The sequence below is a fragment of the Manis javanica genome, chromosome 5 (genome assembly GCF_040802235.1).
Source record: "Manis javanica isolate MJ-LG chromosome 5, MJ_LKY, whole genome shotgun sequence".
In the NCBI taxonomy this organism is placed as follows: Eukaryota; Metazoa; Chordata; class Mammalia; order Pholidota; family Manidae; genus Manis; species Manis javanica.
Genome location: NC_133160.1, coordinates 169,516,335 through 169,752,528, shown reverse-complemented (window position 1 = coordinate 169,752,528; position 236,194 = coordinate 169,516,335). Strand labels below are relative to the sequence as shown.

Here is a 236,194-nt window from a genome sequence, read left to right as displayed (position 1 = left end):
GCTCCTGTGGGGTGATGGTTGCAGCCCTGGCCTGAAACTGTGTCCCACGTCTGCAGATGATCCTGGGAGATGCATGCCATCCAGGTCCTGCCAGGACCCAGAGGGATCTTCTGCATCATTAAGGCCAGCTCAGACCCCTGCCCTGTGCCGTGCTCTGCAGCACCTGCCCCACAGCCCTGTGCACTGCGAGGAGGCCCCGGGCCCTGCCCGACACCCTGTGGCCCAGCCCAGGCCTGCCCACCTCTGTGACGACAGCTGGCTGGGCTGAGGTGCTGTGACAAATCCTCACCCCCAACACATGGCAGCTTTTGGGGCAGCCGGGCAGGAAAGGGGATACCTTGGTTGCCAGGAAGGCACAGGTCATACACGACCACCACTCTGGGACCCCTGCAGCTGACCCTGCGTCGTGCCCTTGCCCTGGATGGAGCCTTTCTCATCTGGAGCAAACCCTGTCTGGCCCTGGCCACCCACACTGAATGGGGCCCCTCAGGGAGGAAGACCCCCAGAGTCCTGGAGGGGCTTCAGTTCTCCAGGCCAGGTGCCCGGGGCTGACCCGTGCCACAGCCTTTCTTGGTCAGGCGCGAGGACCCCTGAGGTGACTCGAGGCACCATCCATCCCCTGCTCAGCTTTGCACAAATCTGAGAGCCTCTGATGTGTGGTCGGCGTAAGTGGTTCTCAGCACTATGGCTGAGCGGCTCCATCTCAGCCCTTATTGCACTGATGGTAGCAGGGAGCCAGGGCTTCCCCCCAGGGCAGACGGTGGGCTCTTCTGCCAAGTTCACAAGCACTCCATGGGCAGGACAGGGTGTGTGTGTGTGTGTGTGGCTTGCACAGGGTTGGAGGGGCTTGCCAGGGAGTGGACCAGGGGTGACTCCTCATGGCTGAACAGTGTCCCTAGTTTGGACAAACACATGGTATATCTGCTCGTTGTTGAGGCGGTGGGGCAGTTGGCTCTGGCTGCTGTGAACAGTGCTCTGTGGACGGGGCGTGATGTCAGGATCTGTTTCCGTGCTTTGGGAGTGCCCCTGGGAGGGGGGCTGTGGGTCCCCTAGGAATTGTGTCACCTGGAGAGCTGCCAGCCTTTCTGCAGTGCTGTGCCCCCCACTGATCTGGAGAGCGGGGTGCAGATGGGCCCCTGACCTGTCAGGCTAGCTGCTGCCTGGCACCAGGTGCTCAGAGAGGAGGCACCAGGAAGTGCCCCCCACCCTCAGGCGAGCTGCAGTGGGTTCCTAGGGCTGGGGGCTGTCCTGGGCCCCTGTCTGGTGGGGAGAGAGGGGTGGGTGAGGTCATCTGACCTCATCCTGCCCAGCCCCCAGCAGCCACTCCAGCATCCGTCCCCGGCCCAGTGGGCCCACCACCCCGTTGGCCTGGCTCCCACAGGGCCGCCCCCGGCACCCCTGCCAGGCACCTTCCTCCTGAGGTACCTGGACGAGTCCCTTTGTCCTGACCCCTGCCAGTGCTCACTTCCAGACCTCACTCTTCGCGCAGCAACCCAGAAGCCTGACTTCCGATCTCAGGCTCCCCTGCACAGAGCCAAGGCCACAGGGCATGCATGGCACTGACCAGGGGGCACCTGGCCTCAAGGAGACCCGCCTGCCAGCCAGAAGGTGCTTCAGAAATGAGTGCCCATGGTGCCCTGGCCCCCAGCCCAGGCCTGCACCCACCTGGGCGGGAGCACGGCCGCCTCAGCTCTGGGCAGAGAACCCCAGCTGCCGTGCAGAGTCCGTGTTCATCCGCTCTTTGACATCTGGGGCCCCACAGCCGGGCCACCCCCAGGAGTGTGAGGGCCGAGCCCACTTTGCCTGCCCACCAGCCCTCAAGGCTAAGGACACAAACTCCCCCAGGCACCGCATGTCGAAAGCAGCCACATCACCTGCCCCTTGCCCTCTACTAGCCCCGCTCTGTCCAGACCCTCCGCGTTGCCAGGCAGATTCCATGGCAGTGGCCCAGCCTTGGTGCCCTGGGCCCCAGACACCAGCCGCAGGTGACGGACATGGTGTTTCCTGGCCAGGGGCCATCTGCCCTGCCAGACGCCCATCGGCAGAAGGGCCAGCTACACTGAGCCTGTTCTGGCTCAGCCCCCAGCCCAGCCACATGGGCAGCAGCTGAGGGTGCACAGGCGAACCCGGCTGGTTCCCCTGGCCTGAAGCAGAAAGCCTGGTGCTGCACCTTCTGCTGGGTGGACCCCTTCCAGGACTGGCCCACAGGGGATCGTGCTGCCCACAGGGTGAGCCCCAAACTGCCTGGTGTGCTGCTGCGGCATGCTGTTCCACCTACCCGCCCAGTTCTCACCTGCCCGCCTCTGCCCCACCTGTCCGCCCTGTCCTCACTTATCCACCTCTGGAGGGACCAGCTCCAACAAGAATGGGCACAGAGGCTGAGGAAGGCCCCTGGTGTTTTTCCCTGAGGCACCTGGGGAGCAGAGGGGGGCAGAAAGGACCCCCCGGGCAGTGTGCTGGGGGTATGTGCAGGCAGCCTGTGCACTGAGCCAGACAGGTGTGGCGCCTCAGCCAGGGCTCTCTAGGAGACTGGCAAGGGGGGGGTATGGAGGTAGGGGGCAGAACCTGGATAGGGTGGTGCCCTGGGCAGCCAAGGGGCTGCTGAGGAGGGTCCTGTTTGTCCTGGAAGGTACCTGCCCTGCCCCAGGCCCAGGCCTGAGATTGCATCACTGCCACCTGGGGCTAGGCAGGGCCAGTTAGATCATCTTCCCGGACTAGGCCTCCAGGGGCAGGTAAGAGTAGGGCTGGACCCCTGACACAGGGGCACAGGAGGATGCCAGCCACCTGGCTGCCAGGCTGTCCAGTTGCAGGAACAAGGCACTGACTGTCACCCCTATGCTATGCGGTCCACCCTGGTGCCCCGCCAGCAGCCTGGGGCATGGGACCCCTCCCTCAGGACAGCAAGGCTATTTATTATTCAGTAACTGGCCCTCCCTTGACTGCTTAGGGGTGGTGCCTGCTTCCTGTGGTTCAGGATGCCTCCGTTCCCATTATCAGTTTAATTTTCCTCATGCAGCAATGCTTTACCCAGTCTCTTCCTTCTGGGGAGGGCTATGCCCCCAGGCCCTCCAGGGTTCCCACCTGGGAACCAGGTGTGATTGCCCCTGACTGCACAGCCCACCCCGAACTATCCAAGACAGGGTGCCTGGCCCATCTATGCAGACGTCCTCGCTTAGGGTCAGTGTGTGGGGTTGAGTGGGGTCTCCCTCTCTGGGCCACCCTCACCCGCAGACACCTTCCAGGTGTCTGAAGTTCCAGGCAGGGTGAATGTACTTCTCTCTCCCTGTGCGCCCGGCCTGGAGTTGGACACACCTGGACCATGGGAGGCGTGATGGAAACCCTCCCCTATGCTGGGCTCAGGGCTCCGTTCTGTCCTGCTTGGAATGCCGTTCCTCCAGGTTTCCAAGGACATGCCAGGATGGTGTTGAGTCACTCAGCTTGAGCCCAAATGTCCCCTGAGGCCTGGCCTGGCCACCTGCTAACAAGGCCTTCAGGTCTGTCCTGCTCTGAGTCTCTGCGCCGTCCTTCCGCATCTGCTCTTTCCTTGTCCACTGTCTCCTAGGACAGGGCTGGGCCGCTTCCCCCCCTGGGTGGACACATACCTGGGTGGAGAGACAGTGGCATGACTTGGATTCCGCTGGGGATGAGTGGCCCTTGGCCTTTGTCACCCCATAGGTGCCTCCAAGGTTCCTGCAAGCAGGTGGATGTGAGCCAGACAGGGCTCCACTGCGCCTGGCCCAGCTGCCCAGGGCTCTACCCACCTCTCGGCGGAGCAGGGGCCGGGCTGTCCATTCCTAGAGACTCTGGTCTGTCCCCATGCCTAGGAGGAGCTCTGGTGGGCTGATAAGTCTAACTGGTTCTGGGAGAACAAGGGGGGCCTGATTATGTGGCTGATTTCTGCGCATACATGCAACCCATTCCCAGCTGCCCCCACCGAAGTCGCTGAAGTCCAGACACCTCTCTTCAGGTAGGTGGGCCCTTGGCTGCACAGGCCTGACTGTGGTGACCTCTGCGTCCCCTGGGGTAAGCCTGGACTCCTGTGGAGGAGGAGCCTGCCCCTGCACCCCCACCCCCAGGCTCTGAGTTCTGCCACCTGGCCCTCCCTCCCAGGACAAAGAAGGTCCAGCCCAGCCGAGCCTCCCTTCTTCCCCAAGTGAGCAGACAACAGGTCCAAACAGCAGCCAGGGCGAGGGACGGAGGTGGAGGTGCGGGTGGGGCTGCTCCCGGTGCCTCTCTCCATGGCCTGCGTCTCTGAGGGGTTTCTCATCCCTGAAGCCTACCCCAGGGGCTCTGTTGGCTGGCTCAGGCGCGGCTGGATCTGTCCAGCAGCTGAAGGGGTCCAGGCCTGACGCACACAGATAGCCACGGGGCACAGGGAGCCCTGAGGGATGCCCTCCTTTGTCGCTCAGACCACACTGGATGTGAGGAAGCAGGGCTGCCCGGCGGGACCCTCCTTCGGAGCCCACAGCCCACGTTTGCTGAAGCTCACCCCGGCACCTGCTGGCATGCTGTCCTGTGCGCAGGGCTGAGCCTGGTCTCTGAGGAGGCTGAGAAGTCCAGTGGGAGGTGTGATCTGCTCAAGGGAGCAGCCGGCTCATCCCCAGGGCAGCTCTGGCTTCTTGGAGGGAGGAGGAGGCCTCTGGGGTGGTGCCCAGCAGCCGAAGGGACTGGGCTAAGGGTTAGGGGCACCTGGCAGGAGCCATTTGTGGAGCAGGGAGACCCCCTTGGAGTCACATGACTGGTTGGAGGCAGTGACTAGTCAGAGAGTCAGGGCCCAGAGTCCCCAGGTGGACAGCAGGGTGATGGACAGCAGGGTGATGGATAGCAGACACAACCAGCCGTCCACCAAGATGGAGACGTAGGCATCTGCTCAGCCCAGACCAGTCTGCCTTGCTGGTGCCTGTGGAACGGCAGCACGCTGACCCCAGGGTCTGCCTGGAGCACCTGGCTCCAGCACAGCTCTGGTCTGCATGGGGAAGAGCACGGCCGGCTGGCGGCCTGGGCTTTGTGGGGCAGAGGCCTTCAGAGGCACAGCCTCTCCAGAGCCAGCGCGTCTCTCCCCCAGGGTTCCTGTGCCCACTCAGGGCTGTCCCAGTACCTCCGTGTGGCCCTGCGGCCCACAGCTGTCCCCACCCCAGCAAAAAGAGTGCAAAGCCAAATTCTATTTTAGGCCCTCGTGGATTGTTTTTCCTTAGCCGTGGCCCCTTGGGAGCCTCTTAGCCGCTGACCCCTCCTCCAAGCAGCTCTGAAAGGCGCATCTCCCCATCCTGACACCCTCTGCCCCCCTGGCAGGCAGAGGCCCCCTTGGCTCTGCCCAGCCCTTGTGTGCCAGGGCCACTCGGCCAAGGGAAGAGGCTGGGCTGGGGCCGGGAGGGGTGGGAGGGGGCGTCTGCAAGAGGTCGCTCACTGTCCCCTCTCACGGCCCCCGTGGGGTTGAGGGGCCTGTGGAGCAGGGAGTCCCCGGGGTGCAGGGTCTGAGGCAGAGCAGTGGGGAGGCTGGAGGGGGAGGAGCCAACACTGCGGGGATCCCAGATCCTAGGCTGGCAACTCGGAGTGGGGCCACAAGGTCCAGGGGTCTGAGGGCCCCCCTCTGGGACCTGAGAGGCAGCCTGTGTTGGGGTGACCATGGCCTCTGTAGAAACGGGCAGTGGGGAAGAGAGTGAATTTCAGACCATGCACCTAGCACCCGGACCAGGCCAGGCTCTACTCCCAGGAGCCCACAGGGAGAAGGCCACTGCCAGCTGGGCCCCCGGGGGCAGGGGAAAGGGCTGTGGGGCCAGGGAGGGCCACTCGGTTCCAGCCCCAGCTCTGAGGAACGACGACGACCCTGCTCCATCTCACTCTGCCTTCACTTGTCACGAGTTACAACTTTGCAAGTAATGATGAAATCCAGCAGGAAAGTGGCCACAGAGAAGGTGCTGGTGCCCCGACTAAGTGATTCAGCCTGTTAATTACTAAGTTTGCACTTGAGGTTTCTAGGTAAGCGCGTGTGTGCCAAGAGCCCCAACAGCTGCTCCCTCCAGCCTGCAGCCCCCTTGCCAGAACCCACACCAGGATTCAAGAGCAACTCCAGAAAGTGCACGACAGATGGGGCCTCCCTGGAGGGAGCGGAGGGGCATCTGGCATGGACTTCCAGAGAGGCATCTGCCATCTGAAGTGTCCCCATGGGGTCTCTGTGGCAGGGGACTCAGGACTGCAGGGGCTCTTGGATCCAGCACCATGTGATCTTTGGCACAACCCTGCTTTGGGTTGGGGTTCCTGGCCTCATGGGGCTGACATCTGGAAGCTGGCGCATTGCAAGGACTTGCAGAGCCTTTAGCTAGGGGCTCTGCCTCCCCTGCCACGTGGCTAGGGTCCCACAGCCGGAGGCGGCTGTGGCCAAACACATGCTCCAAGTGCTGACCTCTTGCTGGGCCATCCTCCCCCTCACTGCAGCTTCCCAGCCATGGCCCTGCCAAGCCCACCGCTGTTCACCTCCACCCTGGGACCCCATCCTGGGCAGCCCACACCAGGAGCCGTCAGAGCTCGCCTCTGGACATCTCGGCTGCCAAGGTTTCCTGCTGGGCTCCTGCCTCTCTGGCTACTACAGACTTGGAGATTGTTCACCAGTTCCCATGTCCTCTTCTGGCACTCACAGGGGACAAGTCCACCAGGGGAGTGCCCCAGTGGCTGGTGGAGGCTGCATGTCCTCCTGGCCATGGAGTGGACCTGGCTGGGCGGCTGCCCTCTTGGGCACACTCCCTGCCAAGAGCCGGCTCTGCCCACAGCCCTTGTCAAGCTCCCTCTCCTTGGAGCACAGGTCACTCTGACCTGGCACTGTCACCAATCTGGTCTATTTCCCCCCAGAAGAGTGTTGAGTTCTGGATGGACCACCCACCCCCAGTCAGGGCTTGGGCAAATGTGAGAACTGACGGGCCTGCACGAGTGTGGGTGTAAGAGGGTGACAACAAAGATGCAAACACACAGAGACAGAGAGGGGCAGCGTCCACAGGCAGGCAGAGCACCTCTCGTGATCTGCCTGAACCTTTCTCCTGCCACGTGGGTCCCTGCTCAGGGGCGAGTGTGGGCTCAGCGAGGCCAGGGTCATGAAATCAGTGGGGCTGTGGACTCCAGTGCCTCGGTGCAGACCCCTGCACTTCCCTGACCCTGTGTAGGCCGTATTCTACCCAACCTGCTTGCCCTGAGCTCAGCTGGGGTCACCTCTGGGGTCCTCTGTGGGGCTGTCCCTTGGTCCATCTGGTAGTGCGAGTTGAGTAAAGTGGCTCCACTGGGGAGAAGTGACCTCTCTTTCCTGGACCTGAGGACACTGGAAGGGCCAGGCTAAGCAGACCCTCAAGACCCTCAGATGTCTGGGAACAGGTGATCACTCTACAGAGCACCTGCCCCCAGACCTGCACAAGGCCTGGGGCTTCTACCCACCTCAGATGAATGGTTGTGGGAGAGAGGAAATGTGCTTCTCATATTCCTGGGGATCAACTGGGGCAGACCAGCCCAAGGGGCTCCCTGCAGCCCTGCGGTAAGTCCTATGTCCTGTCCCTAGGCCCACCCTTCTGGGCACCCCCCCACCTTGCCCCTTCTGCCCCAGATCCAAGTGACAGGACCTGTCAGCAGGAGGAACGGACAGTGCAAGGCCCACTCCTGTGGCCATGCAATCCAGGGATGCTGCAGCTCTGTTGTGTTCAGAGATATGTGCCCTGGGGCCTGGGCCTCCCCCAGGGTCACTGGGTCCCTTGCTGGCCAAAGGGTGGCTGAGTGGAGGGTGCTTCCCACCCCGACCCCCGGGGAGCATTCCTGGCTTCCTCCATGCCGTCCCCCGCCCCTTGCTGCTCGCCTGCTGAGCATGGCCAGTCTGCTGCCTGGCACTATGGGCGCTGGAGAATAGGTGGATGTGAGCCTGTGCATCTCTGAGTTCTGGGCCGAGCATCCCTGGAAAGTCCGAGGAGCCTGAGGAGTGGGCGCCCAGGGTGGGGTGGGGGGCAGGACAGCTTCAGGTTCCAGCCCAGTCCCGGCAAGTCCTGATGACTCAGGCGGGAGGGCACTGTGACAAGTTCATGGTGGTCACCAGGGGTGTCCACGCACCGACCAGGGGTGCAGTCCAGCCTAAGCCCCTGGAGACCGGGACCCCAGCCTCAGCCCCTCCACGCCCCTCGCGCAATCTCTGCGCAGGACCGCAGGGCTGGTCGCGAGCCGAGGGACAGGAGGCGGAACAGCGACCTTGCAGCGACCCCGCACTCCGCCGCAGGGGAAATCCCGGAGGCCCCCGGGAGGGGGCGGCGGGGCGGGGCGGCCCGGGCCGCAGTGACCTTCATGCGTCCCCGGCCGCGCGGGTCGCCGGCCGCCCTCAGTCCCGGGCCCAGCCCCCTCGCCGCAGCCGCGCCCACTGTCCTGGGGTGGGGGGACTCTCGACCACTGTCCCACGAGAATGACAGGCGTGGCTCTCTTTCCGCGACTCTCTTACGCTGAAAAATAGGTCCGGGCGGGTCTGCGGGTCTCTGCCAGGGGCTGGGTGGGTTTTCAGGAGTCCGGGGGCTCCCGTCTCCCGCCCAGCGGCGCGGGAGTCGAGAGCGGCGGGGTTCGCGGTCTCCGGCGGCGCCCAGGGCCGCTCGGCCGGGTCAGGACTCCCACCGCCCGCGCGGAGTATGGGGAGGGGGCCGCGACCCCCAGCTCCCGCCCCAAAAGAAAGGCGAGGAGCGCGTCTCGGCCCCGCGCGCCCGCGGGAGGAGCCCCGCGCCGGCGGGCGGGGCGGGGGTGCGGAGCCCCGCGTGCGGAGGGCGGTCCCCGCCGGGGCGCTGCGGGGGCGGAAATGGGGGCTAGGCCGCCGGGCGGGCCGGGGTCTCGCGCGCTGGCCCGGAGGGCTCGAGCCGCGGAGCCCCGCCCCCACCCGGAGCCGCGGGGCCCCGCCCTCCTCCTCCTCGTCACGCCGGGCGCGGGCGGGGGCGGGGGCGGGGGGCGCCTCCACGTGACGCGCCTCCTCGCGGTGCCCTTCAGTCGCCGCCGCAGTTCCCCGGGCGCCACATGGACCCTGCCGGCCGCCCCGCGCGCCGCCGCTGACAGCCCGCCAGTCCGCGCGCCGGCCGGGAAGGTAACCCACGCCCGCGCGCGCAGCCCCCTGCCCCGGCCGCCGCTGTCCCGGCCCGGCCGCCCCAGTCCTGCCCCGGAGGGTCGCGCACCCTGCCGGTGCTGGCGCTGTCCGCCGGCGCGGTGCTGAAGCGTTCCGCGCGCCTCGGCCCGCGCCCTGCCTCTTTCTTGCCCCTTCTCCGAGTCCCCGAGTCCCCGAGTCCCCGAGTCTCGGGCCCCTAGCGTCCCCCCTTCCGCACCCTCGTTCTCCGTCCCTTTCTTTCTCCCCGCGCGCTCCCGCCTCAGGGCCGCTCGGCAAAGCCGGGCAACTCACCCGCGCCCAAAGCCGAGCGCTGCGGCGATGCGAGCCCCGGGGCGCCCCAGCAGCACCCGAGCCTCCCGGCCGTGGGCCCTTCGGCCCCTTCCCTCCCGGGAGCCCAGGGAGAAGTTTGGAAGAGAACCTGCTTTGCGGCAAAAGCGCCCGTGCGCCAGCGCTTTCCGGGAGGAGGGGGCTCTCCCGCCTGGCTGCCCTTCCCCAGCCCGCGGGCACACCGGTCTCTTCTGCAGAGGAAAAAAAAACACTGAACCTCCAGAGACCTGGGTTTCCATGCCAGGAGAGACCTCTCGAGCTGTGGGTGGCGGGGAGGCTGCAGCTGCTCATCTTACACTACAAACCTCCCCAGCAGCGGGCTGGCCCCTGGAGCGCCCAGCCTTGCAGATGCAGGGGGAGCGGTGGTCTGCCCCCATTTCCATTCGTTCGCCTGAGGCCAAGCCCCCTTCGGTTTCTGACTTCCACCCCAGTCCGCTATGGGCAGGTGGCAGGGGGTGCTGGGACCTTGAGGCCCTGGACAGAGCCTGGTCCCCTGGGACTCCTCCATCAAAGGAGACCTCCCTGAAGGGGTGCCCACTCAGGCCCCACCCTTTCTAGCACTTCCTGTCGCTTAGATGGTCCCCCACCCCTGCGGTCCAGGCCCACCTAGGAGGCTGCAGAGCCAGTCACCTTCAAACGCCCCCTGGGCCTGTCGCTGCTTCCCGCAGGCTGGCTTCTCTGAGCTGGGCCCCCTGATCGGTGAGGACCCTCTCATCTCTGCAGTAACAGCTGAAAATTGGCTTCAGAAACCCCCAGGGTCGGGTGAGGCCACTTTACAGGTCTGTCTAGGGTCCTAGGATCTGTCCACCCTGGTCAGAGTGTAGGGTTGAAGCCCCCTCCACAGGGGCCCTCCCAGGCACCCCATCCCAGTGCTGGGGTTTGGGCACAAGTTGTGGGGGGAGTGGCAAATGATGGTTTTTTTAATCTCAGAACTACGTTCAGGGGACCGTGGGGTGGGGATGAGAAGGAAGCCCTTCCCCAGGCCCGGTCAGGTTGGCCTATGACCACTTCCTGTCCCCCAGGCAGAGGACTCCTGGCCACACGCGCATGTAAGATCTGACCCCACCACCCCTGGAGGAGCTGCTGAGGAATCAAAGCCATCGTCATGGAGTTCGTGATGAAGCAGGCCCTGGGAGGTAGGAAGTAGGGCCAGTGGGGGCTGCGCCCAGCTGGCTGCCAGCTGCCCACTGCAGTGGCATGCAGACACACGGGGTCCCAGGCAGCACATGGTCACCCTCCAACTTCACACGTGCCTGTTTGTCGCACATCCCCTGCAGATATGCCTGGACAGAGGTCTAGGGGGAGGTGTGCTGGTGCGCTGTGATCCGGCAGAGCCCACTGGACAGCTCCGAGGTGGGGCTGAGGGCTGAGCAGCAGCATCTGCTTGGCCCCATGAGGACACAGCATGGGTCTCAGGGGCACCAAGGGCCAGTCCTGACTGACAGGGTCTGGTGTCCTCCACGGGGGCTTGCTCTTGGTGAGCAGAGCCACGGAGGTTGCAGGAGCTGGAGCGGGATTCGGGGGACAGAGCTGGACCCAGGCATCCAGCAAGGGCCTGGCGGGTGCCACCCAGAGTGGGGATAGCAGCATGCACGTGAAGCTAGGTCTGGCTGAGCACAGGGTCAAGAGAAAGGCCTGGAGTGGCTTGTATGACCGTGGCCCCCTTCCACACAAGGTGGCCTTGGGTGTGTGTTGGGCAGATACCCCTCCAACCCTGCTGACTCCTATTAGAAAGGAATCCTGTGCCTACTTGGTTAAAGGCCGTCATCGTGGCCAGAGACCCTGGCCCAGGAGAGGAAGGTGGTATAGGGACAGTGGGCTGAGACCCTGGCCCTGGAGGTAGGAGAGGCGGTGGACTGAGGTCCACATGGCACAGATGCATCCTGGCAGAACACTGCGGTCAGCCCAGGCCCTCAGCGCCCTTCCTGTGTGCCCTAGCTCCAGGCACAGTGCCAGCCTCAACTCCCCACGACGGGCACCTTGGCCAGCACCTGTCTCTGCCAGTAGAGATGTCTTCCTTGGGTCGCCTGCATGGGCTGCACCCTGACCTCTGCCACACGCAGCCTGGCACAGTCAGGTTATGCACGACAAGACCAGCATATGGGTGCTGCTGGGGTGGCAAAGGAAGCGCAGCTTCCCCCGAGGTGGGCAGCTGGTGGAGGCTGTCATAGGCTGGGGCAGAGCAGAGGGGCTGGGGCTTCTGTGCTTGGACGGGCCCCCTGAGCTTGGCTCTTGACAATACTGTGTTTTCTCTCACCACAAATTAAATGAGACGATGGTTGGGCCCGGCCTGGAGCCGCACGCCCTGAGGTTTCATGGTCAAGGAGATGCTGCAGGTTGAGTCTAATTACAATGATTACATCACGGGTACATGATTCAGGGAAAACCAGCATCCTGGTGCTGGGAGGGATCTGTGTTCCACCCAGCCAGTCCCAGGCTGTTATAGATAATTAATTAGGTGGCTAATTCAGGCCCTGAGGTGGGCTTGGAGGAGAGCTGAAATATCTGATTTGGCTGTCTACATGGCTGAAATTGGCAGGGTAATTGCCAGCCTGGGTTTCCTTTGTTCCCCGTCAGCCCAAAGTTTCTCCTGCGGCGCCATAGGGCGGGCTGCCTGGGGCGTGGGAGCCGAGGAGCCGGCCTGCAGGCCCCCCAGGTCCCCTGAGCCAGGGCTGCCAGGGGAGGGACTGCATGTGGCTTCCCGGTGACACGTTTTCTGTTCCTGTGATTTCCCTCCCTGGGAGGTGTCGTTGAGGTCTGTCAGGAGGAGCGTGCATGAGAGGGAGACCGACACAGGGACGGAGACAGACAGAGACCAGAAGTCCTCTGAGGAGACACCCCTGAGCCCCTGAACTGGAGCTGGGGGGACCCAGCTGGGAAGCCCTCCAGAGAGAGGCAGACCCGGACAGGCAGGGCCCAGATTCAGGGGGACCGGACAGCCCAGAAACAGACGGGTAAAAGACAGAATCCGAAGTGCTGCGGGAGCCCGAGACCCAGGGAGATGCGGGGAAACGGGTGGGGGTGGGCAAGGAGAGAGACAGAGGCGCCTGAGGCTGTCTGGGAGTCGGGCCGAGAGGGCACCTGGGGCCAAGAGGCTCCGGGAGGAGAGGCCAGAGAAAGGCAGGGCGACAGGGAGGGAGACTGAGGAGCCCGAGGAGGCGGGGCGAGAGATGCAGTGCAGGAAATGGGCACAGAGGGACAGAGACAGACAGAGATGTGTCAGAGACAAGCTGACAGAGTCAGGGCCAGAGACAGAGACCCTGCCCCCGCCTCCCGCGGGCACACGGGTGCACACTCGGGAAGGACTCAGCAGAAGGCAGGAGAGGCGGGCCCGGGGGAGGCCTGGGCAGGACTCCACGCAGCCTAATGGCATGATGGCCATCGGAGACTGGCCCCAGCTCTCTGGGCTGCAGGGCAAGTCGTCTGACCAGGACACGCCTTCTCCACTGTCAAGACCATGTCTTAGGCAAGGACTTCGCTTGGGTCAGAGGCTGCAAGGCGGCTGCCCGGTGGGGAACCCATGTCAGACAGACAAACAGACGGAAAGACAGACAGTGCCCTGGGCCTCCCCAAAGCGTGTGGTTGTTTCTGCTGGGTCTTGTCTACCCTAGGGCTGTGGACCCCTGGACGGTGGAAGGAATCGGTTTCTGGGTGCACCAGGCCTCGGACAAGGTGGTGCCCTCAGTCTGTGGGGTCTGCCCCTGGCCCTCTGCCATCTGTCTTGGGCCCTCTGTCTCTGATCGGCTCACTGGGAGGCTGGCCCAGTCTTTCCATGGCACTCAGGCCTTCCCCTCTGTCCTCAGCCACCCACTCCACCAGCAGCCTCTGCCCAGTCTCTACATCACACTTGCTGGCATGTTCCAGGCACCTGCACAGCCAAGCGGGGCCCCAGGTGAGAGCGCCAGAGAGGAGGCAGATGAGACTCGGTGTGCCAGTGCTGCCAACAGAGTGAGAGCCTGGAGTTCAGGGAGACACGGCACAGAAGGGGCTCAGCGGCAGCACGGACACTGTGCAGTCCCAGGCGACCCCAGCCCTTCCCGGTGACCCCTGCAGACACCTAGCTCTGCAGCCAGTGGCCCAGCCACTGCGAAGCCCTGGCAGGCAGGGTTCTTGCTCTGCCCTGTCCTGTAACAGGCCCTTGCTGAAGGCCTTCTCCTTCACCTACCTGTCCGTTTGGACGCTGGGCCAGCTTCCCTGGGGACCACAGGGTGCCCTGGGAGCAGGGCACCTGCTGTATGAGGGAAGGGAAGTGACAAGCAGTCACCTTGGTGACAAGGGGCTTCCTGGGCAGTGAGGGAGGGTGGGAAGGCAGACTGGGGGAGGGGGGCGGCAGGGGGTGCTGCTGGCTGCAGGTGTGGGGCAGGCTGTCCTAGTGTGGTGGTAGGCAGTGGCGATCGGTGCCACCCATTGACTGTGCTGCCCCATTGTGTCCCAGCAGCGCCAGGAGCATTAACCGGTGAGCTCAGACTCCTGGCGCTGAGCTGTTTCTCTGAGGGCAGGTGGCAGCTGTGGCACCTCCCCCTGAGGTGGCAGGGTTTGCCCAGGCCTCCAGCCTCTAGTACCCTGAAGCGGACAAGGGGAGGCTTTTGTGTGGTAGCTGTTTCTTGAGATGCAACCTGAGAAGGGCCAGGTGAGCCCGTGGGAGCATCTGCTCTTAAAGCCTGAGTTCTCTGTGAGCTGACAGGGGAAGATGGGCATCTTAGGTTCCTTTCAACTGAGAAGACACGACCCACAGGCAGCTCTCTGGGGTCAGCGCTGTGAGCACACAGGGCTGGCTAAGGGCCAAATCTTGAGGAATGTGTCCAGCTCTTGGCAAACTTATTTACACCAAGAGAACACCTGGAGACCTTTACAGGTATTGACCACCCCAAGATCCATCAAGACACCCCAAGATTTAGGTTACCCACTGCTCAGTCCCTGAAAGAAGAAAACAGTGATGCAACGTCTGTGGTGGCTACTTGCGTGGCCTGAAACCGGACCAGGTGTTGGGGCCACGTCTGCCTGAATCTGGGGCTCAGGGTCCTCAAGGGTATGATTTGAAGAAACTGTTTTCCCCAGGCCAGGAAGCGTGGTGTCAGAGCTATGTCTGCACTGTGGACAAGTGCGTGGGCACTTGCCAGTTAGCATGGTTGGTGTGGAGTCTCAGAAGGCTAAATCAGGCGCGGTGTGGCAATTCTGGCCCAAACGACCTGGTTCATGGCTGGCTGTCCTGTTGTTCGGCCTCAGTGTGATGTGTTCTGTGGCCGGAACATGCTCAGGTCCTCAGGTCCTCGGGAATGTGCTGGGGCCAGGAGGCTACTCTGGGCTCAGCTGAGAGGCTCACCCTGCAAGGCTGTGGGTGGGTCACTGTCACCCAGACCACCGTAGACAGAGGGAAAGAGTCCATGGACACACCCCCAGGGGCTGCTGGGTGGTGGGCTGTGTGTTGGGACACCCTGGGGGTCTCAGGCTCAGTCTCCAGATGTGTCAAGGCTGCTAGGACCAGACCCTGGAAGAGGGAGGGCACTGCCGCTTCAGGGCCCAAACAGACGGGGTGCGCTGCAGTCAGGGCTCTGCAGGGGAGCCCTGGCCACAGGGACATGCTGGAGGTCTCCTTCCCCATCTGGCACCTGCCTCTGTTAAGTGGCCCAGGTCCACCCCACACTGGCTCCAGGATGTCCAGATGAGGCCTTGTGTGTGCAGATGCTTTGGGGACCCAGCGCTGGGCTCCAAAGGGTCAACACGCTTCTTCCCCAGACCCTTCCTCACCTCGCCTCCCAGGGCCTCTGGTCAGGGCTGGACTCTACACCTAGGCCAAGGCCAGGTGTTCCCATCCTGTCCCAAACCCCAATCCTGAGGGCAGAACTGGTCCCACCAGCTCCCCCACCCTATCTGTTCTGGGGTCAGCTCACCCTTGAGAGCCAGGCCCCTCCTCCACAGGCAGACAGCAAATACTTGATGATAAGACACCAGCATTTGTTCAGGGGCCACCGCAGGCCTGCATTCAGTCACCCCGGCTGGACACTGACCAGGTGAGGCCAGGTTCTCTGGCATCTGGGAAGATGGTGGGGCTGCAGGCTGAGCTGGGCTGCAGGGAAAGAAGCAGATGGGTTGGGGGACTCCAGAATTCTGCAGGGAAAGATGCTGTTAACTCAAATTACAGAGAACCTTGAATTGAGGTTTGTTTCTCTCATGTGATGAGGTGTCAGGAGATGACTCAGCTGCTCAGTGGTACCACAGGGCACCTGGCTGTGTGTGCCACTGTCATTCTGGTGGCACTTTCATACTCAGTCTGCTCCTCACAGTTACAAAGCAGCTGCTGCTGTGCCAACATCACACCCATAGTTAGAGAAGAAGGGGAGGGGCTAAGGAATAACCCCTTTATCTGTTTAGTGAATGTGTTTGTGGAATCTCAAGGAAGGTTTCCATTTGTATGTCATGGGCAAGAATGGTCTAGGAGAGTGAGGGCCAAGGTGGGCACACCACCCTTCAAATACGGGGGTGGGGTGGGTAATGGGCAGGCATCTGACAGTGCCTGGCCCACATCAGCTTGGGAAATCTTGAGTTTCAGATGCAAGACCCCTGACCATGGGTCCCCAGAAGGCAGGGGTGCCTCCTCCTTCCCCTGCTCCTCCCTGAGAGCCGGGACCCCCCACAGGCAGCGGGCACACTCCTGATAACGAGACACCAGCGTTTGTTCAGGACTGGCCTCCTGAATGCCGCATGGGTAGGGCAAGCATCGCCCACTCCCTGGGGCTTGTGAGAGATGCCTCTCACGCGGGCCGAAGGGAAGGATGCTCCGCAGTCTGCCTTTGTCTGCGCCCTGCAGAGAGGGCACTCCTGGCCGCTGGCGCTGCAGCCTGCCTGCACACTCTGGCCCCGACGTGGGAGTAAAGCAGGCGCGACGCACTTGGACTGAAAAGTAATTCATGTTTTGCTTTGTTGGTTGGCAAGCATTCTGGTTGGGATTAAAGCCTTCATTTTAATAGGTCCTGCGTGGTGGGCCTCAGAGGCAGCTAGACTGGTTCAGAGACATGGTGTATTTAATGCTGGGACATTAAACGGAGCAGGGAATCAACGAAACTTCAAAATGACCGTTAAGGCCAGGCAAACCCCGACGCTGACACATTCCAGAGACCTCAGCCTTATAAACCCAAACCCAGGTCAGAGCGGATCAGATGAGGAATACACTGGGTTCCGGCAGCGCAGAGAGGTCCCCTGGGGGCAAGGCGACGCCTCCCCCTGGCCCTCCTACTGTAGGGCAGAGCAGAAGGGCACAGATTGAGCAGCCTGCTCAGAGCACCCTGGTTCTGTGGAGGGCTTGGGGTGAAGCTTTGGCTGTGGTCCTTCCAGACCCTCCTGCCGGCCTGCTGGGGCTCGGGCTCCGCACAAGCCACTCTTCTCCAGTATTGGCCTCACTTTTATCATCTGGAACAGGGGAGAGCGCCTAGGCCAAGGTGACAGACCCTCCTGCCACCCCTGAGGGCAGCCTGGTGGGGCGGAGAGCCGCATCCCATCCGACAGGTCCCTTTGGTCCCAGGAGCTGGGTTGTGAACTGTAGCATCCAGGCTGTGGTGGTGGGTGGAGGCTGGGCAGCTGCTCAGGGTGCAGCAGAGGCTCAGGGTGCTGGATGCAGTCTGAGACCCAGGGGGCTGAGGACCTGTGGGGGCAGGCAGCTGGCAGGGCCCTCATTGGGCACTAATGGCTGCCCCTAACATTTCCACAGGACCTTGGCAGCCTCGTGCTGAGCTCTGCTTGGGCCCAGTGCTGGGCCTCGCCAGGTCAGGGTGCTGCCCACTGCATGCTCCTCAGGCTGTTTTAGCCTCAGGCCACTGCCTCCACTCTGGCCCCAGCAGCCCAAGAACTGGCCAGGATAGCCACAGGCCCAGGGCCTCCTGGCAGAAGAAGGCAAATGCTGTGTGCACACAGCAGGCAGGAACCAGAGAGGAAAAGCAGCTTCAGCAGAGGAGGAGGGGTATCCTGAGAGTCCCCAGCAGTGCTGCCCAGGGCTGGGGCTGCCCTGCAGTCAGCTTCCCACCCTCCAGGCTCCAGACTGTCCATGAGCTGGGGGACAGCAGCGTAAGTCCTGTCTGCCCATCAGGCCAGCAGATGCCCACCCTCCTCTTGGGGCCCCCAGTAGGGTGGACGCATTGCGGAAGGTCCCCAAGACTCCCAGGCCCCCCATCTCTGCCTCTGCCAGTGGCGGGAGCCGCAAGTAGGGCAGGGCAGTGCCCGTCCCGGGGCGGGTGTAGACATGCCCAGCAGAGGCAGGGCCACTAGGGGCTCAGCCCCCGTCCACCCTGCCTGCCACCCCTCCTATCTCAGGCTGCCTGGAACAGCGGGGAGGGGTCTGCCCCAGGGCTCCCTCAGCTCTCTCAGGCCCCTGCTCCCAGCCAAGGTGCCTGGCCTCCTGGCCCCCGTCCTTGTCCCATTCCCGGTCCTCATCCGAGTTGCTGAATGGAGGGACAGATGCATGGGGATTCCAACCATCCGTGGAGCTGGGTGCCATGCCATCTGCTGCTGAGCTTGGCTCTCTTTGGCTCACTAATTGGCGTTTGCACCTCGCCTCTGTCTCCGTCCACCCTCTACCTGAAAGCTAGGCCCAGATGCTGTCCGCCTGGCACCGGCTCTGCAGGCAGGAACAGTGGCCGTGCCCTGGAGTTCCCCAGTGGGCTTGGGGCATCCGACCATCACTCAGGCCATGGAGAAGAGGGCTTTCTTCATGGTGGGGAGGAATTCCCAGGCAACTAATAAAGGTTTGCAAAACCACAAAAGGAGATGATGGGGAGGAGGTGTTGAAGGAACTTCCCAGTGGGTACAAAGCATTCTGGAGAGGCATTGCAGAAAATTAGAAAAGCGGCTTCAGCATAGCAGGGATGGTGGCTTCCCTGAGGAAGGGCGGGTGTCTGATTCAGAGATCACCCAACACTCCCTAGTGGCCCCGCTGCCCACCCCAGGGCTGCCCACGGGACGTGGGGCCCACGCCTGGTGCCTGCCCTCCAATGGGGCTCAGAGGCGTGGGACCGTGGAGGGGTGGGCTCTGTCTATGCCAGCAAGCACAGGGCCGAAACCCAGCTTTCTTACAACCAGTCCAGCCTGCCTTGTTCTAAACCTTGGCCCGGGCCTGGGGGTGGGAGCTGGGTGGTGGGTGGGAAGCCAGGCCCCAGGATGGCGGCACCCCCAGGCTCCTGGTGTGCAGCAGCGTTCATTTCTCCTTAGACAGAGTGAAGCCCACCAGGTTCAGCATATGGTGTCTGCTGCCCCTCCTCTTATAAGGGCCCTGTGGGGGCCCCGAGGTTGGGGGCATCTAATGAAGAGGCTTTGCCTCAGAAAGAACATTCACCAGTTAACATGTCATTACAATGAACATCTGATCTGACCTCTGTCATCTTACGTTTTGCCTTTTAAGATGCTTCCTTGCTGTTTACTTATTTTATCTTGATATATGGAGTCCACTTTCTTTTTAAAAACCTTCTTCAGTGTTTTGGAACACACATGCCCTTTAAAAGCATTATTTAAGCTCTACACATCACAGTCAAGGGTAACACCATGTAGTCTGATGAGGCTCCAGGAGCCTCTGGGACGCCTGCTGTATGCTCCATGTTCTCCCAACGTCCCTACCTGCCTTGGCCTTTGTTAGAGATTAGATTGAAAGGGTTGGTATTGCAGTCTATGAGCTCTTAGTATGTAAAAATATTTGATCTTTGCATCCAATTTTGTAAGAGATATTTATACATATTTATTTTTTAACATGAAAGTGGATTTTTTTCCTATTAAAATAGTGTTCATTTTAATAGAATGTTCACTGTAGGGAATTGAAATAATATAGAAAAGTATAAAGAAGTGATGTGGAAAATGGAAATGCTGCATTGCTCCAAAATCACACATTAGAATCACCCATTACTTAATTTAAAAATATTTTTTCAAGGAGTGATGCCTTCAGATCCATTTCTAATTTTAAAAGACTGCACAGTCCTTTGTGCTGTTGGTTTATTAGAACTAGTTCTGGGGGTCAGCAAGTCAACGCCGAGGGCTGGGGAATAACGCCAGCCTCCCCGGGTGACTGTGGTCTGAATGGCTTTCCACAGTGGCTGCCGCAAGGGTACCGTTTCCCTTACAACAGCTCTTTGAATGTGGACGTTTCAGGGGACACTGTCTGTTTCGTAGATGGATTTAGACAGAAATGGGCCATTGGGTGATGGTCTACAGAAGCCGTACAGACTCCACTGCAAGTTCCAAGACGAGTCTACACATATTTGCCGGCTGACCTCCCACCCTCCTGACTGAGGTGTGGGATGAAAGTGTAATTCTTAACCATGCAGAATAATATGGAACTTAAGTGATTTATTTCAGCCCATTGAGAGGTGTCCTTGTGCACACACCCTTTATGGGACTCACAGTGTCTTTCTGATCATCTCAGACACTTGGATTCCTGTAGTGGACTTGGGGCCCCCTGCCCCAGGCTCCTGACATTTTCATGCCAGTAACTGTGATGGAATCATTATAACCATTGACACGTCCTGCCACATGGTTCAAAGTCCCAGACACACCTCAGCCTGTATTTCTCACCCACGGACCCTGGTGACTCTTGCTCCCATCTGTACTGGTTTCTGTCCGGATAATTGCTGTGGGCCAGGGCTTCCCTCGTCCTGGCTGGGTCCTTGGGAACTCTCTGAGACAGGGCACATGCAAGGTAAGTGGAGTGTGGGTTCTACCCTCTGGCATGCTTGGTAATTAGGCTGGGTATAAAATTTTAGATTTAAAAAATTTCCTCAAAATTTTGAAGTCATTTTTCTGTTGTCTTCCACATTCTAAAGTTGCCATCAAAAACTCAGATGCTATTCTTATTTCCAGCGCTCTTCACATGTTTCCTCTTTGACTCAAGCATCTGAAACTTCAAGGTTTTAGGACACTTGTGTGGGTCTTTCATGTGCTTTGCTGATGCACATCATTCAGGCCCAGGACGTGCTTTTTCTTGCTTCTTGGCAGTTCCACTCCTGCCCTCACCTTCCCTCCCCTTGGGCTCCCTACCCTGACTCTCTGGTTTCTCATATTTTCTCTCCTGTTCATCTCTGTGTCTTTTGTTACACTTTATGGGGTAGTTCCTTAGTTTTATTTTCTAACTCTTGAAAAGAATTTTTAATTTCTGCACTTGTGTCTTTGACTTCCAGGGCCTCTTTTGTGTTTTCTAACCCCCCCCTTCTAGAAGCCTCCCCTGTTCCCTCTACTGCCTCTCTGCGCCCATCTGCCTGCCTGTTACTTGGGTGCTGTCTGCAGGCTGAAGGTACACATTCATCTTTTGGAGTGAGTTAGGAAAGCCTGGCTGAAGCCTTGTGGCTGTGTGGGATTTGTGGGCTTACCTGTGTGATACACATGTGGTAAGCTAACTCTTATTTGGGGGGGCCCTCAAGTGCCAGGATCTTTAGGTCTCACTTGGGGATGTAGTTCCCTTTCCCCAGATCTTCCAGCAGGGCAATGGGGGGCTTGGGCAAGGTCTCCTCTGTCATCCCTGGCCCCACAGTGCCTGAGCCTGGGGGTTTTCTAGTTCATTTTCTCCAGGGAAACAACTTCTTGAGTAAGCAGCAGAGGGTCCCCAGGGCAGGGAGCACAGGTGTCCTTCACACAGGCTGCAGCCCATACCCTCCCCCTCCTCTGTGGGCCTGGCGCCTCCAGCCCAGTCTTCCTGGGGCCCCACAGGCAGACCAGTTTCTCAGCAGCACCTCGTCTGCTCTTACTCAGCTTCCACCTGCACATCTGTTTCCACCTTCCCCAAATTTTATATCTCCATTGTCTTGTCCTCTTCTTTCTGTTTGTCCTTGTGGAATTATACTGTTTTAAATATCTTTACTCTCATTCAGTGGGGTTGTAGAAAGGGGGCAGGCTGCAGGAGGGGTGGTCTTTCAGGAAACCATCACATCTTCACGGATATGAATACGAGACAGCAGAGCACATGCTCAGCTGAAGTCCCCCTGGTGCATGTTTCCAGCTGCCCTATAAAGAGATCGCACATCTGCAGCTCACACACACACTCCCCAGCGTGGTTTTCATCCAGCTATCGCTGACTGAGTGGATAAAACTGATCTCATTTTTAACTAACTTTAATTTTAACTGACCATCTTTCTTTTCATTCACTCAGCAAAATTTTTGACTACTGGTAGTTGCCCTATTTATGATTTATCCCTTTTAATTGAATTTTCTATTACATACTAATGCCCTTCTGGGTCTATCAGCCGCCTTTTATCTTCACGACGTTCTAGATGTTTCCACCATACTTACTAACATAGTCGGCTCCATCAAGGTTTCTGGGATGGCTTCCTCATGTGGCTGTGTCTTCCCTCCTCTCTCTCTGCTGGTAATTTTTCACTGGGTGTCAGCCATGATCTCGCCCTGCTGGTGCTGAATATTTCTGTTTTGAATACGTCTGTGAACTTTGTGGATGTGGCCAGGTTCCTTAGAGACAGTGTGATCGCTCTCTGTCTTGTTTCTAGGTTTCGCTGGGTAAGAGGAGGGCAGTGTGCCGTCTGGGCATGACTCATGGCCAAGGCCATGCTCTTCTGACCCAGACAGATGCCCCATGACTCAGGGATTTTGCTGCTCTGGGAGCATGCTCGCTAAAGCAGGGATTGCTGGACTGGGTAGAAAATCAAGACCCAACTTTATGCTACTGCAAGACTCACTAAATATAAAGACACAAATAAGTAAAACCAAAAAGATGGAGAAAGATACAGGATGAAGAAGTTAACTAAGGAAAGCCTGCATGGCTACATTCCTATCAGACAACTTCAGAGCCCAGAATATTACCAGGGATGAAGAAGGTACTTTCCTAGCACTGAAAGTGCCAATTAATCAAGAGGACATAACGGTCCCAACTGTGTCTATACCTGATAACAGCTTCAGAATACAGAAGCGAAAGAGCTTAAAGGAGAAACAGACAAAGCCGCAATTTAGACGGAGACACTCAACTCAGTAATTGGTAGAGCGGACAGACAGAAAGCAACCAGGATATCAAAACATGAACAGCACCATCAGCTAACCCAATCCACCTGACCTTAAAGAACACATTTCAAACATGCACACAGAACATTTACCAAGACAGGCCGTGCTCTGGGCCAGAAAACCAGTCATGATCAATACAAGTATGTTGTCTGGCCACCGGAGAATGAAGTGAGAAATAAATGGCAGAAAGATACCTGGAAAATCCTCCCAAATAACTGGAAACTAACCAACACACTCTTAAATAATATGTGGACCCAAGAAGGAATCAAAAGGGAAATTAGAAAGTATTTTGAACTGGATGGAAATGGAAAAAAAAATCAACATTAGTTGGGTTTAGCAATGTAGTGCTTAGGGGGAAATTAAATCACTGAACACCTCTATTGGAAAAGAAGATCGCAAATGATTAACTTTTTTCCTAATATCAGAAACTAGGAGAAGCAAAGCAAATGAAACCCAAAGTAAGCAGAAGAATGGAAATGATAAAAATCAGAACAAAAATGAATGAAGTGGGGGGGATGAAACCAAAGCTAGTTCGTTAAGGTCAATAAAATTTGGACTTGTATCTAGAATATATCAATAACTCTTACCATTCAATAAGTAGAAGACCAACAACCCAAGTAAGAAATGGGCAGGAACTCAAGGCGGTGGACCGTAACCCTCACCTTTTAGTGGGCCAGGCTGGGAGATCAAGGTCGCATCACAATGATAAGTCATGTAGATAACACGGGTCCTGGCCCTCCCCAAACCCATAGCCTCAGTCAAATCATGAGAATATCAGACAAACCCTAATTGCAAGACATACAAAACTCCCAAAAAGATCTCTTGTCATGGTCATAAAAAACAATGTAAGTGCTACAAACCATCACAGCCAAACGAGCCTGTGGAGAAGTGACGACTGATGAGATGTGGGGTCCTGGGTGGGGTCCTGGGGCAGAGGAAGGACATCAGGCAAAACCTGAGGACGTCTGAATTTCATATGGACTTTGGTTGGTGATACTGTCCTCAGCGTGAGCTCATGAACTGAGGCGTGTGCCGCACCAAGATCGTATGTTAACCATGGGGGATGCTGGGTATGGGGCATGTGGAGACCCTGTACTATTTTTCTTTGCAATTTTTCTGTACATCTAGAATTGTTCTAAAATGGAAGTTTATTTTTTAAAGTGCAAAAGATTTGAATAGGTATTCTACCAAATAAGATACAAAATAGCTCTTTAAGCACATAAAAAGACGCTCAACACCGTCCGTCATGAGGGAAACGCAAAGGCCACGTGAGCTGCCGCTTCACACCCACGAGGATGGCCAGAATCACAGACAGGCCATAACGAGCATCGGCAAGGATGTGGAGAGACCAAATTGCTCCCCCCTGCCGAGGAGCGTTTGCTGGCAACAGCTACTTCGGAAAACAGCTTGGCAGTTTCGTAGGACGTGAACCTTCAATTTGCCACACAACTCGGCAATTCACCCAAGAAAATGAGCGCGCCTCACGCCAAGACTTTGCGATGACTGTTCAGAGCAGTTTTTATTTACAAAAGACCCATCCTGGAAACAAGCTCTCAGTGGGACTGTGCGCCTGTGCGGTGGGGCCCTGCTCTGTGGCGAGGAGGACCGCGGGTTCCCGCACAGAGAGCACGGTGCACCCTGGGAGCACCCTGGGCGCACCCTCACCCTGCTACAGCCTGCGGCCAGGGTTCCGTGCACGTGAGACTCCAGGGAAGCCATCGTCCACAGGACAGGTGATAGATCTGCGGTCATCTGGGTGGCTTGGTGGGAGGAATTACACAGGGCTGCCAGGAAACTGGGGGGGCTTGACTGTGTGGGGCCTCCTGGGTGTGCACGGGTCACACCGCAGGGGTCACGGGGTGGGTCGCCTCCCCAGAGCTGTTTCTAAGATGGGTCGAGAGCGTGAGGAGGGCACCTGCCCTCTCAGCGGTGCCGTGGGCGCATGGGGACGGCTCTCCTGAGATCCCACCCGTGTGTGGGGCAGGCTGAGGGCAGGGGAGTGGGGCGGACAGGCAGGGCAGGGGGCTCCTTCTGAAGGGGACTCAGAGCCTCAGCACACCCTGCCCGAGGCCTGGCTGCTGCGGAGGGGGAAAGGGCGGCAGCGCCCCTTCCGCAGAGAGGAAACCTGCTCCGTGGCCGGCGTGCGGAGGCCCCAGGAGCGCGTTTCTCTAGCTCGGAGCCGCCCTGGCCTCCCCGAAGGGAGCCCCACTGGGTGCTCATTCTGTTTCCCGTGGGGTTCTGTAAGAAAGCCGGGCTCCCCTCCCCGCCTCCGGGTCACCGCTCCCGGGCTGTGCACGCGGCAGACCGGCCCGCACCCCCTGCAGCTGATTCTTGGCATCGTTGTGCTGATTTCATAAAAATAACCTGGGGAATTTCCTTCCTTCCAAGAACATTCTAAATATCACTGGAATTATCTGCTTCTTGAATGTTTGAAAGAGCCCATCTGTGAATTCTTAGACGTAATTCTCAGTTTTTGACACCATTTTTTAGAAAATCTACTTCATTCAAGTTCTCAAATGATTAGGATAGAAAGTACAATACGCTACTTGGTGACGTCAGTGCCCTTTCCGTCAGCAGCCCCCACCTGTTTTTCCTGGCTTTGTCTGTCTTCTGCCGTCCTCCCGCCTTCTGGCCCCGAGCAGGCTGCCCTCACCGTGGGTGTTCAGGGCCCCCCCGCTGAGTCACGCACTGACTGCGCTGTGGCCCTGCCGCCCCTTCTGGGTCATTCCTCGGCTCCCTCTCTGGAGGCTTGAGGCAGAGGACGAGTGTGGGGCATAGAGGACCACTAGTGCAGGAGAGAATTTGCAGCAATGGCTGCCCCTCAGATTTTGCTAGATCAGGGCCTCAGAAATTGTGGTTTTACTCATATTTTCTAGTTCACTCCTCATTAGAGAGATTTGACCTACACAGGAGCCTAGAAGAGGGACATTTTGGTCCCAGATTCGCTGTGGATCATGCACTCCACTTCCCTGATGCCATCAGAGACATGGCCTTATTTCTACTCTGAAGATGTATTGAGCCTCAGCAGGCTGACATTTATTTGTCTTTTTGAGACATGGGATTATAAGCCATTTTAATTTATACTTCTCTTTTTTTATTGTGATAAAATGCACACAGAATTTGCCATTTTAACCATTTTTAAGTATACAGTCCACTGGCATTAGGCACATTTGCCCTGTGGTGTAGCTGTCCCCACCATCCATCCCTCGGACTTTTCATCTTCTGAAACTGAAACTCTATCCCCAGCCCTTGGTGCCTACCCGTCTGCTTTGTGTGTCTATGATTTTGCCCACTTTAGGAATCTCATGTAAGTGCAATCATACAGTATTTCTTCTTTTGTATCTGCCTTATGTCACTCAGCATGATATTCTTGAGGTTCGTCCATGTTGTGGCACGTGCCAGAATTTCCTTCCTTCTTAAGGCTGAGTAGCATTCTGTGGTGTGTATATACCATATTTTGTTGATCCTTTTACCCACCGTCGGGTACTGGGGCTGTGTCCACCTTGTAGTTGTGAATAATGCTACTGTGAGCGTGAGCATGTGTGCATTGCTCTCAGTTCTTTCAAAGTCCCCACCTTCAGTGCTCTGATACTTAGGGATGGAATTGCTGGATCATATGGTAATTGTTTAATTTTTTGAGGAACTGCTGAACTGTTTTCCACGGCAGCTGCTCTAATTTACACTCCCACCAGCAGTGCCCAAGGGTTCCAATTCCCCACATCCTTGCCTGCACTTGTTATTTTCTTTTTCTTTTTTTAATGATCATCCTAATGGGTGCAGAGTGGTATTCATTGTGCTGTAGACTGACATTTGCTTGCTCCTTGTAAACATTCTATGAGAGTTTGAAAAGAACTTGTGCTATTTTTTTCAGGATTTAGGTTTGGTGTAAACCCAGTTTCTAACCTGCCAATCCTTTTCCTATCTTTAGGTAATCATAAAAACATGGGTATATTCATAAATAGGGTTTTTGCTTTCCAGAGATGGCCTCTGTGACATACACTTGCCTGCACCTGGCTTGCAGTGGATGGTGACCCCTGGTGCTCACAGCCACCTCAGCTCTGTGATGTGGTGCATCATGGCCGTGGGGCCCTGTGGCCTTGAGGCCCTGAGGCCATGTGCCCAAGATGGCACCTCATCTCCACCCATTTGCTAGGGCTGGAGCCAAAACAAACAGGCTGAGTAGACATCTGTGGGCACGTACTCCTACAGAGAGGAGCATCTGTTTTAATGGGAGGGACGTGTGGTGGGAGGGGGGCAAGGTTGAAGGTGGGTGGATTCTAAGTGTGCGTGGGAATGCTGGATGGCCTGGCCAAGCCACTGCGGTCGTCAAGCCTGTGCCGCGACCATGTGAGGCCACCGTCCTGGCACTCCCGGCAGCACACACGGTCACATGTCAAAGTGTCTCTGGTCTGATGGCCTTCAGGCCGTGACTCTCCTGACATTCCAGGACTCACAGCAAAGGCTGCATTCTCCCAGTGGCACTGGGATCAGATCGCTGATGTTCACATCACCGTAAGAATTGTAATTTTATCCAAACCCCCAAAAAAGAAAACAGAAAGAATTAAATTAGAAGTATGATCCAGGTTACATTCAATTATATATTAGTTTTGTAACTGCCGGTTTTATTATATTAAACCTGTCCATCAAGAATCTGCTGTGTCTGAGGGGATTCAAGATGGCAGTGTGAGAGGTGAGACAGACAACTCCTCCCAAAACCACATAAAGTACAAAAATATAGTTAATACAACTAATCCTATAAGAGCAACAGGAAAGAAGGCTGCCCCAGACTGCATACACCTGGAGAACAGAGCAGACCTCATGAAACAGGGTAACGTACCAAAACCTTGATCTGGTGAGACCCAAGCCCTCCCCCTGCCCCAGCTCACCCACGGGAGGAAGAGAAACGGAGCGGGAGGGGGAGGATGCCTAGGACAGCCCTGGAGGTCTGCTTTGGGAGCACAAACCTACATTGCATGGTGCTCTGGAGATTAGTGGGGTTGGAAAGCTAAGACAGGCAGAATACTTGGAGAAACTGAGATTCCAGCCATTTGTGGAGGACAGGGATCCACATCTAGCCGCTCTGGGACAAAGGAAAGGCAGGCGATCTGAGAGGTTTCCTAGCAGTGAGAAGGCTGCTGAAAGGGCACGGTTTGCACAGAGCTTGCTGCACAGGAGAAGGGAGAGCTGGACAAGCTTCTCTGGGCGCGCTCTGCCCAGCTGGTTGGGGACTTTGAGGAGCTTCAGGTGCTCCATCCCCATGGCTGGCTACTCAGCTCAAGGCCCCCTACTGTGATAAGCAGCCTGCTGTGCCTTCCTCCTGGCCTGCCAGCACCAGCACGCAAACCAGCAGTCCCTGCCCTGGCATCAGGCCAGCCAGAGGGAGGCACTGCCTGTGGCAGCTACAGACAAAAAATCGCAGAGGCTTACACCTGTGTGCTCGGCTCACTGGTTCTGACAGTGGAGACCAGGCACTGCAGCCAGGAAGCAGAAAACAGCTTTCCTCTCCCCAGGCACTAGCACTGCTCCCCTGTGACCCCCGACATCACTCCAGGGGTTGAGCAGCTCCAGAGACTAGAGCACGCCACATACAAATATGAAACATCAAAGGAACCTGGTTCAGACCAAAATCTCACAAACATGAGAAAAAAGCCCAAGTGAAACTGAACTCACCAGTCTTCCTGAAAGAGATTTCAAAATAAAAATCATAAACATGCTCATGGAGGTACAGAAAAATATTCAAGAACTCAGGGACAAATTTAGGATGCAGATTCAATCATTGAGAAATTCCATATCTGAAATGAAACATAGATTGGAGGGATTTAAAAGCAGATTAGATATAGTAGAAGAGATGGTAAATTAAATAGAAATTAGAGAAGAGGAATACAAAGAAGCTGAGGCACAGAGAGAAAAAAGGATCTCTAAGAATGAAAGAATATTGAGAGAACTGTGTGACCAATCCAAATGGAACAATATTTGCATTATAGGGGTACCAGAAGAAGAAGAGGGAGAAAAAGGGAAAGAAAGTGTCTTTGAGAAGGTAATTGCTGAAAATTTCTCCAATCTGGGGAAGGACATAGTTTCTCAGGCCATGGAGGTGGACAGATCTCCCAAAACAAGGGACCAAAGGAAGATAACAACCAAGATATACAATAATTAAAATGGCAAAGATCAATGATAAGGTCAGACTTTTAAAAGCAACCAGAGAGAGAAAAAAGATCACATACAAAGGAAAACCCATCAGGCTATCATCAGACTTCTCAACAGAAACCTTAAAGGCCAGAAGGGAGTGGCATGATGTATTTAATGCAATGAAGCAGAAGGGCCTTGAACCAAGAATACTCTACCCAGTAAGATTATCATTTAAATTTGAAGGATGGATTAAACAATTTTCAGACAAGCAAAAGCTGAGAGAATTTACCTCCCACAAACCACCTCTACAGTGCATTTTGGAGGGACTCCTATAGATGGAAGGGTCCCTAAGGCTAAATAGATGTCACCAGGGGAAATAAAACCACAGCAAAGTAGAACAAGTTAATTACTAAGCAGATGCAAAATCAAATCAACTACCCAAAAAGTCAATCAAGGGATAGACAAAGAGTACAGAATATGATACATAATATATAAAGTGAGGAGGAAAAAAAACCTTTACATTGTGTTTGTAATAGCATACTGAGTTAAATTAGACTGTTAGATAGTAAAGGAATTACCCTTGAACCTTTAGTAACCATGAATCTAAAGCCTCAATGGCACTAAGTACATACCTATCGATAATCACCCTAAAGGTAAATGGTCTGAATACACCAATCAAAAGACATAGAGTCACTGAATGGATGAAAAAGAAAGACCCATCTATATGCTGCCTACAAGAGACTCACTTCAAACCCAAAGACATACACAGATTGAAAGTGAAGGGATGGAAAAAGATATTTCATGCAACTAATAGGGAGAAAAAAGCAGGAGTTGCAGTACTTGTATCAGACAAAATAGACTTCAAAACAAACAAAGTAACAAAAGACAAAGAAGGACATTACATAATGATAAAGGGGTCAGTCCAACAAGAGGACATAACTGTTATAAATATCTATGCACCCAACACAGGATCACCTACATATGTGAAACAAATACTAACAGAATTAAAAGGGAAAATAGAATGTAATGCATTCATTCTAGGAGACTTCAACACACCACTCACTCCAAAGGACAGATCAGCCAGACAGAAAATAAGGACACAGAGACACTGAACAACGTATTAGAACAGATGGACCTAACAGACATTTACAGAACACTCCATACAAAAGCAACAGGATACATGTTCTTCTCAAGTGCACATGGAACATTTTCAAGAACAAATCATATACTAGGTCACAAAAAGAGCCTCAGTAAATTCAAAAAGATTGAAATTGTATCAACGAGCTTCTCGGATCACAAAGGTATGAAACTAGAAATAAATTACACAAATAAAATGAAAAAGCCCACAAACACATGGAGGCTTAATAACATGCTTGTAAATAATCAGTGGATCATGACCAAATAAAAACAGAAATCAAGCAATATATAGAGATAAATGACAATAATTCAACACTGCAAAATCTGTGGGATGCAGTGAAGGCCATGCTAAGAGGGAAGTATATTGCAATATAGGCCTACTTCAAGAAAGAAGAACAATCCCAAATGAACAGTCTAAACTCACAGTTAACGAAACTAGAAAAGAAAGAACAAATGAGGCCCAAAGTCAGTAGAAGGAGGGACATAATAAAGATTAGAGCAGAAATAAATAAAATCGAGAAGAATAAAACAAAAGAGAGAATCAATGAAATCAGGAGCTGGTTCTTTGATAAAATAAAATAGATAACTCCCTAGCCAGGCTTATCAAGGAAAAAAAAGAGTCTACACACATGAACAGAATCAGAAACAAGAAAAGAAAAATTACTACGGACACCAGAGAAATACAAAGAATTATTAGAGAACACTATGAAAAACTATATGGTAACAAACTGGATAACCTAGAAGAAATGGACAACATTCTAGAAAAATACAACCCTCTAAAGCTGACCCAGGAAGAAACAAAATCTGAATAGACCAACTACCAGCAAGGAAATTGAATTGGTAATCAAAAAACTACCTAAGAACAAAACCCGTGGTCCAGATGCCTTCACTGCTGAATCTTATCAAACATTTAGTGAAGACCTAATACCCATCCTCCTTAAAGTTTTCCAAAAAGTTGAAGAGGAAGGAATTCTCCCAAACTCATTCTATGAGGCCAGCATCACTCTAATATGAAAACCAGGCAAAGACACCACAAAACAAGAAAATTACAGACCAATATCCCTGATGAACATAGATGCAAAAGTACTCAACAAAATATTAGCAACCTAAACTAAAAAATACATTTAAAAAATCGTCCATCATGATCAAGTGGGATTCATCCCAGGGATGCAAGGATGGTAAAACATTTGAAAATCTTTCAACATCATCCACCACATGAGCAAAAAGAAGGGCAAAAACCACATGATCATCTCCATAGATGCTAAAAAAGCATTTGACAAAATTCAACATCCATTCATGATAAAAACTCTCAACAAAATGGATATACAGGGCAAGTACCTCAACACAATAAAGGCCCTATATGACAAACCCACAGCCAACATTATACTTAACAGCAAGAAGCTAAAAGCTTTTCCTCTAAGATCAGGAACAAGACAAGGATGCCCACTCTCCCCACTTTTATTCAACATAGTTCTGGAGGTCCTGGCCACAGCAATCAGACAACACAAAGAAATAAAAGGCATCCAGATTGGCAAGGAAGAAGTCAAATTGTCCCTGTTTGCAGATGACATGATATTGTACATAAAAAACCCTAAAGAATCCACTCCAAAACTACTAGATCTGATATCTGAATTCAGCAAAGTTGCTGGGTACAAAATTAATACACAGAAATCTGTTGCATTCACTAATGATGAACTTCAGAAAGAGAAATCAGGAAAACAATTCCATTCACAACTGCACCAAAAATAATAAAATACCTAGGAATAAACCTAACCAAGGAAGTGAAATATCTATACCCATGAGAGAAATTAAAGAAGATACCAATAAATGGAAACATATCCTGTGCTCATGGATAGGAAGAATTAATATTGTCAAAATAGTCATCCTGCTCAAAGCAATCTACAGATTCAATGTAATCCCTATCAAAATACCAACAGCATTCTTCAATGAATTACAGCAAATAGTTCTAAAATTTGTATGGAACCACAAAAGACCCTGAATACCTAAAGCAATCCTGAGAAAGAAGAATAAAGCAGGGGGAATTACGCTCACTGACTTCAAGCTCTACTACAAAGCTACAGTAATCAAGACAATTTGGTACTGGCACAAGAACAGACCCACAGACCAGTGGAACAGAATAGGGAGCCCTGATATAAACCCAAGCATATATGGTCAATTAATACATGATAAAGGAGCCATGGACATACAATGGGGAAATGACAGCCTCTTCAACAGATGGTGCTGGCAAAACTGGACAGCTACATGCATGAGAATGAAACTGGATTATTGTCTAACCCCATGCACAAAAGTAAACTCAAAATGGATCAAAGACCTGAATGTAAGCCATGAAACCATAAACTTTTAGAAGACAACATAGGCAAAAATCTCTTGAATGTAAACATGAGCAACTTCTTCCTGAACGCATCTCCTTGGCAAGGGAAACAACATAAAAAATAAACAAGTGGGACAACATGATGCTAAAAAGCTTCTGTTCAGCAAAGGACACCATCAGCAGAACAAAAAGGCATCCTACACTATGGGAGAATATATTTGTAAATGACATATCTGATAAGGGGTTAACATCCAAAATATATAAAGAACTCACACCTCAACACCCAAAAGCAAATAACCCTATTCAAAAATGGCAGAGGATATGAACAGACACTTCTCCAAAGAAGAAATTCAGATGGCCAACAGACACATTAAAAGATGCTCCACATTGCTAATTATCAGGGAAATGCAAATTAAAACCACAATGAGATATTACCTAATACCAGTTAGAGTGGCCAACATAGAAAAGTCTAGGAACAACAAATGCTGGTGAGGGTGTGGAGAAAGGGGAACCCTCCTACACTGCTGGTGGGAATGTAAATTAGTTCAACCATTGTGGAAATCAGTATGAGGTTCCTCAAAAAACTAAAAATAGGAATACCATTTGACCCAGGAATTCCACTCCCAGGAATCTACCCTAAGAATGCAGGAGCCCAGTTTGAAAAAGACATACACACCCCAATGTTTATCACAGCATTATCTACAATAGCCAAGATATGGAAGCAACCTAAGTGTCCATCAGTAGATGAATGGATAAAGAAGATGTGGTACATATACACAATGGAATATTATTCAGCCATAAGAAGAAAACAAATCCTACCTTTTGGAACAACATGGACGGAGCTAGAGGGTATTATGCTCAGTGAAATAAGCCAGGCAGAGAAAGACAAGTACCAAGTGATTTCACTCATCTGTGGAGCATAAGAACAAAGCAAAAACTGAAGGAACAAAACAGCAGCGGAATCACAGAACCCAAGAATGGACTAACACTTACCAAAGGGAAAGGGACTGGGGACGATGGGTGGGAAGGGAGGGATAAGCGGGGAAAGGGGCATTATGATTAGCACATATAATGTGCGAAGGGGGGGAAGCAGGGAAGGCGGTATAACACAGAGAAGACAAGTCGTGATTGTATAGCATCTTACTACACTGATGGACAGTGACTGTAATGGGGCATGTGGTGGGGACTTGATAATAGGGAAAATCTAGTAAGTACAGTGTTGCTCATGAGATTGTATATTAATGATACCAAAAAAAAAAAAAAGCATTTGGTGTCTGTCCAAAGCGATGACATTTAAAGAGATATTTTCAACATATAAGTCATATAGATTTTTAGGTACATGGTCATGTTACCAGCAAGAAATGTGGATGGGGGAGGGAGACAGAATTTAATATGTTCTTTTACAATATAATTCTCTTTATTTTATGAAATCCGGGAGAACTGCTGAAACAGCGTTGAACGATAATGGTAGGCACAGGGTCCATGCTCTTGATTTTAGCACAAGTGGATTTACCCCCTCACTATTTTTGTTTTCTACTTCACTTACAGCTTTTATCTTTATTCATTCTCTCTTCCCATCTTTGGGTTATTTGTTGTTTTCTTACAAACTTTTGAAAAGAGTCATGAAGTTCCCACACTCCTGCTTTTATTCTTTAAAATTAAAAGCTGTAATTTTTCCTCCAAAAAAGGTTTTAGCCATGGACCTTAAGTTTAGGCATATAATCTTTATTTTTCATTGCTGTCCAGAGATTTTACAATTTCAGTTTTTATTTCCCTTCAGTTACAGGGTAATTACGTGCATGTTTCTGAAACTGAAACTTCTGTAGTTAAGGGTTTGGGCATGTTTTTAGTATTTGCTTGTAATTTGATTAGATTATGATCAGGGTAGATGGCCTGTAATACCTCTAGTTTTTGCATTGGCAGAATTTTAGATTGACTTCAATAGGGAGCGATTTGTGCACAAGTCCTTTCCGAGTGCACATCTTTTTTCCATGAGATTTGATGCCACTACAGTGAGTCCAGGCCCCTTTGCCGTGCATGTCGCCTCTGCCCTGGGCCTGGGGAATCCCTGATTTGCCTCTATCACTATAGACCCGTCCACTGCACTTGTGTTTACATAAGTGAAATCACATCATTTGTGTCTTTTTTCTCTCAGCATAAAGATTTTGAATTTCTTCCTTGTCAAGGGCCCCAGAAGTTTATTCCTTCTAACTGGTGGGTAGTTTTCCATTGTGTGGACAGAACACCTTTTACCTGTCCATTCATCTGCTGATGGACATTTGAGGCGGTTCTAGTTTTTGGCTGTACAAATAAAGTCGCCATGTACATTCCTGCCCCATGTGTGAACTCCTGTTTTCATTTCTCTTGGGTAAATACCTGGCAATGAAATTGCTGGGTCAAATGGTGGGTGCATGTTAATTTTATAAGAAACTGCCAAACTTTTCTCTGAAGTGGCTGCACCAATTGTACTGCACCCACTGGGCATGCATGTCCTGGTTTTACCCTGTCCCCGCCACACTGGGTGTGGCAGTCTTTTTCGTGGTAGACGTCCGAGGAGCCATGTCCTGCTCTCTCTTTGTGATGCGAGTGTGGGTCCCTTATGACTGACCACAGTGATGAGCTTTATTTGTAATAACCAAGTACATCTTTTTATGTACTTTGTTGCCATCTGTATCTCTTTGGGGAAATGTCTGTCCAAATTTTTTGTCTGTTTTAAAAATCAGATGGTTTGTGTTCTTGTTGAGTTTTAAGAGTTCTTTATGTGTTCTGATATATATTTTTAACAGGCATATTATTTGCAAATATATTCTCTCACTGTGGCCTTTCATTTTTTTTTTTAGCAGTGTCTTTTGAAGAACAAATGTTTTTAATGTTGATGAAGTCCAGTTTATCATTTTTTTCTTTTAAGGGTCATGCTTTTTGTCACCTATATAAGAAACTTTTGGCTAAGTCAAGGTCACAGATAATTTTCTCTTATGCTTCTAGAAATTTTGTGATATGAGCTTTTACAATTAGGTCTATAATTGAGCTTTGTATAAGGTGTGAGGTTATGGAAGAAATTTATTTATATATTTATTTATTTGCATAAGGATATCTAATTGTTTCAGTGCTACTGTGAAAAGATTATCCTTTCCTCACTGAATTATTTTTGCAGCTTTGTCAAAAAAAATCAATTGATCGTATATGGGTAGGTCTATTTCTGAACTCTGTATTCTGTCCCATTGATCCATATGTCCATTCTTTAGTCTTGACTGTGGTCTTAAAATTGAGTAGTGTGAAGTTATTCTCCTTTCGAAAAATTGTTTTATCTATTCTAGCTTGCCATTTCCCTATAAATTTTAGAATCAGCTGATAAAGGCCTGCTTGCATTTTGCTTGAGATTGCAATGAATCTATAGGGATCCAGGAAAAACTGGTGTTATAGACGCATCGCATCCATGAACATAGTGTATTTGTCTATTCATTTAGGTCTTCTCTAATTTTTGTCAACAAGTCTATAGATTTTTGGAGTTTTTAAAAAAAATTTTTATTGAGGTACATACAATAGACAAATCTTAGCCCATAGCTACGGGAAGACACTGGGTTGAGAGCTAAGTGGAAAGAAGTTCCGGGAAGCAAGCTCCAGGAAGAACAGCAAGGCCAGAGGCCCAGAGGTAGGAGCACCGGAACCCCTGACTCCACCCCAGGCCTGCAGAGAAAACCCAGCGCCCCCTCTCCTGCATGTTGTGGGGTGGGTGTGATATCAGCAGCGGCAGTGAGGGAGGGGTGCAGGTAGGCACACACCCCCTTTGCTTGCACCTTCTCATTGCAGGCCCTCTGGGAATGCTGGTGAGCAACTCTTTTTAGCTGCTGTTGAATTTCTGCATACCCCCGTGCCCCCCCTCCCAAGTATGGGACGTGCTCCTGGGTGGAAATGTGCCCCCACCTCCTCTGAGCTGGGGTTGTGCCTGCTGGGCTTCTCAGTGTAGGGGAGGGGGTGGGAAGCACCTACCCCACTTGCAACTGTGCTTCCCCCTAACCCCCTGAGACACACAGCCCAGTGTGCAGGTCCTGCCAGGAAAGCAAATGGCATATTGGGGTTCAGTGCCAAGAACAAGCTTCCCACAGTTTCTGCTGTGGTGCCTGCTGCCCTTCTCATTCCAAGCCAGGTGGGGCTTGGTGGGCACTAGAGGACACTTGGAGGATCTGGCGTGGCTGGTGGCTTCCCCAAGGTTGCGCTCTGGACACCCAAAGAGAGGTCCCATTTGGACCACGAGTGGCTTTGCAGGCTGCCCCTGAGCAGGAATCCATACCACGGTGCAGTGGACTCCGGTCTTCTCACCCCTGGCCTGGCAGAGGTCATCTCGCCTCTCAGAGCCACCCCTCCATCTGCTGGGCTAGCTCCTCCCTTGGCCTTCCCTGGCCCTTAGGCAAGTGGACCAGGCCAGAGCTTAAGTGGGGGCAAGACAAGAATGCTAGGGACCCCAGGGGGAGCTGCAGTCCTCAGACTCAGAGGGGCCCTGGGCAAAACCCCAGGTCCACCCCTGGTTAGCAGAGATCAGCACACAGTTGGTGCTCAATTAATGCCTGTTTTGGTCACTAGACCTATGACCCATGTGACGTGTTGGAGGAGCAGGTTTAGGGACCCATCACTGAGCCAGGTGGCCCCTCCAGCCCCACCCCAGCCACCACACACCTCCCCCTCTCAGGAGAGAGATGGGGCTGAGGCAGGTCGCTTACCTCTGCATTGAAATGTCTTCCAGGAGGGAAAAGGACTGTTGTCACCCTCTCTTTAGTGTGAACAGCTTGTTCAAGTGGGGCATCCGCTGATGCTGTGGGCAGCCAGTAGGTCAGGGTGGTTGGCAGAGCTGCTCCCCAGATTGGGGGTCTGTTCCTGCCTCCCAGACACACCTGCCAGAGTGACAGCAGCACAGGAGGCAGAGAGATTCCCCTGTATGTCTGGGGGACCATTGGGAGAGTGCGAACCCGATTATACTCTGAGATCCAGTTTTCCCTGAGTCATTGGCCTGAAATCTGCTTTGCAAAATGTCGAAGATATGGCTGAAAACTGACTTCAAGACTTTCAGTTCTGTTAGAATTGAATCTGTGCTATTGGCCCAGTACCTGGTAGAGGTGGGCTTCCTGTCCCCACAGTGGCAGTGGTGGCAAGTCGGTCTTGTCCTCACCATACCCCATGACCCTGTAGAAGCTTCCGGCAGCTAGGAGGACCCATGTGGTGTAGGCATGGCCCAGCCGGACTGACATCTATTCTCCATCCCAGAGCACTCAGTCAAAAAGTCTTTCCCTTCCCATCAAAAGCCTGTGGCCTTCTAAATGATTCCCTGTGGCCACACGAGGGGCTGGGGCAGGGGTCACTCCTAGTAACGGGCAAGGGCAGCGTGTGGCACAGATACCTGCAAGAAAAGGCATCTCTCCAGGTTCAGACCTGCACAGTGTCAAAGCAGTACGATAGTACCAAGAGCTCAAGGACACGGAACGGAGAATCAGCAAGGGAGCCCCCGGATTCAGAGAGAGGGGGCAGTAGAGGGCAGGGTGGCAGGCGCTTTCCGATGGGTGGGTCGACTGTGTCAGCGTCCACCCAGAGGCTTACCTGGGGGAGTCTACGCAGTTCCGCCTCCCAGTTTATTCCAGAGGCATGACAGCCCTGGACAGCGCTTATGAAGGGTCGTCAAGGGATGGGAGCGCAGAGGCCCCGCAGGTGGCTTGTTCCAAGGGGGTAGGGGGTGATGGTGCCTGTTGGCCAGCTCCTGCGGGCAGTGTGAACGCACGTGGGGCTGACATTGGATGGCCTGCCTGCCAACCACTCTGCCCCAGCCTGGCCCGGGATGCCAGGCATGTGGGATGCTCTGCCCCCTGGAGCCACTGAAGGGCCGGGGCTCGCCGCCCTGCCTGCCACTGTAATTGCACGTCTCTGTCCTGTGGGCCGAGCCACAAAGGGCGTCAGGGAGGTGTTTGTTATTGCCTATGAATTAGGAGCTCATAAGAAAAGTGGTGGCTGGCTCGGTGGCAAATTAGGGCCTCTACACGCAGCCGCCAGCAGCCCCCGGCCAGTGCCCATTGCCCAGCAGCCACACGAGAGCCCCAGCAGACACTTGGCCTGCGCCCACTCCGCAGCCCTCACAGCCTTGGATTCAGCCGCTTGGCCACAGTGCGGAGGCCGAGGACGCACACCAGTCCCCAGGGGCTCGCACACGTGCGTGCACACACGAATACACAGATGCAGACACACAGGCACAGCTACACGGCCGCAGCACGAGCACCTTGGCCGGCCTGCCCCACCTGCCCTCCGTCCGCAGGGGCCACGAAGGACATGGGGAAGATGCTCGGGGGCGATGAGGAGAAGGACCCCGATGCGGCCAAGAAGGAGGAGGAGCGCCAGGAGGCCCTGCGGCAGGAGGAGGAGGAGCGCCAGGCCAAGTACGCCAGGATGGAGGCGGAGCGCGAGGCCATGCGGCAGGGCATCCGAGACAAGGTGGGTGGGCGGCCCTGGTGCCCGCGCGGCCCTGGTGCCCGCCGGGGCTGCCCGGGGCCGGGCCGAGGGAGGCTGCGGAGGGGGAGGGCCCCGGGGGCCCGGCCGCCCCTCCTCTCCTGGGCCCCACAGAGCAGACCCTTGGATCCCCTGCCTGGAGGCGGCTCGGTGGGAGGGGAGCAAGGCAGGGGAGGTCACCTCGCCCCCAGGTGCCCACCCTGCGGGCAGCTCACACTCTGCGGGGTCCCAAGTCCTTCCTGCTCCTGTCAGAGGGGCTGGGTCCCGTCTTGGGGTGAGGTCTCCCAGTCTCCTTAGATGGGATGGTGGTTTCCACAGGAGAAAGCCCCCAGACCTGCCTCCCCTGGGACTCCCTCGCTAAGGGCTCTGAAGAGGGGTCCTGCCCAGCGGGAAGGGGCTGGGCTGCCCAGGGGCCACAGCAGGTCCCAGGTGTGCGGAGTGCTTGGGGCAGAGGGAGGGGCAGGGGCAGGCAGATGGGGAGGGGAGGGGGTGAGGGCGAGGGCTGGGCAGCCGCGCTGGGGAGCTTGCCCGTCCTCCTGGCTGGACAACCCGCGGAGGATCCTGCCGCTGAGCTTATTTGTCCCAGCCCTTCAGACTCAGGCAGGCCGTGGCTTGGGCATGTCTCAGAGCCCCCTGGGGCGTGCAGGGTGTGTGTGCTGTGGGGGTGGCCTCCCCAACCCCACCGGGAGGCAGGGTGCTGAGCGAGCCCCTCCTGAGCCAGTGCTTAGCGGGTGTGGGGGCAAAACACACTTCACTCGTTTCCCCTTTAAATGGAAGCCGCTCTGGCCTTCCCTCTTCAAACCCTCCAGGGGCCCCATCTCATGGAGGGTCCCAGCCCAGGCCCGTGGTGACCTCTGCCCCAGGCCCCACAGTGGCTGGGCCCCTGGAGGGCGCATACTGTCTTGGCAGGCTGCGGCCCCCCTCCCTCTGCCCACCACACACTGTGCCCGTTCCTGGCCTGCCTTGACCTGTGCCCTCTGCTGTTCACCTGTGTGCTGCTCCTGCCCCCTTCTCACCCTCCTGGGGGGGGGGCAGGTGGCCTGTTCCCACTGAGGGGAGCCGCCCTGTGCTGCTGAGCGGGTGGGCGAGTGCACACCATCTCCAGACCTGGTGGGAATTGAAGGTCACAGAGAGTCACCATGGAAGTGGGTGTGTACCCCCACCCTAAGAGCATTTGGGGTCCTGTGGCTCCATGGAAGGGCATGAGGCAGGGTGACCCCACCACCTCCCCAGCCAGGATGGATGGTGAATCATGTGCTCCCTGTTCTTAGAACCCCAACTTCTGGGATGGCCACAAGGAAGGCTGCACCTTTGGTGAAACCCCAGGGCCCTCCAGTCGAGTTCCACAGGGGTCCCCTGGCCAGGGGTCCTACCTCCTCAGGAGAGTGCCCCCAAACCTGGGACCTCCTTGGGTGGGCTGGGCGCCTTCACTTCTGAGCCCCTCCACAGGCCTGGGCCAACCCAGGCTGTTCTGCCAGACCCCAGACCCAACTCGGCTCCACCAGCCCCAGCTGCCAGGCCTCATCCCGCCAGGCAAGGGCTTCGTCCTGTTCTTGCCGGCCTGGGAGGCACCCTGGTGTCGCAGATCCAGCTCCCAGGGTAGGTGTCGGAGCTGGGCCATGATCTCCTCACCTGCTCTGCCCGATCACTTTGTCAGGCTGTTACGGGGTTAAGTAGGACACGTGGAGGGCCTGGAGGGCCTGCCTGCAGGGAAGGTGTGGAGGTGTTGGGGAGCAGACACCTGCCAGGGGCTCCCCAGACACCACAGAGCTGAGTGCCCTGGCAGGGCCTTTCCTGGGCAGCTAAATGGGGGAGGGGGGCAGTCACCTTGCCAGGCGTACAGTGGGTATAGGGAAGATAGGAATGCTGGTAAGCCCCTTCCCCTCTCACGTCAGTTCGGACGGGGGTCTGACATGTTTCGCTGTTGCCCCGGTCCTCACTATGCCAGCCTCCAGAATTCCGCCTGCCCCTCTGAGGAGCCTTCCGCTCAGCAGAGAAGTGCCTAGCGGCCCCAGGGACCTCCAAAAGCAGGGAATGCCCACAGCGGGAGGAGAGGCTGTGCCCCAAGGGTGTGGGGTGCAGGGCAGGAGCCTACACCGCTGCCATTGGCTATCCTGATCAGTGGGGCAGGGCACCCCCTTGGCTGGTGCAGGGAGCTCAGTGCCCAGGAGTGCTGGCAAAGGGCAGACCTTGATGGGGTCCAGGACATTGGCCTGGAAGCGGCCAGCCAGGGGCTGAGGACAGGTCGTCTCCAGGGAGAGGCCAGGCCCGAGGGTGTGGCTGCGGTCGCCCGACTGGGACCATGGATCTGGGCAGTGAGGGGCTGGCCGGACAGGAGGGCTGGGTTCTCCCAGCCGCCGCCCACAGGTGTCCCACCACCCTGAAAAGCCAGGTGGGGAGGTGTCGGCATCCCCATAGGCAGCCACCCTCCCCTGCCTCCCCTCCTCAACTTCCTCTGTCCCAGCTCTCTCCGCAGGGGTCTCCCCACCTCCAGGCGCCCCCTGGGAAAGGTTTCTTCCGGGGGCCCTGGTAGCCGTTGGGGGTGTGCACCCGGGGGCGGCTCGGTCTCTCCAGGCCCCTCGGCCGATCCCGCAGGTGCAGGGAGGGCCGGACCCCACCCGGCCCGGCGGAGCGCGGGGGGCCCCGGTGCGCTGACCCCCCCCACCCCCCGCAGTACGGCATCAAGAAGAGAGAGGAGCGCGAGGCTGAGGCCCAGGCCGCCATGGAGGCCGACTCGGAGGGCAGCCTGACGCGACCCAAGAAGGCCATCCCTCCGGGCTGCGGGGACGAGCCGGAGGAGGAGGACGGGAGCATCCTGGACACGGTCCTCAAGTACCTGCCGGGGCCGCTGCAGGACATGTTCAAGAAGTGACGCCCCGGGCGCCGCCCAGCGCCCAGCCCGCCGCCCCTGTCCCGCCGCCCCTTTCCTGCCCCGTGTACACGCCCTCCCGGAGGCCACCGAAGGGATGCAGGGAGCAGAGTGCAGCCCCCCCACGCCGGTATAAGCCATAGTTCACCCTCCCCGTGCTTCCATCGCCTCCGCCACGGGGAAGGGCGCCCGACCCCTCACCCAGGCCGACGTGGTGCGTGCTGGGGGCCCGAGAGACCAGCCCACCCGCTCTCCTGGCTGCTGGCGGGTTGACCCTCCCCACCGCCCACCTCAAAGCCTGGGATGCCTCTACCGCCCCCACCCTTCACGACCCATCCGCTGCGCCAGGGCCAGGCCCCCACAAGGGCCGGCCTCTCCACCACACCACACCTCGGTGCGACCTCCCTCCGTGGGCAGGCGCTTGTCCAGGCCCAAACTCAGGAGCACAGCCATGGTGGGGGGAAGGTGGTCTGCAGGCTGTGTGGGGGGTGCAGCAAGCAGCTGGTGCCTGGGGCAGAGGTGGGAAGCCCCCGCCTCCAGATGAGCCTGGATCCCCTCAGGCCCGAGGCGTGGGCCGCTGGATCTTGGCGTCTGCCTGCCCCTGGCTGCCCCCCTCCACCTGACCCTCACACTCACCGTCCACCTGTCTCTCTGTGTCCTGCTCCGTCCTTCTGGGCTCACGCCTGGGGAAGGCTGGCTTCTTAGGAATGCCAGGGCCCTGTTCTCTTCTCAACTAAGGAAAACAAGATAGGTTTAGGGGAGATTCTCAGATGCACCCCGAGTGTGGCACAGAGAGCCCTCGCACACCCCTGTAGCTCATGCCCCTCTGCGTCCGTGGACCCAGCCCTGCCCGCCCCTCTCCCTGGTTGGCACCTCTTGTCTCCTCCGAGGCTGCTCTGGGGGCTCTCTGCCCTCAGCCCTGAACACCCACCTGCAACGGGAGCTGGGAGGGCACGCAGAGACCCAGGTGCCGAGCACGGCGTGTCTGGAGATGCGCGCAGAGGACGGCCTGCACCTGCCCTCCAACGCCTGTCGCGCCGGCGGGGTGCGGCCCCTCCAGCGGGGCTGCCGGGTGCTCCTGCGCGTGGATGTGGGATTTGACTGGAACAGCGGAGGCAGGCTGAGCCGGGCTCCCCAACCCTTTTGTTCCTCCATCCTGGTTTAATTCGCATCATAATATGTTGAATCTCAGGTAAATGAGGTCTTCTGTATTTGAGTTTTATCTAGGCAGAAAGCCCGTCGCATCGGCCCGGGCCCTTTCTGGCCTTGACGACAACTTCATCGTCCACGTGTCGCGGCCGGGGCGTGGCCCTCCATCGCTCCCCAGAGAAGCCATAACAATTAGACCGCCGTACGAACCGAACTGCGAGGCCCTGCATCGGAAGGCGCGGCGGCGACTCGGCGCTCCCGCCTCTCCTGCGCCTCGCGGGGTGCCCTGACTCCCCCCCGCCAGTGTCTTTTTTTAATGCCTGTTTTCACACGCAGAAAGCCAGCCCTTAGCTGACGGGCCTCGTCTCATAGAAACCCCACGTCCCGTTCCCCCGCATGGGGCGCCTGGAGCAGCCGAGCTTAGCGTAGACGTGGGTGTTGTCCCTGCGTCTGTCCGTGCGTCCGCGCCTCCTCCTGCATGTCGGGGGCGTCGCGTGTGTTCTCAACGAGAGGAATCACAGCCAATAAACACCACAGTGATTCCACACCGCCTGGCCTCCAGGGTCCTGAAGCCACCGGGAGGCAGTGGGGCGCCGGGCACAGGCCACGGTCCTGACGGGGGGCCGGACGCCACATCACGCCCTGCCATGTAGGAAGCACCTTTACCTCTGGCTGGAACAGGGGCAGGGCCTGGCCCAGTCTCACTGAGGCAGCCCCAGTGCTGCCCCTCTTGGCCCCCCGCCTCCATGCCCTGGCTCCCAGCTGCATAGACCCCTTCACACCCTTTCCCTCTCCGCAGCCATGCCAGGCCTTGGGGGCCCAGGGCCCACAAGCGGGCCAGGCCTCCGGTCCTACTCCTAGTCTGTCCTGTGGCAGCGTCCCTGCTCCCTGTGCCCTCCTGGAAGCATCTGTGGGTCCCAAACCCCACAGGGGACACCTGGCCATCTGCTTGTGGAGGCTGCTGGCTCCCTGGCCTGGCCCTGGGCTGGCGCAGCCTAGATGGCCTAAGTCCCTCCTGTGCCCAAGGCCCAACCCAAGGTGCTGTGGCCGCCTGTGTCCCCAGAAAGGCCTTGCTCAACCTCCACTTCTGAGGCCTCTCTCCAGGGAGGTGGCATCTGTGATTTTTCCTCACCCTGCTGGCTGGGAATGCACAGAGGGCTTCCACCAGAACGTGCCCAGTCCTGGCCAGGAGAAAGACCACACTCACCCCAGGCCCCTGGCCACGTGCCCCAAGGCCGCTGGGAGCCCTCCCCCTTTGCTCTGCCTCAGATGCTGGGGTGGGGGGAACATGCTCCAGCACCTCGGTGGGGAGCAGGCCTCCCATCCCGCCTCCCACAGCCTCCGGGGGAGTTTTGCCCACAGCCCAATTACTGGTGAGCCATCCAGTGCATCCTACCTGCTGAGGAGGGAGCAGCTGTGCACCCTCCTTCCCCCAGATCCAAAACCGAGTCTTCGCAGACAACTCTGTGGCTTTGGGCTCTGCACACTGCCCCAGCGCGGCTGCTCTTAGAAGGGCACCAGAATGGGGCATCATTCCTCCTTCACCCCCACACCCAGCCGGGACCTACCTCCGTGCTGAGCAGTGGTGACCTGGATGCGCCTTCCCTCAGAGCCCAGCAGGCCCCCTCAGCTGCTGGTGGGTCAGGCCCGGTGCGGTGGTGCGTCTGGGGACCCCAGGGAAAGACAGGTGCTTGCGGGGTGTCTGCTCAGCCCCTGCCAGCTGCTGAGCTCGGTTCTAGGCTCTGAGGATAGGGTCCCTTTTTCCAGTGTCAAGAGACAGGTGATAAACAAATATGGAACGAGTGGAGCAGTGATTTCCTCTGTGGAGGTAACTGAGCGGGATGAGGGGTAGAGAGGGTGGTGAGGCAGCCTTCTCACCACTGAGGAAGCGACAGTGTGCAGGTGCCCCAGGTGCAGGGCCTGCGGGCCTGTGGTGGGACAGCCTTCCAGACAGAGTCCCAGGGCCCCAGGCGGGGGCTGCCCTGGGACCCCAGGGCGCTGACCATGGGTGACCTTGCCCTGGCTGCTTGCTTTAGGGGTGCACTGCCCCTTAGCACAGCCTGTTTCCTTTCTGGACACTTTACTTTTTTGTTTATTAAGGTATCAGTGATAAACAATCTCATGAAGATTTCACAAGAAAAGCCATGTGATTACTACATTCACCCTTATTGTCGAGGCCCCCTCATACCCCATTGCAGTCACTGCCCATCAGTATAGTAAGATGCCACAGAGTCCCTGCTTGTCTTCTTTGTGCACACTTTACTTTGACACAGCAGAGCACACTTCCATACTAGTACCCCCTAGACATGACCTCGGGCAGCAGGCGCCCTGTCTCCTGTCTCTGATGACCTCTCCTGGGTCCCTGCCCGCAGCCAGCCCTACACAGGGCCTGCTGCCATCTCCTGCCTCCTCTCCTGACACCTGCACTCCCGAGCTACGGGAGTCACAAGCCACTTAACCATCAAGGCTGTCAGGACAAATTTTTAAAGATCTGGCAATTAAGGACTATAATTGGCAGCTAGACAAACCCTGCTGTCCAGCAATCACAGCCAGCTGGGCTTAGAGGACCCTGGGTGGGGGCCACCAGGCCACACAATATGGAGAGGGCTGCACTCCATCTCCACTGGTTCCCTCAGGTCTGAAGGAGGGGTGTGTCGCTGGGGGTCGACGGGCTAGGACTTGGGCGGGGCAGAACGCACCTGAGCGGTGCAGTCCCTGGGGCTGGGGACCAGGCCAGGCCAGAGTGAGGGTGGGAGAGGGCGTGGGGTGGGGGCCAGGCTGGGGTCCGTGCTCGGGACGGGACCAAGGGCTCCGGCAGCAGCAAAGCTGTGCCAGCGCCCCCCACTGTCTGGGTGGCCCGGGGCCTCTCGATCTGGGGCCCTGAGACCAGGCGTTGGGAGCCAAGCCTGGCCTGCCGAGCAGGCGAGGGGATGTGTGAAACCCCAGAATCCCGTCCCCCCTGCCATCCCTCTGGGCTCCACTCCCTGAAGGCCTGAGCCAGTCAGCAAGAGCCATTCCCTGCCACCATGATTGGCTCCTCGCCTGAGGGCTAGTCAGGGCCTGGGATAAGCAGGCTGGGCAGGTGGTGCACTGCGGGTCTGAGGACTGTCCTCGGGCGCTTTCCTAGTGGGGGTCCTCCCTGCTCCCGCCCCACCCCTCCCCTGTTCCCTCCCAGTCCCTTGTCCTTGCTGCGCCCTCCTGAGCCTTCGCTGTGCTCCCCAGGTCCTGCCCAAGCCCTCCACATGTCCTCTCGCAGTGGTCACTGCAGGAACCCAGGAGCCAAGGAAGGGCTGGGGGTGGACCAGGCTCCAGTGGCCAATGCTGCCCAGCTGGGCTTCACTTTGCAGCGAGGCTCAGGGGAGAACCACAGCCAGGTGGGTGGGCTCAGCCGGCACCCTGAGACCTGCTCCCTTTACGTTTATCCCAGAGTGGAAGAGCCAGGCCCCTCTCTGCGGCCAGCTGCCCCGGAGCCCACTCAGGGGGGGCACCTGGCTCCCAGGCCCAAATGGTGCCCAGGGTGATTTTGCTCAGCCTCAGAAGATGATGAAGCATGGGAATTGAGTTTAGTTGATTTTTACAAAATAAAACACAATTCTTGCACCTTTCAGTGAGTCCACTGAGATTTATGCTGCTCAGAGGGCAAAAAAGGACTTTGCCAGGAGGGTGGGAGGGGATCCTCCCTGGCAGGGGGAAGGCTGGGTTGGTGGGCGGGGATGAGTCAGGGCCTGGCTGAATCAGCAGGAGACCCGGGTCCTGGGGCACTGGTGGGTGGAGGGAGACACCGCTTGGTCACTCTCTCCTCTGCCCTCTCCAAACTGTCTTGTGCAAAGAGGATTCCTTGGAAAGGCAAATGTTCTTGTTAATTAACCCAACAACTTCAGGGCCAGCCTCTGCATTAACCTTTGACTTGCTGAAGAACAAACGTTTTGTGCTGATTCTGACAGCAGCCAGAGTTACTGCGTGTGCAGCTGCAGCGGGCTCGGCCACAAGGAGGGCCCTGTGCCCTGTGTCCAGGTGGCCAAAGCCCTGATTCTTTAAAAGGAGTCTTAGAGTCCGGGATCTGTCAGCCAGAACTCAGCCTCTGTCCACCACACCTGTTCACCAGGCCCTGGCTGTGGAGCCCACCTCCTAGCCCCTTCCTCACCTGCCCTGGGCTGGGACTAGGGAATAGGAGCTGGGTCTGTTTGGAACTTCCAGGCTAAGATGGATGATTGACACTCTGCATGGATCTTCTCTCAAGCAATTAATTCATCATACAATGAGCAGAAGTGAAGTTAAATAGATAATAAAAAATCACCAACCAGAATAAATTCACCAATGCCTGGAGGAAAATACACAAGATGAGCTGGAAAGCAGGGAAATGCTAAATAATAAACAAACCCACGATGATGGGTGTGTCACAGGGACACAGCAGCTGTCTGACTGAGTTCCCCATGGCCAGAGCTGCAACAATTTGAGCAAAATGAAGTAGTGCTGGATTTACCTGAAGTGTAGAATGAATATCCGAGTTTACACTGATATAAATGATTGAATAAATAAATAAGTAGGGGGAAGAGAAACTCCGGTGCGGAAGAACTCCAAATAATGTATGTAGACACTGATTTCAAGGGGATGGAGGAGTGCACTGTCCATTCTGTAAGTGTGGCTACATATAGTGCCTTCCTTCCAAAGAACACTGTATGGAAAGGGGATAAAAAGAGTGAGTATGTTGGAGAAACCTGACCAACACCACCGCCTCCAGATCAAGGTCAGTATCAACAGTGGCAGGTCATGTTGGGGTCTTCCTCTAAAACCCATATAGCCAAGAGAACACCAGACTGACCCCAAATGAGGGATCTTCTACAAAATAACTAACACTCCTTAAAGCAGTCAAGGTCATCAAAAATAAGGATTGTGTGAGAAAACGCCCCAGACAAGAGGAGCCTAAGGAGACCAGTGACATAATGTGATATCCCGGATGGGGTCCCAGGATAGAAAAAGTGCATCAACCAAAAACAAAGGAAATCTGAATAAACATGGGCTTTAATTTTTTTTTAAATGGTACCAGTGTTGATTCATTCATAGTGACAGGGCACCATAGGGAGAACTGGGTGCATGGCATACGGGAACTCGGCATTATCCTCAAGATTTTTCTGTAAGTAAAAACTTCTAAAAGTTGAAGTTTACTTAAAAATTAAACTGGAAAAGGCATAAGCCAGTTTAATTACAATTAAAACCAGTAGCTAATGAAAGACACAGAAGAGAGGGAGATGCAGGTTCAGCCCCTAACCAGCTCACCCACCCAGAGAGCCCCAAAGCCACATGGGCTGCATCCTGAATATTCTCACTCCCTCACCTTCTGCCAGGTGGGACCTGCTGCAGGGGGACAGGACAGGGAGGGGGAAGAGCAGGCTGACTCTTGATGGCAGGGAGGGTTCCAGGGCCGTGTGCTGCCAGGGAGGATGCAACGTGCCAGCTTCGCCTCCCAGCCTCAGTCCGTGGGGCGAACCTGGCTGGCTGCCTGACGCCAGCTCAGCCGAATGCAGGTAAGTCCGACTGCCCTGGTCCAGCTGAGCCCGGCCCGGCCCCGACCAAATTCTCAGGCTGCAGAGGCTAGAGGGTCATCAAAAGCCCGGCAGCACTCCTACCCGATGTGGAAAGGGAAGCAAATGCATCTCAGAAATGGTGGGAAGAGAGTAAAACCCCACTGCGCTGTATGTCAGCGGAACTCGGTTCCGGACAGGGCCTCCCAGGCATGAGCAAGATGGAGGTGCCACAAGGCGCCTGAGAAGGTCACTGCAGAGAGGCAGGCAGGCCGACCGAGGGCGAAGCCAGGCCAGGAGCCGGACGGGAGGAGAAATAACTCAGTGAGCACCTTAGGGAACCCAGTCAATGCAGAGTTCGGAGGACAAGAACATGTGACCCGAGCAGATGTGGCTCGAGGAGAAAGCATTTAACTCGCCTCTTCAGTGAAGAATAGAACAAGCGGCTGAAAATCAGGAAAAGATACAGAAGATTCAAAGATACAGAAGATTAGCAAACTTGGCCAGTCGAACATACATAGAACTCAGTACTCAACTGAAAAATTCACATTCTTTTTGAAGTTCCCATGAATATTTACAAAAATTACCTTTGGGCCATAAAGCTGGTCCCAGCATATGACAGAACATGTGCTGTAGCCTCAGGGCGACTAGTCTAGAGATTAACAACAAGGAGATAATCAGAAAACCCCCATCTGTTCGCAGATTAAACGTCTAACTTATCCGTAGGACAGAGAAAACATTAAAATAGACTTTTGTCCATTTTAAATGACTAATGTCCGTTGTTCAAATTAATAAAGGAAACCTCACCGACAGGGCGCAGGGAGGTCAGCAGGGGGCGCCCTCAAGCATCCGGGCTGCTTTTGCTACTTTCCCACCCACTGGACAAGGACGGTTTCCGCCGGCCCCTCAAGAGCCCAGCCAATGAGCAGCCTCGACACGCGGACTCCCAGTTTCCTCCAATGGGCTTTTTCCTTAGAACAGCCCCCCAAGCAGCCCTTCCTCTGGGAAAGAGCCGTCTCTCCGCTGCCCTCCAGGCTCACCTGTGGGTCGCGTCTCTGCCTTTGTCTTTGGTCCGGAGCTGCAATTCTGCTCCTCTCGAATAAGCCTGTTTTCGTTCATAAAAGAACAGTTTTATTTAAAGCTTAGCGGGTTTTGGTATGTCCTTATAAATTGGTTTTAAAACTTAAGGGCGACCACCCGAAGAGCAGAATACAAACATGGATGAAGAACTAGCAAACTGGTGGAAGAACAAAGGAATGAAGAAACGGGATAGAAGCGGGGGCGGGGAGGAAGCAGCAGGAAGCCGCCACACACCCGGCTGCGCAGGCAGTCGGAGCAGCTGCCGGGGCCGCGTGTCCCGGGACGCGCCTCCAGCGCCGTGAGTGTGCAGCCGGCCATCCCTGGGAGGGGCCCCACAACCCCCGGGCCGGCCGGATGGCACGCCAGCGCCCTCCACCCTGGGACAAAAATGGGGACCGATTCCAGGCCAGGCACGTGCCGTCGGGCCCCCCAGAGCCCCCCACAGGAGTGCACCGCTGTCACCCGCGGAGCTGGCCCAGGAAACTGCCTCCTACGCGTCAACATCCCCGACCAGAATCCCCCAGAAGCACCCTGAAGCTGAACAAGCCAGATGTGGCGCTTGTCGCCGGGAGACACAGGTGGGCCCGTGGGCGTCCAGGTGGAGAGGACTCCTCGGGCGTGGGCACTAACGCGTGGCTTGTGGACACAGGCCGTGGACTTTGCCGTCAGGAAGCACGCGTCTGGTGACTGGGCATCTGGGTGCATCCTGGCACAGGAGGGAAGCCCTGGGCGGTGGGCCAAGCACAGCCATCACTCTGCGGCACCAGGATGGGGGGTGTCGGGTCATTTTGTGGCTTGGACGTGTTTACGTCCTGCCTGTGTTCAGATGCAGTGACAAACTGCTCTTGTTTCTGTCTTGGTCCGTCAGGGTGGCTTTTCTTGGTGACAGTGTCCTGTGAAAGCGCTTCTGTTGGACGGGCTGCCCCAGCGCCTGGCAGGGAGTGTGGGGCCAGCCCCTGGGAGCCAGGCTGCGTTTGGCTTTCTCACGGGAGCCAGGCTGTACCCGTGCTTCCCTCTTGGTGGTCCCCGCACCTCCACGTAAAGGACTTGGACCCCAGCCCTTGTCTTTGGGGTGACTTCTGGGGGAACCCAGATGAAGACAGTGCACACCACGAGTGGGCTGAGCAGACCGCCAGGGGATCCTCAGCGGCATCCACGCCTGTCCTGAGATGTGCCCAGAGCTAAGGCCGTAACAGCCGGATAGGGCTGCCTGGCCGCCGGTCACTCTCCGCGCCACCGGTGTCCAGAAGGGTGTCAGTTAACACCCCGTGGAGGGGGCCTCAGGACGCCTTTTGAGATACCTTGACCCTCTGCAGCTGGACGGCAGGTCTGTGTCTGGGCAGGGCTGTGAGGACAGCAGTCCATGGGCCTCCTGGACCAAGCCAGGCCTGCTCAGGAGGAAGCTCACCCTGGGACTGAGAGGGGTACCCCAGTGGAGGTTGCAGGAGTCTCAAGGCCCAGATTCCCTGGAGACCCCTGAGCACGAAGAGAAGCTCCTTCCTTTGCCTGGAGACACAGGCAGAGGTCCGCTCACCAGCCATTCCTCTCATGGCTGCTGGTGCAGCCCGCGAGTGCCTCCCCAAGGTGTGCTGGGGGCCCCTCGGCTGAGGGCAGGGCCCGCTGGGCCCACTGGGAGCATGCCTGGGAGGGGCCCAGGGCCCTGGGCCGGGGCAGAGCACACACAGCACTTTTCAGCAACTCCAAGATTTGTGCAGGACTCTGAAGCCAGTCCTAGGATGTGGTGCAGAAAAACCAGTGCCCTGCTGTACCTGCCATGGAGATGCACTTTAGGGGTCACAGGCTGCAGGGCAGGGTGCTGAGACAGCAGTCTGCCGAGTAAGCCCGTGGGCACGTGGCCCTCTCTGGAGCTGCAGGATGTACTGGGGAGGGGTGGGCATTGGTGGTCAGGGTTGGTGGTGGAGACACAGCCCTCTGGCTTCAGAGGGGATGGTGGGATGGGAGAACTCCCCAACGACAGGGACTGGGAGGCTTTATAGGAAGCACAGGTTAGGGTTAGGGGCCTCACAAAGCCCAGGCCATGCAGGTGATGGTGAGCACCCTGGGCTGAACCACTGGCACCCCACCTCCCACTGCCCTGCCCCCGGCAGTGTCTTCACGAAGGGGGGGGTTGGCACAGATGTGCGCTCGGTGTGCAGCCCTTTCGGTGCCTCATAGGAGCAGTAGCTTGCGTTCGCTGGCACAGCCGGTGGTGCGCATCCATGCGCTGTCTGGCCCCAGTGTGGGTCTACCCTCTCTTGACTGGGTCATCTGGACATTGTGCAGGACATCACGCTGGCCTGTGGCACCATGGGAGGCAGACGCAGGGTGAGGAGGCTCGGGTCAAGTGACACACATGCCAGAGGGCAGAGGAAACCCCAGGGATCCAGGAGCCAGCTGACGCTCAAATCTCATTCTGTGTTCTTTTAAAGAAATTAAGAATGTACATACAGAAATATGCACAGATCTTAAGTATATTGTTTGATGGTTTTTGACAAACACCAGGTTACCTGTTCCTTGGGTGACCTTGTGGAAGATACAGGAAGATACAGGAGGTTCCCTCAGGCCCTTCCCCATAAAGCCCCGATTCTTTCTGTCAGAAGCAACGGCTGTTCTATTTCCTACTGGTATTGTTCGGTTTGCCTGCTCTTCCCCTTCGCATGAATGGGTCATGCGGTGGCTCCCTGTCGCCTCGGGCTGTCCCACCCGGCACGTTCTGGAGAGCCAGCTGTGGTGGCATGTCACCTTTGCAGGCACAGCACGTCGCATGGATGCGCCACCACTCACTGCCCTGTGCAGATGAACATAGTGTCATATCCAGTTTAAGCCTGAGAACAAGCTGCTATAAAGTGTTTTTGTGGAGGTTTGCTTCGATTTCTCTTCAGTAAACACCCATGTGGGTCACGGGCAGGTGCATCCCTAACTTCTAAGAAACTGACAAGCTGTTTTCTGAAGTGGTTGTACCAGCAACATGTGGAGCGTGAGCGACCATTCGCTGCTAGTCTGCCTCAGTTTGGTCCGGCTGCTTTGATAAAAATACCACAGACTGGGCGGCTTGAACATTAAAGTATTTTGCACAGTCTGGAGGCCCGAGATCAACGTGCAGACAGATTTGGTGTCCCGCCCACTTCCTGGTTCATGGACTGGCATTTTGTCTGTGTCCTCACGTGGTGGGAGAGGTGAGGGAGCTATCTGGGATCTCCTTTAAAAGGGCACTAATCCCAATCAAGACCTTATCACCTCCCAAAGGCTCTCCCTCCTATTATCATTTTTGGGGGCTAGGATTTCAAAATAGGAATTTTGGAGGGACACAGATGTTCAGCCCACTGTCTTCAAAGTTTGGGTCATTCTGGGTTGGTAGTGGCCTCGACTTTAACTTGTTGGTCACTGTATTATCTTCCTTTGAGAAGCCTCCATCCAAACCTTTTGTCCATTTAAACAGTTGGGTTGTTGTCTTTAGACTTCATTTTTTTGAGTTTTCGATTTTCAGAAAAATTGAGTGGAGAGTACAGAGATTTCCCACAGACCTCCTCATTTCCCCTCATTTCCCACATTACTTTGCTACCATTGTGAACTAATATCCATACATTGTTATTAACTAAAGCCCAGTTTCCATGTGGCTCACTCTCTGTGTTGTATATTCTGTGGGTTTTGACAGATGTGTAAGGGCACTTGTCCACTATTATGGTGTCACAGAGGAGCTTCTCTGCCCTAAAAACTGTCTGTGCTCCATCTCTTCATCATGACAATGTGCATTCAAGGTTCCTTCATGTCCCTTCATGGCTTGATCCCTCATTGATTTTTAGGGCTGAATAATATTCCATTGTCTGGTTGGTCCATAGTTTATTTATCCATCACATGCAGAAGGACATCTTGGTTGTATCCAAGTTTTGGTAATGATGAATAAGGCTGTTATAAATATTTGTGAAAAGTTTGTGTGGATGTAAGTTTTCATTTCATTTGGGTAAATACCAAGGAGTGCAATTGTCGCATGGTATGGAAAAATATGTTCAGTTTTGTAAGAAACTGCCAAAATGCCTTCCTGCATGGTTGCATTCTCTGCATTTCCACCACCTGTGAGTGAGACTTCCTGTTGCTCCATGGCTGCACCAGCATTTGTTGTTGTCAGTGTTCCAGATTTTGGCTATTCTGACAGGTGTCATTATTATTTTAATTAGCAGTTCTCTAATGACATATGTTACTTAGCATTTACTCACACACTGTTTGTCATCAGTATCTTTGGTGAGGTGTCTGTTCAGGTTTTTAAAAAAACTGCCCATTTTTTAATTGAGCTGTTTTCTTATTGTTGAGTTTTAGGAGTCCTTTGTACATTTTGGATAACAATTCTTTATCAGGCGTGTGATTTGCAGATATTTCCTCCCAATGGGTGGCTTCTCTTTTCATTCTCTTGGCAGTATCTCTCACAGACAAGAAGTTTTTAGTTTGAATAAAATCCAACTTACCAATTTTTTCTTTCATGCTTTTGGTGTTGTATCTAAGAAGTCACCACCAGACCAAAGATCATTTAGGTTTTCTTCTATGTCATCTTTTTTTAATTAAGATATCATTGATATACATTCTTAATGAAGGTTTCACAAGAAAAACAATGTGGTTATTACATTCACCCTTAATATTGAGTCCCCGCTATATCTTCCCGTCACTGTCCATCTGTGTAGTAAGATGCCACAGAGTCCCAACTTGTCTTCTCTGAGTTACACTGTCCTCCCCATGACCCCTCACACCATGTACACAATCATGATACCCCACAATCCCCTTCTCCCTCCCTCCACACCCACACTCCCCTACACCTCCCCTTTGGTAACCACTAGTCCCTTCTTGGAGTCTCTGAGTCGGCTGCTACTTGGTTCCTTCAGTTTTGCTTCGTTGTTATGCTCCACAGATGAAGGAAATCATTTGGTATTTGTGTCTCTCCGCTTGGCTTATTTCACTGAGCATAATACCCTCTAGCTCCATTCATGTTGTTGCGAATGGTAGGATCTGTTTTTTTCTTATGGCTGCGTAATATTCCATTGTGTATATGTACCACATCTTCTTTATCCATTCATCTACCTATGGACACTTAGGTGGCTTCATATCTTGGCTATTGTAAATAGTGCTGCGATAAACATAGGGGTGCATATGTCTTTTTGAATCTGAACTTGTATTCTTTGGGTAAATTCCTAGGAGTGGAATTCTCAGGTCAAATGGTATTTCTATTTTTAGTTATTTTTGGCACCTCCATACTGCTTTCCACAATGGTTGAACTAGTTTACATTCCCACCAGCAGTGTAGGAGGGCTCCCCTTTCTCCACAACCTCGCCAGCATTTGCTGTTCTTTGTCTTTTTGATGCTGGCCATCCTAACTGGTGTGAGGTGATATCTCATTGTGGTTCTAATGTACATTTCCTGATTACTGATGTGGAGCATCTTTTCATGTGCCTGTTGGCCATCTGAATTTCTTCTTTGGATCTTCTATGTTATCTTTTAGGAATTTCATAGTTTTGCATTTTACACTTAGTCTATGAAATACTTTTAATTAATGAATTATTGTGAAGGGTGTAAGGTCTGTGTTTAGTTCCATTTGTTTGTTTTTGCAGGTGGATGTCCTGTTGTTCCAGCACCATTTGTAGAAATTCATTGGATTGCTTTTGTTCCTTTGTCAAAGATCAGACCATTCTATTCACGTGGGTCTATCTCTGGGTCTCTATCCTGGTACATGGGTCTGTTTGTCTAGTCTTTCATCAATACCACACTATTTTGATTATGGCAGCTTCAACATAAGTCTTGAAATTGGATAGTGCCAGTCCTCTGTTTTTCCTTTGGTATTGATTGTCTATTTGGGTCTCTTGCCTACTCATATAAACCTCAGAATTAGTTGTTGATATCCACAAGATAATATAGCATGTTGGGAGACATAGCATGCTGGGATTTTAATTGGGATTTCATTGAATCTATAGGTCCAGTTGGGAAGAACTGCCATATTAACAATATTGAGTCTTTCTTTCCATGAACATGGAATGTCTTCTGTTATTTTGATCTTTGGTTTCTTTCATCAGAGTTTTATAGTTTCCTCAATAGATCTTTTACATATTTTGTTAGATTTATACTTATGTATTTATTTTCCTTTTGGTATTAATGTAAATAGTATTGTATTTTTAGTTCCAAATTCCAAATGTTCTGTGCTGGTAGTTCATATAATTTATTTTTTGAATTATTATATACCAGAACTTTTTTTTAAAGTGTACAGTTCTACAAAATAGCAGCAGACTCACAGACTCCACAAAGGGACTAGTGGTTACCAAAGGGGAGGGGTGTGGGAGGGCGGGTGGGGAGGGAGGGAGAAGGGGATTGAGGGGTATTATGTTTAGTACACATGGTGTGGGGGGGTCACAGGGAAAACAGTGTAGCACAGAGAAGACACATAGTGGATCTGTGGCATGTTGCTGCACTGATGGACAGTGACTGCACTGGGGTGGGGGGGGACTTGATAATATGGGTAAATGCAGTAACCACATTGTTTTTTTCATGTCAAACCTTCATAAGACTGTATATAAATAATACCTTAATAAAAACATTTTTTTAAACTGTACAGTTCTATGAATTATAATGTACAGAACTGTGTAATTGACTAATACTTAATGGTGAAACACTGAATGCTTTCCCCCTAATATGGCAAAAAAGATAAGGATGTCCTCTCTTCCCACACCTACTCAATGCTGGAAGTCCTAGCCGGTGCAATGGGGCGAGAGAGGAAGTAGAAGCGACACAGACTGGAGAGGGAGACGTAAAACTTCCCCTATTCACTGACTACATGATTATCTGTGTAGAAGGTCACACAGTAATCTAAAGCGACAGCAACATGATCATAGGGTAACACAAAAAATCAATCTTATTATTATATACAAGCAATAAAGAGCAATACAAAATTGGAAACTGAAACTGAAAACAACAGCTTCCTTGAGAGACACTGAGAGACAGAGACAGAGATTGAGATAGACAGATGCATAGATACAGACAGAGACAAAGAAAAGGCAGACGGAAGACAGACTTGGCTGTAAGTGTAACCACACATGTACAGGTTCTCTGCTAAAAACTACAAAGTGCTAATAAAAGAAATTAAAGAAAACCTATGTAAATGGAGAGACATAGCATACTCGTAAATTGGAACACTTGAGATAATGAAAATGTTAATCTCTCCCAAAGTGACCTATAGAATTAACACAATCCCAAAAATCCCAGCAGGAGATTTTGTGCCTATAGATAAGGTAGCCCTAAAATTTATATGGAATGGTGAAAGTGCTAGGGGGGAACTACAATAATTTTTACAAACTTGGATGAATCACACTGCTCAATTTTAACACTTTCCATAAAGCAGTAACAGTCAGGACTGCAGTATTGGTAAGGGACAAACAGGCCAATGATCAGACCCACATGAATATGGCCACTTGATCTTTGACAGCAGTGCAAAAGCAACCCGGTGGAGAAAGGACAGGCTTTTCAGCAAATGGTGATGGAACAATTGGTTATCCATATGCAAAAAATTTAACCTTAGCCTAAACCTCAGACCTTACAACTAACTCAAAGTGGATCACATATAAATATAAAACATAAAACTATGAAATGTTTGCAAGAAAACAGAAAATTATCTTAGTGATTAGGCATTTGGCAGAATTCTTAAACACCAAAAGCATAATCCATAAAAGAAAAAATTGACATTTGGACTTCATCAAAATTAAAAACATCTTTCCTGCAAAACACAGTGTTGAGAATAAAGACAAGTTGGAGACTGGGAGAAATATTCATAAATCACATATCAAACTCAGAACTTGTATCCAGAATATATAAAGAACTCTCAAAACTCAACTAAATTAAAACATGGGCAAAAGAAATGAATAGATATTGCACCAAAGATATGATGACAAATAAGTACATGAGGTGCTCAACATCAGTAGCCATTAGGGAAATGCAAATATGAACCATGAGATACCACTACACACCTACAAAACTGGCTAAAATCAGACAGAACACTGACAGCCCATGGGTGTGGAGGCCTGAAATTTGCTCCTGGAAATGCAAGTAGGGAAGCTACTCTGGAAGGCAGTTGGCAGTTTCTTATAAACAAGACACCATATGACCCAGCAATCCTACTACTAGAGAAACAAAATCTCATGTCCATGGGAAAACCTGTACATGAATGTTCATAGCTGCTCTATTCACAATCATCAAAAACTAAAAAATGACTAAGCTTTTTCTTAGGTGAATTGGTAAGCAAACTGGTATATCCAGGTAGTGGAATACTATGCAGCAATAAAAAAGTATATAGATACATGCAGCAACTTGGATGGACCTCAAAGACTGAAGGAATAGTCTCAGCAGGTGATATATATACAACTCTCTTTGCGTGATATTCCTGAAAAGACAAAATTATACTGCTGGAGATCACTGTTGCCAGGGATTATGAGTGGGGAGGAGGGTATTGCAATAAAAGGTTGGTATTAAGGAGTTTTGGGGATGATTGGACCATTCTGTGTCCTGATGTAGTGGTGGTGGCTACATGAACCTGCACATATGCTAAAACTTCAAAAGCCAAAAAAGGTTTTTTAATTAAAAAGTTTTATATACATTTCCTGATTAAAATATTTAGTAAGCTATAACAGAAGGAAATTCCTTGACTTAGTAAAAAGTATTTATCAAAATCCCACTGCAATCATGCTTCAGGAGACATTAAGAATATTCTCATGAGGTCACAATGCACAGTGCTTGTTGTCACCATAAATCAACGTTCTTCTAGCGATGCCAGCAGAGATCACGAACCGCAGAGGATAAAAGTGGGTAAATGGGGGAAGACTGAGTGTTGTAACACAACCTTGTGTGGACATCCAAGAAAACCACCCAGAAACTCTTCAGGCCAAACTCTTTTGGCGCAAACACCAGTGTTTTCTCTATTCCAGAAAAACAATTAGCACATGGGCCACTCCACCCACCTCCCTGAGGAAAGACACATGAAGTATGTAAGAATTGTACGAAGACTATGTGGGAGCTCTCCTGCAAACTCTAAAGAGGCATCTGGACACACAAATGTGCCCTATTATGGGTGTGAAAAGCCCACCCTGAAAATGAGAGGCACCATGCAGGCCTAGGGAGAGAAGTGTGCGTGCCAGGGGCCTGTCTCCTCTCCGTCTCCCCAGAGCTCTGGGTTCCTAGAGACAAGAGGACAGTAGACAGTGCCATCAGGTGCCTCCAAGAACTCTCAGAATTTATGCCTGTTTGGTGCTTTCCAAGATCTGAGGGAGAGGAGCTCCTTCCCACCAATCAGAGCAAATTCTTCATCCAAGTGTTTCTGACTTGGTCTATTTGCTACAAAGACCAGACCTTTTTACCTTTGACCAAAAATGTTCTTAAAGAAGCAAATTAATTTTTATAGTCCCCCAATACATTTTTTAAAACATAGGAATACATGTAATGGTCAAACAACTTATTTTTTTACATCCAAATAAAATCCAGGGACAGTAAAGCTGTGACAAGAATACTGTTGTAGAGCAGAGCCCGCTGCCTCAGCGTGGCTGAGACTTGGCCCTCTCCCAGGACCAGGGCCAGCATCTTGCTTCCATGTATACCAGAGCAGAGGGAACAAAATTCAACAGATGGGCCAGAGCGTGCCTTTGGTCTCTGATGGAGGGATGTGTGCACAGTGCCTTTCTCCCCCCAAATTATCTGCAATGGTTCATTTCATGCATCAATGCCACTGGGCCCAGGTACCCAGATTAAATTAATTGTTCTGGGTGTGTCTGTGGGGACATTCCCAATTAGACTAGCATTTGAATCAGTGGACTGAGCCCTCCCCAACATGGATGGGCACCACTCAACCCCTCAAGGGCCTGAGTAAAACCAAAAAGGGGAGTAATTGGGAGCTCCTCCTGCCCTGGGCTGCCTGGTACCACTGGCCTAGGGGGTCTCCAGTTGACAGATAACCCTGTGATCAAACTTCTCATGCCAAATCTCCTTTGATGTACATGTATAGGCATATGTGTACATGTATATACATGTATAGATGTAAAGCTGTGTGTATGGTATATGCATGTGCGTATATGTGCATAGGTGTGTGTACATGTATGGTGTGTGTATGCATGTGTATGTGTGCCACTACATGCATGTGTGTGTGTATGACCTTCTGCCAGGTCTGTTCCTCCGGAGACCCTAACACACTAACAGAGAAAGTAAAAGACCGTCTGCCAGCCCACTCACAGGAGGCAGCAGGCCCTTCCAACTGCGCTCTCACCAGCACACACAGCTCTACACCAAGACGAACTCTCTCCAAGCAAACAGACGAGCAGTTCCCACGGAGCCTCTGGTACCAGACACTGGACCAATCGAAATGAGGTTCTGTCTCCAAGGTGACAGCCAAGGACAAATGCCGGGTGGAGCGAAGTGATCGGTTAGTCACCTTGCGAGGGCTCAGGGCTGGGGAGGACAGGAGCAGCAGCAGTGTGCTGCATGTGCGCACGGTCTACAGCAACCCCATTGCTGCGTTACCCCAACATCATCCTGCACCTTACAAGTATTTCGCATAATAAATTTCCAGCCTGAAAGAATTCTGTTAAGTTTTTCTTTTGCTTTTATTACAAGCATATAATATTAATTGGCAAAACACTGAATACAAGCTTCACTACCATAAAATCAAAACATTAAGCAATATTCCAAAAAAGATTTTAGACAAAAACTAACCACCAATAGTACAAAAATTACACACCAACACAAAGCATAAAAAATGTAAACTTTCAAATTAAACAGTCAAAAATATGTATCTGCAATGTCATCTCCACAAACCGCCAGAGTCCATGTCGCCACATGTGATGACGAGGCTTAGCGGGGAGCTTTTGCCCTGCACCTACACCATTTGGGAACAAATAGTTTCCTTACACCTGATCAAGTTGTTGGAGCAGACACGTACACTAATGCTACACACATTTCCGGGGACACGCAAACTGCAGTCCACCCTCAGACATGCTCCTGGACATGGTGAACTGCACACACCTATGCAGGGCAGGCAGTTCCCCAGCAGAAGCTTCCGCCCTGCCTGGAGGGGAAAATCTCTGCAAGGCTCTCAGTGTAGTTTGAATGACGGTTTTCCAATCTATTTATCCCAACTTAATTATTAGTTGGATTAAATACCAAAGCAGAGAAACATTGGTTTACCACACTGAGGTCACATGTGATATGGTGAAGTGTGAATGATTTCCTGAGGAAATAGAGAAACTGAATTTTTTGTGATTTAGTTATCTGCACTAAATTTAATTTTAATGTTTTGAGAGCATGTCACATATTCATGTACAATGTATAAATCAGCTGGCTCATTCCTAGAACATTCAATCGCATGACACATTTCAAATTACTGTAAAATGGTATCCTGTGCGCTCTGAGAAAAAACATCAAACCAACTTCTAAAGTCTAATGCCACGAAGAGGCATTCAAGGCTGCAGGCCCTGGAGGGCTCCGGAGGCCCCGAGAAGCTGCCCCTGCACATCTGTGGCTGGCAGAGGGGTGGTACATCCAGGGCCGAGCACGCGGGGCCTGAGTGCCTGAGGCTCCGGGCAGCCATGAGGCTGGTCTAGGATGGCGCCACAGGACACCCCATGGCCACCTGCCCGGTCCCTTATTTGTGAATATTGCTAACAGGCACACGCACAGGCGCTCCCAACAACAGCATTCTTTAATCATAACCACGAAAAAGGAAAAACCAATTAGCTGAATGTATGTATTTTGAAATTCCACCTATATTCCCTCTCACTTTAGCAGAATAGATGCTACATCACAATTTAAACATGTCTAATAAATGCATGTTGGAACCTATTGCACAAAAGGATAAAAAAATGCTCTTCATCCATATAAAACAAAAACATACAAATTAAAAGCTACTCGAACTAAAAAGAAGCTTGCAAAATATCTCACAATTTCATTTTATATGCCTGTAAATAAAGCTGGACCACCGAAACCAAACAATTGGATGGGAAAATATGCTAGAAGGCTTAAAATAGAATAAATAATTTTATAAAGTTTTCTTTTTTTAACCCCCCAAATCTTAAATTCAATATTATATATTCTCTCTGCATTTTCCATTTCCACGAAGACTGTACTTAGTGAGACCGTGTGCTGGGTAGCAAGCCCAGTGCTGGGGCAGATGCAGTAAGTAAGGTGACTGAACAGCTCTGCTTTACCAGCAAAAATAGTTGTGAAAACTACTTCACAGTAACTCCATCTGTTAAAAGGAACAGCATCTTAATAGGATCCAATCACTGGCTGATCCTGGCTTTCATGCTGGAAAAATAAAATTCAGCCTTTGATGTTAAATGAAGAAGTGACAGAAAAGAATAGTGGCTGCCGAAGCCCCCGCCTGGTGAGGCTGAATGGCTGCAGCGGGGGCTCCCGGGGTCCCGCGGTGAAGACAATCTGCGTGAGGAAATCTTAGAAAAATAGGTACTTCTGCTGCTGAGGTTAACACGATTACAGAAGCGGGTCACACACGAGGCGTCCGTGAGCAGCTGGGGATGTTCGCGCCAGCTCGACTCACCTCCACCCCTCTGCATGGTTACGTATGTCGACTTAGCACCGTAGCAAATTCAAGTGGTTTCAAAGATAGCTATAAAGTTACAAATATATATTACGAGTTTATTACAGCGATGTTCAGTTTAATGTGAGCTGTGATCAATTTTATTTGAGTTAGGGCGCTCATACTGTTCCATCCTGCCTTGCTTTCACACAGGAAAATACCTGAATTCCGATGCCGCACTTAGACCTGCGCTGTGGTGACGCGGACGCTTCAGCAGCGATGTGCACTTGAGGTAGACAGGCAGTATTCACTCATACACGACTACTCGCTGAACCCTTGTACAGGAACTCTGAATAATGATCTGGGTGAATAGCACGCTCAGGTAAGTGAGTCATTCAAACAGTACTGTGAGTTAATGGGCTGAAATGGGCGAATTATGAAAAACTCCTAACAAGGAATTTGTTTTTGTTTATGTTTTTTAAAAGGCCTTACATTAAAATCACTTGGATTGAGTTAGAGTGTTTTTCTTGTCATTAAGACCGGGTCTCATTAGTAGGTGCTTCTGACGTTTATGTGCACGAAACAGAAGGCAGAACGCGCAGCCCGAAACGGAGTGCGGCTGAGCCCAACCCGAACTCCCAGAGCTAATTCAAGGGGCGGTCTCGTCACCGGGGTGGGCTGTTTGGGGCCACCGTCAGGGACCCCGGAGAGGGAAGGGGGCCCACAGCTCACCAAGGAGCCCACGGATGTGCAAACGGAGCGGCAGCGCAAACCTCTCTGGAAAATGGTTCCTTCCCGTTGTGGCCCTTACGCATTCCAAGTTACTATTTTAAAGGAACAAATATTTATTGCTGGCAGAGTTCATTCCCTAATTTCACAAAAAAAATATTAACATTTGGGACGAGAAGGGGGTCCACAGAGTGTGCGCTGCCTGCGGCACGTCATTAAGTGACAGAAGCAAGGTCTCGCCACACAGGGCGGCCCCCTCAGGTTCTGCCCCACCCACCCCATCCCCTGGGGTACCCGGTTTGGAAAACCCTGACAGCCACAAAGCGAGCGGAGAGGAGGGGGGAGCCGATGTCTCCACCTGGTAAGGTGGGTGTGGCGGGAAGCCGCATGGGCAGACAAGGGGCTTGGGCACCCACAGGGCAGCAGGCCCCTCGTCTGATGGGTGGTGCCTCTCAGGAAAAGCCCCCACACAAATGCCACCATCTCTTTTTAGCAAAATGAAAGTGGGAAAGAATAGCGGGAAATTAAATGTGGCACCGAACAATTTGTGCCCTAAAATTTAATAAAGCAACTTTTACAAACAAGAATTGTACTGTGAACCAGCGTGAAGCTGGCCGAACTGCGTCAGGTCTGCCCTGCTGAGAGTGCGGGATGGCGATGTCAGGCTTCACCATGTCCATTTTCCAGGAAGCAGCGGGGATGCAGCCCCCTCCCCTCAGGGCCACGTGGCCCCAAGTGTGTCCACATGGAGCAGCTGTGGGAGGCCAAGCCTGCCATGTAGCCCAAGGGGAGTCTGGAGCTGTTAGCTTGGTATGTTTCGTAACATAGAAAATTAAATACTGTGATTAACTCATAATATTAATGGAAACATCTTTTGGTATGCTTTTAAATTAAATTTTTATAAATCTTCTAAGTCTTCAGGAAGCTATGGGCAACATAAATATCATTCACCATGAAAAGATATTTTTTCAATAACTTAGGAAGGATTCAATAAGCGTACAAGTATTTTTGAGGCTTATGAACTAACTCATAAACTAAACTGAAATGACCAAGATTTTCAAGACCTGGGAAGCAAGCAAAGGCCATGTCTGACGGAGTAAAGCATGTCACCAGTATGGTCCTCAAGCCTGTGACTGTGGCAGAGACGGTGCTCGCCGGGAGGGAGACTGTGAAGTGTCCGTCATCTTGTGACCGTGGCGCTGGTAGTGTCTTCTTGAGTGTGAACTCTCTCATACAAAAGTTATAAATACTCTCTATTCAGAAATCTGGTCCACACAGCACCCAGAGGCAACGTTCTAAAGCGCGGTCGTGGTCCTGCCCGGCCACGCGCTTGATGGGCACCCCGGGCGCCAGGGCCGAGTCCCTGCTGTGGCCAGCCCGCTCACAGCAAGTCCATCTTGGGTCTGTAGTGCAGCAGGAGCGGCGCCTTCTGCAAGACAAACCGACAGCCTCTCTCAGCGGGTGCGGACGGGAAGAGGCAGCACACAGCTGCCCCAAGGAGACCAGGGTGCTGACCGGCACCGGGAAGCCGCCTCCAACAGTTGCATCAGCTGTGACAGGCATTCGGGTGGGACAGAGGCCGAGAGGGCTGAGTCCCCCTCCCCAGGGCCCAGGTAGCCCGTGGACCGCCCGTGCACCCTGCTGCCTGCTGACCCTGCCCCCTTCTCTCTGGGCCCTCCAGACCTTTCTATGCTCCCTCAGACCTTCAGCAGTGGCCCCGGTCGGCTGTGGCTCTGGTTGGCCACGGCCGTGGTTGGCATGGCCAAGTTGGCCCTCGCTGTCTGTTGTCCTCCTGAGCAGCTGCCCCTGAACGTGGTGTCTCTCTCATCTGATTCCTGCTTCAGAAAGGTTCCCAAAGACTGGAGGTCACTCTGCGATGGCAGCAGCCACCACCTCCCTGACTCACTGCAGCAAGTCGGTCTCCTTGACCGGGAGGGACGGGGTGAGTTGCGGTGCAGGCCTGGCGCTGGAGGGCGCTCATAGGGCTGCACCTTCCTCGTGCCAGGCTGACTATGGGGTTGAAAACTTCGAAATGACTGCCCTTCCACAACAATCCTGTGACCGAATCGTTATTTCTAAGCTCTTAGCTAAAAATGTGCATAAAGATAAAAAAATACTTTTAGCACTGAAAATCAAATAAAACATATCAGTACAGAGGGATGGTCTCACCTTGAATCTCCACCTCGTGACAACCACAAATTTGAGCGTGTGGTCCTTACCCAGAATCTCCTCGTTGCATAAAATGTCCAGCTGGCGGGAGAAAGAAGGCTTCGGTCAGGTGGGCTCTTCCGCACCGACTGTGCCAGTCGGGGCACAAAGGTCACAGTCAGCTCCAGGGCGACGGGCCCTCACTTCCGGCAGCACAGACGGGGGAGCACTCAGAAGGCCCCCCCACCAATTCCACCTGAGGGCCGAGAGCACCTGGGGGGCCTCCGTCCACATCCACCAACAGGGGCGTTGGTGCCCCCACTGTGCCCCCCATCCGCCTGCTGGGCTGCAGCCCCAGGCTGCTCTTACCCAGAGTACCCTGTCCCCCACCTGAGGCCACTTCTTGGCCAAGCTTGTCCCACTCATCTCTGGAAAAAGGTAATGTGCTCCCCATTCAGTCTTTTTCCTTTTCCTAAAGACTATTTTTTGGAGCAGTTTTATGTTCACAGCAACTGAGAGGGAGGTGCAGATACTGCCCATGTGCCCCTGTCCACACCCACGGCCTCCCCCTCAACCCCTCCCCCCAAGGGGACGTTGTTACCATTGATGGACCTCCACTGACGTCCTCACCCCAAGTCCGCAGTTTCCATCAGGGCCGCTCTGTGGGGCACAGTCTACGGTTTGGACAGATGCACAGTGACACGTATCCACCATCACAGCATCACACAGAGTAGCTTCTCTGCCTGGAGATCCTCTGGGTTCCACCTGTCCCCCTACCCACCCCCGGCCCCTGGCAGCCCCTGATCCTTCCACTGTCTCCACAGTCCTGCTGTTTCCAGAACGTCATATTGTTGAGGTCACACAGCTTGGAGGCTTCTTTCCCTTAGTGATACGCATTTAAGGTTCCTCCATGGCTTTTCCTGGTTTCCTCATCCATCGCTTTTTAGAGCTGAATAGTATTCCATTGTCTGGATGGCCCACAGTCTGTCTGTCCAGCACCTGCTGAAGGTCACCTTGGTTGCTTCCAGTTTCTGGTGGTTATGAGTAAAGCCGCTGCAAACAGCTGAGCAGGTTTTTGTGTGCATACGTTTTCAGTTCATTTGAGTAAACACCAAGGAGCAGGATTACTGGATGGAATGGGAAGAGTGTGTTTAGTTGTGTAAGAAGCCGCCAAACCGCCTTACGGCACGGCTGCATCACCTGCATTCCCGCCACCGTGAGCGCGCGGTGCTGTCGGGCGCCTGCGTCTTTGCCATCCTGACGGGGGCGTGGCGGTGCCTCACTGTCATTCTGATGACAACGAATGTGGACCCCGATGGTCTTTCGGTCGCTCCCTTGGGGGCACAGGGTGAGAGGCCGGGCCGGCTGGTCACCTCACTGACACCAACGCTGCGCTTTGAGAGTAAAGACCCCTGCCCCGCATCCCCGGGCCCTCACTCGCCCCAGCTGCTTGTGGTCCTGGGCACTAGACCCACCACACGCCAAGGACCCCAACCTCGACCATGGGGCCTGGCGCTTACCTCCCACCACCTCATCGCGGTGTGCGGGCAGCGGCCTGTCCCCATGGCCACCCTCCCTGCTGTCACTCCTGATGCTGCCCTGCCCCTCAGCATGCCCCCCAACACCGCACACCACGTTGGTCTCCCAGTCAGTCTCTCGTGGATGCATGTCAGCGCCAGTGCTGGGAGAGAACCACAGCTCTGTTGAGAGTGCAAGGCCCCACCCACAGGAGGCCCCGCCCCACGAGGTGGTCCCTCCACTGCGGTGGGACCCGCCCTGCCAGAAGCTGCAGGGCCTCCCGACTTGCGGCTGCATCCCTCCAAACCATGCCGTGGCCGTCTGCTGTCTCCGATCCTCTTTTCTGTGTGTATCAATATTCACTCCTTTTTATTGTTTCGTAAAACTGGCAAAATACACACAGACGTCACTGTGACAGCCGTTCCTCAGCGCGCAGGTCACGAGAGTCACGTGCCCGTCACCCCAGAGCTCCTCCCGTCTCTTGCATCTTGTACCTGCTGATGGTGTCTCCCCTCCCCCAGCCCACCTCCCTCCCTCGCCTCTGTGGCTCGGGTATGATAGGCCTGCCAGCACTGGGCCACGCCGGACTGGTCCCTCCATGACAGGCTCGTCTGCCGAGCATCACATCCTCAGGTTCGCCGCGTGGGGCACGGGCCACAACTGCCTCCTCGTGGAGGCCGAGGAACATCCCTGCCTGGGCGGAAGGCCTTGTGCTCAGCCACCCGTCCCTCCACGGACAGGCTGCCCCGACGTCTCCGCTGTCGGGAACACTGCCCCCATGGGCATGGGTGCAGATGACTCTCCCAAGCTGGGGTTTGTTCCTGGACATGGTTTCGCTGGGTTGCATGGCAGTTCTGTTCAGTTTTCTGAGGAACCTCTGCACTGTCCCCACAGAGGCTGCACCGTTTACGTCCCCGTGGGCCGTGCACGGCCCCAGCCTCCCCGACTGCCTGAAGCCATCCATCCTCATGGGTATGAGGTGGCTCTCCCTGTTTGATTTGCATTTACTGAGTTAGTGACGATCAGCATCTTTTCATGAACTTAGCGGCCATGTGTATCTGCTGCAGCAAAACTGGTTTTGTGTTGAATTTCAGGACTCCTCTGTATGTTCTGGATAATTCCACATTAGATACATGACTTACAAATACTTTCTCCCACTCTGTACAAAAGTTTTACATTTTGACTAGGTCCAATATGTCTATTTTTCCCCCCCACATGTGCTTTTGGTGCCGTACCCAAGAACCCATTGCCGAGTTCCGGACTGTGGCATCTCCGGTCCCCCTCCCCCCCACGGCTTCAGTCTCAGCCCTCCTGTGGGGCCCCAGCCCGTCTGGAGTCAGCTCTTCGTGCGTCAAGTGAGGCCCGGCCCAGCAGCACTCCCTTGCATGCAGACATCCGGTGGGCCCCAGCGCCCTTTGTTAAGACCCCCCCCCATCAAACGGCCCTGGCACCTTCATGGAAGGTCACTCGATCCTGTGTGTGCAGGTTTGCTTCCGGCCTCTCCGTTCTATGCCACTGGCCTGCGTGTCTGTCCTGACGTCGGCACCGTGCTGTGTGGACGACTGCAGCTTTGCAGTAAGTTCCGAAATCGGGAAGTGTGGGTCCTCCAGCTTTGTTCTTTTCCAAGATTATTTTTAGCTTTTTAGGTCCCTTGAGAATTTATATGAAATTTAGGATGGGTTTTTTTAAATTTCTGCCAAAAATGTCATGGGGTTTTAACAGGGATTGCACTGAATCTTCAGATGGCTTTGGGTAATGTGGGCATTTTCACAATATTAAGTCTTCCAGTCCAAGAACATGGAATATGTTTCCATTTTTCAAAATGTCTTCTTTAATTTCTTTCAGCAGTTTTTGTAGTTTGCACAGAAGCCAGCTGTATTTCTACGTGCGGAATGAGCAGTCGGAAAAGGAAATTACAACAACTTCATCTATGATAGCATCAAGAAGACAAAAAACACTTAGGAATTAACCAAGTTTCTGTGCTAACTTTGTGACTTACCTCGTGAGTTCATTTATCAGTTCTGACAGGTGTGTGTGTGTGTGTGTGTGTGTGTGTGTGTGTGTGTGTGTGTGTGTGTGTGTGACCTTGAGGGTTTTCTACACAGGAGATCATGTCATCTATAACCAGATATCATTTTGATTCTGCCATCTCAATTTGGATTCCAATTTTATTTTCTTGCCTAATCGTTTTGGCTGGAGCTTCCAGTATTAACATTGAATACAAGAGGTAAAAGTGGGCATCCCTCCCTTGCTCCTTATCTTAAAGAAAAAGCTTTCAGTCTTTCACCAAGTATGATGCTCATATTGGGCTTTTATATATGGTTTTTATTTTATTTTACTTCTATTTATGGCTTCTGTGCCTAACTTGCTGAGTCTTTTTATTATAAAAGTGGGACAATTTTGTCAAATGCTTTTCCTGCATCAGTTGAGGCAAGCCTGTGGTTTTTCCTTCATCCTGTGGATATTGCATATTGCATTGATCAATCTCTGTACTCCAGGAATAAATCCCAGTTGGTCATAGTGCACAATCCTTTTAATGTGCTGTTGAATTCTGTTTGCTAGCATTTTGTTGAGGATTCTGCATCAATGTTCATAAGGGACATTGGTGTGTAGTTTTCTCTTCTTACACTGTTTTTATGTGGCTTTGGTGTCTAGGTAATGCTGGCCTGACAGAATGAGTTAGGAAGTGTTCCCTCCTCTTCAATTTTTTGGAAAAGTTTGAGAAGGCTGTTATTAGTTTTTCTTTAAGAATTTGCGAGGGAAGCTATCAGCCTAGGGCATTTCTTTGTTGGGAGATTTTTTTTACTACTGACTCAATCTCCTTATTACTATGTATCTTTTCAAATTTTTATTTCCTTGTCATTTAGTCTTCATAGGTTTTCTTTTTCTTAATTAAGGTATCATTGATATACACTCTTATGAAGGTTTCACAAGAAAAACAATGTGGTCCCTCCCCATGCCCCATTGCAGTCACTGTCCATCAGTGTAGTGAGATGCCACAGAGTCCCTATTTGTCTTCTCTGTGCTACACTGTCTTCCCCGTGACCCCACACACACCATGTGCACCAATCATTATACCCCTCAATCCCCTTCTCCCTCCCTCACCACCCGCCCTCCCCCACCCCTCCCCCACCCCTCCCCCACCCCTCCCCTTTGGTAACTGCTAGTCCCTTCTTGGAGTCTGGGAGTCTGTTGCTATTTTGTTCCATCAGTTTTGCTTTGTTCTTATGCTCCACAAATGAGGGAAATCATTTGGTATTTGTCTTTCTCTGCCTGGCTTATTTCACTGAGCATAATGTCCTCCAGCTCCATCCATGTTGTTGCAAATGGTAGGATTTGTCTCTTTCTTATGGCTGAATAGTATTCTGCTGTGTACATGTATCACATCTGCTTTATCCATTCGTCTCTTCATAGGTTTTCTTATTGCAGGAATTTGTTTATTTCATGTAGGTTATCCAATATATTGGTGTACAGTTGTTCACAATACTCTTATAATCCTTTTTATTTCTGCAATCAGTAGTAATGTCCCGACTTTCATTCCAGATTTTAGTAGTTTGAGTCCTCTTTTTTTTCTTAGTCCATCTATGCTAAAGGCTTGTCAATTTTGTTGACCTTCTTGGAGAACTTATTTTTCTCTCTTTCTAGTCTCTATTTTTATTTACCTCTGCTTGAATATTTAGTATTTCTTTCCTTCTGCCAGCTTTGGATTTGGTTTGTTTTTCTAGGACTTCACATAAATTTAGATTGTTGATTGAGATCTTTCTTCTTTTAATTATAGTTATAAACTTCCCCTTTATCACTGCTTTAATCATGTCCCATTAGTTATTGTATGTTGTGCTTTCATTTTCATTTGTCTCTAAGTGTTTTCTAATTTCTCTTTGATTTCTCCTTTGATCCATTGGTTGTTTAAAAACGTGTTAATTTCCACAATTTTGTGAATTTTCAGTTCTCCCTTTGTTATTTATTTTTACTTCATGCCACTGTGGTCAGAGAAGATACTCTGTATGCTACCCACCTTCTAAAATCTATTGAGACAATTTGTGCCTGACTTCTCTTATAAGGACCCTTGTCATTGGATTTGGGGCCTTCCAGGACAACCCAGGATCATCCCATCTCAAGATTCTCAACACATCTGCAAAAACCTTTTTTCAAATGAAGTCATATTCACATGTTCTAGGGGTCAGGAAATAGACATACCTTTGGGTGGGGTCACCTTTCAAGCCACTTCAGTCTGCCTCCTGCCCAAATCCATGTCTATCCCACATGCAACATACACCTATTCCCCCCCAACCTTCCTGAGAGCCTCAGTCCATTCCAGCATCAACTCTAAACCCTAGAACCTCATCTAGATATCATCAGCTCAGCAACCCCATATCTTATCTTCTAAATCATAGGAATCGGGTATGGGTGAGACTGGGTGGGTAAGAACCACACTGGGGCAAATTCTTCTCCAGTCATGGACTTACGAAACTAGGAAATTATCTGCTCCCAAAATACAAGGGTGGGACATGCACAGGATGGAGACTCTTATTCCAAAAAGAATGCACGAGGGGGCGTAATGGGTCCCTGGTCTCAGGCCAGTGTGAAATCCATCAGGGAGAATCCCATGAGGTCTTGTGACCGAGAAAACACCGCTGCAGGTGGGGCTCCGCCTCTGGGCCGTGAAGGCCTTGACCCCAGCCTAAGGCCCTGGCCTGGGAGCCGTTCTTCCTCTTGAAGCATGGCTCACATTTGCAGCCAACTAGCTCTATCAGCCAGCCTATTTCCTGCATGTGGAATCTTGGAAGTCTCATAGCCTCTCATTTCTTCCTGTTTCTGTCCCCTTTAGCTGAAACTGGTGATGTTTCTGCTAATACAACATTCTTAAAAATGTTGTGGGTCTCCCTTGCATGTCACAGATGGATGATGCAGGCCAGGAAGCTTCCCTGCAAAGCTTCCCTGGATGATCCTCTCCATTCCTCACTTCTGTGAGACGGCTGAGCCACTGGGAGCCACGCGGGTCGTCCTTCGGCAAAGGCCTTCTCTCTGGAGGGCGCGGTCCAAGCAGTGAGACTCCTGGTATTGCTGCCTTTTTGCTGTCTAGATAGGCTGTGCATTTCCCCCAACACCACGTGCTGGTCTCTTTTTGCTTAGCAGCTCCTTCCTGAACTCATCTCTCCCCTCTCATATCTAATTATAGGCAGGGAGAAGAAACTAGACCACATCTTCAACACTTGGCTTGGACACATCCTCAGCTGAATATCTAAGTTAATCACCTCCAAGTTCTGCTTTCCATACAACTGTAGAACACAATTAACCGCATTTTTTTGCCACTCTCTGGGTTTCCTGTGGCAGCTGTGACCAAGTGGCACAGACGGGGCTGTGCTCCCCCTGGAGGCTCTAGCAGAGGCCCCTTCCTCCCCCCTCCGGCTCCCGGGGCCCCTGGCCGGGACCACATCCACCTGCTGACTCTGTCCCCAGAGCACCCTCCCCTTTGTGTGCGCCTCAGATGTCCTTCGGTGTCACTCTTGTAAGGTCATATGTCACTGGATTTAGCGTCCACTCAGGCAAAATTGCCTCAAGATCCTCAACTTAAATACATTTGAAAATATCCTTTTTCCAAAAAAGTTTTCATTTATAGGTTATAGGGGTAGGTCATAGACATATCTTTAGGGGGCTACCATCCAGCCACTGCTCTAAGACACATCTCAAGCCTGCCCGGGCCTCCCCGTCCCTGGTGGCACTGCCCTGGGCCGACTCTTCCGAGGCTCCCGCCAGGTACCTCCCAGTCGGCTGTGCTCCAACACCCCACTTCCTTCAGCCTGAGGACTACTGAAAGCCAGGCCCCCAACCCTGTGTCTTCTGCTTAGGGCCCCCAGTGCCTTCTCTGTACCTTTATTTATGCAGAGCTGGCTCTTTCTGACAAGTTATGTTTTGGCGTAAGTGGCATCAGCTCCAGAGGGCACCTAAGTGACTCCTGAGCTCATGTGCTCACCAAGCCCCTCAACTGCTAGGACACCTGGTTTTACTTTATTCTCAACATCAACCCCAACTTGACAGCATCTTATCTACCTATCTATTCATCCCCCATCCACCTTCACCCACCCATTTGTGAGACTGAAAAAACAGGATTTCTCTTGGTGATGAAAATCTCTGCTGTGTTTTAAACAAACCTCAGCATGAGAAGTGTTCAGGGCTCTGAACCTTCCACTATCCTCACTGCTGTTTCCTTTCACACTATCTGGAGGGAAAGCAAAACAAATTGAGATTTTTTCTGATTTAAAATCTCCAACACTGTCAAACACAAAAAAATAAACCCAAAGACTTGAGAAGCATCCCTTTTACAAACAGGAAATGACTTGCTACAGTTTCTACTTATGGTGCCAACTATTACCTCGTTGAAAGACGAAAGGTTAAGTTTTTTGGCGATGAACTTCTTCAGATGGAGGACAGTTGCCTGGGCCGAGCAGCGGATCCACTTCCGTTTCAGGCCCCGCAGTTTGCTGCTGTTGCATTCCAGACAGATGCTCACCTTCAGGAGAAAGGACACAGCCGGCAGGCCTCGTCAGGAGGGGCGGACGGGCCGCTGTGTGGGGGCTTTCTTAGATACCTGCTATTCCACTGGATAAGAATGCTGACCTTTTTGAAATCGGAAACCTGTTCTGAGCTCAACATAGCAGAACAAGAATTTTACTTGAATCATTTTATACACAGTATCTTAAAATCTGTATACTATATGCCATTTTGTGAAAAATAATCTAACACTGTCAATTCTGTCTTATTAACAGAGTACTTTAAAGTAAATCTGAGAGTTATTTGCTCACTGTAGGATCTGTCCTGGTTTCTGAGTTAAAATGACAAATGCTGGCGCCCTGTTCCCTCCAAAGGCTCTGCTGCTAAGATGCACACACTTGCCCGCGGGCCGTTCTGCACTCTCGGCTGCCGTGAGGGGTAGAGATGCGCTGCAGACACCGTGATGGCAGCACCTACTGCAAAGTGTGTCAGGGAAGGTTCTACAAAGCAGGTAGCATTATGCTTGCTCTTAGAAGATGACAGCGAGCTCGCCAGAGAGGATTCTAGGCCGAGGAAAGACATGAGCCATGAGCAAAGACCCAGAGTCTGAGAGTTCGTGGCCACCTTTCGGGTGATCGGCATCTCAGTGGGGCTGAAAAATGTGGCATGTGACAAGGGCTTGAGATGAACCGAGTAAGGTGGTTCTAGGACCTTGGGGCGCCCAGCAGGTCAAAAGGTAACCCTGCATGAGGGAACAGCCCAGGCCGCACACGCAGGGCTGTGAGAAGGGCCCCTGAGACTCAGCGCTTGCCACCAGCTGACTCTCCAGAAGCAGCCACAGTGAGAGGTCCCAAAATTCAGATAAAAGAATTAACAAAGGAATTAATGGAAATGTGTGTGTGTGCGTGTGTGTGTAGAAGGCCTGTGAACATAACACATGAGGAATATAGAATAGGCAGGCATAAAAGGGAACCAAAACATAGTCCCTTCAACTGAAAGCTCAGCAGGTGGCTGAACCACAGCATAGTCTCAGCTGAACACACATCACTTCTGTGAATCTTTGATTTGAGGAAATTCCCTAAAAGAGCTACAGAGACAAAGGTAACTATTAAAACAACAAAACAGAGGAAATATCAGAGACACGGACTTGGGCTGGAGAGTCTAAGACACCTAAGATCTGTAACAGGTGTTCCAAAGGAAAGGAGGAAATAGGGACAGGCAAAAATCTAAGAAATAATGACAAGGCTCACCCCTGAATGATGAAAGCCCTCAAATTTAGGAAGCAAAAAAATCCAAAACAAAAGAAATAGAGGGAAACCTGCACCCAGGCAGACACGGCCTGCGGGGCGCTCCCCGCAGGGAGGCAGGTGCGCACAGAGGAGCGCGGACCCGGGCACTGGGAGGAGACAGGCGGCTAGGTCACCATCCTGGGGAATGAGGGCTTTATAGGAAGTCTGATAAGACAGTCAATAAAACTGACAATCTCAATCTTACACAAACTTTACCAGGAAATAAAAAACGGGAAGAGAGGGACTAAAGTTAGCTATGAGATTACATAACCTTGATACCAAAACTACACAACACACATGAAAAACGAAGAGTATAGACTAATCTCAGTTTAAACATATATACATAATCCTACATAAACATCAGCAAGCTAAATGCAGAAATATATTTTAAAAATCAGAGAGGATTCAAGATGGCGGCATGAGATGTGAGACAGAGAACTCCTCCCAAAACCACATATAGTGTGAAAATATAGTTAATACAACTAGCCCTGGAACAGCAACAGGAGGGAAGGCTGAACCAGACTGCATGCAGACCTCATGAACAGAGCAGACCTCACGAAACAGGGTAACTACCAAAGCCTTGATCAGGCGGGACCCAAGCCCTCCCCCACCCCAGCTCACCAGTGGAGGAAGAGAAACGGGGCGGGGAGGGGGTGGAAGCCTGGGACTGCTGAACACCCAGCCCTGGAGGTCTGTCTGCTTGGCGAGCAAAGACCTACGCTGTGTGGTGCTCTGGACGTCGGGGAGCTCAGACCGGTGGAGTGCTTGAGAGACAGATTGCAGCCATTTGTGGAGGAGGGGACCCACACCCGGCCGCTCTGGGACAAGGGAGAGGCAGGCAGTTAGAGAAGCTTCCTAGCAGCGAGAGGGCGGCTGAAGGAGCGGGGTTTGCAAGGAGCTTGCTGCACAGGGGAGGGGAGAGCTGGACGAGGTTGTCTGGGTGCGCTCTGCCCAGCTGGTTGGGAGCCGTGAGGAGCTTCAGGCGCCGAATCCCCCTGGCTGCCTGCCCAGCTCCGAGGTCCCCCACTGTGACATGCAGCCTGCTGCGCCTCCCTCCTACCTGCCGGCACAGGCTCGCAAACCGGCAGTCACTGCGCAGGTGTCAGGCCAGGCAGAGGGAGGCCCCGCCTACAACAGCTAGAGATGCCAAGCACAGAGGCTCACACCTGGGTGCTCAGCCCACTGGCTCTGACACCTGAGAAGGCACCACAGACGGGAATCAGGAATCAGATCTGTCCTACCCCCAGGCACCAGCTCTGCTCCCCTATGACCTCCAACCTCACTCTAGGGGCTGAGCAGCTCCAGAGACTGGAGCTGCTCTGGGCACTAGTGGGCACCACACAGAAATATGAAACACGAAAAGAGCCTGGTTCAGACCAAAATATAACCCCCAGAAAAAGGGCCAAATGAAATGGAACTCACCAATTTTCCTGAAAGAGTTTAAAATAAAATTAATAAACATGCCCATGGAGGTACAGAAAAATATTCAAGAACTCAGGAACGAATTTAGGATGGAGATTCAATCATTAATAAATTCCATATCTGAAATGAAACATACAATGGAGGGATTTAAAAGCAGATTAGATGTAGTAGAAGAGACGGCAAATGGGATAGAAATTAGAGAAGAGGAATACAAAGCTGAGGCACAGAGAGCAAAAAGGATCTCTAAGAATGAAAGAATATTGAGAGAACTGTGTGACCAATCCAAATGGAACAACATTTGCATTATAGGGGGACCAGAAGAAGAGAGAAAAAGGGATAGAAAGTGTTATGAGGAGGTAATTGCTGAAAACTTCCCTAATCTGGGGAAGGAGACAGTCTCTCAAATGATGGAGGTGCACAGATCTCCCAATACAAAGGACCAAAGGAAGACAATATTAAGACATATAATAATTAAAATTAAAAAGGCCAGACTTTTAAAAGCAGCCAGAGAGAGAAAAAAGATCACCTACAAAGGGAAACCCATCAGGCTATCATCATACTTCTCAGCAGAAACCTTACAGGCCAGAAGGGAGTGGCATGATGTATTTAATGCAATGAAGCAGAAGGGCCTGGAACCAAGAAGCAAGGTTATCATTTAAATTTGAAGGAGGGATTAAACAATTTTCAGATAAGTAAAAGCTGTGAGAATTTACCTCCCACAAACCACCTCTACAGTACATTTTGGACAGACTACTATAGATGGAAGTATTCCTAAGGCTAAGTATATGTCACCAAGGGAAATAAAACCACAGCAAAGTAGAACAATTAATTACTAAGCAGATGCAAAATCGAATCAGCTTCCCCCAAAGTCAGTCAAGGGACAGATGAAGAGTACACAATATGATACCTAACATATAAAGAATGGAGGAGGAAGAAAAAAGAGGGAAAAAAAGAGAACCTTTAGAATGTGTTTGTAATAGCACATGAAGTGAGTTAGACTGTTAGATAGTAAGAGAATTACCCCTGAACCTTTGGTAACCACAAATCTAAAGCCTGCAATGGCAATAAGTACATACTTATCGATAATTGCCCTAACTGTAAATGAACTGAATGCACCAATCAAAAGACACAGAGTCACTGAATGGATAAAAAAACAAGACCCATCTATATGCTGCCTACAAGAGACTCACTTCAAACCCAAAGACATACACAGATTGAAAGTGAAGGGATGGAAAAAGATATTTCATGCAACTAATAGGGAGAAAAAAGCAGGAGTTGCAGTACTTGTATCAGACAAAATAGACTTTAAAACAAAGTAACAAGAGACAAAGAAGGACGTTACATAATGATAAAGGGGACAGTCCAACAAGAGGACATAACTGTTATAAATATCTATGCAACCAACACAGGATCACCTACATATGTGAAACAAATACTAAAAGAATTAATAGAATGCAATGCATTCATTCTAGGAGACTTCAACACACCACTCACTCCAAAGGACAGATCAGCCGGACAGAAAATAAGTAAGAACACAGAGGCACTGAACAACGTATTAGAACAGACGGACCTAACAGACATTTACAGAACACTCCATTCAAAAGCAACAGGATACATGTTCTTTTCAAGTGCACATGGAACATTTTCAAGAACAGATCATATACTAGGTCACAAAAAGAGCCTCAGTAAATTCAAAAAGATTGAAATTGTACCAACGAGCTTCTCAGATCACAAAGGTATGAAACTAGAAATAAATTACACAAATAAAATGAAAAAGCCCACAAACACATGGAGGCTTAGTAACATGCTCGTAAATAATCAATGGATCAATGACCAAATAAAAACAGAGATCAAGCAAAATATGGAGACAAATGACAACAATAATTCAATACCGCAAAAATCTTTGAGACGCAGTGAAGGCTGTGCTAAGAGGAAAGTATATTGCAATACAGGCCTACCTCAGGAAAGGAGAACAATCCCATATATGAACAGTCTAAACTCACAATTAACGGAACTAGGAAAGGAAGAACAAATGAGGCCCAAAGTCAGTAGAAGGAGAGACATAATAAAGATTAGAGCAGAAATAAATAAAATCGAGAAGAATAAAACAATACAAAGAATCAATGAAAGCAAGAGCTGGTTCTTTGAGAAAATAAACAAAATAGATAAACCGCTAGCCAGACTTTTCAAGAAAAAAAGAGTTTACACACATGAACAGAATAAGAAATGAGAAAGGAAAAATCACTATGGACACCACAGAAACACAAAGAATTATTAGAGAATACTATGAAAACTTATATGCCAACAAACTGGATAACCTAGAAGAAATGGAAAACTTTCTAGAAAAATACAACCGTCCAAGGCTGACCCAGGAAGAAACAGAAAATCTGAATAGACCTATTAACAGCAAGGAAATGGAACTGGTAATCAAAAACCTACCTAAGAACAAAACCCCTGTACCAGATGGTCTCACTGCTGAATTTTATCAAACATTTAGTGAAAACCTAATACCCATCCTCCTTAAAGTTTTCCAAAAAGTAGAAGAGGAAGGAATATTCCCAAACTCATTCTACAAGGCCAATACCACTATAATACCAAAACCAGGGAAAGACAACACAGAAAAAAGAAAATTACAGACCAATATCCCTGATGAACACAGATGCAAAATACTCAACAAAATATTAGCAAACCGAATTCGAAAATACGTCAAAAACATCATCCATCATAATCAAGTGGGATTCATCCCAGGGATGCAAGGATGGTACAACATTAAAAAATCCATCAACATCATCCACCACATCAAAAAAAAGAAGGACAGAAACCACATGATCATCTCCATAGATGCTGAAAAAGCATTCGACAAAATTCAACATCCATTCATGATAAAAACTCTCAACAAAATGGGATAGAGGGCAAGTATCTCAACTCAATAAAGGCCATATATGACAAACCCAGAGCCAACATCATACTTAACAGTGAGAAGCTGAAAGCTTTTTACCTAAGATTGGGAACAAGACAAGGATGCCCACTCTCCCCACTTTTATTCAACACAGTACTGGAAGTCCTAGCCCCGGCAACCAGGCAACACAAAGAAATAAAAGGCATCCAGATTGGTAAGGAAGAAGCCAAACTGTCCCTGTTTGCAGATGACATGATATTGTATATAAAAAACCCTAAAGAATCCACTCCAAAACTACTAGATCTAATAGCTGAATTCAGTAAAGTTGCAGGATACAAAATTAATACATAGAAATCTGTTGCATTCCTATACACTAACAATGAACTAGCAGAAAGAGAAATCAGGAAAACAATTCCATTCACAATTACATCAAAAAGAATAAAATACCTAGGAATAAACCTAACCAAGGAAGTGAAAGACCTACACCCTGAAAACTACAAGACAGTCATGAGAGAAATTAAAGAAGACACCAATAAATGGAAACACACCCCATGCTCATGGATTGGAAGAATTAATATTCTCAAATGGTCATCCTGCCTAAAGCAATCTACAGATTCAATGCAATCCCTATTAAAAAACCAACAGCATTCTTCAATGAACTAAAGCAAATAGTTCTAAAATTCATATGGAACCACCAAAGACCCCAAATAGCCAAAGCAATCCTGAGAAGGAAGAATGAAGCTCCCTGACTTCAAGCTCTACTACAAAGCCACAGTAATCAAGACAATTTGGTACTGGCACAAGAACAGACCCACAGACCAATGGAACAGAATAGTCTCCAGACATTAACCCAAACATATATCGTCAATTAATATACGATAAAGGAGCCATGGATATACAATAGGGAAATGACAGCCTCTTCAACAGCTGGTGTTGGCAAAACTGGACAGCTACATGTAAGAGAATGAAACTGGGTTACTGTCTATCCCCACACACAAAAGTAAATTCGAAATGGATCAAAGGCCTGAATGTATGCCATGAAAACATAAAACTCTTAGAAAAAAACATAGGCAAAAATCTCTTGGACATAAACATGAGTGACTTCTTCGTGAACATATCTCCACAGGCAAGGGAAACAAAAGCAAAAATGAACAAGTGGAACTATATCAATCTGAAAAGCTTCTGTACAGCAAAGGACACCAGCAATAGAACAAAAAGGCATCTGACAGTATGGGAGAATATATTCATAAATGACAGATCCGATAAAGGGTTGACATCCAAAATATAGAAAGAGCTCATGCGCCTAACAAAGGAAAAGCAAATAACCCAATTAAAAAATTGGCAGAGGAGCTGAACAGACACTTCTCCAAAGAAGAAATTCAGATGGCCAACAGACACATGAAAAGATGCTCCACATCACTAATCATCAAATAAATGCAAATTAAAACCACAATGAGATATCACCTTACACAAGTTAGGATGGCCACCATCCAAAAGACAAACAACAACAAATGCTGGCTAGGGTGTGGAGAAAGGGGAACCCTCCTACACTGCTGGTGGGAATGTAAGCTAGTTCAACCATTGTGGAAAGCAGTATGGAGGCTCCTCAAAAAACTCAAAATAGAAATATCATTTGACCCAGGAATTCCACTCCTAGGAATTTACCCTAAGAATGCAGCAGCCCAGTTTGAAAAAGACAGATGCACCCATATGTTTATCGCAGCACTATTTACAATAGCCAAGAAATGGAAGCAACCTAAGTGTCCATCAGTAGATGAATTGATAAAGAAGATGTGGTACATATACACAATGGAATACTACTCAGCCATAAGAAAAGGGCAAATCCTACCATTTGCAGCAACATGGATGGAGCTGGAGGGTATTATGCTCAGTGAAACAAGCCAAGCAGAGAAAGAGAAATACCGAATGATTTCACTCATCTGTGGAGTATAAGAACAAAGGAAAAACTGAAGGAACAAAATAGCAGCAGAATCACAGAACTCAAGAATAGACTAACAGGTACCAAAGGGAAAGGGACTGGGGAGGATGGGTGGGTAGGGAGGGATAAGGGAGGGGGAGAAAAAGGGGGGTATTAAGATTAGCATGCACGGGGGCTGTGGGAGAAAGGGGAGGGCTGTACAACACAGAGAAGACAAGTAGTGATTCTACAACATTTTGCTATGCTGATGGACAGTGACTGTAAAGGGGTATATAGGGGGGACCTGGTATAGGGGAGAGCCTAGTAAAAAAAAATTCATCATGTAAGTGTAGAGTAATGATAAAAAAAAAAAAAAGCAGTTCCTGTGTGGTGACCTCCAGTGAGTTCTACACAATGATATAAAGGGCATATAAAAGTGTAGGCAAAGGGTCTGTTTGTGTTTATACAGAGGATCAAAGCCTAATTTGGCTACCCAGAAAATGAACTAAGATACGATATGAAGAAGAACTTCCAACATCAGCACTCTCGGGAAGACTCATGCCAGAAGATGACCATCAAAAAACCCCAACAAAGATCCACGCACTGCTACAGGTGTAGCTGCATTCATCCCACCAGTTCCTGGACTTGCCATGGGAATGAAGAAGGAGATATCTAAGCTGGCCTGTACATACAGCAAAACAACAAATTTGACTGGATCTAAACTGTTGGAACTCAACCAAGAATTAGGAGAAGTGCAAATTGTAGCACTCCAAAATCTTACAACTACAGACTATTTACTGTTAAAAGAACATATGGGATGTGAACAGTCCCCAGGAATGGGTTGTTTTAATTTGTCTGATTTCTCTCAGACTGTTCAAGTTCAGTTGGACAATATCCACCATATTATAGATAAGTTTTCACAAATGCCTAAGGTGTCTGACTGGTTTTCTTGGTTTCACTGGAGATGGCTGGTTTACAGGTCTGCTTTGGTTATGTAACTGTACTCCTATTATGTTAATGTGTGTGTGTGTAATTTAATTAGTAGTTTAAAACCTATACATGCTTAAGTTACTCTACAAGAAGATATGTCAAAGAAATAATCAATCTTCCCAGGTTTTCTTCCGCCTGCTACCTCTATAGCTTTTCTTCTTCCTTCCTAATTACAACCCTTAAGTAGAATTCGTGCCTCATATCGAATTTACTGAGTATCATAATTCATCCAAGTGGTAAAGACACCTCAAGACAAATGCTGGGCATAGAAGCCACAGGGCATAAAATATGCAAAGAAGTAAAAAGCTAACCTTTTCAAACAATAAGGCTTCTCTCTCACTTACCAACTTAACATTTCCCTGTATGGCCCCGGAAGATGACTGGTTAGCCAGAGACAGGTAAGATTCCTCAAGGGAGGAACAACCTAAGACAGGCACAGTCGCAGGGGGGCCATCAGGTGAGAAAATGGGGATCAACAGAGTGAGGCTTTGAACCTCACCCCCTCTGCTTTGAGAGAAATCTTCTACATCCGTGGATGTTTTATTGCCCTTGTCTAGCTTGGATGAACACATAGTCTACAGGCACACACCTGATCATCTACATTTGCTCTCTTACAACACTAAACTATATTTTCTACCTTTATCTTGTATCTACCTACCACTTCAGCATTTTATTAAAAATAATAATAATAAAGGGAGAAATGTGGGATCCACATATAAATCAAGTATAAAAATCAAATGAATATTCATATTTGACCTGATTGTTTATAATTCATAATGCATGATCAAAACCAAAAGTTTCTGTGATGAATGCCCTTGCACTGTTCACCATGTAAGAACTTATTCACTATGTAAGAATTCGTTCTCCATGTAAGAACTTGTTCGTTATGCTTCAGAAGATTGGAGACTGATGAGAATTAGGCTTGGGGTGGATTAATGATTGTGCATTGAGCATTGACCCCCCTATACAGAATTTTATTGTGGCCAACAACCATTTGATCAATAAATATGAGAGATGCCCTCACAAAAAAAAAAAAAAAAGTACACACTTCCAATTGTAAAATAAATAAGTAACCGGGATGTAATGTATAGGATAAGGAATATAGTCAAAATATTGTAACAACTTGGTATGGTGATAGCTGGTACTTAGAATTATCATGTATATAAATGTTGAATCACTGTGTTGTACACCTGAAACTAATGTAATACTGTGTTTCAACTACCCTTCAATAAAAAATACTTATCTAAAAAAAAAAAAAAAAGATGTGATACATATACACAATGGAATACTACTCAGCCATAAGAAGAGGGCAAATCCTACCATTTACAACAACATGGATGGAGCTGAAGGGTATTATGCTCAGTGAAATAAGCCAGGTGGAGAAAGACAAGTATCAAATGATTTCCCTCATCTCTGCAGTATAAGAACAAAGCAAAAACTGAAGGAACAAAACAGCAGCAGACTCACAGAACCCAAGAATGGACTAGCAGTTACCAAAGGGAAAGGGACTGGGGAGGATGGGTGGGAAGAGGGCAGTAAGGGGGAAAAAGGGGCATTACAATTAGCACATATAATGTAGGTGGGGGACACGGGGAAGGCTGTACAACACAGAGAAGACAAGTAGTGACTCTATAGCATCTGACTACGCTGATGGACAGTGACTGTAATGGGGCATGTGGGGTGGTCTAGATAATAGCGGGAGTCTAGTAACCAATGATAGTAAAAAAAAAAATCATGATCAAATTCGGTTTACCACAGGAATACATAGGATGGTTTAACAGTAGGAAGATGTATTTATGCCACTTATTATAGTAGCATTTAAAGAAGATCAACAGAGGCTGAAAAAGTATCTGATGAAACCCAACACCATTCACTGCAAACACTTGGAAGCCAGGAATGGAGAGAAGCCTTGGGCTTCACAGGCAAGGGCCAGAGCTGGTGAGGCAGAGATGCTGCCACAGCCAGCCCCTGAGCCCTGGCACTCCCAGCCAGAGCAGGGGAGACAAGACAGGAGACGCCCTCTGCAGAGGGGTGACGGCACTGGCTGCTTGCAGTCTGAGCTCCCGGGGGGAACTAACCCACCAGGCCACAGTGTGGCACTGCTTCTCGTAGCTTTGATAAGGACAGAGGATGGGGTATGGTCCCATCAGGTGGGTCGACTCATGGCCCCCTGGGGCTGCTGCCCAGAACCCCCAGGCATGTGTGGCTGTGAGGAGTAAGGCTGACAACAGGCGGGCCAGGGCCACCGAAGTCACAGGGTCTCACCAGCGACAGGGTCCGTTCCTGGAGCAGCCCACGAGGGCAGTCACAAAGCACACTTGAGGGAAGCTGTGGCTTCTGTGTTCTGGCCATGAAAGCTAGGCACCCTTGGCCCAGACATGGTTTACCAACAGGGTCGCTTTACAACACATGCTGCTTGGCACCAGACACTGCTCCAGGGCAGGTGTGCAGGGGAGCCATGCTGGCCAGGGTACAAGTGGCCGTGCCCAGAGAGAGGCCCCTGTCCGTGGGGAGCCTCCCCACACACCTGGATTCCACGAGCACTTACAAAAGACAGAATCAGGAAGAGCTCGCCACGCCTTCTGAGCAGGAAACCTCTGCACGAACACGGACTCGGCCGCTGGAGCTCGGCCGCGGTTTTGGCAGTGGTGCCACCCGCGACGGGAGTGAGAGGCCCCCAACGCCAGGGCCTGACCACCACACCGCGCGGTGACGACAAGCGAGACCACCCAGCGGGCTCGGGTGGCCGGGTCTGCGGACAGGGAGATGAGCTGTCAACACTTCACTTTTCCCAAAATACGTCTGGACTGAGTCAGAGACTTTCCAGTAAAATTTCTACCGAGGTCACTCAGGAATGTGGCAAGTTGGGTTAGGGTTAGGGCCACACTTAGCCAAGGTAACTGAGGAAGAAAAACAAGGGGGTATACCAGCCTTATCAGACATCACAGCTTCATAGGTAAAGCGATTCAAGGACTGCCATGCAGTGAACTACTGGTGGTTCTGGCACAAGTGGAGACAGTGGACCATGAGAACAGCGCCAAGTGCGTGTGGAAACCTGCACGAGGTGAGGGTCTGAGCACCCGGGGAGGAGCACTTGTTAGCAAAGGCTGACGAGCCAGCTGGTGGCCCAGGAAGGAGACTCCGCATCACACACCCACCCACTGAAGACCAGACCCCCACGTGCACACACACACCACACCACAGTCCTGCATGCACACACATACACAACATACACACCTGCCCGCACTGTACACAAATCACCTGCAGGTGGCTTACAGCCTCATTGTAAAAAGCATAACTTTAAAATATTTTACAAGAAAATGTAGGATAACACATATATGACCTTGGGGTGGGAGAACATTTCTTAAGATGCAAAAGAAAACATCAATAAACTTAATTACTTTGAAATTGAAAAATTGTGAATAATGATCAACAGCCATAGAACAGAGGAGGGCACCTGGGACATGCACGGGACATGGGACAAGAGATTCCTGCAAAGTGACTAAGAAACATCAGAACCCACAAACAGTACAAACAATTTGTAAGTGAAGGGGCCACGAGGGCCCAGAAGCATGTGGCACGGCACCCACCACCCTGCCCCACAGGGACCTGGGAATGCAGACAGCTACCAGCTGCCACCTCACACCAGCTGACTGGCAGCAAGCGCTCTGGGAATGGGGAGCGTGGCCGGGGATGTGGCCGGGGGACACGGTATTGTTTAAGTCCAAGCTATCGTGCCAGTCAGCACCTAAGTCTCTGAATATTAGAATAATTAGAATACCAGACAAAAAGTTAACTGTGAGCAAACTACACCGCACAGCCCTGTAAGCAGCAGCACCTGCCCCACAGGTGACGCCGTGCATGCTGTTCAGAGCTCAGCACGGCTAGACATGGCAATCAACAATGGCCACATTATTCATCTCAAAAAAACTAAAAAATATAACTTTTATTGAAACAACTGGGCTTCAGGACGACCTTCGCTCAGTTCCCTGAAGCTGTGGCTGCACTCACAGACAGGTATAAACGCAGCGACCGGCTTGGTGGATGGCCCTCCACCCCCCGGGTGTGTGCAGGCCTGTCCTCCTCCCTGTCTGCCAGGAAGGCCTGCAGCTCACTTCCAAACGTATCCCAAACCAAACACTTGCCATCCTACGCCCCCACCTTGCCTGAGCCACAGAGGTTGCCAGGTTCCTCACAGCCACCCCAGCCCCTGGCCCTCCCTCCACAGAGCAGCTGCGCCCGCCTCCCCAGTCCACTCGGGCCCCAGAGCCCTGGGCCCCCCAACCCCCTGCCCACTCACTTGGCTCCCATCATGCTATGGGCAGGCCAGCTGAGCCTGAGCAGAGGGCTCCCTGCCTGCTGCCCCCTCACTCCTGGGGACCCTGTGCCCACAGCCCTGGGAGCCCTTGCTGGAGGGCCCTGTTCCGCCTCCCACCTGCAGAGTCCCCTGCAGATGGCTGCCTGCCCCTCGGTTCAGCAGCAGTGAGAGCCGGAGCTGCCCTGACCCTTTCACACCATTCCAGGGGCTGAGGTCCCCTCGGGCAGGCCGCATCCTGAGAGACCAGTACAGACCGATGGTGGCTCCCCTCTGGGGCCCAGACCCCTCACCCAGCTGTGGTGGGATCAGCATGGATTCCCACATGAGCAGTGAGGGAACATGTAACACTGACCGGCAGCACCACAGCTCCCACATGGCCCTCCCTCGAGGCGGTGAGGCTGGGCCCACCTGTTCTTGTTGGCTGTAGTGACTCATCAGCTCACCCAGCAGCAGCTGGCCCACGGGCAGAGGAACATACCCTGGACAGAACAGGGCAGGGACAGAGGGCGGAGCCGCTGGGGGGACGGCAGGGCGGTGGCACCCGGGTGGCTGACCTAACACACGACACAGCCCCTTCAGTGACCATGGACGAGCGGACTGGTTCCGAACGCTGGGGACACATTTGGAAGGGCACAGACGACAGGTACCATGAGGTGCTCTGAACAAGTGGGTGAGATGGACTGACGGAGAGCCCAGGACAAGAAGGAGGCCTGAGAAGAGGCCTGGGGGATGATGGGAGCAGACGTGAGGTGTCAGCGGTGGGAGCACCTGGCCCTGGGGGGCCTGGGGGAAAGAGGCTGTACAGCAGTCCCTTGGGACCCCTACCCTCAAACTGCCTGTTCAAACGTCAACACCCCCACCCCAAGTCACGAGGACCTGCTGCCTGGGCACAGGGGGAAGGAGCTGGAAGGCGCTCAGGGACGCCGCCACTGTGTGTCCATAGAACCTGCCCCAGAGATGGAGGCAGACTGTGGACAGAGTTTTCTGGAATGAAACCCACCAACGGCTCACGTTAAAGAAACAAGAGAACCGCTCATGACGGAGCGGGGACAGCTGTGAGCCCACCAGCGACCTGATGCTTATGCAGATGTGGGGATGGCAAAGAAGGGGGTGGTGGGCCCCGAGTTAGAGAAGGGGTGACATTTCCCACACGGAAGGCCGGCCGGGGTCTCTAAGAGGTGGACCTCAAATGACAGGAATAATGGAAGAGACAGAGTCCCAGAAATCTCCGGACCCCCAGGAGGCAGACGCGTTAAGAAGCATTCCTGCGGGGTGAGCACACGCACACACGACTTCGGAGAGCAGGACAGGGAGGAACTGAGGGAACCGACAGCCCAGCGCCTGCACTTCCTTCCTCGCCTTCTTTTGATCTAGAAAACACTCCGTGGGGGCTTGCTGGGCACTTTCTGCCACGGTCCTGTGAACACACAAGTTCCAAAATGGGGGAGAAAACGACCCGCCTCCACAGGAAAGAGAACCAGCCTGGGCAGGGAACTTCCGAGGAGATGCCTGCCATGACTAGGGAAATGGGTGCTGCCCAGGGACGCGCCTGCGAGCCCCCGCTGGGAGACCCGACTGCCGCCCGCACCGCAGTGCTTCCCCAAACTTTCCCTTCCTGCTGGGAAACATGGGCCAGTCATGCCGGAAGCCTGGTCCTTGGGTGGGTCTCGCCAGGCAGGGCTGGGGAGGGGAGCAGGGCATGCACACCGCGGAGATGGAAGCAGTGCTGGTCACATGCTGCTTTGACGAGACCCGGGATTCCCGTGGGAATGAGACCCTGCAGCCGCCACCCAGCTGCGGCTCGAGAATGGCCAGACGCCGCGGGTACCACGCGTTGCCTCCAGACACAGGAGGGCACGGGCGGGGCTCCCAGGCCCAGCGGCGGGCCTAGGGGTTGGTGCTTACACCTGCCTCACCTGTGCTTCTTTCCCTTTTTAATGCTTAGTGTCAAAAGCACACAATTCAGTCAGTTCATCCAAGTGACATGTGAAGGGTTTGTCTTTAAATCATGAAGTTACTTCGAATTTAGATTTCTATATCCAGTCAAATGATCATTCAAGCAACAGGGGAAAACAAAGCCTATCCTGACAAGCAGGAGCTCCGGAGGGTCACCGATCATGCAACCTCTGGAAAAGAAAGACGGAACATGCTCCCCACCCCTCAGGGAAGCCAATGGAGAGAGGCCCCCCCACAGTATGTGCAAAAGCCCACAAAAGCCCATACCACCTGTTCAATCACAACCACTGACATTGTGTCAAAACTTTAATAAAATTATTAGGCAATAGTTCTTAGAATAAAAGTAGTATAAACTAAGATTAAAAATCACCAACAAAGATCTGGAACAAAACTTTGGATGAGTTAAGTTTGGAAAGTGGAGAGGAGAGTTAGGAACAAACACTGGTCTTGTTCTAGGAAGAGGAGCTGATTGGTTCTACGGATTGACACAAAATGTGTTTAAACATGTGTGAAAATTTAAGAGCAGCTAATAGAGGAATAAAAAGAGAAAGTGACATTTCCAAACTGGTAGGAGAGAAAAAGGAAAGAAACAGCAAACCCAGGTGGGAGGCCCCCGGGGCCGCCAGGAGCTGGCCGGCTTCTGGCCACAGCCCTGGAGGCAGAGCACAGGGCCATGCACGTCGTGAGGCCATCACAGAGACCAAGGGCCACGGATGAAGGTTTAACTTGAGAGGTGAGAAAGAAATGTTTCAAGGAAACTGAACAGTTGATCCTTTAAAATCAGAAACTGTCTTTTTTGAAAGCAACCAATGCACAGACAAATCTTTAGCTTGTTCTGGGATAAAAAGAAAGGCAAAAATCGGTAACAACAAATACTGGACAAACCATGACAAGTGGGCGAGTACTCTCGGCCCTGGGCTGGAGAGGCCGGGTCAGGCCCGTCAGGGTCAGGGAGCTGCTCCCAACGGCTCTCTAAGCAGGGAGGGCCTGGCTGAGCCACACCCGGGAGAGGTGGGAGTGTGGCCTAGGAATAGGCCCTCAAAAGGCCACTGATCAGCCACTCATCATACCATACACGTCCACAGACACATAATTACCCTCATTAATGCTCAAAGTAATTTTTCAACAATATGTAAGTACATAAACTGAAAAGTTACAGTTGCATTCTTGCAACCAAACCACACTATTTTAATAAGGTCTTCAATAAAAAGGTATACACACATATGTGTACATATATTTGTATGAGTATTTTATTTGTTGAATATGCGACAGCAGAACATATGTGGTGATATGTGAATGCACGTGTGTGTGCGTGATATACATTATAATGTCCTGGTACAGCCAATCCCCTTGTTTTTGTGGCTGTCTTGAGTGTTTCCTTTGCTAATGAACTTCAGAAGCGGCTGGTTAAATTTCACAGTAAGTGGTTAAAATCAAAACCACTGGGATTAAAGAAGAAATTCAGATGGCCAACAGGCACATGAAAAGATGCTCCACATCACTTATCATCAGAGAAATGCAAATTAAAACCACAATGAGGTATCACCTCACACCAGTAAGGATGGCTACCATCCAAAAGACAAACAACAACAAATGTTGGCGAGGTTGTGGAGAAAGGGGAACCCTCCTACACTGCTGGTGGGAATGTAAATTAGCTCAACCACTGTGGAAAGCAGTATGGAGGTTCCTCAAAAAGTTCAAAATAGAAATACCATTTGACCCAGGAATTCCACTCCTAGGAATTTACCCTAAGAATGCAGCACTCCAGTTTGAAAAAGACAGGTGCACCCCTATGTTTATCACAGCACTATTTACAATAGCCAAGAAATGGAAGCAACCTAAATGTCCATCAGTAGATGAATGGATAAAGAAGATGTGGTACATATACACAATGGAATACTACTCAGCCATAAGAAAAAAACAGATCCTACCATTCGCAACATGGATGGAGTTAGAGGGTATTACGCTCAGTGAAATAAGCCAAGCGGAGGACAAGTACCAAATGATTTCACTCATATGTGGAGTATAAGAACAAAGGAAAACTGAAGGCACAAAACAGCAGCAGAATCACAGAACCCAAGAATGGACTAACAGCTACCAAAGGGGAAGGGACTGGGGACGACGGGTGGGAAGGGAGAGATAAGGGCGGGGAAAAAGAAAGAGGGCATTACGATTAGCATGTATAGTGGGGGGAGGGGGCGGCACGGGGAGGGCTGTGCAACACAGAGAAGACAAGTAGTGATTCTACAGCATCTTACTTTGCAGATGGACAGTGACTGTGAAGGGGTATGTGGGGGGGACTTGGTGAAGGGGGGAACCTAGTAAACATAATGTTCTTTCTCTAATTGTAGATTAATGATACCAAAAAAAAAAAAAAAAAACTCAAAATAGAAATACCATTTGACCCAGGAATTCCACTTCTAGGAATTTACCCTAAGAATGGAGCAGCCCAGTTTGAAAAAGACAGGTGCACCCCTATGTTTATCGCAGCACTGCTTACAATAGCCAAGAAATAGAAGCAACCTAAATGTCCATCAGTAGAATAGATAAAAAGGATGTGGTACATATACACAATGGAATATTACTCAGCCATAAGAAAAAAACAGATCCTACCATTTGCAACAACATGGATGGAGCTAGAGGGTATTACGCTCAGTGAAATAAGCCAGGCGGAGAAAGACAAGTACCAAATGATTTCACTCATCTGTGGAGAATAAGAACAAAGAAGACTATAGGAACAAAACAGTAGCAGAATCACAGAACCCAAGAATGGACTAACAGTTACCAAAGGGAAAGGGACTGGGCAGAAAGGGAGGGAAGGGAGGGATAAGGGTGGGGAAAAAGAAAGGGGGCCTTACGATTAGCATGTATAATGTGGGGGGAGGGGGGCACAGGGAGGGCTGTGCAACACAGAGAAGACAAGTAGTGAGTCTACAGCATCTTAATACACTGATGGACAGTGACTATAATGGGGTTTGTCGGTGGGGGACTTGGTGAAGGGGGGAGTCTAGTAACCATAATGTTCTTCATGTAATTGTAGATTAATGATAATAAAATGAAAAAAAAAAAAACCACTGGAATTAATTTGGGGAGACCAGACATTAAACATTGGTCTTTCCTCCAGGACACTCATCACTCAGGTGCTTCTCTCATGCTGCCCCATGGGGTTATGTCTTCATTTAGGTCTCATCCAGCTCTCTTAGGGTATTTTAAAGTCTTTATGAGCTATGTGAATAAGCATCCCCATAACCTACTGATTACTATATACTGATCTTATTCCCTTAATGAGCACCAATCAGCTCTAAGTCTCCTGACTGCATGCCCTAGAGGTGACCTCAGACGACTTGTTGGGTGTCGGTCATAACGGGCATTTTCTTGTTTCTGAGTGACGGCTGCTGCAGTTTGCAAGATGACTTACTCTGCTGAAAAGATACACAGTGTGATCCGATTCTTTTGCAGCATCTGTGATTACTTCTCTTTCAATAAGATAGTGTAGTAAATCACAATAAACAGGTGTCTCAGTGTCACACTTTTTCTTTTAATATACCATTAGGTCCATTTCCCCTTACATGGCATTTGCCTGTGCACAGAAAAGCACGAGGCACCACAGTATTCTGGGATGCCCGCAGAGCGGGCCAGGGACCCGGGTGGTGCAGGCTGAGCTCTTACGCGTGAGCACAAGCACACACACAACTTCAGAGAGCACGAAGGGAGGAAGCTGAGGGAACCGACAGCCCAGCGCCTGCACTTTGCTCCTCACCTTCTTTTGATCTAGAAAACACTCCGTGGGGGGGCTCACTGGGCGCTTTCTGCCACGGGCGTGTGAACAACCGCAGTGTGCAAACAGGGGAGCAAGCAGTTCTAGAAAACCCTCACCTGCTCATCACTCCTGTGGTAGTCGTTGTCCTCTTCCGGCTTCTCTTCTGCTGTTTCTTTGCTCAAACTGTCATCTGCTTTGGTTTCACCTTTTAAAAATACAGAAAATACTGTATTACAAAGTCTAAAATGTTAAGCCAGTATTTTTTTTAACTCTATAGTATACTTAAAATGCTATAAAGATTTATTCTAATAGGAGGGTTTGGACCCAAAGAGCATGAGTCAGAGACGAGCTGGCAGACAGAGTGTCTAGTAAGATGCCGCATTCCTTAACGTGCAGGAGCTGCCAGGGAGCTGCAGGCGGCCGGGCGGGGCATGGAGCAGACCCCATGTGCTGTGCAAGGTGACGGCGTCGCCCCCACTCACTGACGTGGGCTCCCGCAACCTCTACTGCTCCAACAGCACATTTAAAAGTCAGGCTTCGCCTCAGCTGAGGCAGTGGGGACAGGTCCTGGGATCCCAAAACACATCCCTAACTGCCTCTCCAGGGCCTGGGATGTTAGCTGTCAGCTCCATCTTCCTAGGGAAACAGCCAGGCCCTCTCCTTTCTTCTCAGAGTGTCAGAAATACAGGGCAGTCTAGAAATTTCTTAGGAATTTGTGAGGTCCACTAGAACAATAGCATGGTATCAAGAATCGAACACTCTGTTAGGGCAGCTAAGATTTTAAATACCAGTAATTTTACGCAGTGGCCAGTGTCATTTGGCCATTCCACAACAAAACAAAACCAAAGGGTCTTCAGGAGCCCACCTTCCACACCATCCACACACTGCACCCCACCTCCCTGCAGTTTTGAGGGCCCCCCTGTGCTTCCCTCACATCACCCACCATGTGGCCCCCTCTGTCCACGACCCCCGATTCTCAGCTCTGCCCCATTTTCCCATCACACCAGAAGTGACGAGAACCCTCCAAATGTCCGCACGGGCCCCGCGTCCCCCACAGCCGCCTTGCCCCACAGTCAGCCTCTTCCGTAAACTCCCAAGCTCCCCATCACCACCCTGACGCTCACTCACCATTCCGATGGGAATCTAAGTGTTGCTTTGCAGAGCAAGTCTCCCCCTTGATGTCTCCAGGCACTTCCATGCCTAATTTGTGGTAGAATTCCCTCTGTTTTCTCATTTCCGCTATTAAAAATTAACATATAATCTTTAATCTTAAGTAGGTAATGAATGACATTAAAGATCTGTTCACAAGCATCATATGCAGGAAATGACAGAGCAGATCCCAGAGATGTGATGAAGAGGCGGGAGCCGTCGCCAGCCCCAGACAGCAGCAGGGCCTGGACTGGCCAGTGCCGCCCCCCCCGGCTGGCCGAGCCCCACCAGCGCCCAGCGTGCGCCAGCTGCCAGAGGCCGGGCAGGGCGAGAGGGGCCTCCCCAGACTCAACGGGCCCTCCTCGGCCCTCGGCCACCATGCCCTGGGACGCTGGCATTCATGCACGTTCAGGAGGCTCCTGGGCAGCACATCCAACCCAGGCTGCTGGCTTTCCTGGCATCCTTTCGCGGCCACTGGGCCCTCTGAGCCCAAAGAGGCCATCAAGGGGCCACGAAGAAGCTCTCATTACCTAAGGGAAGGGCACGGGCAGCCTGTGCCAGGGTCCCCTGCTAGCACCTGCAGGGTGGGCGCCTCAGCAGTTCATGGACAACCGGGTGTGTCTGATGGGTAGAGTGTCCCCTGGTGTCCATGGCTGGCCATTGCAGCTCGCCTAGATCCCCCCACAGAGCAAGGGCTCCCTGCTGGCTGGCCCCCATAGCACTAATGTCCACGGGCCCCTACCCCCTGGTGGTCAGGATGCCAGCCCCCACTGGCTGCACCACAGGTTCTCCAGGCGGCGAAAGAACAGCAGGACCTGGCTGCACCTTGCACACTCCAGAAGACCAGTCTGAGACACGAGGCAGCGACTGGCCAACTTTTATCAGGAGTCCCACCCTTGTGACTCTAAAGCTCACGTACAGATAATGAAGTGACCTATCCTTGCCCAAAGGCCACAAAGCAGGTAGCAAAGAAAATCTGCTCAAACCAATGACCTGTGCATCACTATGAGAACGTGTTTGCAGCTGGCCCACTGACATGTCACTGAACTCTGCACCCTCATGCCTGTCTCCCTGACACACCACGAGCTCTGAGAGAGCCAGGATCTCCAGGTGGGCCCTCCTGGACCCTACCCAGACACTTCAAAACACCTGAGTGTGCAGGAAGGGGCAGATGCCTGGGGCAACAGGCACAGATGGAAACAGACACCGCCCGACTGCACGATGAGTGCAGGCAGCGGAGGAACCAATTCGGTGAAGCGCCAGACCAGAGTCACCTGGATAATCTGGGATGAGCTTACAAAGAAACGCTTCCATTAAATGGTCAGATAAAAGCTGGTTGGGCATGAAGGCCTTAAATGCACAACTTGTGGGTACAAAGCAGTTCCTAGCAGGGTTTTGGCAGACGTGCTGGTCCTCCACCTAACACCCTGAAATGCCTTGCTCCAGTTCCCATTTAAAAATCTTCACTCATCAAAGCAACAGTGCTCAATGTCAGGAATATATGGGTCTAGAAATGTCACCTGGGGCAACTTTTCAAAAATGCAACGTGGCCATATATGAAAAGTGTTTAAAAACTTAACTGCTGACCCAAAAATTCCTCCGCTGGGAATAACCAGGTAAGTGATCAAGGAGGTATGAATGCAGATAGTCACTGGGGCTTATTTACAACACTGCAACAAGGACGACTAAAATGCTACTTGTCCCATGGGCCAGGTCCACCAGAGGGGTCCACGCCCCCACCACGCACCCCACCCTCTGCTCCAGCAGACACTTCCAGCTGAGGCCAGCAGGGCCTCAGACCCTTCGCAACCCTGCATTCACAATACCACAGCACCCGCCGCTCACTGAGCCCACCCACAGGATAAAGTAACTCACTGGCTACCTGGGTTAGAGGGCAGATCATTGTCTCCGTGGGAGACTCTGCAGCCACTAAAAAAAGATGATATGTGTCTCAGGGACATGAAGCACCACAATATATTGTTAGAAGAGAGGTCACAATATGTGCTAGGTATACTGTGATCTTGCTTTTTGTGAAAATTAGAAGTGGACATGGGATGCTGTGCGAGTTGAGGGAAGACAGGAGAGGCCGGCAGACGTGGCGATGCCCTGGTGGCTGGCCCAGCTGGGGATGCATCATAGGGAGCGGGTCACCTGCTCGCTGGAGCAGCTCAACAAAACCCACTGTGCATCCTGACACCCTCTGGGCACCTCAGCCTGAGAAGCCACAGGGCCACTGCTGAGCTCAGCTCCCGGGAGACCAGCTGCTCCTCGCCACCTAGCCACGACGCCAACGCCACGTCAAGACCCAGCCTGGGGCCGCCAAACGCGTCCATCAGAGGCGGAATAAATATTCAGGACAGTGTGAACTCAGTGGCAAAGCTGAGATACTACATAGGTGCTTACGTAACAGGAGAGAAAACGAGTTTTTGTTGGTGAAACATACACATAAAACACATACATGAGTGTATGTCTCAGGCACGTTCTCATCATCTTGAACAGACCGCCAACCATCAGACAGAGGAAAGCAAGTCTTACTTTTACCCTCACTCCTCTGATGCTCCTTTGTTCTTTACTGGATCTGAGTTTCTGATCTGTATCACTTTCCTTCTCTCTGAACTTTTAACAACATTTCTTGCAAGGCGGGTCTACTGTCAATGAATTCCCTCAATCTCTGAGAAAGTCTTTATTTCCCCTTCACTTTGAGGGTAGTTTCACAGGGCACAGAATTCTGGGTTGTGTTTTCTCTCTGAACACTGTAAATACTTCCCTGCGCTCCACTCTTGTGTGGTTTCCGAGAAGGAGGGTGCGACTCTCGCCTCTGTCCCTCTGTGGAGCTTTTACTCCAGCTCCTTTCGGGATGTATCTGCCTGTGGAGCTTTCCTGGCATTTGTCTTGGCTGGTGCCTATGCTTCCGGGACCTCTCCAGTGTCCGACATTCATCTGGGGAGAGCCAGTCATTCCTGGTTCGGTTGCTCTGCCGTCTTTCCCTCCGGTGCCGCCCTCGTGTGTATTACGCCTCTGCACCTATCCCACGGCCTCCGGACGTTCTGTTTGGGTTTTTGTTTTGTTTTAAAGGTACGTGCTCCTTGATGCTTGATTTTGGAGGTTTCTATTGCACATCCTCACCCTTGCATTCTCTCCCAGCTGCATGTAGCCCCAAAGCCCACCAAAGGCGGTCTTCATTTCTGCCCAGTGACTTCAGTCTCTGCTTGCTTCCTGTCTCCCAGGTTCTCCATGCCCCCGCTCACCCTGCCCACCTGCTCTGGCACGCTGGCTCCTTCACCCAGTGGCTCTTCGGTGTGAGTCACAGCTGCCTGAAGTTCTGCTCTGACAGTTCCAACATCCTGGCCACACCTGTTTTTGATGCTTGCCCTGTCTCCTCAGTATTTTCCTGCGTTCTGCCTCCGTAACTTTCTCCAGCTGGTGGGACGTGATGTGCCAGGTAAAAGGAGCTGCTGTGCACAGGCCCTTGCTCTCGGGTGAGCAGTGGGGAGGGAAGCATTCTCCAGTCCTGTGATGAGGTCTCCATCTTCCCAGAAGCCCATGGCCAGAAGGGGAACACTGGTGTGTCTCAGGAGGGGCCGAAGCTTGCCCGCCCCTGGTCAGGGGCTCTGTGAATGCTCTCCGTCCTTGTTACAGAGGGCAGTGCTCTGGGTGTTTCAGATGGCTCTCTTTCCCTCCTGCTGCCGGAAACATGAGAAGATCTTTCTGCTATTTACTGAGAGAACTTGGTCAGGCTCCTAGAGGTGAAATTCAAAGAAGCGCGGACTCCTTCGCCAGGTCTCCCTGAGGTTTTTGCCTCTTACACGTGTCCACCCTTACAGAGATCCCAGGGCAGGTTTCCTGCCCCAGCCTCTGCTCTGGGAAGCTGGGACTCCCTGCAGCCTGTCGCTCTCCCACCACAGGGCCGCAGTCTACCCTGCTTCCTCCCTTATGATCCAAGAAGAGCTATTCATTTCTCAGATGGTCCAGCCTTTTACCTGCTGTTAGGGTGGAGTGGTGACCTCTGTGCTTCTCACATGCAGAACAGGAAACCAGAAGTCACAAAATTCAAAGTATGGCAATAAACACTGAGTAAAATTTTTTGTAGTACTAATGAGAGCAAACTCCTTTGGGGCTAATGCTGTTTAACTGGGGTTAAAAGTCAGGGCTCCTTATCACCAGAATTCAACAAATGTTCTGTGATGACATTTTACATACTTCACTCTTGGAAACGTCTTTTCACACAGAAATACAGACATCGGTTCACAAGCAAATGGTTTTATTTGAGTGCAGTCATCAGAAAGCACCTGCGGATTCTAGCGGGTTCTTCTCTGGGTCATGGGTCACTCTGCAGAATCAGTCGCTTTGCACTAAAGGTTAGAGAGAAGCTCAACTGCAGTTAAATGGGTTCTGAAATATGGAAACTGCCTTTGCACTTACTTGAAGGCCCCAAAACCCCCCACTGGACCTATAGCTTAAGCTCAGAAAACCAAGCTGAAGCAAATCTTGCTTCTCCTAACTTCTGCCAGCACGGGAGACCTGGAAAGCAGCTTGGTGTTGCTTCTGATTCAAGACACGTTAGTGGTTGCTAAAATGACTATTGCATTTTAGGTTTTGTACAAGTACTGGTTTTCCTCATGATGTTAAGCTGAATTCATTAAGAAACATTGCCAGATCTTCAGCGAACGATAATTTCCAAAGCCATTCAGTGTTTGACATAGTTGCTAAAGGTGCTTTTTATTCAGAAAAACTTCAATCTGCCCTTAGCTAAAGAATAAATAAATAAAAAGCACACAAAAAACCTTTACCACTGCTAAGCACTGAAATGCTATATGGTAGGAAAAATCAGGATTTCAGCTTCTAATTCTGACAAAGATTCATACAACTAATGATGGTTACATTCGAAGAGCAAATGAAGTCTACCGCTGACCCTCCTGGTTCAGTCACATCTGAAAGATTCAATTATTTTCTGTGAAGTACCTGCTGATGAGTAATACAGTGAAACTGAAAACACCTCACATTTTCACGAGCTTGGTTTATTTGTCTCATTAAACATTTTCCGGATCCACACATATTTTTACTACCATTGGCTGTAACACATCTTTGTGGATTCCACTTCAGGCTGTACTGAATTAGATTTTCTCGCCTGCTTTGGAAATACCCTCACCTGTGGCTGTTCTGTGCAGACTGCCTGAAGACGCTGACCCTCCCACCACTTCAAAGTCACTGATGAACAGCAACAGAGAACTAGCGACATCAGGAGCCAAGGAAAGGCCCCCAAAGTCATCTGCCTTGTCTTTCATTTGACTAGTGCTGCTGCTTCCCAAAGACTCAGCTTACCGAGGAACTGGTCTCACTCGGAGGCTGATGGTCTTATACAAACTCATTTTCTGTGAACATATTGCTTCAGATGCTGCAATCAAGTAAGACTTGATTAACTTATCATTACTAAATGGCCGCCTTGTTTGGCTAAAAATTAGCCAATGAGAAATTCACTTTGACTGTGGCTTTATATGCGTCATACACTTTTGTGAAGAAATTCTGCTGTTGTGAACTGTTCTGTTTTGATTTTCAATTCTTTCAAAATGTTGCTTTCTTGTAAGTTGAGAATATTTTGTGAGTGTTTAGTCTGGTCATATCAACACATATATTCTTTTATTTTAGTACAGCTATAGAGTCACTGCATAAGAAACACGTACCTTGCTAGCTAATAATGGCAATTCAGTAACAATCTACTCACTGTGGCCTAAAAGTGCAACATTTGTAGTCCATGCTTCTCTTTTCCCTTGTTTAACATTACGGGGCATCTACTGGCAATAAAAAAAAGTCTCAACACACACAGCTCCTGAAACGCTGTCGACCCACTGCTGTGCTGCCGAGAGCCACAGTGCACGTGTCCACGTAGCCGGCCGACACTCAGCGGCCGCCGTGGTGTCAGAATGACACACACGTGAGTTCTGTTCCAATGAAACTATTTATGGACGATGGAATTTCAACTAACAAAATTTCCACATATCACAAATATTCTTCTGCTTTTGATTTTTTCTAACCACTTATGGTTGTAAGAACATTCTCAGCTCTCGAGCCAGACCTGGCCTGTAGTTTACTGACTCCTGCGCCAGTAGTGCCAAGAGATGAAAGAAAAACACAGGGAGGCAGATGCCCCGACCAAGCGGACCCACTCCAGAACTGAGCCAACAGCGTATTCATCCCTATCCACAGAAGTATCTAAAAGGATGTTCACAGTATCCCCCTTTGGTTAAATGAAAGATGAGAAACATCTTAAATACCCATCAGGAGGACTGGTAAGCGGGTGCACAGCCAGGCACTCCCAGGTCTGGAGCACAGCCCAGCGCTCTGACGAGCGTGACTACAGGCAAGCCCCGAGCGGTGCGCAGGAAGAGGGAGGGCAGCACGTTACTGAAAACTGATACTTAGACAAATTTATAGATAGGGAAGCTGCTTCTGGGGAGACAGGTCTTTTAAAATTATAAAAAGACGAAATAACAAACTAAAAAAACCAATTCTCTACCAAAAAGGTCTCATCTACAAGAGAACAGAAACACAGAGGCAGCCGGCGGCCCACATCCAGGAGCAGCTGACTTCTAGTTCCTAGAATGCGAGAGAGGGCGGGAAGCAGAAGACAGTGCCCAGAGGCGCCGACAGGCCGCCCCCCCAGGAAACTTTATGTGAGAACTGGGAAGAGGCCCCCACCGGAGGAACTGGGTCAGGACTGCTGGTGTAGCAAAGGAAACCAAAGGAAGCACACACACTCGGTATCAAGGAAACTGTCAAGTTGCTAAGGGTTCCAAAACTACAGAGATCTTTGAAGATCAACAAAAACTGAACGTTTGAGAGACAGAGAGTGAGCCCTTGCCAGACAGACAAGGCCCTGGCTGGGAGCAGGCCCTGGGTGGCCCCGGCGCTGGGAGCATGAGCCTGGAAAACCTTGGGGTCTGTCTGCCGCTTCCACATTCAGGTGGGAGTTCCACATTCGGCAGGCTCCCACCTGCGCCGTTCTGCACACCAAGCGAGGGTGTGTGAGCACCCCAGGTGCACAGCACAGGAAGCCAGTAGGGTCTTTTACATGCACCATCTTCTTCATAAGCAAAAGCTCCATTAAAACGTGTCACGGAGCACCCAACACACTGACCATGGCCTTGAGATGCCACATCAAGTCTAGGGAAACCTGGGCTCCACAGGCTGGGACTGCGTGGTGGCAGGCGGTCAGCAAGATGAGCCCAGACCCCACCCATGCCAGAGGCAAGGCCTCCTCAGACTCATGAGGGACCTGGGAGCCGACCTGGCCAGAGAGGGGACAGGGATTCAAAAAGGACAGTGGCCACAGTGAACTGAGGAGATGCAAACGTGTTCGAATCCAGACACGGCTGGAGCAGCAGTGAGCGACTGCCGCCCTCTGCGTGAGCCTCTTCTGACAGGGACTGAGCGTCAGGGCGACTAAGAGGGGAGGCGCGCGTGGGGCACTCTCCAGTGGGGAGGCGGGTGCGCGGGGGCCCCCGGTGGGGAGGTCGTGCGCGGGGCAGCCTCCGCCCGTAAGCGGACCCATGGCTGGCTCTGCTGCCCATGGTCCCTCAACAGCCTCGGGCGCGCGGGCACACGCAGCAGGCTGCCACACCTGTCCTGGAAGGAGCCAGCTGAAGATGCCAGCTCCCAGGAATGGGTGCCCGCTGCCAGCCCAGAGTTGGAGACAAGGGTCCAAGTGGGCAGAACTGTCTGCCTGAGGAAGACCAGACCTGGATCCGGACTGAAACAGGTGGTCATGTCAGCACCCCTGGGTACCGACCCTGAAGAACCAGTACTCTGCTTAGATTCACAGCGTGCTGTGGTCACTCACGTGCTTTACAAACCGACCTCTGGGGATATAAATGGCGACGTTTACAGATGAAATAAGGAGCAGTAGGGTCATGCGCTCACCACCAGTGACAAGTGCCACGCTGGGTAGGAAATGCATAGAGTGTTTATGAGGTTCTGCCTAATTCTGTATGTTTAAAATACTCTATAATAATTTTTTAAGATACCAATATTTTATTTTGATGTATTCTCTGCCTTTCCCAGAAATAAAAACCTTTTCAGATATCAAAATATGATTGTGTCCATCTCTACACACTCAGGAAATTCAAGTTCTTGCAAGAATGAATTTTGTGAACAGTGAAAGACGACTACGACAGCATCACCACCCAAACTACGCCGTGAGGCCAGGTAAGGCCCCCGGACCTGGCATGGAGGCTGTCATTTTAAGTCTCAGCCTTCATCTGAAATATCACAGTGAGAAAATATAGCCCAAATGAATTCTCAACATTTCTTGCCCTTGAAAGAGATCCAGTGGTGCGGGCGTGCCAGCCCACCGCCCAGCCAGGGATGGCATCAGGAACAGTGTCCCTCCCCAGTCCTCCCACAGGAAGGGCTGAACTAGGAAGGCTCAGCGTTCAGAACCGCGGAAACACACTAAAAAGAGCAGCCACTTCCACTTTCAGGATATGTGTACCACTTCTTTCTATTCTCAGTGAGACGGACTAAACACAGTCAACCTGCAGACGGCCAGCTGCCGGCCTCACCCCCTTGCATGCATGAGGGAGGGGGTGCCCCATTCCCTGCTGCGCTCTCAGGGCTGGCACACATGGCACACACCCAGCGCTTCCCAAATGTGGGGGCAGAGTGGGGCCAGCACACAGGGTGCCAGCTAACTCGAGCAGGGGCACCCAGGTGGTGGCCCCAGAGAAAGGAGGCTCCTTGGCAGGACCAGGCCCTGCGGAAAATGTCGGTGCCACACGCGCAGGGGTTGTGGGGCAACACGCTGACACTCACCTTCCTGGAGGCCCGGAACCAGCTTGTACACAATGTCCTGCATGGTTCTGTCATGACTGTCAAAGAGCAGACAGGGGGTTAGCTGAAATTTCCATTCAACAATGCCCGACCCACAGCCACGGATTTGTGTTTTGGTTGCATTTTGCTTCCGGTTTGCACTTTAAAAAACATGTGTTCTAGCAAAAACTTCTGCTCATTATACACGACCCAAATCAATGCATCCTTCCATTTAGGGTTAGCTGTGTGAGCACTCCAGATGGCCAACACAGGCCAGGCCCTGCCCTACCCATGGGAACCCAGCCGGCCCCCCCCGACGGGACCCCCTACCCCCCGTGGGGCGCTTCCTGAGGTCTCCCACTGGACAGGAGGCTTTTTTCTTTAATGCTTCCAAATAATGCAGAGATAAGCCTCAGACGAGGCCTGGCCTGTGGTTCATGGTCGATGGTTCTCTGCCGAGTGGCTCAAGCACAGTATTCCAGTGTGGTTCTTACTCCAGGCTGCTACTTCTAAACATAAATTGCAATTACATTTAGGGAACTGTTTTTTTGGGGTGCTAAGAAATGTTACAGAGTTTCTTAATTTTCAAATATCATCCATTATAAAGAACACCCTTATGTGCCCAAATAATACCAATGAACACATGATCGTGTGTCACAAAATGTATGGAAATGCAGCCATCAGAGCTCATCCAGGGCACACTCAAGGGCCACATGTAGGGCCCACCGTGATGTACAACCTGGCCCTGCGGAGACCACCACCCGCCTTTCCGGGGACTTCTAAGTTCTAACCGAGGCCAGGCGCTCAGCTTCCTGTGACAACCCAGCCGGGTGTGGCGCAAGTGCTCCACGTCCCTGGCCGGGACCGGCTGACACACGCGTCCCTCGCGTCCCTCGGCGCCACGCTCCTTTATGTGCATCTCTGCACGGAAGCATTTAAAATGCAGCTGGCCCTCAGGACGTGCTGCTGGTACTTCCTGCGGGTCCCTCCCGCTTGTTGTACAGTGTGCTGACCACAAGGAGGGGACACGGGGCTTAGCTCTGCCAAGAGCGCCACACCTGGGACCCGCCTGCCCGGGCAGGGTCCTGTGCAGCCGGTGTGCGGGCGTGGGGACCTGTCAGGAGGGCGGGGCCACTGGAGCCTTCCTCCAGAATCCAGCCAGACACGGGTGCTTGGGGGCAGTCCCTGACGTGAGGGCAGTTTCCCTGTGGTCCCACGCTTCCCCTCCACCCTAGAGGAAACACACCCCCTCCCACCCTTTGCTCATTCTGGGGCCTCCAGGCCCACGTGACAAAGGCTCTTGGCCCTAAGGCCTGCCAGCCCACCAGACCCTGAGAGCTCAGCCTCAGCATCTGTGTGTGGCCAGTCTGTGGCACTGCCCACCTCCTGAACTGCGGCTGGGCCTCCCAGGTGACCCAGTGGGTCCGCCACCCCCTGCCCGAGGCTGGAGGCCTTCCCCCCGAGGCAACTTCGTGGTCTGGAGGTGGTGGATTAGAGCAGGAAGCCAGGCAGGTGCAGCCAGTAAAGCTGCGCCAGGACAAGGCTCTGAGGCAATGGCAGAGCTGGCATCAGGGCAGGCAGGCGAGGGGAGCACCCGGACCAGTGTGGGTCTCAGTGGGGCTCCGGAAGTGAGGAGTGAGGACAGAATTAAGGGAGATTAGGGAAGAGGCAGGTGCTCCTGACACCAGGCAACAGGGCAGGACACCCTCCCCAAGTCACCATGCAACAAATCAAACACCTGGCAATGCCAAGGGAAGGCAAGGGCAGCCAGGAGGGCATGGGAAGGCACACACTCCACACTGCAGGGGCTGAGGGGCACGCGGTGTCCGCCTGGGGAGCCATCACACACCCTGAGTCTGCAGGACACCACTTGGAAGTCCACCCACCACACGGTGGTGCCTGTACCCAGGACATACGGGCTGTGGCCGAGAACACAGCAGGCTGCCTGCGAGTACCTGGACAGCAGGTGGGCCCACATTCCGGACAGGTGGGGGCTCTGACCAGGCCCCTACCACGTGGCTAGAAGTGGCTCCTTTGCAGTGCTACGTGTTTGTGCGTGTGACCTATGACCTACTTCACAACTTCGGAGAGGAGCATGCGTCCCCCAGACTTCTCTCCGGACTGCCTCTGCTCGCGCGGTGTGAGGAGCGCTGTGCTTCACCGCACAGCTCTCAACAGCCAGGTCACTTAACGTCCCCCCTACAAGCAACAGGCCAGTACCTCCTGCTCCCCTCGGCCCAACCCCCAAATCAGGGGGGTGCCCACCCAACGCCTCCCTGAGAGCTGAGGAGGGGCCCGGGGCAGGGTTTGGCATTCAGGCTGCACAGGGGCAGCAGGCCCAGATCTGCGGCAGGAGGTCCTGGTCTGCTGTCTGCTCCAGGGTGCGCCTCAGCCAACTTGGGGCAAAGCCGGTGAGCCAGCTCCGTCCTGAGGTCTCTCAGGTGATTCCATTTGAGCAGACGCTGCTGGACACTGGTGGGAACAGCCCGGACATGCCGTGGGCAGCCGTGGCTGGCGGGGCTGGGGGCACACTTGGCCGCCGCGAGCAGTCACAGGCACCCAGCAGTAGGGGGTCGTGGGCTCCGGCTGTGGGCACCAGGCCTGTGCGCTTACCCGATGTACTGCAGCGGGTGGCTCTGGTGGATGACGATCCTACACGTCGGGCAGGTGTTGTTCTCCTCCAGATACTTGACCAGGCAGCTCCGGCAGACTGTTTGCAGAAGCACATTCTCATCAGAAAGCTCACCCAGCACCATGCTGCCAGCCCCACGTCAGGACGTGGCATGTGCCAGGCCACGCGGCTGCCTCGGGGAGCCCCTGCCTCACCACCTGGCTCGCAGCACTGGGCTCAGGGACAGGGGGAGCAGAGGTTAGCTTAGACGGGCAGGGCACAATGCCTGTCTGCCCAGCATTCTCACCCAGGGACCAACAGGTAACTTCTTTTTTTTTTTCCTTTTTTAAAAAATTTATTTATTTTTATTAAGGTATTATTGATATACACTCTTATGAAGGTGTCACATGAAAAAACAATGTGGTTACTACATTCACCCATATTATCGCGTCCCCCCCATGCCCCATTGCAGTTAAGTTCTTATTAGTTAGCCTGGAGATCATACGATTTTCTTAGTACAACAGCAGATAAAAGTGTGATGAAAGCAACATAAAATTATGCCCAATACCTAAAAATATGATTAACTTTAAAATTAAAATTCTATCAAAATTGGCAAATACTTAATTTTCCAAAGTGAAAAATCATGGCCAAAAGTCACTTGTACCACAGGTGACGTCCTTCGCACAGCTCCTGAGGCCTGGGCTCCTCAGCACGAGGGCTGCGCTCCGCAGGCCGACCACGCGGGCGCACAGCCTCACACTAAGCGCACAGCCGCGGAGCCCCAGGGTCACACTGGCACCCGCAGTCGACATGGTGCTTAAAGAAGACAAAAGTCCAGGTTCAGCACGAGCTGGGAGCCATCTAAAAATGAGGAGCAGAGCCACTAGATTCCTCTGGGTAAGAAGCTTAAGGAATTCATCTGGAAATTTTAAAAATACGCATTTCTGCCCACAAGACACGATCATTCTCTCATACGCCATCTCTGCTCTGGCCGGTATGCAGAATTCCCTAAAGTTTAGTGCCCTGTACTTAGCTTCCTTAAATGATCTCCACTGAAATCACCCACGGTATTTTTAATTTGAATAATTTTTCTGATTTATCCTCAAGATCTTTATTCCTGCTCCTGTGTCCCACTTCGTGCTGGAGCTAAAAGCTCCTGATTTAAAAAAAAAGGCCAAAGTACCAAGAGCATAAGGCTAAACACTGTCAAAGGCCACGTTCCAGAACATTCTGAGCACACATATGCAGACACTCAGTCAGATCCCCCCAACAGCTGTCAAAGGCCATGCTCCAGAATACCCTGCACGTGTACGTACACGTGTGCAGACACTCGGTCACCGTGGTCGCGTCGATGAGATACCCGCTGCACAGGCGGCAGGTGATGTGGGCGTTTATGTCCCAGAGTTTGATCTTTCTCGTCAACATCTTTGGCTTCTGCAAGAGAAAAGCCCATACTGATTAAGAGCCGGAACACTGTGACCACTCCACCCCAGTCTAAGCCCACCGGGACCCACACCACAACGGACAGTCCTGAGGACGGGCCTGCTCCTGGCACTTGGGCCCCCCACGCCGCTTCCCCCAAGTGCCCGTGCAGTCCCTTGGTCCAGGCTCCCCACCCTCTGCTCTCGGGATTGAGCACAGGCCAGCTGAAAGGGAGGCCAAGAGCAGGCAGGCCTAGCCCAGACCGGGGCACAAGGCCCGGGGCCGTGCTGGGTCCAGGGCGGGAGGCCAAGGGGTCTCTGCCAGGGCTCCTGACGCCTCTGTGAGCATGATGGCTGAATGACCGCAGCGGGGGCCCCAGAGCCCTGAAGCCCTGCATGATGCCTAGGAGGGCAGTCCCTGATGAGGCTCAGTGTGGGCAGACAGATGGTGCAGGACGTGGAAGCTGCAAACCCTGAAACGTGCCGCCCAGCATGTCCTTCGGACACTAGAAAAGGTTGGGAATACCAACGTGCTGGGGAGGCCCAGGGATGCGGGCAAGGGGGGCCACCAGCCAGGTGTGCCCGAGTTGTTCTTGAAGTGTATCTCAATAACTGGACAAGTGCCACAGATGTTCACTGCAATTGCTTAAAATGGTAAAACTCAGAAAACCACCAAAGAATTGGCTACAAAACCTATTTTATTTAGCCAAAAGGGACTCCAGGCCCTCCCCCCTGCTCCCTTTTACCCTGTCCAAGGAAAAAACAACCAGCCCCCCAGAACCCCGCCCTGGCCCAGACCTAGGGTGCACAGAAGCTCCTTCCTGCCATGGGGCGCAAGCGAGGCTGCGGCACACGGCACACAGCACAAAATGGCAGCCGCCCATGCCCAGCGGTCCCTGCAGCTGTGCACTGCCCGCCCCATGGCATGCCCTCTGGGAACTGCTGTAACTTGCACAGTCGCTCTGACCAGACCACAGGCTCCCTGAGGGCAGGTTCTGTCTCGTGTCCCCTGAGCTGGAGTACCAGCCCCGAAGCTGCCTGCCCTGCCCCTGACCTGTACATCACCTCACGTGGCAAAAAAGTGGGAGGCGGTCCCAGACTACATGGGTGGGCCCCACATCCCAGGGGGAGGTGGGGAGTTGGAGCCACATGCTGGCAGACACTGCATGGCCGGCCTGAGGGTAGGGCTGCGAGCCAGGGGTGAGGGCACCCCCAACCAGCTGGAAGAGACAGAGCGTGTGCTGTCCTGGGGCCCAGGAGCCAGCCCCGCCACACCCTGATGCCAGCCCTGTGAGGCCCATTTTCGACCTCTGACCTTTCAAGGTCAGATGATACACCCGTGGGGCTTTAGTCACCAAGGTGGTCATAATTCGTGGCAGCAGAAAGAAGCTGATACCAACGCCCTTCACAGAGCAGGACTCCAGGGAGTGCTGAGTGTTCAAAATGAGCCCTACTAACAGCATTCTGCACCAGGTCAGAAATAGGTGCTCAGACGCCAGGGACAAAGGCTGCCAGGGGCAGAGGACATCCCTGAGGGCAAAGATGCCAGCAGAGCAGGCCAGCCGACCAAGTCAGCCTCACAGGAGGGCACAGCTCAGAGGGCTCACGGGCCGCAGGCCAAGATGCTCCTCAGCGCCGCTTAGATAGAGAGGAAAAGGAGAGCTAACTGCTCACACCATCTCCCTTTGGCTCAAGTCTGAGGGGCGGAACGCTGGCTGAGCACACGGAAGGGCAGAATGGCCCGGAAGGAGGGAGGGGCAAACTGAAGGTCGCCTGGCCACCAACACTGCAATAAACAGAGTTGTAATGGCTCCTAGACAGAGTTGCTGTCTGGATTGCTTTATTATTTTCTATTAAGGGGCCATCAGAATCCATCAACTATCAGAGCGAATTACCACATCCCGCAAGGGAGCTGGACCAAACCCACGGAAAGTACTGTGCTCCCCTCAATAACAGACGCGCCTAAAATTTTCAGTAAACGAGGGCGGACCTGATTGCTCACCCAAATAGCAGGCCTAAGCTGACACGTGGAGCCCACGAGGGATGCCCCATCCCACCTCCCCTGCAGCCAGGCATGCGTGTGGGACGGGCTCCCTGCGAGGCCAGCAGACTGGCAGGGGTTAGACACACCGGGCTGCATGGTGTGACAGGTCCAACAGGTCAACTGATGGGTTACCCTAATTCCACAGGAAACGACCTCACTCGGCACAGCCATCCCAGCTTTGAGCCAACATGGGCCTATACGTCATCCCCCCAGGTGCCTGTGCTGAGCCCAAGTCAGGTACCTCTGACCTGGGCACTGGCTTGGTGCAGAGGGCCCGACAGGAAATAAAAGGACAGAAAGACATCTGGGAGAGAAACTCAAGGTCAGGCACAGCACCACACACAGGCCCACATCAGCGGTTCACAGACCAGCCCGGGGTGCTGTAGATATTCTTACACGCAGAAAATGCCTTCCCAACCCCCAGGTCACTGTGCCGCAATCTGACCGAACACAAACTCCACGTTACTTCGGCATGGCAGAGAGCAGGGTTCGTGGCCCCTCGGCGGGAGCAGGGCTGGGGGGACCTCCCATTTGGTGGGAGAGAGGTAAACAGGCTCTGGTGTGCAGGGGCACAGGGGCATGGACTCACCCGTACACTTGCCAGCTGTCCTCCAGGGGACCTGGAGTGGCCACTACCTGGCAGCCCCATGGCCTCAGTGTGCCCACCACAACCATAAGGAGCGGTGTGCCAGGATGCATGGACCTAGCGAGGCTGGGAACCTAACAGCACCCATGTGCCCACAGTGCTCAGGAGCAGAGGGGACCTGGCACCAGCTCAAAGGGACCCGCCATCCACAACAGCAGCAGCACTGAGCCGCCCGCAATGGTTGGGTGCTCATGGTAAAGGGGCCATCCAGGGGGGTCCGTGAGGCCCAGAGTTCCCCACCCAGCAGGGGTTCGGCTGGAGAGTCCCTCAGACATGGCTTGCCAAGTGCCCAGGTGACACCCAGATGGACAGCAAGGACACAGTACCCCTCGAGGGGCTCCTGCCAGAAAGCCACGCCCAAGTCCCACCACCAGATGCCCCAGCAAGCCCCAAGCGAGGGGGTCCCTTTTCAACACATCAGGGTCACAAGAAACAAGGGCAGATGGGGGACTGGCGCCCGTGCACAGTGCCAGGCTGAGGGATGGCCCAGAGCAGCCTGGAAGGGGCCCTCAGCCCACTGACCACCTGCATTTGGAGATGAGACTGGCCTGCCCCCAACCCAGCCCACCAACTTCGCCTGCTCTGGGGCCCCCACAGCCGGCCACCCTCCTGTCCCTCAGCACACCCGGGGGCTGTACTCAGAAAGGGCAATGTCCCCAGTGACCGTCCCCGGGGCAGGCTTGCCCCCGGCCAGCTGCACTCCGCAGCCCCTATACAGCACTGCACACCAGCCTTCCGGCCTCCCGGCCTCCGGCTCCCCCACTCTTTGCCCCCCACAGCAAGAGCCAGACAGGGGTGGGCGCAAGGCTTCAGGGTGCTGCAGTGGTGATGGCACGGTCTCCCCACATGACCCCCAGGTTGGGGAGAAGCCAGCCTCACCTCCTCTGCCCTCTGTCCGCCTTTGCATGGGGGGCCTCAGGCCGTGGCTCCGGCTCGGCTGCTCCGGGCTGGCATCATCCCACAGTCCGGTTCGTCACTTGTGAGCCTGCCCGCTGTCCTCTGCTGCTTTTCCATTTTCTAGCACAGAAAGGGCACCTGTTACTTCACGTCACACCATTCACGTGTGACGCACATGGTCCTGAGGTAAGTCCCACACCGCGGACAGTGCCAGGTTTGATCAGAAATAGTAACCAAGAGAAAGTGTGGACACATAAAGGACCGGCCCTCATCCGCTCTGGAGCTGTCAGAGATCATAAGGAACTGACTTTTCCTGTAGCCACTATATACTCAAAAAGTGCAATTCAAGGTACATTAGCCAATTTACACGCACTGAAAGGAGAAATATGTGACTTAAAGTGCACTTACCTGTGCCTGGGGGCCTGGAAGCTGTGCTACATCCTGAAGCCTGTGGAGACACACGAGATGGGGATGTCAGCCACACGTGCCACTGCGGGGACCCGCACCCCCGCCTCAGAAGTGGGGCCGTCCATTCACTTCAAGCGACCACACAGAGAATGAGAATTGCTGAGGGTGAAGAACCAGGCTGACCATGGGAATGAGGCCTCGGCGGCAGTTTGGTTGAGCAACACCCAGGGTGTGGGGCATAGGGGGCATGAGGCAGGTGGGGCTCCAGCAGGTGCTGCTGGCGGCCCAGCAGTCAGGAGAAGGGGTGGTTTCAGGGCTGACCTGGAGGGTGGCTGGGGCCCCGGAAGGGCAGGGACGGCAAGCTCCATCACTCAAGGTCTGCGGCTGATGCAGCTTTCGCACCCTGTTAAGTGGACATCGGCATCTTGCCCAGGCCACTGGGTGAACATGCGCTGAGGGCCCCAAAGGGGGTCCAAGCTGGGTTCTGGACACCACGGGCATAAGGACAGTTCTGGCGCAGATGGACAACAGACAGAACAATTGCACAGAGTTTGTGTCGGGACCAGGAAGGGCCGTGGGGTCCCATGTGAGCCTCAGGGTCTCACTGGGCAGCCACCCAGGGAGCACGGGTTAGGGCTGTGGCCTCTGGAACGACTCGGGCATCTGCTCTGGGCAGCGGGAGCGGCAGGACCACCCTCCAGGCTGCTCTGAGACCTCCCAGGCAGCCAGCAGGGTCTGCCTCACACCCAGGGATAGGGCCGTGCGGGCTCAGAGCCCCCTCTGGCCTGCCCACCTCTCCTGGGTCTGCTAGGGGCCCTGAGTCTCCCTGCCCTCCAGGTGGAAAAGTGGGCAGCAGAGCTTGAGTGCAGCCTGCTCCCTTCCAGAGCCAAGCTCAGGGAGGCGCAAGGACCCTGAACACGCAGACGACCTTGGGATCCACACAGTGGCCGCGATGGTGGGAGCTGGCCTGACGGGCATTTACAGGGGAGTCACATTAGACCCAGTTTTCATCCTTGTCACTCTTCAGATATGTCCATAACTGCATTTTTAACTAACTAACCTTTGCAGTTCAATTAACTTGCACAGAAAGGAACAAAGGAAGGGAGGGAGGAAGGAGAAGGGTTGGTTTGGGAAGATGAGCAGGCGTGTCTGAGGCCAGCCTGTGCTGCTGGGCAACGGGGACCCCTGCATCCACACCGTCCCACGCAGCGGCCGCGGAGCCCTGGAGATCCGGCAGGTGTGGCTGAGGAAGCTGCCCATGCATTCAACTTCATTTAATTTAAACTGTGGCTAGTTACACAGTTGTAGACTCTTGACATGAGTTCTCAGACATCAGTGAAGGAAAGACACAAATCCCCAGAGCCTATATTATAGCAGCGGAAGCCAGACAATAAGTAATAAATGCAGCAAAAAGACAAATTACTGAGGTGGCAAGTACTATAAATGAGAGCAGAGAGTCAGGGCACTGGTGGGGGAGCAGGGTAGCCACTGAACATTTCATTGAAAAGGTGACAGATGAGCAATAATAGAACATTATAACAACTTTATGCAAATAAAGTTGAAAATTTATATGAAATTAATAAAGTCCCAGAAAACTAACTCACCAGAACTGAGGCAACAGAAATGGAAAACCTAGAAAGGTCTGCAACCATTCAGGAAGTGGATGGGACAGGGAGAGCCCCAGGCCTAGTACTGAGGATGATTTAGCCAGTGTCCCAGGGCCAAACAAGCCTCTGGGAGAGCCCAACACAGTGACACATGCCAGACCAGCACCGGGAGGGAAATCGTCGGCCAGGCTCACGGAGCTCGTGCACACACTGAGCCGGGTCCAGCGTGGAGCGGGTCATGCCTGGGAAGCCAGCTTACCCGTAGAAGACAAGGGGGCTACTACACATAAATAAATAAATAAATAAATAAATAAATATTTTATGGCAAAAGATAAAAGGTTGAGATCTTTCTTAAGATGCACAGAAATCAGTTGTTAAAATTCACATCCATTCATGACATAAAAAAACCTAGCAAATTAAGGATAAAAGGAAACTTCTTTAACCTAATAAAAGTACCCTGTTTAGAAAAGACACTAGCACAAGTACCCAAAGGCCAAGCCTGGTGTTCACCGGGCTCTGCTCCTGACGGCCCCCACGGTGCCCCCAGGGGACAGGAGGGTATTCCCAGCAGTGACGGAGATGGGAGGGAGCTCTGTGCTGGGAGGAGGAGGCCTGACACACAGACGGGGCCCAGTTCCCAGCACGCGGGGCCCAGACTAGCCCGGCGGGGCTACAGGGGGTCTGACTGGACGGGGCCTTGGGCCAGGTCACCAACTGCACCAAAATACTGGCGAGCTTTCGTGTAAACTGTTCCTCCATAAAAAGTGTGCTTTACAATTTTTAAAAACCACAACAAACATAATTCCATTGGTGAAACTGGGAAAACAAAACACCAAACTCCTACTTTATTTAAACAGGCATCTTTCCCCACTGCGTCCCCAAATCATCAGTTTCAGTGGCTGGAGGCCAAACGTGAAGGCCACAACCCTGCAGCTTCAGCAGACGCCGGGGAGAAGGATGCAGAGGCCTCGGGCGGGGAAGGGACACAGGGCAGGAGGCAGGAGGGCGCTTGGAACTCGGGGGCCGCCCTCAGGGTCACTGGGTCACCAAGCACATGGTGGCAAAGCCAGAGTGCAAGGCGCCCACGTGCCCATCCACACCTGCCATGGGGCCGCCACGTCCACTCTCATCCTGTCAGTGGCGGCTCCGGGGCTGAGGGCTCCCGGCACTGCATGGCCCCAAAGCCAAGGGACCTGCTGACGTCCTCCTAGAGAAAGTCTGCCAGCCCTGCTCACACGGGAGAAAACCTGGAGAAGCATCCCCCTTACGAGGGGTGCAGCCATCACCGGGCGGGCGCACACCCTGCCAGCCACGGAGCATGTCCCACCGAATCCCGGCACACCTGCCTCTGGAGTCACACACGGGAACCCGCTAAGTCGCCTGAACAACCCCCACACCCACCCACGAGCTGCGAGGGTGCCTGCAGCAGTCGCATCGGGGACGCGCACCCAGCCAGGCCAGTGCGGGTCACACGGTCCGTGGCCAGGGACCCCAGGTCTCCCGGGAAGCCCAGGGGATGCAGTCTTTCCCCAGCCCAGCACTGACACATTTGAGTCTTGGCAACACCAACTCACTGAGGAAAATGTACCATAATTTCCTAATTTGCAGTAATTTAAGCGAAATTTAAAATTGGAAAAGAAACATAGTAGAAACAGAACTTGGTACTGTGCTGATAATAATGCCTCATTCAGTCCAAGTCCTATGCAGCTCTGGGGCCCCTGATTGAAGGGGAGTCTGACAAGGTTCTGTCTTCACCGAAATACACTGGAAGGCCCACTCTCGGGCGGCCTATAACAGAGGGTCAGTGGCCACCGCGTCACATGTGGAAACCACTGAGCCCCTCAAAGCTGACCAAAGGCTACAGGCCACAGACTGGCCCCAAACGGCCCAGGGTAATTTCTCATTGCACATGACATGTACATATAAACAAAAGTTACAATTTTATCAAGACTAAAAGAATAATTTCTAAAAAAAATACAAAGCCAAAACTACTGAGACATTTTCCATGGTCCAGGTTGGCGCTCGTGAGTCGCTGCTCCCTCCTGGCCCAGGGGCACAGGGCTCTGCTCTCTGGCCCTGTTTCCCCGGACACGGTGCTGCCACCCATACGCCCAGAGTGGCGGCCAATGAGGATGGATGTGGCCGCAGGGCTGGATTCTACTCCTCCGGAGGCCCATCCGAAAAGCAACCCGAGAGGCCCGTGGAGGGACCTGGCTGGCGACAGTCCCCGCACTGCTCTAATCCCCCAAAGGCGAGGCATGGTTCACTGCACAGACAACGGGCAGTGTGCTTACAGGCACTCTGCTTTTGCTCTGGGGTCTGGCATGTGCTGTGTGCCAGGCAGAGGCTGCCTCTGACCAGCTGACACCCCCAGGATGCTGGGCTCTGTGCTGCAAGCTCCCCTGGGTGCCAATGCATCCCACACTGTCACCCCAGCTCAGGCTGGGGACTCAGGGTACTCGGGAGCTGGGCCCGGCTCCCCTGGCTGGCACCTTTCCTTTGCCGATTCTGAGACACACGCAGCCACCAGTGTAAGGAGTCCAGAACGCCCCGATGGGAATGCCCCACACCTGGCTGTCATGCTGCAGACCCACTCTGACCAGAGCCCTCTCCTTGCCCGTCACCCCAGGCACTCCTGGTGTTGCTGTCCGATGCCCTTGGCCTGCCTGACATGACCCAGCCCCTGCTGGCCCCTGGGTCTCAGCCCTGCAGCTCTTCTACAGAACCTGCCCAACGAGCTTGTCTCCAACCTGTGCTTTCCCGTGGGCTCAAAGAGGGCCAGAGGCCTGGCCCTCCACAGGCACCCTGACGTGGCCCCCCAGCCTGCCTGCCACCCCTGCCTGGCCTCGTGAGCCCTGTGCTCACACAGCAGCTACGGGGCCCTGCTCCTCCTCCCTGGGGGCAGGCGGCAGCTGCCTCCTCCTCTGGTCTGCTCGTGGACAGGCACACCATCCTCCTGTTGTACAAGGGCTCTGACCTGCCAGCAAGGCTTCCTTGTTCCAGAACCTTCCAACCTCTGTCCTCTCAGTGAACATGAACAGCTCCAGCCCAGCCCTGCAGATCTCAGTCCTGAACCTCTCTGGTGCAGCCCCGCCACGGTGGCCACAGCAGTTCAGGCCCTCCACCTGCTCTGCCTGGAAACTTCCAGAGGGCGTGGGTGATGTGTCTCTTCACACCTTTTGGGTGCACACTCAACCCCAGGGGCACTCTCTGGAGCCAAGAGGCCCTTCCTTGCTGTCCATTCAGCTCAAACCAGCCCCCGAATCAGCCTCCTCAGCCACAAACACCTCCCGCAGGTCACTTGGCTGCCCGGGCTGCCCTCCCCCGACCCCGTGAGCACCGTTTAGAGGGTACTTTCCTGCCTCCCCAAAGTACACCTACCTCACCCATCATTACCCTTTAGACAAACACACTGGGTGTCACAGTAAAACAGTAATACATACGTTCGTTAAACACAGTTTGGAAAGTAAAGACTGATAACCAGGAAAACCCCTACACCCTCATTGTCCCAAACACCCTCGTTGTTCCAAGCTAACTGCCGTTCTCAGTGTATCGGTGTGTGTGAGCCCACAGGTACTTCCAAATGCCACAGGCGCCCTCGTTTTTCACTGAGGCATCATGCTCACACTGAATGCGGTGCATGGTTTCTCTACCTAATAAGCTGTCATGGGCATCTGACCCCCCTCCCAAAGCAACCAGGCTCCCGGGTTCGGGGCCTCAGGTCATGGCCAGTCACGGGGGTTACATCCCTACCCACAGACACAGCGCACAGAGGCAGTTCTGTGGCAAGTGGGCCCCTGCTGGCCATGCCCTTAGCAGGGCCAGCCCCAACCTCCCACCCTTGCCCTCCACCTGCAGCCCAGACCCTCAGGCCCGCCTCCTCACGCAGGTGCACGCCAAGCTCCTTGTTTTCTTTTGTTAACCGTGTCTTACAAGCACCTTAAAACTTTCTACTTATTTTTGAATTAGTTTTGCGAAGTTATATTTTTCTGGAAGATGGTTCATCAAATTTATTGGCACAAAACTGTCCATAATCTCTTGTAAACTTATTAAACAGCGTCACTTACGAATATTGGACAAATGATGAACTGCACGTGATTCAAAGCTGTGCTGGCCCCCGTGGAGAAGCCAGGACGAGGCCGCCAGGGCCCTGCAGACCTGGCGCGCTCAGGATGCTCTGCAAACGGGCTCACGCAGGACATGCCGTCTGGTTCCTTTTGCTCAGTCCGCTGTGAGATGCGCCACACTCCGCGTGCACAGACAGAGCGTCCTTCTTATCCAGAGCGGCGGCTGCCGTAGCTCTGCCAGTCTGCTCAACCACCGCAGACGGACTCTGGGCCATTTCCTTTGGCGCTGCCAGAATGGGGCTGCTGTGACTGTTCACGGTCCTTGTGTGGACAGATGCTCTGGATTAAATGCCCAAGGGGGCGGTCACATGCTTGTAGGTCAACCGTGTAAGAAACTGCCAACCTGCCCTTTCCCCAGCCACAACTGAGCCCTGGCTGCCCTGCAGGGTCATCCTTCCTTCCTGCCTGCCTCCCACACCGTCCTCCCTAGGCCTGCCCTTCCTCCCCAGTGCCATATCCTTTGGGGCCTCAGTGCCCACGACCACTCCCTGGATGATGCCATGGCTCCCTCTGGACAGCAGTCCACCTGGGCAGGGTCCCCATGCCCACTCCTGCCACCAGTCTCCCTCCGGACAGATCTGAGCAACATTCAGAAAAGCAAGTCAGACCCTCAAAGGGATCCTGACTCCTGATGAGCCATGTTCAGTTTCCATGCTCCAGCCCCACCCATGGCAGCGCTGTCCACGTAATGACCTGTCCATGTCAGGGCTCCGCCCACATCAGCTTGTCCATGTAATGACCTGTCCACATCAGGGCTCCACCCACATCAGCCTGACCACGTCGGGGCTCCGCCCACATCAACCTGTCCATGTAATGACCTGTCCATGTCAAGCTCCATTCCAGGGCCTGTCCGGGTCATGACTATTCATGTCAGGCTTCCTCCAGCCAGCTCTGTCCATGTCAGATCGTGCCCTTCTTAGCTGTGTGTGAGCAGCTCCCACTGGCCTGGGCGTCCATCCTCAGCAGGGCAGGGAGGCTCCTGGGCAGCCACTGGAGACCCCTGAGTCTCTGGCCTGAAACCGGCGGCTGCCGTGCCCCCTGTGCCTCTGTCACCTTCCTCAGGGAGCTGTGCCCCATCTGCTGCCCCCACCAGCGGGACTGAGGCTGTGTCCTCACACGAGGCTGGCCACGTCCAGCAGAGCGCCCACCCTACCACCGGTGCTCAGGAGGTAAACGCTGTTCTGCCAGAGAGGTTTCTGCCCTTGTCTGAGTATCCCAGGAACTGTGATGACTCATTTTCACACAAAACCCACCAAACTGCTGAACTCTGCCCACGCCCATGTCCTTCCACAGACCAACCTGCTGCAACCTGGGACGCTGACGTCCCGGCCACTCCTCCCCACCCAAACCTGAGCGAGGTGCCTCCGTGCCCCGACTCACCTCTGCCTCTTGTGCCTCCCGGAGCCTGTGTGAGGTCATGGCAGCACCGGAGGCCAGCAGGTGCACGAGAGGCCTGCCCTTTCTGCCTGGTCCACCATGGCCTTTTCTGTACAGGCTTCCTGAGCCCACAGCCCTGCCACCTGGACCACTGCCTCTCACCACTCTCCCCATGGCACAGCTTTCATCCTCGAACTGTCGGTACAAACGTGTGGGCAACTTGGTGACCAGAGACGCAGTGATCACAGTGGGATGGAGGCACGTGGCTCAGCAGCACCGCAGCCCCACATCAAGGGCAGCCCACTGCCACACTGAGCCCTTGTAGGCACATCCTGTGGTCCAGCCACACTAGCCCCTGCAGCCTCCCACCTCCACACTGATCCCTCCAGATCACACTTCCTGGACCCAAATCCAGACACCAGCCCTCACACTGCGCCTGGACACAGCTGTCTCCTTCACCCTGCACCCCACCTGTGTGGCAGCTTCTCCCCTGGGAGCAGCTCAAGTGCCATCCCGGCTCCTTGCTCCCCTTGGCCCAGAAGCTCTGAGCCAGCCCCACTCCAGCAGCTGTGGGCCTGCTAGTCTTGAATGTCCCAGGGGCATGCCCGCCTCTGGCCCTCGCACTCATGTGCCGCCTGCTGCAACAGTCTATCAGACGGCCACATGGCTCCTCACCTCCATCAAGCCTTTTCTCAAATGTCACCTCCCCAGCAACGCCTTCTGCAACCACCTTGTTTATAACTGTATGCACACATGTGTGCACAGACACACACAACTCGAAGACAACCCCTGAACTGGTAATGTAGGTATCTTGTCAGTGCCCATCTCCCCACATGACAAGTGAGCAATATTATAGGTTCAACAGAGAAGCTATGTAATACGGTTAAGAAATCTTCCCAGAGAAGGATGAGAAATGTGAGGGAACAGGTCCTACAATTAACTAGCAGGTATTGCAAAAAATCAGAAAACTGAGAGAAAGAGCTTTCAAACACTTTGATCTGTTCCCTCTGAAGCAGGACATCAGTTTACCAGGGAAGGTGTCTGCTGGGTCATCCTTTGCGCTTGCCTGTGGCAAGTTACTGATCTGGAAAAACTTACTCGAGCATTTCCGTAACTGGATGGTTCAGCCACAAGGGCCCAATGCCCAACCATGGCACGTGCAGGTGACCCACGTCCAACCATGCCCCTTCAGTCTCTACACTGAAGTGCAAGAAGGGTCGCAGAGGCTCCTGGGAAGAGGTCCCACACAGAAGGGCAGTCAGAGGGCACCAGGCTTCTTGTCAGCAACCATGAATTCTGCGTCTCCTGGAGTTCTGCGGGACTGACTAGCAGAATCCTTCATCCAACCAGCCCACCAGCTAAGCACGAGCAGAAGCCACGGTGTGTCCAGGCATCCCAGGAAATGCGCTTGCTCATTCAGTATGTGCCAGGAGGTGTGCTCACACATCACCGCAGGCCTGCACTCACACACTCCTGCTCCAGCCAGCGACGAGATGTGACACACGCGTCAGCCAAGGGATGAGGGCCTCAAGAACGGCGAGCCCGGAAGGCAGAGGGCAGAAGGCTGCTTAGGCAGCAGGCGCAAGTGCACTCAAGCGACGTCTGAGCTCTGACCATGGGAAGTGCACCCACGGAGGGTCAGGAGCAGCAGGCACCCACCAGCCTGGAGGACCAGGCATCCAGAGGGGATGCGGATAGGGACGGGGACCTGGGCTGACACCATCCTGAGAATCTGGAGCAGACATGGTAACACCAGGCAAGGTGAGGAAAAGGGGGAGGCGAGACTGGAATGTAGCTGTGTACAGACAATATTTACACACCACATCGATTTTTACCTCTCAGATTCAACCTCTGGAGAAGCTTGAAACACGCACAGTGAAAGGGGCTGTCAGACCTCAAGATTCTACTGGGGGCGGCTGATGAGGCTGCTCAGCTGCAGACAAGACACGTGCCCTGTCATTAAAAAGGTGGGCTCAGGGTGGAAACGACAGCCCCAGAGAGCAAAGCTGGGAGCCAGCAGGTCCCAAGATGCAAACCCAGTCAGGACCCTGGTATGGGCTTCAGAACTGAGCTGGACCCTGTCACCTCCCCTTCCAACTGGACGGCTGCACCTGCTGCCCTGGGCCTGTCCTGCTGTCCTAGGGTCTCAGGTGCTGAGGAACCGCACCTACCTACAGGACCACACCAGATGACGGAGGACCACTGGACGGGAGCTAATGCAGTTTAGGTGAGAGTCAGGACTTGAGCTGATGCTGCAGTGAGGCCCTGGGGAGCGTCAGAATGGAAAGGTATGTGCTGCACTTGAGGGGATGTGAATTTGAGAGGCCAGACAGCAGACTGTGGCAGGCAGCTTTCAGAGGTGGCCCCAAGATTCAGGCCCTGGTGTGCACATACCTCCTCCCTTGTTGGCCTAGGTGCTGGTGCAAAAGCGTTTCTGAGGATGTAACTAAGGTCCCGGATCAGCTAGCCTTAGACTAGGGCTGGTACACAATGGCCTGACCGAGTTGCATGGCCTTTCAAGGCAGAGTTCTCTCAGATGTTGGCACTGGAACAGGTCAGAGGAATGAACTCTGTGGCCTGCAGAAAGCAAGGAGCATGTCAACTGCCCACGCCCTCGGGCAGGGACTCAAAGGTCTCTCGGAGCTGAGGGCAGTCCCCAGATGTCAGCTGGCAAAGAGCAGGACCCCAGGGCTACAACCACAGCATATGGCTTCTACCAACAGCCAGTGGGTCAGAGAGCACCCAGCCCCAGATAAGAGGCTGGTCAACGTGACCGCAGCCTCGGAGGCCCTGAACAGAGAAGCCAGGCACACCGGACTTCCAACCTGCGGACCTGTGACAATCGGGTACCCTTTTAAGCCACCCAGTTTGCAGCAGTTTGTTATGCAGCAGTAGAAAATGAGCACGACGGCATTCGGAGAAATGAGTCACTGAAGGAGGTGGCTCCCCAAGCGTGTGAAGTAGTCACCAACTCCACAAACACGGTCCGCCCCGTTCTACAGGCCAGGAGCAGGTTCACACACAAGCACAGGAGCTGCAGCCCGAATTCAGAGTTGAGGTCCTCACTCCACGTTCACACAGAGAGCCTCGGGGAGGTGATCAGGTTTGGATCCATGAGGATGAAACCCTGTGATGGGGTCAGTGCCCTTGGAGAAGAGACAGCACAGCACAGGGATTCCCCTCAATCTCTCACGAGGCAGCGAGTCCCCACCAGGGCTGAACCACGGGCGCCTCATCTTGGACGTCAGCTTCCATGACCGTGAGAGGCTGCCTGCTGCTTAAGCACATGTCTGGGACATCTTGTTAGGGCAGCTGAGCTGACTGAGAACCCCCGTCTGGCTCCTGATGCCCATCTTCATGAGGCAGCTTCTGAGAAAGGCCAGGGAGCGCCAAGGCCTCCAGCCACCCGTTCTGCAGTAGGGATGGCGGCCACTGTGCATAAAGGTGTTACCTGACAGCAGGAGTCGATTTCCATGAACTATTTCAAACATTCTACCCACTAAGCCTTTTGCAAAGTCTGCTAAGAGCACCAAGGCCGACTAGAGTGGGACTCACCCTGTGCACCTGTGGGAACAGAGGAAACGGTGCGCAGGACACTGCCACATCAGAAATGGATGTGCCGTCCTCTGAGAGAGGGTCTCCCCAGCACGAGGGTGCTGCTTCTGGCCATGCTGGGACTCTGGGTCTCTCTGGACTGGCTTCGCTTCCTGGTGGTGGACGGGCCACGAGGGGTGGGCCAGCAGTGCTGAGTGGCGCCTAACTTGGCAGCGTGACCCCTATGGCGCTCAGCTGCTCCTCTGAGGCTGACCATGCCTCTGATTCACTCCCTTGAGTTGGCAGAGTACCCAGAGGACAACAGGCAAAGGTGGGTGACACCACAGTGAAGCACCAGCAAATCCAGGGGCAACCGGCAACCTGGAGAAGGTGGAGGGGAAGTGGGGGGCCCGAAATGAACAGGCGCGAGGGGGGCCCACCCAGGTCTGCCCAAGGGGAAAGCACCAGGGCTCCCGCTGGCGGCACAGGGACCTAAACACAACGGAAGCGGCTGGCATGTGACACCAGCACCTGCTTGGGGCAACGACAGGGCCCTGCTGCTCATGAAACAAGGCAGACTGTCTCGGCTACGTTAGCCAACCCAAGAGCAGCACACACACGTATTCAGGAGAAGCAGCGAAGCTGGTAAGACACAAGCCACAGTCAGGGGACACGTGGGGGCACTCGCCGGGCCACTCGTTCAGTCTCTCCCCATTGTGTTTTCCCAAATGAAAATGTTGGTACAAAGATAAGATGCAATCATCTGAAATAAAAAAAGAAGAAAGGCTACCTTCTCTGGGCCTCACTCTGTGACGGTGCCCTGTGCCTGCCTTTCCTAGCCGGGCATCCTGGGCAGCCCTAGGAGCTGAGCGCACACAGCACCTTCCGAGCAGGGCCACAAAGCTGTCAGTGATGTCAGCTTCCCATCAGCTTTGGTGAGCACCTACCACCAGGCAGGCCCTACTGAGAATCAGGAGATGTAGCGGCCAATGGGCCCCCACAACACCAGAGGGCTTCCACAAGACTACCAGAGTGCATGGGGCCCTGCACGCCCCATAGGTCAGCATGGGCCTTCGAGGAGGCCTGCAGACAACTTTCCACTGTCTGCATATTTCTTGCTAAACATCTGCAATTTGCTGTTAATGTACCCAAAGTCCAGCAAATACTAACACATTTGCAAGAAAAATCCAATTAACTTCCACTCTCTAAATTCACCTAAATATTAGAAGTTCTCTTCAAAAAAACCAATCAAACTAACTACCTGTTTTTAAGGACTTTATTTCTAGTGGGTTTCAGTTGTTCTCAAGGAGAATGGCTTAATTCAATGGGCAATTCTGAAACTGCATCCATATGATGCTCACACCTCAACCTCCCACCACGTTGAGTGTTTACTGTTCTGTCATGTTGGCCTTCCTATAGTTCAGTTCTGCAGGAAGAAACATAGAAGATCAGAAAAGATAGTCTTGTTATTTTTAAAGGCCTCACTTTTTAAAATCTGATGATAAACAATCAACTCGTAGAACTTAAGAATAGCTCCATTTTTTAAAGCACCATGAATTGTGCGAAATATCTGCAATATTAAAAATACCAAAAGGGTAACAAAACTGTCCCAAAACCTCAACAAACTTCCACAGTAAAAGAAAATTAATTTTAACTTCATATCTGATTCTGACCAATAACCGAATAATTCTCCAAATGAGTAACAAATCCATTAACAGGTGGAAGCATAACAGTATAAACAAATACACTTTGCCTTATAATCCAAATCAAACAACACAAGTAAATTAATTCCAGTCACTGGCAAAGGGCCCTGCTGCACACGAGCAGGAATCTGGGCAGGTACAGAGAGCAGGGTAGCAGGAGAGGCTGCGCCCCTCCACACGGGGCTCCTGGGACAGGACCCTGCTTCCCCTGTGGGCCCTGGGTGGGTGCCCTTTGCAGCCCGATGCTGCAGTCCAGCCCAGCGCCCCAGAAAGAAGTGTGGCATCAGAGTCCAGGGGCTCCAGAGTGGAAGCTGCAGGCCCTGGGCCCTGGTGCCCTTGTGGAGATTCCTGGAGTATCGCTTCCTTACAAGGGCCAAACATCCAAAACATCTCCGGATCTTACATCTTAGAACTTCTTACAAGGTCAGTTTATAACTTCTGGAGCAAATTCGCTAGCAGAATAAAATGATGCTCTGGAAACTGAAGTCACAGCCCTTAAGCTATGGAAGAATTCCATGTCACTGACACACACCACCAGCTAACCCTGCAGTGGCCGGGGGTGGGAGGGGGTGCTTTTGGTTTGATCTAGGTGTTCTAAATGACAAGCTAATTCCCAAGAACCTTTCCTATCTGTGATCTGCCTCTCCTCCTGTGTAAGCTCCAAGTATCACAAGGGTTTCCGTCATTATGGCGACATCGGAGGAATGTATACAACCACAAAGACAGCCCAGTGGTCACAGCCTTGTCTTGAACCCACGACGGTCTCTGCCCTTCTTGGGTACAGGCCCCTACGGGCCCCAATCTGATAAACACCAGCCTTCAGGTGGCTGCAGGCCCCTGCCCCTCACAGTGCACACTCTGGTAGAGCTCCTCCCCCTCAAGTGTGGGCTGGGCCTGGCGACTAGGTTTTAACAAACAGAATATGGCAAAAGGGATGGGATGTCACTGCTAAGAGATCACAAAGACTGTGGCCTCTTGTTCACTCTTGTTTTGGCGATGGCTCCCTCTGAGATGCCCTTTGGAGAATCCTGCCTGGAAAGAACATAAGTCCAGCCAGCAGCTGCATGAGCTAGCCTCAAGTGGACCCCCCTACCCCCAGGCAGGCCTTCAGAGAAGACCACAGCCCCAGCTGGCACCCTGGCTGCAGCTGTGTGACCCTGAGTCAGAGGACCCAGCCATGCTGTGCCCAGATTCCCGACCCACTGTAACGGTGGGACAACACAACTGATGTTGTTTCAAGACACTAAGTTTTGGGTAGTTTTGTTGGACAGCAATATATAAATAAAACAACCACACGCACTGTCACACTGTTAAAAGCCGAAAAATGGAAAAAGACCCTAAGCAAACCTGAAGACCCAGTCTTCTGCAAGTCTTCTCCAAAACTTCACAAAGCAAATTAAGTTTTAAAAGAAGTAAAGCATATGTTTAAAAAAAATCAGAAGTTAAGCACTGAATAAGAAGGTCCCAAGTATGGTTACATTTGGCAAGTTTCTAAGCTGGACTATTCAAGGACACCGTTCAGTTAAGATAAGGCCCTATGAAATGTTCAACTGAAAATCTAAAGTGTTTTTCTCCTCAGTAACCGAGAAGTGAAGCTGCAGCACAAAGTGAAACACTGAACAGTCCAGTTCAAGTATCTCTTGTGGGAGTGTGCACAGCTCAGGGTTTTAGATCCATGCCTCTTCCTACCCACTACCCACCTCGGATAAGCCTGCAAGCCTGAGGCAAGCCGGTGGTCACCAGAGGATCCCCTCCTGTCATTCATGCGTCCATGTGCTCACTCATTCACCCAGTGCATATGGGCAACACACATGCACACTGACCTCGTGCGGGGCACCGGTTCTGGGACCCAAGCTGGGCAGAGCCCCGCCCTGGGCTTTCCATTCTCTCAGACCCTCCAAACAAACACTTACGGGACACGCCCAGAGGACGCACTCTGCAGCCATGCCCAGAGAGCAGCATGCAGCACACCCTACTTTTTCATCAGCACTTGGAAATTTCAGGAAAGCAAGGCAGGTTCTAGATGAAAGTCTGACTCAGAGGTTTCAGAGAGGCAAAGGCCCCATCCTGGAGCTTTCCTGGTGGAGAAAGGCCGGATTCACTCACCGGACACTCGCTCCCCAACTTTCCTGCACTGGGCCCACTGCCCCAAAAACACTTCCTGAAGCCCACACTCCCAGCTGGGACCCCACCCATCCTGGAACTCCCTGGACACTGAGAACACCTCTAGATTCAGGATGGAGGGTGCACACACACAACCTTGAGAATGGGGCTCATTTGGCGACCATAAGCGGGAGAGGGAGGGCAGGAGTGCTTGGAGGGGCTGACCCTGACCACAGGGACAGCAGGCAAGGACAGGAGCCCTGGGTGGGAGCTGGGAGAGCAAGGTGGGGTACAGCTTTCTGGGTGTGGGGCTGGCCTGGGTATGGTACCAGTGTGGACTGGGGGGTCCTGTGAGAGCTAGGAAGATGAGCCCCTAACTCTGCCTTGCAACTGCTCCCAGGGCTTGGCAGGGCAGTACCTGCTGCAGGCTGGATCTGTGGGGCCAGCCCACCTGATGTCAGGGTGCTGAGGGGCCTCATGGAAAGGGAGGGGTGTGCACCTGTGGGCCTGGGTGACCAGGATCCCTGATGCCCGAGAGCCCCAGGTCCAGTTGAGTGGGCTGGGCAGGTCTGGGGCCCTGGCTTATGGTCCCAGCCCTCCCTACATCCTCCTCGTGGGATCGGGGTGCTTTTCAGTTGTTTGGTCACTGGCCTCCCAGGGCGCCTAGCCTCCTTCATTGTCCTGCCCCAGAATCCCGACCCCACTTAGTGACCTCTCTGGGGCCCTGGTCATCCACGAGCCTGTCACATGGCATGAGCCCCCCTCATGGCACAGTCCCAGGGTTCCAGCCTCCGGGAGAGGAAGGGTTGTCTCAGGTCCCAGAAGCACTCACAAGACTGTTCCAGGATCCCGGGCCTCTTTGGGGCCAGTCTGGGAGTCCTAGTCCTCTCAAGTGGGCTTAGCCCAGAGTCCTGACCTCTCCACGGGCCTGTCCCGGGGTGCGGGCCCTCCTCACTGACCCATCTCAGTGTCCCAGCCCTTCCCAGCTCCTGCCCTGCCTGAGGGTCCCAGCCCTCCTTGGTGACCCATCCCAGCGTCCCAGCCCTACGCCGGGCCTGCCCGTTCCTAGGCTACTGGCCCCCCTCAGTGCCCTGTCCAGAATCCAGCCCTCCCAGTCCCCTGCCCTTGGAGTCCCAGCCCTCTTTGGTGACCCGTACCAGGGTTGGACCCTCGATGACCCATCCTGGGTTGGACTGTCCTCGGTGACCCGTCTCAGGGTCCGACTTCCCGGTCCCTGTGCGCTGGGTGCCGGGGGCGGCCTCCTGGGCCTGCCGAGCGGTGCTGGGACCCCACGGGCTGGGCCGACGGGGGTGCAGGGGCGCGGGCCGGGTTCGAGCCTCCCGGGCCGGACTCGGGCCGAGGCCGCGGCCTGAGGAGCGGGCGCCGCAGGCCGGGCCGGGCGGGGCGCTGATCACTGACCTGAGGGCTCAGCTGCGAGCGAGCTGGACGCGCCGGGCACCGTCGGGCGTACGGGGACGCCGCTCCCTCTGGGTCCCCCCCAGGAGCAGGAGAAAAAACCCGTCTGGAGTTTAAAACAAAGAGGCGGAAATGCCCGAGCGGAGCCGATCTGCGAGTCGGGGGCGCCGCGCTCAGAGCATGCGCGCCGCGCTGCCGGGCTCCCACCCCGAGGCCGGGGTGTAGGCGGGGCCCTGAGGGGCGGGGCCCCGGGGCGGGGGGGCGGGGTCGGAGGGCGCAGGCGCGTCCAGGCAGAACTCCGCTCAGGGACACGGAGGCCGGGGGCGGGGCCTTGGTGGGGCGGGGCCAGACTGTGTGGGTGGGGACATGAGGGGCGTGGTCAGAGAAACAGGCTGGTCCGGGCGGAACAGGCTGGGAGCGTGCGAATCGCGAGGGCCTGCGAGGCGGGGCAAGGCCTGGGGCGGGGCAGGCCCTGGTCGGGGGGTGGTCCGCAGAGCGGGGAATTGGGGTAGAGTCAGAGGGCGGGGCGGGGCCTCCGGGACACGCGTACTCGTCGGCCGCAGGCTGCTGGCGAGGAGGCTGGTTGCTAGACTGGGCCTTCTTCTGGCGGAGGCTGCTCGCTCTTGAAGTCCCTGGGAACTGACACCGAGCGTCCTCCATGCTCCCGGCTCCCGGACAGAGGGCAGCAGGGCCGACTCCATGGTTCGCTCGGGTCCTCCTTTGCGCAGGCGCGCCCTGGAGCTGTGAGCAGTGACCGTGACGTCCACGCTCTCGAGCGGTCCATAGTGTGGGTAAAAAGTAAATGCGATGTCATGTGGGAGCCAAATAAGCTGCGTGGGGGAGGCAGTGCGTGTCCGCGTGTTAGTGACAATGGGGTGGGTGGGTGCGTATGGAAAAGGCGGGCAAGCCATAGAGGGACCGAGTTCGGACGGAGGGAGACAGCCCTGCAGATACGCGCGTTGGGGAGGGGGGTCACAGGCCGCCACAGGTGTGGAAGTGAAGGATGCTTGCCTGGCTGAGACAGACGGCGCGGAGTCCGCAGATGAGGCCAGCTGGGAAGGTCCCTGGGCGTTCAGAGAAGCGGGACGCTAGCCCGGGGCTGGCCTTTTAAAGCCTCCCTCTGATTGCCCTTTGTGCCTCTGGGCCAGCGTCCCGAGCAGGAGCCGATGCAGGGGAGAACCCAGGGCCGCAACAGGTGGAGCTCTGGCGGGCAGGAAGGGAAGGACAGCTGGGGCGTGGGCAGGAGAGGGGGCAGGGATAGGCAGGGAACAACTGGAAGGGAGGGCAGCTGCTGGTGATCTGGGCTGGGCACACAGGGTGGGGTCCATTAGATGCCAGTGAGGCCGCTGTGAGGCCCTGGGCTGTGGGGTGCGGTGTGGGCTGCAGTGTCTGGAGACCATGAGCTGGTCAGGGGAGTGAGTGAGGGATGGGGACTGAGCCTCCCAGGCCCTCCCCCATGGAGACATCCCGGAGGAAGGAGCCCAGGGGAAAGACCAAGACTAGCCGGCATCCGGGCTGAGGAGCTCCAGGGCTGGTGATCTCTGGTGGGGTCGGGGAAGTGAGGCCCTGCTTTGTTAAGGTGAGCACCGCCATGGTGGGCTCGAAGGGGGAGGTAGGTACAGACAATCCCACAGCATTTCACAGTGGAGGGAAGCCACAGGCAGAGGCTGTTTTCTGTGACCTGGTGGCCTCAGTGGTGCTAAGTGGGTCCAGGGGAGAGGGAAGGCTGCCTGAGCCCAGGTCCTTGCCTGGGATGGGGGCCGCACCCAGGGGCCCACAGCCCTTGGTGCAGACAGGGAGCGAGTGCACTCTCTCTTCTAGCTGTTCTGTTTTCCAGCAAAACAGTATTACGTCAACCAGAGCCCAGGTGGAGGCCCAGAGGGCGGGCTGTCCTCACTCTCTGTCACCCGGCTGTCCTCCACACCCCGTGGCTGCTGCTCCCCGCCTCCAAGAGCCATCCTCTCTGATGGATCATTCTGGTCACTGGCAAACTTTGTGAGGCTGCCTACCCTACCGGGGCAGAGCAGAGGACCGCATGCTTCTCTGATTGTCTTCACAGCACAACCCTCAGAAGACTTCACAGCATGGCTGTCTACACTCACCCTTCCAATTTCCCTCCCCATGTTCTCTCATAAACCCTCTCTGCCTGCCTCTCCACCTCCAGCAAAAGCTCTGGTCCAGGGCACCCAAGACATTGTGGGACTGCATGCAGTGGCCAGTGTCATCTCCATCACCCCTGGCCTGTTGTCCTCCTGGGAACACACTCCTCCTGACCCACACTCTGCTCGGCCTGCTCCCTGGCACCTTCTCAGCCCCTTGCTGTCCTCCCCTCCCCTCAGTCCCTCTTCTGGCCCCATGGTTTCAAACTGCCCAGATGCTGGCAACCTTGCAGTGTTTATGCACGGACGTGGCCCTCCAGTGGACAGCAGACTTGCCCAGCAGGTTCAGGATACAACTCCAGACCACCCCCCAACTGCCAGTAGACCTGCTTCCCGCCATCTTCCCCATGTCAGCCTAGGGTGGCTCTATCTTTTCTGTTCCTGGGCCACAAACATTTGGCATCATTCCTGATTCCTCTCTTTCTCTCTTTTCCCACATACAATTCACAGGGAAGTCCTGTCAGCTCTATCTTCAGATATGCCTTAAGCCAGCCACAGCCCTCAGCATCCCCACCTGCCACCCTGGCCCAGCACACCTGTTCTGTCTGGGTCGGTGCCTCCCAGGCCATCCTGACCCTCAGCACCCAGGTTGGAATGCGCTAGGCCTGTGTGCAGCAGCCCTGGGACTGCAGTGAGTCACCAAGGCCCTGCCTGAGGCCTGAGCCCTGCCCCAACCCTGGGCTAACCTTGGCTGATTCCTCCCCCCACCTACTCCCTCTTCATAGCTGTGTGGCCCCCTGACACCTCTGGGCACGCTGGGCCCTCCTACCCCAAGGCCGTGGAAGAGTTGCTTCCGGGCCTTTGTGGCTCATCCCCACAGTCCGCATGGCTCCTCTGGCCCTCACGTCTGTGCTCGTATCTCCTGAGGCCTCTCCTGACCAATCTGGTGATAAAAACCTAGTGTTTGACAGCTTACCTCCTTGGCAAGGCTCTCATGTATTGCAGGTGGGAACAGAGAAGAGAGCAACAATATCCCGTGAAATTACATGGGCATTTATGCTCTGGCCCAGCAATTGCCAAGTAGGAGCTTATCCCAAAGATACACTGGCAAAATGGAAAAATATTCATGAGCAAGGCTACTAATTGCCACATAATTTATAATTAAAAAAGCATGAGCCAGTCCACAAGGCATCATGTGTGAGCAATTAATACACTACTGAGTCTCTGTGCTACGCTCACCCAGAAAATGGGGTTATTGAGTTGTAGGTAAAATTATAACATTTCCAGATTATCTCTCCTGGCTTCAGTGCATAGCCTCAGTGGCGAAGAGAAGTTCATCTCCTTGTCAATGGGTAATTACCTGGGCAACCGAGGGCGTGTCTGAACCTAAGAGTTTTAAGGGGAGGGGCTTGCTTGCTGACCTGCTTCCTTTCCAAGCAGGGAAGGGAGACGGTGCTGGACTGCGGTCAATAAATTGGTTTTAAATTCTATTTCTCCCTTTGACTGATTTCGGTTTTTAGAGGTATTTTTTTCCCCGAGATATCCTCATCCCGGACCTACATCCGGCAGCAGTCGGCAGAGTGCCTCTGAACACAAAATCTGAACCCAAAATCTGTGCGACCTTTGGGAGGGCTGCTCCTGTGGATGGTGGGGAGGCCCCAGCGGATGCAGTGGCAGAGGGTGCCGCTTCGCCTGTTATTATCCCCCCAGCTGTGGGGCTTCCAACTTAGGAACCCCTAGTGGGGAAGTGGTCTAGGGTAAAGTACCTCCTACAGGGGTAGGGCTTCCCCAGAACTGGGGAAGGGTGGAGACACCGGAAGCTGCAGAATTAGCCCTCGTGAGTTGGAAGACTGCTTGGAGACTTTAGGGGGTCGTGTAGCAGCTGGCACTGTAGGGTTTCTTTTCATCCAGATAGTGGAAAAGGTTATACAGGAGAGAGGGACTTAGGCGGGAGACAGACACACTCCAGCATCACTTGGAGGAGCTGGGCGATAACCTATGGGATGCTGTTAAAGAAGAGACAGTTACTGAAAAGGCAGGTCACACTCCTAGAAGATTCCTTAGCAGCAGCGAGGGGGGAGACGGTAGGAAAAGCGTGTTGCAGGAGGCCGTGGGGAACAGAGAGGAAAGAGTAGTGCCTTCAGCCCCGGAAATGGAGAAGGAGCCATTGGTGGAGGAGCCCGAGGCAGAAGAGGAGGAGGCGGGGCCATGGGCAGATCTGCTACCCAGGCCACCACCAGAGGTACCATCTTCTGTTTAAAAGACCCGCCCAGCTGTAATTCAGAAAATAAAACAACTGCAGGCTCCTCAGGGGGAGGAGCAGCCCCCTCCCCAGGTTGTGGAGCCCTCCATGCTCCGCCCCTACACCCAGGATTAGCTGGTGGACTTGAGCGTCCTGTATAGGCAGAGGCCATCGGAATCTCTGCCTACATGGCTTTTACGTCTCTGGGATATGGGGGTGGAGAACACTGTTGTGTCAGGTATTGAGATGAGTAGAATGGCTTCCCTGAAGACTCACCCTTCCCTCGGGCAGCGGTTGCAAAATGCCCTTCACGCCTCTGAATCAGACACTCCTAAAAAGGCTGACAGCTGCCATCAGGATAGTTTGGTCTAATCAGGGTGTTTTACCATATTTTCCCAGTAGTTGGAAAACATATGCAGAGCTCCAACAGGTACTGCAGGAATTGGGCATGAAAAACATTATCTATAATATGGACCCCCAGGACCCTGATGAGGAGGTGTTCTCTATAGGAATGAGAAACCTGGTGCTGCATACAGCTCCCCCATCTCTCTTTGGGGTGCATACTCTTGTACCCCACCTAGGGCAACCCATAAGAGAGGCTACTCGTACTTTAGCAGATCTAAGGGGAGGTTGAAACAATAAGGGCACAGGGGGAAGCACAGGCCATTACTGAGAGGAGACTTGCAAAAGGCCCCGTGAAGGTCTCAAGGATCCAGATGTGGGATGATTTGATAAAGGGTGGGGTAGATGTGCAGCCCAGTAGAATATTGTTAGAACTGTGGCACCAATTAACGCCAGAGCAGCAGTTCCAGCCACTGAGGGCCAGGACACGGAAACCAGAGTCAAGGCTTCATGCCCGGCCTCTGTCCCTGCAAAACTTTGTGGGAGACGGTACTCAGGATTCGCCTGAGCCCTCACCCCACAGGAGGATGACTGGGCATCACAGTTCGACTGGGGGGGGGGGTCAAAGTCCCCATCTTGGGGGACATGTTGGGGACCAGAGGCCACATGTAGAATTAGCAATTCATTGGTCCCCTGTGAATGTACAACATGTCCTGACGCTGGTGGACACAGGAGCTGAATCTTCTCTGATTCATGCCGACCCTGAGCATTTTCCCGGGACCCCTGCTGTGATAGGTGGCTATGGGGGAAAGGCAATTAGAGTGAAGGAAGCCCAGATCCCATTGGGGATAGGGCGTTTACCCCCAGAGGAGTATACTGTGTATATTTCTCCCATCCCTGAATATATTTGGGGGGTAGACATCCTGCAGGGCCTGTAGTTATAGACCACTGCAGGTGAGTACAGACTGGGTACATGTGGTAAAGGCAGTTCTGAGGGGACATGCTAAGCCCCTGCCTGTAGCTCTGCTTGTACCTCGGCAGGTGACAAATATTAAGCAGTATAAATTGCCTGGGGGTCACAAGGAAACTGGAGAAACTCTCCAGGAGTTGGAGAGGGTGGGCATCATAAAGCCCGCTCATAGTCCCTTTAATTCTCCAGTGTGGCCAGTGAGAAAGCCAGACGGCTCCTGGCGTATGACTGTAGAGTACAGGGAATTAAATAAAGTCACACCCCCTTTGCACGCTGCCGTCCCCTCTACAGCAGACATTCTGGACACCCTCAGCCATGAGCTGGGAGCGTATCATTATGTAGTAGGCCTCGCTAATGCTTTCTTCTCCATTGACATAGCACAGGAAAGCCAGGCACAGTTTGCCTTCACGTGGGAAGGCCGACAGTGGACATTCACTGTCCTTCCACAGGGACATCTCCACGGTCCCACCATCTGTCATGGACTTGCAGCCCAGGACTTGGCCACGTGGAAGAAACCGCAAACAGTGCTGTCGTATCACTACATTGATGATATTTTGCTCACATTTGATTCTCTTTCAGATTTAGAAGGGGCAGTTCCTAGACTGCTGCAACATCTACAGGAAAAAGGATGGGCTGTGAACAGCACCAAGGTTCAGGGACCCTGTTTGTCTGTGAAATTCTTGGGGGTTGTCTCGTTGGGTAAAAATAAAGTTGTTTCTGAAGAAGTTATAAGGTCCAGGCTTTCCCCACCCCTACCACTGTGGCAGTATTACAAGAGTTTTTGGGTCTTTTGAGCCACTGGAGAGTGTTTATCCCGCACTTGGCACAAATTCTGAAGTCCTTATACCAGGTGATATGAAAGGGCATCAGGTGGGACTGGGATGAGACATGTGCAGCTGCTTTTACTGCTGCCAAGCGGGCAGTCAAGGCCATACAGGCCTCGAATGTGATGGACTCATCAAGGCCCTGTGAACTAGATGTTCATGTAACCAAAGATGGTTACGGATGGGGTCTTTGGCAGTGGCTTGAATGGACGCACCAACCTATTGGATTCTGTGTGCCTGTGGTCACAACTATGGAAAGGAGCAGAGGTATGATACACTTTGATAGAAAAACAAGTGGCTGTCATGTATCACGCCTTGCTGGCTACAGAACCCATCACTGGAATGGCCCCGATAAAGGTAATAACCACCTATCCCATCACAGGGTGGGTGCGAGACTGGGCCCAAAGGCCACGGAGTGCCACGGCACAGACACCTACACTGGCCAAATGGGGCGTGTATTTACAGCAGTGCAGCACCCTCTTTACCAGCCCCTTAAGTGGAGGACTCCAGTGCTTATTGGGGCCAGTGACCTACACCAGTGGAAAGCAGGAAGAACTTGCTTTTCAGCCCTTGGTAGCCGAGACTCCTTATCAGGACAGAAAAGCCCCTATACCTGAAGATGCTTGGTACACTGATGGCTCCAGTCATGGGCAGCCCCCAAAGTGGAGGGCTGTGGCTTTGCATCCTAAGGCTGAGACAATATGGAAGGAGGATGGAGAGGGGAAGAGCAGTCAGTGGGCTGAGTTGCGGGTGGTGGTATCGCTCGTGATCACCCAGGAGCCCTCCCCCATAGTTGTCTGCACTAACAGCTGGGCCGTCTATTGGGGCTTGACTCTGTGGCTACCGATCTGTTACATGCCAAGTGGATGGTTGGTCACCAGCCCCTTTGGGGGCAAGAGTTGTGGCAAGACCTATGAGCCTCTGGTCAGACTAAGATGGTTACTGTATATCATGTGACTGGCCATTTGCCTTTGGCGTCCCCAGCGAGTGAAGAGGCAGACACGTTGGCCCAGGTGCGCTGGGTAGAAGGAAAGCCTGCCTCTGACGTGGCCCAATGGGTACACCAGTGTTTGTTGCACACAGGGCAAAAGACAGTGTGGGCTGTAGCCCGTTGGTGGGGCTTGCCACTGACCTTTGAAGGAGTCAGCAGAGCCCGGAAGGAGTGCCTTGTGTGTACTAAGGGGACTTAAACTGAGTCCACTGCAACATGGGACAAGAGTAAGGGGGCCAATACCCCTTGTCAGGTGACAAATAGACTATATTGGGCCTCTGCCCATATCAGAAGGGTATTGGCATGCCATGACTTGTGTGGACACAGTTACTGAACTGTTGGTTGCTTTTCCTGCATGTCGTGCAGATCAGCAAACCACCAAGAGGGGCCTGGAGCATCTCTGTGCAGCCTATGGCTGCCCGCAGATGACTGAGAGCGATCAAGGCACCCACTTTACTGGACATGCGTTACAACATTCGGTGCAGCAATTAGGAATAAAGAAGAAATTTCATGTACCATATAATCCTACTGGGGCAGGCATGATAGAGAGGTACAGCGGTTTATTGAAATCTGGCCTGAAGTCGGACACCAATAGTCTATGGGGTTGGTCAGGTCGCCTGTGGACACTGCTGTGGCATTCGAATGAGAAGCCCCGTGAAGGAGCTCCGAGCCCTGTGGGTGTGCTCACGCACCGGGCCGCCTCTCCTGTACAGCTGTGCGTCCAAACCAAAGAAGAGCTATTGAAGCCAGGATACGGCCAGCAGAGCAACATCCTGCCGCCAGCCCCCACTGCATTAAGCCCTGGACACACTGTTGAGTGGACCTGGCCGTGGACATTTCGATACACAGAGCAGTGATGGCTGGCCCTTCTGGCACCTTGGGGGAAAGGCCTGGAAGCTGGCCTCCTGTGTATTCCTGGAATATCAGCTGAATGGCCCCCAAAGGTCACGGCCTCCTGTGTATTCCTGGAGCAACAGCTGAATGGCCCCCAAAGGTCACGGTAGTGTACCCGAAACGTCCAGGAGGTCAGAGCATCTTGCGGGGAAGTTTTGTTTTATCTTTACAGCCAGTGCATGCACCTCCCGTAGCCCTGTGTATCGACCCATCTGTAACTCCCACGGGGAGGGGGGTGAAAGTCTGGTAACTAGGCCAGGATGAGATCCCATTCCTGCCACTGTCCTATCACAGGACCCCTCTCCTGCATGTATCCTACCTGATGGACAAGATTTGCCTATGCTGGTGTCATTAAAACATGTATCTTATTGCCCTTACGGTTATTTTCCCCTACAGTCCTTGTGGCCTGAATGTGCCCCCTGCCTGAACGTGCAGCTGCCACATGATGATGGCTCTGAACCCTCGGCTCCTGCCTGCCTGGGGAATGAACGGGCTATGGACTGAATCTGCATGGGACTTTGAACCTAGCTGAATCCTCCGGCTTAAGGATTGTCGATTTTATTGCTGTTGTTATTGTTATGTCATTAGTTGGGCCACAATGCTCCAGTTTTCTCACCCAGGGACCACTGCGGAAGAAGGGGAACGAGTAGATTGAAGGCGAGATTTCTGGAGGGATGGCCTGTGGGGAAAATTGTAGCAGTTCCAGAATATCTCGCCTGGCATTAGTGCATCTGCATATCCTCAGGGGTGGAGAGAAGCTCATCTCCTTGTCAGTGGGTGATTACCTGGGCACCGAGGGCATGTCTGAACCTGAGAGTTTAAAAGGAGGGGCTGGCCTGCTGGCTTCCTTCCGGAGCAGGGCCACGAGAAGGCCCTGGACTGCAGTTTGTAAGCAATAAGCGGATTTTAAACTTTATTTCTCCCTTTGATTGATTTCGGTTTTTAGAGGTATTTTGCCCCCGGGATTTCCTCTTTCCAGACTTACATGAGGGTTAAAAGTCCTTACAGGTTGAGGAAAAAGGTGGCTGTAGCTGGACTTTTGTGTCTCCATGAATCCCCTCTCAAAACCCCGGGGAGGGATGAAACAGCCGAATAACAACCCGCAGGGCAGAAGCACACGTGCAAATGGACGTCACTGTAAACACAGGAAAACAGGTGCCGTCTCCAGCATGTGCCTGAGAGGCCTGGTGACTGTCCCATACTGTACACAAAGTACCACATGCCACATAATGGGCAGAAAAATGAGACACTAATTTCTACTTTCTTTACTATGGTTTTATTACCTCTGGTGACAGCTATTTAGCCTTAGGAACACTTCCATCTATAGCAGTCCCTCCAAAATACATTGTAGAGATGGTTTGTGGGAGGTAAATATTCTCAGCTTTTGCTTATCTGGAAATTGTTTAATCTCTTTTTCATATTTAAATGATAACCTTGCTGGGTAGAGTATGCTTGGTTCAAGGCCCTTCTGCTCCAGTGCATTAAATATATCATGCCACTCCCTTCTGGCCTGTGAGGTTTCTGCTGAGAAGTCTGGTGATAGCGTGATGGGTTTTCCTTTCTATGTGATCTTCTTTCTCTCTGAATGCTTTTAATACTCTGTCCTTATCCTTGATCTTTGCCATTTTAATTACTATGGGTCTTGGTGTTGTCTTCCTTGGGTCCCTTGTGTTGGGAGATCTGTGCACCTCCACTGCCTGAGAGACTATCTCCTTCCCCAGATTGGGGAAGTTTTCAACAATACCTCCTCAAAGATACTTTCTATCCCTTTTTCTCTCTCTTCTTCTGGTACCCCTATAATATGAATATTGTTCCATTTGGATTGGTCACACATTTCAATATTCTTTCATTCCTAGAGATCCTTTTTTCTCTCTGTGCCTCAGCTTCTTTGTATTCCTCTTCTCTAATTTCTATTTCACTTACTCCATCATGTCTAAACTGCTTTTAAAACCCTCCATTGTGTTCCCTAATGATTGGATCTCTGTCCTAAATTCATTCCTGAGTTCTTGGAGATACTAATTTCAACCATAAAGAGAAAAATGTTGGACACCCACCTCACCAGTCACACAGAGTAGACGATCGTGTTTCACACGATCTATCTTTTCCACCTCAGAGCACTATGCTAAAAGATTCATCACACACAAAGAATTAGACACGCATCTTGAAGTATTTTTTTAAAATAGATCCTATTGGGAGGCAGTTCTCCATGAATATATCATGTTTCTGTTTCTGCAAGATCCAAGTGCTCAGAGCAAAGTTGTTTACAGCCAAGTTAAGAAGGTTTGTCTCCGAGACATTCTGGGGTGGATGGGGAAAAAGACCCATCCTTCCTCTCCCTGGGGATGCTTGCTTACATTTCAGAATCAAGAGGTTTTTCTCTCTCTGGAAGGTGGGATGGGCTGGTCCCCAACAGTTCTGTAGAAAGTGAGAGTTTCCTGATTCCCGGTTCCTGTGAAACATACCTACTACGCATGCAGGTGCACTGGACGCCAACAGGGGCCTGCCTGCAGGACCCAGTGAGCCGTTGCTGCAGCTGCAAGTGACCGGTGCTCTTGGCTCTGATCAGGGCCTTGGGTCTCCTGTGCCGCGTTTATGTGGGACTTTGGTAGGCCACCTTGTTCACCTGCAAGTAGATCAACACCTCAGACCCTTCACAGTTTCTGACTTGATGCACTCTCATTTTATCCCCCCCCACACACATAAGAAATAGACCCATTTCACACACTGTGCACCAAAGAATTAGATGCCTGTTTTTTCCCAGACAGTGAAATAAGACAACTATTTCACCCCATAGATACACACAAAAGATAGAGCCCCATCTCACACTGCACACATCAAAACTGCACAACCTTACTTAGCACAGCACGAACACACACTAGACACCACCTCACACCAGACACATACACAAAATAGATGAACATCAAACCCTAAACAGCATTAGATATCCACCTGTCTCTCTCACACATACACACCAGAGACCACCTCACACATACACACATAGAAAACATTGCCCATGTCACACTATATACCCACAAAGAGGCAAGAAAACCAGATCCTTCCACTTTTTTAATAGGCTGATAGGTCTGATGGCAGGAAGAGAATGGGACCGCAGTGTCCTTATGGGAGGGGGCCATCAAGCTGGGTCCCAGACACGTGCTGCCTTGACCTTGGGATGCATGGGAACCCCTGCGATGCAGAGAGGCAGCAGAGTGGGCGGCTCCAAGGGCCTCCTCACTGGGGCCCCCTGGAGCACAGGCTCACATCCCAGGGCAGATCTGCAAACTGTTCTCAGTGATGGGTTCCCTGATTGGCCTCCCACATGGGTAAGGATGAAGTCACATCCTTTTTGAGACCATTTGAGAATCCGGATTCTGCTTTGCTTACTCATTTCCCCACAGTGGGGTGGTTGGGTATCTGTGGGCTTTCAGCAACTGTGAACTCAAAGAACACAGCCAAGGGTGGGCATGTGTAAAGGTGGGGACCCGGGAAGGGCAGGGGGTGCACCTCAAATCAGGCAGGTTCAGAAGGCTGCTGCTCAGGGTGTGCACCCTAGAAGTGGCCACCCTGAGGCAAACCTGCTGGGTAGGCCAGGGGCCCTGGAGATGCAGGGACTACCCTGGAGGGGTGCGAGACAGAGAGGCCACCCACCCACACACTTCTATTTTCACCTGCAAGCACATGCCAGCCCCATCCTGCTCCAGGGGTTTGAGTGTGGAAGGACTGGCTCCTGCACTCATGTAGCTGACATTCTCTTACAGCAGCAGCAGCAAAAAAAAAAAAAAAAAGTAAACAAACAAACAAACAAACAGGATGGGGCTGTGACCATCTCATCACATAGGGTGAGGTTCTTCCCCAGTGTGTCCTCAGCAAAGGTCTCGACAAAGCAACTGCTCTCAGTTCTTAACTTTGAGCAAGATACTGTTTAGAGAGACACATTCACATGAAAAAGCTTTAATGCTATTTTGGAACACTGATAGGAGTCTATATTTGGTGAAGAAAAAGCAAGGTAAGGAATTGAAACAGATTTAGTCATAATTGTAAGTGTTAAATGTTATTTTAAACAATCCTTTAAAGATAATTTTCAAAAGCAAGATGTTAGGTGGCTTTTGTGTGGAGATCACTAAAGGATGTCTTCATGACAGGGTGGGCCCAAAGGTGTGCAGATGGACCCTGGGCTCAGAAGGGCATTTCTGTGCATGGAGTTCTATACCTGGATTCAGAACTTGACTAGCTTGCATGCTTATGTTGAAGATGCTTGTCCAATATTTAGGTAAAATAATTTTGCGAAATGTGTGTGTGTTGGGGGGGTCATTATTTCCAAGTAAGTGTTCTTTCCACATTATATGAGTCTTAAAACTTTGTCTTGTTTTGAGATAGATTCAAACGCGGTTGTAGGAAATAACAGATTCTTTGCATGTTTTGCCCAGTTTTCACCAAGGAGAGCAATTGCAAAACAGAAATGTGCAAGACCACAGCCACTCCTAACACTGATGTAGTCCACAGCCTTCTTCATATTTCTCTGGTTTCACTTGCACTCTCTCAGGTGTGCTTACCCTCACATGGTTGTATTATATGTGTAGGTTTTTGTATCCAGGCCAGTCAGGATATAGAGTATTTTCATCACACAAGGATCCTCCTGTCCTTGTAGAACCACCTCCCTCCCGCTCCCTCAACCCCCCAAACCGCTAATCCGTTCTCCATTTCTAAATTGTCATCTGTTCAAAAAAGTCATACAAATGGAATCATAGAGTATGTAACCTTTTGAGCTTGGCTTTTTTTCCCACTTGGCATAACTACCCTGAGAATCACCCAGGCTGCTGCATGTATGAGCAGCCCATCCCTACTGAGCCCTGTTCCATGGTGTGGATACTCTGGAGTTTGCTGAACCTTTACCCACTAACAGACATCTGTGGTTGTTTCCAGTTTTCGCTATCACAAATAAGGCTGCTCTGAACATTTGGGTGCAGATTTTTGTGTGAACATAGGTTTTTATTTCTTGGGGATAAATGCTTAAGAGTGCAATTCCTGGGTCATCTGATAGTATCATGTTACCAGTTCTGTAAGAAACTGCCAACCTGTTTTGTACAGTTTACATTCTTTGCAGTGACAACCTCACCACATTTGATGTCACTGTTTTTTGTTTTAGCCATTCTGAAATGTATGTGGTGATATCTCATTGTGGCTTTAATTTGCATTTTCCTAATGGCTAATGATAGTAGCCATTCAGCATTACTTGCCACTTATATATCCTCTTCAGTGAAATGTCTTACCATGTGTCTTCCATTTTCTAATTGGACTTTTTTTGTTGTCTACTTTTTATTGTTGTGTTTTGAGGGCTTTTTGTATATTCTAGATCCCATTCCTTTGTTGGATATGCAGTTTACAAATATTTTCTAAAAGTCTATGTCAACAAAACCCTTTTGATAGGAATTGCATTAAACCTGTAGATGAGTCTGGGGAGAACTGGCATCTTTACTATGTTGAGTCTTCTGGTCCACAAACATGGTGTGTATCTTCATTTTTTTAGGTCTTTGTTGATTTCTTTCATCAGTGTTGCATAATTTTTAGCAAACTGTACAGTTTGCTAAGTTTCTACCTGTTGATCTTAAAAAATAAAAGTTATTTGTCTTGCCAATGGGTTTCAGCCCTGGGCAAATTCACTATGGATTCAGTGTGACCAAAGAAATGACAGCAGAATGTTCTTGTGGTGAAAGGGTTGTATCCAACTTTATTCCCACGGTGGCAGGTCAGTCACTAAAATCTCGTTCACTCAGAGCGAGTCTACATGCAGCAAGCTGGTCTCTGCCTCTGGGCCCCTCTGTCTGCACAGCCGTCCTCCAGGCCTCTGTCCTCGGCGCTGCCACCACTCCAGCCTCTACTCTGCTCTCCTGCAGCCTTGCAGCCGTGCCACCATGTCGCCCGGAGCACTGGTCAGAGCTCTTTATATAGAGTCAATAACGATGTATTGCCGACACGTGTGCAGTGAGCTAGCCAACCAGGGCCAGGTGAGAATCCTGGACACAGGAACTTTCATTTTATTCACATATTTTACTAGCAAAAATGGGTTTACTCAAGAATAGCAGAGAATTGCAATTAAAGACAAGCAAATTACGGCAAACACCAGAGGCTAGTCCAACCAATATAAGAGAGGACCCTTATTTTATGGAGAAGGAGGAAGTTGGGAGGGGTCCTGAAGAAAGTCCGTTGGAGAAAAGGCCAGGGTTCAGGGTGGTGGCGGCGTCTCCCCAGCTGAGTGGCCCCGGTGGTCAGTTTCTTGCAGGAGATGCTGGGCATCGTTCCCTGTTGAGGCCGTGACCCTTCAGCTGGGGTCTGTGATTGGCGGGGCGCAGTGGGAGCTCCCTACTTTAGTGAGCAGGAGGGTCACAGAGGTGGCGGCGGGCGGAGGTCTGGCACAGGGGGGGCGAAGGAAGTCACGCTGGAGGAGCGGTGGGCGGAGGCGCCGGGCCCCGGGCGGGGAGGGCGCAGCCCGCCCGCACGGGTGTCCTCGCGGGGGACAGGCGGGCGCACGCCGCTCCTCTCCGCCCTCCGGCTCACAGGCGGGGTGAACCGCGAACAGCGAGCCGGCGGGAGGCTGCCGGCCCCGGCCCGGCCCACGGCTGGGCTCCGGCGCCGCCCTCCCCGGGCCGGGGCGCGGCCGCCCACCGCCTCCCGCCCCTCGCCCTGGCCGAGCGCCGCCCTGCGCGTCGCCCCAGTTCCTGCTTCCCCGATCCCAGGCCTTTCGCTCCCGGACTCCCGCCTCCCCCTGGAGGCTGGCCTCCTGCTGCTCGCCGCCTCCCTTCCGCACGTCGGAGCCGGAGGTGGGCCTGGCCGAGGGGCATCTCCGCAGCCCCCGTCCGGAAGCGAGCGACTCCCAGCGACTCGTCCCGCGCCCGCCCGCGGGGGCGGCCCACGCGGAGGCCGCGGCCGTCTGGGCCCCTGCATGGGAACTTTGTCCCTGCTTTTGTGGCAGAGAGTTGCCTCCCGCCGACGGCGGGATCCATCTTCAGTTCGGGTCCCTTCCCTCCTGGGGCGGCCCGGCCCACGCGCGGCGCCCGGGCTGCGGCGACGGCGATGGCGCGGCCGGCGGCCGCTGCGACCCCCGCCCTGGGCGCGCTGCGGGGGTACCGCGCCTACGCGCGCCGCTGGGTGTTCCTGCTGGTGCTCAGCCTGCTCAGCTGCTCCAACGCCACGGTACCGGGCGGGAGGGGCGGCCCGGGGGCAGGGTGGGGGCCGACCGGGACCCCCGGGAGTACCGGCCGGACAGTGGGGCCGGGGTCGGGTTCGGGCGAGTCCTGCGGTCTCTGTGCGGAGAGCCCCTCCTGGCTGCGGCTGATGGTGGCTTCAGGATGATCCCTCTCCAGCGACAGGGTGCGGTAGGAGTCACTGGACGGCTGGAAAGGGGCCCTCCGGCGGCCCCTCATTCCCCTGGGCTCTTCTCCACCTCTCCACAGCCACCCTCCCCCGGGCAGGATAGGGCGCATGGCCTTTGCTAACCTGTTCGCAGCCCCCCCGCCCCCCGGGGTCCTGACCCATTCTGAGGCCCCCCACAGTAGGCCTGCCTTCCTTGCACCCGCAGTCTCTCCCCTGCTGGGGTCCACGGTGACCTGTTACCTCTTGTAGGACTGTCCCCACTGCTGGCAGGGACTCGGCTGTGTTCACCGCCTCAGCCCTGAAACCTGCACAGAGCCACCTGGTGAGCAGGGGCCCGGCAAGGGAGAGCCAGGTCCGCGAGGCCCTGGGGCCCGGCCCTCCCAGCCTGCTTCTCCCCTACTCTCCCCGCAACACCCAGTCTCTCTGCCCAGAGGCTTGGGACCCTCTTTTCCCAGCCCATCACATACAGGTGACCTCAGCCCCGTGTTCCCTGGACAGGTTCTTCCAGGCAGATGAGCAGACGGGGGGAGCTGGGAGCCGCCCGAGGAGGCAGGGCTGCCAGCTCAGCAGTCAGGCTATGTGCTGCTCACACAGGGCCCCACTGGGCACCTCCCTGGCGCTGCCTCTCATGCAGGTGACTCCTCAGTCTTCCACAGAATCCAGGACTCGTTGGCAGCATTTGGCCACCATGCAACCACATAATGTAAAGTTGGTGGTTGGCACAGGACCTGCAGCTTGGGGAGGGTGCTGAGCAGCAGAGGGACAGTCAGGAGGCTCGGGTGGGGCGGGCAGGTGTGGACAGTTCTGGCAGACACTGCCTTCGGGACATTCTGGGCAGCAGCCACTCTTGGACATCATTCCAAACTTCTCAAGGCCTTTTCCCACCTGTCCCTGCTGAACAGGGTGTGGGGAGCCAGCCCTGGGCTCGGACAGGCAGCATCTGAGGCCAGGTCTGGAGACTGCCGTGACTCCAGAAACTTCTTTTCTCCACGGACTCATTGCTGTGGCTTGGCCCCCAGGTCCCTTTGTCTAGCTGTGGGAAAGTGGGCACGGCTTTGGGTGCAGTGATCTGAGGGTGCAGAGCAGGGGGCCTCCTTGGCCCTTGGAACTGCTTCAGTGAATCTGAGGACAGGCGTTGTGGCAGCGTTGAGAAGTTCCTTGGACAGTGTGGTGGTGTCATGCTGCGCCCCCTTTATCCACAAGTCATTATGGAACAAACAGGAAGATCACCAGCAGCTGTCCAGACCCCTGTTCTGGGCATCACAGGGAGCCCTGACCATCAGGCTTAGCCAGTCCAATTAGCTCCTCGTTTAGCCCGCCATAGCTGGGTGAGCAGGGCTCCCGGTTCCGAGAGGGCAGTGTGAACGGCAGGTGGGACGGTCTTTGGAATGGCCCTGGAGAGGCTCAAGGAGACAGCCCAGGAGTCAGGGAGAGCCAGGTTTGGGGGCACCCACCCTCATGCTCAAAGGGACATGAGGCACTGCCTGGAAGGCCGGGCACATGGAAGGGGATTCCTGTGCAATGGGTACAGATTGCCATCCTCACATTGCCTCGCGCTTTTAGACCCGTCTGCCTCAACAGCTTGAGCTCCAGCGAGGAACAAGGATGGGGCGCTGCTGGCGAGGGCAGGGTTGGAGAAAGACAGCCTGCAGTCTCTCTGCAGGGCCAGGCCTGCATTAGGCTCTTTCTGAACCTGAGAGATTTGTCCGTGCTCTGTCGTGGGAAAAAAGGAAGAAGAGAGGGCTGTTGCTCAAGCTCGCTGTCATGTGAGGCTCTGTGGTCAGAACTCTGCATGGGTCAGGAAGGCTGGTTCTTGGCTTCTCCGGGAGGCTGTGGCCTCAGGCAAGCTCCTGCCTTCCTGGGTCCTCTGACTTGGAGTGACCGTGAGCTTTGATGTGTGACACCCTGGTCTTTGGCCCTCCCTGGCCCACCTCCCTCCCCTCTCCTGAAGTAAGCTCTGGGGAGACCTTCCTGGCCTTCTAGCCCATCCTTCAGGGACAAGACAGTGTCACCTCCTCCACTGTGAACCTTCCCACTGACCCAGTCTGTGGGGTTGAGACCTGGCACCTGAGCACCAGGAGCTGGGAAATGTCACCTGCTTTGGGGAGGATCTTATCTCCCAACACCTGGGTCTCCTGCAAGGCGGTCAGACTGGCCATGGGCAGGGCCAGCCCACAGTCCAGGTGTTTCCACCTGGACCCAAGTTTGCAGACAGGCTGGAGGTGCTTTTTGGGCTCCCTTCTGCCCCCTACCCCTTGAAACATCTCTCCCACTCAGCCCCTCCCTGTCTCTGGGTCATCCCACCTTCCTGCCCTTGTCTACCTGAGTGTCTGCCACAGGAACTGGGTGTCCCCCAAAATCTGCTCCTCCCAGCCCTTCTGGGCAAACTACTCATGCATATACTTGAGGTCCAGGGCCATTAGCTCCCCTCATCTTGACCCCTCCCACCCTCCTTTGCTCCAGTGCTGTCCAGTGCCTAATCTAGGCCCCTTCATGCCCACCCACCACACAGTGCCCCCTGCCACCCAACACAGTGGGCATCTGCCTCCTGCTGACAGCCCTCAGGGCCTTCTCCTTGGAGGGTCCGTCCTGGCAGGGCTCCTGGCCCTGACCAGGTCATTGGCGTCCGTCTACCACCCACCCCAGGACCACTCCTTCAAAGATCGTGCTGGCCCACAGCCCAGGCATGCTGTCTGAGCCCCCGCCCTTGGGGTGACTGAGTGAAGACCATGGCCTCTGTGGGACTGCCGGATCCACTCCCTCCCTCAGGCTGGCCGTGCTGGCTGGCCAAGCCCAGGAGAGCCGGGGCCGCGGTGCCTGGGCACTGTCTTCTGGGCTGACACCGTGTGTGTCCCTTAGCTGTGGCTCAGCTTCGCGCCCGTGGCTGACACCACTGCCCGGCGCTTCCTCCTCTCCACCGAGCAGATCAACTGGCTCTCAGTGGTCTACCTTGTGGTGTCCATCCCGTCTGGTGTGGCAGCCATCTGGTTTCTGGACTCCATTGGGCTGCGCTGGGCTGTGAGTCAGACCCCACACAGGGCCCTCTTGGGAACAGGGTGGGGTCCCTGAGTGTGGGCTTCCTCCCCTGACCAGGGTCCCCAGGCAGAATCCCTGGGGCGGTGGGCAGAGGCCAGGTGTTGGGAGGGGAGTCTGCTGGCCAGGCAGTGCTCCTGACCCCACCCCCACAGACCGTCCTGTGTGCGTGGCTGAACTTTGCTGGGAGTGTGCTCCGCTCCGTGCCCTGCATGCTGGTCAAGGTCCAGGACCCGTTTGCCTTCCTCATGAGTGGGCAGAGCCTCTGTGCCCTGGCCCAGACCCTGGTCATCTTCTCTCCAGCCAAGCTGGCTGCACTGTGGTTCCCTGAGCACCAACGAGCCACAGCCAACATGATCGGCACCATGTGTGAGTCTTGCGGGTGAGGCTGATGGTTTCTTCTGGCTGAGTGCCTCGCACTTCTGGGCTCACAGTAGGACGGCTCCACCTGTGGGCAGGGGACCAGGCCTAGCCACAACCAAGCTGATGAATGCCTCCATTTGTCCATCCAGCAAACCCCCTGGGCATCCTGGTGGCCAACTTGCTGTCACCTGCCCTAGTGAAGAAGGAGGAAGACATCTCCATGATGGTGAGGGAGCCTGAGAGGTGCACATGTGTTGGGTGGCTGGCAAGGGGAATGGGCCCCCTGGAGCCCAGAGCAGTGGGCGGGAGGCACCCTGCATGCCTTTGCAAGGGCCTGTGCATGCCCACACACATGTACACCATGCATACCCTCTCCCCAGCTGGGCATCTACATCATCCCTGCTGGCCTCGCCTGCCTGCTGGCCACTGCATGCCTCTGGGAGAGCGTGCCCCCCACCCCGCCCTCTGCCGGGGCCGCCCACTCCACCTCAGAGAAGTTCCTGGATGGGCTGAAGCTGGTCAGTGCTGTGGGATTCAGGGCAGCGATGACGTGTGTGGGAGGTGCAGGAGAAGCCCCATTGGAGCCCCTGCACCTCCTGCTAGGCCCCTGACTGAGCCCCCCTGCCCTGCAGCTCGCGAGGAACAAGGCCTACGTCACCCTGGCTGTGGGCTTTGGGGGTGGCATTGGAGTCTTCACCAGCTTCTCAGCCCTGCTGGAGCAGGTCCTCTGCGTGAAGGGCTACTCCAATGTGAGTGCCAGGCCCTCTGCTCCCTGCCCAGGCTGTCCACTGCTGCCCTCGCGTGGGGCCCTCGATCCACAGCGGGACGGTGGCAGTATTCAGATGCAGTGTGTGGGAAGTCGTGTCCTATGCCAAAGAGGGTGCAGATGGTGGGGGGCACTGGGAGGGTGGGAATAGCGTGAGTGCCCTGGGATTTCAGATGGTGGTTTCCCCATTCTTACCCACTGCACCTCCCTGGGCACCCCTAGCCCTGCAAGCTGCCCCGGAGGGTCTGCCTCTGGCTGGAGACTGGGAGGGCCTTGCAGCTCTCAGCTCCAGCCATGCCCTCTGCTGTCTGGTATCGGCCCTGGGTGTGGGTGCGGGCCTGGCACGTTCCTGACTCTTGAGGGGCATAGAGGTGTTGAGGGGTGTCTGCAGCAACTGGACCTTCCCTTTAGCAATTGTTGAGTCCCTGAGGCAGGAGTGACGCAGGGAAGAGGGACCTCTGGGGGAGGACACCCCCCACCACAGCCAAGCCTTCCGCATCATCCTGCCTGCACCTGGGTGCTGCCCAGTGACGCTGTCCTGGCTCCCTGGTGATGGCGTACATCAAGGATGAGCACCTCACCCAGGGGATCACCGAATGCCAATGACTGGGTGCCTGGCCTCCTCTCCTCCAGGAATTTGCAGGCCTGTGTGGGGCTCTCTTCATTGTGTTTGGGATCCTGGGGGCACTGGTTCTCGGGTTGTATGTAGACCAGACCAAGCGCTTCACTGAAGCCCTCAAGATTGGACTCTGCCTGACCTCCATGGCCTGTGCGGCCTTTGCTGTGGTGAGAGTCCCCTCGTGCTAAGGCCATCTGCAGGTGTGGGAGTGGGGCGCCCAGGGTGGGGCGGATGGCAGTGTGGCCAGAACAGACACCAGACCCTCTGGGGCTCAGGCACTGCCTGCTGGGGTGGCACTGGGCACTGCCCTGCCTCTGCTCAGGTGCTGGTGCAGGGCTTGGCTGGGTCTGGATGCCCAAGGCTGCATCCCATCTGACTGTGGGCCCCGTGTGGCTCACTGCTCCAGGTGTCCCAGCTGCAGGACCAGAAACTCGCGCTGGCCGCCACCTGCTCACTGCTAGGGCTCTTTGGCTTCTCGGTGGCACCTGTCGCCATGGAGCTGGCAGTCGAGTGCTCCTTTCCTGTGGGTGAGGGCGCGGCCGCAGGCCTGGTCTTTGTGCTGGGGTGAGTGTCCTTCCCCCTTCCCTGGGGACCCCATGTCCCCTGCCCCACAGGCTGCACAGCACGCCCTTGGAGTGGCTGCTGGCATGTGGATGGGGGGCCACGCCAGGGCTGAGGGCTCTGTGACTGTCCAGGCAGGCTGCCGGCATGCTCATCGTGGTGCTGCTGACCTCCCTGCCTGTGCGCCGTGCACAGCCATCTGTGTCTACCTGCCACGACGGCCAGGACCCGCTAGACTGGAAGGGTGAGTGACCAGCCCACAGGGGGCCCTGATCGCCCACTGGGGCCTCCCACCCGCTGCTCCGGCCCTGGGGACCTCCCTTCAAGGCCCCTTCTGTTGGTGCCTTTTGGTCTCCTTGGAGAGTGGGTGCAGTGTACCCACAGGGCAAGGGTGGGTCAGAGGGCAACAGACAGAACCCCGTAGGCCCAGCGTGGTGGAAACAGCCCTGAGGCCCTGATGGAAGTCCAATCTCTAAACCTCCTGCATGAGTCATTTAAAAATGGAATCAGGGAAGGAGAAAGAGACAGAGAGAGGAAGAGACAGCTGGGGATGGCCACCAGAGTGGTGGGGTGTCACAACCACCCACTGGTGCTGGTGTCCTTGGAGCTCACCTGGGTCTGGGAGCAACCTTTGGGGCTGTTGGGGGCTGGCATTGGGCTGCCTGGAGCCACACAGTGGTCACAGGTAGCAGGGCCAGCTGGCTCCACAGCCAGCTGGGCCCTGCGTGGAGAGCAGGGGCAGGCCGTGGACCGAGCTGGCCGTGTCTCCCCAGTGTCCGTGCTGCTGATGGCCGGCTTGTGCACCTTCTTCAGTTGCTTCCTGGTCCTCTTCTTCCGCACCCCGTACCGGCGCCTGCAGGCCGAGGCCAGCGGGAGCCCCTCCATCCAGGAGGACGAAAGCCCGGCAGCTGCAGACCGCACACCCCACCCGGCCGCCGCCCCCTGTGGCTCCACTTCGGCACTCCTCTGAGCCCCGCACAGCTCCTGCAGGACGCTTGGGGGCAGCTCCGCTCCAAAGCTCATGGCTGGAACCGGCTCTCCTGACCCTGCCTCCCTTCTCCTAGGAGCCCCGAGTCCCAAAGCCCCTGAACGTAAGAGACACCACAGGCCCTGCAGGGGCCCAGGGGTCAGTTAGCACATCAATGTGGGATGTGCCGGGTCAGGGAGAGGCAGGCACCATCACCTCAGCTGTGCCCACCATGGCCAAGCTGGGATAGGGTGTCTTGCAGATGCCACAGGGACTCTGTCCTGGGCACGCTCAAGGCACAGCATGGTGGCTTCTCCCGCTGCGAGAAGAGCTGCTGTGTACCAGCCAGTGGCCGCTGACCAGGCAGGGTGCCCCAGGGGCCAGGCCAGGCCCAGGGTAGCTGGTGCAGGTGCAGCATATGGAAGGGTTGGCCTGGCATAAGGGGCATTTGCTGAGGGGAAGCTGGATGGGTCGAAGGGTCCGAGGGCCTCTAGCAGGGCTGAGTCCGGAGAGGACAGGCACGGGGCAGGCCTCCCCTGAAGTAGCCTGTCCCAGAGTCTCTCAATCTCTGCAGACCACTGAGAGGCCAGACCCCCTGCACGGGAGCCAGGCCAGGTTGGGGGAGCAGGTGGAGCCGGGCTGCGTGTGGACGGGGAAGCAGAGGAGGGCCCCGCAGTCAGATAGTCCACTCCAGACCCCTTACCCGCTCCAGACCCTCCCAGGCCGCGACGGACAGCCCCACCCTGTGGACACTGCCTCCCCTCCACAGACGGTGACAGGCAGGGCGTGGGTGTGCATTCATCGAGTTGGCCAGGCTTGGGGCTGCCCCACCCCTCCCCCTCTGCCCTGTGGCGAGCATGCAGCCCAGTGCCTGGTAGCGGAGGCAGCACCCATGGAACATCTGGCTGGCCTGCGAGCAGCTGTTTGCTGGCGGGCGTCAGACCAGGCCGGAGGGCAGGCAGCAACAGGGTGTCCAAGGGCCCCAGCATGCCCTGAATTACAGGCACTGATCCAGCTGGTTCTTACCTTATTTCTGTGTCTGGGGGCGTGGGGAAAGGAAAGTGGGGGAACTCCGCAGAGCAGAGGCTGGGCCAGGGCTCAGCCACTTGGTGCCTGCCCACCCAACGCACAGCTTCTGGGGGTGGGGCACACCCCCCACTGACCCCAGCGCCTGGAGGGGCAGGGGTCGAAGCAGGGACCGCCTGGGCCAGACCTTGTCAGCCGTCACCTTGTCGGCCCGGGCTGACAGCAGCCACTTAAGGCTGAGGACCAGGAGGGAAGGAAGAGCCCAGTTGGGCTTCTCTGAAGAAGGCTCAGCCCTGGACTGCTGAGGACCTGGCCTCGGGGAGTTGGGCCCTCTGTTGGGGGGCAGGATGCCCGGGGTGGGTCTGCTCCTCCGCTGCTCACAGTGCACATGCCCCTCAGAAGCCAGTCCCTGGGGAACAGTCTGCAGGGAGCCTCTCCTGGGTCACCCGCTCAGTCTCCACTCTGAGGGCCTCCCCGGAGGGCAGACTGAAGGATGTAAGGGCAACACTTGGCACACCAAATGCATGGCTCCCAGTGCTTGATGAAGTAGCCGCACAGGCCAAAGACCCTCCGGTCCCAGAGCGGTGACCACCTGGTCACTGGGCACCCAGCCCTGCATGCATGGGGCTCATTTTGCCCTCAGCCACCCTGAGGGATGCGAGCTCTCCGGGCAGGCCCCTCCGGACCCAGATACCTTGGAGGAGTGGGCTTGGCATCCCTCAGACCCCTGGGGGAGGTGTCCAGTGCCCAGGCCACTCAGTGTGCTGCGTTTGCTGTCAGGGTCCAGCATCTTGAAGGCATTCGGATGGTCACCTCAGCACATGTGCCTGCCCACAGGAGGCCCTGGGCCCTGGGCCCTGGCGTGGGTGGCTCCAGGCCGGTGCAGCTGCCCCAGGGCTCCATGCCTTGCTGACTCTGTGCTCTCAGCCTGACCAGCCCCCCCGCTCCTGAGACCATGCAGGTCCTGCCCTGGAGGGAGCTCTGCTTGGGGTGCTCGGGGTCCTGCCCAGGCCCAGAGCTGGGGCGAGGGCTCGTGAGTGAGGAGCAGAGGCCAGCAAATGCCACAGGCAGACAGGAGGTGGGGCGAGCGCACATGCCCTGTGCTGCTGATAGGGGCCCCACAGGTGTGGGGTGCAGGAAGACAGGCCCCAGGCTTTCAAGGGATCTGAAAATTTGGGCTTTTACGTGAAATGTTTGGACTTCTAAGTGTTAGGAGGTAGCTGAATGCGCACACCCACTGCCTGGCCTGGGAAGGGCCTGCCCTGCAGCCTACAGCCTGTGCTCACCAGTCGGCTTCTCCCCAGACATTCAAGAACATGGCAAAGTGGACGGCCCCAGAGGCCTCCTGAGCATGGCCTCCAGCCCGCCGTCCTTGACGTTGGTTTGCGTGTTGCAGACGCAGAGCGGGGGTCACTGGGCAGGAATGTCATCCTTGCCCTGGTGGCCCTTGATGTGTCCACTGTTCCCACTGGGGGTTGCCCCATGGGGCTGCCCACCTCTGTCTTTCTCCAGGTGACCCCAGAACGAAGTTGGGGTGAGGAGAGGGAGGGAGGGGGGACACTAGGCTCAGGCAAGGTGGGCTATGGGTTCTGCAGCTCAGCAGAACCCCAAGCTCTGAGCCCAAGGGAGGTGGACTGCCGAGGGAGAGGAAGAGGATCTGCTTACCCAGCTGTGAGGGCCCAGAGGGACGGCTGGTCTGTGCAGAACCCTCACCCCTGTAAAAATAAGCCTGCCCCCCAGCTCCAAGGGCAGGACAGCCTCAGGCAGAGAACAGTGTGTCCCCAGACGGGGCATTGACGGAGAGGCCAGCAGGCTGGGCTGTACTCTTCAGGGCATCAGGAACAGGCCTCCACACCTGCCCACTGGGCCTCCTGACTGGCTGGGAGGCAGGCTTCCCTTGGGCTGTAGCGTCCCCGTGGGGCGTCCGCTCCTGCAGGCCCAGCCCAGCCTCCTCTCCAGGACACCCATGCTTGTGCTGTGCACCCATCCCGTCTGGCCCTGGTGATGCCCTCTGCCAGCCCTGACTGAAGGAAAGGGGACTTTTTCCTCCAGGGGAGGCTCAGCCCACCTCCTCACAGCCCGGGGACTAGGTTAGGCTCTACTGCCAGGGAGCAGGGTGAGGCTCTGGGGCAGAGGACACCCTGTGGTGGGCTGTGGTAGCACTCCTACCCGGGGCACCCACCCAGAAAGGCATATGTGTCTTTCAGGTTCTTTTTGTCAATGAAGCCATCTTGGTTCTGATCCATTAGTGTGAATGCCTAGAACCGAGGCCAGGGTCGCCGGTTGCCTGCCAGGCCACACCGTGTGAGGACAGGCACCCACATTTACCGGCTCTGGGGCAAGGTTCGTGTGGGGTCTTAACGGTCGCCTCATCAGAGGGGATCCTCTCGGGCAGGAGCATCTCAGGGCCGGGATGTCCTGGTACACGAGCAAAGCCTCACCTCCTTAAACTCCTGGACCCGGGTCTGCTCCAAGCTGAAGAAGACGTGGGGTGACTCTCTGGGCCTGAAGGCCACGCCCTCCTTGGTCTTCCTGCTGCCCTGAGATGAGGACTCCAGTGCTGAGGGTACCCCAGGCTGACTAGGGGTACCCTTGGTGGGCACTGAGGCATTCTGGAATGTAACTCCTGGGTCTCTGGGCTGGGGCAGCTGTAGGTGCTTGTGTGGGCACAGGAAGGCCAGAAAATGCCCCACAGGACATGGTGCCCAGGCTTTGCCTTAAATTTGCCTGTTTGTTTGCATCCAGCCAGGGTCCGGCTGGGCCTTTGAGTATCCAAGGAGCAAATGGACCGAGCAGGCGGGTGGGTTTGTTTTGGGGTTCCCAATAGGGTGAGGCCAGGACCCTCCTCTGTCTCCCAGCCCCAGATCGTTACTGGGACAGCTGTGCGGCATGGGTGGCTGCCCCCTCCCCCAACCCCCTCACACTCACACACGTACACAAACTCAGCTTGTGTGCATACACAATGCACAGACACAGTCAAGCACACGCACACATACGCACACACTTGTGCCTGGCAGCACACATGCACCATGCCTCAGTCTGCCTGATGTGATGGTCTGTGCCCTCGTGGCCTATCTTAAACTCCTGCCCAGTCCTCCAGGACCGCTTGGACACCTGCTGTCAACCCCTACATGGATGGGCTCAGGGCTCCCCAGGGGATCAGACAACTGCAGAGAGCTTCCGAGCCAGCAGTGACTCAGACACCCCACCCTGCCCCACCCAGCAGGGTGCCCAGCTTCCCAGGAGCCTTCGTTTTCTAGATTCTGTGCACGCCCAGGACTGCCTGTTTGTGTGCAGAGGACCTGGGGGTTCTGCAGGAGCCAGAGAAAGGGCTCCTGTCCCAGAACTGCACAAAGTTGCTGTGAACAGTCCCGGCGGCTGCTCACCAAGTGTTCGCTGTGCACATTCTGTGTGCCCTCACCTCCCTGCTTCAGTGGCAGGGCCCTACTTGCCTGCCATTTCTCCCATCCCCATGGCAGGGAGCTACTTGCCTGGCACACAGGGGGAATAACATTCCTGGGATGGGGGTCCACCAAAGTGGGATGAGCCAGGGCCAGCACTTAGCCAGGTCTTCCAATGGCAACATGGCCCTGTGAGCAGAATCTGGGGAGCAGACCTGGCCCACATGCCTGTTGGCAGCACCAGACATCAGAGGTCACAAAGTCAGGTTCCAGATGCCCTGCGCCCAGGTCAGGGGGAATGCAGGGTTAGGGCAGGAAGGATGGGGGCGCTGGAGGCCAAGCTTCAGGAGGAGGCCAGTGGGTAAAGCTAGGTGGACAGGCAGACCTCCACTCGCACACCTGGAGCCCCCAGGGCCTGCGTCTGGGTGGGAGGCAGCAGCTGCAGGTCTTGGTGCCACAGGGATGAGGGAGTTGGCATGAGCCTGCGCAGCCTGTGAGAACGGGGTGAGGACCCCGGACACATCTGTGAAGCACCTCTCATCTGCTGCAGCTGGGAGAGGAGAGGTTCCATGTGAGTGCCCCCACAGCTGGGGTTTGGTCCCCAGGGGCACACACCTTCAGTCCTGTGGCACCCCTGAGGTCCTGCCACATAGGATCCAGGCCCAGCTCACCATCTGTCTGTACCTAGTGAGTGTCCAAGACACCCTGAGGAACCTGGGGAGGCGTGGCCTACTTGGAGGGACTTGGAAGCTCACCAGGGGCTCTGCCTGACCTTCCAGAGGGAGGACCCATGACTGACGTCGGGGGCCGAGTCTCGGGCGGCTCTGTGCACAGGACCCCACTACTCCCGGTTAGGCAGGGCCTGCCTGGGACCCCGGCCAGGGGTGGGGAATGCCACACGGAGAGGGGAAGGCATGTGGGATCTGTGCTTGGAATGCCCCTCGAGCAGGGGAGCCAGAAGATGCCAGCAGAGCCCCTGGGGAGGGTTCCTAGGTTGGCTGGGGTCTGAGACAACACTAAAGATAGCCATGGAGAACACTGGGACGCGACATGGACAGCTGGCCCTGGCAGGTGCAAGGGCATCTGCAGGTGGCCCGGTGTCTTGAGCCACGTGGGACACCCCAGCCCCCAGGAAGGGCCCAGAGTGGGTCTACCTATGGCTTCAGGGCTCTTCCCTGGGTGGTGGTGTGCGTGTGTGGGTGTGCCCGTCCTGTCCTCTCTGCTCCTGCCCCCCACCCCCACTCCCACCGCCAACAGCGGAAGCTATTGCTGTATGGCCCCCACCGGTGCTCTGGCTCCACCTTCAGCCCCAGAGACACTTATTTTTGATTGTGGAGGCAGGAGTTGCTGAGGAATCTGGTTTATTTTAAATCCAGGGAAGGGAAAACATTTGACATCTGAGTTCATCTGCCCAGCTGCTCAAGGACAAGAATGGGGAAGTGGGGTGGGGTGCGTGCTCAGTACTGTGATGGGGCATGTTGGGGGTTTATTTTGTGCCTTGTGGGGTCAGCGTGTGCTTGCAGCTTCCTCAGGGAGCAATGAAGGGGCTGGGGGAGGCCTTCCCCCTCCCCAGGCCCCGTGGAGCCCACCAGAAGACCCCTGTCAGGCAGGATTCCTCAGAGGGCTCAGAAAAGGGCTGGCAGCCCCATAGCATAAGCCTCAATGTTCCCACCCCCAGCCTAGGAAATGGCACCGATGACCTTCCAGCTTCCCATCTGGGAGTCCCAGAGCCAGGGCTTCAGAGCAAGCCTGAGAGGGTGCAGGCTCTGCACGGGCCCCTGGAAACAGTTCCTGGGTCCCGTCCTGCAGATTTACTGAGCAACGGCTTTGTGCCCTGGCGTTTTCGGTGCTCCTTTCCATTCTCTTTAGATTCATAGTTCAGCTGTCTTTGGAATCTGATGTACTTGATGAGGAAGAGGGAGAAGAGGCTCCCTTCCCGTGGAGCGGGGACCTTAGTGAGCCCCCAGCCCTGGTTCTCGGGGAGCTTCTGCCAGGAGCAGCAGAGCCCAGGGTGCCGTTGCCATGGGACCCATCTGTCAGCACACAGGGGACACTTGGATGGCTGGGTGGCCCCTCTGCATACCCGGGGCTGGCCTGGTTCTTTGGAAAGGCTCACCCTAGGGCTGGGGGACACTGGGGGATACTCTGATGGGGACAGAGTACCTCATAGGTATGACCCGCCATGAGCAGCAGAAATGAGCGAGGGGCAGTCTCGGGGCTCAACGGCCCCCGAGGCCCAGGTTGAGGTGGACTTTGGAGCTTGGGACTGCAGGGTCCCCAGGATAGCAGTCAGAGATCTGGGTGCAGGCTCTGCCAGGGTGGTCTTCCCAGGAAGCCCACAGCCCCTCAGTTGGAGGGGCTCCTCGGGTCACATTTAGTGCCGGGACACCAGACTCTCCGCCCAAAGCCTCGAGATCTCCCAGGCCCCCAAGGGCCCTTCCCGGGCCATTCTGAGGGTTGCTCGCCAGGCCTGGACGAGGCCGGGGGCCATCCTCCAGCCGTAGGGCGGGGCTCCCTAGCTCCCGGCCTGGTCAGGAACCGCCCAGGGCAGGATGGAGGGCGCTGCTTTGCACTTTATAAGCTTCATGTATGCTTTTCAACTATTCGGGCCTACGGTGTGCGAGACGCGATTTATCTAGGGCTGCAGGGGCAGACGTTGCGCGAGCCCTCCGCGAGCCCAGCCAGTCACTACCCGCTCCCCCGATCTGGCGCGCGCGTGCGCCCGATGACGTCGCCCCACCGCCAGGCGCACGTCGTTCCCCAGCCTCCCGCCAGGGGGCGCCGCCGCGGCCAGCTCGCCGCCAACGGCGCCTGCGCTCTCCCGGGGCCTCAATTCTGTCTCCACGGCCTTCCGGGCCTGGCGGTTTCTACTACCGCCCACCAGATAGTGCTTCCGGTGTGGAGGTCACGGACAAGATGGTGCCCCCGGTGCAGGTCTCTCCGCTTATCAAGGTGAACGAGGCTTTCGTAGCGGCCGTCCGGTGCTCGATTTCGCCTGGCCCCGCACATGTGCGACCCCGTGGAGCCCGGATCCCTGGCCCGCCCCCAGGGCCCCCTTCCCCCGGGTGCGACCCCCTCCCCGGCTCCATTCCGTCCCCGTCCCTGCGGGTGCGACCCCCTCCCCGGCTCCATTCCGTCCCCGTCCCCGCGGGTGCGACCCCCTCCCCGGCTCCATTCCGTCTCCGTCCCCGCGGGTGCGAACCGCTCCCCCTCCGCGCCCGCTACTTGTAACCCGCGGACCGAGAAACCCCCGCCCAGGTCCTGCCTCCACCGTCTGATCGCCTTTCCTGCAGCTCTGCCGCTACTCGGCCCTGTTCCTCGGCGTGACCTACGGAGCCAAGCGCTACAGTGAGTGACCGACCGCGGGCGCCGCTGACCCCACCGACAGGGCAGTGTTGGGGCTTTTTAAGCCCGCCTAGGGTTTCTCAGTGCCTCTAGTCAACCCCTGCGAGATAAACTCACCGAGGGCAGTAGAGAGGCAGGGTGGGAGGCGCCAGACCCAGAAACCTGACCAGCTTGACCCCTGAGCGGGGCTAGGACGGGAGTGTAGGTCGATTTGGGATCAGCTCAGGTGGCCAGGACCCAGAGTACATGCTGATGCTGGGCACCATCCTGCAGACCGGAAAGTGAGTGGTTCTTGTTGAAAACTGGTGCTGGTGGGGGTGTTATCTGAGTGTAGCTGTTTGACAGCCAGGCAGCTCCTTATCACAAAGGGCCTGGGGAGGAAATGTGTGGCAGGTGGCAGGTGCCTGGGAAGGCATCGGGGGCCCTGTAACTGCCTTCTGGGTTGGACGCTTTGTAGGGGTGAAGGTCAGGCCCTTCACTTGACGTAAACAAGAGTGGTCAGCAGGTGTGCCTCGAGCGCTGTGCATGTGGGCTGAAGTCTAATGCAGGGTCCCAGTGAAGAAGTTATTTGAAAGCACGTCCCCACCCCCTGCTTTCCTTAAACAGGTTACCTGCAACCTCTGGCGGAAGAGGACAGAAGGGTAGCAGCTGAGGAGAAAAAGAAGCAGGATGAGCTGAAACGGATCGAGAGAGAATTGGCGGAAGGTACTTGTGTCACAGTCTTACAGATTGTATGAAGCAAACTGCTGCTGCAAGCGAGGCCCGCTGGGGAGCGGACGGGCCGCCTCCCGTGGGCCCTCTGATGGGGGGGGAGGTGGAGCGGTGTCCTGGGTATTGGGGGACACGGTAACTAACACCTTGCCTTTGGTGAGGCCGAGGCCCCTAGACTTGGAGATTAACTGTCTGGAAACATAAATGTCTGTGCCGCCTTCAGAGAGGCCAGAGGACCAGAACTAGGCACACTCCTCCCTCCCGTGTCCTGGGAGGTCCCCACCGGAATGTCAGGAGTGAGGAAGGTCAAGGGCAGGAAAGAGCAGAGAATGGTCGGGCTCCCCTGGAATGAGATACCGGAGTCTTTAACAGTGAAGAGTTTAAGTGGTCCTTCTGGGTTGCCTGAGCGTGCAGTGACATGCGTGTTTTCTGTCCAACCTTTCAGCCCGGGACGACAGCATACTGAAGTGAGCCTGCTTCTGTTGAGTGGTGTGGACAATAAAGCTTTCTGTTGTGCCTGATGCTCTCCTTACTGTCCCCAGTTGTCTGATTTCTGGACTTGGGCTCAGGAGTTGTGCTTTGTCTCCTTGGGTTTATGCAGGGTGTGGTGGGGGTTTCAGAACTAATGGTGCACCACAGACCCAGGATGTCTGTGTACAGGGCAGGAAGCACAGAAGCTCTGCCCTGTTCCCGGGGTGCCCAGGTGAGGAGCCCGACGGCTGCAGTTTGTAGCAGAGACGTAGCCAGCATGGTGTTGTGGGCGCTGCCTGATCCTTCCCGCCCGGCCCTGGCCCAGACCCTTGGACAGGCGCTGGGCATGTTGGGGTGGGGCTTGGCTGTCACCTTCCCTTGACCCCGGAGGTGCTTGGCTCCCCGAGGACCTGCTGGGGCACCGTTGGCTGTCAGGAGGCTTGGGCCCAGACGCCTGAGCAGCCAGCCGCGTTCTGCCCCTGCTGGCTGCCCGCCCAATCCCCACAGCCTGGTGGTGGAATGTTGCTCTCCCAACCATTTGCCTTGAGCCCGTTTCCTAGGCTTTGATCATATTGGTTTGTGACACAAAAGTAGAAAGAAAATACAGCAGCAGATGAGCCCTTGAAAGCCCTGCTGGCTCAGGTGAGGGCTGAGTGAGCCCACCCAGGTCCTAGAGGATCCCCTGGAGAACCCAGTCAAGAGTGGTTGGCTGGCACTGAGCCCCTGTGGGAACCTGAAAGAGTCCCTGGGCTCAGTCACAGGCCCGAGTGGCCAGGTGCCACTGCTGACATGCAAAGAACTTCTGGGAGCAGAGGGCCATATGGGGCATGTCCATCCCCACAGGAGATCTTGGGGAGGGTCTTGGTGGCAACTGATGTGGCCTTAAGAAACCAGCCTGAGGGAAGTCGGGGGGTCCAGCACAAGTGTCCGGAACAAATGCTGTGGGGCTCACTAGTTAAAACTCCTTAATTTCTACAGGTAATAGTGCCTACCTCGTGTGAGACCTGTGTCTTCTGGTTTGGGTCTGTCTCTTCCCAGCTCACAGTTAGTCACCGGAAGTGTGGTTGCTGCTGAGAGGGAAGCCTCAGTGGGGAGGAAGGCCCTGGGCAGCCACAGGTGTGGGCAGGAGGGCCACCCTGGCCTCCGGGTCCACTGAGAGCAATTCCGTACCGTGTCTATAACAGACTATTTTCTGCACACGTCACGTCTGGTAGCTCTACTCACGGCCCTGACCTTTTGGCAGACTTTTCTGATGGGTCTTAAAATGACACACCACCCACCATAATTTCTGCCATATAAGAGAAGGCAACTTGTTTCCTTTTCATTTTATTCTAAATTTCTGGTCATGTGTTTTTCCTAAGTCAGATGAGAGATAGCATCTATATGTACATCACGTGTGCAGTTGTGCATTCTGTCCCCTAGTGCCTGCAGACACGGCTCACAGGTGCTTCTCGAGGTCTCTGTGTCCAGAAGGTGGGTGAGTGTAAGGTTATCTGTTCATTTGTAGTTGGCTTCAGTTAATAAAAACAAACCTTAAAATTTCAAACTAGCCAAAATTCTCTTCAATCATTTTCTTGGGTGTCCTAACCTCTTGCACCAAATGGTTAGAGGCCGAGTCCCAGTGGGCGTGTGGTGGGAGGGAACCTTCCCTCTGGAGGCTCACAGGATGGAGCAGGTTGAAGACTTGGGTGCTGGGCCACCATTGCAAATTTCTGTGCCCCCTGCAAAAGACGACACGACTGCGTGAGAGCTGTATGCCCACCACCCTTCCCCCGGGCTCTGGGTGTCCTGCCCAACCTGCAGGAGGAAGGGTGGAGTGCAAAGTCTGGTTGGCCCAAGTCCATTAGCCACTAGGGCTCAGCTGCTCCTCAGCCCTTGGTGATACTTTAGGTCTCTACCTCCCACAGCCCAGAGGCCCGCTTGCTTACATTGGCTTCCTCCCCGTAGCAGGGAATTGCACAGAAGAGCAACAGTCCCAGGCTCAAGGTGGCCCATCCTGGGCAGGTACCAAGGCAGAAGCCTAGGATCCCTACTCAGGGCTGTGCGGGCTGGTTACAGTGGAGCCGCATTTCCAGCCTTTAGGGTGAGTGGAAATGCTCTGGAGCCCAGCATGGGGGGAAATGTCACCATGCCAGACACGGCTCGCTTCGATTCTTTGCCCTTTTCCTGCCCTCCCAGCTGTCTGCCTTTTTAGTCTGCTGTTCTGTTTCTGAGGGAGGCATGGCAGTATGGATGTGTTTCCTTTGTTACTTAGGAGGAAACTGCAGCTTGACATTGACCCCGAGAAGCGTTGAGGGTTCGTGGCATTTCAGCGTGCTTTCCCTACTTGAAGCCTGTTACTTTCTTAGAGGAAAGCAGTTCCCTGGCCAGGAACAAGGGGAAATCCTTCTGTCCAGGCTGTCAGCACGGTGACCCAGCAGGCTTGTTCCCCGGGCCTCCCCCCACAGCACCTCTGCTGTGAGGAAGCGAGTGAACCAGCCGCAGGCCTGAAACCTGCCTCCCCCCAGATGTAGCCCTTGTTCGGTCCTCCGGCTCGTCACCGCGGTACTCTGCCCTCGGAGGGCTGCCTCCCACTAGGCTCCAGTGGCAGGGGCAGAGGCCGGAAAAAGCCACACCTTTCTTGGCCGTGGTCCTCTCCTCTTCCTGCTGCGCCAGGGCCTTCACCTTCGCCTCGTACGCATCGGCCAGGGCCTTCCACTCCCTCCTGTTGTTCTGCAGCCGTTCGAACATGGGCAGGATCTCCTCGTGAAAACGGGAAAACTCCTGGAAAGGGAACCGAGAGGTTCCTGACTGAAGACACCTCCCAGCTGCCAGGTGGGCTGGGACAGGTGGCTTCCCCATGGCATGGCCCTCACTGGCCCCAGCCGGTCCCCGCCACCTGCCTCACTTGTCCCTGGAAGACCCCGTGAGGGGCCCTGCCTGGGCAGAGGAGGGAAGACCTCCGAGATGCCAGTTTCCCAGCAAAGCCCTGGAAAGGGAGGAGGGGAGTGGGGTTTGTGTTCTTAAGGTTAGAACGGGAGCTGTGGGATGTGGATGCTTATGACACAGGACTTAGTGGGGTGAGGACCCCAATAGAATAGGAAGTGTTAACTGCAGAAGGGGAGACCCTGGCAGGGGCAGGGGGCTCAGGCAGACCTGCAGGTGCTATGGCGCCCCGCCGACCCCGTCTCACACATCATGCATCCCACAATGCTCACACACATCACTCCGTGCACGGATCACACATACACAGGCACGTGTGAACACGCATGGACACTCAGGCAGTGGGGGGAGTGCACCAATGGGCACCACCTTTGGGACTGGGGTGCACATCCTGGCCCCACCTTCCTCCAGCACCGACATTCCCGCAGCTGGTATTTCAGCAATGGAGCGAGGGTGGCATGGGGGCTGTGCTGGGGTGCAACTAGTGCAGTCAGGGATGACTTCATTCAGATCCAAACAACCTCCTTGGGTGCACTGTCTGCCCCGCAGCCCGAAAGCAGGCAGTGAGCGGGGCATCCCTGGAGAGGGGCGCTGCAGTCAGACCCCTCACTGCCTGGCCAGCCCCTGAGCTGCAATGTCACGTTGCCTCCGGCCATGGGACCTACTTGTTAGCCATATGACATGTTTGCTGGTGAAGTGTCCCCAGCTGAGACAGGTGGCCCCTCCCGGTACTCCCAGGGTTCACAGACACTGAACAAATGGGCCCATGACAAACACTGGTCAGTACACGAAAAAACGTGCAGGTCAGGCTGGGGTGCCCTAGATTGGGCTTGGGGAAGGGAACCTTGAGGTGAGACCTAGAGGTGAATGGGAGGGCATTCCAGGAGGCAGGAAGGCCCGTGGGAAAGCACAGGGCACCTCTGAGGAACTGGCTGGGTGAAGGGGGATGGGAGGGGACTTCACTGGGGGCACAGAGGATTTCAGATTTTTAAGTTCAGATTGAGGAGGATGGGGGCCAGGGAGTTGCTAGGGACTGGGTGACCCCACACCAGCCCCTGCTCCTGAGAACCTAGCCAGGCCCTGCACCACCTTCCTCACCTTGTACACAAATGAGCACACGAAGTCGATGAAGCCAACCTGCAGTTTGGGGAGCTCGGCTGCCTTGTTCCTGTCCATCATGGGCTTGCAGGGGGAGCAGAGGCATGGTGAGCACAGGGTACTGACATCGGAGCCCCACGACTCACTCAGCCCTGCTCCAGTCTGGCTGGGTGTGTTCACAGAATGCTGACGGCACGAAGGTGGAGCCCCTGGCCCTGGGGCCCAGTCTGCCTGGGTGGATGCTGGCCCTTGGATGGGGAACGTCAGGCCCCGGTTTCGGAGCAGCCGGGTTAGCACCAACCCATTCCCTGAGTCCCTTCCTCCAGCTCCCCAGGGGCTAGCCATTGAGCGACCCAAGACCTGGCTTTCAGACCCTGTGGGGCAAACTTCACATGCACTTGGACGGGCTGTCCCTGGTGTCTGGAGGTCTGGAGCCCTGAGCCTTATCTTCAGCTACCACTGTGCAGACTTGATGGCCAGGGTGGGCCACGCAGGACCCTAGAGGCCCGGCCCACAGGGAACAATCCAGCTGCCTGTCCATCCCCCAAAAGACTTTGCTGGCACCCTTCCAAGGCACCCTTTCCTGGAGTCTGTAACTGGCCCCAAAGCCTCCTCAGGCATGTGCAGACAGATGTTCACTGGCTGGAGCTGACTTGTGAGGGAAACCCTCTTAACATCTCTTCTACATGTTGTTGGACAACACTACGCTGTCCTGTCCCCTTGGCTGCATGCAGGTGCCATTACGGCCCAGCAGCTTATTCCTGACCCCACATTGCCGACCCGAAGACCCAAGCATCATCCGTCTACCGTGGGGTGGGCTCCTGGTCTCCCCCGGCTCTTCTTCAGGCCTGGCACCCTCCCTACGGGCACCCTTCCTGGAGCAGCTCGTGCCCAGCTGCGCGTCACTGCAGAGCTGCTGGACCCATGAAAGCTCTTGATTATGAGCCACAGCCTGCGAGTTTCCGTGACGACCTTCCACCTCTGCATGGGCACACAGCTTTACCCAAACCTGTATTTTCCACACCTTTACCCAGATCCTGAGCTCATCTCCCACGACCTCACAAAGTGAGATTAGGCCCCTGGACCCCAGAACTCCTGGGGATCTCCTATATGCATAGAGCCAAGCCTGAGGCTCCAAGGGAGTAGAATATTCTGGAAGCAACACTTACAATGGGCTGCTGATCCAGAACTGTTCTTTCCAAGTCACCTTGTTCCCAGAACTCAGCTGCCACCAGCAAAGCCACCTGGGGTCACACAAAAGGCAGTCACCCAGTGGAGCTCAGCACTTGGCCAGAAATTGTCCTGAGAATCTGCCCCCAGGCTCTGTGCCCGCAGACTTCTCTGCCCCAGGCCTGGGGCCCCCACTACTCAGGCCGGCCTGGCCCTGGAGCAGGGCAGGAGCCCCCCTTGCTACATGCAGACACATGGGTCTGTCCCTCATCTCAGCCCTCCACCCCGTGTAACCCCAGGAAGTGCTGGCAGGTCGGGCCCCGCATGACCGCTGACCTTGCTCTGGACCTCCCAGGGCTTGGTGATAGCAGACAGGTCACAGGCCGTCATCATCATGGCCCTGCAGGTGGGTGGGGCTCCAGGCACGCCCATCTGGCCTCCCTCCCGCCCCAGCACCCCAGTGCTCTCCTGTCCCCAAGGCCCGGAGACCCCAAGGCACAGGCCAAGCCTGTCCTTCCAGTGGGGCTGGTCTTCCTGCGGACCCCCTAGCAGGCCCCTGCCGCCCCCCACAGCACTAACTAAAGTGACTAAGTATCTCTGCCACATTTGTGGGGGAGGCAGGCCCAGGGGGGACAGCAGTTCATGCAGATGAAGGAACGGAGGCTCAAGTGAGCAGATTACTGCCAAAGTCACAAACTGGAAGTGGCCCCTCCGACCCCTAAACCCACACTGTCTTTCTGAAAATGAGAAGCAAGTACGATGGAGGCATCCAAGCTGCCGGATGGGCTGCCTCGCCCAGCGCATCAGTGACCCCGGGCCTCCTGCTCTCGCGGGCAGGTTTCAGGGTCACCCTGGGGACCAGGGGGGGCCATGCCAGCTCACATGACGATCTCCTTCCGCGTGGTCTCCAGGGACAGGAACTCCACCCAGCTCCTCCTGTCCCCGTAGTTCTTAGACTCGTCCACAATCTTCTGGAACATGGTCCTCTTCCTGAACCCCAAGAACAGGGGGTGGGTCGGCCCCCAGCCCCTCACCCCGCGGTGTCCTCCCTGATCTGACCCCCTCCGGGAGGGGAGCCCGCAGCGTGGCTGCGTCTGCGGGGCCCCGGGCTCCCACCGGCCCCAGTGGGGCCCCCGTGGGCCTCGGCGGTGCCCGCGGGCAGCACCCACTTGAAGTAGAGCGCCAGGTCGGTGGCGATGATGGCGACGTCCATGAGGTGGATGACGTGCTCGTGCTGCCTCCGGTTCAGGTTCTGGTAGATGTTCAGGGTCTGTGGGAGGGGCCGCAGTCGCAGAGCCGCCCTCGCCCCGGCCCCGCGGGCGCTGCAGGCCGGCTTCCTCCCACAGGGCCCGGGCCCTGGGCCCGCCCTACCCGCCCGTGGGGACATTTGCAAACGCGAATCGATCCTGCCGCCGGCGCAGGGCCCCGGGCCTGGCGCGCGGGTCACAACACCCGCCCGGCGGAGGCGCGGCTCGGACGCGGGTCAGGTGGCTGGAAACACGCGGCCACGCCCTGCCTCGTCCACGAACCTCCTCCGAGAGCAGGAACTTGCCGAACTCCAGGTGGTGCCGCTCCAGAATGGAGGAGCCGTGGAGCTTGGCCAAGGGGTTCTGGGATCTGCGGTGGAGGGTTCATGAGAACCGCCAGAAGCGCGCCGGACGGCCCCCTCGGCGGGCCCAGGGCGCTTACTTCATCTGGTACAGGTTGTTGGTACCGCGGTGGTCGATGTCGTGGCACAGGCCGGCGGTCACCATGGCCAACGCCTCCAGGTCCGTGTAGTAGCTCTTGAGCTTCCCGGTCTGCAGGGAGACGCGCCCTGCAGCCCGGCTGCACCCCGTCCGCCCACCCCAGCCCGGCGTCCCTCCACCCACCCCCCGCGCAGGAGCCGCCCCCACCGCGCTGGCGGAGGAGGCCCCGGGAGCGCGGCCCTCGCACCGTGAGCAGCGTGAACATCGTCTGCGCCACGTTGAAGCCGTGGCGCCAGTTGTGGTAGGTGATTCTCCGGTAGCCTTTGCTCACGGAGAACAGAAAGCGCACCAGGACCTGCGGGGCGAGCGCACACAGCTCTGGGCCGCTCCCGGGCGCGCCCCTCCGCCCTGCCGCCACGCTCCCCTCCCCGCCCTGAGCACCGTCGGGGCCCTGGGGTGGGAGAGGCGCGCGGGCAGCTTGGGGGGCAAGAGCTGAGGCTAAGAACAGCTCCAGCCTTGCCGCGGCCTGGGGCCTTGGTCCTGCGGCTCGACCCAAACCGAGGCCTCTGGGACAGCTTAGAAGACAGGGTCCGTTTTAGGGATGGGCATGCAAACAGTTGGGATGTGTGGGCACCGCGCTTGGGCGACGGAGCAAGAACACGGTGGCTGGAGCCCGGAGGCAGCTGGGGAGCCAGCCTTTTCCTACCGGGCGGTTATCCCCGGGTGACAGAATGTGGGCCAGGGGACCCGCTTACTGCTTCCACTGTGATTTTTAGGGCCGGACCATTATTTGGACATAGATTATTTTACTGTTAATATTTTCTGAATTTTCTTCTTTTGTGTTTTCCTTCAGTACTTAGTAAGATTTCTTTGGGAAGTGCTGGCCAGCTGCCCCTGTTCTGCGGGAGAACTGGGGGAAGAGGGTTCCCTCACTTGGGCCATGGGGCGGCAGGCACTGCCTGAGGAGTGAAGGTGCAAGCAGGGCAGAGGCCACAAAGCCACGGGAGGCGGGAAGGCTGCTCCCTCCTCCTGGGACACCTCCGAGGGGCTCTGTGCTCAAACCCACAGCATGCCCATGCCTTCCCCGCGGCGGACTGGCTGCTGCGGCTGCCTCGCCGCCATTCCGACTCCCGCAATTGCCCTGTGAGGCCCGATGATCGCATTGCCTAGAACTGTTTTTCAAACTCTCCACCCATCCAGTCATCCATCCAGTCATTTTTATTCTAGGCATATTTGCTGCATGTATTTTGCCTGCCTGCATTGTCCATTCTGTAATGAAATGCCTGCCCACAAACTTCCTGCAGGACTTGGGGCCGCTAACCACATCTCTCCTGCCTTATGGGGATCTGGGACCCTGGAATGAGTCCCTATCCCACCTCCTGGTGGGTCTGGGACCTGCAACCGCAACCACCCACCTCTTGGGGGATCTGGAACTTGCGGACCACCCCCAGCTCATAATACATCTGGATGCCGCATTTGACCAGTTCCAGCTCTGTGCACTCCAGGTCAGAGAAGTGGAACTCATAGATGTCAAACTTCTTGGGCCCCGGCAGCACTTCCTTCTGTGGAAGGGGTCATGGGACTGAGAAACAGCCAACCAGCCCTTCACTTGCCCTGTCTCTTTCTCCTTCTCCCAACGACCCTCTATCCAGCCCCAGATGCTGCAGGTGTCCGGTGATACCTGCCCTTCCAGTCCCTCTGGCCTGTAGCCTGGGACACCCACATCCCCTGCTGGTTCAGCCATCTTTCTCCCTTGCCCCCCACCCCCAGGCCCTTCCAGTACCACCTGGGGGGAGGAGCCAGCCTCTGACCAAGATTTCCCCCAGCTCATCCTCCTCACAGTCAGCAGGCTCCTTCCCCAGGTGCTCTTTGGTTGGCTAGGAGAGAAAACAGATGTGATATGAGACAAGGTGACAGCGTCGGCTCCACCCTTCTGACTGTGGACAAGGTGACAGCATCGGCTCCACGTCTTGGACTATGGACAAGGTGACAATGCTGGCTACAACCGTCTGACTGTGGGACAAGGTGACAGCATCGGCTATACCCCTCTGACTGTGGACATGGTGACAGTGCCGTCTACACCCCTCTGACTATGGACAAGGTGACAGCATCGGCTCCACCCCTCTGACTGTGGACATGGTGACAGTGTCAACTACACCTCTCTGTGAACAAGGTGACAGTGCTGGCTACACCCCTCTGACTGTGGACAAGGTGACAGCATTGGCTCCACCCCTCTGACTGTAGACAAGGTGACATCCGGCACAAAGGAATAATGACCCCTTGGGAAGCCCCAGCTGGAGCCTTCAGTCTCCGAGGTAAGTGGTGTGTGTGGGTGGCTCATGTGTCCTGTGTCCCCTGCTCCCCGGGCACTGTGCTGAGCTGTCCATGTGGATGGCTGATGGCTCTGCTCTCCCTGCTCACAGCCAAGGAGACTGGGGTGCAGGGAAGGGACCCTGGTTGTGTTGAGCATGTGGGGCTCCAGGACCAGCGCTGCCACTGGACTGCAGGATGCCCCCTAACTGCTGGGCAAAGAAGGGGCCCAGGACTGGTGGGCATGGTACCAAGATGGCCTGGATCTCATCTTTGTCACATTTCACGTGGTACAGAACCATGTCCTGGGCGATGTCCTTGCGATTCTCCAACTTGTTCATCTTGTCGTAGGTGTCGGCATTCAGCACCGACCAGCCCAGGAACTGCGTGAGGGACTGCAGAGAGCAGTGTCACCCACCCAGGGCACTGTGCATGCCAGGCCCTGCGCCCTGAGTGCAGGCCCCGGGCATGCCACTCCACTGCAGCAAGTGCTAGCGGGGCCTCGGGTGCTCCCAGGAATGGGCCCGCAGCCTTTCCTGTCCCCTCCCTGCCCAGGCCTCATGCTGGGTCAGGGGAAAGCAGATGGTGGGGAGGGATCCCGAGTTGCTGTCTCCCATACCTTCACACGGTGTCACCCTCAGAGCCACACCTGTGACAGGTGTTTACCTCCATGATGACTTCATCCTGCTCATCAAAGGGCTTCCCATCTTTCCTGTTGTAAAACGTTGCAACCCCCACAATCTCCTCTTTCTTGTTGACAATGGGCATGGAGAGGACATTCTTGATGACCCACCCAGAGTCATCCAGAGGCTCTTCCTGCAGGGAGAGGCGTCCAGAGATGACCCTGCTCTGGGTCTGGCCCAGGCTTGTCACCCAGTGAGTGTGAGCCTCATTTCTTCCACTGGGTCGTTGCCCCGTCTGCTCACTCCCCCTGTGCGTACAGCTTTCTGTGGGTTTGTGTTGTGTCTTCTCTCATAGAGAATAGGGTGTTTTCCCACCAAGGTGGCCTCAGGGTCCTGCTCTTAAGACAGCTTGGCTGAATGCTTCACCATGCGTTTTGAAGCTCTTAGTGATTGTGAACAGGGGCCTCACATTCCTAACCTACCAGGCTCTACAAACTACGCAACTGATGCCCAGCCTGTGAAATATGGACACCGTCCAGTTCCTGGTGGAGCCCTGTGAACACAAAGCCCCCCCCAGTCAGCCTGGCCTCAGCCTCCTCCAGAAAGAAGCGGCTCTGGTGACGTGTCCCCAGATGAAAGAGCAAGGACCAGACCTGCAGCCCTGGGCCCAGCCAGCCTGCGGACTCGGACACATGGAATGCACGTTTCTTGTTATTAGCTACTGAGATTTTGAGGTTGTTTCTCAAGCAGCAAAAATCAATTCAGTCCCTCGTTTCTGAACCATAGTATCTTCTTTCCTGAGTACAGTGTACTTTCTATTAGTGAAGACAGATACCTGAAATTTGAACATTTCGTCAGCGGGGGCATTCATAATGTTACAGATCTGAAAAAAGATCAGGAAAACAGTCTTGTCTGTGTCAGCCGGGCAGATACTATGATTCTAAAAGGACCGTCCAACCCCACGAGCTTCTAAGCAGGCCAAGTGAGCATCTGGGAGCTGGCAGAGGCACACAGGTTGGCGGGAAGGGCCGGGCATGGGGGATCTAGAGTGGGCACCAGGCAAGGGGCCCCACAGACTCACAAAGCCACTTTCTGCCACGTAGGTTGGAAGGCCACTGGCCAGGGCCCAGTGGTCAGCTGGGGGTGTGCTGGGGGAGAGAAGCAGATGCTCGGCTGACGGCCATGCACCGAGATTTTGCACAGTGTGTTTATTCCCTTCTCTGAGCTCCAGGTGGGCCGGGAATTATGGACTATGGGGAGGGGAGGCTAGTGGGCTGTGGTGTGCTGGCCAGGACCCAGGGAGGGTGAGAGAGGAGGGGATGCAGTCTGGGGGCATCTCTGGTGGCTCATTCCTCCCTCTCTGCCCATGCTGACACCCCTTGCCCTGTAGGAAACCCCTTCCCTGCTGGGGCCACATGCTTCATGCCAGTCCTCAGAGCTCAGCATAGGTTTTGCTCTGCAGGTCTGGCACTGACCTATGTCCTGGCCTAGCACCTCAGTCCCTGCATGGGATCTGGGTGGGTGGGGTCTCAACAGGCTTCTGGGGTCATGAGGCCACATGCCATGTGGCTGCAGGGCTAGGAGTGACCGGCTGCTGCTCCCCAGTTCTCTGGGTTAGAGCCCTGCCTGCCGAGCTGGCTGGGCGGGTCAGCACGTGGGTGGGGATGCTGGCACAGGGTGCACACGTGGGTGGGGATGCCGGCACAGGGTGCGCACATGGAGTCCGCGCGCCATGGCCGCCGTGCCTCCTTCCTCAGCCCCCACTTGTTTTCTCCCAGATCAGCGCACCAGCCCCTCCCCACCTACCCAGCTGGACCCACAGTGCAGGGTACCCCACGGTGCCAGGGGCCCAGGCTCCCCATGAGCTGGCCAGCGTGGGTGCAGGGCCCTGCCTCTGGTGCACTTACGGGATGACCTTGATGTCTTCCTTGCCATGGAGGATGTAGTCGATGACTTTGTAGAAGAGGATTTCCTGAGACACGGACCACAGCTGTTGTGAGCTGCTCCCCCGGGGAACCCAGGTGCCCTACTCTGACACACATGTGCACACCCACCCACATAGTTGCATATGACTACATATGTGCATGGTGCACACATGCACTTCATATACACACACCCAGGCCCCCACAGACACTCATGGGACACACACTGTGTGCTTTGTCCTGCCCTTGTCCCCACTGTGTCCCACTCAAACCTAACACACCTGGGCCCCAGCTCCTTGCACAGACCCACTCTGCCCTCCCAGGCCTGTGTGCTCTGACACATACTCATGTAACTGTGGCAGGTGTGGTTGCAGCCAACCTCGGACAGGGACTGTTCTATGCATTCAGTGCCCAGAACCCACTGAGCCCTCATAACACCCTGCAAGGAGGCACTGTTGTCACCCCAGTGAGACAGATGGGGAGACTGAGGCACACCAGGGCTGTGTGATGTGTCCTGGTTGGGTGCGTAGTAATGGCGGAGGTATCTCCCACTGTTCACACTGCTGCCACTAGGTACACACCCATGTGCACATGTGCACACACACACATGGACCCATGTCGGGGTTGTTACAAGGATTTAAAGAGGGGGTGGCCGAGAACTGACCAACCAGAACAGCTGTCGTAGTGAGGCTGACCCTGCTCACAGCCTCAGCGGTCACAGAGGCTGACCACACCCCCCACACCCCTCCTCTCCCCAACCCTCTCCACCTGGGTGGGGCTGGGCAGGCTTCCCCCACCGCAGCTGGAGCCTGGGAAACTCAGGTGTGGGCTGTGCCTCTGCCACCAAGACTCACCCGGCCATCGGGTGTGCGTGGGCCTGAGTATGCCTGGGCCTCTCCCATCAGCACGGGCCACACGTCAAAGAATTCCTGGGCGGAGAAGGGAGCGAGTCCGTGCGTCAGCCCACGAGCAGGACGAGGCTGGCCGGAGGCCCACGGGGCGCTGAGGCCTCACCTTCTCCTTGGTCATGTCCAGTAGGCCCACTGAGTATCGGTCACAGTTCAGATAAGCCCGCACAGTGTAGAAGGCCTTGTGGAACTGCCTCTCGACGTCTGTCAGCTCCTCAAACACCTTGTTGGCCGACCACAGCAGCACCTAGTGGGAGCACACCTGTGGACCCCTGGCCTCGCGCACACACACGGAGTCCCCGAGGGACACCGTGATGGCCCCATCACCGCCCAGTGTTTTCCCCGAGAACATGGCTACCTGCCCCCTGATCTACTGGAGGCAGGGCCTCCGGGCTGGCCTCATCCCTGCCACTCACTGCCTGGGGCTGGCCTCCCGCTGGGCCAGCAAGTGAATGGGACCCTGTCCTGAGCTGGAAAGACACGGCCCAGCCAGCCCTCAGTGTCACTACGAAGTCACTGCTTTCTGAATGCCAGGTGCTTCCTTCTGCGGCCTCAGCAAAGCCAGCTTGGAGTAGGGATGCGTTGACCTGCCCCAGGACTTTGCCCCCAGTAGGCCCGGATGTCCAGGCTCAGGCTGGCCCTTGGCGCTCTCCTCCCCACCTGCCTGCCCAGTGCATTTCCATTTCCTTGGCGCCTCCAGGCAGGTCCCTCCAGGCTCCACCACTCGCTGCCTCTGGCATGCGCACTGCACTGCCACTCCGCCCTGACTCCCTTCCTGTCTCCCTCCTGCCAGCCCCTCTCTGAGCCCTCTGCAGGCCCCACCGGCTGGGATGGACTCTGGGAAACCCCCTGCACTGGAGTCCTCTCACCAGGAGGCGACTCACCACCCTACCCTCTCCACCACGGTCCCTGTGACCTGGCCACCTCCTCTCTGCCCATCTCTCCAGCCCACGCTCTGTCCTGTCCTCACAGTCCTCACCCCAGTGCTTTCTCATCCTCGAGTCTCAACCAAAAGCCTCCAGACGGCCAGCCCTGAGCAGCCACCAAACCGCATCAGCCTCCTGGACATACAGCCCTCTCATTGTCCCCACTGGACTGCAAGCCTGTGGGGTCAGAGGAGCAGCTTGGGCAGCCCGCAGGGGCCTTGCAGCTGAGTGGTCAGCATGCCTCTGCCAAAGACAGGAGGCTGAGACAGGTACAGCTTTGGGAGGACTGTGACTCCGGCCCAGCAGCTGCCCCTGGAGGTCTGCACACCCGTGGGCAGGTGGGTCTCTGAGGTACCCGTACCCACTGCACTGTGTCTCCTTTATTGTTCAGCTGGTGGCCCAGTGCCCAGAAATTAAAGCACCAGACTCAGAACTAAGCCCTGTCCCCATGCTTGGTGGGCAGGAGCCCCAGCTCTGTGGCCTTGTGATCTGCTGACTCCCAGACTTCATCCTGCCCCTTGTAAAATGGGGGTAATGATGCTCCACCCCAGGATGCTGGGAGGGTTAAAGGTGGGCCAGGGGTCAGGGTCTCAGAGGAGTGTGTGTGTGCACATGAGTGTGTCAATCACTGTGCATCGCCCCATGACATTCCCCTGCACATGTGCACACTCCACATGGGAAGCCCTGGTTGGGACCAGAACCCACATCAGTGATGACTTGGTGCAGGGAGGCAGGGCTCAGCCATGACGTGCAGGTGTCACTGGTCCTTCAGAGCTTGGGTAAGGGCATGTCCAGCTGCACATCTAAGTTCTGAGCCATCTGAGGACTTCAGTCCCCACAAGAGGGGACTGTGTGAGGAAGAGATGGACTCAGAGAGCTGAGACCTTCCCAGTGAGACAGGGACTGTGGGTGTAGTCAGAGTGGGGTGGGGGCCTCCAGAAAAAGCAAGGCAGGATTTTTGCAGTCAGAGCAATGTAACTACATGCAAGCAAAGCCCCCTACCAAAACTCTGTGTTCAACATTAAGCTCTAGAGTTATTATTCTTCAGTGAGATCAGTTAATATTCCCCAGATAAAGAAGAATAGCACATGTTTTTATTATGCTAATCATTTGTAATCATGTGTAAGATTCACTTAAACACGCTAAAAGGCCCAGGCCTATGCGCTGTCTTTCCTCCTTCAGACCTGGTGAGGTGATTTGCAAACTGGACAACTAATTCAGCCTGCAGGCCCAGCCACAAACAACAGTAAAACGCAAGAAGGATTCCACCGTAAAAATAAGATTGCATTTTAATACCCAGGAAGTTAAGAAGTCGGATTCTTAACTTACTCTTCAGCAAACAGACAGTAACTCAGCCCACCGTGGGGGCTGGGCAGGCGGCCCTGTTTGATCTGCTCCCAGACCAAGACACCGGTATTCCAAGGAGAAATCAGAGCAGGAAGTTCCTTGTGTTAAGTTAATTCTAAATATTCAGGGACCACTTAACAAGTCCACACCCCTAAACCTTTCCTTACGTTCCCCAAAATCCTCAACTACCTATGAAACCCCTAGACAACGCACCACTACGGGCTCTCTTGTCCCCTCCTGGCGTGAGCCAGCAGCTCTGTCCTCTCTCTGTCTCTCTCAATAAAAGCCTCTCCCTGGCTCTCCTACCTCGGGTGTTTGCTAAGGTCATTCTTTGACTCTGCAAACAAGAGCCCCAGCATTACCAGGCTCCCCACCCCACCCTTCCTTTGTCCCCCACACTGTGTCTGTCACCTCTGCCCTTCCCGTGCCTCAGGAGGCCAGGGACAGTCACCAGGGCTGCCCTGCTCTGAAGCAGGTCCTGTCATGGCCCTGAAGATTGTGGGCTCAGTAGGTCAGCCAGGGGTCAGGGCTCAGTAGGTCAGCCAGCCTCGGCCCTTCCCTCCCCCTTAGTATCTCCATTTTCCTTGACTTTTTGAGGCGAGTCTGGGGTACCCAGGGAGCGAGTGGGGAGCCGGCACCCTCAGTGAGGTGGAAGGGTTTTCACATCACATGAACCTGTGTGCTCAGGGCATCCCAGGCCCTCTGCACAGCACCCCCCAATGCCCCTGGCCCCTCGTGGAGCAGCTCTCCTGACTGCTGGCCCTGGAACATCGGGCAGCTTCATCTGAGTGGCTCCTCAGAGCGCTTACTCTTGTCACTTGAGGGGGGTCTTCCCGAACCCCCAGTGTTCTGCCCCTCCCTCCTCTGTGGTGGCCTTGGGCTGTTTCTGTCCTGACTGTACGGATCTGTGTCTCCATGGTGCTCAGCTGGAGGCCTCCTAGACACCCTTTCCCCCTTGCCTGGACCCCATCCTCGGGCCTTCTGAGCACCCCCTACTCTCCGGTTGCTCACCTTCTCCCCAGGGCAGCCTCCCTCTGCCCCCAGCTCCCGACCACAGGGAACGTCGGCCCTGCGGATGCCCTCTGTGTGGCCTGCTGGAGATTAGCAGGCCCGGATCCTCAGGGGGCAGCCTGGGGGCTGCGGATGGGACGTGGACTTCCTAAGCTAGAGCCCAAGGTTCTCATGCAAAACCGCAACTTTAAAAATATTGGAAATGTTACATCAAACAAGGGCGTTGTGAGAGCACGTGACACATGCCCCCTCTTTCAGGGAGTCTTGTGAGTCTCTGGGCCCTGGCCCCTCCCCAGGGATTAGAGACCCCTCCGTGCCCCCACTGTCATCGGCACCACAGTGCCCAGGGCCACTGTGTCCCGTGGACATGGTGGGCGGTGGATAGACAGGAGTGTGTGCTGGATTTAGTGCTCCAGGGCAGATGCTGGGGGTGATGGTGAGGGGCCGCCTGGAGATCTCGGAAATGGGGGCTTGGGGACAGACAGCACAGGGCCTGCACAGCTCCCTGGAAGGGGAAGGCTGCCTGTGAGGCCTGACTTTACATCCATAGCTCTTACTACGGGAGGGAGGTGTCCGGATGCCCCATGGGCGGGGGTCAGACGGGAAGGGGACCCCACTGGGTCCTGGGAGGCTGTGGCTCCCAGGGTTTTTATTTGGTGATGAGCTCCTGAGAGCTGCTGTTGAACCTTCAGGAATTTGGAGAGCCAGTCGTTAAATACAGCCATTGTTAAAGTTAAACAATGTAAGCTTAAAAATTAAGAAAATTATATTAAAACAAAAGTAATAAATATGCAAACTCACCATTTCCCCATTATTTCACAGCTTGCCATTATCCATTCTCTTGAGGTTATTCACGGTGGATAGGAGAGCCACACTATGGCACATCTCTGCCCAACCCTGCGCCCAGTGACATCACTGCGGGTGCTTCGCTGACAGAAAACAGCTGGCACTGCCCTGGGCGGAGGGTGCGCCAGCCTTCCTTGTTGTCTCCTGACCCCTGTTTCCACCGTGCACGTAACGAGAATACGAGGCCAGCAGCTGAGCAGGCGCGCTTTCTACGTGGCCTTCTGACCCTGGAGGCCTCCCGCCCTGTCCTGGGAGGGGTCAGTGCACATCGCTGGTCTTCATGGTGAGCCGGAGGGCCGTGGACGCCTGGACAGCTGGGAAGGTGGGGGAGGCAGAAGTCCAGCGCCAGTGGGGCCCGTCATCCCGCTGGCAGTGCAGCACCGACTGCTGAGCAGCGGTGACCACCGGCTAAAACTGACCGGTCAGCTTGACAGGGAGATTGGAGGGAAATTCCAACATCCTGGGGCCAAACTTTTGGTTTCCTAGGTGTTTCTATTGCCTCTGACCAAAGTGCCCAGATGCTTCCAGAGCCGAGCCCAAGTCCACGGGGAGGGTAATCAGGACTGAACGCAGTTCTTGACTGGGGGGTGAGGGCAGCAGGGTCTGAGGCAGAGCCCTGCCGAGGGGTCATTTGGCACTAGGACCCTGGAGAGTCGCTAAGGTTTTTGCAAGATGGAGCGGGTGAGTGCCTCGCTGAGACCTGCTCTAATTCTCCGTCACCTGTGCTAAACAAGGTGCGGGCATCAGACTTAACTGCATCACGTGGGAGCCTGTCTTTGTTCACTTTGGACTTTTCTTTTCAAAAAGACCTATTAGCTAGAGCCCTGTGCTTTCTGCACATTAGTTAGGCTTCTTAAAAATGCTGTTCAGAGAGTAAGGTCTCAGAAATAGGCTTTTCCTAGGACTAGGTGACATCTTAGTGGACAATCAAAGAACTTAATTGAGATGTGGATGTCCATTGTTGAAGGTCTATGTTAGAACTCCCACTTAGAGTTGTCTATGCACACATGCGGGCTGAGGAGTTAGAAACGATGCATTTCCAGATAGTCTGGGTTTTCTAAGTGTTGGCAATTCATTAGCTGGAATGGTATTTATTGTCTGGTTTAGGACTGGGTAACTAGACAATAGAACAGATACGAGCCATCTACTGTTAGCATTCACTTTCTCCTCTGGGGTGTATGTGTGCTAGAACATGAATGAAACAAACAAACTGTATGGCTTGTTACAAGGAGATGAGTCAATGGACAGGAATTCAGCAGGCAGGACTGGGGAGGAGTACGGGGCCAGCGGCCAGCGTGGGGGACTGGTGTTCAGGGAAGGGGCGTTCTCTCGGCAGAGGAGCCCTGAGGTGCGTGGGAACAGTGCTCCTAGCAGAGGGGCCTGCAAGTGCAATGCCCCTGTGGCAGGGCATATGTGAGGTGGTCTCGTGGGGGTGGGGAGAGCAAGGATGAGGTCAGGGGACAGCAAGGGGGCCCTGAAGGCCACCCAGGGACACGACCTTAGTTTTCAAGTCTGGCTCTGGCTTGTCGGGAGGACTGATGAGGTGCAGAAGGGGAAGCATGCTGAGACGGTGTGCGGGGAGCAGGAAGGGGGGTCAGCTGGGCAGGGGGTGGGTCTCGGCGTGCCACACATAGGGAATTAAAAACCTGGATTCTCCTGAGTTGTGATTTTGCTGAAGGGAACATGTCCCCCTTGGGTGAGACCCTGGGGGAAGTGTGTGTGGTGGGACAAAGCCCAGAAAATGCCCCCAGACTTGCCTTCCCAAGACCTTTACCTGGGGTGTGGGGGTTGGATTTGAATCCTGGCCTGAGGCCACTGTTTTGGAAATGCTGATGGTAAGAACTGGGGAAAGTGTGCTCACAGCAAAAAATTAAGGGGCCTGGCAGAGAGGACACAGCATTCCTCACTCCCAGCCGTGCAGGACCGCTTCCCTGCCCCAGGAAGGTGTGCTAGATCCTGCCCAGGACAGAGGGGCAGGCAGACAGAACACTGAAGAAATAATGGCTGAAAGCCCCCACCCCTGGATTTGATGAAAGACGTGAGTATTAATATCTAAGAAGCTCAATAAACTCCAGTTAAGATGAACTCAAAGACACCCACCCTGAGACGCACCGAATCTGAATCTGACTGCTGAAAGACAAAGCCAGAGAGAATCTGGAATGCAGGCAGAGGGGAGTGACTTGTCACACGCAGGGATGTTCGATAAATTACCCAAAGGCAGTAGGCAGACATATTCAAAATGTCGAAAGACAAAAAACTGTCAACTCCCCTTCAAAACTGAGGGAGAATTTAAGACATTCCCAGATAAAGAAAATCTGAGGGAGTCTGTTATTGCCAGACCAGTCCTGGAAGAAATGCTCCAGGGGTCCTGCAGGCACAGTGAGAGGCACTAGACGGACCCAGACAGACAAGCACAGACCTCAGCAAAGGCAGCCGCAGCCGGTCTTTGAACAGCATGGTCTTAACTGTGCGAGTCCAGTTATGTGGGTTTTTTTCAGTAAATACACTGGAAAGTTTTGGGAGATTTGTAACAATTTGAAAAAGCATTTTCTTTTCTCTAGTTTCCTTTATTATAAGAATAAAATATACATATAACATACAAAATATGTTTAGAGATTGAATTGATTGTGTTATTGGTAAGCCTTCTGGTCAACAGTAGGCTGCTAGTACTTATGTTTTTGGGGAGCTGGGAGATTACACGTGAATCTTCAACTGCATGAGGGATTAGCATCCCTGATCCCCATGTTGTTTAAGGGTCAATAGTGCATGGGGCAATTATATAAACAAGTATTGTAATGATGAAAACTATAAAACACTGCCAAAATAAGTTAACAAAGACATAAATAGACATCCTTGCTTATGAATTGAAAGGCTTAATACTGTTATATTATATATATTCCCCAAAGTGACCTACAGATTTAACGTAATCCTTATCAAAACCTCAATGATGTTTTTGCAGAAATTAAAAAATCCAACCCATAAATCCAAAAAATAGGCAAAGCAATCTAGGAAAGGAGGAACAAAGCTGAAGGACTCATACTTCCTGATTTCAAAACATACTGCAAAGCTTCCTTAATCACAACAGCATGGAACTGGCATAAAGACAGACATACAAACTAACAGAACAGAATGGAGAGCCCAGGGATAAAGCATCTCATGTATGGCCAAATGATTTTCAACAAGGGTGGCAAATCATCTGGTGGGGAACAGACCGTCTTTTCAGCAAATGGTGCTGGGAATACTGGACATCCATATGCACAGGAATTAAATTGGAGCCTTAACTACCACCATATGCAAAAATTAATTCAAAATGGATCAGGGCCTAAAATGCAACACTTAAAACTATAAAACTCTTAGAAGAAAACACAAGACAAAATCTTCCTGACATGGGATTTGGTGATGATTACTTGGAGATGACATCAAAAGCATAGGCAACAAAGAAGAAACAGACAAATTGGACTTCCTGAAAATTAGAAATTTCTGTGCATCAGAGGATGCTATCAATAGAGTGAAAAGGCCACTCATGGAATGGGAGAAAATCTTTGAATATCATATATCTGATAAAGGATTGATATCTAGAATATGCAGAGGACTTCTAAAACTCAACAACAACAAAACAAATCAGATTCAAAATGGGAAAAGGACCTGAATAGACATTCCTCTAAAGGACATATACAAATGGCCAATGAGCACATGAAAAGATGCTCAGCAACACGGATCATTAGTGGGATGCAAAGCAGAACTACAGGGAGATACCACCTCACACCCATTAGAATGGCTAAGATGAAAAAAAACCAAACAAACAGAAAATAACAAGTGTCACTAAGGATGTGGGGAAGTTGGAACCTTTGTGCACTGTTGGTGAAAGGCAAAATGTAAAAGTGTTCACTGTGGTAAAAATGTAAAAGCCTTGGTGGAAAACAGTATGGCAGTTCCTCTAAAAATTAAAAGTAGAATTACACAAGATCCAGCAATTCCACTTCTAGGTATATACTTGAAAGAATTGAAAGTAGGGTGTCAAAGAGATATTTGTACATCCATGTGGGTAGCAGAATTATTCACATTAGCTAAACTGTGGAAGCAATCCAAGTGTCCAGTGATGATGAAAAGATAGCAAAATGTGATCTGTCCATACAGTGGAATATTGTTCTGCCATAAAGGAAGGAAATTCTGACATATGCCACAACGTGGATGAAACTTGAAAACTTTCTGTTAGGTGAAATAAGCCAGTCACGAGAAGATAAGTCATGTGTGATAGCACTTATATGAGGTACTTAGAGTAGCGAAAATCACAGAGACAGAAATTAGAATGGTGGGGGCCAGTGGCTGGGGATCAGGGGAATGGGGAGTGACGTTTAATGGGAACAGAATTTCATTTTGGGAATATATAAAGATTTCTGGGGAGGGATGGTGGTGATGTTTGCATAATATGAATGTACTTAATGCCACTGTATTATAGACTTAAAAATGGTCAAGACATGTCCTAGCCATGGCAATCAGATAACACAAAGAAATAAAAGGCATCCAGATTGGCAATGAAGAAATTAAACTGTCCCTGTTTGCAGATGACATGATATTGTACATAAAAAACCCTAAAGACTCCACTCCAAAACTACTAGATCTAATATCTGAATTCAGCAAAGTTGCAGGATACAAAATTAATACACAAAAATTTATTGCATTTCTATACACTAACAATGAACTAGCAGAAAGAGAAATCAGGAAAACAATTCCATTCACAATTGCATCAAAAAGAATAAAATGCCTGGAATAAACCTAACCAAGGAAGTGAAAGACCTATACCCTGAAAACTACAAGACACTCATGAGAAAAATTAAAGAAGATACCAATAAATGGAAACACATCCCGTGCTCATGGATAGGACAATTAATATTGTCAAAATGGCCATCCTGCCTAAAGCAATCTACAGATTCAATGCAATCCCTATCAAAATACCAACAGCATTCTTCAATGAACTAGAGAAAATAGTTCTAAATTTCATATGGAACCACAAAAGACCCGAACAGCCAAAGCAATCCTGAGAAGGAAGAATAAAGCAGGGGGAATTATGCTCCCTGACTTCAAGCTCTACTACAAAGCCACAGCAATCAAGACAATTTGGTACTTGCACAAGAACAGATCCACAGACCATTGGAATAGAATAGAGAGCCCAGATATAAATCCAAGCATATATGGTGAATTAATATACAATAAAGGAGCCATGGATATACAATGGGGAAATGACAGCCTCTTCAACAACTGGTGTTGGCAAAACTGGACAGTTACATATAAGAGAATGAAACTGGATTATTGTCTAACCCCAAACACAAAAGTAAATTCAAAATGGATCAAAGACCTGAATGTAATTCATGACACCATAAAACTCTTAGAAAAAAATATAGGCAAAACTCTCTTGAATATAAACATGAGCAACTTTTTCCTGAACACATCTCCTCAGGCAAGGGAAACAAAATAAAAAATGAACAAATGGGACTACATCAAGCTAAAAAGCTTCTGTACAGCAAAGGATACCATCAGCAGAAAAAAAAGGCATCCTACACTATGGGAGAATATATTTGTAAATGACATATCCAACAGGGGGTTAACATCCAAAATATATGAAGAACTCACACACCTCAACACCCAAAAAGCAAATAACCCAATTAAAAAATGGGTGAAGGATTTGAACAGACACTTCTCCAAAGAAGAAATTCAGATGGCCAACAGGCACATGAAAAGATGCTTCACATAGCTAATTATCAAGGAAATGCAAATTAAAACCACAATGAGATATTACCTCACACCAGTAAGGATGGCCACCATCCGAAAGACAAACAACAACAAATGATGGCGAGGTTGTGGAGAAAGGGGAACCCTCCTACACTGCTGGTGGGAATGTAAATTAGTTCAACCATTGTGGAAAGCAATATGGAGGTTCCTCAAAATGCTCAAAATAGACCTACCATTTGACCCAGGAATTCCACTTCTAGGAATTTATCCTAAGGATGCAGCACTCCAGTTTGAAAAAGACAGATGCACCCCTATGTTTATTGCAGCACTATTTACAATAGCCAAGAAATGGAAGCAACCTTAGTGTCCATCAGTAGATGAATGGATAAAGAAGAGGTGGTACATATACACAATGGAATATTATTCAGCCATAAGAAGAAAACAAATCCTACCATTTGCAACAACATGGATGGAGCTGGAGGATATTATGCTCAGTGAAATAAGCCAGGCAGAAAAAGACAAGTACCAAATGATTTCACTCATCTGTGGAGTATAAGAACAAAAGAAAAACTGAAGGAACAAAACAGCAGCAGAATCACAGAACCCAAGAATGGACTAACAGTTACCAAAGGGAAAGGGATTGGGGAGGATGGGAGGGTAGGGAGGGATAAGGGCAGGGAAGAAGAAAGGCGGTATTATGATTAGCATGTATAATGTTGGGGGTGGGGGAAAGGGGAGGGCTTTGCAACACAGAGAAGACAAGTAGTGATTCTACAGCGTCTTGCTATGCTGATGGACAGTGACTGTAATGGGGTTTGTGGGGGGGGACTTGGGGTAGGGGAGAGCCTAGTAAACATAATGTTCTTCAAAAAAATAAAAATAAATTAATTTAAAAAAAATGGGCAAAGGGTTTGAACAGACACTTCTCCAAAGAAGAAATTCAGATGGCCAATAGGCACATGAAAAGATGCTTCACATCGCTAATTATCAAGGAAATGCAAATTAAAACCACAATGAGATATCACCTCACACCCGTTAGGATGGCCAACATAGAAAAGACTAGGAACAACAAGTGATGGCGAGGATATGGAGAAAGGGGAACCCTCCTACACTGCTGGTGGGAATGTAAATTAGTTCAACCATTGTGGAAAGCAGTACAGAGGTTCCTCTAAAAACTAAAGTAAGAATTATCACTTGACCCAGGAATTCCACTCCTAGGAATTTACCCTAAGAATGCAGCAGCGCAGTTTCAAAAAGAAATATGCACCCCTATGTTTATCACAGCACTATTTACAATAGCCAAGAAATGGAAGCAACCTAAGTGTCCATTAGTAGATGAATGGATAAAGAAGATGTGGTACATATACACAATGTAATATTATTCAGCCATAAGAAGAAAACAAATTCTACCATTTGCAACAACATGGATGGAGCTAGAGGGTATTATGCTCAGTTAAATAAGCCAGATGGAGAAAGACAAATACCAAATGATTTCCTTCATTTGTGGAGTATAACAACGAAGCAAAACTGAAGGAACAAAATAGCAGCCGACTCACAGACTCCAAGAAGGGACTAGTGGTTGCCAAACTGGAGGGGTGGGGAGGGTGGGAGAAGGGGATTGTGGGGTATCATGATCGGTGCACATGGTGTGTGTGGGGTCACGGGGAAGACAGTGTAGCTCAGAGAAGACAAATAGGGACTCTGTGGCATCTTATTACATTGATGGACAGTGACTGCAATGGGGTATGGGGGAGACTCAATAATAAGGGTGAATGTAATAACCACATTGTTTTTCTTGTGAAACCTTCATAAAAGTGTATATCAATGGTACCTCAATAAAAAAATCATTAAGACATTGAATTTTATATTATGTGTATTTTACCATAATAAAAATAATTGGAAAAAAGTAAAGGAATGGAGAAATACATAACCATGCTATTATCAATCAAAAGAAAGCTGGAATAGCTATATTAATTTTAGACAAAGCAGACCAGAAGAAGGAAAGTTAACAGGGTTACAGAGGGGCAGTGCCTAATGATAAAGGGGTCATTCCTCCAAGAAGACACAACCATCACCACTCTGTAGACGCCTAACATCACAGCGTCAAACTACATGCAGCAAAAACTGCTAGAACTGCAAGAAGCAATAGGTAAGTTCACTAGCTGGAAAGTTTAGTGCTCTCCTTTCTAATTGATTCGAATGTTATCTAATTGATAGATCCAGCGGGCAGAATATCAGTAAGAAAATCGTTGAGCCAACGGCACTTCATATGATGCACCTCCATAGACTACCTCATCCAGCGGCAGAATGCACACTCTTCTCAAGTCACATGGACATGCACCAGAGCAAGTCATATTCTGGGCCATAAAACACATCTTTAGATATTTAAAAGAATAAAAAAATATATATTGTCATACCATAGTGGAATTAAACTAGAACAGATTAAACAACACACTTCTAAATGATTCATGGGTCAAAGAAGAAGTCTCAGGAGAAATTTATAAAGATTTTGAACTAAATGAAAATGAAAAAAACAACTTATCAAAATTTGTGAGATGCAGTGAAAACAGTACCTGGAGGGAAATTTATAGCATTTCCTTTCTCTTCAAGAAGAGACATCCACTAATCTCAGGAAACTAGAAAAATATGAGTTTAAACCTAGAACTAGCAGAAAAAAGAAACGATAAATAAATAGTAAATATTAAGAGCAATTCTATGCCCTAAAATTTGTTAACTTAGATAACATAGCTTAGATGAAATGAAATTTTCAATGCCTTGAGAGACACAAACTATCAACATTCACACAAGGAGAATTAGAATAATCTGAACAGATCTATAGGTATTAAAGACATTAGATCAATAATTAATAAACTTACAAAAAGAAAGCACCAGTCCCTGATGGATTCACTGGTGAATCATACCAAACATTTAGGGAAGAAATTCTGCCAATTCACTGCAATCTCTTGTATAAAATAGAGACAGAGGAAATACTTTTTAATACATTCTATGAGAACAGTGTTATCCTAATACCACAACCAGATTAAGACATTATAAGAAATAAAAACAGACCAAAATCTCCCATGAACATAGATGCAAAACTTCTTAACAAAATATAATAAAACCAATCCAATGTATATATATATAAATATTATACTCCATGATCAAGTGGAATTTATCCCAGGTATGCAAGACTGGGTCAACATTTGAAAATCAGTTATTATAATCCAGTACATTAACAGGCTGAAGAAAAAAATAATACGATCATATCATTGATGGAGAAAAAGTATGTGACAAAGTCCAACACTCATTTAGAATTAAAAGTCTAAGCAAAGTAGAAATAGAGAGGAATTTCCTCAACTAGATAAAAATTCTACAGAAATCCTACAGCAAATGTCATACTTAATGGTGAGAAACTGGATATTTACCCCTAATACTGGGAACAAGGCAAGAATGTCTGCTCTCCACTGCTCATATTCAACATTGTAGTAGAAGTCATAGCAAGTGCAATAAGACAAGAAAAGGAAACACAATGTATATAGATCAGGAAGGAAGGAATAAAACTATCTTTGTGTGCAGATGACATTATCATCTATGTAACCAAGAAATCAATTTTAAAAAACCTGATGGAACTAATAAGTGATTGTCTTAAGGTCACAGGATACAAGGTTAACATACAAAAGTCAGTTGCTTTCCTTTATACCAGCAATGAACAATCAGAGCTTGAAGGTAAGAATGCATTACCACTTACCTTAGCATAAAAACTTAAATACCTCAGTATAAATTAACAAAATATGTACAGGATCTATATGAAAAAACTATAAAACTGAAGAAATCAAAGATCTGAATAAATGGAGAAATATTCCCTATTCAGGAATTAGAAAACCCGCTATTGTAAAGATCTCAATTATATGTACAACTTGATGTATAGATTTAGTGCCATCCAAATTAAAATATCAGTAAGCTATTTTGTGGATATGGACAAACTTATTTTAAAGTTTATATGAAAAGGCAAAAGAAACACCTCAAAGCAGATCAAGGAGAATGTTAAAAAAAATGTCAGAGGACTTCTAGACTAAAGCCCTGGTGACCAAGGCAGTGTGGTGTTGGTGAGAAAAATAGACACATAGCTCGATGGAACAGGACACAGACACACATAAATATAGTCAACCACAGTTTGATCAAGGAACAAAGGCAATTCAATGGGAAAATAGTAGTTTTTTTCACTAGATGCTGTTGGAATAATTTGACATCCATATACAATAGAAAGACCTAACACCTGTCACAAAAATTATTTCACAGAGCTATGTGTAAAATGTAAAACTGGGAAACTTCTAGCAGATGACACAGGAGAAAATCTAGGTGACCTTGAGTTTTGTGTTGAGCTTTAAGGTACAGTGCCCAGCTACAGTCCATGAAGGAAAATTGATAAGTTGGACTTTATTCAATTTAAAACTTCTATTTTCCAAATGCACTGTTTTACAGAATGAAAAACAAGCTACACCCTGGAGAAAATATTTGCAAAACACACAACTGATAAGGGATTTATATTCAAAATTCATAAAATACTCTTAGAACTAAACAATAAGAAAACAGACAATCTAATTGAAAAATGGGCAGGAGATCTGAACAGACTACCTCACCGAACAATAAAATATGTAGATGGCAAGCAAGTGTGTGAAAAGATGTTTAACATCATTTGTCTTGTAAACTGAAACAAGAGATGCACCTATCAGAATGACTAAAATGCAAATACGTGGCAATACCGAAAACAGATGGATGTAGGGCAAAGGAGATTGTCATTTGTTGTTTATGGGAATGCAAAATGGCACAGCCACTTTAGTCAGTTCTTCATGTAAATATAATCATAACATATTATCCAGCAATCCTACTGCTTGACATTTTTTCAAGTGAATCGACAACTTATGTCCACACAAAAAGTTGCACACAAATGTTTAAGGCAATTTTATCATAATTGTCCCAAACTGAAGGTAATCAACTGTCCTTCAGTAGGTAAATGGATAAATAAACTCTGATATAAACAGACAATGGAATATTATTTAGCACTAAAAAAGAAATGAGCTATCAAGCCATGAAAAGCCCTGGATAGCCTTCAATGCCTAACTCTAAGGGAAAGAGGCCATACACTGTGATTCCAAGTGCATGACACCTGGAAAAGCAGGACTGTGGAGACAGTGAACAGGTCAGGGGTCCTCAGGGGTTTGGTGGTGCAGGATGGGAGTGATAGAAGGTGGAGCAAGGGATTTTTAAGGCATGATGGTGGACACATGTCATGATGTCAAGAGGTATAGAAATTTACAGCATAAAGAATGAACCATAATGTATGCAAATAAAGTAATCATTTAGTAGGTTGGGGGATTCCAAGAACACACAGACCATGAGAAGATAATCTAACTCTACTGATATGCACGAAACCCTATCACAAACTCACTGACCAAGCATTTCTGGGGATGAGTCTGTGGGACCAGAGGTCAGAGAAGCTGCACTGCTCTCTGGTGGGTGAGATCCCTCCCTGGGGAGGCAGGTCAGCAGCTCTGACGCTGCTGCACACATATGCTGGGACTGAAAGATTAAGTAAGCAGACATGGGGTGATAGGAGCCAGGGGTCCCACTGTTGGGGAGGAAATTTGCATCCCAGTGAGGGGCTGGGCCGGAATGATGGGTGCATGATGGACTGACTGGAGGTGGAGACATGAGCAAGATCTCATGTTCAACACAGGGTAGATGCAGGTGTAGAAATATTTACAGATGTGAGTATGCACAGGCTAGTATGCACACATTTCTCCTTGCCCTGCTGACCGAGAGGCCTAGAAACTATGACGGATGCCCCAGTAGCAAGGAGCACCCTAGCACCCAGACCTTTGTTCCTAAGACCATTCTCCTGGAGAAGGAACCAGGGCTCCTTGAGGGGTGGCTGGTTCTGGACCAAACAGAACACGCCAAGTGAGCCTGCAGCACCCTGCAGTGCCAGGAAGAGAAGACATGCACACAGTCCAAGAGCCAAAGCCCACCCGCCTGCCGATGAGAACAATCCAGGCTGATCGGGCATGTCAAAGGGCGGGTCTCCAGGGCTCCCAGTGGCCACAGGCTGGGCTCTCCCTGGGTCACAGCCTAAAGTGCAGACACACGAGTCCAGGCTGATAGAAATCAGCGACCACATAGACTGACAAATGGGTGGGAGGAGACCAAGCTCCGTGTGAACCCCAGTCCTGCAGTGAGGGGTTCACAGCACCCTCCTCCCACAAGGCCTCTCCACACGCAGGTGGGGGCCTGCCACCCTCCTGGGGCAGCCCTGCTGGGGATGAGTGGGTCCTCCGGCCTCAGCCCTGGCCATGCCTTCCCTCCGCGTGGGGCACCCTCTTGCTTCTCCCCTGGGGTCCTCCCACAGCCCTTCTGCCTGGCTCACACCACCAGCACAGGAGGGCTGGCCCTCCCCTCCCAGCCCTGGGCTGTGGCCTCAGTCGCCCAAGGCCCTGGCTGCTGGCGAGCGTCCTTCCTGGATGGCTGATCACAGCCGCCCGTCAGTGGGGCTGGCCTGGGGCAGCCCCTGGCCTGCCTGACCAGGCCACCCTCATGCAGCCCAGGGCTCAGGAAGGGGCCCCCAAGCTCAGGCCCTCTCTCTGGATGCCAGATAAGCACAGGACCCTTTGTCACTTTCAGCAGCTTTACAGAGGGTGACCAGATGCAGACAGCATTGCTGACAGAACAGAAAGTGGGGATGGTGTGAGGTGACTAGGTCACCCTCAGTATTCTTTGAGGCTCACCCCAAAGGCCGTGTCTTGCACAGTTTCCCTAGCCCCAGGCCCAGAGTGATGGCAGCTGCCCTTCTGCGCACCCTCTCAGTGCCCTCGCCACTCACGCAGGGCTCCTGGGCCTGGGCACTCGAGGCAGAGGCTTCTCATCCCCAGGTGCCCCACCAGCTCTGCGCACGTTCCCACAGCAACCACTCCCGTGCTCCCGTCAGGTTCTCACACCGCCCCCCTGGCAGATTCCAGGCCTGGAAGCCCTACCAGGGGCCGGCCTTTGAGCAGTGGGACCCTTTGGCCCACTGTCCATTTTGTAACTGACTCCAGCTCCTTCCAAAGGGGGTTGGGGGTGGGGGACAGAGGTGCTCACAACCACGTGACCACCAGGAGGGGCAGAGAGTGACAGGCCCAGGCTCCACCCCCAGGGGGACTGGCCCGTGCGGCAGGACGGCTCCTTGCTGCCTCCCTGCCTGCAGGTCTGCTCACTCATGGCGTCACACCCCAGACCATGAAGGCCGCGGACCTCCTCCCTGGAGCCGCCAGCCCTGGGCCACCACCCATCTTTGTCCAGAGAGACCAGGGCAGGGGGTGCTGGACGCACCCAGCTGGAGATGAGTTCCACCCTGCGCTCTCAGAGGGCTGCGTGGCCGTACCTGGCCTCGGCGCGTCTCACAGTTGTGGAGGTAGCTTAAGTGGTAGATCTTCAGGTTTAATGTGCCAAAATTCAGGTACTTCAAGAAAACCTGCAACAGGAGTTGTGACGTCAGGAGTTAAAATCCTTTCAGAAGTGTGCCCAGGTCGCACTTTTGGGAAAGGTGTCCAGCAGCGGGAGGAAGGCCCCCCAGCAGGACAGATCACAACATGTGCGGGCCTGCGACTTGCACACACAGACACATGTGCGTGAAGGTACACAGGGGAAGCAGAGAAGAAACAGACATGGAGACGAGCTTGCAGAGCTGAGCCGAGGAAAGATACACGGACAACAGCAGACATGCCCCCCACAGGGCCTGGGAGGACGGAGGGACAGAGGTGGCCCGCATGCACACAGGGGCACGCCAGGGGCTCCCCGGCACTCACATCTTCATCTTCACTTGTGAAATATGGGCCGTCGAGCTTGTTCACAGCCATGATCACAGCCACAACGTCCTTGCCGTTCATAACCGGAGTGGCCAGGATATTCCTTGTTTCGTAGGCAGTCAGCTCATCGGCAAAGGCGCTGAAGTGGGGGCACTGAGGGCAAGGGGGAAGGAGGCCTTGAGCCCTGACACCCCACCCTGTTGGCCCTGAGCTCTACAAAGGCCACCACCCAGACCAGTGCTGGCACCAGGTGGCCCTGCCCCAGGCATCTGGAGCCAGGCAGCCAGTGGCCTGCCTCAGGGCTCCAGCCTGGCTCAGTTCCCCTCACCCACTTAGGAGCTGGCAACCCCTGCTCTCAACCCGCAGTCTCTGCTGCGTTCTCACAGGCTCCTCCCTGCCCAGCAGCCCCCCAGGTGGTGGACAACTTGGGTTGTCCCACAACTGCCACTACCTGGGCCCCTAGTCCAGGATACTGGACTTCAGCTGCCCTTCGACCAGTGTCCGTATGCTCCTCCCCAAAAGGTGAGTGTTGGCTGAAGGACGGGTGACCCCCAGCTGGAGCCCAGGGATCCCCTGTGCCTCAGGACCAGCCACAAGCCCTGAGGGTCCTCTGAGCTGTGGGCGGCACTGCATTCCTCGTCCCCATGCCCTGCCCCTGCCTCCCGCACAGCCTCTGCTCTGCTGTCTCCCGAGGAGCTTTCACCTGGAGCCTCGGAGGCTCTGACAGCCTTAGGCGCTGGGGTGGGAGCAGCCTCAGGCCTGCTGCACCCGGCATCCCCTTCCCACGCACCCTGCCTCTGTGCCCCTGTTTCTGGGATTTGCACCCACCACTCACAAGGGAGACCCTTGTGTCGCTCTGGCACCCCACTGGGTCTCCAAGCCCGGTGGCTCCTCCAAGGTGCCCACATGGTCTCTCACCCTAGGCCTGGGTCTCCGCCTGTCTTCTGGCCCATCTGTGCTCCATGTGGCTGCCAGCCTTGGGCCCTCTCCCTGGTCTGAGGCCCCTTGGACCCCAGAACTCCCCTGCACAGCCATGCCCTGATGCCAGCTCTGCTCCCTCCAACCCCACAAAGGGCTGCTATGATTCCTGGGCAATGCAGGACCCTTACGATGAGGTGTTTCAGGGCCCACAGTTCTTTGAGTGGGGAGGGCAGAGACCACCAAAGAGCCAGGACCCGGGTCTGTGCTGCCCAGCAAATCGTGGCTGTGGCTGAGCCACATCCCCTCCCTGCCTGCCAGGGCCTTCTGCCTGGTGGCCTGGGTGGGTGCCCTCTGAGCTTTGGGGGCCTCAGTGGGGCAGCGTCGTGGTCGTGCCCATCTCCACGTGCAAGGATTCTCTGCCCTGCAGGCCCTCGCTGCTCGGTCCTCCAGGAGGAATGAGCTCTGTCTGCCTTGACGTCCCCTCTGCAAAGCGAGGCGTGAGCCTGGGAGCCTGGCTCCTGGCAATGTTAGGGCTTCCTGGGGACTTGACGGGGACTCGCCTCTTGTCTGGTTCTGACTCTGGTCTCTGTCCCACTGTGTCTGAGATGAACAAGGCCTGGGGCCGCCCTGAGGCTGGGGGCTGGTGCCATGTCCCTGGCCCACCGAGGAGGCGTCCAGCGGTGCTGGGCAACGGGGGAGACACCGGAGGAGGCCATCCTGAGGGCGGCCGGAAGGGAGAAGCCCAGGCCAGGGAGGGACCGCCCTGCGGGGGGCCCAGGACAGCCGTGCAGACCCTCAGCAAGGCACAGGTCGAGTCAGGTGACAGCGAGGCGTGGGGAGGGGCCAGGAAGGGACAGGGCGGGGGAGGTGCGCGGTGCAGCCCGCAACTGCCGGGCTTCTTCTCTTCCCGGTAATTCACGCTCCTGGTGTTCCGGTTCACGGGCGACCCACTTCTTAAAAAGGAAGCAAAGACGAAGCTAATCCCAGAGATTTACTGTATTCAGGCCGGGGGACTGAGGCTTGTTTGGGGCAGGTGCGTTTAAGAGGATTGCGGCCTTGCAGCTTCCTCCCCAGGGGCCAGGGCCCCCAGGGGTCTGCACACGGGGGCCTGTGTCTCCAGGATGGGGGGCCGTGGTTGTGCCGGGGGCGGCCCGCCCAGATTCCTGCATGGGAAGCAGAAGGGGCTCCGGCCTCAGGCAGGCTGCTGGCCGTCACCCCCTCCTGCAACGGGCTGTGGCTCCTTTTCTTGGGAGCCCCTCGTTTGGGCATCGCTGTGGGAGACCCCACCCTCACACACGTTCACCAGGCACCTCAAACTCAGTGCCTCCCAGGCCGACCTCACCTTCCCCAAAACCCGTGTCCTGTTCTCCACTGGTCTTTGGGGGGCGGGGGGGACGCTCCTGTGCGGGCCCCACGCCCAGCAGGGCCGCTGCGCTCCCGGCCCCTTCTCTCCTCCTGAATCTCGGCTCCACACACTGCCTGCCCTGCCGCCCTGCCCCGCCAGCCCCCGCTCCCTGAACACCCTAGCTTGCCCACCCCGGCCAGCATCATGGTCTCCAATGGGGTTGCAAGGTTGACGCTCAGCTCCATTGGCTCCTCCATTTGGGCCTTTGACCTCTTCCTGTCTGTCCTCCATTCAGGGACCCATAGGTCCTGCCCAGGCCACCCTCCCAGGCACCTCAGGGCTCTCTCCTGTGCACCCTGGCCGGCCCTGGGCCTCCTTCCTGAAGGCTGGGTGTCCTCACAGACCCTGGGGATGGCCTGCCCCATGGCGCCCGTGGGGTCCTCACCCACCTCGGTCACATCCCGGACATTGGCCATTTTCTTGGTCTGAGCCACGTGGCCCACAACCCCAATGTCCAGGGGGAAGACGATCTCATGGTCGGGAGGCACCAGGCAGTCCTCCAGGACAGTGCCGGGCTGCACGCTGAAGAGGCGTGTGGCCAGCTCAGCCACGCCGTTGCGCTGGCGGTACATGAAGAGGCTGCAGCGGTCAGCACGCACGATGGTGCAGAGGCGCCGCAGTATCTTGAAGACCACCCGCTCCATGTTCACGCTCTCCTGCATGTCCTGCACCAGCTCAAACAGCGCCATGCTCTCCTCCACCTGGCACAGCTCGCGGAAGCTGGTGCAGTCCACAGGGGGCCTCTCCTCACAGGCGCTGGCCACATTCTCGGGGCTCAGCTTCTTCCCAAAGTACCAGTCTGCAAAGCTGGGGTTCTCTTCCAGGAACTTGTGCACCTGCCCCTCGCTGAGGCTCATGGTGTCCCCCTGCCTGTCTTGAGAAGGAAGCTGTGTGTCTGCAGGCACACCCGGCTCCCAGAAAACACTGTCATCAGCAAAGCCTTTCTTAGTGACGATTACCAAGTCCTGGAAGGATGCCAGGTGACTCACCCATGCCTGCCCTCCCTTGCCTTAGATCCTGGACTTCCCAATGCTGGAGAAGTGCACCGCCTGGAATGGGGCAGCTGGGTAACAGCTGGGGGGCTCCTGCCCATGGCAGGGGTCCTGGGCGGCTGGGGGCAGGCACTTGGCTTCCAGTGGGTCAGGCCTTCACACCCAGCCCCCTGGAGGTGGTAATCCCACAAACGCCATGACCCTTTCTGCTTTGGGGGCTGCCCAAAGATTTGGAATGGTTTAACATTAGCCCCAGATCTTCTGGTACCCGGACCAGGGCTCAGGTGTGCCGGGGAAGAGATGCAACCCAGCCCTGGGCAGGGAGGGGGTATCCCCTAGTGTGTTGGAGGTCACTGGGTACAGCTTCTTGGCCCCATCCCCATGGAGGGAAGTGGGGAGACATGAGCAAGGTGGCCCAGCCCCCAGCATAGAAGTGGGACCAGAGGTGGGGCTTGCACAAGGGCACAGATGCATTTCTGCTAAGAGCTTGTGCCCTCAGAGGTTCCTCGGTGGACCTCCGCCTGGCATCTCTCTCCTTGGCCTAGTTCCTACCTACCAGGCACACTGCTCAGCAGAGGCTGGCTGGGCTCCTGGCTGCACCTTCTGAAGCCACAGCCAGGCTGCGGTGCTGGTGGCCCTGCCAGAGGTGGGGGCAGAACTTAGTCAGAAGGACCGGGGGCCCCTCCGAGCCAAGGACCGGGAACCGCAGGCCCAGGGGACACCCTAGGTCTCTGTGTCTCCTCCCTGCCCCCATGTTGCCTGTGTCTATGTTGTCACTTTACTTTTACCCAGGACATGGGCAAAAATGTGTGCGCACCTGTGCATGAGCATGCATGTGTGTGCACACATGAAGTGAACTGCCTCTGTGCTCAGGCGAGTTTCTCAGCACAAGTCTGGTGTTCAGGGCCCTTCTGCATGGCTCTGGGGAGGCACCCTGACGCAGTGCTGGCCACAACAGGCCCAGCTGGCTGGGCGCAGGCATCTGCCCCCAGTGAGGTCTCCCACTTTTCCTAAAAATAGTGAGTTCTGAAGGGGGGCCAGGGAGAATGGGATGCGCGTGGGGTGGGGGGTAGGATTTGGGGCCAGTGCTGCGGGTCATGCTGCTCTGAATTCAGCCCAGACAGCTTCCAGAGCATTGTCTCCAGATGCCCAGCTGAGTCCGAATGAGGCCTTGTGCTATGGGGCTGCGGATGAGGCAGCCATCTGGCCTGGAGGCCTAGGGGAGGGGCCCGTGGGGAATACTCCTCAAGCTCACTCCACTGGGGCCCATGTCCCTGCCTCTGCTCCCCACTCCTGCCAGTGACCCCCGCACTAGGGCTGAGGAAATAGGGCAGGTGAGGGCCTCGAGCGAGGCACACACCCACTCTGGAAGCTGCAGGAGGTCTCAGTGGTGGGGGTGGCAGGGCCGTGGGCTCAGAGGCCACTGCGCTCAGGGGCTGGTGCAGTGGGTGGGCAGCAGAGGAGGTGGGGCGCTAGCACAGGTGATGGCCGGAGCTGAGGGTGCCCAGAGTGAGGGGTAGCCCTGCAGCCCGCCCACAGCACAGGCCCTGCGCACCTGCTCCCTCCCTGTGTGGGTCTCTCCTCCCCGGAGCCTGCAGTGCTTGGCCAGGAATCACCAACCACCCTGGAGGAGCCTCGGCTAGTGGGGTGGCGTGTAAATGCCCCAACTACCTCCTCTGTGGGGTTGGGGAGACTGCTCAGCAACACCTTCTGTGTCAGCTCCTCCCATCATCTCATTCCCCGGTTCACCCACTGGGGCCCCTGAGTGGCCCCAAGGGGGTGGACTCTTGGCACAGTTAGAGAGATGCACCTGTGAGGTGCACTTACAAGTACCTGCGAAGTGGGGCAGTGGGTTATACCTATGAGATACCCCTTTTAGATGTGCCTGTGAGGTATGTCTGAATTTTGTTCTGAGATACACCTGTGTGGTACACCTGGGAGGTACACCTGTGAAACACCTGTGAGGCACACCTGTGTGGTATACTTGTGACACCTGGGAGGTTCACCTGTGAGTGTGCATGCTACCTACACCTGTGTTCAAGGGCCTGTCAGCTATGACAGGTAACTTCTCCACAGGTGAACCCAGGGGATGTTTGAGGAGAGATGGGATTGGTCCTTTGCTAGGTTCCTGTTAATTTTACTTCACCATGAGTGGAATTTTAAAATTAGCAAGCACATCCTGCGAGCCATTTATAGGACTAGGTCTCAAATAGCTATTACATGAAGAGAATTCTAGTTTCTTGTCCCAAACTGTGTAGAGGGTACAATTTCACGAGGAGCATTATGCACTGAAATTAAAATTAACCAGTCATGAGATGAAAGGGCGAAAAAATCAGAGTTCACATTCCGAAATCTCATTAAATTTGCTCTGCAGAGAAAGGGACACATCCTTTAGGACCTGGTGCGTCCCTAAGATGGATTTCACTGGAAGGAGACAGGAGGGGTATTAACTGCTGCGCCTCCTCTGTGAAAGGTCAAGTGCTAGTGTGGGAGCTGGGCCGGCGGGGAGACCCTTCAGACGCTGGCCCCGGTGGGCAGCACCCGCAGCCCCGGGCTCTCCTCCGCACCCCACCCCCCGGCTGCCTGACTCCGGCACAGCCTCTCAGCGCCTCCAGGCCCTGTCGTGTTTCTCCCAACAAGGTTCTTGCCCTGTAGTTCGGGAGAGAAATGGTGACAGACTGTGGCATGCGCACCGTGAGGTCCCAGGGACAACAGGCCACGGAGGTCACTGCTCCCTGGATTAGAGGATGGGGCGGTGATGCAGCCACCTGTTTGGGGTCTGTGCTGACCTGGTAGGGGAGCTGAAACTTGGGGTATGAACACTATTAGGTCTGAGTTTGGTGTTTGGGGAATGGCATCCAGGGGAAGCTGGAACCTGCTCACTCATATTTTGTGATCACCGTGTCCATAGGACACTTAGGTCCTGATGTGCCGAAGCCCCAGCATGCAGTGAGGGGACCTGCAAACTCTGGGACCACATGCCTCTGTTGGGGATGCAGTCAGAGGGTCAGTGCCATGTGGCCCCAGGAGCTGCCACCAGGAGCATGAAGGGCAGAAGCAGGGCCAGGGCACAGAGCTCACGTTCCTTCTGATGAGACCTGGGCATCCGTGGTCCCATCCCAGCAGGATCTGTGGTGCCCCCAGGGGCAACTTGGGGGGTTGTGGCTGAATGTCCCTGGTGAGGCTGCCTCCAGCTACAGGCAGGGCGGGGAGGGGAGAGGAGGGGCTTCGTGGAGCACTGAAGTCTCTTAGACCCCCCAACCAGAGACTGGCCCAGCTGCCAGACTCACGAGTGACCATCCGGACTGCACACCCCAGGCCCGTTGCCAGCTGACCTTGTGCAAAGTGACCTGGCAGAAGAACTGCCCAGCTGAGCCCAACCCGAATGAATAACCCACAGAATCATGAGCAAATGAAATTGCTTAAGCCACTAAGTTATGGGGCATTTTGTCATGTAGCAAAGGGTAACTAATATTCCTGGATGCCCTAGAAAACAGAGCCTGGGGCGTGGATCACGTGTGAACACTTCATAAGGGAGATAGAATCCCAGGCCACCGGTGGGGCTGGGGACAAAGTGAGCTGGGGAGGACCTGGAGCTCCCTGAGCCTGGTTTGGGCCCATGTGCCTTCTTAGCCACCCCTCAGAGCAGCCATGAAGGGAGGGGGCCAGGGTGGGAATTTTCTCTGCTCCCTCCCATCTCCTGCTTCCCACTGGCCCAAGTTTGTGCCATGGGCAATGAAGCCCCCACACCTTCAGGGCCACTCCCAGATTCAGAAACCCAGATGCCCACCCCCTAGGGAGACGTTTCATCCATAACAGGAAGTGGCAGGAAAAGCTGGTCAGGAGGGGGAGTGTGGCTTCCCCTGGCAAGAGATCCGTCAGTGCCAGGTGGGCTGGGTGGAGGTGGCTGGGGCAGAGAGGAGGGCCCAGGGGCACAGAGGCAAGTCCAGGGGCCGCAGTGGAATTGGACACAGCACTCCCAGCATTTTGCCTCCCAATAGGACGCAGGTCCTCAACTGAAATAGAACGTGTTAGACGTCGCACACGACCACGTACATTTCTGGCGCTCAGGCCAGAGCCCAGCCTCACCCGCCTCCAAGGCCCAGGCGTGATGAGTCCACAGGTGGCTGCTGGTTCCATCCCAGAGCTTCGCGCCTGCTGGCGATGGAAGACCCTTCTCTGCATATGTGGATGAGCCCTTCAGGACTGCCGGATGCGTCTTCTTGTCATCAGCCTGTCACCGTTTCTGGTGGCTACGCAGTATTCCACAATAAGGAGGTTCCATACTTGTGTGATTTATCTTCTCTTCGTGGACGTTTAGGATGTTTCTGAGGGAAAGAAATGGTGCCCAGTTCTTTGCCCCAGTTCTGAGCAGGTGGGAGCTGATGGAGAGGCCCTTCATGCTGACAATGCTCCAGAAAGTGTGGCCTCGTGTGTTGGTGGCCCCGCTGACACTGCCTGCTTTCCTGGGCCGGAGCCGGGACTACCCCTCACTTACCCAGGCTATTACCCACCTGACCCAACTCCAGGGGGAGAGGGTGGAAGAGATGGAGTTCCTCCAGTTTACAGAATTTTAATTTTACATTGCTCGGTCTAAAAAAGAATCAATGGCTGTGACTGCCAGCCAGGCAGCACTCATCCTCTGTGGGGTGGCTAGAGGGTCACACGGAGCTCGCAGGGGGGCAGGGAAATAGGAGCAGGCACCCCCTCCGCACCAGGGCGGTTTGTCTGGTCTGTATAAAACTGTAACAAGGAAGGCTGTGGTGAATAAGGCTGCCTGTTGTCTTTTTAACCTGAAATCTGGAATGCGAACTTATTTGGAAATAAAGTCTTTGCAGATGTAACCTATTTAAGAAGAAGCCATACTGGACTAGGTGGGCCCTACATCCGATAGCTGGCATCTTTGTGAGAAGAGGTAGAGGAGAAGCCCCTTGGGGTTGGGGCAGGGACTGAAGCTCATAGACCGGATGCATCTACAAGCCCGGGAACGTCGAGGACTGCCGGGCACCACGGGAGCTGGAACAGATTCCCCCTCAGAGCCCACAGAGGGGACCAGCTCTTGAGCTTGGACTTCTGGCCTCCAGAACTGATGGGCAGCAAACTTCTGCTGTTTAGTGTGTCTGGCCAGGGCAGCCCTAGGAGACTGACAGGCAGTCAGCTAGGTTCGGCCTGTGGGCGGTGGTTGGCCTGCTCTAAGCCAGATGCACCTTGTTCTCCTGGCCTGCGACTGGTTGGGGCCAGACCCGAGCCCCACGAATGATCTCTCAGCAACTCCTGGCCCACACGGGCAGGTGACAGCTTCACCCTCTGTCTTGCTCAGCGGCTGCCCTCTGGCCAGCCGTCCTGGGAAAGCAAGTATGAGAGCCGAGCCCAGCGCAGAGGAAGGGAGAGCCTGAGAACTTGAGGGGATGAAGCTGGAGCCCACCTCATGGGCAATGCATCTCTTCAGCCCTCTGAGCAGCTTTCTATAACCTGCAGGGTAACAGCGCTGTCAGCACACCAGAGTTCAGCTGCACTGGTCGGGACTCTCTGGAGAAACAGACCAGAAGTGCAGAGAGAGGAGGGGGTTTATTTTACGGAATCGGCTCAGGCTGCTCTGGAGGCTGGGAAGCCCCATGGTCTGCTGCAGGCACGCCGGAGGCCCGGGCATCCATCAGGAGACGGATGTCTGAGCTTTCCCTTGCTCCACTGTTAGTGCTGTTGGGGCCCTCAGAGGGTTGGACAGGGCCACCCACACTGGGGGTGGGCATCTGCTTTACTGAGCCCCCCATTCAAATGCTAATCTCATCTGGAAGCACCTCCATGACCCACCCAGAAATAATATTTAGTCAAATATCTCGGCACCTGATGGCCCAGCCAAGGTGACCCATAATATTCACCATTGTGGTTATTTAAACGTTGGCTGTGACCCCTACAAGGCCAGTTCTGACCACCAGGCCCTCCAGCAGGACATGGCCCGTGGAGAGGCAGCATGTCACTCTCCAAGGCCGTGTGGCCTCCCACACCCCTGGCACCCTGAGTCCAAGCTCACCCCCTGGAGACGGCAGCTGGAGCTGAGCTGGCCTCGGCCTTAGACTTGTGCTCATGTCCCCTCTGCTTCTGTGCAGGGAGCTGCTCAGGTGCCGGGGGGCCTCCCCACTTCACCCTGCCCCTGAGCATGGAGAGGTGGTTTTCCTGCCTGGGACTGCCACCAGCACACTCATGGGATGTGGGCACTGTTATGCTGCATGGGGCAGCCTCAGAGAGGCAGCTGGAGGTGCCCGGGGAGCTGCTGGGGTGGGCAGGGGTGTGTCAGCGCCTGGCCACCCGGGTGCTCACTGCTGTGGCCAAGTCCTGCACGGAGCAGCCACGACAGGAGCAGAAATCCGCACGAACTGCCTTAAAGAGTAAGGAAGTGTGTCATCTCATCCAACAAGCTGCTCAAGAAGGTGGGGGACAGGGATAGACGTCAGTCCCTGTGGCTGAAGGGCCAGCTTCACTCCAGCCCCAGCTCTATGCCCTCCAGGAGTGCCCTGTGGGTCCCTGCTGGTGGGGGTGGCATTTTGGGTTTAAGCACTGACATTGGCTGACAAGCCCCATGTGCTGACTGGCTTAGCCTGGGCCCCCAGCAGTCAGTCTAGCAGGCCCACCTTGGAGAGTGGAGGGACCTCTGGAGGGCATGGGCTCTAGGGAGAGGCAGCCCACAGGGGGCTTCAAACAGTGGATTGCCTGCAGCTGAGCCTGTATAATGGAGACCATGTGGCCTGCAAAGGCTGAACTATTTTCCACCTGGTCCTTGACTGCTGCCTGGTTCAGGCTAATCAGAGACACCTCTATAGCTGATAGAGTGCGAGAGGAGGTCACCAAGAGGATGTGCCCACAGCTTGACCAGAGAACTGGATGTAGGCGATCAGAGCTCTGCACGCTCTCCGCATCCTTGAAAGGTGGGCTCCGCTTGCCTTCCCTGCCCAAGAGGCGGCCCCAAGGACAAGCCTTGACATGGTGATGTGGTGCTGAGACCATCGGGATGATACACATGGTGGAACCCAGTCAAGGCCTCTAATGAACTGTAAGTTCTGGTGGGCGGGCCCAGGACAAGCCTCTAATGTAAGTTCTCCTGCTTATCACACCTGCCACCTACCCACCTGGAGTGGCCCGCCCTTTCTTCGGTCTCTCCCTGCCCTCTGGGTTTGGGGCCTGGCTTCAGATTATACCCAGGAAGCTCCCAAGTAGCTTGTGAACTAGCAGGAGGGTCCTCGCTGCTGAGTTACCTGGGCTACTTGGTGAAAGGATAGATGTCTGAGTAAAACCTGGCCCTGTGAACATCCAGAGTACCTGGTGGCCGGGCTTTGGGTGAAGCACTGCGGGCACTGTGGGGTGGACTTCCCGTACGTTTGGCTCCCCTGTTTATCCTGTTTCTCAGCCTGGCAGGTCCCAAGGCTGGCATCTCAAAGTGAGACTTGCCATGTGAAGCGGGACTAAGAAGAGGTTGAATGCAGAAAAAGCACAAAGGGCCCCCTTAAGAGGGGATGTGTGGCTATTGAGACAGAAATGGCCCAAGGTGCGCTGACTGAACGCCCTTGCTTGAAGGATCAGTCTGCTCAGAGGGAACTGCAGCGCCAAGTAAGGCGGCGTCAGGGCCCCTGGGGTCAGGAAAAACACTCCCTCAACGGACCAGGGCTGACAGTCCTAAGCTCCACCCCTCCATCCTAAGCTCCACCCCTCCACCCTAAGCTCCGCCCCTCCATCCCCACGGACCGGCCTCAGGCAACGGCCTGTGGCTTTGCCTAATGGAATGTGGGAGGAAGCAAGAAGGCCGCCTCTAAACAGCCACCGGGTGGGTCTGCCACCGCCCTTCACCTCTCTTCCTTGAGAACATCACGTCTCCAAAGGGTCTGCACCCTCATCCTGCTGATGCCGGGGTTCCTGCTTGCCGAGTCGAAGAATGAACTTAACAAACACCCAAGGTAGGAGAGCCAGGGAGAGGCTTTTATTTAGAAATACAGTGAGAGGACAGAGCTGCTGGCTCACGCCAGGAGGGGACAAGAGAGCCCGGCGTGGTGCGTTGTCTAGGGTATTTATAAGGTGGTTGAAGATTTTTGGGGAACTGAGGGCTTAGGGTGTGGACTTGTACCACCTGCCCTGCCCCTAAGGTGGGCTGGGTGGTTGTCTGATTGCCAGGGCTGTTTGCAGTGAAGTCACGGGTTGTGCTGAGATAGCCTCCTTTATCTGCAGCACACTCAGACATTCCAGGCCAAGTTGCTCCTGGCCTTTTGAGCTTTAACTGATCTCACTGAAGATGTCTATATTCCTAGTCTGGTATTTTACCCTAGAGAATTAGTGTGACCTTGACTTTGCATAATACTCACCAGACTTTCGATAGGGACTTTACATTGTTACATTGCTCTGACTGTAAATATCCTGCCTTGCTTTTTCCGGAGGCCCTCACCCTACTCTGACTACACCCACAGTCCCTGTCTCATTTCCCCCTCTACAGATGGAGACCCTAGCTGCTGCTAGAGAAAGGGGGCGACGACCACTCTGACTGCTTCATGCTGAGATGGGGCGCAGTGAGGGGTGCAGCTAGATCTCCATCACTGATGGGTCGAGAGGCCTTGGGAAGTGGGCGCTTCCATCTTGGGTTCCATTTTTATTACTATTTGCAGTTTTATGGCTTCTAGGCAAGATAGAACAAGTCGTGTCATTAGGTTAAGTAGCAACATCTGGAGTTGGATTTTCCATTTTGGATCAACTAGACGAGATTAAGAATGCATGGCTGAATATGAGGACTAGAAATAGTAAAACTTTAATTGAAATGATAAGAGACAACTAAAAAACATCTGGAGAATCATAGATATTTTGAAGAAACTACAGTTCTGGATCTAGTCTATGTCCCAATGACTAGTATTAGGATTTACTATAGATAAGGCTGCATTATTGAAACAAAACTTTTCTCTAAAATCACCCTAATTTTTCTTAGAAGTAATCAAATTAAGAAAATAATTAACACTTAGCTTTATAATTTGCATAAAGCGCAGCAAGAAGAACAATTGATTACATAGACTCTTTTAAATGTGCTTTGCTGGAACTTTTGATAAGGAATTTCAGATTGGACTTTTAAAGCCCTCTCGAGGCCAGAAAACCAAGCCAGACTTGCCATCAGGTTTTGCCTGCAGTACCTGTAGATTTAGGTGAATTCCTCTCTTCTTGAGGTTCCTGCGCCTGCCAGCAAGTGACCTTCCTTACTCAGCTGGTTAAGGCTGCTGGGAACCCTGTAAGCAAGGTACCAGGCCAGTTCTTCCAAGGGGCTTTGTTGGCTTTATAAAGTCAACCTTGGTTCTTTAAAGCTGTCTTGTTCATATCTAAGTTTACGCACGTGTCTCTCAGGCATAACATTACAGTCAAAGCCTTGGTAATATATCTAGTGTTTTTAATTGGTCCTCTTACAAGGAAAGCAGATTCTTACTGAACTTATGCAAATAAACATACTGCCGTGAAATATAAAAATAGTCACTGAGAATTTTTAAATTCTGGAGGGATCAGGTAGAGAGAAAGAGAAATGTTTCAATTCTGCTTGTAAAGGTATTGTCATTTACTAAACTGTTGTCAGCTTAAGAGAAAAAGCTTAAAACACTTTATCAGCAACATTTGAAACAAAAAGCCACAAAATCATCTTCCTTAGTTTACTTAATCCTATGTAAACAATACCTGTGCTGCTGAAATCTGGTTCTGTAGTAGTTTAGGAGTAATTAAACAGTGACTATAAATGAGGAAAGACTTACAAATGACAATGGTTAAAGATCTGATGAGAGCTTACTGTAAGACAGTTGACATAAGGAAATTTGGATATTTCTGTAACAAAACATTTAGTAACAAAGTTTAGCATCATTCCCTTTGACAGTGCTTTCCAGGTAATTAAGCAGGTAAATATATATCAGATAAACAAGCCAAATTAGACCAATACTTCCCCCAATGAGAAAAAATTCCTCTGACATGTTCCAGGGGCTGTCTGGAAAATATCAGAGTTAACTAGAGGTAAAAGCACCTTTTTGGATTTGATTTTGGGAAGTTGTCAGAAGAAAGTTTCTTTGGCACTTGCTTAAATAGGATCATGGGTTGCCATGAAGCAATACTTACCCATTTAACCAGAATGACAACAAAATACCTCAAAGGCAAGTACAGAAGGTCACAGTTGTGAGCAAAGTTTAGCTTTTAGTCCTTTTAATGTTAAGATCTCATTTTCTTAAATACTCAGACAACTCATTGAGACTTTAAGCATGAGAAACTGCTTTGATAAAACAATTAGAAAACCTTTTGCAATCTTTCAACATTAAAAGCAGACTTAAAGTTTAAGAAAATTTTGCCCTTTTAACTGAAAACAAAATGCTAATTTGCTGTGTACTTGATATCAAGACTCATTTGCTGGAATTTTACATAGCATGACCATATCAATTCTTCCACAAACTTTCTACAATTTTTTTTACAGTTCTCTCTCTTTAAATAAACAGCTGTACTTTAGAACAAAGTTACTTTCTTTTATCAAAAGACACATTCTTTAGCATGCAGAAATGTTTTCTTTATTATTTCAAGTAGTTTTAATTAGAACTTAAAGCCACTTGGAACTTTAATTTTCAGTGAACACTGAGAAGCAGGCTATTGTAAACTGTCACACTAGCATTCTTTAGATTGACAAATTTATGAACACATTTTGTAATTTCTGGAACCGTGTGCTTTGCAGTACAGTCTCACTAAGCACAAAATATGTCTACTTAACTTAGCAAAACGTTCAGGTTTTAGGTTACTACAAAAATTCTCAGGCTGTAGGTAGGTATACACACTGTAACACACTGTAACACACAATTATTAAGGTGTCCACTTGCTACACTTATTTAGTTTACTCATTCCCAACAACTATGCTGGATTACTTACAACACTTTTACCAAACATCAGACAAAGTCAAGTGTCTAAGCATTTTATTCTTGAAAGATTTAAAAGATAACATCAACTTAAATGACCTTAGGTAAACTTAGGCAGCTGATAACCTTAAGGACATATCCATTTCAGCTTTACTTAAATTAGCATTAATGCTTAATATCTTCTATTAGAATTTCTGGAAGTTTTAGAATGCCCAATTTTTACAAGTGCTTGTCTGTAAATCAATTTTTATTAATACCATCTGGAGGTATATTTTCCATTCACACGCTTAGACACACAAACATACAGATGAGATGTAATGACTACAGTTAGCAATATTTTTCATAAAAGAACATATACAGACAGATAAACTGATACAAAGATTTGAGTTACTAATATCCAATTGCCTTCTTTCTTTTTAGTTTACTTGATTAACAGTTCCCAAGAATACACTCTAAGGGTGAGCAGTTTACATAACCGGGTTAAGGTCTAGATGGCCTCAGACTAACTGGGCCAATGAATGATCTGAACTGATAGGGACTGTGTGTGTCCAGGGGACTGGAAATGAAATGCAAGTACAATCCTAGCACCGGTTATTTAAATCAGGCTGTATTGCAGAAGATAAATTTCTTCCATTTCAGGGAGTCTAGTTTAAAAACCTCCCAATTTTTGAAGATAATGAACCCAATAAGTATAACAGATTTTCACACAAAAAAATTTAGAAAACTAGTCCCATATTGCAGTAGTCCATGGGACTTTTGACTATTTTCCTTCCTTGTGGCAAAATAAATTCAGCTGCATAACCTTATTCTATTGCATACTTCTCTCAGGGGCCGAGCCTCTCTAATCAGAGAGTTTGTACTGAGGCCGGGCTTGTGTGCAGAAGATAAAGCACTTGTTCAGGGTCTGGGGATCAAATTGCTCCCCGTTCCTCAGAATGCATGCCAGAAGTGTGTCCGACTTCAACGTTGAAGAAGAAGCTCCCACCTGGGAGAGAGAGAGAAAGACGGGTGTCCAGCTCCTGGTCGGCCTTTTCTGCGAGGGCGTCCCCTTGCCTTGGAGCCTGGGTGACAGTGGTCAGTCTCCCCCTCTGCCAGGCCTACTGGAGTTAACCAGTCCTTACCAGCGTGGCCCGCACCTTGCCTTGATTCCCCTCTTGCCTTCCCGCTCAGCAAGAGCTGCTTCCGAGCCCTGGATCTAGTGGGAACCTCACAGTGTGCTCTTTACGCATTCTGGGAGTCCTGATTCAGACCCTAGTTTCTCTGCACGGGCTTTAGCATAGTACACTCGGGATCATTCCTTGAGAGCCCCCTGCCTGTCCGATAAGCGCAGGGACTGTGTGACCTCTGGCTGCCAGAGCCTTGGTCAGAGTCACAAGCCTGTTTCGCTTCCCTGGGGCTGCAGGTAGGGAAATGCCACAGTCCCGGGATGGCTGCCTCTAAGGAATGGAGGTCAATAGAAGAGAGCCATTTACATGTTGGGCTCAGGGTTCAGTTTGATTACTTCAGAGACTTCATTCACATTACCCAGGAGAAAGTGGCACAGGCCTAAGAGGACTGCTTTGAATGAGGAGCAGAGGAACTTTTTCCAAGGCCAGAGATAAAATGTGGTGGTTGCCACGGACATTTAGGGGGTGTCTATACTTTTAAACACCAGTTTCTGCCACTGCCTGGGAATTATTTAGCCCCTCACCCACTGTAAGAAATCTGATCTGTGAGACAAGAGGTCAGGTGTCACCTGCGACTCCCACATAGGCAGCAGCCTAGCCGGAGGTTCATTCAGCGCCACTGCATCAATCAGCCGGAGCTGAGATCCAGGGCCACTGTCCACTAGTCTGGTCTGCTCTCGGAGTCTGCAGATTAGGAGAGGAAAGTAGGAAATCGGCTCAGCCACTCCCTGACATTCCCGTCCAGAGGTGGGGGACCAAGGAGGGGCAGACACCGGGAGACCTTTCACCTGAGACTTAAGACTGGTAGCCAACACTAATCATCTTTTAAGTGGCTAACAGGTGCCCAGACACATTTTATGAGATAAAAAGCACAGCATTAAGTCAGGAATAAAAGCTAAGCATGGATCTCCTACCTTGCGGTGGTGAGCATTGGGTTCCGTGAGATTGATGAAGTTAGAAGGGAGTTAGGGACGCCCCCTGCCTCACTGAGGCCAGGGCGGCCTGAAGAAGCAGGCTGGGAGTCAGAGACAGAGAAAGAGAGGTGCTCCTCACGGATACCCAGGCGGGCTGTCGGGGTCTGATTCCAGACATGCGGGCCTTTGAGAAGCCGCTGAAGTGTGGCCTCAGCCTAGACTCTCGCAGTTGCCCACAGCTCTCCTCAGTCCCTCGCATCCGAGGAGACGCCTCTGAAGGCATATCCTGGCCTCCACTCAGCTGACTTTCCCGGCTCCCATGGGAGACGGGGGATCCACTGAGGGAGACGCAGGGGAGCCTGTCACTTGAGACTCTGAGATTGGCAGCCGGGCTAGTCCCATGTAAGTGGCTGATGAGCGCCCGATGCTGTGTGCCACAGAGCGGCTTCCTTCTGTAAGGACAGTGAGAGAAAAGGCAGGCTTGGATGCCGATACTCACCTCCGAAGTTGTCTCGGACGAGCCCCCAAAGATGATGCCGGGGTTCTTGTTTGCAGAGTCAAAGAATGAACTTAGCAAACAGTCAAGGTAGGAGAACCAGGGAGAGGTTTTTATTGCTTTCTTTTTCCAGAGGTCCTCACCCTACTCTGACTGCACTCAAGGTACCCATCTCACTGGGTCCTTGAGTGAAGAGGACGCCACAGCTATCCTGAGGCCACAGGATGTGGGAGATACTCTTGTTTTCAGTCACAGTCCTCTGATGTTGTTTACTGCCTGTGAGTGAAACTGTAACATTTCCAGAATATCTCGCCTGGCTTTAGTACATGTGCATATCACAGGCGTTCAGAGGTGGAAAGAAGTGTGGCTTTAGTGCATCTGCATCACTCCTCAGGGGTGGAGAGAAGCTCATCTCCATATGAATGGGTAATGACCTGGGCAAGGAGGGCTTATCTGTACCTGAGAGGGGAGCGGAGGGCCGGCTTTGCTTCTGCTGGAGCAGGAAAGAGAGAAGGGCCTGGACTGCAGTTTGTAAGCAGAAAACAGATTTTGAACTTTATTTCTCCCTTTGACTGGTTTTGATTTTAGAGGTATTTTGCCCTGGGATTTCCTCTCCCCAGACTTACACCACCTCAGCCTAATGCAAGAAGCAGACTTCTTTTTTAACCACAGCAGAGTTGAGTTAATCCTGTTCTCCAGTTCAGGAGACATTATCATGGTTGTAAAGCCCCTCCCACATCTTACTTTATCTCTCTATCCCATTTGTCCATCCACCATCCACCTGCCATGCACCTCAGCTCCTGTCTCCAAGTTTGCATATTTCCTCCCAGTATCTCCCATCAGGTGGCACCTTGGAAAGTTGTGGAGGAGGAGTACAAAGAAGAAGTGAAATTTTCTTTTATGAATTCAAGTTGAAACTAAGGAATTCAATTCACTTATTGTTATTTTAAGCCACTAAGCAATGTTTAAAGGGAAATGTGTAGCATTTAATAATTATATAAGAGATGAAATGTTTCAAACCAGAATTAGAAAAAGGAGAAACTAAAGCCAAAGTAAGCAGAAAAAAGGGAACAGTGAACAAAGAGCAGACATTAATGAAACGGAAAACAGAAATATTAGAATAGAAATAGAAAACAAACAGGAAAAAAAAATAAGAAAAAACACACAAATCACCATTATCAGGAATGAAAGAGGAATTTCACTACAGCTCTTACAGGCATAAGACAATAAGAAAAGATTTTAAAAACATTTTATTCTTTCCACTTTATTGAGGGATATTTTACATATAGTAAAAGTCACAACTTATAAGGGACTATTGTGGACAATTTTATGCCAACAAATCTAAAAACTGAAGTGTAATGGACAAATTCCTTGAAAGATACAAACTACTAACACTCATTCAAGAAGATAGTAACCCTATAACTGTTTAAAAAATTGAATTTATAATTAAAATCATTCCCCAAAGTAAGCTCTCTCTCTAGCTGGCCTTACAAGTGCATTCTACCAAGCACATAAGGATGAAATAATGTCAATTCTACATAAATGTTTACATAAAAGAGGAAATGAGAGCACATGCCAACTCATTTTATGAAGTCAATATCTCCTTGACACTAAAATAAGACAAAAACATTACAGGAAAAGAAAATCATAAATAATGCTCCTTATCCACATAGGTACAAAAGTCCTCAACAAAGTAATAGCGAGTCATGGGTGCCTCTGAGTGAGAAGGGTAATAGACTGTGACTGTTGGGAGGGGCAGCCTTGCACGCACTCCTTCCACCACTCTGGGGCCTGTGAGAGAGGACAGGCCTGCAGCACATCCTCAGCACAAGGCAGTCCTCACAGCCTGTGCTGTGGCGCCAATAATGCTGTGGCGGGCTCGTCACATTGTGGGGGGTACCCTCCCTGTTTCAATCATGTGCTTCTTTGCTCTGCTTGAGTATGTGCACCATGTGATACCTGACCAGCCACATGGCTCTATCTGTCCCACGTGGGGAGGGGAGGGGTCCTACTGCAGCAGCACATGAGGGGTTTGTGCAGGGTGAGGCCATGCATCAGCTGCCAGGAGGGACACTGGTTACTGGAGCTGATCTCGCTTGGTGGTGCATCTATGTGAGTAACGCTTGTTCCATCCAGAGCTTGACTGTGTTGTTTCCTTGGCAGTGGACAGAGGTACCTGTACGTCTCCTGAGAGTAGACAACAGATGCTACTTGCTTACAACCACCAAGTGGGATTTATCTCAGGAATGCAAGGTTGGTTTAACCTTGAAGCTCAGTGAATGTAGCCCACCATATTAACAGACTGAAAAAAAAACATGAAATAAACTCAACAGACACAATAACAAATAAAAGAATTTGATAAACTCTATCTCTTATTCATAAGGAGAATTCCCAGAAAACTGGAAATAAAGTTTAACCTGATAAAAGTTTTCTATAAAAAACCCGCAGCGGGGTGGAGCCAAGATGGCGGCGTGAGTAGAGCAGTGGAAATCTCCTCCCAAAAACACATAGAGCTATGAAAATATAACAAAGAAAAATCTTCCTAAAATAGAGACCACAGGACACAGGACAACATCCAGACCACATCCACACCTGCAAGAACCCAGCGCCTTGTGAAGGGGGTAAGATACAAGCCCCAGCCCGGCGGGACCCGAGCGCCCCTCCCCCCGGCTCCCGGCGGGTGGAGAGAAACCGGAGCGGTTTTTTTTTTTTTTTTTGGCGAGCGCTTTTTGGAAGCCTTAGAGGGACGGGCCCCCGTTGCTGGGGAGGCAGGGTGGCGGGACCGGTGAGGAGGTGCCTGGGAACGGCGCCGGAGACAAAGAATATCCCGCATTTCTCCCTGCGAGACCTGGGGGCGGGTGCCTGAGACCGGTGCCTGAGGACGGAGGAGGTCGCGCGTTTTTCCCCTTTTTTTTTTTTCTCTTTTTGGCGAGCGCTTTTTGGAAGCCTTGAAGGGACGGGGACCCCAGTGCTAGGGAGGCACGGTGGCGGGACTGGTGAGCGGGTGGCTGGGACCGGCGCCTGAGGACAAAGAATATCCCCCGTTTTTCCCTGCGGGACCGGTGGGCGGGTGCCTGAGACCGGCACTTGAGAACAGAGGAAATCGCGCGTTTTTCCCCTTTTTTTTTTCTCTTTTCTGTGAGTGCTTTTTGGAAGCCTAAAAGGGACAGGGACCCCGGTGCTAGGGAGGCAGGGCGGCGGGACTGGTGAGCGGGTGCCTGGGACCGGCACCTGAGGACAAAGAATATCCCGCATTTTTCCCTGTGGGACCGGTGGGTGGGTGCCTGAGACCAGCACCTGAGGACGGAAGAAATCGCGCGTTTTTCCCCTTTTTTTTTCTCTCTTTTTGCCGAGTGCTTTTTGGAAGCCTTGAAGGGACAGGGACCCCGGTGCTAGGGAGGCAGGGCTGCGGGACTGGTGAGCGGGTGCGTGGGACCAGTGCCTGAGGACAAAGAATATTGAGCGTTCCTTCCCTGAGGGACCGGTGGGTGGGTGCTTTTTGGAAGCCTTGAAAGGACAGGGACTCTGGTGCTAGGGAGACAGGGCAGCAGGACCAGTGAGCGGGTGCCTGGACTGGCACCTGAGGACAAAAAAAAAAAAAAAAAAAAAATCGCTTGTGTCCCTTTTTTTCCTTTTTTTTTTTTCTCTTTCTTTCTGTTCCCTCTCTCATTGTTGCTGCTGTTGTTTTGGTTTGGAGAGTGCTTTTTGGAAATCTTAAAGGGGCAGGACAGGTCACTTAGACCAGAAGCAGGGAATCTGGGGATCTCTGGGCACTCTAACCCCCTGGGCAGCAGGGAGCACAGAGGCCCCTTACGGAGATAAATAGTCTCCTGGCTGCTCCCCCTCCAACGGGGCTCCACCATTTTGGAGGAACAGCCCCAGCCAGGCCAAGCCCACAGCAACAGCGGAGATAAACCCCAAAGCAACTGAGCAGGAAGCAGAAGCCCTGTCTGCGCGCAGCTGCCCAGCACAAGCCACTAGAGGTCGCTATTCTCCCAGGAAAAGGCTACAAACCAACAAGAAGGGAAGCTCTTCCAGCGGTCACTTGTACCAGCTCTGCAAACTATCTCTATCACCATGAAAAGGCAAAACTACAGGCAGACAAAGATCACAGAGACAACACCTGAGAAGGAGACAGACCTAACTAGTCTTCCTGAAAAAGAATTCAAAATAAAAATCATGAACATGCTGACAGAGATGCAGAGAAAAATGCAAGAGCAATGGGATGAGATGCAGAGAAAAATGCAAGAGCAGTGGGATGAGATGCAGAGAAAAATGCAAGAGCAGTGGGATGAAGTCCGGAAGGAGATCACAGATGTCAGGAAAGAGATCACAGAAGTGAAACAATCCCTGGAAGGATTTATAAGCAGAATGGATAAGATGCAAGAGGCCATTGAAGGAATAGAAGCCAGAGAACAGGAACGTATAGAAGCGGACATAGAGAGAGATAAAAGGATCTCCAGGAATGAAACAACACTAAGAGAAATATGTGACCAATACAAAAGGAAAAACATTCGTATTATAGGGATACCAGAAGAGGAAGAAAGAGGAAAAGGGATAGAAAGTGTCTTTGAAGAAATAATTGCTGAAAACTTCCCCAAACTGGGGGAGGAAATAATCGAACAGACCATGGAATTACACAGAACCCCCAACAGAAAGGATCCAAGGAGGACAACACCAAGACACATAATAATTAAAATGGCAAGGATCAAGGACAAGGAAAGAGTTTTAAAGGCAGCTAGAGAGAAAAAGGTCACCTATAAAGGAAAACCAATCAGGCTAACATCAGACTTCTCAACAGAAACCCTACAGGCCAGAAGAGAATGGCATGATATACTTAATGCAATGAAACAGAAGGGCCTTGAACCAAGGATACTGTATCCAGCACGACTATCATTTAAATATGATGGTGGGATCAAACAATTCCCAGACAAGCAAAAGCTGAGGGAATTTGCTTCCCACAAACCACCTCTACAGGGCATCCTACAGGGACTGCTCTAGATGGGAGCACCCCTAAAAAGAGCACAGAACAAAACACACAACATATGAAGAATGGAGGAGGAGGAATAAGAGGGGAGAGAAGAAAAGAATCTCCAGACAGTGTATATAACAGCTCAATAAGCGAGCTAAGTTAGGCAGTAAGATACTAAAGAAGCTAACCTTGAACCTTTGGTAACCATGAATCTAAAGCCTGCAATGGCAATAAGTACATATCTCTCAATAGTCACCCTAAATGTAAATGGACTTAATGCACCAATCAAAAGACATAGAGTAATAGAATGGATAAAAAAGCAAGACCCATCTATATGCTGCTTACAAGAAACTCACCTTAAACCCAAAGATAAGCATAGACTAAAAGTCAAGGGATGGAAAAACATATTTCAGGCAAACAACAGTGAGAAGAAAGCAGGGGTTGCAGTACTAATATCAGACAAAATAGACTTCAAAACAAAGAAAGTAACAAGAGATAAAGAAGGCCACTACATAATGATAAAGGGCTTAGTCCAACAAGAGGATATAACCATTCTAAATATATATGCACCCAATACAGGAGCACCAGCATATGTGAAGCAAATACTAACAGAACTAAAGAGGGAAATAGACTGCAATGCATTCATTGTAGGAGACTTCAACACACCACTCACCCCAAAGGATAGATCCACCGGGCAGAAAATAAGTAAAGACACACAGGCACTGAACAACACACTAGAACAGATGGACCTAATAGACATCTATAGAACTTTACATCCAAAAGCAACAGGATATACATTCTTCTCAAGTGCACATGGAACATTCTCCAGAATAGACCACATACTAGCTCACAAAAAGAGCCTCAGTAAATTCCACAATATTGAAATTCTACCAACCAATTTTTCAGACCACAAAGGTATGAAAGTAGAAATAAATTCTACAAAGAAAACAAAAAGGCTCACAAACACATGGAGGCTTAACAACATGCTACTAAATAATCAATGGATCAATGAACAAATCAAAATAGAGATCAAGGAATATATAGAAACAAATGACAACAACAACACTAAGCCCCAACTTCTGTGGGATGCAGCGAAAGCAGTCTTAAGAGGAAAGTATATAGCAATCCAGGCACACTTGAAGAAGGAAGAACAATCCCAAATGAATAGTCTAACATCACAATTATTAAAACTGGAAAAAGAAGAACAAATGAGGCCTAAAGTCAGCAGAAGGAGGGACATAATAAAGATCAGAGAAGAAATAAACAAAATTGAGAAGAATAAAACAATAGCAAAAATCAACGAAACCAAGAGCTGGTTCTTTGAGAAAATAAACAAAATAGATAAGCCTCTAGCCCAACTTATTAAGAGAAAAAGAGAGTCAACACAAATCAACATAATCAGAAATGAGAATGGAAAAATCACGACAGACTCCACAGAAATACAAAGAATTATTAAAGACTACTATGAAAACCTATATGCCAACAAGCTGGAAAACCTAGAAGAAATGGACAACTTCCTAGAAAAATACAACCTTCCAAGACTGACCAAGGAAGAAACACAAAAGTTAAACAAACCAATTACAAGCAAAGAAATTGAAACAGTAATCAAAAAACTACCCAAGAACAAAACCCCGGGGCCGGACGGATTTACCTCGGAATTTTATCAGACACACAGAGAAGACATAATACCCATTCTCCTTAAAGTGTTCCACAAAATAGAAGAAGAGGGAATACTCCCAAACTCATTCTATGAAGCCAACATCACCCTAATACCAAAACCAGGAAAAGACCCCACCAAAAAAGAAAATTACAGACCAATATCCCTGATGAATGTAGATGCAAAAATACTCAATAAAATATTAGCAAACAGAATTCAACAGTATATCAAAAGGATCATACACCATGACCAAGTGGGGTTCATCCCAGGGATGCAAGGATGGTACAACATTCGAAAATCCATCAACATCATCCACCACATCAACAAAAAGAAAGACAAAAACCACATGATCATCTCCATAGATGCTGAAAAAGCATTTGACAAAATTCAACATCCATTCATGATAAAAACTCTCAGCAAAATGGGAATAGAGGGCAAGTACCTCAACATAATAAAGGCCATATATGATAAACCCACAGCCAGCATTATACTGAACAGCGAGAAGCTGAAAGCATTTCCACTGAGATCGGGAACCAGACAGGGATGCCCACTCTCCCCACTGTTATTTAACATAGTACTGGAGGTTCTAGCCACGGCAATCAGACAAAACAAAGAAATACAAGGAATCCAGATTGGTAAAGAAGAAGTTAAACTGTCACTATTTGCAGATGATATGATACTGTACATAAAAAACCCTAAAGACTCCACTCCAAAACTACTAGAACTGATATCGGAATACAGCAAAGTTGCAGGATACAAAATCAACACACAGAAATCTGTAGCTTTCCTATACACTAACAACGAATCAATAGAAAGAGAAATCAGGAAAACAATTCCATTCACCATTGCATCAAAAAGAATAAAATACCTAGGAATAAACCTAACCAAGGAAGTGAAAGACTTATACTCTGAAAACTACAAGTCACTCTTAAGAGAAATTAAAGGGGACACTAATAAATGGAAACTCATCCCATGCTCATGGCTAGGAAGAATTAATATCGTCAAAATGGCCATCCTGCCGAAAGCAATATACAAATTTGATGCAATCCCTCTCAAATTACCAGCAACATTCTTCAATGAATTGGAACAAATAATTCAAAAATTCATATGGAAACACCAAAGACCCCGAATAGCCAAAGCAATCCTGAAAAAGAAGAATAAAGTAGGGGGGATCTCACTCCCCAACTTCAAGCTCTACTACAAAGCCATAGTAATCAAGACAATTTGGTACTGGCACAAGAACAGAGCCACAGACCAGTGGAACAGATTAGAGACCCCAGAAATTAACCCAAACATATATGGTCAATTAATATTTGATAAAGGAGCCATGAACATACAATGGCAAAATGACAGTCTCTTCAACAGATGGTGCTGGCAAAACTGGACAGCTACATGTAGGAGAATGAAACTGGACCATTGTCTAACCCCATATACAAAGGTAAACTCAAAATGGATCAAAGACCTGAATGTAAGTCACGAAACCATTAAACTCTTGGAAAAAAACATAGGCAAAAACCTCTTAGACATAAACATGAGTGATCTCTTCTTGAACATATCTCCCCGGGCAAGGAAAACAACAGCAAAAATGAGCAAGTGGGACTACATTAAGCTGAAAAGCTTCTGTACAGCGAAAGACACCATCAATAGAACAAAAAGGAACCCTACAGTATGGGAGAATATATTTGAAAATGACAGATCTGATAAAGGCTTGACGTCCAGAATATATAAAGAGCTCACACGCCTCAACAAACAAAAAACAAATAACCCAATTAAAAAATGGGCAGAGGAACTGAACAGACAGTTCTCCAAAAAAGAAATACAGATGGCCAAGAGACACATGAAAAGATGCTCCACATCGCTAATTATCAGAGAAATGCAAATTAAAACTACAATGAGGTATCACCTCACACCAGTAAGGATAGCTGCCATCCAAAAGACAAACAACAACAAATGTTGGCGAGGCTGTGGAGAAAGGGGAACCCTCCTACACTGCTGGTGGGAATGTAAATTAGTTCAACCATTGTGGAAAGCAGTATGGAGGTGCATCAAAATGCTCAAAACAGACCTACCATTTGACCCAGGAATTCCACTCCTAGGAATTTACCCTAAGAACGCAGCAATCAAGTTTGAGAAAGACAGATGCACTCCTATGTTTATCGCAGCACTATTTACAATAGCCAAGAATTGGAAGCAACCTAAATGTCCATCTGTAGATGAATGGATAAAGAAGATGTGGTACATATACACAATGGAATACTACTCAGCCATAAGAAGTGGAAAAATCCAACCATTTGCAGCAACATGGATGGAGCTGGAGAGTATTATGCTCAGTGAAATAAGCCAAGCGGAGAAAGAGAAATACCAAATGATTTCACTCATCTGAGGAGTATAGGAACAAAGGAAAAACTGAAGGAACAAAACAGCAGCAGAATTACAGAACCCAAAAATGGACTAACAGGTACCAAAGGGAAAGGAACTGGGGAGGATGGGTGGGCAGGGAGGGATAACGGGGGGGAAGAAGAAGGCGGGTATTAAGATTAGCATGCATGGGGGGGAGGGAGAAAGGGGAGGGTGGGCTGCACAACACAGAGAGGACAAGTAGTGACTCTACCACATTTTGCTAAGCTGATGGACAGTAACCGTAATGTGGTTGTTAGGGGGGACCTGATATAGGGGAGAGCATAGTAAACATAGTATTCTTCAGGTAAGTGTAGATTAAAAATTTAAAAAAAAAAAAAGAAAGAAAGAAAGAAAAGGGGGATTACTCCTTAACAGGATAAAACTATTGGTAAATCAAAGATCAACGCATGCTTTAAATATCCTTAATGTTGATCACTTAAAGGGTGTCAGATGATCAGCTATGGAGGTACTCTTTTCTGATAATATTCCTTTCTCTTAATTAAAAAAAAAAAAAAAAAAGCAGTTACTGTGTGCTGACCTCCAATGAGTTCTGCACAGTGGTATAGAGGGCATGTCAAAGTGTGGGCAAAGGGTCTGTTTGTTTCTAGGCAGAAGATCAAGGCCTAGCTTGGATACCCAGAAAATGAACTAAGATACGATATGAGGAGGAGCTTCCGGCATCAGCACTCTCTGGAGGACTCGTGCCGGGGGATGATCATCAAAAAGCCTCCACAGGGATCCGGACGATGCTGCGGTTGTGGCTGCATCCAGCCCACCGTCTCCTGGACTTGCCATAAGAAGAAGGAGGGAGATGTCTAGGCTGGCATGTGCATACAGTGAGACAACGAATTTGACTGGATCTGTACTGTTGGAACTCAACCAGGAGTTGGGAGGGGTGCAAGTTGTAGCACCCCAAAATCTCATGACTATAGACTATCTATGGTTAAAAGAACATATGGGATGTGAACAGATCCCAGAAATGGGCTGCTTTAATTTGTCTGATGGTTCAAGTACAGTTCGAAAATATCCATCATATCATAGATAAATTTTCACAAATGCCTAGGGTGCCTAAATGGTTTTCTTGGCTTCACTGGAGATGGCTGGTAATTATAGATTTGCTTTGTTTATGTCACCGTATTCCTATTATGTTAATATGTGTGTGCAAATTAGTTAGTAGTTTAAAACCTGTACATACTTAAGGTACTATACAAGAAGATATGTCAAAGAAATAATCAATCCTCCCAAGTTTCCTTCATATGCTACATCTATAGCTTTTCTTCTTCCTTCCTAATTACAAACCTTAAATAGAATTCGTGCCTCATATCGAATTTACCGAGTATCATAATTCCTCCAGGTGGTAAAGATACCTCGAGACAAGTGCTGGGCATAGAAGCCACAGGGCATAAATCTGCAAAGAAGTTGAAAGCTAACCTTTGCAAACAATATGGCTTCTCTCTCACTTACCAACTTTACATTTCCCTGTATGGCCCCGGAAGATGACTGGTTAGCCAGAGACGGGTAAGATTCCTCAAGGGAGGAACAACCTAAGACAGGCACAGTCGCAGGGGGGCCATCAGGTGAGAATTTGGGGATCAACAGAGGTGAGGCTCAGAACCTCACCCCCCCTGCTTTGAGAGAAATCTTCTGCATCCGTGGATGTCTTGCTGCCCTTGTCTAGCCTGGATTAATACTTAGTCCATAGGCACACACCTGATCATCTGATCATCTACATTTGCCTTCTTACAGCACTAAACTATGTTTTCTACCTTTATCTTGCATCTACCTACCACTTCAGCATTTTATTAAAAATAAAAATAATAATAATAATAGGAGAAATGTGGGATCAACATATAAATCAAGTACAAAAATCAAATGAATATTCATATTTGACCTGATGGTTTATAGGTCATATTGCATGATCAAAACCGAAAGTTTCTGTGATGAATGCCCTTGTACTGTTCACCATGTAAGAATTTATTCACTCTGTAAGAATTCGTTCACCATGTAAGAACTTGTTCGTTATGCTTCAGAAGATTGGAGACTGACGAGAATTAGGCTTGAGATGGATTAATGATTGTACATTGAGCATTGACCCCCCTATACTGAATTTTATTGTTGTTAACAACCATTTGATCAATAAATATGAGAGATGCCCTCTCAAAAAAAAAAAAAAAAAAAAAAAAAAAAAAAAAAAGATGTCATTGTGCAAATTTAATAAGTAAAAATCTTGATGTTCTTAAAGATGAAGTGAAGACAAATGACTCTGACTACTAAAGGGATAGTGCAGTTAGAAACTGGGGAGATATAAGCTATGCTGGAAAATCATGGTCAGACTAAAATGTACATGATTTGGGACTTATAACAGAAACAAAGATCACTAAATAGTTTAAAACAGCTGAATGTATTGCCTATGTGGCGAGGGAGAACATGTTACTCAAATGCACGTTCCACAGTTCTCACTGAGCAAAAATTAAATAAAGGGGGTGGGGGAAGAGGAAGGACATCAAATAAGACAACATTCAGAGTCCCTAGTTGGCTTACAAAGCAGATTGACTGTCAAGTAATCTTTGCAGGTTGTCATCTTCAATTTCTTTGTCACTGTCTCTAGGAACCTGATCTCAAACAAGTCCAAGACATGTTATAAAAGATTCCACTGGGCCTTGGTCATTCAGTAAATGTGCTTGAATGTGACTGTTCAAAGCTTAGCAGGTGTTTTGTTTTGTTTTTAACAAGTATGAAACAGTGCCAAAGCCCTATTGGAACAAAAAAAAAGGGAGAGAGAGAGAGAGAGAGGAATATGATTAATATTAAGAATTCATGATGAATTTTGTTGGGTTTATAATAAATAGCAAGTGTAAGTGTTTTCCCAGTATGTCCTTTTTTCTCTTACAAGTAATTTGTCACTTTTATTGGATATTTTCGTGGAGATCAGGCTTTATCAACTATTCTAGTGTGTTGAGGTTTTAAACTTTGTTCCTTTCAATAAATTTTTTAAATGTGAAAAAAAAAAAAAAAAAAAAAAAAAAAAAAACCCGCAGCTTACGTCATACTTAAGGATGAGGAACCAAGTGTTTTCCCACTGGGATCAGGGGCAAAGCCAGGATGATCGCTTTATTCACTGCTGTGCACGAGGGCCTCGCCAATTTCATAAAGCAAGAAACAGAAATAAAAGGAATGCAGGTGGGTAAAGAAGCAGTAAACTCTCCCTACTTACCTGTAATATGATTGTCTATGTAGAAAACCTTAAGGAATTTGCAAAAACAGATGCTAGAACCAAGTGGACTTGGAAGGTTGCAGGATAAAACAGCAATTCAAAAAATCAATTGTATTTCCAGAATATAGTAACAAAGCACTGGACAATAAAATGTCATTTAAAGTAACATTTACAAAAGCATTAAATGTATGAAATACTTACAGGTGATTTTCATGAAATGTGTGCAAGCCTGAAAACTATAAAATATTGAGAAAAATTAATGAAGACCTAAATAAATGTGGAGACAAATTATGTTCATGAATCAGAAGATTCAGTATTGCTGACATATCAGTTGAGCCCAAATTAATCTATAGGTTCAATATGACCCCAATAAAAATTTTGGTAGACATTTTTGGATAGAAATTGGCAAACTGATTTTAAAATTTATATGGAAATTTAAATGTGGGGTAGCCAAAATGACTTTAATAAAGAACATCGAGGACTTATACTAGCTGCTTTCAAGACTTACTATAGAGCTACACTCAAGTACAGAGATTTTTATTTTTATATAGGCATTTACAATATTTATATAAACATTATATTTAAATAAGATATTCATTACAATACCTATATAAAAAGAGCTGCAATAATCAAGACAGTGTGGCATTGGCATAAGGATAGACATGTAGATCAATGAGACAGAACTGGTAGTGTAAAAATAGACCCACATTTATTGACAATTGATTTTCATTAGAAGTGCCACGGTGGTATAATGGGAAAAGTGAGTATTTTGAGAAAACGGTGCTAGAACAATTGGACACCACATGGAAAAACAAAACCCCAGGCTGTCACTTGACACCATACACAAAATTAATTCCAAGTGGATCACAGACATATGCATAACAACTAAAGCTATACAATTTCTGAAGAACATAGAAGAGAATATGTGTGACCTTGGCTTAGGCAAATGGTTCCCGATAGGAAGTGAAAACATGAGAGAAAAAGCAATAAATTGGACCCCAACAAAATGGAAAACTTTTGCTTTTAAAAAGATACTGATAGGCCGTGCACAAGACTGGCCTCTGGCGCCCTGGTGGGAGGTTTTTCTATATGAGTGGAGAAGACAGTTGTTTCAAGGAGAGGTGACACAACACTTTTTAGAATGTCTGAGGATGAAGAAACAGTGAAATTACGCCGTCTTGAACCAGCTAACCAGAAACTCATTAAGATAGTAATCCCAAAGATCTAGAGCAGTTAAGAAAGCACCAGATAAACATTGAAAAGTATCAAAGGTGTGGTATCTGGGACAAGTTGCATGAAGAGCATATCAATGCTGGACATACAGTTCAGCAACTCTGCTCTAATATCCGAGAAATGGAGAAGCTTTGTCTGAAGGTCTGGAGGGATGACCTAGGCCTTCTGCAGAGAATGACGGGTCCTGTTAAAAGTGGAGGTGTCCGCAGCAACAGCAGATTTCCTCCAACTCCATCTGGAATCCGTGGAGGAACTTAGAAAACAATTTAGTGACGAAGAAACTTTATCACAGCCTTCTCTGACCAGATCCATGACGGCTGGTGGAACGTTTCATACTGCTGAAGCTGATCCTCAGAGTATGACTCACATGCATTGCCTGAAATTCCTCAAGATCAAAATGCTGCAGAATCCTGGGAAACCTTAGAAGAGGACTTAATTGAACTTAGCCAGCTGGTCACTGATTTCTCTCTCCTAGTGAATTCTCAGCAGGAGATTGACAGCATTGAAGGCCATGTCAACAGAGCTGCTGTGAATGTTGAAGAGGGAACCAAAAACTTGGGGAAGGCTGCAAAATACAAGCTGGCAGCTCTGCTGTGCAGGTGCGCTCATCGGAGGAGTTAGTGGGGGTCCGATTGGCCTCCTTGCAGGCTTCAAAGTGGCAGGAATTGCAACTGCACTTGGTGGTGGGGTGGTGGGCTTCACAAGTGGAAAATTGATACAAAGAAGGAAACAGAAAATGATGGAAAAGCTTGCTTCCTGCTGTCCAGATCTTCCCAGCCAGACGGACAAAAAATGCAGTTAAGAACCAAACTTCAGCATTATTGGTGCCAACTTGTCTATCCTAATAAGGACTTTTGCTGCTGTCGGACACTGTCAGTTTTTGGAACATGTTTACGTTAAGATAGTGGCTGTAGATCCTCAAGTGTGGTTGACCTGTGATAAGTGGATATATTTTGTTGTTTGCCGGGTGTTAATGGAGACGTTACAGGTTGAGGAGCTTGGGCTGAGGGTGTATAATGTTTGTCAAGCAAAGTTTAAAGATTACCAGGGAGCAGATTTTCTGCTGCAAATGTGAAAACTGAACCTGTAACTTTGATAAGGAGATGACGTGTGTGGTCATGTTGGGTTATAGAGGAATGGTTTCTTCCATTTCTTCCATAACCCCGACTTAGATATCCTCAGGCTAGGCATATTATAAATATGCTAATTTATCTTCTATATATAGGAGATTATTTAGGCCTGTTAGCAAAAAAAAGAATGGGAGTTCAGGAACCTTTCTTATCCAATAGGGAAATCAGGATCTAGCGAGGGGCACAGGTGAACTACACGATGGAGTCCATTCGGCGAACCCTATTGCGGTCCGGTCCACCTATATGTTCTGGTGGAGATACTACTGGTATAAGAAAATGGAAAGGGAGACCCAACTTCTCTTTCAAATACGTTCATGTGTGAAACCTTCTTCTTTTCTGAACCCTTCCCTCTGCTTCTCTTTAAATAAAGAATGCAGAATCCGAAGGGTTAGGAAGTCTTATAAGCCGGTCAGCGAGCCTGCTGTCCGCCGGTCTCTGAACACCTCCAGGATCTAGTTCCCGTTGCCTTTCCTCCCTTGTGATTCTGAGACGTTCTTTGAATTCTACCTCGGTGTAATGAGGACTTTTCTCATAATCTGCTTTCTTGTATATCCCACCTCTGTTCATCCTTTCCTACAACCTGTAAGTAAAAAGAAAAAGAAAGAAGGAAAAAGAACAGAAAAAGAAAAGATAAAGAAATCTCCAAATATTTCCAACATTGTTAGAGTTTGAGATAAAAAATAAATGGGGCGGACATACCAGATTATTTCTTGGGGCATCTTCCAATCTCAAGGGCTGGTGTACCTGCCCCACAGGGAATCTCTGGACCCTAAGTCTTTTCATCTGGCCCTTGGGGGAGATAAGAACTAGTTTTCTACCTCACTGGTGTTGCTGCCATCCTCTTCACCAGGCTCGGCAGTCTCCGGTGCTTCCCTTCACTCTTCACAGCTGCCATTTCTTCCCAAGCATGGCATTCTTGTTGCCTTTTCTCACATACAAGATGATGGACAAAGCCTAGTGCCGAGACTCAGTCCTGATGAAGGATCTGTGGTGCTAATCCCAACGCTTGACATTAACAGCAAGTATAGCCCAGCCCAACCAAATGTCTATCCTAAATAGCAAAATGGTTTAAATTTAGGAAAAGGAATTTAAGATGACAGGCAGCCTCATCCTGTATCCCCAACTCATCTGAAATAGGAAGGAACCACCTATTGCCTTATTCTTTGCTCGTTTTTTCTGAGGACAGAGGAATGGGGGCCTGCACCACAGAAGGTGTGAGCTGTCTGCTCAGGAGCCAAACAGATTCATCAGGCAGTTCAGTGACTTATCAGTTCTCTCTTGCTGAGTTTACTCTTAATAACTTTTATTGATCGCTACCTTTTACTTCTGTATCTGAGGAGACCTTTCTCTTTGATACTCTTTTGACTCTCACCAACGAATTGCAATGAGAGAGTACCATTTCTTACTGTCATTAAATAACTGGAAAATAGCAATTATTGTTACCTGCTGACTTGTATCTTTAATATATTACCAGGAAAGGAGTACTTTGAGTAAGTGTCAGATTGTGACCCACAGTTTGATACTGGGTACCTGTAAGGTTGCGTTAATTTTTTAAGTCTACCTTGTTTCTATTTTCTGATTCTTGCTGTCCCTTTAACACAGGGTGTTCAAACCAGAATGAGTATTCAGTTCACCTGGGGCGTTATTTAAAACAAAGTTCCAAAACTTCAGTCCTATGGGTGATTCTAATAATGGCCAATCTGCCCTGTTCAGCTAAAATTATAAATTTAAGATAAAGTTACATCAAGATTCAAGCGTATCATTTAGTTCTGTAATTTCTAGTGTTCTGCTCTTCAGCATGGCCTCATCTTCATCGCTGTATATTATTCCTACTCTGCCAACTCAAAATTGGCTATGTTTTTTTTTTAGCCCACCATTTTAACAGCATTAGGCACTTATTACCACTGTCAGGTTGGTTTTACATCAGGACCTGAAGGAGAGAAGAGGTCTGTAATTGAAGCTTATATTTTGTTTGGGGATCTTGTGTTTACTAAAGCCAGTGGGAGACACCACTGTATGTGTTCATATAGGCCTTTGATTTTTACTACTTATCAAGATTGGAATATCACTCTAGCAGTCTTCATGTTTAGGCAAGTTACAGACCTTTTAAATTTTTTTATAATTTAAAGTTATTTAGAAATTGTATTTAATATCCCCATAATAGAACCTAATAGCCAACTTTTTGTAGAAATTTCTGGAAGTGTTTAATCAACTTGATTATAAATGGTATAAACCTATAAACATTAAAATGTTTTGAAGTATAAAGTAAAAAAAAGAAAGATACTGATAAGAATAAGAAAAAGGAAGTCAAAGCCTGGGAGAAAATACTTATCTTATAAAGAACTTGTATGTAGAACGTATAAAAATCTCTTAAGACTTGATTACGTGAAGACAACCCAATCTTTAAAAACTGGCAAAAATTTGGAAAGATATTTTGCAAAAGAAGATATATGAAAGGCCAATAACTTATTAACTTCTTACGAACTCCTATAGATACTTCACCAATTAAGACACATGAAAGGCTCAACATCTTTAGTCATGAGGGTAATTCAAATAAAAACTGCAGTGAGATACCAGTGCAAACCCACCAGAATGGTCAACATTATTAAGACTGCTGACAACACCAATTTTTGGTGTGGGTGAGAAGCACTAGGAGCTCTCATACACAGCTGTGGGGATACGCAATGGTATAGCCACTCTGGGAAACTGTCAGTTTCTTATAAAGTTAAATATAAACTTATGATACAACCTAGCAATCCCCCACTCCTAAGTACATACCCAGGAGAAATTATGTTCATATGTTCATAAAAGACTTCTACATGAATGTTAATAGCAGCTTTATACCCAAAAGCACCAAATGGAAAAAAATGTAAGGTCCATCATTTTGTAAATGGATAAAGAAATTTTGGTGAATTTTACTCAGCAATATGAACAAATGAATAAAAGCAAAGCATTATGTCAAGTGAAAGAAGCAGACATAAAAGGCTACATAATGTATGACTCTAGGTATAAGAAATTTTATACTAAAACTATAGCAGCAGTGTGGGTAAAATTGTAATATTTCCAGAATATCTCACCTGGCTTTAGTACATCTACATATCAATAGGCATTTAGAGGAGGAAACAAGGATGGCTTTAGTGCATTTGCATATACGGGTGGAGAGAAGTTCTCCATATAAATGGGTAATGACCTGGGCAACACAAGGCTTATCTGTACCTGAGAGGTGAGCAGAGGGCTGGTTTTGCTTCTGCTGGAGCGGGAAAGAGAAGGGCTGGGACTGTGGTCTGTAAGCAATAAACGGATTTTAAACTTCATTTCTCCCTTTGACTGATTTCGGTTTTCAGAGGCATTTTGCCCCGAGATTTCCTCTCCCGGGACTTACACACAGAAAGCAGATGAACAGTTGTGTGAGGCCTTGGGTGGAGGAGCAGATGTGGTGCTCATCTATAAGAGGGGGTTGGAACAGTTCTGTGCCGTGACCATGGTGGTGACTTTTGCCAATGTGCCAGCTGTCTTAACTCACTGAATCACACATTTAAAATTAGTGATTATGCCACATAAATTGTATCTCAATCAAAAAGTGATGCCGGGGTTCGTGTTCGCAGAGTCAAAGAATGAACTTCGCAAACACTCAAGGTAGGAGAGCCAGGGAGAGGCTTTTAGTGAGAGATACAGCGAGAGGACAGAGCTGCTGGCTCGCGCCAGGAGGGGACAAGAGAGCCCGTAGTGGTGCGTTGTCTAGGGGATTTACAGGCAGTTGAGGATTTTGGGGAACATGAAAAAAGGCTTAGGGGTGTGGACTTGTTAAGTGGTCCCTGAATATTTAGAATTAACACAAGGAACTTCCTGCTCTGATTTCTCCCTGGGGTACCGGCGTCTTCGTCTGGGAGCATACCAAACAGGGCTGCCTGCCCAGCTCCCAAGGTGGGTTGAAGCATTGTTTGCTAAAGAGTAAGTTAAGAATCTTACTTCTTAACTTCCTGGGTGTTAAAATGAAATCTTGAAGGTAGAATCCTTCTTGCCTTTTAATATGTTGTTTATGGCTGGGCCTGCATGCTAAATTAGTTGTCCAGTTTGCAAGTCACCTCATCAGATCTGAAGGAGGAAAGACAGCACGTAGGCCTGGGCCTTTTAGCGTGTTTAAGTGAATCTTACACATGATTATAAATGATTAGCATAATAAAAACATGTGCTACTCTTCTTTATCTGGGGAATATTAACTGATCTCACTGAAGAATGACTCTAGAGCTTAATGTTTAACACAGAGTTTTGGTAGGGGGCTTTGCTTGCATGTAGTTACGTTGCTCTGACTGCAAATATCCTGTCTTGCTTTTTCTGGAGGTCCTCACCCAACTCTGACCACATCCACGGTTTGTCTCAAAAGGACACAAAAAGCTGAACATTTACTGGAAAAAAAGGCATGCCCAAGAACGTCCGTGCACACAAAAGAAAATTGACAACAGCTTTATTCACAATATCTCCAAACTAGAAACAAACAAATGCTCGTCATCTGTGTAATGGATAAGTAAATTGTGGCATGTTCACACAGTGGCTTGGTATCCAGCAATGTAAGAGGAGAGACATGGGACAACAAGGAACAGCTTCACCAACGGCAAGTTGAATGAAATCATGTCTCAGAAGGGTGGTGCTTATTTCCAGAGTGGGCTCCCTGAGGCCCCCACGTCTCCTCACTGTGCACCACAGCTTCTCTGGGCGTGCTGAGGAAGGGAGGGATGCTGTGCGTTAGGGGGCGCGGGGACGGAAGGGGCTTCATGGGTGAGCCTGGCTGGAGTTGGGGGAAAGATTTCTGCCAGAAAGCAGTGGAATCAACTTTCAGAATGTGCATGGGCCATTTCAGTTGACGCACCTGGTTACAGTTGTCAGAACTGTACACGGCGGAGACCCTCACTGTGGGAGTGCCTCAGGTCAGGGTCCCTGTGAGCCCAAGACACCCCCAAAAGCTTTGTATGGCGGAGACTACAGACTGCTGCCCTCACTTCCTCAGACAGTCACTGGGGGAAGAGGCGACTGCTGGGAGCCAGGCAGCGAGTGGGGGTGGGGCCTCCCGCCGCCAGAGCAGCGCCCCACCCCCACGCCCACACCCCGGGTCACCGCCTGGGGGTGCCTCTCCACAACACACACCCCAGCAGGCTCTTGCCCTTCTAGGGCTTCCCTCTCCTCTGGGCAAAGTCACACTGGCACCTGCTCAAGGTGATTAACACCTGCTAGTCTTTCCCGAGTTCACAGGCTCTCCTGTCAAGCGGCTGTCCCCTCCCTCCTCCTGCCCCCTCCCCCACCCTCAACCTGAGGTGGGTGCCTTTTCTTCCTGCCGACCTGGCCTGTGGCATCTGGCCCTGTTCTCCCTGTGAGCAGAACCAGACTGGCATTTAGATTCCTGGCACAGGACAGAGCTGCCCGAGGTTGGCACTAACCCCCATTCATTCATTCACACAGCCAGGGCACAGCTAAGTCTTGATGGTGGTGGTGGGGCGGTTAAGTTAGGCATTAACACCTACTCGGAGCTCCCAGTCTGGTGTGGAAGATGGACATTTAGGCCACTGGGAGATCCCATTATGGATCTCTCCCAGATCTCTGCCAGGGGCTGGGGTGCAAAAAGGTGGAGTGCAGGGAGCTAATGGGGGTGGGAGGTGGTGTGTGCAGGGAGGTGGGGAGCCGTGGGGGGCTGTGCACAGAGCCCAGGTTTAAGTCCTTGCCGCACAGGCCACTGACTTCCTCGTGGACAGCCTCTGGGAGGACGGCAGGACCCCTGCCTCACGGCTTGTCGCAAGGACTGAATAAGAAAGCCCACGGTCTGGAGGACAGCAGGAGCCACCGGAGGTTAGCTGCTACTGAGCGAGGGGAAGCCGGGAGCTGAGAAATGAGAAGGCAGGAGCTGGATGAGGTGTGGCAAGGAACATGACAGCTGAGGGGGAACAGCATGTGCAAAGACCTGTGGCAGGAAGGGGTGGGGTGAGTTTAAGGGACAGGGAAGTGGGCAGAGGAAGGAGGGGTCTAGTGAAGGAGGCGGGGTGCTGAAGGCGAGCTGAGAAATACTGACCTTAACCTTCCTGCACGGGCCCTGGGATGGCAGGAGCTGCCCCGCAGCCCTTCCCAGGACGGCCACCCCACGGCCCCGCACTCAGGCCTCCTTCCAGGGCACAGAGGGTGAACCAACAGCCCCTTCCTCCCCCAAAGCCTAATCAGTCTGGCCCCAGGCACCGCACTGGGAATGCAGAAGTGGCTCCATCCTTCTCCACGGAGGTGGCTGCAAACCTTGTCTCCCTGGAAACCTAAATAATCATTGGAAGTCAGCTCCTGGCAACTCCGCTCAGGCGCGTGGGCGCCTGATTATTATACAAGCTGATCTACACACTGTCCTTTCAAAACCTATACACCATAAATGTGGAGAAGGCTCACTATTCCTACTTTTTTGGCAAGTCATCGTGCATGAGGAGCAGGACAGAACGAGGAGGTTCAGCTGATGTTCTAAAATCTGCGCTCGCTGCTAAAAATACAGCGAAATCCGCTCCTTCCCTGAGTCCTTCCCACGCAAATGTCCAAAGAGCCGCACGAGCGCCTTCGCACAGACTCGCTGGGCAGATGGTTTCCGTGAAATGTGGGCGTGGGGCCCTGCGCGCCGGCTGCCTTGAGGATGTGGGTGCGGCCTTCTCCAGACGCCAGGACCCTCTGGGGGCTTGCGCCCCTGCTCACGCGGCACCGGCGGACACCGCACCCAGGGCACGAAGCCGCGAGCCCTGGGAGACGCCTCCAGGGGCCAGAACTCGCTAAGCGGGTGTCAGGAATGGAGGCGTCTTCTCAGAGACCCCGGCCTGTCCCGCGCCTCCTCCCCGCGCGCCCCCTCGCCGCAGCCACGCCCGCCTCTTCGGGATCCGGCTCAAAGTTACTTAACGCTGCAATTAGCCGGCTGGGTGAGTCACCGGCTCCCGGGCCTCATTTCTGCAGCGGCGGAGGCCGAGTGGAAGGAGCCGGGGACGCAGGACCGCCGCCAGGCGCGGTGGGACCTCCGAGCGCCTTCTAGAGCTCCCCCCCCAGGTCTCCTTCGGGGAGAGGCCAGGGAGGCCTGGGGGAGGCCCTCGTCCCACCCACACCCTCTCTGGCGGAAATTCCTGCGTGGTCTCGGAGAAGGCCGTTTTAGACCAAAACCCAAACGAGACTCATCCAAGGCTTGGCCTCCAGCTTGGCAGCACCTCTACTCCCCTCCCCCACCAGCACGATCTCGAGCAGCTGCTCTGGAGGGCCCCGGGGCCCGAACCCCCCAGCCAACACCCAGAGTCAGACTCTCGCCCCCATCCCTGAGCACCCGGGCGCCCCCATCCCGACCTCCTTCCCGCCTGGGCTCTCCCTCGCCGTTCCTCTTCCCCTTAGGCTCCCTCCTTCGCCTTCTCCCGCACCCGGGCTCCCCCGCCGTGCCCCTCCGCCCCGCGTACCCGGGACCCCCTCAAACCTCCCCGCACCCGGGCTCCCCCCGCACCCCGCCGGTCCCTGCACGCCTACCCCCTCTTCCCTTTCACCCACCCTGTGTCCTAGACCAACTTCCTCAGGCTTGCTCGCCGCGGGCAGGCGGGTGGGCGTGAGTGCGGCCAGGTCTTGACGCCGGGGAATCGCAGACGTAGAGGCACGAGAGGAGGGAGGTGCTGGGGGAGGGGGGGCCTCGGGGTCTAGGGGAGAGAGCCCTGGGGTCGGGGGCGGCGCTCCCCACGCCTCCGGGAGCGCGGACCGGGGGCAGAGGGCGGAGGAGCGCGGCGGAGGGGCCCCGCCCGGTGCGGAGGCTGCGGAGGGGCGTCCTAGGGGCTGCGGAGGCCGGGGGAGGGGGGGGAGGGCGGCGCCAGGGCCGGGCGCGCGGGGCTGCGGACGGGTGTAGGGAGCCGAGCGTCCGGGGAGGGGCGCCGCGGGCTGGGGAGGGGGCGCGCGCCCTGCGGTTCTCGGCGCCGCATCGGTTCCCGGCGCGGGGCTGCTGCTGCGGCGGCGGCGGCGGCGGCGGCGGGAGGCGGAGGATGCGGGCTCCGGCAGCGGCGGCGCGGGATCGGGAGGACGCGGGAGGATGAGGAGGAGGCCGGCGGTCCGGCCGCGCGGCGCCGGGAGGAGGCGCAGGCGGCGGGGGCGGCGGCGGGCGGCGGCGGGCGCGCGGGGTGCGGGCCGGCTCGGGCGCGGAGGATGAAGTGGAGCGTCCGCGGGGCCTGCGCCGCGCTCTCGTCCTGTCTCCTGCTCGCCTGCGCGCTCAGCGCCGCCGCCGTCGGCCTCAAGTGCTTCTCGCTGGGCTCGGAGCTGCGCGGGGAGCCGTTCCGGCTGGGGGCGGCCGCCGGCGCCTTCTACTCGGGGCTGCTGCTGGCCGCCGGCCTTTCGCTGCTCGGCGCCGCCCTGCTCTGCTGCGGGCCCCGGGACGCGCCCCTCGCAGGGCCGGGGCCGGGCCCGGGGCTCGGGGTCCCTGCGGCCCCGGCCGGGGCTCCGGAGGCCGCGCCGGGCGAGCAGGCGGCCGCAGGGGGACCCTCGGGGCCGGTGAACAGCCAGAACCTGCTCCTGCTCGGCGTCCTCGTCTTCATGCTCGGGGTCCTCAGCGCCTTCGCGGGCGCCGTGATCGACGGCGACACCGTGTCCCTCGTGGAGCGCAAGTACTCCCACTACTGCCTGCCCCCGCGCGCGCCGGCCGCCGCCCCCGGCCCCGCGGCCGCCGCCCCCGGCCCTGCCCCCGGCGCGCCGCGCGCCCGCAGCACCCCGGACAGCGCCACGCCCGCCAAGTGCCGGCAGCTCAAGGACTACCAGCGCGGCCTGGTGCTCTCCACCGTCTTCAACTCGCTCGAGTGCCTCCTGGGCCTGCTCAGCCTCCTGCTGGTCAAGAACTACAGGTCGTCGCAGGCCCGGCGCGGCCGGCGCGGCCGGAGAAGGGGAGGCCGGGCCCTGGCGCGGCCCCGCGGCGGCCCGGGGCTCCGCGCGCAGCTGCCAGTCTCCCGGGCGCGGCGGGGCCGGCGGGGCCGGCGGGGCCGGCGGCTGCAGCCGCGGCCGAGCGAAGCCTCTATCCTGTCCCCGGAGGAATCGGACTTGACCGCCCCGGGGGACTGCGCGGACTTTGCGGCGCACCACGCCGTGTCCTACATCAACGTGGGCGTCTTCCACGCGTTCGACGAGGCGGGAGTGGAGGTGTGCTGCGGGGGGCACCCGTCAGTGGAGCTGCCGGGTTACGCACCCTCGGACCCCGACCTCAACGCCTCTTACCCCTACTGCTGCCGGCAGCCTTGTGATGCGGCGCGCCCTTGGGCGCCGGGCCGGGCCTGCTGAGCCCCCGCGCGCACCTCCTGTCCGACCGCGGGGCGGAGGAGCACAGGGCCAGGGAGCCCGGCGGTGCACCTGCGAGGGCGGTGTGGCCGGCGGCCCCCAGGGCTCCCCGCCACCCAGCCCTCTGGGGTTACCATTTTTGTGTCGGAGGCTTTCTTCTCTTCTCTGTCTGTCGGTATCCGGATTCCATTTTAAAGTTTACAATAAATGTTTTGGGGTTGGCTCGCCCCCACCGCACTTCTCTGGCAAATCCGTTCCCTGGGCCGCGCCCCGAGGCCCCGGGTGAGACCAGGGTAATGGGGGAGGAAGGACCCTCGTCAAGAGGACAGAGACAAAGCAGCTGGGACTTAGGAATGAGGGGAATGACAGAGCCCCCAACAGCAACACTTTGTACACGGATGTGCCTGCTTTTGTCCATACTTTCTTACTGTAAAGCTCTCCATAAACAGTGAAAATGTTTGGTAAATTTATTGCAATTTAAAATTGGTGAGTTACTTTATTAAATTAATTGCTATGCTATTGGAGATATTCATCAAATTGGAGTTGGAGAGTGCACACAAATCAGTTTGGGGGGAAATGGTTGAATTTGGTCATTTGTTGAGTTTAAACAGTTGTACGCTGCTAGCTGGTTGACTAAATCCAACCTCTTTCTGAAGATAACTTTCTGCGTGTATATCAAGTCCCATACCTTTCTTTGTTTGGAAACTGGTGAAGGGGTTGCTATTGCAAAGCTGAGCTTATTTTTGGCTAATACATGAAAATAATCCAGTCCTATTTTGGAGAATCACAGTTACGTTTTTCTGGCAAAGATTATTTTCCTGTTGATTACTTCATGAATCTGGTAATTTTTAATATTGTAGCACTTCATTAAAAATATACCCCTTAATTAGCCTTAACTGAAGTGAAGATTAGGGTTAGGACATACATGTGTGTGCATACTTACACACACAATATGAAATGCATTCCAAATAATGTTGAAGTGTGTTTCGAACTAGTCTGCTGAGCTGGCTGGGAGCTGGGCAGGCTCACAGTCTTGGGGAAAGGTAATCCATATCTGTGTGCCAGGCAGGTATGCCACTGATTCTGGACTTGATGGCAGTAGAGCCCAACGCTGACCTACAGGGGGCGTGCCTTTTGCAGAAGGAGCAGAGGCCATGCACAATATTCTTGACAGGAGTACGCACAACGCAGAACGCTTGGTGAGAAAAGCAGAAGAAATGATGTGTGAGACCTTTATAGTGTATAGGGGGCCACTCGTAATGGTGACAGTAGCCAGATTTAGGGGTGGAGGTGGAGTTGTTGCCAGGTGCAGGCTCTGGAGTGGCGCCTCTCAGGTCCCAGCCAGAGTTTCCTTGTACCTGGGTGACCCAGGCTCCCGTCTAGCTGGGACCTGGCCGGGCTGCCTAGCCACAGCAAGGCTGCTGGAGAGAGGAGGCCCATCTCCACACAGGGATGTGGAGACCTGTCACCGTTCGCAGTCGCTCTGTGGCGGCGGCAATCCCGTCACACTGATGCCCGGGGAATCACTAAGGAGCTTGGGGTTTGATGGCTGGGGTGGGCCTGCGTCCTCTCCTTGTTACCGTGGTGCTGCGGGAGGAAGAGCATTTCCTGGGTTCTCATCCACGGGCCTCTTCAGATACTGGTCCATGTTAGACCTCTGGCTTCCACCAGAGGGAGGGCACGGCCCAGCGAGGCCCACCTCTGGCCCTTTCAGGCTGGCCTCTCTTGCCCCTGCATGACCAGTCCACTGGCCACCAACCTAAAGCAGAAAACAAAGGGAAATTATTTCACCTAAAGTGAAAAGATACAGTGAGGTGACGGTCAGGACGATTTTCCTCACTTGCCTAAATCAGCTCAGTGAGACCCTGCCAGGCGGCTCCTGCCCCCTCCTGGAGCAGAGGCCGCACAGGCAGCTAGGAGCTGACCTCCCAGAGCTTCACAGCGCAAGTGGCCAGGTCACTGGGTGTCTGATGGGTGGGCACACCGTGGGCTCCTGTAGAAAGCTGCTGGGCAGGGGCTGACCGGGCAGACACATGAGTACACGGATGTAAGCTGCCAGACCTCCCATGTCCCTCCTGTTTTTGAGGTATTCCACCTTACACGGTTTGTGCGGCCTAAATGTTAGATGCCTTATGAGACTTTCAAATCAAAATAAGACCTCTCTGAAGTATAGACTTTTCTTGGGTAGAACAGAGGGCAGAAGAGGATGGGGCGGGCAGGAACTCCACGCATTCAGGCTGCCGGGACTTCCACGTGACCAGCAAACCAGATGAGATGACTCAAGATGCTAATGCCGCAAACTCCATGAACATTGATGACTCCAATTTACAGAGGCTGATAAAAGGATGCGGGATACCGGGGTTTTATTTTTTAAAGTTTCCTAGAGGAAAAAAAATTCTAAATATCCCTAAACTCAAATTGCTCCAAAGATCAGTACTCAGGGAAATGAGCGGAGAATCATGAAGCCAACGAGCTTCTGGTTAGGACTAACTTCCTTGTAACAACTCCAAATTCCTTGAAGTTTATCCAACTCATGGCAACACTTTTTATTCATGTTCATTCTACTTTTTGAAAGTTTGAGTTGTTTAGAATTAAGTCTTTACACTTCTTGGAAAATAATGCCACTTTTTGGATCTTTCTTTAAAGGGGTCTTACTCTGCTTCTCAGAATAATAATAATAAATTCTTGGCTTGGTGGAGGCCAGACTAAGAGCTTATTAACATTAAGATGGTGAAATGCCAAATTTAAATTAAATGCATTTTAGCATTTTTACATGGCCTAATGCTGAGTTTGTAAGTGTTAGTTTAAACATAAAGGCTGTTTACTTTTAAGGGGATAATTTAATTACGACAACATACGTTGTAACCAAACCGTGTTTTCTCAAGATCGATAAACAGGCGCTCCTGGGGTCTCATCATACGGGTCACACGCCTTTCCTCAGGGGGAGGGAGTGCTCTGCCCCTGACAACACAGACCTGGTCCACACAACTAAATTTCTGACTGAAATTTAATTAAATAATCATTTAATTAAAAAACTCAGATGGCATTTTTGGTGAAGATCAACTGCTGGTGATTGAAGTTTTTACTCCTGGCTGCTGGTTTCATGACATGGTGCAGGTAGAAGCCTTGAGCCTACACACACACACACACAAACATGAATGCATACACATTCATGCACACAGAAGCATACATGCACATGAGCATGAGCACACACAAATACACATGAGCGTGTGCACATAGACATTCACGTGCACATGCACAGACATGCACACACACATTCTCACATGCATGCAAACACACACGTACATACACACTGCCCCCTGGGTGGTGCCTGAGGGCCAGGCCAGCAGCCCTGCCTGGGGCATCCAAGCGTCCATGCGGAACCTGGCTGGGGTAATTGGCCGGGCTGTGGACTACTGCCTCCCACTGCCTCAGCCTTGTAGGATATGCGTGTAGGAAGCATGCCTTGGGGGCTATCTTTGGATGCTGAGCAGCACGTGGGCCTGTGTACTTTGTCACGTCCTGGTGGGGAGTCCCCTCACCGGGATGCCTGTACAGCACAGCAAGCCACAGTGGAGCTGCACTGGGGTCTGAGTGAGTGGTGGGGGCCCGGCTGAGTCCCTAGGCTCTCGGTGGGTCTGTGCTGCACACACGCTACAGCAGCTTGGCCAGTGCTGGCCTCTTTGGGCCACTTTTGGGCCTAGCTCCCCCTCTGAGCAAGGGCTGCATGCATGTCACACTGTCCATGGTGCCCTCAGACTATTGCCCCAAAGCATTGTTTTCTCACCAAGATATGAAAGAAAATAATGACAGACACCTTAAGAAAAATGAATTGTGGTATAAAATAAGTAGAAACTTTATATGCCTGTGCACCTATTTTTTTTCTGAGGCAGAGACAGCATCCTGATGTCAATAGGTTTACTATCCAGATGATCCAGTTTCTTTGCTCCATCTGCTAATTTTCAGCATGGTGATTGACAAGGACAAAACACCAACAGATGGAAAAGAAAATTTTACTTAGGAAATAGTACGCATATATCATTATGTGCCCAGCTTGAATTCTCCCAAGGACTTCCTGGGGTGGCAGGAGAAAGCCTGGTGGTTCCCATTACAGAGCTGTAATTATAAGTGTTTTCTTAAAATCTCCATGTTCAGAGGGGAATCTACTTATATGTGTGAGTTTCATCTATTTTGCTTTCTTATTGCCTTTGATCCTCAACAGAATGTCAATAAAGACCTTGTCACTCTAGGACCAGTAGAATCTGTGTTGAAGCACAGTGCACCCCACAGAACCCCCCAGCACTGTGCGGCTCCCATCTGGTTCTGCAGACCAGGCGGCGGGGGGTGGCCAGACCCACCCCAGATGTGCCAAGGGCAGGAGGGCCGAGCAGGTGAGTGGGTCAGCAGAGGCTGCTCCGATCCTGTGCTGCGCCTGCCCTGGGTCTGCCCGTGGCACCCGGGGGTGTCCCACCTTGCCTGCCTTTCTCCCATCACCCCAGCCCTGTATTTGGTCTTGTGTACCTGCTCAAGTCCTTATGCTATTCCTGAACCACCAGCCTGACCCTTTCTTCATCTCTACTCCTGGTGCAACATTTTCCTAAAACATGGGTCAGATTGTGGGACCCTACTCAAGAACTTCCCTTTTCCTAAAGGCAAATAAAGCCTTGTGGACTTGGTCCAGCCTGACCCTTTGCCTTCTCTGTGGCCATCAGGGGCCAAAGATGAACTGACAAGGGCTTCTCCCAGTGGGGCTCGTGAATGAGCAGCTGTGCCACTGAGGCTGGTACTCTCTGGACAAACACCAGGGTCCCCTGGCTGTGCAGTGGGAAAGAAAAATGGACTGTGTTGATGAGACGGGAAGGAGCGCTAAGTACCTGGGCAACATCATGGGGCAAGAGGTGTGGGCCTGGGCTGCCTCAGGGGCAGGAGGTGTGGGCCTGGGCTGCCTCAGGGGCTGGGCTGCCTCAGTGGCCTGGACCTTTTAGGAGTTTGTATTACTTTCCTGTGGCTGCTGTCACCAAGCTCCACAAACTGGTGGCTTAACACAGCAAATATTTATTCTCTCACAGTTCTGGGCGTCAGCAGCCTGGGGTTGAGGTGTCAGCAGGCTGGTTCCCTGGGAGCTCCCAGGGGCCCGTTCCATGTGTGTCCCCAGCTTCCTGTGCTGCTGGCAGTCCTTGGCATTCCTTGCTCTGTAAGCTCATCTTTCTAGTCCTGCCTCTGCCTCCGTATGGCCCCCTCTGGGCGTCCCTCTCTGCCACTTACGAGGACACTCTCATTGCACACTCTAATCCAGTATGATCCGCAAAAACCTTATTTTCAGATAAGGTCATATTCTGGGTGGACAAGAATTTTGGGGGGACAACACTGAACTGTGTACAGAGCCTGGTCAAGGTTCGCGGCTTGCTCATTCTTCTCTGCAGAGGCCTTCCTGTCTTCCTGCGCGGGGCTAGCTACCGAGGGCCTTGGGCACGTGCGCTCCCTCCCTGGGAACAGAGCTCTTGGAGCCCCTCAGACCGCAGGTGTTCCTGGACCTGAACAGATTGGTCAGATTCCCAAAAAAGCTCATACATTAACTGCCCAAGGGGAAAGCTGTCCTGAAAATAAGTTACATTTGGCTCACTTGCAAATATTTTTAGATGTCCTGTGTCCCTCCCCAGATACCCCCACCCTCCCTCACCGCTTGCCCATTCCACCCATTCTGAGGCTGGGTAAAGGAGGCTCCCAGAGCTGCAGAGGCCACGCCCTCACCTGCCCATCCAGCAGCTGTTTATGGGGACTTCACAGGAGCCTCGGGGATTCTGTGGCAAACCTGGTGGCACGTTGCCGTCTTTGCTGGTGTGGGCCCTGATCAATGGCTAATATGCCATGTGGGCTCATCAAGGGCCAGGCCCTGTGTGCCAAGCACTTCAGGTTCCCTGCCTGCCTTTATCCTGAAAACAACCAGTTTACAGGTGGGAATACTGAGGCTTAAGGAATGAGCGTCTATGCCCAGGATGGAGCCTGTGTGAGAGCCATGGCCTGACCTCAGTCTCTCCTGCGGCCTGGAACCCCCGTCTCATTCTAGCTGCAAAGCAGGAACAACGTTCAGTTCCTAAGCAGCATTTGTGGGGGTTCTGTAAGCGTGGGCCGCATGACAATCTCTATCCCTTTCCAGACCTCTGGGTGCTTAAAAGTCAACCACCACCTCCTCACTGCCTTCAGGGTCCCTCAGCACCCAAACTGGGCTTTCTCCCCAGCTTGGCATCTCCCTCTTCTCAGCTGAATGGCTCCATGCCCACCCCCAGAATCCTGTTCTGAATGCCCTACACACTCTCCTCACCAAGTGCTTTGACTCAACTCATCTCATTCAGTTTTTCATTCAACAACTATCAGCTGGGCCAGGCGCCAGCAATCCCAGGGAGTGCCCGCGCCCCAGCACCCGCCTCTTGCCCTGATGGGAGCACCTGTACTCGTGCTCCAGCGAACCGCAGGGCAGAGATCTCACATGCCTTTTTTTCACACTAAATCCAGAAATCAAGGTGTATTTTACACTCAGAATACACATCAGTTTGAACCAGCCGCATTTCCAATGCTCAGTGACTGTGTGGAGTGGTTTGCCGACTGGTCTAATTTAGAATGGCTTGTTTCCCCTGCAGGCTTCTTTTATTTTGATTAGGAAAAATGTTCATAAAATATTGCACATAATATAACACACAAGGGTCCATCTCTGAGTCAGTCTGCATTGCCATCAAAACCAAAATCCCAAATTTTAAATTGTTAACAGTTGAAAATATTATTCCTCATATTTAGACCACATTTCTCTCTTATTTTTAAATATGTAAAGTGTTACAGGAGCAGCCAGCACTTCCCATTGTCCTTTAAGCCACTGCTCACCTCGAACTGATGGCGGGTCATTCCCCAGGATCTTTTTTGAGTTTCTTCCACCAAAGTGTGTGTCCATGCACATTGCACAGTATTGTTTTACATGTTTTTAAACTTTACATAATGGTGTCATGCTCTATTTAATCTTTATGCCATATGCTTTTTGCACTCACTATGTTGTTTCTGAGATTTATTTGTGGTGCCCCCCTGTACCTCCGGCTCATTACTCTAGCTGATACATCACATCCCCTCGAGCAGATAAACAGCTCATTGAGCATTCCCCTACTGAGGCACGCCTAGATTACTTTCTTCTTTACTCTTACAACCAGAGCTGCACCAAAAGCTTTGCCTGCGTCCTTGTTCTCAGGCACGGCTTTCTCTAGGCCCCACACACAGGAGTGAGCGCCGGGTGTGTGCATTGCTGCTCTGCCCGTCGCTGCATGGTGCGCCGCCCTGGGACAGTACTGAGATGCGGATGCATACGAGTCACAACTCCCAGCAGCCTGCAGGGCACCTTCTCCGCCTCCCCCACCCTGTCCTCTCTTGGTTGCTGGTAAACGGTATTGCATTGCTCTCACATTCAGTGCCTTCTGCTTCTCACTCCAGCTTCAGGACAAAGTAGCTGTCTTTTTACTTACTGATTTCTAGGAGTTTGCGACCCATGCTCTGCATCCCACTCCCCCGGGGTTGGCACATCTCTTGTCCCAGAGTGGAGCTGTCCCTTCATTTATTTTGTGGTGTCATTTGCCAAAAACTAAATCACATTTATTAATCTTTTCCTTTATGGCTTGTCTCCCTGTTTCTTAAGAAATACTCCCTATCCCAATGTTTTAAAGATATTTTTGCTTTTCTTGTAAAAATTTTACAATTTTGTTTTTATATTTAGATCTTTATCCATTGGGGAATTTATGATGTGAGGTAGAGAGCTCATTTTATCCTTTATTATGTATGTGTGTTTACTTATCTGTATCTATTAAATACCTTTCATCTACCTATATCATCTTTTTCCTTTATCATTTTATCCTTTGTTGTATGTATAGCTAATTTTTGTTATTTTTCTTTATCATGTTAAGCCAATTATTTCAGTGGATCTATCAAATCCATGCCTTTTAACCTGTTTGTAACATCTTCCTTCACATATACTGATATTCCATATTCACACAATTTTTCTTTTTTGTTCATTTTTTTTTTCTGTTTATTTACATGTCCCACATCTTACTTCTTAAAAATTCTGCTCTTGGCATGTCCCAGTGTGTATTTTAGATGAGACCGCCCATGTCAGGTAGCACCTTGTCGGCACACAGACTGGACTGTGTGTTGATTTGGGCAGAATGCCATCTTGACAATTTATAAAGTCCTTCCATCTTTGAATAGGTGTCTTTCTCCACTGATTTAGGTCTTTTTATGTTTTCCAATAAAATTTAATACTCTTTTCTGTAAATGCCTGCATGACTTTAATTCCATTTTCCTGAGATACATTTTAGTTTTTGTGGCTATTGCCAATTTTCTTTTAGAAACAATTACCTTTTCTGTGTGTGGCTGCTTTAAGGCTGCGACCGGCTGATCGGCCGGGCTGCAAACATCTCAGTTCTAGTGCTTTGTCTATTTCCAGCATCATCTGTGACTAATGATGGCTTTGTTTCTGCTTTCCAGACCCTGGTGTGTTTTGTGGCCCACGAGCTCTTGCTAAGATCCACACACACTTGAGTGGCTTCGTCTTCTCGTGCCCGGTGTCGTCAGGCATGGGGCATGCCCAGGACCTTTCAGCCCACTGAGGAAGTTTCCTTCAGTGTTTAGTCTGCAAAGGCATTATTTAATAGGTATTGAGTTCTATCAGTATCTATTTCTTATCTGTTATCTTTTTTCCTGGATTAATCTATTACTGTGGTAAATTACACTAATACTGATTTTGATTTTAAGTCAAGCTAGTAAAGTGTCCAGTTTAAAAGTCAAATGTACTATTGTTTCACCCTCTTCTGTATTTCCACCCCCACAAGCAATCACTTTTTGGTAATATGCCTCCATATTTATGGAAAAAAATGACTATTTTGCTACTCTGGTTGTCTCTGTTTTGAATGATTACTGGTTTCTTGCTAATGAACACGGGGATCAGTTTCCTTACACCCCCAACTTGATGACTTTGTTACTCTACCCTCCTAGGAGTTTTGACATTATTTGGGGGTGAAATCAGTATTCTACTTTATTAAGATCATAAACACCATCCACAGATGAGGCCCCACAACTACATTCTTTATTTTCCTTGAAATTAACAACTGCCATGTTTTCCATGAACCTGTGGCCAAGTTATCCCCAACTTTCGGCAGAAGTGAAAACATTGTGTTCAAACATGCCGAGTAAACCAGGATTTC

At 52.5% G+C, this 236,194-nt stretch overlaps 6 protein-coding genes, 3 long non-coding RNA genes and 1 pseudogene across 35 annotated transcripts; 7 read left to right on the top strand and 3 right to left on the bottom strand.

Annotated features, from left to right (window-relative positions):
- Positions 1-2,958: 2,958 nt before the first annotated feature.
- Positions 2,959-7,528, bottom strand: LOC108401412 (uncharacterized). The gene is made up of 3 exons (XR_012131180.1): positions 4,490-7,528; positions 3,762-3,859; positions 2,959-3,602 (listed from the first exon to the last, which is right to left on the bottom strand). It is a non-coding gene; the product is annotated as an uncharacterized lncRNA (long non-coding RNA).
- An 84-nt stretch (positions 7,529-7,612) lies between these two features.
- CPLX1 (complexin 1) lies at positions 7,613-43,054 on the top strand. Of its 3 annotated transcripts, XM_036991411.2 has the most exons (5): positions 8,956-9,082; positions 10,096-10,189; positions 10,450-10,563; positions 38,296-38,471; positions 41,161-43,054. In XM_036991411.2, the coding sequence occupies exons 3-5, from the start codon at positions 10,533-10,535 to the stop codon at positions 41,356-41,358; spliced, it is 405 nt and encodes a 134-aa protein (XP_036847306.1). In that variant the 5' UTR covers positions 8,956-9,082; positions 10,096-10,189; positions 10,450-10,532; the 3' UTR covers positions 41,359-43,054. The 3 variants fall into 3 exon arrangements, with proteins under 3 accessions (XP_073093999.1, XP_036847300.1, XP_036847306.1); XM_036991405.2 differs by lacking the exon at positions 10,096-10,189 and having other exon boundaries at positions 8,934-9,082; XM_073237898.1 differs by lacking the exons at positions 38,296-38,471; positions 41,161-43,054 and having other exon boundaries at positions 7,613-9,082; positions 10,450-10,537.
- A 4,492-nt stretch (positions 43,055-47,546) lies between these two features.
- Positions 47,547-125,162, bottom strand: PCGF3 (polycomb group ring finger 3). Of its 10 annotated transcripts, none has more exons than XM_073237891.1 (13): positions 124,941-125,162; positions 109,071-109,110; positions 108,645-108,782; positions 104,971-105,088; positions 104,319-104,515; positions 103,657-103,753; positions 101,047-101,102; positions 92,218-92,328; positions 91,206-91,294; positions 72,419-72,556; positions 49,067-49,131; positions 48,614-48,678; positions 47,547-48,472 (listed from the first exon to the last, which is right to left on the bottom strand). In XM_073237891.1, exons 3-13 carry the CDS (start codon positions 108,670-108,672, stop codon positions 48,450-48,452), a joined length of 987 nt encoding a protein of 328 aa, XP_073093992.1. In that variant the 5' UTR covers positions 108,673-108,782; positions 109,071-109,110; positions 124,941-125,162; the 3' UTR covers positions 47,547-48,449. The 10 variants fall into 10 exon arrangements, 8 of the variants coding, with proteins under 8 accessions (XP_073093992.1, XP_073093991.1, XP_073093990.1 ...); XR_012131852.1 differs by lacking the exons at positions 47,547-48,472; positions 48,614-48,678; positions 49,067-49,131 and adding exons at positions 59,696-61,740; positions 61,872-63,808; positions 64,549-64,629 and having other exon boundaries at positions 124,941-125,160; XR_012131851.1 differs by lacking the exons at positions 47,547-48,472; positions 48,614-48,678; positions 49,067-49,131 and adding exons at positions 59,696-62,011; positions 62,383-63,808; positions 64,549-64,629 and having other exon boundaries at positions 124,941-125,160.
- A 14,477-nt stretch (positions 125,163-139,639) lies between these two features.
- Positions 139,640-147,994, top strand: SLC49A3 (solute carrier family 49 member 3). Of its 8 annotated transcripts, none has more exons than XM_036991332.2 (11): positions 139,640-140,490; positions 140,920-140,992; positions 143,530-143,688; positions 143,859-144,072; positions 144,216-144,292; positions 144,447-144,584; positions 144,699-144,815; positions 145,466-145,618; positions 145,858-146,015; positions 146,147-146,256; positions 146,786-147,994. In XM_036991332.2, exons 1-11 carry the CDS (start codon positions 140,240-140,242, stop codon positions 146,980-146,982), a joined length of 1,647 nt encoding a protein of 548 aa, XP_036847227.2. In that variant the 5' UTR covers positions 139,640-140,239; the 3' UTR covers positions 146,983-147,994. The 8 variants fall into 8 exon arrangements, with proteins under 8 accessions (XP_036847227.2, XP_036847245.2, XP_036847249.2 ...); XM_073237888.1 differs by having other exon boundaries at positions 140,005-140,490; positions 140,876-140,992; positions 146,826-147,994; XM_036991350.2 differs by lacking the exon at positions 140,920-140,992 and having other exon boundaries at positions 139,681-140,490; positions 143,596-143,688; positions 146,826-147,994.
- Positions 147,995-154,135: 6,141 nt separating this feature from the next.
- Positions 154,136-155,983, top strand: ATP5ME (ATP synthase membrane subunit e). The gene is made up of 4 exons (XM_017667335.3): positions 154,136-154,358; positions 154,700-154,754; positions 155,358-155,456; positions 155,908-155,983. The coding sequence occupies exons 1-4, from the start codon at positions 154,323-154,325 to the stop codon at positions 155,931-155,933; spliced, it is 216 nt and encodes a 71-aa protein (XP_017522824.1). The 5' UTR covers positions 154,136-154,322; the 3' UTR covers positions 155,934-155,983.
- A 141-nt stretch (positions 155,984-156,124) lies between these two features.
- PDE6B (phosphodiesterase 6B) lies at positions 156,125-189,462 on the bottom strand. 6 transcript variants are annotated; one of them, XM_036991296.2, is made up of 22 exons: positions 188,991-189,462; positions 186,276-186,428; positions 185,852-185,941; positions 168,681-168,821; positions 168,521-168,595; positions 167,652-167,716; positions 166,826-166,892; positions 166,580-166,627; positions 165,788-165,937; positions 165,373-165,516; positions 164,623-164,688; positions 164,227-164,373; positions 163,059-163,166; positions 162,813-162,922; positions 162,653-162,740; positions 162,293-162,393; positions 162,006-162,113; positions 161,460-161,523; positions 161,123-161,197; positions 159,954-160,037; positions 158,549-158,696; positions 156,125-157,654 (listed from the first exon to the last, which is right to left on the bottom strand). In XM_036991296.2, the coding sequence occupies exons 1-22, from the start codon at positions 189,456-189,458 to the stop codon at positions 157,593-157,595; spliced, it is 2,562 nt and encodes an 853-aa protein (XP_036847191.1). In that variant the 5' UTR covers positions 189,459-189,462; the 3' UTR covers positions 156,125-157,592. The 6 variants fall into 6 exon arrangements, 4 of the variants coding, with proteins under 4 accessions (XP_036847191.1, XP_073093983.1, XP_073093984.1 ...); XM_073237882.1 differs by lacking the exon at positions 162,653-162,740 and having other exon boundaries at positions 162,813-163,166; XR_012131847.1 differs by lacking the exons at positions 156,125-157,654; positions 161,460-161,523; positions 162,653-162,740 and having other exon boundaries at positions 158,634-158,696; positions 162,813-163,166.
- Positions 162,697-166,525, top strand: LOC118967080 (uncharacterized). 4 transcript variants are annotated; one of them, XR_012131849.1, is made up of 3 exons: positions 162,697-162,892; positions 164,116-165,126; positions 165,473-166,525. It is a non-coding gene; the product is annotated as an uncharacterized lncRNA (long non-coding RNA). The 4 variants fall into 4 exon arrangements; XR_005053882.2 differs by having other exon boundaries at positions 163,665-165,126; XR_005053880.2 differs by lacking the exon at positions 162,697-162,892 and adding an exon at positions 162,981-163,112 and having other exon boundaries at positions 163,665-165,126.
- On the top strand, positions 166,603-166,935 carry LOC140849673 (uncharacterized). Its single transcript, XR_012131850.1, has 2 exons — positions 166,603-166,758; positions 166,848-166,935. It is a non-coding gene; the product is annotated as an uncharacterized lncRNA (long non-coding RNA).
- A 14,874-nt stretch (positions 189,463-204,336) lies between the features above and the next one.
- LOC108401409 (syntaxin-17 pseudogene) lies at positions 204,337-218,197 on the top strand (annotated as a pseudogene).
- Positions 218,198-225,736: 7,539 nt separating this feature from the next.
- Positions 225,737-231,200, top strand: TMEM271 (transmembrane protein 271). Its single transcript, XM_036991274.2, has one exon. The coding sequence runs from the start codon at positions 225,846-225,848 to the stop codon at positions 226,962-226,964; it is 1,119 nt and encodes a 372-aa protein (XP_036847169.2). The 5' UTR covers positions 225,737-225,845; the 3' UTR covers positions 226,965-231,200.
- The last annotated feature ends 4,994 nt before the right edge of the window (positions 231,201-236,194 follow it).

Excerpts from the sequence above, each read along its gene's own strand:
- PCGF3 (XM_073237889.1), bottom strand. The coding sequence starts at position 108,672 with ATGCAAAGGCGGACAGAGGGCAGAGGAG. Across the intron at positions 104,516-104,970 it reads GACCGAGTGTCTGCACACGT|ATGGCTCCCAGCTCGTGCTG; the intron begins GTACGTACACGT and ends CCTCATTTTTAG. Across the intron at positions 48,473-49,066 it reads GGCAGAGACGCGACCCACAG|CCGCTTGTTCTATTCTTCAC; the intron begins GTGAGCCTGGAG and ends CCTGATTTTCAG.
- PDE6B (XM_073237882.1), bottom strand. The coding sequence starts at position 189,458 with ATGAGCCTCAGCGAGGGGCAGGTGCACAAGTTCCTGGAAGAGAACCCC. Across the intron at positions 165,938-166,579 it reads ACGAAATGTTCAAATTTCAG|GAAGAGCCTCTGGATGACTC; the intron begins GTATCTGTCTTC and ends CTCTCCCTGCAG. Across the intron at positions 161,524-162,005 it reads ACGCGGAAGGAGATCGTCAT|GGCCATGATGATGACGGCCT; the intron begins GTGAGCTGGCAT and ends ACCCACCTGCAG.
- ATP5ME (XM_017667335.3), top strand. The coding sequence starts at position 154,323 with ATGGTGCCCCCGGTGCAGGTCTCTCCGCTTATCAAG. Across the intron at positions 154,359-154,699 it reads AGGTCTCTCCGCTTATCAAG|CTCTGCCGCTACTCGGCCCT; the intron begins GTGAACGAGGCT and ends CCTTTCCTGCAG. Across the intron at positions 155,457-155,907 it reads CGAGAGAGAATTGGCGGAAG|CCCGGGACGACAGCATACTG; the intron begins GTACTTGTGTCA and ends CCAACCTTTCAG.
- TMEM271 (XM_036991274.2), top strand. The coding sequence starts at position 225,846 with ATGAAGTGGAGCGTCCGCGGGGCCTGCGCCGCGCTCTCGTCCTGTCTC.
- CPLX1 (XM_073237898.1), top strand. The coding sequence starts at position 8,804 with ATGGGGGCTAGGCCGCCGGGCGGGCCGGGGTCTCGCGCGCTGGCCCGG. Across the intron at positions 9,083-10,095 it reads TCCGCGCGCCGGCCGGGAAG|GCTGGCTTCTCTGAGCTGGG; the intron begins GTAACCCACGCC and ends TGCTTCCCGCAG. Across the intron at positions 10,190-10,449 it reads TCAGAAACCCCCAGGGTCGG|GCAGAGGACTCCTGGCCACA; the intron begins GTGAGGCCACTT and ends CCTGTCCCCCAG.
- SLC49A3 (XM_036991332.2), top strand. The coding sequence starts at position 140,240 with ATGGGAACTTTGTCCCTGCTTTTGTGGCAGAGAGTTGCCTCCCGCCGA. Across the intron at positions 140,491-140,919 it reads TCAGCTGCTCCAACGCCACG|GACTGTCCCCACTGCTGGCA; the intron begins GTACCGGGCGGG and ends TACCTCTTGTAG. Across the intron at positions 140,993-143,529 it reads AACCTGCACAGAGCCACCTG|CTGTGGCTCAGCTTCGCGCC; the intron begins GTGAGCAGGGGC and ends TGTGTCCCTTAG.